General features: G+C 43.1%; 4 protein-coding genes and 1 pseudogene across 9 annotated transcripts in view; 2 read left to right on the top strand and 3 right to left on the bottom strand.

Annotated features, from left to right (window-relative positions):
* Positions 1–41190, bottom strand: part of rad18 (RAD18 E3 ubiquitin protein ligase) — a 97334-nt gene extending 56144 nt beyond the window's left edge. For all 4 annotated transcript variants that reach the window (XR_001319692.2, XM_014132861.2, XM_014132862.2 and 1 more), the window contains exons 1-9: positions 40956–41190; positions 40568–40646; positions 40354–40415; positions 40160–40230; positions 34370–34746; positions 19611–19710; positions 18036–18223; positions 8609–8679; positions 8356–8416 (exon numbers count right to left, since the gene is read on the bottom strand). Coding sequence is in view for 3 of the 4 variants with exons in the window: in XM_014132861.2 (XP_013988336.1) it covers positions 8356–8416; positions 8609–8679; positions 18036–18223; positions 19611–19710; positions 34370–34746; positions 40160–40230; positions 40354–40415; positions 40568–40646; positions 40956–41006 (1060 nt within the window). In the remaining variant the exon portion in view is untranslated. The remainder of the gene's footprint in view (positions 1–8355; positions 8417–8608; positions 8680–18035; positions 18224–19610; positions 19711–34369; positions 34747–40159; positions 40231–40353; positions 40416–40567; positions 40647–40955) is intronic.
* Positions 41191–112082: 70892 nt separating this feature from the next.
* LOC106565583 (SLIT-ROBO Rho GTPase-activating protein 3) lies at positions 112083–235560 on the bottom strand. Of its 2 annotated transcripts, none has more exons than XM_014132865.2 (22): positions 235028–235560; positions 202144–202339; positions 181917–182079; positions 172131–172193; positions 163297–163482; positions 159648–159776; positions 156807–157028; positions 156490–156591; positions 153531–153728; positions 149736–149820; positions 145883–145910; positions 143098–143200; positions 141962–142022; positions 141246–141323; positions 138556–138690; positions 137754–137859; positions 136217–136444; positions 135311–135384; positions 130502–130682; positions 119048–119197; positions 118498–118810; positions 112083–116509 (listed from the first exon to the last, which is right to left on the bottom strand). In XM_014132865.2, the coding sequence occupies exons 1-22, from the start codon at positions 235092–235094 to the stop codon at positions 116060–116062; spliced, it is 3318 nt and encodes a 1105-aa protein (XP_013988340.1). In that variant the 5' UTR covers positions 235095–235560; the 3' UTR covers positions 112083–116059. The 2 variants fall into 2 exon arrangements, with proteins under 2 accessions (XP_013988340.1, XP_013988341.1); XM_014132866.2 differs by lacking the exon at positions 143098–143200 and adding an exon at positions 142573–142603.
* A 9862-nt stretch (positions 235561–245422) lies between these two features.
* On the top strand, positions 245423–245575 carry LOC123725714 (uncharacterized; annotated as a pseudogene).
* An 8075-nt stretch (positions 245576–253650) lies between these two features.
* LOC106565584 (uncharacterized) lies at positions 253651–256892 on the bottom strand. 2 transcript variants are annotated; one of them, XM_014132868.2, is made up of 2 exons: positions 256791–256892; positions 253651–256229 (listed from the first exon to the last, which is right to left on the bottom strand). In XM_014132868.2, the coding sequence occupies exon 2, from the start codon at positions 256219–256221 to the stop codon at positions 254506–254508; it is 1716 nt and encodes a 571-aa protein (XP_013988343.1). In that variant the 5' UTR covers positions 256222–256229; positions 256791–256892; the 3' UTR covers positions 253651–254505. The 2 variants fall into 2 exon arrangements, with proteins under 2 accessions (XP_013988343.1, XP_013988342.1); XM_014132867.2 differs by having other exon boundaries at positions 256467–256857.
* A 28-nt stretch (positions 256893–256920) lies between these two features.
* thumpd3 (THUMP domain containing 3) lies at positions 256921–265290 on the top strand. The gene is given in 10 exon segments (NM_001141650.1): positions 256921–256978; positions 257228–257553; positions 260595–260672; positions 260843–261334; positions 261577–261707; positions 261980–262049; positions 262176–262291; positions 262443–262547; positions 262684–262807; positions 264619–265290. Coding segments are annotated over 9 exon segments (1560 nt in total). The 5' UTR covers positions 256921–256978; positions 257228–257307; the 3' UTR covers positions 264817–265290.
* The last annotated feature ends 10510 nt before the right edge of the window (positions 265291–275800 follow it).

Raw genomic sequence — 275800 nt, 5'->3', positions numbered from 1 at the left:
ATGGGATTAAGGTCTGGAGACTGGCTAGGCCACTCCAGGACCTTAATGTGCTTCTTCTTGAGCCACTCCTTTGTTGCCTTGGCTGTGTGTTTTGGGTCATTGTCATGCTGGAATACCCATCCACGACCCATTTTCAATGCTCTGGCTGAGGGAAGGAGGTTCTCGCCCAAGATTTGACGGTACATGGCCCCGTCCATCGTCCTTTTGATGCGGTGAAGTTGTCTTGTCCCCTTAGTAGAAAAACACCCCCAAAGCATAATGTTTCCACCACCATGTTTGACGGTGAGGATGGTGTTCTTGGGGTCATAGGCAGCATTCCTCCTCCTCCAAACACGGCAAGTTGAGTTGATGCCAAAGAGCTCCATTTTGGTCTCATCTGACCACAACACTTTCACCCAGTTGTCCTCTGAATCATTTAGATGTTCATTGGCAAACTTCAGACGGGCATGTATATGTGCTTTCTTGAGCAGGGGGACCTTGCGGGCGCTGCAGGATTTCAGTCCTTCACGGCGTAGTGTGTTACCAATTGTTTTCTTGGTGACTATGGTCCCAGCTGCCTTGAGATCATTGACAACATCCTCTCGTATAGTTCTGGGCTGATTCCTCACCATTCTCATGATCATTGCAACTCCACGAAGTGAGATTTTGCATGGAGCCCCAGGCCGAGGGAGATTGACAGTTCTTTTGCGTTTCTTCCATTTGCGAATAATCGCACCAACTGTTGTCACCTTCTCACCAAGTTGCTTGGCGATGGTCTTGTAGCCCATTCCAGCCTTGTGTAGGTCTACAATGTTGTCCCTGACATCCTTGGAGAGCTCTTTGGTCTTGGCCATGGTGGAGAGTTTGGAATCTGATTGATTGATTGCTTCTGTGGACAGGTGTCTTTTATACAGGTAACAATCTGAGATTAGGAGCACTCCCTTTAAGAGTGTGCTCCTAATCTCAGCTCATTACCTGAATAAAAGACACGTGGGAGCCAGAAATCTTTCTGATTGAGAGGGGGTCAAATACTTATTTCCCTCATTAAAATGCAAATCAATTTATAACATTTTTGACATGCGTTTTTCTGGATTTTTTTGTTGTTATTCTGTCTCTGACTGTTCAAATAAACCTACCATTAAAATTATAGACTGATCATTTCTTTGTCAGTGGGCAAACGTATAAAATCAGCAAGGGATCAAATACTTTTTCCCCCTCACTGTAGTAGATACTGTAAATCCTCATTTTATGAAAGTACTGGACCCTGGCTGCAGCCATTTAGGCCAGGCTTGCGGCACCTAACATTCCAGCAAAATTAGTACAAGTAATAGTTTTTTTATTTAACTAGGCAAGTGAGTGAAGAACAAATTCTTATTTTACAACGGCGGCCTACCCTGGCCAAATGCTGGACAGCACTGAGCCAATTGTGCGCCGCCCTATGGGACTCCCGATCACGGCCAGTTGTGATACAGCCCGGGATCGAACCAGGGTCTGTAGTGATGCCTCTAGCACTGAGATGCAATGCCTTAGAACACTGCGCCACTCGGGAGCCCCTCAAAATAATAGCGAATTTTCATGGAGGTTGCTAGCTAAATTTGCTAAGGAGCGCAAATTCTTTTTTTTTTGTTGCAAAGACAGGCATTCCATCTCAAAGTCATACATATATAGGATGGAGCTACCGAATGTCATTTTTGGTGAGTTAGGACATTTACAAGTGAATATTAACGAGACATCTTGCAAATGAACAGTACTGGCTCTGGAGCAGAGTCTGTACACACTGTGTCTGTGTGGAATCTGGAGTCGCCAGGGCAACGGGCCTGCTTGCTCCGCTTGTAGTAGAGATGGGGGAGGAGCAGACAGGCCAAGACTGGAGAAGAGAAAAAAACGCAAGGAAATCAAAAGATGGCAGCTGTACAGATAACTCATCCAAAGGGAATTGACTTCTCAAACATGGCAGAAAACCAACACAATATGATTCCCCGTTGCCTTATTAATTCAGCCACTTACTGAGCTAAATAACTAGCAAGTTTAACTTAGGGGTCTCTAACGCAGAATTCGCATAAGAAATATACATTTTAAAATAATGTGACAGGTGAAATGAAGAACGCAATCTGCTTTATCTTCTAACATATTGTACAAGTTGACTGCAGGTATTTATTTAAGAGGCTACAAATATTAAAATGTATAGAAACATTCAAAATAAAAAGTTTAAACGGTATTGATGGTATTGAAAAACCATCCCGTGGCTATTTCCAAATACCCGGTATATGGTACAATGCATTCAGAAACTATTCAGACCACTTGAATTTATCAAAAGAAAATTGCATTACAGATTTTTCGCACTCAGTCTATACACAAAACCCCATAATGACAAAGCAAAAACAGGATTATTGAAACTTTTGCAAATTTATTACAAATAAAAAACTGAAATTATGCCTTACATAAGTATTCAGACCCTTTACTCAGTACATTGTTGAAGCACCTTTGGCAGCGATTACAGCCTCAAGTCTTTTTCGGTATAATGCTATAAGCTTGGCACATCTGTATTTGGGGAGTTTCTCCCATTCTTCTCTGCAGATCCTCTCAAGCTCTGTCAGGTTGGATGGGGAGTGTCGCTCAACAGCTATTTTCAAGTCTCTCCAGAGAAGTTTGGTCGAGTTCAAGTCCGGGCTTGAACCCGAAAGACATTCAGAGACTTGTCCCGAAGCCACTCCAGCGTTGTCCTGGCTGTGTGCTTAGGGTCGTTGTCCTGTTGTTAGGTGAACCTTCACCCCAGTCTGTGGCCCTGAATGCTCTGGAGTGGCTCTGGAGTTTTTTTAATTATCAAGGATCTCTCTGTACTTTGCTCCATTCATCTTTACCTCGATCCTGACTAGTCTCCCAGTCCCTGCCACTGAAAAATATCCCCACAGCATGATGCTGCCACCACCATGCTTCAACGTAGGAATGGTACTAGGTTTCCTCCAGACATGACGTTTGGCCTTCAGGGCAAAGAGTTCAATCTCGGCCATCGAACCATCGGGTTCTTGGTCACCTCCCTGACCAAAAGTCACACACACACACACACACTGCCTTCAGAAAGTATTCACACCCCTTTACTTTTTCCAAATATTGTTGTGTTAAAAATGGAATTAAATTGATTAAACAGATTTGTTTTTGTAACTGACCTATGCACAATATAACAAAATAGCTACATGGACTGAGTTAACCTTGTATCTTTATTGACCTTTTATTTTTGCACTGTCTCTATCCACACTCACAGGGTCCTACACACTCACTCCATCCACCATCTGCTCACTCTCACAATACATTTATACTGACTCTACACACATGCACACCCATTCACATACAAGCTGCTGCTACTCTGCTTGTTTATCTTAAATCCTTTTGCCTATTCACATTACGCCTATATATACACACAGTATCCACCTCCAACACTCCAGTATCCCTGCACACTGTAAATATGGTATTGGAACGGATTATTGATTTATGCATTGTTGGGTTTTGAGTTTGCAAGAAATACATTTCACTGACACGAGCTGATTGAGGACTACAGGAAACGGAGGACCGAGCACGGCCCCATTCATATTGATGAAACTGTAGTGGAGTGGGTCGAGAGCTTCAAGTTCTTCGGTGTCCACTTCACTAAGGATCTATCACGGTCCACACACACCAACATAGTCATGAAGAGGGCACGACAATGGCTCTTCCCCTTAGGGGGGCTGAAAGAGTTCTACAGCTTCACCATTGAGAGCATCTTGACTGGCTGCAACACCGCTTGGTATGGCAACTGCTTGGCCTACGACCGCAAGGCACTAGAGGGTAGTGCGTATTGCCCAGTACATCACTGGGGTCGAGTTCCCTGCCATCCAGGACCTCTATACCAGGCGGTGTCAGAACAAGGCCCTAAAAATTGTCAAATACTCCAGCCACCCAATTCATAGACTGTTCTCTCTGCTATCGCACGGTAAGCGGTACCGATGCATCAAGTCTGGAACCAACAGGACCCTGAACAGCCTCTACCCCCAAGCCATAAGACTGCTTAGTAGTTATTTAAATAGTTAACCAAATAGCTATTCGGACTATCTGCATTGACACTTTTTGCACTAACATTTTTGACTGATAAAATGCACTGCTGCTACTGTTTATTATCTGTCCATTTATTCCTAGTTATATGTACATATCTACCTCAATTACTTCTTACCCCTGGGACATTGCTATATACACAGTGTACCGAGTCAAAGTTATCATTGTGTATTTATTATAGCGTGTTTTACTTTTCTATTATTTCTCTATTTTCTTTCTCTCTGCATTATTGGAAAGAGCCAACAAGTAAGCATTTCACTGTTATAGTCTACACCGGTTGTTTACAACGCATGTGACAAATACAATTTTATTTAGATTTGATTGCCTCAGTACAAATAAGTGGCTTGTTATGTATCTCAGATGTTTGATGAATGAGAAACATATGCAGAGGAAAATAGTGTATGAGGTACATATGGTGTTATACGCTGTATAGTGTATATGTTAAGCAGTGTGGAGCCAGAATAATTTCAGTGTGCCCCTGGGAAGGCCCAGGGCTGACAGATTACTACCATACCCTGCCAAGGGCACAGGAGCAAGCTGCAGCTTACTTTTGAGGGGAAATAATAACACTGGTCTCCATTGACAGAGATCTGTTTGGTTTGGCATTGTTCAATGGTCCTGCTATTCAATAATACAACAATAACACACTGAGGGTGGAAGGTACATTTATTAAGAGTGGCAATCTTTCTCACATTTGGAAGTGATAGCGAAACTGCTACAACCTACCGCATGTGGCCAGCACTCTGTTCCTGTGTATTCGTGTGTCTATATCTGTCTGTCTGTCACTGTGTGTTAGTGTTGCACGATATACCGGTACCAAGGTAATATCACGGTACTAAAACGGCATGATACTTATAATACCAACATTTTAGAATACCGTAGTACCGTTTCATATGATACTAACAAATGTATTTCGGCTCAACCAAACTAAAGATCCCACTGGTGCTTCTTATAAAATGTTAATACAGTTTTGTTTATAAATTCTGTTGAATATTTTTAAGCAAACTAGTCTCTTGTAGGTGTCGGTCCAATAATGTCCACTTCACTTTCATGTGCATATATCACGTGTAAGAGCTGAAAAGCCAGCAGGCAGCTGCCTCCCTTTCCAGCCATTACTCACCTGCTTTTCTCCATCTGCTCTTCCTGCACATCTATTCCTCAATCAGTTTTAAAAATATAATTGGTCCGTGACAGCCCACGGGGATGTATTCCCTGATAAGTCTACTGTTGTTACATTTGTACATTTGATACACTGGAGCAGCATGCAGAGCTGATATAACCATTGGTTATATGTGCCATATAACCAATGGCACAGGCCAGTCGGAGTAGGCATTGCAAGTTCGCTGTCATGCAGCCTCCAAGCGCCAGGGAGGTCAAATAGAGTACCGCTGCGCAACAGGTATGCTTGGGGACCAGTACGGGAAAAAAAATGTATGAAATGTATGCATTCACGTACTGTAAGTCGCTCTGGATAAGAGCATCTGCTAAATGACAAAAATGTAAAATGTAATGGGCTTCAAAAGGTACTGTAGGTTTCATATAGGCTGAATGGATGCCAAAACTATATCAAATATCTCTCTTCTTGGTGCTCCTTAAATTCTATTTGGTGCCTAACGTTTTTAAAGATGGGAGTAGCGTGTGTATGCGTTTGTGGGAGAGAGAATGGTGTGTGTGTTGATGAGAGAGAGGGAGACAGATTGTGTGAGGGAGGGACAGTCTGTGTGGTTCTGTTTACTGAAGAGTGCAAGAAACCTTTAGTCTTTTTCCCTTCCTGCCACAATGACATTCAGATCATTATGAATATACAGTGCATTCGGAAAGTATTCAGACCCCTTGAATTTTTCAACATTTCTTTGTGTTAAAGCCTTACTCTAAAATGGATTAAATTGTTTTTCCCCACATCAATCTACACACAATACCCCACAATGACAAAGCAAAGTATTCAGACCCTTTACTCAGTACTTTGTTGAAGCACATTTGGCAGCAATTACAGCCTTGAGTCTTCTTGGATATGACGCCACAAGCTTGGCACACCTGCATTTGGGGAGTTTATCCCATTCTTCTCTGCAGATCCTCTCAAGCTCTGTCAGGTTGGATGAGGAGCATCACTTCACTGCTATTTTCAGGTCTCTCCAGAGATGTTTGATCGGGTTCAAGTCCGGGCTCTGACTGGAGCACACAAGGACATTCCGAGACTTGTCCCGAAGCCACTCCTGCGTTGTCTTGGCTGTGTGCTTAGGGTCGTTGTCCTGTTGGAAGGTGAACCTTCGCCCCAGTCTGAGCGCTCTGCAGCAGGTTTTCATCAAGGATTCCTTTGCTCCGTTCATCTTTCCATTGATCCTGACTAGTCTCCCAGTCCCTGCAGCTGAAAAACATACCCACATCATGATGCTGCCACCACCATGCTTCACCGTAGGGATGGTGCCAGGTTTCCTTCAGACATGACGCTTGGTATTCAGGCCAAAGAGTTCAATCTTGGTTTCATCAGAACAGAGAATATTGTTGTTTTCTCGTGGTCTGAGTACTTTAGGTGCCTTTTGGCAAACACCAAGCGGGCTGCCATGTGCCTTTTACTGAGAAGTGGCTTCCGTCTGGCCACTCAACCATAAAGGCATGATTGGTGGAGCGCTGCAGAGATGGTTGTCTTTCTGGAAGGTTCTCCCGTCTCCACAGATGAACTCTGGAGCTCTCTCAGAGTGACCATTGGGTTCTTGGTCACCTCCCTGACCAAGGCCCTTCTCCCTCAATTGCTCAGTTCGGTCAGGCTGCCAGCTCTAGGAAGAGTCTTGCTGGTTCCAAACTTCTTCCATTTAAGAATGATGGAGGTTACTGTGTTCTCGGGGACCTTCAATGCTGCAAACATTTTTTGGTACCCTTCCACAGATCTGTGCCTCGACACAATCCTGTCTCGGTGCTCTACGGACAATTCCTTCAACCTCATGGCATGGTTTTTGCTCTGACATGCACTGTCAACTGTGGGACCTTATATAGACAGGTGTGTGCCTTTCCAAATCATGTCCAATCAATTGAATTTACCACAGGTGGACTCCAATCAAGTTGTAAAAACATCTCAAGGTGTTATATTGAGTAGAAAATGTTTTGTGTAGCACGTACATTAAGAAAACGGGAACAAGAGTCGGGGGATGGGGCGAACAGAACTCTAGGACACTCCAAATGTTTTCCCCGTGGTATCGCGATACTACTTGGGCGGGCCGGCCCTGGCCTGACTGATCACAGTTATCACAGCACACCAGCTATTTATAGAACACCCCTCTGTGAGTCACATCAATATTTCAATATCCCCCTTTCTCAAAGTTAGCTCCACCAAGCTATTTCTAGTTCCTCCCACCTTTCATCCTCCGCTTGCTATCACAGCACTTTAACTAACAAACTCTCTCTCTCCCTCTGTCCGGTAAAGCAAAACACAATCTGGCTCAGATTCCTCCTGCTGGGTAAAGTCTATTACATCTCAGAGTTATTCCCCAAAGAGACACTGAAACACCCCAGCAAACCTAAACGTTTCCCTCCTCTTCATGGTGTAATGTCTGCTGCAGTGACAGTCCCTGATGCTTAATCACTTCAGCACATCTCCAGCACATCTCCACTCCCTCAGGTGCACTTTCAAACAGCCCCTCCAGATAGAGGCCTTCTCAGATATTCAGTAACACAGCTATCAGGGGAGCGTATGGTCTTCCTGGCAATTCTCTCCGCCCGAGTTGGTCCTTAGCCATACGAGGGCCTCTCTACATAATGAAGCAGGATCAACGATGCACCCCTGTTGCACTCCCACTGTTTTGATCCAATCTGTGAATGTGAGAGCCACTCCTCTTCTCTTGGGTTATGGCCTGATTCACTTCACAACTCTCAGCTTTTTCTACTAAACTGCTACAAGGACTAAAGTGAGTGCACCACTCTGGTGGAATGGACTGGAATGACTAAGCACTCTGAACTATTAGCACCCACTGCAGTGTTTCAGTATCTAAGACTGAAGGGCCAGGTTTACTATTCATGAATACTTTGCACCAGTGCAAATTAAAACACAAGAGTGAGTATACACTCAGAGCCCAGTGATGCTGCTAAACTAAACTATTTCCATGCCAATCCCTCACCAGGAGTAATCATTCAGATTCACTGAGGAACAAAACAGGGATCCACTGTCAACTGAGTCGAATGTAGACAATAATACACAACGCAGTGCTGAAGTCAATAGAGAAAAGGCTTTCAGAAAACAATTCTGAACTCCCACTGACAACAGATCAATGGTGGAAGTGCACCACAGAGATGACTTACTGTAAGTTGAATGCATCTCGTCGATTTTCCCCACACTTTGATTCTTTGAGAAGTCCATGGCCTGCAACACAGTTGGACAAACAAAAAAAACGTACTGTAGAGTGATCATTTGCCTTTCAAGAACACACTAGACAAGGTTATTTACAAGGACAACGCCTTTTATTGAACATATTGTCATGTTGGGAACAATAAAAAGTATCCGGGGGTCCTGTGGCACAAGTCAGAGATGCTTTGATCAGGTATTGGTACGTACACGTTTGGTTTTCCCCTGAAGTTGGTTCCTGGCCTTCTCGTTGGCCTCCACTTCATTGGCAATGTCTTTGGCTGTTGACAGAAAATGAAAAGAGACATTTATGACCCTCCGGATCACAATCATGGCTTGATATGTGAACTGTTGTTTTCAACACATTAAAAAGGTCTCTGCCCCTGAGACCACTGCTGAGAAAATGAAGCACTCCCAGAGAAACAAAGCAAAAAACAGGAAACGATCAAGTGGTTCAAACTTTTGTTTGTGATTTGCACACAAACACACACAAAGAAAGAAGTAGGCATAGCTCAGAGCACCACTTCATATCTAATAGTCTCAGCAAGTGCTGTTGGACTGGATGCTCTGTCCGTCGAGTTTAAAGAGAAAGTAGTGTGTCGTTTACAGCCTTTATCCTCCGACATCTTATGCCCAACTACTAACTGAAAAGAGCTAAGAGGTAGGAGGACACACCATAATACATCTAGCATGATCATGTATCAAGGTCACTTACTGACATTCTTATAGCATGTACAAGTAATATACACCCTAAAGATATCACAGAAGCATGACAAATGCCAAGGCAAGAAAAAAATTCTCGCTAGAGCTGAAATGATTTAAGTGTTGATAACAGTAGATTCTCAAATCATGTGCTAGGCTCAGAACAGGCCTTGGTGTTTGATTGAAACACTACATCTCATCAGAGATGGGGTGTGTTCTAGGGATGGGCATGGTTATAATATTCTTGAATTATTTCTAAATGAAATTCAAATATCCATGTGACATTGTTACATACAAGGATATACCATGACATGTCAAATTCATAAATGAATAAAACCAAATGTTTTAATGTATTTCTTCATGACGTGCAACAATCACAGATGTCTATGTTTTACAAGTTGACATCACAGTATAGCACAGTAGAGCGCAATAGAGTGCAGTACAGTCCAGCACAGTTCAGTACAGTACAGTAGAGTATAGTACAGTACAGAAGAGTAGAGTTCAGTACAGTTCAGTACAATACAGTAAATTACACTGTACTCTACTGCAGGGTTTCCCAAACTCGGACTTGGGGCCCCCCCTGGGAGCATGTTTTGGTTTTTGCCCTAGCACCCAAGTCCAGAACAGACTATGGGAGGCACACAGTACTACATAGAGCCATGACCACATGGACCTCTATTCCACATGAAGCAACTCATGCCAGCAGTAAAATTAGATTTAAAAAGAAATGATAAAAATACACCTTATGGAACAGCGGGGACCTTGAAGCAACACAAACATAGACACATGCATACAAACAAACGATAACATACGCACTATACACACATGGATTTTGTGTTATAGATAAGTGGTAGTAGAGTAGAGTCCTAAGGGCACACACTTAATATGTTGAGCAATCTGTTATGAATGTATTGTAATGTTTTTAATATGTATAACTGCCACTATTTTGCTGGACCCCAGGAAGAGTACATGCTGCCTTGGCAGAAGCTAATGGGGATCCATAATAAATACAAATACTACACTGCTGATTCAAATAATCATCAAGCTTGAATTATTTTAATCAGCTGTGTAGTGCTACGGCAAAAACCAAAACGTGCATCCAGGGGTGCATCCGAGAACAGTACTGACCTAAACTCTACTCTACTTTTTACTGTACTGTAGTGCTATACGGTATTGTACTGTAACGTACAGTACAATAAAGAAGAGTATAGATCAGTACTAGGGATTAATATTTTGCCGAAATAGAACAAGTTTCAATATAGGGGATAATTCCCAGGAAATACCTCAAAAATCGGAAGTGCCCATTTAAAACCAAGATATGGTCACTGTGCCAGGGTTCTCCCAAAATAAGACTGTCGCATTTTTTTTCTTTATTTAACTAGGCAAGTCAGTTAAGAACAAATTCTTATTTTCAATGACTGCCTTGTTCAGGGGCAGAACGACAGATTTTTACCTTGTCAGCTCGGAGATTCGATCTTGCAACCTTTCGGTTACTAGGCCAACATTCTAAACACTAGGCTACTTGCCGGCTTGGCTGCACCACTATGTAAAGATTTCACAGCAAGTGACTGATGTTAAGTAATGATAGAGTAACTTTGATCGCCAATGACTGTTGTGAATTGCGAAACAGGTGGTTCATAAATTCTGAGAGTTATCCTCAATTAATTCAGCGCATTTCAGCAGTAGGCAAAGGCTCTCTCGAAAAAGCGCGCGTTCAGGACACACAGACGACACCCTCAGTAGGCTATAGCATTGTCGATTGATACAAACTTTGTAACGGCAGTCAAACAAAAGTCAAATTACCAACGTTGTAAGCTTGCTAGATAACCTCCAACTAATGACAGAATATCTCCTATTTGTCAAAATCGAGTTGATGATTATACAGATAGCAGATCAGCTCATGAATAACAGTCAGATGAAGAGAGGAAATGTTTTAAATATGAAGGTATCTTAACGGAGACCAACTCTTTAAAAAATTACCATAGTGGCAGATGGCAGGGAGAAGAGAGGGGAGTGGTGATTGAAGGGAGATACCTGGCAGCCCACTTGCTCCACCCCTGAGCCTTATATGGACTTCATGCCCCAACGAGGTGAGCCTGTGGGTCATTAACTTCTTTGGGATAGGGGGCGGTATTTTCACGTCCGGATGAAAAGCGTGCCCAAAGTAAACTGCCTGCTACTCAGGCCCAGAATCTAGGATATACATATAATTGATTTGGATAGAAAACACTCTAAAGTTTCTAAAACTGTTAAAATAACGTCTGTGAGTATAACAGAACTGAAATGGCAGGCGAAAACCCGAGGACAAACCACCCCCCCCAAAAAAGATTCATCCTACCACTGATTTCAATGGCTGGCACTTTTATAATAGGGCGAAATCGTGCTGATTGCCATTCCTAGGGCTTCCACTAGATGTCAACAGTCTTTAGAAAGAGTTTCAGGCTGGTTTTTGGAAAAATGAGCCAGAAACTGTAGTTTTTCTAGGTGGCTCCCATTTTGGCTATAGTGTTTCCAAGCGCGTGAATGAGAGCGTGTTCTTTGGTATTTTTCTCCGGTAAAGACAATAACGATTCTCCGTCTTACATGTTATTGTTTATTTGCGTATTAGAGTACCTATTGTTTGATTATAAACGTTGATTGACTTGTTTGGATAAGTTTATTGGTAACGTTTGGAATTCATTTTGTATGCATTTTGAATGAGGGAAACAGAGTGGATTATTAACTGAAGCGCGCCAGCTAAACTGAGTTTTTATGGATATAAAGCAGGACTTTATCGAACAAAAGGACCATTTGTAATGTAACTGGGTCCTTTTGGAGTGCCAACAGAAGAAGATCTTCAAAGGTAAGGCATATATTATATCGCTATTTCTGACTTTCGTGTCGCAACTCCCTGGTTGAAAATGATTTGTTTTGCATTTGTGTGCTGGGCACTGTCCTCAGATAATCGCATGGTTTGCTTTCGCCGTAAAGCCTTTTTGAAATCTGACACGGCGGCTGGATTAACAACAAGTTAAGCTTTATTTTGATGTATTGCACTTGTGATTTCATGAAAGTTTAATATTTATAGTAATTTCATTTGAATTTGGCGCTCTGCAATTTCACCGGAAATTGCTAGCGTCCCACTAATCCGCAAGAAGTTAAACCCGGGAGTGCTTGGGGATAAAAGAGGAAGCGGCCTGCACAAAGGGGCAGAGAACGGAGAGGGAAGCATGTGTTATGAAGAGTGTGAGAAGAAAGAGAAATATCTGTCTGATTACCCCCACTGTGTACTGAACCGGTTTGGCTGAGGACCCGAGTTTTAGGGTTACTCCTAGAGAATGGAACAGACAACGAGACCGGATTGTGGACTGTGAAATGGTTGGTGAATTCCCCACTTTTCCCAAGTGTGCAAAACTCCCTAATAAACTTCCCATTTGCATTATAGTTGTGCTCCTTGTGCGTGTTTGGTTATTAAACTTGGTGACGAAGAAACCCCACACCCTTGAACCTGCTACAATATCTACTCTCATACCATTTATTGATCACACATTCTCTACCGAAGCTCTCATAAGGGCAGCAATACGAGACACGAGTCAGGATTGGGACGGTAGGACAATAGCCTAGGCTATAAATAAGGCTATATAAAGGCTACTACGGGCCTCCCGAGTGGCACAGTGGTCTAAGAAACTGCATCGCAGTGCTACCACTAGGGATCCTGGTTCGACTCCAAGCTCTGTCGCAGCCGGCCGCGACCGGGAGACTCATGGGGCAGCACACAATTGGCCCGTCATCCAGGTTAGGGGAGGGTTTGGCCGGCAGGGATATTCTAGACCCATCGCACTCTAGCGACTTCTGTGGCTGGCCGGGCGCAGTGCACCCTGACACAGTCGCCAGGTGTACGGTGTTTCCTCCGACACATTGGTGTCGCTGGCTTCCGGGTTAAGCGGGCATTGTGTCAAGAAGCAGTGCGGCTCGGCTGGGTTGTGTTTCGAAGGACGCACGGCTCACGACTTTCGCCTCTCCCGAGGCTGTACGGGAGTAGCAGCCATGGGACAAGACTGTAACTACCAATTGGAAACCATGATTAAGATTCAGTGAAACAAAATTACAGTGATTGATTATCTGAAAAGTCACAGGCTTTTGGTCGGGAGTAGGACAGGCTACTACGTGAGTTAAGCGCAAGCAGACTCAATCACTGTAATCAGCTAATATATGAGCAAACTAGAATAAAAATCATTACTACTGACCTCAACTTAGCTAACAATTCCCATGCCTAATTGTTACCACATATCCAAAACAGAGATTCAGTGAAAACAAAAAGCTGACATTGATTGATTTATCTAGACGATTCCCCCACTCGTCTCGCTGTCCCAGTCAAAACAGTGCTGAAATGATAATCTAGGTAAGCACACACACAACTATTGCTTTAAATTAGCATAACAGTTGGATATGAATTTGGGGGTTTCAGTATAAGCAAGAATTTGATACATGCCTTAAATTGCATTAGCCTACATTATTTAAATATTTTCATAATTCAGTTGATCATAACTAAGGTGTCTAGGCCCAATGGCTGTTTCCTTGTTTCCTCACTCCACTTCCGCCCACCTCCGACGCGTTTTTCTCAACACCAGTTTAAATAAATATAGCGCACTGATTCTAGAAATCCAGCTTTTTTTCATGTCAAACCAGGCATGGGATCGGGCTTCAGCTCACCGGAGTTGGGTCTGACCGGGATCACATTTCCAGTTCTGATGAGAACTCTAAACTGCATTTGGGCCTTGTGTGCAGTCCGGCAGTATCATTAATGTGCTTTGAATTTATACCGACTTTGTGTGATGTAAATACACTAGGCTAAAGATTTCCATGTGACAATCTGTTTGAATAATGTGCTATTTAATTTTTTCCAATCAGCTGCTGTGCATGTGTATTTTGTGGAATTGCACTAGTGCAACATTGGGGAATATTTTTGTAATTTTCCGGGTCTTGTCATTTTATGTCCCGGGATCCCGGTTACCGGTGTAAATCCCTAGTCAGTACAATACAGTACAGTACTATAGAGTAGAGATTAAATCAAACAACATTTTAATGGTCACATACAGTTGAAGTCGGAAGTTTTCATACACTTAGGTCGGAGTCATTAAAACTCGTTTTTCAACCACTCCACAAAATTCTTGTTAACAAACTATAGTTTTGGCAAGTCGGTTAGGACATCTACTTTGTGCATGACAAGTAATTTTTCGAACAATTGTTTACAGACAGATTATTTCACTTTTAATTCACTGTATCACAATTCCAGTGGGTCAGAAGTTTACATACATTAAGTTGACTGTGCCTTTAAACAGCTTGGAAAATTCCAGAAAGTTATGTCATGGCTTTAGAAGCTTCTGATGGGCTAATTGACATAATTTGAGTCTATTGGAGGTGTACCTGTGGATGTATTTCAAGGCCTACCTTCAAACTCAGTGCCTCTTTGCTTGACATCATGGGAAAATCAAAAAGAAATCAGCCAAATACCTCAGAAAACAATTGTAGACCTCCACAAGTTTGGTTCATCCTTGGGAGCAATTTCCAAACGCCTGAAGGTACCACATTCATCTGTACAAACAATAGTACGCAAGAATAAACACCATGGGACCACGCAGCCGTCATACCGCTCAGGAAGGAGACACGTTCTGTCTCCTAGAATGGATTGTACTTTGGTGCGAAAAGTGCAACTCAATCCCAGAACAACAACAAAGGACCTTGTGAAGATGCTGGAGGAAACAGGTACAAAGGTATCTATATCCACAGTAAAACGAGTCCTATATCGACATAACCTGAAAGGTCGCTCAGCAAGGAAGAAGCCACTGCTCCAAAACCGCCATAAAAAAGCCAGACTATGGTTTGCAACTGCACATGGGGACAAGATCATACTTTTTGGAGAAATGTCCTCTGGTCTGATGAAACAAAAATAAAGCTGTTTGGCCATAATGAACATCATTATGTTTGGAGGAAAAAGGGGGAGTCTTGTAAGCCGAAGAACACCATCCCAACCATGAAGCACGGGGGTGGCAGGATCATGTTGTGGGGGTGCTTTTCTGCAGGAGGGACTGGTGCACTTCACAAAATAGATGGCATCATGAGGCAGGAAAATGATATGGATATATTGAAGCAACATCTCAAGACATCAGTAAGGAAGTTAAAGCTTGGTCACAAATGGGTCTTCCAAATGGACAATGACCCCAAGCATACTTCCAAAGTTGTGCCAAAATGGCTTAAGAACAACAAAGTCAAGGTATTGGAGTGGCCATCACAAAGCCCTGACCTCAATCTTATAGAACATTTGTGGGCAGAACTGAAAAACAAATATTAGACAGCATGGCTCTTGCTCCAGGAGGGGATCCTCTGGTGATTTTGGAAGAAGCTACCCACTTAGCTAGATACCTAACTAGCTACTAAATTAACAAACCAAAACGCACAACTGCAGAGCATTTAGCACATTTTAGACAGTTAATGTAATGGCAAACATTTAGTTGTGTATTCCATACTTCAACTAGCACGCTCCTGTGGCACATGCTGCACAACAGTGAGTGACTCACAAGGCTCTGGTCTCTCGTCATTGTGTGCTTGTTAACAAACACCACGTGACTCGGAACTACCGGTAACCTTCATAATGAAAAATGATGTTATCTCCTAACGTATTGCACAAGTTGACTGCAGGTATTTACTTAAAATGTAGCTACAAATATATTAATTTATTTAAAAACGTCAAATAAATGGTATTGACGGTATTGATTAATCATCCCGTAGCTATTTCCAAATACCCCGGTATACAATATACCGCCCAAGCCTATAGTACAGTGGAGTACACTAGAGTAATTAACTATACTGAACTCTACCGTACTGCACTGTAGGGATGGGCATTTGAAATTATTCTAATAATATCATGATTATCCAGATATACACACACGTATTTAAATATAAAGTGCATTCGGAAAGTACTCAAACCCCTTGACGTGGTGGCAGCATCCTGCTGTGGGGATGTTCTTCAGTGGCAGGGACTGGGAGACTAGTCAGGATTGAGGGAAAGATGAACGGAGCAAAGTACAGAGACATCCTTGATGAAAACCTGTTCCAAAGTGCTCAGGACCTCAGACTGAGGTGAAGGTTCACCTTCCATCAGGACAACAACCCTAAGCACACAGCCAAGACAATGCAGGAGTGGCTTCGGGACAAGTCTCTGAATGTTCTTGAGTGACCCAGCAAGAGCCCGGACTTGAACCTCTCCATCTCTGGAGTAGCTGTGCAGCGACGTTCCCCATCTAACCTGACAGAGCTTGAGAGGATCTGCAGAGAAGAATGGGACAAACTCCCCAAACACAGGTATGCTAAGCTTGTAGCGTCATACCCAAGAAGACTTGAGGCTGTAATCGCTGCCAAAAGGTGCTTCAACAAAGTACCGAGTAAATGGTCTGAATACTTACGTAAATTCGATATTTTCAGTTTATTTTTAATACATTTGCAAAAATTGCTAAAAACTTATTTTTGCTTTGTCATTATGGGGTATTGTGTGCAGATTGATGAGGGGGAAAACAATTTAACCAATTTTAGAATAAGGCTGTAGCGTAACAAAATGTGGAAAAAGTCAAGGGGTCTGAAAATTTTCGGAATGCACTGTATGTATTTAGATTTTGTGTAGGCCGGTCTCAAACTTGTATCTTCTCTTTGTGACAAACGGGGTTTAAACACCTTCCAATTAATTTGTCTGTATTTATTTATCTGAATGTATTTTTCAAATCAAAATCAATTGTTATTTATATAGCACATTTCAGACATGAATGCAACGCAATCTGTTTCACAGGAAATAAATATTCCGTTTTTTATTCGTTTTTTTCCTGTGAAACAGATTGCGTATCTGTTTCACAGGAAAAAAAACAAATAAAAACCGGAATATTTACTACAAACATAAGAAGATAATAAACAAAAGACTAAAAAGGGAGCCTAAGGAAAATAAAAGATAAAAAGGAGTGTTTTAAGATCTCTTTAAATATGTCCACAGTTTCGGCCCCCCTTAGGTTTTCTGGCAGGCTATTCCAGAGGCTGGGGGCATAGTAAGTAAAGGCTACCTCTCCAAAAAAGGCCAGTGCCAGAGGACCCGAGGGACCTATTGGGTACATAACTCAAAAGCATGTCTGACTTATATTGGGATGTACAATTGTGGATTGATTTAAAAACCAATAGAACAATCTTAAAATGTACTCTAAAACTCACTGGCACCCAGTGAAGAGACTTTTAAAATATGGTGAATTGTGTGCTCTCTGTCTGGTCTTGGTCAGTTCCTGTGCTGCAGTATTCTGAATGTTTTGCAGTTGACCAATGGCTTTCTTGGGTAGGCCAGACAGGAGAGCATTACAGTAGTCAAGCCTGCTTGTAATAAAAGCAGAATCTCTCTGTATCAACCTGAGATAGAAACGTCCGCACACTTATTTATTTATTTAATGCCTTAAGGTTATTATTATTATTGCTTGGATAACCTTATCTACTATTATGTATTGATTTATTTTTCCTTCTTTATGCGGTGCGCACTGCACAAAAAGCCAAAATAATTTTCTGAAATCATCACAGTGAATCATTGTAATGTTTATATGTGTCAATTACTCCCTTAAGGGATGGGTTGTCAGCTGCCAATTTGACACGAAAATAACATTTAATTAATTCAGTCAGTCTAAGGCGCTAAATCTCTTCTGTATTTTTTTTGTAATGGATGTCAATCATGAATGACAGCTTCATGAATCGACAATGGCCAGAAATGTCTAAAGCTTTCTAGCAGTTATACGATGATGGCTTTGAATGATGGAAAGTCAATTTATGGTGGTCAGAAAACTGCTCTGGCATTTACTGTCACAATTTTACCATCATCCATGGTTCACTCCCTGCCATCTTCATTACTCTTCCACAGTGAAAATGGCACTCTCACCTGATTTCGGTTCCAGGGCGTCACACTGGGCGTTGTAGAAGTGTACAAAGTCCTGGTGCCTCCTGACCAGCTGATCTTTGTTACCCTGGACAGAGAGGTGGCACTCCTTCAGCCTCCTCTTCAGCTCCTGCATGGACAGCAGCGTGTACACCAGCTTCCCCATCGGCCTCCTCTTAGCACCTAGGGAGCTGTAGAACATGAAGCCATAAGGAAGATCAGTTTATAACCTACTATAACATGGTCATTAGATATTAAGCCTACACAGTTATGAGCTCTGTAGTGAGACAGATATTCAGTGTTATTATTATTCCATGATGAACTACAGTGTAGAAGTGTTGTTATTGCAGCTCTCAGACCTCTGGCTGGCCAAATAAGAGTCCATCATAGGGAGGGCACCACAGAGGAAGACAACATGAATGTTATAGTTAACCTAAGGCCTGATATACAGGGAGGGAGGGGGGCTCTGTAAAAAAAATATATATTAAAAGCCGGGAGTCACTCAGCTACCACTTGTCAGATCAGATGCATATAATTAGAGCCAGGCGACTTGGCAGCAGTGTACAGTATAAAGCTCTTTCCTATCGCTGACCTCCCTGTAAGGCTAATAAATCAATTGGGGTTTTAGCTGGGCTTTCCAAGTAATTATTTTTCGGTTCACTCTGTTCTGTCCCCTCTCCTACCACGTAAGCATAATGAAGACTAGACTTTCAAATAAGCTGCTTTTCAGATAGAAAGTCCATGACTGATTCAGGGCCGGATATGGTTCTGCCCACATGGCATCTTTTCATCACCAAAACTCTCCAGCTCCTATGCAGAGCTGTGTGGCAGGTCAAATGTGTTGAAGAGTATAGGAACTTCTGTAATCCATCACTCTGACATCAAGGTCCGCCAAACATCAAGGGTTCCATGCTGTCACGCACACTTCGCCTGTTTCTGACGGAGCCTCAGATGTCACAAGCCTACATTAATCATACCGTGGAACCTTGCATTAGATTTAAGCAGAAAGGAACATTTTCAGGTTGTGGACATCAATTTCTTTAGAGGAAGGGATATTCTCTCCCCAAACATAAATCTAAACATGATATACAACACAGACAGAGACACATCCAAATATAAGTAATATACCCCACCTAGAGCTAGCTTTACATCAGGGTTAATCTTGAGTGGCGCAGCAGTCTAAGGCACTGCATCACAGTGCTAGAGGCGTCACCACAGACCCGGGTTCGATCCCAGGCTGTATCACAACCGGCCGTGATCGGGAGTCCCATAAGGCGGCGCACAATTGGCCCAGTGTAGTCCGGGTTAGGGGAGAGTTTGGCCGGGGTAGGCCATCATTGTAAATAAGAATTTGTTCTTAACTGACTTGCCTAGTTAAATAAAGGTTAAATAAATAAAATAAATAAATAATACAAAATGTTATGAGAATTCTTTAAAGGTACAGTTCCCTTTTTTTTAAGTTTCAGCTTATTCTCTGACTTCATTAGTGTTGTTGCTTCAGGGAAGTAGAAAATAAGTTGAAACTTCCAAAAAGTTATCCACCTCTTGAACCCCTGTGAGATGTGTGTCCACTAGTACCTCCTAAGGCTCTCCTTCTTCTCCCCTCGGGTCAGACAGGTGTCTAGGTGCTTGTTGATGAGCTGTTCAGAGATGCCCACAGAACACACAGGACACTCCACTGCAAAACAGACATAGGACTTAGAGACAAATACAAACATAGAAAAGACGAGACATTGACCATGTTTACATGCACTACAAAATATCCCGTTATTATTTGGGATGCTCAAGTATTCTATTTTTAAGTTGGCGCATATAAACATCATATCCCGTTTACAATAACCCAAATAAGCTCGATTCCCTGTTTTGAGAAACCTGAATAAGATGCCTGGGATATGCTAATCTTAGACGGGACACTGTGGCATGTAAACATCTTACCCAATTTACTGTTTTTCTCGGTCTGCGTAGGCTCAGTTTCACATAGTATCACCGTTGAAGTTCAGATGGGAACATTAATAGTTAGAATAGTATCTGAAGTCTGGACACTGACTGTAGGCCTCCCATGTAACCTTATAATATTATCTCCTGCAGAATTAAGTGTTTCTTGCAGTAAAATGACAGACCAAATGTTTGTCTCAGGAACAGGAACGGAAAAATATGATTTCTTTCTTTTTTGAGAAAATGTGAATGCACACAATTTTTTTCAGTGACATAAAAGCTGACAGTATTTCACTTTCAACCCTATGAAATACGCATCCAAGATGAACTGAAATACTGTCAGAAACATGTTGGATCGTTTCACAGCTTTCATTTGCTTGAAACCGGTCAATAAAGTTATGTCATTTGAAAATGTTGCACGGAAATTGAAAAACGTCTTCACTCCACGAGTGAAGGAGAAACAAAAGAGAAAGTTATCAATGTCAACTAGGTTGTTGATGCATTCATTCTATCGATTTATAACATTCTGGTGAGCAAGGCATGCATCTATACTGAACAAAAATATAAATGTGTCATGACGTTGGCCTCTCCCTTTTGCACACAATCCACCCTGTGTGTAAAGGGTAGAAAAAAATCTAAAATTCCAGGAACGTCTCTGGCCACATGGCCCATAGAGAGACAAAGGAAATTCTTCCAACTCATAGAATTGAAGAATCCAGCTACGAACTGATCCGCTGGTACCATTTTGTGATACTCAGAAGAGACAATATAGCCATATTACCATAAAACTGTTTATATAATAGACTCAGTTTAAGACTTGCCTCATGGGTGTATGGAATGTATTGATAAGGATAAAGCTTTTGTAAGACATTGAGATGCTATGTACTGATGTAATGTGATAGAATTGTATTTCTGTAACCAAATCTAACTCAGTCATAGGCACGCCCCAGGGACATATACAGGACCAGGCGTCATTTGACCAGCCTGTTCGATGGGCACTATAAAACACTCCCTGATTTACATTTCCTCAGACCAGGCCTACACTCTATGGCCAGAGGTTTGACCATCCAAGTACTCTACTGAAAGTGAACCATACCACGTGGTTAACTTTTAGACTATTGATACCGACAGAATAAGAACAAGTCTTTGATATTAATTATTAGTCTGCAGCTAAGTAAATTATATCATCGAACGGGAAGACCAACGAAACAACCATTCTATGACGACATTAATGAATGTCGCTCTGAAAGATCCATTCTACCCGAGCCAGAGAGAGAGAGAGAACGCGGACAAAACTCCCCAACAGAACTACTCTCCAACAAGAATCAGAACGACACACTGAGCATAAATATATATATTGATTGCAATTGTTCCCGAATGAGTGAGCCTTCAATTGTCAATTGTTAATGAACTCTGTGTAAACTTCTCAGCTGACCATTTATGACCCATTGTTCAACAGGCCGACCAGCCTGTTTAGCCCACAAGGGCACATTCCGATGCCAATCCTTTGTTGACGATAATTACTGTTTGTATGTTTTTCTGTTAATTACTTAGTGTAGTAAATAAATGATTTTAAGACAATTGATGTATGGATGATTTTAGTAAAGACTGGGTTCGTGCAGATACAACAATTTACGACGTTTTGGAATGAGACTGGACTAGAGGTAAATACACCATTTGAACTAGAAGATAATCGACCTATACTATAATAGAATATAATATTATAGTACAGGAAAGTTATATTAGGAAAATTATAGCTTTGTAATCTGAATATTCTCCTTGGTGCCCCGATCTCCTAGTTAATTACAATTAAATGATTAATCAGTTTAATCGCGTGATAATAATTACAGGGAGCTAATTGATAAACATATCTTCCGTTTAATGGTACCCCCAAAGACACGACATATTGGTGCCCCCGTGTGAGGACTCAAACTAAAACGCACGTTGGTTCAATTTGATAATACATATTGGAGCCCCCGTGCGAGGAATCTAAGATAGAATTGGACTTTGCTGTGAAATTCTATATATCAATTGTGCAAACAGAATTGTACAAACAGCCTGCTATGTAAACAAAGTGATTGTGCATTTTCCATTGAGAGAAGCTATTTAGAGTAGCTCCGGTCTTATGTCGATAGCAGTGAGGATTTAAATTCCAGATTTAGTCCGTTAGGCCAAACGGTACTATTTCTGTCGGTAAATATTAACTTCTAGAGTAAGGTTAGAAATTAGAAGTTAACTGTCCGGGAACCGAGCCGAATAATTTGCCTACCGCACTAAGACAGTGTGGGCAGACCGTATGCGTATTTGTAGTTAAGTACCGTGTCGCTCCGGTCAACATAAACGCTAGCAGAATATGCTGAATGGGGTTAAGGTGAGACGTCACTAGAAAACCCACCCTTTCCATAAGTGAAAGGATCCTATTTTGGTGCTTGGAAGGATACTCCTGAACCAAGTAGCAATAGCTTAGCATTACGGGTAAGCTAACAGAGAGGGAACATTTTACCCTCCACCGTAACACGTTTAAAATTTCTCCGCTAGCGCGACGGAAGTCCGACCTTTGTACTTCCGTTTAAATTTCAGCATTCTGCACCCTGGTGGTGAAGAATTGCCAGTACATCTCTAGGGGAAATTCAAACGTGGAGCACGTCTCATTCAATTTAACTAACAAATGAAATTGCCAGATTTACCTTTTCAAGTGGATCTTTCAAATAATATCCAAAATTGATTGGGCGTCTACAATGAGACATGATTAACTTTTTCCAAACTTAACTTAGATGAAGCAATGCTCTCAGGTTAATTGAAAGTTAATTCCCAGATAGCCTATACAGGTTTGATATATCATAAATAGATTAATCAGTCAAATCTGCTTTAGCAGTGCACAGTCAGTAAAACCCCTTTACGGACGTTCAGCCCCAGGGAGGTGCGTACCCTAGTGGTGAAGGGTCCCAACATTTGAACTACGGTTTACACTTATGATATCCAATCAATGGAGATTGTATGGATTATCGTCTCATTCAATTTGTTTAGTTAAATTGTCAAACATACCTTTCTAGGTTCTTCCAATTAAATGAGACAACTTAAACTTTGCATATTAACCTGGAGGAAGCAACCTCTCAGGTAATTCAAGTTTAATACCCAGATAGCCTACCCAGGTAGGACTAATCATTGGCATTGATTAATTCAATTTGCTTTTGCAAATTCATTCCCGTCCAACTTCCACAGTACTGTACAGTACTGATGGTTCATTAACGTCTATAAATAGATTAAAATCGTCTTTGCAGTTTTCCACATTCCAAAACCAAATTTTGGAAAATTAGGAAAAACTATTTTTTCCTTTCAAATGTTCTAATAATGTGCAAGCTATCAGAGGGGCTGGTTCCCACTCGCCCGCTAATTAGTGAACCTCCACCCGTAAATGGATTGATCTCTGACCTCAGCAGCGATAACAACCCTAATTATGCCATTAGTGGAAAAACAGACAATGTTTTCCAAAATCAACCATCGGGCGCAGGCCTCGTAAAGGTTCTCTCCAGTCTAGCTCTGATGTCTTGCCATCCGAGATTGCCATCTGTCCAATACCGCAGTGCACAGCTGAAGCACGAGCAGGTAACGGTAGACATAAAGGGACAGGTGGAGAGAACCGGGAAACCAATCACAAATGCAGAAAAGGGAAAAATTCTGCTAGCTATGGAACTGCGTTCGAAAACTGAACAATTAAATGTAATTGCAAAAACGTATGACGATGAACAAGCACAAGCTCTTCAACAAAATCGTTTTCTACAGGAACAAAATCATATGCTACAGGAACAACTCGATTTAGCCAAAACTAAATACGATGATGTCCACGCCAAACTAGATAAATCTGAAGAGTTATCTACAAACAGGAGCGCTCAACTTGACAACATGCATGCTGTTTTGTTGAATGTTACTCAAAATAACACGGTGCTCCTCAAAGCGCTGCAGACCAAAGACGATCAGTTAAAACACAATGACAAAGTTGGATGATAAATCAGCAGAACTTATTGAAGTCGCTGACCAAATGAATGATGAGAGAACTCAGGTGATGAGGTTGGAAATATTGATTTCTAAGCAAGCAGAGGAAATCTCATCACTGAATCTCTCGCTCCGTACTCAAGACCTCTATTTGCAAACCATGACAGATAAGTTTGAGACCGAAAGGAGCAGGTGTGACACTCACGTGTCCAAAATCAGTACTCTAAGCGCTCAAGTGGACTCTGCAATGCAGCAGAATTCCACCCTTAGGTACCATCTGGAGGAAATCCAGAATGGTCACGCTCTACAGCGCGACTTCCCATCCAAGCAACCGGAGCCCTGTACTCACAGGAGTGAAGACAATAGGTTTCAGACCTTGCCTCCCTCATGTGTCCCTCAGTCTTCTCCTCTTGGCCCTTCGGCACTGAGTAATATGGCGCCTCTTGGCCAACAACAACAAGGCTTGGCTTCTTCTCTTGGCCTTTCGGCCCCAATTTCTCCACAGGATGAAGCCAACCTTCTCCGCCCGCTTGGCGCAGAATACCTTGACAAACTCGTCAAGAATTTCCCCACCTTTGACCCCGTTCCAGGTCAGCCAAACGATACTGAGACGTTCCTAGCTGACATAGCGGACGCGTTGGGTGGCTACCCGAACGCTACGGGTTCTGACAGGGTTTACCTGTTGAAGCGAACGTCGAATAGACACGTGACGAGGTTCATTCGTCTACAACAGCAACACGTGCTAAATGACTATGCTAAACTTGCCACAGCTTTGAAATTAGAATTCAGTGGTTCTGCGACTCGCAAACACGATAGCTCACTGGCTAACACCGTCAAACAAGCTCGGAACGAACACCCACAAGCTTTCTATCATAGGCTTCGTTCAGCTTACTTAAGCGAGAACAATTTGAGAAAAGGGTAAAAGATAAGTCACAAGGACTAGACGGGGAATTACCGGACACCAGGTCCGCAGGAATTAACACCCATAGCAAGGACGTTAAAGTTCAAATTTCTCCCGCTCTCATTCAAGACCCTATCCAGGGCCCGCTTGATCAAGTAACAAGCCCCCGGGCTCTGTCTATAGACTCTGATACAAAAGTTGCGAAGAAAAAGGTCAAACGCTTCGTTAAAGCCAAGCCCACTCAAAATCAGAAAAGTCAATCTGCTTCCATCTTGAACAGACAGGGCACATCACGTCGTTGCGAACGACCACTCCACTTTGTGGGGAATATGTCCACTAACCACGAATCTAAACGGCCATACCTGGAAACAGTCCTGGAGGACTGCTTAGCTTGTCATGCGCTAATTGATTCGGGTGCGACAATATCACTCATCTCTCAAACATTGTTTGATGATCTCAAAAGGGCTTTGAAGCCATCTAAACGTTGGTTAAAAGTGGAACGATGCGACACTAAACTTCGAGGGGTCACTCAGACTACCTCGCCTCTCACATTGAGAGTCATGCTGAAACTACACTTCCAGGACGTATCGCTCGTTCACCCTGTGTATGTTACCAGCCTCGAAACTGTAACCCTGCTACTTGGAGCAGACTTGATGGATCGGTTACTCCCATTGATGGATTGGAAAACCAACCAGGTATGGTCACAGGCCACAGTGCCTTCTCCACTGACCACACCGTCTCCCCCTAACGCTAGCTGCAACGCAGTCCTTCACGAGGGGTATCTGTCGAAAGCACCCCTTGAGGAAAAGACGTTTAGAAACCTCTTGGTACAAAATCCGATCCACGGAGATAGTACGATATCTCGACACATTCCATCAGCCAATCTGATTGACCATTCTTTTCATGATTTCGAGCCAGCTGTCTCTGTGAATAAGCAACTTCCCTCCTCCTTGCAGTCATGTAATACGGTAGTTGAGATGAACTTTTCTTTCCCTTTGGACACTTCCACAAGCACTGCGGCCGTCCCAGCAAGAAAAACATTGATGCGCAGAGTATACTCTGCTTCCGATGATACACCTTCCGCTTTGTTGGGGACTGTCACCCCTTACAATGACACTAATGGCGTCAGTCCAGCAACTGACCCGATGACTCCCACTTGTGAAACACTTTGCGATATCACAGACCGATATCCTCGTCTCAGTTCACAGGTAATGAAGAGGTTGCCACACGCGGACGCGGTGGTGACTGACATGCCTCGACAGCCACTGAGCGTTTTGAAGCACAAACACCAGGAGATTTGGTTGAAAGGTTACAGCCACTCTCATAAAAACGCGGCCGCTGTCAACTCGTACATAGGGTCCGACCTTTTCATGTGCGCATCGGACACCAACACCACCCGCTGGTGGGGGGGTCCCGAGGCACAAAGGGGGGGAATAGTAGCCCAGACCCATGATGAGCCTCATCGAGGCCGGTGGGGGGGGTCGAGACTACGGACAACACCGTACGAGGCCGCCAGAGCATAAATCAAATCTAGTTGTAAACTCTCCTATGAGAACAGTGAGGAGCAGACAGGCCCCTAGACGGGGATTATCTTAGAAGACATCTAAGATAGTACTGAGGTGTACCACACTGGTCGTAAAGGAAGTCCAGTGGACTTGTCCACCTCCAAAACAAATGGCAACAATAATCATTCTTTGCCATGCGTAGGTTCAACTACAATACAACTAGTAAAATGCTCCAATCATGTGTTCCGGTAGATAATATTTCAGAATAAATCGGTAGGATAACTGGTCCCCTTGAGTACCAGTACCAGCTACACTCAGTAAGAGGATTAGTAACCTCACAAGTTAAATTGCTATTGATAATAGCGACATAGGAGTCACTCAGAGTGCAACACGTGGAGGGGAATCTCCAGTGCACTCTTCCAATGGTTAACACACATGTCACTAATAAATAGGACCCTCCATTCAGGAGTAAAATTATTAGAAGTCATGAACCATGATCACGCCACGTATGACTGGTCCAATACTTAAAGAGTACTTCCGTCGTGAGGTTAGCTCCTCCGTGGATAACATAGCTATGAAATAGACTTCATACCTATCGCCACTACAATAGTGGAAGACAGTGACTTGTAGAAAACTACTACAGACTCCCTTGACACCAATTCTGACTGACCTCCAGGCATTGACCTGAAAATTACCTGACTATGTCAGACTCATTCTGAACAAGTTGTAATCTGCCCGGATACTTGGTTTTCTTCCCTTGACATGCGCGCTTGTGTAAGCATAAACGCACATGCACAACGGAACATCCAATTAGGATTTATGCTAGGACCACTTAAGGGCCCAAGCAATATACCAGCCTTAGTAAAGTTGAACATTTATTTCTAGGCCTTTGACTCTACAGCACTCACCAGTATTCTTCCCAGAAGTCCGTAGGTCATACCTGTAGACTGCCCAAAACTAGTGCATTACAGCTGTAGACTTATCATATAGTTATCAACTTAGGATAGCGCCTAAGCAACACACCAAGTAGGAAAACCCTAGATATGGCATTAGAGACAATGCCATGATAATCATTTTGCCAGAACATTGGACGTATATAGAATACAGTCCAATTAGATGATTTTTTTTGTGTGAACTATATTTTGTATATTTTTGTTTTGTTTATGCTTTCATTCCTTTTCGGTTCAGTTCCTTTGACACTTAGGAAGTGATAGAGCCATAAACAAAGTCCCCATACAACCATCACTTAGTGCCACAACGCCGCTCATTGGGGAATTAATGTAATTATATATATTTCATGAGTGTGTGTGCGTTGTTAACCTGTTAGGGCTAGGGGGCAGCATTTGCACGTCTGGATAAAAAAAATGTACCCGATTTAATCTGGTTACTAATCCTACCCAGTAACTAGAATATGCATATACTTATTATATATGGATAGAAAACACTCTAAAGTTTCTAAAACTGTTTGAATGGTGTCTGTGAGTATAACAGAACTCATTTGGCAGGCAAAACCCTGAGACATTTTCTGACAGGAAGTGGATACCTGATGTGTGGTATTGACTTTAAACCTATCCCATTGAAAAACACAGGGGCTGAGGAATATTTTGGCACTTCCTATTGCTTCCACTAGATGTCACCAGCCTTTACAAAGTGTTTTGAGTCTTCTGGAGGGAGATCTGACCGAACAAGAGCCATGGAACGATGATGTCCCATTAGACACCTGGCGCGCGAGTTCATGTTGGGTACCCTCGTTCCAATACGTTATAAAAGAGTATGCATTCGTCCACCTTGAATATTATTCATGTTCTGGTTAAAAAAGGCCCTAATGATTTATGCTATACAACGTTTGACATGCTTGAACGAACGTAAATATATTTTTTCCCCTCGTTCATGACGAGAAGTCCGGCTGGCTTAGATCATGTGCTAACAAGACGGAGATTTTTGGACATAAATGATGAGCTTTTTTGAACAAAACTACATTCGTTATGGACCTGTGATACCTGGAAGTGACATCTGATGAAGAGAATCAAAGGTAATGGATTATTTACATAGTATTTTCGATTTTAGATCTCCCCAACATGACGTCTAGTCTGTATCGCAACGCCGTATTTTTCTGGGCGCAGTGCTCAGATTATTGCAAAGTGTGATTTCCCAGTAAGGTTATTTTTAAATCTGGCAAGTTGATTGCGTTCAAGAGATGTAAATCTATAATTCTTTAAATGACAATATAATATTTTACCAATGTTTTCTAATTTTAATTATTTAATTTGTGACGCTGACTTGACTGCCGGTTATTGGAGGGAAACGATTTCCTCAACATCAATGCCATAGTAAAACGCTGTTTTTGGATATAAATATGAACTTGATAGAACTAAAAATGCATGCATTGTCTAACATAATGTCCTAGGAGTGTCATCTGATGGAGATTGTAAAAGGTTAGTGCATCATTTTAGCTGGTTTTATGGTTTTGGTGACCCTGTCTTTGACTTGACAAAACATTACACACAACTCTTGTAAATGTACTGTCCTAACATACTCTAAATTTATGCTTTCGCCGTAAAACCTTTTTGAAATCGTAAAACGTGGTTAGATTAAGGAGATGTTTATCTTTCAAAGGGTGTAAAATAGTTGTATGTTTGAAAAATTTGAATTTTGACATTTATTTGGATTCAAATTTGCCGCTCTTGAAATGCACCTGCTGTTGATGGAGTGCACCACGGGTGGCACGCTAGCGTCCCACCTAGCCCATAGAGGTTAACATCTGCCTAAGTTACTGCCCAGATCTTCCAGTCTGGACGACGGGTCCGGAACGGCGACCCCAAATCCGGACACCCACAGCCTATCCTTGTGGCGGCATGCCCGCTGTCAGAGAGACTACCAAGGTAAACCACCAGAGGGGGGGACCGCAACGGCGATCACCAACCAGGACATCCCCTGGCCCTTCCTGGGGTACTTTACAGCTTCCAGGGAACCTACCAAGGTACACCAATTGAGGAGACCGCAACGGCGATCACCAACCAGACATCAACTGCCCATCCTTGTGGTGGACGGCTCCGCTTTCAGAGAGCCTACCAAGTTCAACCACCAGAGAGGACTGCAACGATGATCTACCAATGGGACATCACGTGGTCATGATTTTATGTTGATTTGTAACTTGCAGGATAAACAAGATCCAAACCACCAGGGGGGGTATGTCATGACGTTGGCCTCTCCCTTTTGCACACAATCCACCCTGTGTGTAAAGGGTAGAAAAAAATCTAAAATTCCAGGAACGTCTCTGGCCACATGGCCCATAGAGAGACAAAGGAAATTCTTCCAACTCATAGAATTGAAGAATCCAGCTACGAACTGATCCGCTGGTACCATTTTGTGATACTCAGAAGAGACAATATAGCCATATTACCATAAAACTGTTTATATAATAGACTCAGTTTAAGACTTGCCTCATGGGTGTATGGAATGTATTGATAAGGATAAAGCTTTTGTAAGACATTGAGATGCTATGTACTGATGTAATGTGATAGATTTGGTTACAGAAATACAATTCTAACTCAGTCATAGGCACGCCCCAGGGACATATACAGGACCAGGCGTCATTTGACCAGCCTGTTCGATGGGCACTATAAAACACTCCCTGATTTACATTTCCTCAGACCAGGCCTACACTCTATGGCCAGAGGTTTGACCATCCAAGTACTCTACTGAAAGTGAACCATACCACGTGGTTAACTTTTAGACTATTGATACCGACAGAATAAGAACAAGTCTTTGATATTAATTATTAGTCTGCAGCTAAGTAAATTATATCATCGAACGGGAAGACCAACGAAACAACCATTCTATGACGACATTAATGAATGTCGCTCTGAAAGATCCATTCTACCCGAGAGAGAGAGAGAGAGAGAGAGAACGCGGACAAAACTCCCCAACAGAACTACTCTCCAACAAGAATCAGAACGACACACTGAGCATAAATATATATATTGATTGCAATTGTTCCCGAATGAGTGATCCTTCAATTGTCAATTGTTAATGAACTCTGTGTAAACTTCTCAGCTGACCATTTATGACCCATTGTTCAACAGGCCGACCAGCCTGTTTAGCCCACAAGGGCACATTCCGATGCCAATCCTTTGTTGACGATAATTACTGTTTGTATGTTTTTCTGTTAATTACTTAGTGTAGTAAATAAATGATTTTAAGACAATTGATGTATGGATGATTTTAGTAAAGACTGGGTTCGTGCAGATACAACAATTTACGACGTTTTGGAATGAGACTGGACTAGAGGTAAATACACCATTTGAACTAGAAGATAATCGACCTATACTATAATAGAATATAATATTATAGTACAGGAAAGTTATATTAGGAAAATTATAGCTTTGTAATCTGAATATTCTCCTTGGTGCCCCGATCTCCTAGTTAATTACAATTAAATGATTAATCAGTTTAATCGCGTGATAATAATTACAGGGAGCTAATTGATAAACATATCTTCCGTTTAATGGTACCCCCAAAGACACGACAAATGCAACATGCAACAATTTCAAAGATTTTACTTAGTTACAGTTCTTATAAGGAAATAAGTCAATTTAAATAGATTCAATAGGCCCTAATCTATGGACTTCACATGAATGGGAATACAGATATGCATCGGTTGGTCACAGATACCTTAAAAAAAAAAGGTAGGGGCGTGGATCAGAAAACCAGTCAGTGTCTGGTGTGACCACCAATTACGTCATGCAGCACGTCTTCTTCGCATAGAGTTGATCAGGCTGTTGATTGTGGAATGCTGTCCCACTCTTCTTCAATGGCTGTGCAAAGTCCCTGGATATTGGCAGGAACTGGAACATGCTGTCGTACATGTCAATCCAGAGCATCCTAAACATGCTCATTTCTGGTGAGTATGCAGGCCATGGAAGAACTGGAAATGTTTAGCTTCCAAGAATGGTTTACGGATCCTTGCGGCATGGGGCCGTGCATTATCATGCTGAAACATGAGGTGATGGCGGCAAATGAATGGCACGACAATGGGCCCCAGCATCTCGTCAAATTGCCATCAATAAAATTGTGTTTGTTGTCCATAGCTTATGCCTGCCCATACCATAACCCCACCACCACAGGGAAAGGGAACTCTGTTCACAACATTGACATCAGCAAACTGCTCGCCCACACGTCTGCCATCTTCCGGGTACAGTTGAAACCGGGATTAATCTGTGAAGAGCACACTTAAACCAGCGTGCCAGTGGCCATTGAAGGTGAAAATTTGCCCACAACGCCAAACTGCAGTCATGTCAAGACCCTGGTGAGGACAACCAGCACGCAGATGAGCTTCCCTGAGACGGTTTCTGACAGCTTGTGCAAAACTTATTTGGATGTCCTGGGCTGGCATGGTTACACGGGGTCTGCGGTTGTGAGGCCGGTTGGACGTACTACCAAATTCTCTAAAACAACGTTGGAGGCGGCTTCTGGTAGAGAAATTAACATTCAATTATCTGGCAACAGCTCTGGTGGACATTCCTGCAGTCAGCATGCCAATTGCACTCTCCCTCAAAACTTGAGACCTCTTTTTCATTGTGTTGTGTGACAAAACTGCACATTTTAGAGTGGCCTTTTATTGTCCGCAGCACAAGGTGTACCTGTGTAATGATCATGCTGTTTAATAGGCTTCTTAATATCCCACACCTGTCAGGTAGACAGATTATCTTGGCAAAGGAGAATTGCTCACTAACAGGGATGTCAACACATTTTCGCACAACATTTTAGAGAAATAAGCTTTTTGTCCATATGGAAAATTTCAGGGATCTTTTATTTCAGCTCATGAAACATGGGACCAGACCAACACTTTACATGTTGCGTTTATATTTTTGTTCAGCATTTTTTTTTTTTTTTATGAGCATGGCCTTAATTCTATTACAGCATATTGGATGACTGTCATTCATATTCCATTTACCCAGCTTAATGTAACATCGATAGGTTTAGGCTACTACATGATACTCTAATTTTCCCTATACCCATCATGAGGTTGCTACAACCTAGCTTATGAATGAAAGTTTACAACGTAGGTCAAGAGAATTGAGTAATCAAGGTGACAGACAGTGACACATTCAATACCGCCTTGCACACGTGCATGCATCTAGCTGATTTAGGGTGTATTCATTAGTCCAACAGTTGCAAACAATAATTTATATTGAACAAATTCAGGTATGTTTATCTCCGTTCCGTTGCATAATTCCTTCTCGCATCTACGCGCTCTCCTACTCTCACCTCTTCCATTCGCTTGTGGACTTCAGTGCACAACAAATACATCAGCTATCTGTGACCAGGTGAAAAAACTTTTCCAAGCCAAACCTTCACATCATAACCACTACACACACACAGCCTACATTGTTGTCACCATATTAGCAGACGTCATACCCAACATAGCTACTAGAACTAAATCATTAGTAAACCCGCTACAATCATGCAATACAGTGTACAGTCAGCAAGCAGTTTAGCAGTTACACCGTCAGGTCCCAGTGGCGATAAATTAATAAAACCAAAAGCTACCAGAGTTGTATTTTTTCCACTTTCACTTAACCAGCTAGCTAACATAGCATCCCTCTCGGTTTGAGCCAGGTGTTTGAGTACGCTAAACTAGCTAGCTGCATTTGCAAACTAAATGAACGTGGAAAAAAATACAATGAAATATAGCTAGCTCTCGCTTCTTCAAACTAGCTTTCCACTGTGTTACCCTACAGAGTACTGTTGAAGCTACTGTTTTAATTATTTGGTGAAGTGAATATATTTAGTATAGTTTATCTAAAAGGGATAACTTGAATGTTTTATTATTAGACATTTTATGAAATTCACTGAAAAGGATGGTCCTCCCCTCCCTCCTCTGAGGAGCTTCCACTGAGATAGTCAGGAGTGGGATATCAAAGGTGCATGTAGGGACCTATAAAATATATTGTTTTCTTTTTTTACTTGATTCCATTTCCTTTTTCCTTAATTTAATTCTCTCTGTTTAGTTTTCTAGGTATCTGTTTTCCTGTTTTTTTGCTCTCAAAAATAACTTTTTTTAATAGAAAAATCACTAAATTGGATGTTCCAAGTCCACAACAATGGTTAAACTGGAGACCACTAGAAGGTCTGGTAAAAAAATATATATTTATTTTGGGTGTAGTTACCCTTTAATTCCAGTGCTTACCTAGCAAGAGGCTATTGTTTGACTGTGTTTTTATAGCGCACATGTGATGGTAGAGTTAAATGTGATGGTAGAGTTAAATACCCACTGGTTTGATGCAAATAATCATGATATCATTCTGCCAAGTAAGCATAGGCTACTTTGTACAGTAGTTAACATTTAATCAAGAAGGTTTTTGGGAAAACCTTTCCATCTACCAGAAGACTTTCCATTAGCATCCTCACTAATCCTCACTAATGGCTACACAAAGTGTATGCGCACCGCACATACAGACGGGGATTTCTCATTACCTCTTCAGAAAGATGCAGGAAATACAAATCACTGATGCATTCTGTTCAGGTCTCATGATAAACTTGGACAAATTAATAAATGTTCAATACTTTTCGTTGATTCCCTACTAAATACAATACATTTTAAAATATTGTTGAATTCGTTTTAATGTCTGGATTCCGTGATTCTGTCCGTGTTCTCCGCATCGCAGATTTTATCGGGCCCTAATGCATGTAAACAGTTTATCCTGAATAAGACCTTAACCAGGGTATGAGCTATTATTCGGAATACTGTGCGCATGTAAACGTGGTCATTGTGAAATGGCCACATTTCCATGTAACATTGAAATCATACATCATTTTAAATGGACATGAATATTCTATGCAACTAGTACAATGAAAAAAAGTACAACTAACATTGCTTTCCCATTTTAAGCATAGGCCCATATGCATTAGAAATACTGTGTTTTGGCAGCCAAGTCTTCCTCAAGTTCTAAATGTTCTAGTGGAACATATCATTATTCCTTCCTGCAGACAAGCCTCACCTTTAACTACAGGCTTCACGTCCTGTGATGTGGATGGTGAGTCAGCCAGAGACGCCAGCCCTGTCATGGAGATGTCCATCTTCTCAATCTTCACAGCCACCAGCACCTGGGCCGGTATCTCCTCCTCCATGGGCTCCTCCTTCACAGAGACCTGATGACCAGGGTCTACTTTCACAGTTTGTATATGACGTGCTGTCAGGGCCTCTGTAGTGAGAGATGTTGTGGAAGTGATTGGCCCCTTCTGGAAAAAGTGACTGAGGATGGAGCCATCCTTCTTGGGGCCCCTGGTCTGTCTGTGTGTTTTACACGTGACAACAGAGGCCGGGGTCTTCGGGGACAATGGAGGCGAGTCGAAATTAGCTTTTGACAACTGCTGCCTGGGATAAGCAGGCGGGAGAAAAGAACATCAGAACTTTAGCGTGAGACTGAAGAAATACAATAAGTTGGTCTCAACAGAGGAACAAGAGGACAGAGCTGACAAATTCTCCAGGTGTAAGTAGTCTGATAAAATGCATTGACTATTCCACACAGATATGCACACCAACCAAAAATGACATACACACAGTGACAGTGAAACAAACGCTCACTAAATTACTAAACAAAAACAGTTGTATCTATTGAGGCGCATGCAGACTCTCTAGAGAAGGAAAGGTTTGGGGCCCACTGGAAAGAGGAGAGGGTTATCTGCCAATAAATGCTGCTGACAGTAATGTGAGCCCCTTGACGTAAACTGCACATGTCCAATTATCTCGCACTTTCTTGCGGATCGAGAACGAGTCAGCCAGTTGGCCACAATCTTGGAAATGTGGAAAGCAAACAAATAGAGCTGGTAGCTGCAGAGCCATTACTGGGCCATAAAGTGGAATCAATGAGGTGTGCAATGCTCTGCTTTCCATATTGAAACCCTTTTATTTGTCTTCGCTCTGATCATTAGAGCAGGTTACAGCACACGCAAGGCAGCCAGCACCTTCACAGCACACACCATGTGTAGAATAGGCTATAAAACTCCCACTAGGAAGGTGCTCAGCTGCTCCCAGTACCTTACCCCCTGCCTCTATTAGTAAATATAAAGCCACAGGTAATATTATGCACATCCAGTCTAAATGAAATGCACTTAATGAAGAGGTGGCGGTGTGGTGGGCAGTAATATTTTACATGTATATACAGTATACTGTATATGCTCACTCCTTCAAATGCTCTCATGCCATCTGAAAAACACATCTAGTGGCACCAGTAACACTATCAGGTAAAGCAGCCAGGGTATCAGGAGGGCATCTTGTGCTTTGAGGAACCGAAGGCTCCACTCTCAGTGTTTACCCTCTATGGAATTCTAATTAATAAAAACATTTGAAGCTAATTTCCTGCAATTCTACACATTTTGCAATGACTTATGCCATGTTAATATGATACCGGAGTGAGAGTGACTAACAAAATCAATGGAGGCTCCGTGAAGATCAGGGCCCCCTGGCACGTGCCCTGCATGCCCCGGTCTGTATTCAGCCATGATTACTACAAGTTTAGATAACTGGCTAGACTAATTTAGCAATCTAAAAAGTATTAGTTGACATGGCTAATTAAGTGACTGGCAATGACTGACATAACAAGAGAAAAACTGCTGATGCACAACCAAATTTCAAAATTGCACATTGTGTATGCTGCTATTCTAACAGTAAATTAAGACCCCGACTGGACATGTCACGCAATCCACCAATAACACTGACGTTTCTTCGGTTTCATGGAAAAATTCCAACATTTAGCCTAGGCTAATGCAACACGTTAAATAGAGGCTGACAATAAGGCTAAGTATAAATACACACACAAACATAGATTTGATTACCATGTAAGTTTCACTAATACTAAGCCCACCATGACTTGGTAGGTAGCAGATCAAAGTCAGAATTGGAAGAAGTCCCACCCTTATGCAATAGTAGAATAGTAGAAATGTCTCTACACAAATAGACTCCACACACTGCATGCTCCACCTAACATCATTGCAAGCAATCTTTATGGAGATCATCAAAATGCCAATACTTGGGTTATGGGAGTCGATAAAACAGCAAGCCGCAACACAAGTAATAAGCATAGAGACTAAATGGGGGCCTTTGTCATTCTTTTATGGCTTCTCTCATTCCAGCATTGGCACGGAGTCAGGTGTCAAACTTTGTAAATACGGCATATGACCAACCTGAATCTCCCCTGGGCTGCCTCACTCAGATCCACTGAGTTACACTCATCCTGCATCTGCTGGACAAAACCCTGGAAGTCTGGGCTTTGTCATAATAAACAGCGCACCTCAGAGGGACAGGCCATTGACTGACTGCCTATTGTCTTCTAATCGGGAGTTACATCATAGACCTTTCCTCCACTATTCCATACATCACCCAGTAGGAACATTGTAATACTTTAGAAAATCATTAGCTACAATTTTCAGAGGTTGAAAAATGCTGAGGTTAAACTGCCATAGAGAATAGTGTAGTTAATAAAACATTAAATAATCTATTCTCTTTGTGCTTGATGACTATTCATAGATTCTAAATTAAGACAGGAAATGGAACAGATTGGAGTTAACTATATCTGTAATTAGATGAGAGAACCAATGAGTTATCTATGTTATTGGCACAGTGGGCAGCAGTGATGCGCGCCACAAGCACACACAGTTGCACAGACATACACACATCTATGTACCTCCACGGCCTTTAGGGAAGATTGTCAATGTACTGCTTCCCCCACACGAGGTCTGATTTGGCATGTGTTGAGTCCAGGACACAGAGGAAGGGATGACTTGGAGATAATCTAAGCCTACATGACAGTTTGATCTGATTGCCTACCTGATTTACTATTCAGAGGCACAGAGCGCAGTTCCATTGTGAATAACAACAAAGAGAGGAGACCCATGGTTTGAGGCAGGAATAACCAGTTTCCCAGAGGAAAGGGCATCCTGATAGTTACTAAGAATCCAGGAGATCTGCTCCCTAAACAGGCTGTCACCAGCCACACACAGCGTCAATTTACATTAAAAACAACATCCATATAGGGAGGGAAATACATTACTCTGAAGGCCAAAGGAAAGTATTCGATGCTGCTTGGTTTCTTGTTGTCATTTTGTTGACACAACGCTATGCAACTGTCCAAACACAAAGTGGTAGAGAAATGGTCATAACAGCGGGCGTTAGATTAAAGAGCTGATAATAAATAGCAGGCCAGAAGCCCCCCCAGAGGTGAGCGGGGGGTGGCGGCAGGCCGGGGAGGGGAGGGAGGCCAGGGTTTTGGGAGCTCATTGATCATGGATGAGCAGACCTGAAGTCACCAGAGGACCGGATAGAGTCAATACAGCCTCCTTAAAGCTGAGAGTCTAATTGCATTTCAACTGTCCCAGGATATTGATTCTAAAGTTGCCAGGCAGCTTCCTGCACACAGAGGAGAAAATGTTACCTACGACAAATAGCATCTTAAGCCCAAAGTATCAGAATAGCTCATAGTTTGCTTTTAGGGTCAGATACTTATGGTCTGCTATCAAGTATCTAGCCTAGTAACAACTTATTAAATAACTACATGATCAGTTAGGTAGGCTACTCAGCAAAATGAACACATTTCAGAAAGGACAAAAAGTAGATGAGAGTCAAGACATACAGTACAAAGCAAGGACTATGCTATTTGATTGCATCTCAGACAGCAGGGAAATGAACAAATGTGCACTCTGTAAACATCCTGCTTTCTGAGGGTCCAATCCCCCATGGTGGTGTACCGCTATTTCACATGCTCCCTGCTAGACAAACAGGAAATTAAAGGACAGAGGAGAGGGCAGCCACATAAGTCACTCTCTCCAAACCCCGATGGCCATCTGAAATTCCTCAGTTGTAGATTAGAGCTTTCTGAGGGATGACGCCATTCAGGTGACTGACGTGAGTGAGCAGCATGGTTTAAACATTGATAACAGCAGCACCACGAGATCAAGTCTGCTGCCTGCAGCCTCAAATCCTGCCTGGGCAAAGAAAATTCTCACTCATAAAATATGCATAAAACAGTGGACTTATTTACTGGGAACATCCATTTGTGGAATTGCTACAGAAGTGCAAATATCTTTTATGTGATTCACTCAATATCATGCCATGGTCATAGTCTTGTTGACAACAGCATTGCATTGTAGTAAATAGGAAATAATGCAATGCAAAAAAGAATATAGCTCAGGTACATTAAATAGAAATCCCCATTTGATTATAAAGTGAAATCCACAATTTAAAGGTGTATTAGTAGCAGGTAACTAGTAAGATGTTAAATAAAAATGGTTTAAATGTTGTTCACCAGAGGGCAAATTATAATCTAGTCAATAACAGTAGCATCCCCTGACATGCATTCCTAATCTTTCACATTCATTTTTGTTTCCTGGTATTTTTATGATGTAAGCTCAAAACAACCTTGGCTTTTTTATGTTTACATCCTCTCCTGTGTTTGTGGTTGAGGATATGTTTTTGGTGTACTGTAGTAAATATCCCTTCAGTCGTTTTCATTACTCCATTAGCGCCATTCCCAAGGCCAAAGTATACACAACATTGAATTTACTTGCTCTAACAGTGTTTCCTGCTACAATGGAGGGAAAAGGACATTGTTATCATTCCTTCCATTTTATCATTCTGAAATGACAACATTTAAAATGGCATCCCCAAACATCGGCACAAAAAGTGTATAGAAGTTGGTCCTGGGGCCCCCAAAGTTGGTCCTGGGGCTCCCCTGGGTGCACTTTTTGGTTTAAGCCCTAGTACTACATAGCTGAATAAAATAACAAACTCATCATTAAGCTTTATTTTTAAGCAGCTGTGTACTGCTAGGGCAAAAACCAAAACGTGCACCCACGGGGGCCCCAGGACCGAGTTTGGGAAACCCTGCTCAAAACGGCCCTTTTGAATGGTTTTGTATACTGACTGTTTAAATCATTAGGAACACCTTCTTAATATTGAGTTGCGCCCCCTTTTGCCCTCAGAACAGCCTCAATTTGTCAGGGCATGGACTCTACAAGGTGTCGAAAGCATTCCACAGGGATGCTGGCCCATGTTGTCTCCAATGCTTCCCATAGTTGTGTCAAGTTGGCTGGATGTCCTTTGGTTGGTGGAACGTCGTTGACACACACGGGAAACTGTTGAGCGCAAAAAACCCAGCAGCGGTGCAGTTCTTGACAGACAAACCGATGCACCTGGCACCTCCTACCATACCCCCTCTTCAAAGGCACTTAAATATTTTGTCTTGCCCATTCAACCTCTGAATGGCACACATCCACAATCCATGTCTCAATTATCTCAAGGCTTAAAAATCCTTTAACCTGTCTCCTCCCCTTCATCTACATTGATTAAGTGGATTTAACAGGTGACATCAATAAGGATCATAGCTTCCACCTGGATTCACCAGGTCAGTTTGTCATGGAAAGTTCCTAATGTTTTGTGCACTCAGTCTATATAAGTATACACATGTATTTGCAAATAATATGCACTTTCAAAACTTGGCTTAACATTTTTCTACAGAGAAAGGAACCTGCCAGCTGGGCTTATGGCATCAGGCATACCCTCAGCCTTCAAACACTGAGCTTGGTGGCTTTTTCAAAATATACATTTTTGCGGTTTCTCTATCATGAATTGGCAGTTCATCTATCGTATAGGTAGGCACAGTTGTGCTGCAGGGTGTCTAGTTGCCTGAGGAGATGCCTCTAAATAATCTATGAACGAGAAATAGGCTAGATACAGTATGTTTACATTTTTCTACCAGCATATCATGTAATTATTTCATACACAATATAGGTACCTTGCAGTTTGAAAGTTTGTGACCAGGTCATCCAGTATCCGGTTGTTTCTTATGTCCTGTTCTGTTGTAGGCTAAAATAGAGAAAAATACATGCCTGCTTGATTTTGACATATGGAAAGCTAGATTCAATTAAAAAGACAGCTTCATTGTCACAACGTTGCAATGCATTCAGTACCACCAGGGATCATACTTACTGAATTACACACCGGACATTGCAACTTGTTGGACATACATTTTCTTATGCACAAAGAGCAGACTGTAAATAGAAATTTACATAATCAGGTGTGATTATACAGTATTGTTATGAGACAAGTGGTGCCATCTTCTACACACCAGGCTATAGCTATAACATGGTCTTGAAAACTAATGCTGGATAGTTTGTCTGGGGACAATATCCGGTTAACTTACAGTTGTGAGAGCATTTTGTCATCACTGCGGTACTCAGGAACTCAAAACAAATGGGACATCGGAGAAGGGTATCAACATTCTGCATACAGAAAGAATAGTGTCAGGTACTGTAGACTAGTATGATACACGGTGTGCGTCACATTTACATTGTTGTTCACACTACTGGGTTAGCTAGCTGGCTATTATGCATAATGTTTAAAAAGGCAAAACAATAAAAGCAAGTTAGTTAGCTAACTGTCTGACAAATATTCTGTACTAACTAACGTTAGCTTGCTATCATGGAGTTTGGGCTATTTTGCGAAAATAGTTATTGTAAGAAGTAGCTAGACTGTAGCTAGCTGACGTCGACGTTAGCTTGTCAATGTGGGAGTTTTGAAGAAGCACTTACTTTCAGGCAAGTCAGATTTGGTGGTAAATCCGCTTCATTACAATTGGCCATGATGATGATAGTTCTCTATAAACAGTGGTTAGAAGAACGAATTTAGAAAGAAACTGGGGCTATGTTTCATTGTATAATTCCGCACAGATTTATCTTCATCCCAAATGCACCCTTCCGGGAGGATCATGTCAATTCCTGTCTCGGTTTGCTCTTCGTGACCAATGGGCACACATAAATGTACCGGTTGGGCGGGGGAGCTCACAAAATTTGGCCCGTTATTTTATACCACAGTCATTAGACAGAGAAAATGTGCTATTGGTTTGACCACTGCTCCTGCCTGTACTTGTCTTGACTTCATGCATGGTTACTTATCTGTAAAGTGCTTGTCATCCAAATACTTGATATACAGAAGGTTTATGTTCCTATGGTTTGCTTCAGAAATTCCACATCACTAGAATGGAAGATAAGCCTCCTCTGACCCATAGAGATCCTATTAAATGACTAAAGGGGCTAATTCATACAAGCCTTAAAAGATTCAGAATAGAAATGGCAGCCATTCTCTGGTCTGATCAAATCAAAGTTTATTTGTCACGTGCGCCGAATACAGCAGGTGTAGACCTTACAGTGAAATGCTTACTTACAGGCTCTAACCAATAGTGCAGGGGAAAAAAGAAGATATGTATGTGTGTGTGTGTGTGTGTAGGTAGGTAAGTAAAGAAATGAAACAACAGTAAAAAGACATTTGAAAATAAGAGTAGCAAGGCTATATACAGACACCGGTTAGTCAGGCTTATTGAGGTAGTATGTACATGTGGGTATTGTTAAAGTGACTATGCATATATGATGAACAGAGAGTAGCAGTAGCGTAAAAAGAGGGGTTGGCGGGTGGTGGGACACAATGCAGATAGCCCGGTTAGCCAATGTGCGGGAGCACTGGTTGGTCGGGCCATTTGAGGTAGTATGTACATGAATGTATAGTTAAACTGACTATGCATATAAGATAAACAGAGAGTAGCAGCAGCGTAAAAGAGGGGTTGGGGGTGGGCACACAATGCAAATAGTCCGGGTAACCATTTGGTTACCTGTTCAGGAGTCTTATGGCTTGGGGGTAAAAACTGTTGAGAAGCCTTTTTGTCCTAGACTTGGCACTCCAGTACCGCTTGCCATGCGGTACTAGAGAGAACAGTTTATGACTGGGGTGGCTGGGGTCTTTGACAATTTTCAGGGCCTTCCTCTGACACCGCCTGGTGTAGAGGTCCTGGATGGCAGGCAGCTTTGCCCCAGTGATGTACTGGGTCGTACGCACTACCCTCTGAAGTGCCTTGTGGTCGGCCAAGCAATTGCCGTACCAGGCAGTGGTGCAACCGGTCAGGATGCTCTCGATGTTGCAGCTGTAGAACCTTTTGAGGATCTGAGGACCCATGCCAAATCTTTTTAGTTTCCTGAGAGGGAATAGGCTTTGTCGTGCCCTCTTCACAACTGTCTTGGTGTGTTTGGACCATTCTAATTTGTTGTTGATGTGGACCAAGATTGAACTCTTTGGCCTGAATGCCAAGCGTCAGGTCTGGAGGAAACCTGGCACCATCCCTACGGTGAAGCATGGTGGTGGCAGCAACATTCTGTGGGGATATTTTTCAGCAGCAGGGACTGGGAGACTAGTCAGGATCAAGGGAAAGATGAACAGAGCAAAGTACAGAGAGATCCTTGATGTAAACCTGCTCCAGAGCGTTCAGGACCTCAGACTGGGGTGAAGGTTCACCTTCCAACAGGACAACAACCCTAAGCACACAGCCAAGACAACGCAGGAGTGGCTTCGGGACAAGTCTCTGAATGTCCTTGTGTGCTCCAGTCAGAGCCCGGACTTGAACCCGATCAAACATCTCTGGAGAGACCTGAAAATAGCTGTGCAGCAACGCTCCCCATTCAACCTGACAGAGCTTAAGAGGATCTGCAGAGAAGAATGGGAGAAACTCCCCAAATACATGTGTGACAAGCTTGTAGCATCATACCAAAGAAGACTCAAGGCTGACTCAATCGCAGCCAAAGGAGCTTCAACAAAGTACTGAGTAAAAGGTCTGAATACTTATGTGTGGTATTATTATTATTTTTTTATACATTTGCAAAAATGTCTAAAACGTTTTTTGCTTTGTTATTATTGGGTATTGTGTGTAGATTGGTGAGGGAAATTAAAAATGATGTAATACATTTTAGAATTAGGCTGTAGCGTTACAAAATGTGCTAAAAGTCAAGAGGTCCAAATACTTTCCGAATGCACTGTATTTAATCTGTTACATGTGTCAAGTCTTGAAATCAGACATAAACAAATGCACGTGGCATATACAGTGCCAAGACAAAGTATGTGAACCCCTTGGAATTACCTGGATTTCTACATAAATTGGTCAAAAAATGTAATCTGATCTTCCTCTAAGTCACAACAATAGACAAACTCAGTCTGCTTTAACCAATAACACACAAATTATTGTATTTTTCTTGTCTATATTCAATACTTAATTTAAACATTCACAATGTAGGTTGGAAAAAGTATGTGAACCCCTAGGCTAATTACTAATTGTTGACTTGCATGAAGCTGGAAAGGGTTACAAAAGTATCTCTAAAAGCCTTGACGTCCATCAGTCCACAGTAAGACAAATTGTCTCTAAATGGAGAAAGTTCAGCACTGTTGCTACTCTCCCTAGGAGTGGCTGTCCTGCAAAGATGATTGCAAGAGCACAGTGCAGAACGCTCAATGAGGTTAAGAAGAATCCTAGAGTGTCAGCTAAAGACTTAGAGAAATCTCTGGAACAACATCTCTGTTGACGAGTCTACGATACGTAAAACACTAAACAAGAATGGTGTTCATGGGAGGACACCACGGAAGAAGCTACTGCTGTCCAAAAAAAACATTGCTGCACATTGCTGCAAAATATTCTGTTGACAGATGAAACTACAGTCGAGTTGTTTGGAAGGAACACACAACACTATGTGTGGAGAAAAAAAAGGCACAGCACACCAACATCACAACCTCATCCCAACTGTAAAATATGGTGGAGGGAGCATCATGGTTTGGGGCTGCTTTGCTGCCTCAGGGCCTGGACAGCTTGCTATCATCGACGGAAAAATAAATTCCCAAGTTTATCAGGACAATTTGCAGGAGAATGTTAGGCTATCTGTCCTCCAATTGAAGCTCAACAAAAGTTGGGTGATGCAACAGAACAACGACCCAAAACACAGAAGTAAATCAACAACAGAATGGCTTCAACAGAAGAAAATACACCTTCTGGAGAGTCCTGACCTCAACCCGATTGAGATGCTGTGGCATGACCTCGAGAGCGGTTCACACCAGACATCCGGAGACTATTGCTGAACTGAAACAGTTTTGTAAAGAGGAATGGTACAAAATTCCTCCTGACCGTTATGCAGGTCTGATATGCAACTACAGAAAACATTTGGTTGAGGTTATTGCTGCCAAAGGAGGGTCAACCAGTAATTAAATCCAAGGGTTCACATACTTTTCCCACCCTGCACTGTGAATGTTTACATGGTGTGTTCAATAAAGACATGGAAACATATAATTGTTTGTGTGTTATTAGTTTAGGCAGACTGTGTTTGTCTATTGTTGTGATGAAGATCAGATTAAGATTATTTCTTGCCACTGTAATTACTCACGTCTCTGAAATTGCACAAACTCATATTGTAGTGCATGTCTGGATATCATTTCGCTCTGAAGCCTGCAGCCTTGCTGGCTCGGTCGAAGTGGCTGTCTGAAGGTCTAATTAGCCCCTACTCCCTCAATAATTTTCACTCCCACAGCTTGCGAGGGGAAGGGAAAGTGGGTGATTTGGAATTCAGCCCCTGATTTTACTTATGCAGGAAAATAAAAGTGAAGCGATATATCAGAAATTGTGTAATATAATTATTGTCAGCCTAAAATATTGTCATCATTTTAAATACAGTTTATACAGGTTTTATACACATTTTCTGTATAAATATCCTCTAAAATATGCAATTATTTTATACAATATCAGTACTTGTTGCATTTACAACTTGTCTAAATCCTATCATCAAATGATTTCAGCCAGTGTATGGCTGTGGATTCACTGCATTGTTTGAATGGAATGTTGGCATATTGGCAGTTATACAATGGTTGGGTCTAACCCTGAATGCTGATTGGTTAAAACCACATTCCAGCCAGTGTATATTCCACAAATGACCACCGGCTAAATCTATGATGTTAAAATGCCTATTTACTCTGTTCCATCTGACTACATAATCCACTGTCTCATCAGCCCAGCCAGTCACTTTGTAAATTTGATCTCCACTATAAAAAGCATCTAGACATTATCTCACATTTCTTTTAGACTAATTTGAATATTGAAACAGCAGTGATTGTATAAACCTTGCATTTTTTCAATATTCAAATTCGATCTCTAGATGTCCATAGTAATGATCGTGTCGGGATGAGACAGACAAGCAGGCAGCTTTTCTCAGCCAGTTGAAATAATGCATTTTTATGGATATATACAAAGAACTATCAATAGAGAACAGGTCAAGCGAAACGAAGTGCAACTAGTTTGCTGTCTTTCCAGCTTCAGTTTGAATGGATGTGGCTGTGTTGTTGGCTAGCTCCTCTGAACAAGTGTCCTGACGAGAGAGCATATTTTCTACGCCAGGCGAAATAGCGCATCATTAGCTCATTGTTATGGATGTATCCAAATAAATGTCACAAGCAAACAGCTTAAACAAATGCAAATGCAGCTACTTTGCTGTTATTCTGGCTGCACTGTTTGATGTGACTGTAAATTAGCCGTATTTGACTAGCTAGCAAGCAAGGGATAAGAACGTTGCCAGCCTGTATGGCAATGGAACATATAGAACAACGACTAGGTCGCGTCCATAGATGCAAAACAAAACGACTGAATGACTGGGTCAACCGAACCAATAGAACGAATGACCAGACAGCTTGGATAGGAACCTTCGATTTGTGTCGGTACTATATCTTGTGGAAGGATGAAATTGTATGAGTAAATTCCTCAAAATAACTTTTTTTAATGAAAATATGTCAATCATTATTTGAAGATGTTGGTAAGCTGTTGTATAAAAGTGATAATGCTCTCGAAGCCGTGGTTTGAAGGATATATTGGCACGGTAACAACATGCATGCCAATATATCCTCCAAACACTGGCTTCTTGGGCATTATCACTTAATTAATCATTTTCTTTATTGGAATCATTCCTCTAAAACTGTCTGGCTAGCTAGCTAACAAACATACAGTGCTGATCAATTCTTCAAATGCATTTATTTACACAATATCTTATCATAGCACTGGCAAACCCTGGTTGACCAACTCCATGGCCTAAGTGGTTGACCTTTATCAAATCAAATCAAATTTATTTATATAGCCCTTCGTACATCAGCTGATATCTCAAAGTGCTGTACAGAAACCCAGCCTAAAACTCCAAACAGCAAGCAATGCATGTGAAAGAAGCACGGTGGCTAGGAAAAACTCCCTAGAAAGGCCAAAAACCTAGGAAGAAATCTAGAGAGGAACCAGGCTATGAGGGGTGGCCAGTCCTCTTCTGGCTGTGCCGGGTGGATATTATAACAGAACATGGTCAAGATGTTAAAATGTTCATAAATGACCAGCATGGTCAACTAATAATAATCATAGTATTTGTCGAGGGTGCAACAAGCACGTCCGGTGAACAGGTCAGGGTTCCATAGCCGCAGGCAGAACAGTTGAAACTGGAGCAGCAGCATGGCCAGGTGGACTGGGGACAGCAAGGAGTCATCATGCCAGGTAGTCCTGAGGCATGGTCCTAGGGCTCAGGTCCTCCGGGAGAAAGAAAGAGAGAAAGAGAGAATTAGAGAGAGCATATTTAAATTCACACAGGACACCGGATAAGACAAGAGAAATACTCCAGATGTAACAGACTGACTCTAGCCCCCTGACACATAAACTACTGCAGCATAAATACTGGAGGCTGAGACAGGAGGGATCAGAAGACACTGTGGCCCCATCCGATGATACCCCCGGACAGGGCCAAACAGGCAGGATATAACCCCACCCACTTTGCCAAAGCACAGCCCCCACACCACTAGAGGGATGTCTCCAACCACCAACTTACCGTCCTAAGACAAGGCCGAATATAGCCCACAAAGATCTCCGCCACGGCACAACCCAAGGGGGGGCGCCAACCCAGACAGGAAGACCACGTCAGTGACTCAACCCACTCAAGTGACGCACCCGTCCCATGGACGGCATGGAAGAACACCAGTAAGCCAGTGACTCAGCCCCTGTAATAGGGTTAGAGGCAGAGAATCTCAGTGGAGAGAAGGGAACCGGCAAGGCAGAGACAGCAAGGGCGGTTCGTTGCTCCAGCCTTTCCGTTCACCTTCACACTCCTGGGCCAGACTATACTTAATCATAGGACCTACTGAAGAGATAAGTCTTCAGTAAAGACTTAAAGGTTGAGACTGAGTCTGCGTCTCTCACATGGGTAGGCAGACCATTCCATAAAAATGGAGCTCTTTAGGAGAAAGCCCTACCTCCAGCCGTTTGCTTAGAAATTCTAGGGACAATTAGGAGGCCTGCGTCTTGTGACCGTAGCGTACGTGTAGGTATGTACGGCAGGACCAAATCGGAAAGATAGGTAGGAGCAAGCCCATGTAATGCTTTGTAGGTTAGCAGTAAAACCTTGAAATCAGCCCTTGCCTTAACAGGAAGCCAGTGTAGGGAGGCTAGCACTGGAGTAATATGATCAAATTTTTTGGTTCTAGTCAGGATTCTAGCAGCCGTATGCCGAGGTCCTTCACAGTTTTATTTGAGACGACTGTACAACCATCCAGATTAATTGTCAGATTCAACAGAAGATCTCTTTGTTTCTTGGGACCTAGAACAAGCATCTCTGTTTTGAAAGTTTGCAGCCATCCACTTCTTTATGTCTGAAACACAGGCTTCTAGCGAGGGCAGTTTTGGGGCTTCACCATGTTTCATTGAAATGTACAGCTGTGTGTCGTCCGCATAGCAGTGAAATTTAACATTATGTTTTCGAATGACATCCCCAAGAGGTAAAATATATAGTGAAAACAATAGTGGTCCTGAAACGGAACCTTGAGGAACACCGAAATGTACAATTGATTTGTCAGAGCACAAACCATTCACAGAGACAAACTGTTATCTTTCCGACAGATAAGATCTAAACCAGGCCATAACTTGTCCATGTAGACCAATTTGGGTTTCCAATCTCTCCAAAAGAATGTGGTGGTCGATGGTATCAAAAGCAGCACTAAGCCCTAGGAGCACGAGGACAGATGCAGAGCCTCGGTCTGATGTCATTAAAAGGTCATTTACCACCTTCACAAGTGCAGTCTCAGTGCTATGATGGGGTCTAAAACCAGACTGAAGCGTTTCGTATACATTGTTTGTCTTCAGGAAGGCAGTGAGTTGCTGCGCAACAGCTTTTTCTAAATTTTTGGAGAGGAATGGAAGATTCGATATAGGCCAATAGTTTTTTATAATTTCTGGGTCAAGATTCGGCTTTTTTAAGAGAGGCTTTATTACTGCCACTTTTAGTGAGCTTGGTACACATCCGGTGGATAGAGAGCCGTTTATTATGTTCAACATAGGAGGGCCGAGCACAGGAAGCAGCTCTTTCAGTAGTTTAGTTGGAATAGGGTCCAGTATGCAGCTTGAGGGTTTAGAGGCCATGATTATTTTCATCATTGTGTCAAGAGATATAGTACTAAAACACTTTAGTATCTCCCTTGATCCTAGGTCCTGGCAGAGTTGTGCAGACTCAGGACAATGGAGCTTTGGAGGAATACGCAGATTTAAAGAGGAGTCCGTAATTTGCTTTCTAATGATCATGATCTTTTCCTCAAAGAAGTTCATAAATGTATTACTGCTGAAGTGAAAGCCATCCTCCATTTGCGAATGCTGCTTTTTAGTTAGCTTTGCGACAGTATCAAAAACACATTTCGGATTGTTCTTATTTTCCTCAATTAAGTTGGAAAAATAGGATGATCGAGCAGCAGTGAGGGCTCTTCGATACTGCACGGTACTGTCTTTCCAAGCTAGTCGGAAGACTTCCAGTTTGGTGTGGCGCCATTTCCGTTCCAATTTTCTGGAGGCTTGCTTCAGAGCTCGTGTATTTTCTGTATACCAGGGAGCTAGTTTCTTATGACAGATGTTTTTAGTTTTTAGGGGTGCAACTGCATCTAGGGTATTGCGCAAGGTTAAATTTAGTTCCTCGGTTAGGTGGTTAACTGATTTTTGTCCTCTGACGTCCTTGGGTAGGCAGAGGGAGTCTGGAAGGGCATCAAGGAATCTTTGGGTTGTCTGAGAATTTATAGCACGACTTTTAATGCTCCTTGGTTGGGGTCTGAGCAGATTATTTGTTGCAATTGCAAACGCAATAAAATGGTGGTCCGATAATCCAGGATTATGAGGAAAAACATTAAGATCCACAACATTTATTCCATGGGACAAAACTAGGTCCAGAGTATGACTGTGGCAGTGAGTAGGTCCAGAGACATGTTGGACAAAACCCACTGAGTCGATGATGGCTCCGAAAGCCTTTTGGAGTGGGTCTGTGGACTTTTCCATGTGAATGTTAAAGTCACCAAAAATTAGAATATTATCTGCTATGACTACAAGATCCGATAGGAATTCAGGGAACTCAGTGAGGAACACTGCATATGGCCCAGGAGGCCTGTAAACAGTAGCTATAAAAAGTGATTGAGTAGGCTGCATAGATTTCATGACTAGAAGCTCAAAAGACGAAAACGTCATTGTTTTTTTTTTTGTAAATTGAAATTTGCTATCATAAATGTTAGCAACACCTCCGCCTTTGCCGGATGCACGGGGGGTATGGTCACTAGTGTAACCAGGGGGTGAGGCCTCATTTAACACAGTAAATTCATCAGGCTTAAGCCATGTTTCAGTCAGGCCAATCACATCAAGATTATGATCAGTGATTAGTTCATTGACTATAACTGCCTTGGAAGTGAGGGATCTAACATTAAGTAACCCAATTTTGAGATGTGAGGTATCACAATCTCTTTCAATAATGGCAGGAATGGAGGAGGTCTTTATACTAGTGAGATTGCTAAAGCGAACACCGCCATCTTTAATTTTGCCCAACCTAGATCGAGGCACAGACACGGTCTCAATGGGGAAAGCTGAGCTGACTACACTGACTGTGCTAGTGGCAGACTCCACTAAGCTGGCAGGCTGGCTAACAGCCTGCTGCCTGGCCTGTACCCTATTTCATTGTGGAGCTAGAGGAGTTAGAGCCCTGTCTATGTTCGTAGATAAGATGAGAGCACCCCTCCAGCTAGGATGGAGTCCGTCACTCCTCAACAGGCCAGGCTTGGTCCTGTTTGTGGGTGAGTCCCAGAAAGAGGGCCAATTATCTACAAATTCTATCTTTTGGGAGGGGCAGAACACAGTTTTCAACCAGCGATTGAGTTGTGAGACTCTGCTGTAGAGCTCATCACTCCCCCTAACTGGGAGGGGGCCAGAGACAATTAATCGATGCCGACACATCTTTCTAGCTGATTTACATGCTGAAGCTATGTTGCGCTTGGTGACCTTTTATCCCATCATAAGAAGGTTCATGTCCATTCTAGTATTTTAATTCATAATTCTATTCTCTGTCCTCTCTAATGCTCCTAACATGCAGCCTCCCCATGGTTTATTGTGTGTTAGTCTACTAGCTTTAATTTTGGCACATGAATCACTATGTGCTGGAGAGAATGGTCTGATTATTAGGAGCTAGCATGTGGCAGGATCCCATTTGTAATTACAGGCCATGGTATGATGATAATAACACATTTGCATGTATGGTCTTCGGACACCAGATGTGAGTTTACCCAGAACAAACACAAGCTGTCACAAAGAGAAACGAGAGCCAATGTCATTCATGCTCAATCCAAAAACTCTGTGCGTAATTAGATTCACAGTTTAATACACTTAAACAGAATAGTGGAGTAGATAACCTGCCTCAGTCCTAGTTCATCATTAATTCATTGTCATTCATCAGCACGTCATCCCTTCATTCTTTAAATTCCAAAGCAGCTGTACTAAAATAATAACTGGCAATGGCTTTGGATTCATTTTGGGTGACAGTGTGCATCGTACGGCTGGGTATATCCCTGGGATTTTTGTTGTTGTTGACTGTTTGCTGGTGAGAAGCGTAACATTAAGGTAACTCTTCATCTTTGAGAAGGGTGGTACCTCCATGCTGTCTCTGCATGTGATTGCCAGTTCATTGAGTTCAATCCATTTCTTATGCCCAAAGCATAATTGCATTAATTCTGTAAAGTCCCTCACAGTATCTCCACTATACAGCATGTGGAAGCTGCCAAGGCATTTAAGAATGCCCATAAACCACGATGAAGGTCACAATTCAAATCAAATTTTATTTGTCACATGCGCCGAATACAACAGGTGTAGACCTTACAGTGAAATGCTTACGTACAAGCCCTTAACCAACAATGCAGTTTTAAGTAAATACAACAACAAAAAATGCAAATAGTCTGGGGAGCTATTTGATTAGCTGTTCAGGAGTTTTATGGCTTGGGGGTAGAAGCTATTTAGGAGCCTCTTGGACCTAGACTTGGCACTCCGGTACCGCTTGCCGTGCGGTAGCAGAGAGAACAGTCTATGACTAGGGTGGCTGGAGTCTTTGACAATTTTTAGGGCCTTCCTCTGACACCGCCTGGTATAGAGATCCTGGATGGCAGGAAGCTTGGTCCCGGTGATGCCTTGCGGTCGGATGCCGAGCAGATGGCCAAACCAGGCAGTGTTGCAACCTGTCAGGATGCTCTCGATGGTGCAGCTGTAAAACCTTTTGAGGATCTGAGGACTCATGCCAAATCTTTTCAGTCTCATAAGTATAATAGGTTTTATCGTGCCCTCTTCACGACTGTCTTGGTGTGCTTGGACCATGTTAGTTTGTTTGTGGTGTGGACGCCAAGGAACTTGAAGCTCTCAAACCTGCTCCACTACAGCCCCGTCGATGAGAATGGGGGCGTGCTCGGTCCTCCTTTTCCTGTAATCCACAATCATCTCCTTTGTCTTGATCACATTGAGGGAGAGGTTGTTGTCATTGCACTACACGGTCAGGTCTCTGACCTCCTCTCTATAGGCTGTCTCGTCATTGTCGGTGATCAAGCCTACCACTGTTGTGTCATCATAACCTTAATGATGGTGTTAGAGTCGTGCCTGGCCATGCAGTCATGAGTGAACAGGGAGTACAGGAGGGGGCTGAGCACGCACCCTGAGCGGCCCCCGTGTTAAGGATCAGAGTGGAGGATATGTTGTTACCAACCCATACCACCTGGGGGCGGCCCGTCAGGAAGTCCAAGATCCAGTTGCAGAGGGAGGTGTATAGTCCCAGGCTCCTTAGCTTAGTGATGAGCTTTGAGGATAGCATTTTCACATAGGTGTTCCTTTTGTCCAGGTGTGAGAGGGCAGTGTGGAGTGCAATAGAGATTGCATCATCTGTGGATCTGTTGGTGCGGTATGCAAATTGGAGTGGGTCTAGGGTTTCTGGGATAATGGTGTTGATGTGAGCCATGACCAGCCTTTCAAAGCATTTCATGGCTACAGATGTGAGTGCTAGAAGTCAGTAGTCATTTAGGCAGGTTACCTTAGTGTTCTTGGGCACAGGGACTATGGTGGTCTGCTTGAAACATGTTGGTATTACATAGACAGGGAGAGGTTGAAAATGTCAGTTGGTCAGCGCATGCTCGGAGTACATGTCCTGGTAGTCCGTTTGGCCCTGCGGCCTTGTGAATGTTGACCTGTTTGAAAGTCTTACTCACATCGACTGCAGAGAGCGTGATCCCACAGTCATCTGGAACAGCTGGTGCTCTTGCTTCAGTGTTACTTGCCTCGACGTGAGCATAGAAGTTATTTAGCTCGTCTGGTAGACTCGTGTCACTGGGCAGCTCTCAGCTGTGCTTCCTTTTGTAGTCTGTAATATTTTGCAAGCCTTGCCACATCCGACAAGCGTCGGAGCCAGTGTAATACGATTCGATCTTAGTCCTGTATTGATGCTTTGCCTGTTTGATGGTTTGTCGGATGGCATAGTGGGATTTCTTATAAGCTCCCGGGTTAGTGTCCCGCTCCTTGAAAGCTGCAGCTCTATCCTTTAGCTCAGTGCAAATGTTGCCTGTAATCCATGGCTTCTGGTTGGGGTATGTATGTACAGCCACTGTGGGGACGACGTCCTCGATGCACTTATTGATAAAGCCAGTGACTGATGTTGTGTACTCCTCAATGCCATAGGAAGAATCTCTGAACATATTCCAGTCTGTGCTAGCAAAGGAGTCCTGTAGTTTAGCATCTGCTTCATCTGACCACTTTTTTATAGACTGAGTCACTGGTGCGTCCTGCTTTACTTTTTCTTGTAAGCAGGAATCAGGAGGATTTAATTATTGTCAGATTTGCCAAATGGAGGGCGAGGGAGAGCTTTGTACGTGTCTCTGTGTGTGGAGTAAAGGTGGTCTAGAATTATTTTTCCTCTGGTTGCACATTTAACATAAAAATTAGGTTTAACTGATTTAAGTTTCCCTACATTAAAGTCCCCGTTCACTAGGAACGCCGCCTCTGGATGAGCGTTTTCCTGTTTGCTTATGGCGGTATACAGCTCATTGAGTGCGGTTTTAGTGCCAGCATCGGTCTGTGGTGGTTTGTAGACAGCTACAAAAAATACAGATGAAAACTCTCTAGGTAGATAGTGTGGTCTACAGCTTATCATTAAATATTCTACCTCAGGGGAGCAAAACCTCGAGACTTCCTTAGATATCTTGCACCCGCTGTTGTTCACATATATGCATAGGCGCCCGCCCTGTGTCTTACCAGAGACTGCTGTTCTGTCCTGCCGATAGAGTGTATAACCCGCCAGCTGTATGTTGTTAATGTCGTCGTTCAGCCACGACTCGGTGAAACATAAGATATTACTGTTTTTAATGTCCTGTTTGTAGGATATACGTGCTTTCAGCTCGTCCCATTTATTTTCCAGCGATTGAACATTAGCTAGCAGGACGGAAGGCAAGGGCAGATTTTCCACTCGTCGCCTAATCCTCGCAAGGCACCCTGATCTTTTTCCACTAAATCTCAGTTTCCTTCTCCACGAATCACGGGAATCTTGGCCTGGTTGGGTGTCTGTAGTAGTATTTCCCTCCCGTCCGACTCACTGAAGAAGAACTCTTCGTCCAGTTTGAGGTGAGCAATTGCAGTTCTGATGTTCAGAAGCTCTTTTCGGTCGTAAGAGACGGTAGCAGCAACAGTATTTACAAAACAACTTACGAACAACGCGAAAAAACAAACAAAATAGCATGGTTGGTTGAGAGCCGATAAGACGGCAGCCCCCCCCCCGGCACCATCGTGATTTATGGAGTGTTTTCACAGTTTAAAAGTATTAATCATTCCATTTGTGTACTTGTTTATTTGCTCTTCCTCATTAGCTTTGTGGTTTAGCTTTTTCACTGAACTTTTGCATGGCAGCAAACTGACTTGGGTTAATCTAGTTTTCCAACAAATTAATTTATATTATTAATTTAATTAAATTAACACCAAAAAGATTTCAAAAAATGTGTCACTATATCAAAATATTTTTGCTTCTAGAGGGGAACTAAGATAAACATACAGTAAACACAAATAAACAAAATAATCTGGAAACAGATTTGAATTCAGTAAAATTGGCCCATATACAGTATGTCTCTGAGGTGCAATGATTTTGTAACCAAAACCCAAGAGTGTAGACCTCACATACATATGTCACTGATTAACAACATCAGACCCAAACAATTCATCCCCCTTAATCCTAACCATGATTCCAGTCAAGAAATATGAGGATGGAAAATGGGTATTCCATACAAACACACTTACTCAAGGCTCGACCTTGACAGCACTGCTACTATCCAACAGGCCTATTTAAATTGATAAAGAGACAAGCAATCTTGGATGAAGTACAAATGGACATGGTCAAAGTAGCTTTACCAGCAACCCTGCCATTGAAATTAGATTCAGTATGGTGGCCGTGGTGAGTGTACAGTATCACTTTTTCACTTTCTAAAAGATTTGTAATGGATGAGAATGTTTTACAGTACCCTTTCCCACTGCCAGGGTGCTGCCTGAGTGAAATGCCTTCATCATGAAATAATAACCCAATTTTGTCTTTTCCCCAGATGGCTACTACTAAATCATTGAGCTCTCTAAGACAGAGGCAATTTGGAGAGGCCATGCAGGTCTAGACTGTGAGCACACATTTTCCCCAATAAACCTTCACTTTTAATGCAATGTCCCACCAAGCAACCCTACTGTTCAGTGTGGAAAGGAATAACAGTTTATGTTGATATTACACTCCTCTCATTTTTCAGTAGAACAGTCATTGAATGACAGTCACACTAGATGTACTAGAGGTACTGGAGGTACTCTGATAGTGCTGATGATAGCTATGACACTTGTTGTCAGCTTCACATCCCAGCAACACATTCTGATGAGACAGCTGATGAAAGTCGACTTTCACTCCAAAACAAGTCATACTGTGCCGGCCAAATGTGTTTTCACAGCTTAAAAGTATTCTGCCATCCTCACCAAACTTCTCTCTTTCCTTGCAACCTGTGTGCAGAAAAGAACAGACAGTACTATATTTGGCCTCACGCAATATCTAGTTCATGACTCTAACTCTTTATAGCAGATCAGCAATCAACAATGAAGAGGTTATGTCAACAGTTCTGGTCTTATTATACGCTTTGTATTTGACTGATAAGGAGGCTGTGAGTAATGTATTGTTAAAGCAAATGGCAATTGAACTGGACGTATTTAACATAGATAAACAGCTTACCTGCTGTTAATACAACTTGAGGGCAGTTACTGAGTGTTTGTATTATATCCTATTATATGAATGTAATGGAGAAAGGAAAAGCAGCTTCCATGTTCCAGATGTCTTGCCAGGTGACATTTTTTTACAAACACGATCAACAGTCATGTTCAAAGGAGATTGTTGCCAGAAATTATATTTGACATGTACTAATGGAAAAGGATTCTTTGCTAGAGCGTAGCGTATATTATTGAAAACGTATGGAGACAAATTAACTCTAAAAGTACACACTTCCGTACACTCTAACTGGAACATTAATAATCTCTTTAAACTGCTACAAGGCCCTCCACAGTAAACAACTGAAAAACATCTCTGGCTGTCATCCTTTTTTCCTCAGTTATTCGTACAGTAGATGACACCTCGAACTACTGTATGAAAAATGTGAATTCTATTTTCTGTCTATAGATGCGAGATGTGCTGGTCTATTAAAGTGCAGTAGTAGCATAGTGATGGAGCGTTGAATTTCAAGATAACAGAACAGAAATGTCATTTTCCGAGGACTATCATTTTCCAAGGACACTTGATTCTGTATAGGCCACAGTCACAGATCCATTTTACAACAACCACCCAGCACTGTCTCTCTGGGTCATGGAAAAAGGATATGAATAGCTATACAAAACAGTCCCAAAATTATATTATATGTGAACAGTCCCCAAATTATTGTCAAATGAATAACAACAACTGCAGATATATGTCTGTTTATGATTGACCATGACTAATTGCTGTGTTATTTCCAGTTTATTTATAATTCTGAATATACAAAGGCAGTAAAGTACAGTGATTAGATTTAGCGAGGCCGTTTGGATGATGCAGCCCTCCTAGCCTTTGGCCAGACTCTATAAACAGAGATGGAGCTAAAAGCTGGCCAGCCTCTTAATGACGTTTCCCCAGATTGTCTCCAAATCTCCATTATTGCTGTCTTAAATCACTCTGTCTTAAAGGAACGCTTCAATCACACCGACAGCGTCATTGCATTTTGGTACACCAGAAGTACAGTACCAGTCAAAAGTTTGGACACACCTACTCATTCAAGGGTGTTTCTTTATTTTTTTATTATTTTCTACATTTTAGAAAGGAGGTGTGTTGTGTCATTGTCCTGTTGAAAAACAAATGACAGTCCCACTAAGCACAAACCAGATGGGATGGTGTATCGCTAAAGAATGTTTTGGTAGCCATGCTGATTAAGTGTGCCTTGAATTCTAAATAAGTCACCAACAGTGTCACCAACAAAGCACCCCCACACCATCACACCTCCTCCTCCATGCTTCATGGTGGGAACCACACATGCGGAGATCATCCACTCACCTACTCTGCGTCTCACAAAGACAGATTTCCACTCATCTAATGTCTATTGCTCGTGTTTCTTGGCCCAAGCAAGTCTCTTCCTGTTATTTGTGTATTTAGTAGTGGTTTCTTTGCAGCAATTCGACCATGAAGGCCTGATTCACGCAGTCTCCTCTGAAGAGTTGATGTTGAGAAGAATTTATTTGGGCTACAATTTCTGAGGCTGGTAACTATAATGAACTTATCCTCTGCAGCAGAGGTAACTCTGGATCTTCCTTTCCTGGGACGGTCCTCAGGAGAGCCAGTTTCACCATAGCGCTTGATGGTTTTTGCGACTACACTTTCAAAGTTCTTGAAATTTTCTGGATTGACTGACCTTCGTGTCTGAAAGTAATGATGGACTGTCGTTTGTATTTGCTTATTTGAGCTATTCTTGCCATAACATGGACTTGGTCTTTTACCAAATAGGGCGGCAGGTAGCCTAGTGGTTAGAGCATTGGGCCGGTAACCGAAAGGTTGCTGGATCGAATTTCTGCCCCTGAACGATGCAGTTAACCCACTCTTCCCCGGTAGGCCATCATTGTAATTAAGAATTTCTTCTTAACTGACTAGCCTAGTTAAATAAATGTTAACCTCTATGGGCAAGCGTCCCACCTACTCAACAGCCAGTGTAATCGCGTGGCGCGTTATTCAAATTCCTCAAAAATGCAAAAACGTCAATTTTTCAAACATATGACTATTTTACACCATTTTAAAGACAAGACTCTCGTTAATCTAACCACACTGTCCGATTTCAAAAAGGCTTTACAACGAAAGAAAAACATTAGATTATGTCAGCAGAGTACCCAGCCAGAAATAATCAGACACCCATTTTTCAAGCTAGCATATAATGTCACATAAACCCAAACCACAGCTAAATGTAGCACTAACCTTTGATGATCTTCATCAGATTACAACCCTAGGACATTATGTTATACAATACATGCATGTTTTGTTCAATCAAGTTCATATTTATATCAAAAACCAGCTTTTTACATTAGCATGTGACTAGCATGTGACTAGCATTCCCACCGAACACTGCCGGTGAATTTACTAAATTACTCACGATAAACGTTCACAAAAAGCATAACAATTATTTTAAGAATTATAGATACAGAACTCCTCTATGCACTCGATATGTCCGATTTTAAAATAGCTTTTCGGTGAAAGCACATTTTGCAATATTCTCAGTAGATAGCCCGGCATCACAGGGCTAGCTATTTAGACACCCAGCAAGTTTAGCACTCACCAAAGTCAGATTTACTATAAGAAAAATGTTATTACCTTTGCTGTCTTCGTCAGAATGCACTCCCAGGACTTCTACTTCAATAACAAATGTTGGTTTGGTTCAAAATAATCCATTGTTATATCCAAATAGCGGCGTTTTGTTTGTGCGTTCAAGACACTATCCGAAAGGGTAAATAAGGGTGACGAGCATGGCGCAATTCGTAACAAAAAAATTCTAAATATTCCATTACGTACTTCGAAGCATGTCAACCGCTGTTTAAAATCAATTTTTATGCCATTTTTCTCATAAAAAAGCGATAATATTCCGACCAGGAATCTGCGTTTAGGTAAACAGACGAAAGAAAATAAAGCATTCGGTCGCCTCGTGCACACGCCTAAGCCCATAGTACTCTGATCGGCCACTTGCCAAACGCGATAAAGTGTTTCAGCCAGAGCCTGCCTCGATATCGTTCAGCTTTTTCCCGGGCTCTGAGAGCCTATGGGAGCCGTAGGAAGTGTCACATTATTGCAAAGATCCTCAGTCTTCAATAAAAAGAGCCAAGATGAAACACAACTTGTCAGACAGGCCACTTCCTGCATGGAATCTTCTCAGGTTTTGGCCTGCCATATGAGTTCTGTTATACTCACAGACACCATTCAAACAGTTTTAGAAACTTTAGGGTGTTTTCTATCCAAAGCCAATAATTATATGCATATTCTAGTTACTGGGCAGGAGTAGTAACCAGATTAAATCGGGTACGTTTTTTATCCGGCCGTGTCAATACTGCCCCCTAGCCCTAACAGGTTAAATAAATACAAAATCTTCTGTATACCACCCCCCTAACTTGTCACAACACAACTGATTAGCTCAAACGCATTAAGAAGGAAAGAGATTCCACAAATTAACTTTTAAGAAGGCACACCTGTTAATTGAAATGCATTCCAGGTGAGTACCTCATGAAGCTGGTTGAGAGAATGCCAAGCGTGTGCAAAGCTGTCATCAAGGCAAAGGGTGGCTAGTTTGAAGAATCTCAAATATAAAATATATTTTGGTTTAACACTTTTTTGGTTACTACATGATTCAATATGTGTTATTTCATAGTTTTGATGTCTTCACTATTATTCTACAATGTAGAAAATAGTAAAAATAAAGAAAAACCCTGGAATACGTAGGTGTGTCTAAACTTTTGACTGGTACTGTACATTCATTTCCATTTGCCTTGCAGCATTGTTGCAGAGGCAGTTGCCGTGCATTCTGTATGGTGCATATGTTGGATTTATCAAACGTATGCTTCAAATTGTATGCATAGACAGCTTGACAGAAATGGTATCAGAAGGTGAATGTTTAACTTTTGTTGCACACATATCCAGATGATGCTGCGTAACATTTTGCACAATGACCCTGTAGGTGTGATCGAGGTGGAAGGATGGGGTGCTCTTTCTTTCTTTATCAGTCATTAGGACAGCAGTTTGGTGTCCTAGGCTGCATACAAGGACATATGGAGACAAGGACACCTTCCTAAACACACACCAGAGCAGAAGGGGGTCAAACATGCTATGTCTATGTGATGATTCATCCTCAGAGGGATAGATAGATGTTCCTGCCCTCAGCACATAGACTGGATCAAACATGTTGCTCCCAAAGGATACAAGGGGGCCAGGGCTAATATCTTAATTGGCAGGGGGCCTTGACAATATACATTTATTTTCAATGCAGATGATTAAAATGACATATCTCTTGCTTTTATCACCAGTCTCAGGCAGATAAAATAGGAAGATGGAAAACCACTGGGTTTCAAGGGAATCGAAAATGTCAAAGGCAATCAACCTTCCGTTGCTGAATTTAACTGGTTAGGTTTGTCTGATTAAATACCTGGAGCCAGAGACAACATATCATCTGGCTAAATTTACTTTGGCACATTGCCCTGATTGAAGGTTCTACATTAGAGGGCCTGTATTTCTTTCATTCCTTTGCATTGTTTGTTTTTAACATACAATTTCGGTCTTGGGTAATAGTGTTTCCACGGATGCCGTGCATGTCCCATGAGAATTCAAGTGTGTTAAATGATACTGAAAAGGCTTTTTTTATGTCTGTCGATTGCCTGTCTCTGTGGTGCCCATCGATTCAAAACAAAGGCTAACTTACAGTGGGGTTCGAATATATTGATACCCTTGAAAAAATGAGCAATAATGAGTGTTTAAAATAAAGCATTAAAATACTGAGCTATATTGTATGCTCAAATTATATTATTTCATACTAATACAATTGTTTAACAAGTAATAAGTTGTAAGTAACAGGCAACTTTCCAGGATATAGACAGGTCTTATATGGGCAGAAAGCTGCAGTGTCCAATTTACAGTAGCTATTACAGTGAAAAAATACCATGCTATTGTATGAGGAGAGTGCACAACAACAAAACACTTTTATCACGGCAACTGGTTTGATACATTCACCTCTGAAGGTAAATAATGTACTTACATTCAGTAATCTTCCTCTGATTTGTCATCCTGAGGGTCCCAGAGATAAAATGTAGCATAGGTTTGTTTAATAAAATCAATTTTTATATTCAAATGTAGGAACTGAGTTCTACAGTTTGAACCCCTGCTGTCTCAAAGATGATTGAACAAAAAAAATAGAAAACACATGTTTTTTTGTTTGTATTATCTTTTACCAGATCTAATGTGTTATATTCTCCTACATTCATTTCACATTTCCACAAACTTCAAAGTGTTTCCTTTCAAATGGTATCAAGAATATACATATCCTTGCTTCATGTCCTGAGCTACAGGCAGTTAGATCTGGGCGAAATGTTTGGGCGGAAATTGGAAAAAAAAGGTCAGATCCTTCAGAGGTTAATGTGGATGCTACCATGATTATGGATAATCCTGAATGAATCGTGAACAATGTTGAGTGAGAAAGTTACAGAGGGTCAACGATCATACCCCCAAGACATGGTAACCACCCCTGTTATTGGTAATGGTGAAAGGTTAGCATGTCTTAGGGACATGATCTTTGACCCACTGTAACTTTCTCTCTCATCATTATTCACAATTCATTCAGGATTATCCTTTATTATGGTAGCATCACATTCATGTAGAAGTGTTTAGAAACATATTATAATCTTCTTTACAATACAAGTGACTCCAAAATGACACAATACATTATTTACAGTTCATTTCTATGGGCACAAAATAATCTGCAAATGTGGAGTCACAAGCTTGATGTAGTCATTGCATGCTAGGAACATGGGACCTAATACTAAACTTTGACTACTTTATTTCTAAGAATCTTTATGGGGTAAATTATTTTGACCCTCACCTTTATGAGAAAAAATAAATACTAATGTTCTTAGTATTAGTATAAAATAATATAGCACATTTCTTTTGCGTACAATATACATTTCTTTGCATATTTTGTTGTTGTTGTTGCATACTGTAGGCGTGTGTGCAGAGGCCCGTAGGTTGAAGGAATGTATCACGGATCCCTTCGGTACTGTTGCTCATTCAGTGGTCTACGTCACTGGCCTCTAGGCACACCTGGTTCCAATTCCGAACTGATTGTATTTGTATAAATGTGCCCTTTGTTTGACCATTGGGCTGTTGATTATTGTTCCAATGTTCGTTGTGCCTGTGAGTACCTGTGCTGTGTTGTTTTAGCTTTCGTGCCATTTGGATGTGCATATATGATTACGGGTCTCGTCCCGTGGTGTATTATTGTGCCCTTGTGTTTTCGGGTCTCGTCCCGTGTATTTATTCGAGGTACTCCTCGCTCTTTTGTTTGGGTTCAACCCTGTGTTTTGTATACGTGTTTGTTTGGTCTTCGTCCCGGTGCCTTTACATGACACGCTGTAATTTGGGTCAATAAAAACCCCTATCACGTGCCTGTCTACCGATCCTTCACACAACGTGACAGAATAATCAACCGCCCAAGGGAGACAGCGGGAATGGCCCGTCCGACGACGCTGTAATTGGCCCGTCCGACGCCGCCACAACTGGTCCGTCCGACGCTGCCGCAACTTCAGCAGCTGCCACTGGCCTGTCTGGCGCCGTCACAACTGGCCCGTCCAACGACGACACAACTTCGGCAGCTGCAACGGGTCCTGATCGACTCGCACTGCGTTCCTGTGATCGTCTTCGAGGCCGGTGTCGTCCCGCTGCTGCTGCTGTCGATTATTGTTCCAATGTCCAATGTGTTTTGGCCCTGTGTATTTATTCGAGGTACGCTCTTTTGTTTGGGTTCAACCCTGTGTTTTGTATACATGTTTGTTTGGTCTTTCCCCGAGCCTTTACATGACACACTTTAATTTTGGTCATTAAAAACCCCTATTACGCATTCATTCCTGCGCCTGTCTCCCGATCCTTCACACAACTTGACAGCATGACCACTTTGAGCAGGCCAAATCCGATTAAACAAGAACACCCCCAGACAGAAAACTCTACCAGGGGTTGCAAAAAACGTCTTCAAAACAGTTTGTTATGGAATTGGGGCTCATGTACGATGCACTTGAACTCGCTCTACTGTTCAAGTGCTTAGCTTAATACAGAAACGTACCACTTCTATTGCTTATGCAGACAAAATGATCCACTGCATGAACCTTATCATAACACCAATGTGATCTAGGATCCAAATTCACCGCGTCTGCCTTGATGTTCATAAATCTCCACAGAACCCCTCTTGCGCAGTGGAACCCAGAATAATATGTGACTGCTTGGTTACAGTGCTGTCCTTTCAACACCATGATTCGAAGAGCGCTCAAATCGCTTAAAATAACCTTCATCAAGTTCTGTTGCCTAAGCCTTATAGTCCTACTAATCACATTATAATAATAATTATTATTACAAATAGAAGATTATCACTTCTCACAATGGTGCTCATTTAGAAAATTTAAATCATAGCTGAATCAATGTCTCACAAGATCACATGATTAATTAGTATTTTAGATAACAGAACCAAATATAATAGCATATACTGTAGCATAGTAGGCCTATAACATTCTATAACACAAGACATCCTCAGTCATTTCTTACTGGAAACTGAATAGTTACATTATTTTATTCATGCGGCCAAAACTCAACATTGCGTACCACTAGGCAGTATATATGCTTTGATTGAAACCAAATAGGCATACAAGAAAGGCTAATAGTTTGTTAACACCATCTGCTTTAATTCACTCACTGTTAAAATAGCCAGCTTCAGTCAGCTGATTCTACAGTCGTGGCCAAAAGTTTTGAGAATGACACAAATATACATTTTCACAAAGTCTGCTGCCTCAGTTTGTATGATGGCAATTTGCATATACTCCAGAATGTTATGAAGAGTGATCAGATGAATTGCAATTAATTGCAAAGTCCCTCTTTGCCATGCAAATGAATTGAATCCCCAAAACACATTTCCACTGCATTTCAGCCCTGCCACAAAAGGACCAGCTGACATCATGTCAGTGATTCTCTCGTTAACACAGGTATGAGTGTTGACGAGGACAAGGCTGGAGATCACTCTGTCATGCTGATTGAGTTCGAATAACAGACTGGAAGTTTCAAAAGGAGGGTGGTGCTTGGAATCATTGTTCTTCCGTTGCCAACCATGGTTACCTGCAAGGAAACACGTGCCGTCATCATTGCTTTGCCCAAAAAGGGCTTCCCAGGCAAGGATATTGCTGCCAGTAAGATTGCACCTAAATCAACCATTTATCGGATCATCAAGAACTTCAAGGAGAGCGGTTCAATTGTTGTGAAGAAGGCTTCAGGGCACCCAAGAAAGTCCATCAAGCGCCAGGACCGTCTCCTAAAGTTGATTCAGCTGCGGGATCGGGGCACCACCAGTACAGAGCTTACAGAGGAATGGCAGCAGGCAGGTGTGAGTGCATCTGCACGCACAGTGAGGCGAAGACTTTTGGAGGATGGCCTGGTGTCAAGAAGGGCAGCAAAGAAGCCACTTCTCTCCAAGAAAAACATCAGGGACAGACTGATATTCTGCAAAAATTAGAGGGATTGGACTGCTGAGGACTAGGGTAAAGTCATTTTCTCTGATGAATCCCGTTTCTGATTGTTTGGGGCATCTGGAAAAAGCTTGTCCGGAGAAGACAAGGTGAGCGCTACCATCAGTCCTGTGTCATGCCAACAGTAAAGCATCCTGAGACCATTCATGTGTGGGGTTGCTTCTCAGCCAGGGGAGTGGGCTCACTCACAATTTTGCCTAAGAACACAGCCATGAATAAAGAATGGTACCAACACATCCTCCGAGAGCAACTTCTCCCAACCATCTAGGGACAGTTTGGTGACAAACAATGCCTTTTCCAGCATGATGGAGCACCTTGCCATAAGGCAAAAGTGATAACTAAGTGGCTCGGGGAACAAAACATCGATATTTTGGGTCCATGGCCAGGAAACTCCCCAGACCTTAATCCCACTGAGAACTTGTGGTCAATCCTCAAGAGGCGGGTAGACAAACGAAAACCCACAAATTCTGACAAACTACAAGCATTAATTATGCAAGAATGGGCTGCCATCAGTCAGGATGTGGCCCAGAAGTTAATTGACAGCATGCCAGGGCAGATTGCAGAGGTCTTGAAAAAGAAGGGTCAACAATGCAAATATTGACTCTTTGCATCAACTTCATGTAATTGTCAATAAAAGCCTTTGACACTTATGAAATGCTTGTAATTATACTTCAGTATTCCATAGTAACATCTGACAAAAATATCTAAAGACTCTGAAGCAGCAAACTTTGTGGAAATTAATATTTGTGTCATTCTCAAAACTTTTGGCCACGACTTTACAGTGAGGGAAAAAAGTATTTGATCCCCTGCTGATTTTGTACGTTTGCCCACTGACAAAGAAATGAAATGATCAGTCTATAATTTTAATGGTAGGTTTATTTGAACAGTGAGAGACAGAATAACAACAAAACAATCCAGAAAAAGCCATCTCAAAAATGTTACAAAAATGATGTATGTCTGATGTTTAATTGTGCAATTGATAGTGATGACGGCCTATTTTGAAATTAGGTATACATAACTTGGTGTTTGAGGGTATTAAAAATATAAAATGTTTTTGAGACAGTATGTGTAACAGTAGCACTTGCACACATCGGAGGTCCTGTGAAAAAAACGTGCTCCCCTATGGAAATCAGGTGTACACTTGGTTGTAAGAATATTGGTGCTGAAGTAAAAGTTTAGACATGGTTTGTATGAATGTTGAGGCTTGGGCATTAGGGTAGACCAGTTTTATATGTGTATGCCCATAGACTTACCTGGTTTACAGTATATGAGTAATATTAGGGATACACAAAGACTCATACACGTAATGGGTCTGGATGGACGTCTATTGCCCGTTTACAGTAAATTCTTTCTGGCACAAGTTTGTGGTAGAAAAACGTGAATGGGGCTCGGGGCACATGTTATACCACTGTACAATGAGTTTATCTATGAAATGATTAGCGTATAAAGGTCAGAGGTCACAGGACTAAGATATGCAAATAACAATGTTGGGGTGTGCAGTGAATAGCTGGATATAGGTTACTGTTGGTTAAGGAAAGTGGGTAACAGGGGTGAGATGTATTGGCAAAGGAACTGGGGTCTATGAGTAACAAATAGGGCATTTAGGGCTAGGATATGGGTGTATCAGTACTTGATTGTATCAATATTATGATATTGGCATGTGGTTGTTAGGGTTAGGCATGGAGGTAACAGGTAGGGTGGGTGGGTAATTGGCAGAGCACTGTATGTTCCCATCAGTCACAATTGTGACTTAGATTGAAACATATGGATTACATGTTAGGGTTACTAATGGCATAAGATTTGCATTGTGGGATGTCTGACAAAAATGTGGGAACAAATTGGTTAACTCCGTTCTGTGGATTATTCAGACTTGGAATGTCATTGAAAGTTATCAGGAGGAAGCCTCAGTCAACATTGCTGTTGAGGAAAACATACACCTAGGAGGACTAGGTGATGTGTCACTGTTCCCAGCATGGGGGACAAGATGGTAAAATTATTTATGGACATTAGTAAAGGACACGGTGCCCCATCCCCCAGTGTTGTGGGAAATATAATGGCCTAGAAAAAGAGTAGACATTGCATCCGTGTGCTTTTCTTTTTACCATCAAACTCTCCCCGCCCCAGAACTCACCTAGATGGAAGACAGCATTGTCACGACTCATTCTATGCCAAACTAATGAACGCTTAGGGACTGGGATCTGGATTTCCACCCATCCTGAAGAACCCATTAGAGTTTTCCCTAACATGTGTGCAATGTGAGTCGACCAACACATGCCTGGCCACTAGGAGAGCAGAGAAAGAAAACAATTCAAATGATGAAATGTGACACAAACGACTTTGGTTGGACGCTGTTTGACTTTGCTGTTTTCTTTCTTTTGCATAACAATCTTTTCAATTAGCACAGGTCATTTATTTTCTGTTGTCATCCACACTTCAAATACTGAAATAACTCATGTATACAGATTATATACAATGGTGGTTACCACAGCCACTATTGCTAGAAATGTACCTTAAAGTTCAGAGGATTTCTGATTTGCACATGTAATAGTCCATAAAGATGTGGATGGATGTGCAGTATATAAGGAGAGATGATGTCAGTGAGGTTGATAGGTGTCTGTTTCTCTTCTGCATACAGCATAGTGGGCCACCTTGGGTATGAAAGTTAGAACATTTATGAAGAATCAAGTTCAGCGCATTGTTAATCCCATTTTGAGTTCATTGTCTGAGCGAGACACACTATGTTGTTAAGATGCATCGTGTCTCCATAATGTGTCTCTAAAGTCTTAACAAAATGCATCTTGTCATATGACTTTACAAACAATGATGGTTAATTCTGCTGGGCTCTTTCTCTCTACCACACCTTAGCATGTAAAAAACACATGATCCATATGTTCTTATTGCCAGCAGAATACTGCCCTAAAGCACACTTAGGTGATTGCTTTTTTATTTTCTCTCTCAATAGACACACTTCATCACAATAAAGAATTTCAATCAAATAAGAGACCAGCTGGATTATTCTAAAACTGTCACATCCTCATTTTCATCCCATTCACCTCACCCTCCTCCTGCTCCACCTTCCCCTTCTGTCACATCCTGACCAGTAAAGGGGTTATTTGTTATTGTAGTTTGGTCAGGACGTGGCAGGGAGTGTTTGTTTTATGTGGTTCGGGGTTTGTTGGGATATGTATTTATGTAAGAGGGGTGTTGGTTTTATGTGTTCCGGGGTTTTTGGGTATTGTTCTATGTTTTGTATTTCTATGGTTTTTCTATGTTGTGTATTTCTTTGTTGGCCTGGTATGGCTCTCAATCAGGAACAGCTGTACATCGTTGTTGCTGATTGGGAGTCATACTTAGGTAGCCCTTTTTTCACCTGTCTTTTGTGGGAAGTTGTTTTTGCATTGCTGTGTGTAGCCTGCAAGACTGTTTGTCGTTTTGTTGTTTAAGTGTTCAATAAAAGTAAATATGAGCACTCAACCCGCTGCGCCTTGGTCTACTCCATACAACGACCGTCACACCTTCCTCCTCCTTAGAGGACATATCTACCTCTCTCCCCCCCCCCTTATACTCTCTAACCATTCAGTTGCAACCCTCTCTCCTCCTAGACTACATACTATCCTTACTATTATCTTACAGGACACCACCAACTTCATTCAGATTGAATGCATGATAAAATGTGCTTTATGGTATCGTTGCATAACTCAAATCTATATTCACCAAATAGTCAAGAGAGGCATGTTAATGTGGACCGAGCAAACAAATCAACATCTTCTCTTCAACCCACATGTAGGACAAGAACTAACAATCAGGGGAAACTCATTTCTCAGTTGTGTCTAATATGCAACATAATGACAAATGATAGCCATGAAATCAGTGAATGTTATTTTCCCTCTCACTCTCGCTCATCACTATTATAGAGTTAAGCTCAGGAGACACACGGTACAAAATAAAACCGCATTCACATAAACCCTGTCTGAACCATTTTGGAGTTGATGCATATTGCACATGGCTGCACACAAACACACACACACACAGAGAATTCAGGAAACAGAAAGCATTTACATTCACAAAATATGGAACATTCAGAAGACATCATGAACAATGACTAACGCTAGTTTCAGGTGAACTGTAAGGAATGCAAAAGTGGTTAAACACCACTGTAACCAACTGTATTGCAGTGGATATAAGAGAGGAGGATAGATAAAAACTCAATTCATTATAAACCTGAGCTGTATTCACAGCCTGAACTGTCCTGGGTTGAATTGTATTGAAATTGGTGTAAGCATTGTGGCACAACAACATTACTACGTGCCAATTGGATTCAGGCTTATTCCTGCCCAAGTCTGAGAAATCTCAGCAGTGATCTAAGAGCAGGGGTTAGGACTGGATGTTGTTATTGGGTTCTTGTTATGCTGTCTTTTCAAGTGGGAGTGTGTTGAGGGAGTGCCAGCTGAGGAGAGGCCTGTCAGATTCAAGATCTCTCTTTGAATAAGTTACATTTTTAATAGGTGGCATACTGTGGCACTGTCTGTCGTTTGGTTCAAGGAGTTGGTATGCAATCTGCTACATTCTACTCATTCATGAACGCACACACACTCCATCTTCAATAGTGTATTTGTTGACAATCATTTTTTACAACATACAGTTGGTAATACAGTGAGGGAAAAAAGTATTTGATCCCCTGTTGATTTTGTATGTTTGCCCACTGACAAAGAAATGATCAGTCTATAATTTGAATGGTAGGTTTATTTGAACAGTGAGAGACAGAATAACAACAAAAATCCAGAAAAACGCATGTCAAAAATGTTAGAAATTGATTTGCATTTTAATGAGTGAAAAAAGTATTTGACCCCCTCTCAATCAGAACAATTTCTGGCTCCCAGGTGTCTTTTATACAGGTAACGAGCTCAGTTTGTTACCTGTATAAAAGAAACATTTCCACAGAAGCAATCAATCAATCAGATTCCAAACTCTCCACCATGGCCAAGACCAAAGAGCTCTCCAAGGATGTCAGGGACAAGATTGTAGACCTACACAAGGCTGGAATGGGCTACAAGACCATCGCCAAGTAGCTTGGTGAGAAGGTGACAACAGTTGGTGCAATTATTCGCAAATGGAAGAAACACAAAAGAACTGACAATCTCCCTCTGCCCTGGGGCTCCATGCAAGATCTCACCTCGTGGAGTTGCAATGATCATGAGAACGGTGAGGAATCAGCCCAGAACTACACAGGAGGATCTTGTCAATGATCTCAAGGCAGCTGGGACCATAGTCACCAAGAAAACAATTGGTAACACACTACACCGTGAAGGACTGAAATCCTGCAGCGCCCACAAGGTCCCCCTGCTCAAGAAAGCACATATACATGCCCGTCTGAAGTTTACCAATGAACATCTGAATGATTTGAGGACAACTGGGTGAAAGTGTTGTGGTCAGATGAGACCAAAATGGAGCTCTTTGGCATCAACTCAACTCGCCGTGTTTGGAGGAGGAGGAATGCTGCCTATGACCCCAAGAATACCATCCCCACCGTCAAACATGGAGGTGGAAACATTATGCTTTGGGGGTGTTTTTCTGCTAAGAGGACAGGACAACTTCACCGCATCAAAGGGACGATGGACGGGGCCATATGCCGTCAAATCTTGGGTGAGAACCTCCTTCCCCCAGCCAGGGCATTGAAAATGGGTCGTGGATGGGTATTCCTGCATGACAATGACCCAAAACACACGGCCAAGGCAACAAAGGAGTGGCTCAAGAAGAAGCACATTAAGGTCCTGGAGTGGCCTAGCCAGTCTTCAGACCTTAATCCCATAGAAAATCTGTAGAGGGAGCTGAAGGTTCGAGTTGCCAAACGTCAGCCTCGAAGCCTTAATGACTTGGAGAAGATCTGCAATGAGGAGTGGGACAAAATCCCTCCTGAGATGTGTGCAAACTTGGTGGCCAACTACAAGAAACGTCTGACCTCTGTGATTGCCAACAAGGGTTTTGCCACCAAGTACTAAGTCATGTTTTGCAGAGAGGTCAAATACTTATTTCCCTCATTAAAATGCAAATCATTTTATAACATTTTTGACATGCGTTTTTCTGGATTTTTTTGTTGTTGTTATTTTGTCTCTCATTGTTCAAATAAACCTGCAATTAAAATTATAGACTGATAATTTCTTTGTCAGTGGGCAAATGTACAAAATCAGCAGGGGATCAAATACTTTTTTCCCTCACTGTATCAGCACTTCTGATCCTCTGCAAGAAGGGACGTTTATAAAGGGAAGCTTAGTCTTTTGACATTCTGCCTGTTTGTATGATGAAATGGCTGTGTATGCGTCACACTGTGATCTGTGATGGAGCGTATCAGCAACCAGCCACAGTACAGGCTGAGAGAGAGCAGCTAGTGTTTCTATTATATCGGAGGAGCCACTCTGGTTTGTCTCATCTCTGCCTCTTGTCTGTGCCTGATCTTAATGAGGTACTCAGTAGGTGAGTCATCTCTGTCTGTCAGTCTGTCGGTCAGTCGGTTGGTCGGTCGGTCTGTCTGCTCTCACTGCCATAGATTTTCCGCTGATCTCTGCCTAGTCGCTGAGGCAAGGTGCAAACACAGTCATATCATTAGAGTCAGTGTTTGGTCTGCTGTGAAACAAAAGGCTTTAACAGGAAAGATGCCCTTGTCAGTGTTCAGTTTTCAATGCAGAATAGAATGCCGTTTTAATCATTCATAGAGACATTTGTACCTTACAGCAAGATGACTCATCTCCTTTCAGTTTGAAGAGGGGATTCAAACCCACATACATAAATAATGAACATTGGCCTACTGTGATTAAACAAATAAAATAATAATCCAATATAGATTTATATCAAATACCATACTGTAGGTTCTCTAAGGACAACCACACTGCACACCCAATGACGGAGTGGAAAGACTCTCTGCACCTTTTATATGCAGCATTGCACCAGTGCACTGTATTATATGTGCTTAGGGTGATAAACCTAGGTGGTAATAGGCTATGGTAGTCAGCATATAGCCGCTTCTGTGCTGTATAATGAATAAAGTAGCTTTATTGGACTATATGTACTGTATGTGCAGTATGTGAGTGATCAGTGTTTTCCAACACTGCTATGTAATTGGCATGACCCAGCAATAATCATCACATGTAGGAGTTGTTCTTCCTCAGGGTAGAGGGAAATCATATTACCATCACACACACACACACACACACACACACACACACACACACACACACACACCATCAGCGATCACCTGAGTCAAGTATGATTGTCCTCCATTCGGTCTTCTAGTTGTGGGTCTTCAGATGGCTGTAGAGGCCGGAGGTGGGAGCCACATAGTTTGGTGCTGTCTGGACAGGGGTGAGTGGTGGTTGTGATTGGGCCTTCCTGGTGTTGTCTCTTCTTGCGTAGCTGCCGCTTGTCCTCTGCGGCACGGTGGAGATCTTTTTCGTATAGTGCAGCTCCCTCTTCAATATTCTTTTCACACACAAACCCACGCAAGCACATGCATTCATCCTTACACACACTCACTCTTTTAGACAGACAGACAGACAGACAGACAGACAGACAGACAGACAGACAGACAGACAGACAGACAGACAGACAGACAGACAGACAGACAGACAGACAGACACACACACAGACACACACACACACACACACACACACACACACACACACACACACACACACACACACACACACACACACACACACACACAAAGAAAGGCCAGCCAAGGGATACATACATCCTCTGCCTGTTCTGGAGCAGCACAGAGAACCTCCCCTTCCTGACAGGACAGATGGAGAGTGTTTACCCCCACAGACAAACCCGTCATTTGAATCCCACTATAAGAACAAAGTAAAAAAAGTCAAATCAAGTCCAATGTCTTGTACTGTTCCTGCCAGGGTCTCCTGAGTGAAGTTACCCTGATTAATATTGAAGAATTCCTCAAGGAACCATTGGAACCATTGCTAGTCAATGGTTCATATTTGTACCTTTGGTTAGTTGTGGGTTTCCTGGAGTAACATTTAATGTTTCAATGTGGCAAAGGGCGGAACCCTGGACTCGAGGCATGGTTTAGCAAGGGCATGGCCTACTGTTAGAGTACATTCCTGTTAATCTGTTCTGTTGTATTGGCATTTTAAAGTGAAACTGACAGCATTTTAATTACTTTGCAGATATACAACAACCAGACAATTATAATATCAGTCTAAAATATAAAATTGTCATGCTACAAAACCAACTTTAAAAATAGGTTATATTTGACTCAAAATTCCATGGCGTAGAGTAAGGCATTGTTGGCAGAATAGATGGATGCAATTCAATGCATGATTAATATAATTCACCAATACATTTGTTAGTAGTCCAACAAATATTGCTAGCAGGTCGTAAGTCACAGCTGACCTGGTACATTGTTTGCTTTCTCTAGCCATTCAGGATGCACCGTTTCAGTTTCAATTGCTCAATATTTTGAACAAAAACTGACAAAATGTAACCAAGGCTGGGAATGTCAACACAATCAAACTCGCAAGGGCAATGATCACGTCAGTCATAATGGGGCTAATGGGCTAGCTTATCTATTTATGTAACTATATATTTAGCAAGTTAAAAACATGTAGCATATCGTTAGCTGTGTGTTTACAGGCAGGATGCTGCTGGGAGGATGTCATGTCATTGGAAGAATGGGTGAGTGGACGATTTTTTCCACCTTATTTTTTTTGTGGCTACAGCCAGAGATGCACGTGTCATTTTGTTAGCTGGCAAGAAATGAGGATCACTTTGCTAGCTAGGTAGCAATGCTGAAGTTGAATGACTGTTATCCACAGTTAGCATATTTCTTAGTTGTCAATCAAATGTATTTGCAATCGATCAAATGAGTGGGCAGGCAGGCAAGTTTCCATCATTTATCAATGCAATTTTTATGGTCAACTGTAAGCTGAAAAGGTTTGAGAGGGTTTATCTACTGTTCTCTCGTTAGATTTTAGCTCATCTCGCTTTTGTTAACTTTAGTTGTTGATCTTGTTGTTGTTGATGTGCATCGGAAACAGAGATATAGCCTACCTGTTCATGGTTGTTTGATCAATAGGACTGTAAAGTTCCAAAATCTAAAAGGACTCCAGTGGTATTTACATATTTGCAGAAATCCATTCAGTTGTATTTTGTGGCTTTTGGTGAATGCTTTCTAATGATCTAAAGTCGCTCTATTGCTTTCACGAGAATTTTCAATCCCAATGATGATAACTAAACAATCATTTAAGCTTTGACTAATTCCCCGAGATTTGTAAGACCCTGGGTTTGATAATAATTAGGCAAAGTCTCAGATTCTGCAAAAGGTTTGTAGTAGTTTATTCACGAGAGCTCTGAAGTCAAACATGCATACACAGTCATTTTATAACTCTCACCCCCACCTACACACACACACACACACACACACACACACACACACACACACACACACACACACACACACCTTTTATCACTTTTCTGCCCGCCTGGCAGTTTTCTGGCCGTTCTTCTCCTCCCTAGATTAGAGGGGCCTTGACAGGGCCTCTTTCCTGTCATAAGTTTTTCAGAGTTCCAACCAGGTCATGTGTCAATTGTCCGTTGTTTTCTCAGTCATACATTTCTCACCCTTAACCTGTCTCACACATACATTATTGGATTATAGTCTTATAATTCTAATACATTTCACATAGTCTTATAATTCTAATACAGTTCACATCGTTAATTACATTTCAGGGTGGAATTCTTTAGTCATTACTTTAAACATATAAATTCCTTTATCAATTGCTACTGTCTGTAAACACACAGTCCAGTTCAAAGTGAATAATGGCAGGCCCTGTGTGGCAAATGGCTTATTTGCATATAGGCCTACTGTAGCTCTGAATGGATATATGTCTGTGTAGAGTCTGGTCCTGGACAAGACAGATGTTTTTATTAGGTTTTATTTACTGCAGTGTCTATTATTTGTCCAAATGCACGGCCACGTTCTCATTCTATATTGCTATGGAATTTTCACAAATGCCTTACTCTACGTCCTTCCCAAAAAGTCTATGAATGTATGAAAACTTGAAAGTCTCGAGTGCTCAATTGTTTTTTGTTTTTTTAAGGTGTGATATTCTTCCTGGGGGTGTATGTGAACATATTTTAAGAAGATTTCATGTTGATAAGTTTTGTAGCTTCAATGAGTCTAACAGATGTGTATGAGTTGACTAAGAGCCTATGCAAATCCCAAAGTTGGGATAGTTACTACCTTCTTATTTATTAATAAAAAAATTAAAAACTGTTACTACTTTCTTACTACACTGAATAAAAATATAAACATTTACAGTTTTGGTCCCATGTTTCATGAGCTGAAATAAAATGTTTACATTCCTGTTAGTGAGCAATTCTCCTTTGCCAAGAAAATCCATCCACCTGACAGGTGTGGCATATCAAGAAGCTGATTGAACAGCATGTTCATCACACAGGAGCACCTTGTGCTGGGGACAATAAAAGGCCACTCTAAAATGTGCAGTTTTGTCACACAACACAATGATACAGATGTCTCATGTTTTGAGGGAGAGTGCAATTGGCATGCTGACTGCAGGAATGTCCACCACAGCTGTTACCAGAGAGCTGTGCTCGGGCACTCAGCTCCCCCAGGACTGCTGCGCAGAAGAAATGTCAGCCTGCGTAGAGAAACACGAGGTTGAACTTCACTCAATATTCTCGAGTTTTCCCCATTAGTTAACACTATCAACGTTTCCCTTTACTATGGGAATTGTGATTGAATCAACGCAATACTAGCCATTTTCAATGCAACATACCAAAACAAAACAAACTATGCAAGACTTAGTATGCAAAACTAACTATGAGTTAATCAACTGGTGTTGGTTAAAGCCAGTGTCTGATCATTTTAAAATGTTTTGTAATTCTATGAATCTTACCCAGCTGATTAACTCACCCACCTGCCCAAATCTCAAATGTCCAGAGAAATCTACCCCGATTGATTTGAAATTGACAAATGTTCCACACGAATATTATGCAGTTGGTGTTTTGTGTTATGATTTAAGTGACCATTGTGCAGTTGTTGCTGTTAGAAATACTAAGGTTCCTAAAACAAACCCACGCTTTATTCGTAAGAGAAAGTTTTAAAGAGCAAGCTTTCTTTCATGATTTGTTTTATTTTGACCGGAGCAACATTGAGCTCATTCCTGATGTGGAAACTGCCAAATAGTAAACAAACATGCCCCATTCCGCAGGTTCGGAGTTAAAGGGCGGGATAATCAATGGTTTTCTTCTGAGCTGTCTTGTATTATTCACAAACGTAGTCTAGCCTGGGCTAAAGCAAGGAAATCCTGTTCTGATGCTGATTGGCTTCTTCTTAGGCAGCTACGAAACAAGTGTTCTTTTCTTCTCAGAATATTTTATGTCTGTTACCACTGATAACCTGAATGACCCTAGAACATTTTGGAAGGCTATTAAATCTGTCTGGTAACAGTAATGTTAATGAATTACCGTCATGTGTATTGAAGGACTCTGTTGCTGTATATGACAAAACTGAAATGCTGAATTGTTTCAATGAGCACTTTGTATCATCTGGTAGGCTGTTTGATTCAGTATCCTCTGGCTCTATACAACCCTGTGTGGATGAACTAGTGAGAGCTGGTCAAACGTTTAGCTTTTTGCCATTCTCAGTGCAGGAGGTACATAAAGCCCTGAAATCCTTAGATCAGAGAAAGCCTGCAGGTCCTGATCTTCTTGATCCCTGCTTTTTAAAACTGGCAGCTGATTTCATAGCTGAACCACTTACATATCTGTTCAATCTAACCCTGGAATGTAATGAAATTCCAAAGATCTGGAAATCAGCATTTGTCCTACCACTTTTAAAAGGGGGGGATCCAACTCTTTGAAATTATTATAGGCCAATCTCAAAGCTGTCACCCCTGGCGAAAATACTTGAAACCCTTGTTAGTGAACAGCTAAAATAGTATATAAAAACGAACTCTATTTTATCAATGTAACAATCGGGCTTCAGGAAGAAGCATTGCACAATTACAGCAGCCATGAAGGTTTTAAATGATATCACTGAAGCCCTTGACAAAAAACAGCACTGTGTCTCCCTTTTTTGAAGGCTTTTGATACAGTTGATCATGCTATACTGAGGCAGAGATTGTCGAGCATAGGTCTTTTGGAGCATGCAGTTAGTTGCATGGTTTGCTAACTATCTGTCTGATAGAACTCAGTGCACTCAATTTGATGGGCTCATGTCTGTTAAATTGTCTGTCTGTAATGGTGTGCCCAGGGCTCTGTACTTGGTCCCCTCTTATTCAGTATTTATATAAATAATTAAGACTAAAATTTGTAAATTGCGCAACATCACTTTTATGCTGATGATACTGTTATTTATTGTTGTGCCTAGGCTCTCACAAAAGCTTTCCAGAACTTGCAAACTGCTTTTTATCCTGTTGGGGATAGGGGCCAGTATTTGCACGGCCGGATAAAAAAACGTACCCGATTTAATCTGGTTACTACTCCTGCCCAGTAACTATAATATGCATATAATTGTTTGATTTGGATAGAAAACACCCTAAAGTTTCTAAAACTGTTTGAATGGTGTCTGTGAGTATAACAGAACTCATTTGGCAGGCCAAAACCTGAGAAGATTCCTTACAGGAAGTGCCCTCTCTGACCATTTCTTGGCCTTCTACACTCTCTTTATTGAAAACTGAGGATCTCTGCTGTAACGTGACACTTCCTACGGCTCCCATAGGCTCTCAGAAGGTGGCAAAACGTTGAATGATGCCTTTGCAGGCCCAGGCTGAAAAACAGTAGCGCATTTGGATAGTGGTCGATCAGAGAACAATGAGACTGGGGGCGCGTGCACGAGCCGACACCATGTTTTTATTTTTTCGTCTTTGAACGAAAACAGGGTTTCCCGGTCGGAATATTATCGCTTTTTTACGAGAAAAATCACATAAAAATTGATTTTAAACAGCGGTTGACATGCTTCGAAGTACGGTAATGGAATATTTTGAATTTTTTTTGTCACGAAACGCGTCGGGCACGTAACCCTTCGTCACCCTTCGGATAGTGTCTTGAACGCACGAACAAAACAGAGGATATTTGAACATAACTACGGATTATTTTGAACCAAACCAACATTTGTTATTGAAGTAGAAGTCCTGGGAGTGCATTCTGACGAAGAACAGCAAAGGTAATCCAATTTTTCTTATAGTAAATCGGAGTTTGGTGAGGGCCAAACTTGGTGGGTGTCAAAATAGCTAGCCCGTGATGGCGAGCTATCTACTCAGAATATTGCAAAATGTGCTTTTGCCGAAAAGCTATTTTAAAATCGGACATAGCGATTGCATAAAGGAGTTCTGTATCTATAATTCTTAAAATAATTGTTATGTTTTTTGTAAACGTTTATCGTGAGTAATTTAGTAAATTCACCGGAAGTTTGCGGTGGGTATGCTAGTTCTGAACGTCACATGCTAATGTAAAAAGCTGTTTTTTTATATAAATATGAACTTGATTGAACAAAACATGCATGTATTGTATAACATAATGTCCTAGGAGTGTCATCTGATGAAGATCATCAAAGGTTAGTGCTGCATTTAGCTGTGGTTTGGGTTTATGTGACATTATATGCTAGCTTGAAAAATGGGTGTCTGATTATTTCTGGCTGGGTAAGCTGCTGACATAATCTAATGTTTTGCTTTCGTTGTAAAGCCTTTTTGAAATCGGACAGTGTGGTTAGATTAACCATAGTCTTGTCTATAAAATGGTGTAAAATAGTCATATGTTTGAGAAATTGAAGTAATAGCATTTCTAAAGTATTTGAATATCGCGCCACGGGATTCCACTGGCTGTTGAGTAGGTGGGACGATTTCGTCCCACATACCCTAGAGAGGCTAAACTGTTCAACATACCTTGTGTCAATTGAAGCTTATCCTCAATACTGACAAAACTAAACTAATGTTTTCTAAAGCAAGAAATAGACCTCTGAACCTTTCACCTATTACTACCTGTCAGGGCAATGAGATTGAGACTGAAACCTCATATAAATATCTTGGAATTTTAATTGATGACGGACTCTCTTTTAAATTGCTTATTCAACAACTTACAAAAAATTTGAAGCTGAAGTTGATTTTATTTTAGGAAAAAGGCCTGTTTTTCTTTTGAAGCCAGAAGGAGGCTAGTATCAGATACATTTATGCCTTTACTAGACTATGGGGATATATGAATGCTTCCGCTCAGTGTTTGAGATCAATTGACACCCTTTACCATGAAGAGTTGAGATTTATTTTAAACTGCAAAACCCTTACACACCTTGCACTTTGTATATAAGGGTTGGCTGGCCTTCTCTAGTCAATCGTAGGCTCAGTCACTGGTATACTTTTATTTACAATGCCATTTTGGGTTTACTACCATTTTATTTGAGCATTTTTATTGTTCAGAAATGTGGTGGGTACTCCCTTCGTTCGCAGGATTTAATCCTGCTAACTGTTCCAAATGTCCAAAATGTATTTGGTAAAAGGGCTTTTATGTACTCTGCACCATTGGCTTGGAACACCTAACAAAATACTTTTAAACTGAAAGAACTTATCCCGATTGGTGTTTTTAAATCATTGATGAAGAATTTTGAGGCTGATTCCCTGACCTGTCAATGTTTTTAATTAGCTCTTTTATGATTTTGTTATACTCTTGTCAATTCTATGATTTTTTTACTTGATTACCTATAGTTTTTCATGTTGTCTGTCTGTAATTGTGTAATGACTTGGTGCTGCCTATCTTGGCAAGGACACTGTTGAAAAAGAGATGATAACTATTTTTCTTTTTTAACTATGCAAGAGATTTTGTTGTAGGCAGAGGACATCAGAGTAGGATTCTATTGCATTGACAAGCATGACTTATCCCGTACTCTACAGAGACTGGTGCGTCATAACCAATCAGAGCTGTAGTAGGCCTATATGCAAATAAACAATTGCCATATATGGATCTGTGCCATTCACCTTGAACTGGACTGTGTTTACAGCATTAGAGGTCAGAGCAAGAGCTGCATGTAGCCACGTGTGCACATTTGTTCATATCCTTTGCTAGTTAGTGAGTTATTAGCCCAGTTATATATAATTTGAAGTCAGCAATGGGGGAGTGATTGCTTTCTACAACAGCACAAATCATGTACCTTTGTACACATCTCTACATTTGGATCAAATAGCCACAGTAGCCTACTTAAATTTTGCTCAGTGCTGGAATTTTGTTTAGGAAACATTGGTTTGGACCATGTTAAATCCTTAGTGATGTGGACACCGAGGAACTTGAGGCACTCGACGCACCCCACTACAGCCCCATCGATGTGGTTAGAGGTGTGCTCTCCCCTCCGTTTCCTGTAGTCCTTGATCAGCTCCTTTGTCTTGCTGATGTTGAGGGAGAGGTTGTCGTCCTGGCACCACACTGCCAGGTCTCTAACCTTCTCACTATAGGCTGCGTGTAAAGGTCCTGTGTGTAGCTGGTGTAGAGAGTCAGGTGCAGGACAGCAGATATGAGTAATCAACGAATTTTACTCAAAATACACAAATACAAAGCAATATAACGAGCTCACAATAACGGACCGATTTACAACAAACAATTACTCACAAACAAACATGGGGGAACAGAGGGTTAAATTATTAACAAGTAATTGGGGAAATTGAAACCAGGTGTGTAAGACAAAGACAAAACAAATGGAAAATGAAAAGTGGATCGGCGATGGCTAGAATGCCGGTGACGCCGAATGCCGCCTGAACAAGGAGAGGGACCGACTTCGGCGGAAGTCGTGACACTGCCTCATCGTCGTCGGTGATCAGTCCTACCACCGTCCTTTGGCCAGCAAACTTGATGATGGTGCTGGAGTCGTGCGCAGCCATGCAGTTGTGGGTGAACAGGGAGTACAGAAGGGGACTAGGCACACACGCCTGAGGGGCCCCCGTGTTGATGGCCAGCGTGGCAGATGTGTTGTTGCCTACATCCTTAGAAAAAAGGGTTCCAAAAGGGTTCTTCAGCTGTCCTCATAGGATAACCTTTTTTGGTTACAGGTAGAACCATTTTTGATTCCAGGTACAACTCATTTGCATTCCATATAGAACAATCTGTGTAAAGGGTTTTACATAGAACTCAAAAGGGTTCTACCTGAAACCAAAAGGGTTCTACCTGGAACCAAAAAGGGTTCTTCAAAGGTTCTATTACAGGGACAGTTGAAGAACCCTTTAAGGTTCTAAATAGCATATTTTTTTCTAAGAGTGTACCCTCACCGCCTGGGGTGGACTGCCAGGAAGTCCAGGATCCAGTTGAAGAAGGAGGTGTTCATTCCCAGGGTCCTGAGCTTGGTGATGTAACGGCCGTCGTTAAAATGAGACCAAGATGCAGCGGAGGATGTGTTCATCTTTCAAGATATTTAATGGTATGCATGAACACTACAAAATAAACAAAACGACCAGCAACAGTTCTGTCCGGTTACACACTAAACAGAAAACAATCACCCACAAACCCCAAAGGAAAAACAGGCTGCCTATGTATGACTCTCAATCAGCAACAACGATCTACAGCTGTTCCTGATTGAGAGCACCACACACGGCCAAACCAAAGAAACAAACCAACATAGAAAAATAAACATAGAACGCCCACCCATGTAACACCCTGGCCTAACCAAAATAGAGAACAAAAAAACCCTCTCTATGGCCAGGGCATTACAGTACCCCCCCCCCACCCCCAAAGGTGCGGACTCCGGCCGCAAAACCTGACTCTGAAGGGGAGGGTCTGGGTGGGCCTTCCTACGGCGGCGGCTCTGGTGCGGGACGTGGACCCCGCTCCACCCTTGGCGCCCCTAGCTGCACCGGAGGACTGGCGGGCGACCCTGGCTGCACCCGGCTGGCGGGAGACACTGGCTGCGCCCGGCTGGCGGGCGACCCTGGCTGCTCCGGGCTGGCGGGCGACCCTGGCTGCTCCGGGCTGGCGGGCGGCTCTGGCAGCTCCGGGCTGGCGGGCGACTCTGGCTGCGCCGGGCTGGCGGGCGACCCTGGCTGCTCCGGGCTGGCGGGCGACCCTGGCTGCTCCGGGCTGGCGGGCGACTCTGGCTGCTCCGGGCTGGCGGGCGGCTCTGGCGGCTCCTGGCTGGCGGGTGGCTCTGGCGGCTCCGGGCTGGCGGGCGACTCTGGCGGCTCCGGGCTGGCGGGCGACTCTGGCCCAGGATTCACCAGGCTGGGGAGACATGCAGGAGGCCTGGCTCTGGGCGCAGGCACAGGACTCACCAGGCTGGGGAGACCCACAGGAGGCTTGGTCCTGGGAGGAGGCACAGGATAGACCAGGTTGGAGAGACCCACTGGAGGCCTGGTCCGAGGAGGAGGCACAGGATAAACCGGGCTGTGGGGGAGCACTGGAGTTCTGGTGCGTAGGCTTGCCACCCATACTCCAGGCTGAATGCCCACTCTTGCCCGGCATGGGTGGAGCGCAGGCATAGGGCGAACTGAGCCCTCCCAGCGCCCCGGAGACACAGTGCGCAGAGCCGGCGCAGGATAACCTGGACCGAAACGGCACACCGGAGACCAGACGCGCTGAGCTGGCACAATCCGCCCTGGCTCGATGCCCACACTCACTTGCGGGGGGCTGGCCTATAGCGCACCGGGCTATGAGTGCGCACTGGAGACACCGTGCGCTTCATAGCATAACACGGTGCCTGACCAGTACCACGCTGCCACGCTCTCCAACCTGACTCTGCCACACTCCCCGTGTGCCCCCCCCCCCAAAAAAAAAATGTTTGGGGCTGCCTCTCGTGCCTGTTGCGCTCCCTTGCCTCATACCAGCGCCTCTCAGCAATCGCTGCCTCGATCTCACACTGCGGGCGGCGATACTCCCCAGCTTGAGCTCATGGTCCTTTTCCGTCCAGTAATTCCTCCTACTTCCAGGAATCCTGAATGCTCTTCTCCTGGTGCTGCTCCTTCCTCCGCTGCTTGGTCCGTTGTTGGTGGGTGATTCTGTAATGGCCGTCGTTAAAATGAGACCAAGGTGCTGCAGAGGATGTGTTCATCTTTCAAGATATTTAATGGAACGCATGAACACTACAAAATAAACAAAACGACCAGCAACAGTTCTGTCCGGTTACACACTAAACAGAAAACAATCACCCACAAACCCCAAAGGAAAAACAGGCTGCCTATGTATGACTCTCAATCAGCAACAACGATCTACAGCTGTTCCTGATTGAGAGCCACACACGGCCAAACCAAAGAAACAAACCAACATAGAAAAAATAAACATAGAACACCCACCCATGTAACACCCTGGCCTAACCAAAATAGAGAACAAAAAAACCCTCTCTATGGCCAGGGCGTTACAGGTGATGAGCTTGGAGGGGACTATGTTGTTGAATGCTGAGCTGTAGTCAATTAACTTCTGTGGGCTAGGTGGGATGCTAGCATCCCACCTGCGGGACACAGCCAGTGAAATATCAGGGCGGAAAATTCAAAAACAACAAAATGTCATAATTCAACTTTCTCAAACATACAACTATTTTACAACATTTTAAAGATAAACTTCTCGTTAATCTAACCACATTGGCCGATTTCAAAAAGGCTTTACAGCGAAAGCAAAACATTAGATTATGTTAGGAGAGTACATAGACAAAAATAATCAAACAGCCATTTTCCAAGCAAGGACATGTGTCAATAAAACCCAAAACACAGCTAAATGAAGCACTAACCTTTGACGAGCTTCATCAGATGACACCCCTAGGACATGTTACACAATACATGTATGTTTTGTTCGATAAAGTTCATATTTATATCCAAAAACAGCATTTTACATAGGCGCGTGATGTTCAGAAAATGTATTCCCACCAAAACGGCCGGTGAATGTGCACATCAATTTACAAAAATACTTATCATAAACGTTGACAAAATATATAACAATTATTTTAAGAATTATAGATAGACTACCCCTGGATGCAACTGCTGTGTCAGATTTTAAAATAGCTTTACGGAGAAAGCACATTTTTCAATATTCTGACTACATAGCTCAGCCATCACGGTGAGCTATTCAGACACCCGCCAAGTTCGGGGCAACCTAAACTCAGAATTAGTATTAGAAATATTCTCTTACCTTTGCGGATCTTCGTCAGAATGCACTCCCAGGACTGCTACTTCCACAAGAAATGTTGTTTTTGTTCGAAATAATCCATATTTATGTACAAATACCTCCGTTTTGTTCGTGCGTTCAGGTCACTATCCAAAGGGTAACGCGCGAGCGCGGAACGAGAGACGAAAAGTCAAAATGTTCCATTACCGTACTTAGAAGCATGTCAAACGCTGTTTAACCTTTTGAGGACAGACGTTCCGCTAGCGGAACCCCTAGCCAACAGCCAATGGCATCGCACGGCGCGAAATACAAAACCAACTAAAATACCACAATTCAATTTTCTCAAACAATCAACTATTTTACACCATTTTAAAGAAAAGACTCTCGTTAATCTAACCACATTGTCCGATTTCAAAAAGGCTTTACAGCGAAAGCAAAACATTAGATTATGTTAGGAGAGTACATAGACACAAATAATCACATAGCCATTTTCCAAGCAAGCATATATGTCACATAAACCCAAACCACAGCTAAATGCAGCACTAACCTTTGATGATCTCCATCAGATGACACTCCTAGGACATTATGTTATACAATACATGCATGTTTTGTTCAATCAAGTTCATATTTATATAAAAAAAACTGCTTTTTACATTAGCATGTGATGTTCAGAACTAGCATACCCACCGAAAACTTCCGGTGAATTTACTAAATTACTCATGATAAACGTTGACAAAATACATAACACTTATTTTAAGAATTATAGATGCAGAACTCCTTTATGCAATCGCTATGTCCGATTTTAAAATAGCTTTTCGGTGAAAGCACATTTTTTTATATTCTGAGTACATAGCTCGGCCATCACAGGCTAGCGAATTTGACACCCACCAAGTTTGGGGCTCACTAAACTCAGAATTACTATTAGAAAAATTGGATTACCTTTGCTGTTCTTCGTCAGAATGCACTCCCAGGACTTCTACTTCAACAACAAATGTTGTTTTGGTTCCAAATAATCCATAGTTATATCCAAATACCTCTGTTTTGTTTGTGCGTTCAGGTCACTATCCGAAGGGTAATGCGCGAGCGCATTTCGTGACAAAAAATGTCTAAATATTCCATTACCGTACTTAGAAGCATGTCAAACGCTGTTTAAAATCAATTTTTATGCTATTTTTCTCGTAAAATAGCGATAATATTCCAACCGGGCAACGTTGTATTCATTCAAAGGCTGATAGAAAAAAAGTCTCGTGAACGCGCATCTCAGTCTCACTGTCCCCCGGCTGACCACTTACAAACAGAGCTGTTGTACTTTGCCCAGAGACAGCAGACACCCCATTCCACTTTCTGGCGGCTTTAGAGAGCCAATGGAAGCCTTAGAAAGTGTCACGTTACAACACAAATGCTGTAATGTCGATAGAGATGCAACAGAAGGACAACAAATTGTCACACAGGGCACTTCCTGTATGGCATCTTCTCAGGTTTTGTACTGCCATATGAGTTCTGTTATACTCACAGACACCATTCAAACAGTTTTAGAAACTTTAGAGTGTTTTCTATCCAAATCTACTAATTATATGCATATTCTCATTTCTGGGCAGGAGTAGTAACCAGATTAAATCGGGTACGTTTTTTATCCGGCCGTGAAAATACTGCCCCCTAACCCAAAGAAGTTAAAATCAATCTTTATGGAATTTTTAACGTAAAATTGCGATAATATTCCAACCGGACAATACCATATTCATTCAAGAAGAAAAAGAAGGAGGGGCGCACTCGCGGGACAGAGCATATCCAATCCCTTTGTTGCCAGGCAGACCACTCAGTAACTGAGCTCCTATTATCTGCCCAGTGACAGGAAAATGCTCAAACCACTTTCTGAAGGCTTTAGACAGCCAATGGAAGCCATAGGAAAAGCAACGTCACCCCACAGACACTGTAGCTTCTATAGAGAATCAAAATAAAAACTACAATTCTCAGACTTTCCACTTCCTGCTTGGAATTTTCTCAGGTTTTTGCCTGCCATATGAGTTCTGTTATACTCACAGACACCATTCAAACAGTCTTAGAAACTTCAGAGTGTTTTCTATGCAAATCTTCTAATAATATGCATATTCTAGTTTCTGGGCCACAGTAGTAACCTGTTTAAATTGGGTACGTTTTTCATCCGGCCGTGAAAAGACTGCCCCCTAGCCCAGACAGGTTAACAGCATTCTTACATAGGTATGACTTTTTCCAGGTGGGTGAGGGCAGTGTGGAGTGCAATAGAGACTGTGTCATCTGTGCATATGTTGAGGCAGTATGCAAATTGGAGTAGGTCCAGGGTGTCTGGGATGATGGTGTTGTGATCCATGACTGGACTTTCAAAGCAATAAATTGCTACATATGTGAGTGCTACAGGGCAATAGTCATTTAGGCAGGTTACCTTGGTGTTCCTGGGCACAGGGACTATGGTGGTCTACATGACACATGTTGGCATTACAGACTGGGTCAGAGATGGGTTGAAAATATCAGTGAAGACACTTGGCAGCTGCTCAGCTCATGATCTGAGTATGCGTCATGGTATTCCATCTAGCCCCCGCAGCCTTGTGAATGTTGACCTGCTTAAAGGTCCTACTCAAATTGGCTGCGAAGAGCAAGATCACACAGGTGTCCGGAACAGCTGATGCTCTCATGCATGGTTCAGTGTTACTTGCCTTGTAGCGAGCATAGAAGGCATTTAGGATGGCTCACCTCTCACAGTTCTGGGTGACTTTAACCTCCCCACGTCTACCTTTGACTCATTCCTCTCTGCCTCCTTCTTTCCACTCCTCTCCTCTTTTGACCTCACCCTCTCACCTTCCCCCCCTACTCACAAGGCAGGCAATACGCTTGACCTCATCTTTACTAGATGCTGTTCTTCCACTAATCTCATTGCAACTCCCCTCCAAGTCTCCGACCACTACCTTGTATCCTTTTCCCTCTCACTCTCCTCCAACACTTCTTACTCTGCCCCTACTCGGATGGTATTGCGCCGTCGCAACCTTCGCTCTCTCACTCCCGCTACTCTCTCCTCTTCCATCCTATCATCTCTTCCCTCTGCTCAAACCTTCTCCAACCTATCTCCTGATTCTGCCTCCTCAACCCTCCTCTCCTCCCTTTCTGCATCCTTTGACTCTCTATGTCCCCTATCCTCCAGGCCGGCTCGGTCCTCCCCTCCTGCTCCGTGGCTCGACGACTCATTGCGAGCTCACAGAACAGGGCTCCGGGCAGCCGAGCGGAAATGGAGGAAAACTCGCCTCCCTGCGGACCTGGCATCCTTTCACTCCCTCCTCTCTACATTTTCCTCTTCTGTTTCCGCTGCTAAAGCCACTTTCTACCACTCTAAATTCCAAGTATCTGCCTCTAACCCTAGGAAGCTCTTTGCCACCTTCTCCTCCCTCCTGAATCCTCCTCCCCCTCTCACCCCCTCCTCAGAATGCACTCCCAGGACTTCTACTTCAACAACAAATGTTGTTTTGGTTCCAAATAATCCATAGTTATATCCAAATACCTCTGTTTTGTTCGTGCGTTCAGGTCACTATCCGAAGGGTAATGCGCGAGCGCATTTCGTGACAAAAAATGTCTAAATATTCCATTACCGTACTTAGAAGCATGTCAAACGCTGTTTAAAATCAATTTTTATGCTATTTTTCTCGTAAAATAGCGATAATATTCCAACCGGGCAACGTTGTATTCATTCAAAGGCTGATAGAAAAAAAGTCTCGTGAACGCGCATCTCAGTCTCACTGTCCCCCGGCTGACCACTTACAAACAGAGCTGTTGTACTTTGCCCAGAGACAGCAGACACCCCATTCCACTTTCTGGCGGCTTTAGAGAGCCAATGGAAGCCTTAGAAAGTGTCACGTTACAACACAAATGCTGTAATGTCGATAGAGATGCAACAGAAGGACAACAAATTGTCACACAGGGCACTTCCTGTATGGCATCTTCTCAGGTTTTGTACTGCCATATGAGTTCTGTTATACTCACAGACACCATTCAAACAGTTTTAGAAACTTTAGAGTGTTTTCTATCCAAATCTACTAATTATATGCATATTCTCATTTCTGGGCAGGAGTAGTAACCAGATTAAATCGGGTACGTTTTTTATCCGGCCGTGAAAATACTGCCCCCTAACCCAAAGAAGTTAAAATCAATCTTTATGGAATTTTTAACGTAAAATTGCGATAATATTCCAACCGGACAATACCATATTCACTCCCTCTCTGCGGATGACTTCGTCAACCATTTTGAAAAGAAGGTCGACGACATCCGATCCTCGTTTGTTAAGTCAAACGACACCGCTGGTCCTGCTCACACTGCCCCACCCTGTGCTTTGACCTCTTTCTCCCCTCTCTCTCCAGATGAAATCTCGCGTCTTGTGACGGCCGGCCGCCCAACAACCTGCCCGGTTGACCCTAATCCCTCCTCTCTTCTCTAGACCATTTCCGGAGATCTTCTCCCTTACCTCACCTCGCTCATCAACTCATCCTTGACCGCTGGCTAAGTCCCTTCCGTCTTCAAGAGAGCGAGAGTTGCACCCCTTCTGAAAAAACCTACACTCGATCCCTCCGATGTCAACAACTACAGACCAGTATCCCTTCTTTGTTTTCTCTCCAAAACTCTTGAACGTGCCGTCCTTGGCCAGCTCTCTTGCTATCTCTCTCAGAATGACCTTCTTGATCCAAATCAGTCAGGTTTCAAGACTGGTCACTCAACTGAGACTGCTCTTCTCTGTGTCACGGAGGCTCTCTGCACTGCTAAAGCTAACTCTCTCTCCTCTGCTCTCATCCTTCTAGACCTATCTGCTGCCTTTGATACTGTGAACCACCAGATCCTCCTCTCCACCCTCTCCGAGTTGGGCATCTCCGGCGCGGCCCACGCTTGGATTGCGTCCTACCTGACAGGTCGCTCCTACCAGGTGGCGTGGCGAGAATCTGTCTCCGCACCACGTGCTCTCACCACTGGTGTCCCCCAGGGCTCTGTTCTAGGCCCTCTCCTATTCTCGCTATACACCAAGTCACTTGGCTCTGTCATATCCTCACATGGTCTCTCCTATCATTGCTATGCAGACGACACACAATTAATCTTCTCCTTTCCCCCTTCTGATAACCAGGTGGCGAATCGCATCTCTGCATGTCTGGCAGACATATCAGTGTGGATGACGGATCACAACCTCAAGCTGAACCTCGGCAAGACGGAGCTGCTTTTCCTCCTGGGGAAGGACTGCCCGTTCCATGATCTCGCCATCACGGTTGACAACTCCATTGTGTCCTCCTCCCAGAGTGCTAAGAACCTTGGAGTGACCCTGGACAACACCCTGTCGTTCTCCACTAACATCAAGGCGGTGACCCGATCCTGTAGGTTCATGCTCTACAACATTCGCAGAGTACAACCCTGCCTCACACAGGAAGTGGCGCAGGTCCTAATCCAGGCACTTGTCATCTCCCATCTGGATTACTGCAACTCGCTGTTGGCTGGGCTCCCTGCCTGTGCCATTAAACCCCTACAACTCATCCAGAACGCCGCAGCCCGTCTGGTGTTCAACCTTCCCAAGTTCTCTCACGTCACCCCGCTCCTCCGCTCTCTCCACTGGCTTCCAGTTGAAGCTCGCATCCGCTACAAGACCATGGTGCTTGCCTACGGAGCCGTGAGGGGAACGGCACCTCCGTACCTTCAGGCTCTGATCAGTCCCTACACCCAAACGAGGGCACTGCGCTCATCCACCGCTGGCCTGCTGGCCCCCCTACCTCTGAGGAAGCACAGTTCCCGCTCAGCCCAGTCAAAACTGCTTGCTGCTCTGGCACCCCTATGGTGGAACAAGCTCCCTCACGACGCCAGGACAGCGGAGTCAATCACCACCTTCCGGAGACACCTGAAACCCCACCTCTTTAAGGAATACCTAGGATAGGATAAAGTAATCCTTCTAATCCCCCCCCCCCCTAAAAGATTTAGATGTACTATTGTAAAGTGGTTGTTCCACTGGATATCATAAGGTGAATGCACCAATTTGTAAGTCACTCTGGATAAGAGCGTCTGCTAAATTACTTAAATGTAAATGTAAATTTAGCTCCCCTGGTAGACTCACGTTGCTGGGCAGCTCAAGGCTGGGTCTACCTTTTATAATGCGTGATAGTTTGCAAGCCCTGCCACATCAAATTCAAATAAAAAAATGTATTAGTCAAATACGCCGAATACAACAGGTGTAGACCTAACAGTGAAATGCTTACTTACGAGCCCCTAACCAACTATGCAGTTTAAAAAAATACGGATAAGAATAAGAACTAAAAGAAACAAGTAATTAAAGAGCAGCAGTAAAATAACAATAGCGAGACTATATACAGGGGGGTACCGGTACAGAGTCAACGTGCGGGGGCACCGGTTAGTTGAGGTAATATGTACATGTAGGTAGAGTTATTAAAGTGACTATGCATAGATGATATCAACAGAGTAGCAGCGAAATAAGGGGGGGGGGGGCAAAGCAAATAATCTGGGTAGCCATTTGATTAGATGTTCAGGAGTCTTATGGCTTGGGGGTATAAGCTGTTTAGAAGCCTCTTTGACCTAGACTTGGCGCTCCGGTACCGCTTACCGTGCGGTAGCAGAGAGAACAGTCTATGACGAGGGTGGCTGGAGTCTTTTACAGTTTTTAGGGCCTTCCTCTGACACCGCCTGGTATAGAGGTCCTGGATAGTAGGGAGGTTAACCCAGTGATGTACTGGGCCGTTCACACTACCCTCTAGTGCCTTGCGGTCGGAGGTTGACCAGTTGCCATACCAAGCAGTGATGCAACCAGTCAGGATGCTCTCAATGGTGCAGCTGTAGAACCTTTTGAAGATCTGAGGTCCCATGCCAAATCTTTTCAGTCTCCATCCCCTAATTGGAGTAAACTAATGGACAACAACTCTTAGGCTTTTAATTCCAGTTTATACATACTATATACATTTTACGGACACAGTACATTTTACAATAGTTATCTTTTGTTTGTTTTTAGTCCCATCCTTCAGCTCCACTTAACCCCTCCCATCTGCCTCCGAACACCATCCAGTTTCGATTTCTATTTGCCAAATAGTTTTCCACTGTGCTGCGATGTTCCCAAAAGTTCAGAACCTTTCTATTCTCATAGATTCTACATATTGTAAATTAAGAATAAACATTTTTACAAAGAGTATTATTAGCTCCAGGTAAATGTTGCAATTATTCAGCCATCCATGAACCTGCAACCAAAAACAAGCTATATATGGAAAGTACCAAAACAAATGATCTAATGATTCTGTCTCTTCGCAGCAAAATCTGCAGAGCTGGGATGGTTGTATCCCCCATATATACAGTGCCTTCGGAGAGTATTGAGACCACTTGACCTTTTCCACATTTTCTTACGTCACAGCCTTATTCTAAAATGGATAATATATATTTTTTTAATCCTCAGCAATCTACACACAATACCCCATAAGGACAAAGCGAAAACAGGTTTTTAGAAATTGTTGCTAATTTATTAAAATTAAAAACAGAAATACCTTATTTACATAACTATTCAGACCCTTTGCCATGAGACTCAGTTGCATCCTGTTTCCATTGATCATCTTTGAGATGTTTCTACAACTTGATTGGAGTCCACCTGTAGTAAATTCAATTGATTGGACATGATTTGGAAAGGCACACACCTGTCTATATAAGGTCCCACAGTTGACAGTGCGTGTCGGAGCAAAAACCATGCCATGAAGTCGAAGGAATTGTCCGTAGAGCTCCGAGACAGGATTGTGTCAAGGCAGAAATCTGGGGAAGGGTGACAAAACATTTCTGCAGCATTGAAGGTCCCCAAGAACACAGTGGCCTCCATCAATCTTAAATGGAAGAAGATTGGAACCACCAAGACACCTCCTAGAGCTGGCCGCCCGTCCAAACTGAGCAATCGAAGGAGAAGGGCCTTGGTCAGGGAGGTGACCAAGAACCCGATGGTCACTCTGACAGAGCTCAAGAGTTCCTCTGTGGAGATGGGAGAACCTTCCAGAAGGACAACCATCTCTGCAGCACTCCACCAATCATGGCTTTTTGTTGGAGTGGAGAGACGGAAGCCACGCCTCAGTAAAAGTCACAAGAAGGCCCGTTTGGAGTTTGCCAAAAAGCACCTAAACAAGATTCTCTGGTCTGATGAAAGCAAGATTGAACTCTTTGGCCTGAATGCCAAGCATCACTTCTGGAGCAAACCTGGCACCATCCCTTCGGTGAAGCATGGTGGTTTCAGCATGCTGTGGGTAAGTTTTTCAGCAGCAGGAACTGAGAAATTAGTCAGGATCGAGGCAAAGATGAACAGGGCAATGTACAGAGAGATCCTTGATGAAAACCTGCTCCAGAGTGCTCAGGACCTCAGGCTGGGGCGAAGGTTCAGCTTCCAACAGGACAATGACCCTAAGCACACAGCCAAGACAACGCAGGAGTGGCTTTGGGACAAGTCTCTGAATGTCCTTGTGTGCTCCAGTCAGAGCCCGGACTTGAACCCGATCAAACATCTCTGGAGAGACCTGAAAATAGCTGTGCAGCAACGATCCCCATCCAACCTGACAGAGCTTGAGAGGATCTGCAGAGAAGAATGGGAGATACTCCCCAAATACAGGTGTGCCAAGATTGTAAATTGCTTTAAAAGGTGCTTCAAAAAAGTACTGAGTAAAGGGTCTGAATACTTACAGTTGTAAATTGCTTTAAAAGGTGCTTCAAAAAAGTACTGAGTAAAGGGTCTGAATACTTACAGTTGAAGTCGGAAGTTTACATACACTTAGGTTAGAGTCATTAAAACTTGTTTTTCAACCACTACACACATTTCTTGTTAACAAACTATAGTTTTGGCAAGTTGGTTAGGACATTTACTTTGTGCATGACACAAGTCATTTTCCCAACAATTGTTTACAGACAGATTATTTCACTCATAATTCACTGTATCACAATTGCAGTGGGTCAGAGGTTTACATACACTAAGTTGACTGTGCCTGTACACAGCTCGGAAAATTCCAGAAAATGATGTCATGGCTTTAGAAGCTTCTGATAGGCTAATTGACATAATCGGAGTCAATTGGAGGTGTACCTCCATTGGAGGTGTATATATCAACGATGTCGCTCTTGCTGCGGGTGATTCCCTGATCCACCTCTATGCAGACGTCACCATTCTGTATACATCTGGCCCTTCTTTAGACACTGTGTTTAACTAACCTCCAAAAGAGCTTCAGTGCCATACAACACTCCTTCCGTGGCCTCCAACTGCTCTTAAACGCTAGTAAAACCAAATGCATGCTTTTCAACCGTTCGCTGCCTGCATCCACCCGCCCGACTAACATCACTACTCTGGACGGTTCTGACCTAGAATACGTGGACAACTACAAATACCTAGGTGTCTGGCTAGACTGTAAACTCTCCTTCCAGACTCATATCAAACATCTCCAATCCAAAATCAAATCTAGAATCGGCTTTCTATTTATCAACAAAGCCCCCTTCACTCACGCCGCCAAACTTACCTTAGTAAAACTGACTATCCTACCGATCCTCGACTTCGGCGATGTCATCTACAAAATAGCTTCCAATACTCTACTCAGCAAATTGGATGCAGTCTATCACAGTGCCATCCGTTTTGTTACCAAAGCGCCTTATACCACCCACCACTGCAACCTGTATGCTCTAGTTGGCTGGCCCTCGCTACATATTCGTCGCCAGACCCACTGGCTCCAGGTCATCTATACGTCTATGCTAGGTAAAGCTCCGCCTTATCTCAGTTCACTGGTCACGATAACAACACCCACCCGTAGCACGCGCTCCAGCAGGCATATCTCACTGGTCATCCCCAAAGCCAACACCTGCTTTGGCTGCCTTTCCTTACAGTTCTCTGCTGCCAGTGACTGGAACGAATTGCATAAATTGCTGAAGCTGGAGACTTACATTTCCCTCACTAACTTTAAACATCAGCTATCTGAGCAGCTAACCGATCGCTGCAGCTGTACATAGTCCATCTGTAAATTGCCCACCCAATCTACCTACCTTGTCCCCATATTGTTTTTATTTACTTTGCTGCTCTTTTGCACACCAGTATCACTACTTACACACCATCATCTGCTCATCATCATCTGCTCATCTATCACTCCAGTGTTAATCTGCTAAATTGTAATTACTTTGCTACTATGGCCTGTTTATTGCCTTACCTCCTCATGCCATTTGTACACACTGTATATAGAGTTTCTTTTTTTCTATTGTGTTATTGACTGTACGGTTGTTTATTCCATGTGTAACTCTGTGTTGTTGTTTCTGTCGCACTGCTTTGCTTTATCTTGGCCAGGTCGCAGTTGTAAATGAGAACTTGTTGTCACGAGCGTTGTGTTGAATGCACCACACTGCAGACGGAATGTGGATACTCATCCTTTTAATATATACGAGCAAAGCATCCACAGGAAAAACAATAAACAAACTAACGACAGGAACAGAGCAGCAGGCTCAACAAAAGCAGTGCTATCAAACAACTACCCACAAGTGACAAACAAAACACACACCTATTTATAGGACTCCCAATCAGAGGCAACTAGAAACACCTGCCTCCAATTGAGAGTCCAGCACCCAACCTACACATAGAAAAACTACCCTAGAATATACACATAGAAATACAAACATAGACCAGTGACCAAAAAACCCCGTAATACATAAATCAACTACCCTCTGCCACGTCCTGACCAAACTACAATAACAAAATATCCTCTATACTGGTCAGGACGTGACACATGTTCTCAACTAGCTTACCTGGTTAAATAAATGTGAAATAAAAAAAATAAAAAACCTGTGGATGTATTTCAAGGCCTACCTTCAAACTCAGTGCCTCTTTGCTTGACATCATGGGGAAATCAAAAGAAATCAGCAGAGACCTCAGAAAAAAATTGTAGACCTCCACAAGTCTGGTTCATCTTTGGGAGCAATTTCCAAACGCCTGAAGATACCACATTCATCTGTACAAACAATAGTACACAAGTATAAACACCATGGGACCACGCAGCCGTCATACCACTCAGGAAGGAGACGCGTTCTGTCTCCTAGAGATGAACGTACTTTGGTGGGAGAAGTGCAAATCAATCCCAGAACAACAGCAAAGGACCTTGTGAAGATGCTGGAGGAAACAGGTACAAAAGTATCTATATCCACAGTAAAACGAGTCCTATATCGACATAACCTGAAAGGCCGCTCAGCAAGGAAGAAGCCACTGCTCCAAAACAGCCATAAAAAAGCTAGACTACGGTTTGCAACTGCACATGGGGACAAAGATTGTACTTTTTGGAGAAATGTCCTCTGGCCTGATGAAACAAAAATAGAACTGTTTGGCCATAATGACCATTGTTATGTTTGGAGGAAAAAGGGGGAGGCTTGCAAGCTGAAGAACAGCATCCCAACCGTGAAGCACAGGGGTGGCAGCATCGTATTGTGGGGGTGCTTTGCTGCAGGAGGAACTGGTGCACTTCACAAAATAGAAAATTTGTGGGCAGAACTGAAAAAGCGTGTGCGAGCAAAGGAGGCCTACAAACCTGACCCAGTTACACCAGCTCTCTCAAGAGGAATGGGCCAAAATTCACCCAACTAATTGTGGGAAGCTTGTGGAAGGTTACCCAAAACGTTTTACCCAAGTTAAATAATTTAAAGGCAATGCTACCAAATACTAATTGAGTGTATGTACACTTCAGACCCACTGGGAATGTGATGAATGAAATAAAAGCTGAAATAAATCATTCTCTCTACTATTATTCTGACGTTTCACATTCTTAAAATAAAGTGGTGATCCTAACTGACCTAAGACAGGGAATTTTTACAAGGATTAAATGTCAGGAATTGTGAAAAACTGAGTTAAAGTGTATTTGGCTAAGGTGTATGTAAACTTCCGACTTCAACTGTATGTAAATGTGATATTTCATATTTTTTTAAATTAGCAAACATTTCTAAAATCCTCTTTTTGCTTTGTCATTATGGTGTATTGTGTGTAGATTGATGAGGGAAAAAACCGACTTAATACATTTTAGAATAAGGCTGTAACCTAACAAAAAAACCTAACCTCTTTCAAGTGCTGGGAATTAAGGCACGATCCGGAGTAAACAGAACGTCCAGAGCTGCTGACTCGTTGAAGTAGACATTTTCATCCAAATCGAGGTTAGTGATCACTGTTCTGATGTCCAGAACCTTTTTAATTGTGTAACGGCTGTCTGAGGAAGAAGTGGACCAAAATGCGGCGGAGTTAGGGTTCGTCATATTTAATTCAACGAACACTATGCAATTCACAAAAACAACAAAACTGACAGCCAACACAGTCCTGTCAGGTGCAACCACAATGACAAGAACAATTACCCACGAAACACAAAGGAAACGTAGGCAACTTATGTGTGACTCCCAATCAACCACAACCCTCTACAGCTGTGCCTGATTGGAAGTCACACGGCCAAAATCAATTAAACAATAAAAAACACACACTCCCTTCTGCCACATCCTGACCCAACTACACCCTCAAACTGGTCAGGACGTGACAAATTGTCATAGGAATAAAATTATGATCAGCGTAAAAAACACTTTAAATAGTGGAATTGGTAAATAGTCCATAAGGTGGGTGCTATCCCCTGCTGCGCCATCTTGCCAGTGCATTTCACTCTCAGTCAGTCCATTACCCACTGGCCCAGATTGAGAGACTGATTGAGCAGTGTGTTAGGAGGTGTAGGGTGTGGTCCAAAGTTGCCTGGCTAGCCTTGGAGCACGGTACCCTTCACAGAAACACTCTAGCAGCCATCGGCTGGCCATTTCCCCAGCCTGCAGAAGCTGCTGTCTGCTTGCTGAGATCGTATTTACAGCTTAAAAGGCATGCTATCTCCTAGACTCCAAAAATATTCCAGCGCTTGCCCTCAAGTAAACAACTTAATGTTCCAAAGGAGTTGTCCCTTTGTGTTTCCAAGAATAATCAGAATAGGGAACCAAAAGCTTTGTTATTATTTGTGTGAGAGCAGGGGGTATTACGTAAGCAGGGCTCGCTTTCTCTACTTAGCAGGGAAGGTAATTTACTGTGGAATTAAACTGCAAGTACTTCAGTGGGGGAAATTGTGTATTTGTAGATAATTGCTCAGCGTGCTTTCATTTTCAAGCAATATTATCTTTACACTAAATTAACCCTGGACAAAACAACTGATATGGCTGTGTTAATATGTTTGTTTTTCACGTCACAAACCCAATCCATTACTTGAATAAAAACAGAGAACATTTCTGCAATATTAGGTGGGTCCACTCAGGGAGAAAACGGTCTCACACGTAAGGAGATTATTGTATTAGAAAAATGGGACCTCGTTTACCTGCACTGCTTCATTACACCAACACTTGGATTATCTGCTTTCTAGAAACTACTGCAGTAGCAATAAACATGAGGGAAAATACAGCAGTGTCCATATCAACAAATAATCCCCAGACTAAAGATGAAGTGAATTGAGTTTGTCCTAGTAGGGACATTAAATAAGAAATCAAGCTTAAAGACATATAGAGGAAGGAGAAATGTTAGTATATCCATAACTAGAGTAACACCTCTCAGGTCCAAACCTGTTTAACAGTTTTGATGAGAGAACCTGTCTCCTGGTCCCTCTGGATGCCCTCAGCCCTCTCACTAAAGCTTGGCATCATTGCTACTCAACCACTCTACATCAAAGGTCCATCTTGTTAACCGCTAGGCCACATTTTTCTAAATGTTAATAACATCATTATAATAACCAGGCAGGAGATAATCCACACATCTTTAATTTGTGATGTGTGTGGCTGTCCTCAGGGGACTTTATCAGCTGTCTGTATTGATCTGGAGAGTGAGTGTGTGAAGGGCACTGCCCAGACAACCGTCTGCCAGGTTGGATTAATGTGGGCTGATTGCACATGCCGTATCTGCCACTGTCACAACACAGAACAACACACAACATGACACAGCATCGCACAACAGAACAGAACAGCACGGTACGACACCACACAGCACACCACGGCACAACACTGCACAGCACAACAGAGAACAAATCAAATAACATTTATTTATAAAGCCTTTTTTAAATCAGCAGATGTCACAAAGTGCTATACGTAAACCTAACCTAAAACCCCAAACAGTAACCAATGAAGATGTAGAAGCACGGTGGCCAGGAAATACACCCTAGAAAGGCAGGAGCCTGGGAAGAAACCTAGAGAGGAACCAGTCTCTGAGGGGTGGTCAGTCCTCTTCTGGCTGTGCCGGGTGGAGATTATATTAGTACATGGCCATTAAGGCCAGATTGTTCTTCAAGATGTTCAAACGTTCATAGATGACCAGCAGGGTCAAATAATAATCACAGTGGTTGTAGAGGGTGCAACAGATCAGTACCTCAGGAGTAAATGTCAGTTGGCTTTTCATAGCCGAGCATTCAGAGGTCGAGACAGCAGGTGCGGTAGAGAAAGAGAGAGAGTCAAATACATCAGGTCCGGGACAAGGCAGCACATCTGGTGAACAGATCAGGGTTCCATAGAACAGTTGAAACTGGAGCAGCAGCACGACCAGGTGGACTGGGGACAGCCAGGAGTCATCAGGCCAGGTAGTCCTGAGGCATGGTCCTTGGTCTTATGTCTTCCGGGAGGGGAGAGAGAGAGAGAATTAGAGTGAGCATACTTAAATTCACACAGGACACCAGATATAACAGACTGACCCTAGCCCCCCGGCACATAGACTATTGCAGCATAGATACTGAAGGCTGAGACGGAGGGGGGTGGGACACTATGGCCCCGTCCGACGATACCCCTGGACAGGGCCGACCAGGCATGATATAACCCCACCCACTTTGCCAAAGCACAGGCCCTGCACCCTGTGTGCTACACTGGGAGCAGTGACATCCAAGGGATAAAACCTCACAAACGTGTATAGTGATGCCCAACTCGCTGCAGAAGAAATATCTCTTATAGTCAACCATTTAAACAATGGTGAAGACGCTGTCAGACCCCTGGTGGAGTGGGTGCATACACCGCTAGGTAACCCTTGCTGCTATATGCCAGGGAGATAGCCTCCACAATCCAGTGGGAGAGATGCTGCTTAGAGAGTGCCCTGCCGTGAGCTGGATTAGCAAAACAGACAAAAAGATGGTCACATAACTGGATATCCCGGGTCTGTTCAATATACATGTGTAAAGCTGGCAGAGGACACAGTAACCTCTTTTTCTCTTCAGAAGCAACAGGAGGAGGCGAAAAGGAAATAGCACCCAGCGCTGGAAAGGCCACATCAATAATAGTCCGAGGGGAATGACCAATATCATAGAAGCCATTATCCCAAGTAGGTACACGAACTGGCTAGAAATTACTGTGCTGGAATAGAGCTGGAACCCCGACCCCTTTCCAGGGATAGAAAAGCGAGATTTATGCCAAAGTTTAACTCGAGACCCAGCAATGGAATGTTGTGGAAATTCTTACACGGGACACTCAAAGTCAATATTTTAAAAAATCACTCTTTATTGTCAGAAAGCTGGAGATGTCACAGTCAAACTTAGGTGCATAAAACCCTGTTGTTTAACAATTCTGCTAAGACCTTCAAAAGTTTGGTGCTGGCTCATCAGCTCATTGTTCCACATCATAGAAAACAGATTGAGGGTTTAGATTACCTTACCCTCCACTTGTTGAGAGAAAGTGACCTTCAATCATTACTCATCATCCATATCTACAGGAGGAAATAGGAGCTCATCCAGATTTAGCAGCTCATTTGTTTCACCGTCCTCTGGAGGAGCAGAAAACATGATAGCTGCTGAAATCTTACCAGCCAGAGAGGCACAGATCGCCTCACAGCATGTTAATAACACAAATAAGCAAACTAAACAAAAAAAACACATGCTGCAGCCCATTGGGCAATTTGGGATCCCCAACTTCCAAACAGGGATTCCAACCAATTTGCAAGCGTCCAATCTGGTTTTCAATAATTATTCTTAGCAACAGTGGCAGTGAATTAGGCAAGATCGGTCACATTAGAAGAGTGATCTGGGACAAAAGTACAACATTCATCACCCATGATTGCACAAGTGCCCCCATGACCTGCCAAAAGATAGTCAAGAGCCTCTTCGTTTTGCAGAGCTAACTTACGCAATTCTTTCATTTCCCTATACAATTGTTCCAGGGCATTTCGAGTAGCATTGCCAATTTTCTCTGTGTCTAGAGATGTCACGAATTTGGTCTAACGCACATGCAACTCCATACCCAAGAAAAAACACCCCAAGGAACCTGGAGGCAGGTGCCTGAGTGTGAGTGATGTCAGCCAGTGATCTCTTATCTATACTCATTCCAGGAGGTCTGTAGTCTTTAAACAAAGTCTTCAGATGCCTCTCAGTATTCGGAACGGTTCTCATAGCTGTCACCACAAACCCTACAGTACATGCACCTCCCCAGTTCGAGGGAATGCTATAGTAAGCCATTTTTCCACACAACCAATAGGTTCCATTCAGAGCTCCTCTGAAAGGGATAAAAACATTATAGACATACTGTAATGGGAATTTTAATGTTTGTGCTTTTCTTATAACTATTTTCCGTGTTCTATTCATGTGCTGTTCTATAAACCAATTTCGTGTTCATGCAAGTGGTTGACTGAATGAATCTTCCTCTTAACAGTAGCTGCAATTTGGCAGTAAGCCCAGACCTTGTTTTGATAACAAACTGAAGATATCTCAGTTTTGAGGTCTCAGCTTAGAGAGGAGAAGCCTCGTGAGGTGTTGGTCTGTCACATGTTATGAAACAGTATTGGTCAGTCACATGAATAAAACCAAATGGTAATGATTAATAAATTATGCTAAATCATGCAAATATAACTTGTCTGTGTATAGCCAGCCGTATATAAGACAACTGCTGGGTCTTCCCAGAGAGAGCTCCTGATTGATATGTGTACTATGGTGCATTGAGTTGGTTGGAACCTCTCCAGCGCGCTGACAATAAACAATGATTCATTTAAGATTGACTTCGAGTGTCCCTGTGTAAGAATTTTTCCACAACAATACCATAAGTAAAATTACCACGTTCCCCAGTGTCGGCATTGTTAATAGTTAACTTACAGGTATTTGACCCATTGTAATACATTGTACAATTACATTCTGATTACCTCCTCCTCTAATACACCAAGGGCTGTCATCACTCCTGCTACTGAAATGGGTAGGAGTATTATCTGGCCTAGCAAATGACAGTGGGCCTGTGTGGTTGTGTAATGCAGCCAATGCCATGGGGTCAGGGTTATGTGGCATTTCCACTAAGAATGTTAAGTTAATTTGCATAGTCAGATTTACCCCTATGGGAACTCCCACAAGCGGTAAACCTGCTCCTACCTTAAATGGCCCCAACACACAGTTTTTGTCCAGATGTAAGATTATTAACCATTTCTGCTCTAGATAAGAACAAATTGTCCTCATTGTTGTGAGGGCCCAGCAGGGCTCTCTTCGACGATGACATCTATTTCTGGGCCTCTACTCCGGTGACACCACAGGACTCCCCTCTGGCTTTGGGACAAGCCCAAAAGTTAAATACTATCGGGTCGGACGATTTGATCATTAAACATTTACACAGACATTTATAGGAAGATAAGCTACTTGAAATGTGGAACACAAAGACAATAGGGCTGCATTTAGACAGGCAGCCCAAGTCTGATCTTTTTTTTCCAACTAATTAGTCTTTTGAGCAATTACATCAGATCTTTTCACATCAGATATTTTTCAGAGCTGATCTGATTGGTCAAAAATTGGTCAGCCTAGGACATCCAGATGTCAGGTTCACCTATATATACAGATTGGATTATAATCAAGATGCAGATGAATTATGTATTGCAGTATGTATCACTTAATGATATGTACCCAAATGGATTCAGCTAACAGAGTAATCACTTGGCAATTCATCTCTCCAACATGGTAATGGTGAAGATAGGGATGGTGGAGGTTGTAGGGAAAATGGCAATAATGTTGTCCTGTTCTGACATACACAAATGATGCATACTTGAATATTGTGCTCTCGTTGGCTCACTAATTATATGGAGGATACGCCAAATTAGGCCTATGGAGAGATCTTACACAACCTGTTTTTCTAACTGTTTCTAGATTTGGCCAGTCTTGTCAGAAACACTAACAATTCTTCCTTTACCTCCAGATTTGCACAGGTTAAATTAAAATGGGTTGAGGGGAATTGCTGAACAAGGCACATTCCATCTCAAACTAGACAATGACTGTTCTTTATCAGTAGAACCCCACAGACACAGTTGAAGTCAGAAGTTTACATACACTTAGGTTGGAGTCATTAAAACTCGTTTTTCAACCACTCCATAAATTTCTTGTTAACAAACTACAGTTTTGGCAAGTCGGTTAGGACATCTACTTTGTGCAGGACACAGATCATTTTTCCAGCAATTGTTTACAGACAGATTATTTCACTTATAATTCACTGTATCACAATTCCAGTGGGTCAGAAGTTTACATACACTAAGTTGACTGTGCCTTTAAACAGCTTGGAAAATTCCCGAAAATGATGTCATGGCTTTAGAAGCTTCTGACAGGCTAATTGACATAATTTGAGTCAATTGGAGGTGTACCTGTGGATGTATTTCAAAGCCTACCTTCAAACTCAGTGCCTCTTTGCTTGACATCATGGGAAAATGAAAATAAATCAGCCAAGAGTTCCGAAAAAAAAATTGTAGACCTCCACATATCTGGTTCATCCTTGGGAGCAATTTCCAAATGCCTGAAGGTACCACGTCCATCTGTACAAACAATAGTACGCAAGTTTAAACACTATGGGACCACGCAGCCGTCATACCGCTCAGGAAGGAAACGCGTTCTGTCTCCTAGAGATGAACGTACTTTGGTGCGAAAAGTGCAAACCAATCCCAGAACAACAGCAAAGGACCTTGTGAAGAAGCTGGAGGAAACAGGTACAAAAGTATCTATATCCACAGTAAAATGAGTCCTATATCGACATAACCTGAAAGGCCGCTCAGCAAGGAAGAAGCCACTGCTCCAAAACTGCCATAAAAAAGCCAGACTACGGTTTGCAACTGCACATGGGTACAAAAATCATACTTTTTGGAGAAATGTCCTCTGGTCTGATGAAACAAAAATAGAACTGTTTGGCCATAATGACCATCGTTTTGTTTGGAGGAAAAAGGGGGAGGCTTGCAAGCCGAAGAACACCATCCCAACTGTGAAGCACGGGGGTGGCAGCATCATGTTGTGGGGGTGCTTTGCTGCAGAAGGGACTGGTGCACTTCACAAAATAGATGGCATCATGAGGAAGGGAAATTATGTGGATATATTGAAGCAACATCTCAAGACATCAGTCAGGAAGTTAAAGCTTGGTCTCAAATGTGTCTTCCAAATGGACAATGACCCCACCCATACTTCCAAAGTTGTGGCAAAACGGCTTAACCTCTTGAGGATACCCTAGGATAGGGGGCGCCACAGCGCATTTTGAAAAAAATTAGTTCCCATTTTCAACGGCCTACTAATCAAACTCAGAAGCTAGGACATGCATATACTTATTATATATGGATAGAAAACACCCTAAAGTTTCGAAAACTGTTTGAATGGTGTCTGTGAGTATAACAGAACTCCTATAGCAGTCAAAACCCCGAGACCGATTGAAACAGGAAGTGGAATTCAGAATTGTGGACTCGACTTCTCATCTTTCCCTATTAATCACACCGTTAACCATGGTTCAGTGAGCACTTCCTATTGCTTCCACTAGATGTCGCCAGTCTTTTCACAGTGGTTTGAGCCTTATACAGTCGAAACTCAGTGAATGAGACGGATTGGAAATTGGTCACAGGGGATGGGCCATCACCATTATGACGCCGGGGGCCCTGTCTACCCCCACCTTTGGAAACGTTTAGAAACACAATGAAATCATTCCCCTCGAATCTTATTGGCTCTCTTGGTGTTACAGGCCCTGAAGATTAATGTTTTACAACGTTTGACATGTTTGAACGAACCTACAGGCGGGAAAATCTAATTTTATCCGAAACTGCAGCCCTGCGCACATCGGAGAATTTGGAGAGAGCCCTAGGACGCGTTACCAACAGCAGGCTAATGGAACGTGAAGGATGGACTTTTTCGACCGAAAATACATCTGTTGTGGACCTGGGATTCCTGGAAGTGCTTTCTGATGAAGACAACTAAGGTAGGCGATTATTGACAATATTATACAAGATGAGATGTGACATGCGATTGTTCCAAGATGGCGCCGAGCTCGGTATATTAGCTCATTTTCTGAGTATCGCATCTCCTTTTATCGCAAAGTGTGATTACCCAGTAAAGTTCATTTAAAATCTGGTATGACAGGTGTTCTCAAGAGATATTCATCTATAAATGTTAGATTGACAATATAAATTTAAAAAATCGTTTTTGAATAGTAATTTAGGGAATTGTAGCATTGTTTCCCGGGACGCATTTGAGGGGAAAATAGTTAAGTCAACGTCAGACGCCGATGTAAAATGCTGTTTTTATATATAAATATGACCTTTATTGAACAAAAGAATGCATGCATTGTGTAACATGATGTCCTAGGTGTGTCATCTGATGAAGTTTGTAAAAGGTTAGTGCTGCATTTAGTTGTTTTTTGGTTATTTGTGATGCAAGTGGTTGGTCGGAAAATGGCTATGTTGCTGCTTTTTACGATGGACTCATCTAACATAATCTAATGATTTGCTTTTCCTGTAAAACCTTTTTGAAATCGGACGACGTGGGTCGATTCAAGAGAGGTGTATCTATAAAACAAAACCAAAAAATTATTAATTTATTTTTTAAAAAATTATGATTTTTTTTTAATGCTAATTGGCGATATGATTTTTCGCTGGATTTTGATCCCGCTAACGGGATCAGACGCTGAAGAGGTTGGAAAACAAAGTCAAGGTATTGGAGTGGCCATCACAAAACCCTAACCTCAATCCCGTATAGAATTTGTGGGCAGAACTGAAAAAGCGTGTGCGAGCAAGGAGGCCTACAAACCTGACTCAGTTACACTAGCTCTCTCAGGAGGAAGGGGCCAAAATTCACCCAACTTAATGTGGGAAGCTTGTGGAAGGCTACCCGAAACGTTTGACCCAAGTTAAACAATTGAAAGGCAATGCTACCAAATACTAATTGAGTGTATGTACACTTCAGACCCACTGGGAATGTGATGAATGAAATAAAAGCTGAAATAAATCATTCTCTCTACTATTATTCTGACGTTTCACATTCTTAAAATAAAGTGGTGATCCTAACTGACAGGGAATTTTTACAAGGATTAAATGTCAGGAATTGTGAAAAACTGAGTTTAAATGTATTTGGCTAAGGGTTATGTAACCTTCCGACTTCAACTGTATTCCAAAAACCATATCACCTTCATGCAAATTCTGGAAACTTTGTCTTTAAACAAAGTTTGAAGAAAGTAGAAGTAAATATAAAGCAAACCTTGTTCAAAGAATGCAACGAACATGCACAGTTCCTTTTAGGGGTATAAACACAAGACTTTGGAAAACAGAGATAAACCTACAGTAAATGTCCCTGAGAATGTGCTTTATTTGTATGCTTGTGTGGGACCACAAACAGTTTGATAGAAATGCAGTGTGACAGAAGAATGGGCTTTGCAGGATTTATTGACAGTACCCTCTGTAAGCTGTTTCATTGTACGCTTTCTTTCTTATCTTCCCAATTATTCTGATGTATTTACTTGAACTCCATGCCTTTCCTACATAATTATATTAATGCGGGTGGGGTTGATGGTGGTTATGTTTTCCTACATTATGTGGGATGTTATGTATTTCTAATCTCTCCTGAATCCTCTGTCTATAGTCTCTACCCTCTGCAGTAAGAGAGGGTATCAGGAACCATCTCAATATGATTTGTGACCTGAGTTTACTTGTCCCCTTTCCACCAATCTGGGCTTTTGAACATCCGCTACCCTCTGGAGGCCTGTGGGGCCATTCTCTTCCCATATACAGTCGGGGTTCACACTGAATTTGGCTCTGCTGAGAAGCATTTATGACTGCTGCATCCATGGGGCTTTGTCTGATAACAAGCTACTTCCTCCTTGATCTCTCTTTCTTTCTCGCTCTCAACCAAGGAGGTAATTAGCACACAATATATCACGTTTTGATCTGACTTAATTGGGTCGATTTGTGAATGGATGTCAATCGCCCTACAGGAAGGATCAGGAAGGGAAGTTAAAGGTGCAATCTGCATTTGCTACATCGATTTTTGGACTGATAAATGAATGATATGTACCCATTGATTTATTAAGAATATAAATGTCTCATGAGATTAGTTCAACTATCGTACCCCATCAGAACCCAAATAAAGGCTTGTTTTACAAAAATGTTTGTAAACAAAGTAAATCTAAACAAACACTACAGTGGGGGGGAAAAAGTATTTGATCCCCTGCTGATTTTGTACATTTGCCCACTTACAAAGAAATGATCAGTCTATAATTTTAGTAGTAGGTTTATTTGAACAGTGAGAGACAGAATAACAACAAAAAAATCCAGAAAAACGCATTTCCAAAAATGTTATAAAATGATTTGCATTTTAATGAGGGAAATAAGTATTTGAACCCTCTGCAAAACATGTCTTAGTACTTGGTGGCAAAACCCTTGTTGGCAATCACAGAGGTCAGACGTTTCTTGTAGTTGGCCACCAAGTTTGTGCACATCTCAGGAGGGATTTTGTCCCACTCCTCTTTGCAGATCTTCTCCATGTCATTAAGGTTTCGAGGCTGACGTTTGGCAACTCGAACCTTCAGCTCCCTCCACAGATTTTCTATGGGATTAAGGTCTGGAGACTGGCTAGGCCACTCCAGGACCTTAATGTGCTTCTTCTTGAGCCACTCCTTTGTTGCCTTGGCCGTGTGTTTTGGGTCATTGTCATGCTGGAATACCCATCCACGACCCATTTTCAATGCCCTGGCTGAGGGAAGGAGGTTCTCACCCAAGATTTGACGGTACATGACCCCGTCCATCGTCCCTTTGATGCGGTGAAGTTGTCCTGTCCCCTTAGCAGAAAAACACCCCCAAAAGCATAATGTTTCCACCTCCATGTTTGACGGTGGAGATGGTGTTCTTGGGGTCATAGGCAGCATTCCTCCTCCTCCAAACACGGCGAGTTGAGTTGATGTCAAAGAGCTCCATTTTGGTCTCATCTGACCACAACACTTTCACCAGTTGTCCTCTGAGTCATTCAGATGTTCATTGGCAAACTTAAGACGGGCATGTATATGTATTCTTGAGCAGGGGGACCTTGCGGGCGCTGCAGGATTTCAGTCCTTCACGGCGTAGTGTGTTACCAATTGTTTTCTTGGTGACTATGGTCCCAGCTGCCTTGAGATCATTGACAAGATCCTCCCGTGTAGTTCTGGGCTGATTCCTCACCGTTCTCATGATCATTGCAACTCCACGAGGTGAGATCTTGCATGGAGCCCCAGGCCGAGGGATATTGACAGTTATTTTGTGTTTCTTCCATTTGCGAATAATCGCACCAACTGTTGTCACCTTCTCACCAAGCTGCTTGGCGATGGTCTTGTAGCCCATTCCAGCCTTGTGTAGGTCTACAATCTTGTCCCTGACATCCTTGGAGAGCTCTTTGGTCTTGGCCATGGTGGAGAGTTTGGAATCTGATTGATTGATTGCTTCTGTGGACAGGTGTCTTTTTTACAGGTAACAAGCTGCGGTTAGGAGCACTCCCTTTAAGAGTGTACTCCTAATCTCAGCTCGTTACCGGTATAAAAGACACCTGGGAGCCAGAATTTGTTCTGATTGAGAGGGGGTCAAATACTTATTTCCCTCATTAAAATGCAAATCAATAACATTTCTGACATGCGTTTTTTCTGGATATTTTTGTTGTTATTCTGTCTCTCACTGTTCAAATAAACCTACCATTAAAATTATAGACTGATCCTTTTTTTGTCAGTGGGCAAACGTACAAAATCAGCAGGGGATCAAATACTTTTTTCCCCCACTGTATATAGCCTCTAAACATGGTTAAAAGTATAATTTTTACATCATGGATCAATGGTACTCATTGTGTGGACTGACACATATCAGTTTGCTACTAGCTCATTTTTCAGTCTGGTCGACACAGATCGATTTATTGTAAAAAAGAAACATAAATCTATTGAAAATGAAAATGAGGGGGAAGAGCTGGAGAACAACGTGAAAGCTATGAACGAACAACCACCGGAGAACCAAGAAAATCAGGAAGATGGCGGCGGCGAAATGCAGCTTGCTAATGTAGCTAACGTAACTAACGTGGCTCCGGTGGCTAAGAGAAGGATATGATTGATTCAAGAACACAGAAAGTTCCAAGAGAAATGGACAGACAAGTATTTTTTTGTATGCTGATTTCACAAACAAGGAAGCTATTTTAAAGCAAATTAAGGGACTGCAACTCTCAGACTCGACCATAACAAGATGCATAGAAGACATCGGTGAGGACATTGGTAAGCAACTGATTACTGACATATCCATGGCGCCTGGTTTAAGTAATGCACTTGACAAAAGCACTGATATAAGTGACATTGCCCAATTACCGTAATTTCCGGACTATTAAGCGCACCCACTGAATTTTTATTTTTTTTTATTTTGAACATAAATAAGCCGAACATGTCTATAAGCCGCAGGTGCCTACCGGTACATTGAAACAAATTAACTTTACACAGGCTTTAACGAAACACGGCTTGTAACAAAAATAAATAGGCTTTAACGAAGCACGGCTTGTAACAAAAATAAATAGGCTTTAACAAAACACAGCTTGTAACAAAAATAAATAGGCTTTAACGAAACACGGCTTGTAACAAAAATAAATAGGCTTTAACGAAGCACGGCTTGTAACAAAAATAAATAGGCTTTAACGAAACACGGCTTGTAACAAAAATAAATAGGCTTTAACGAAACACGGCTTGTAACAAAAAATACAAAATTAGCAGTAAACAGTAGCCTACCAAGAAAGTCATTGATCACTATCTTCCTCCTCCTGTGCACTGAAACCATCTCCTTCGGTGTCGGAGTTGAATAGCCTCTGAATTGCTTCATCCGATATTGGATCGTTTTCATTGTCGCTCTCGTCACTTTCATCCAGAGGCAAATCCCCCACTGAGCCCTCTTCAACACGCAGCAGTCCAGCCTTTCGAAACCCGTTGATGATAGTGGATTTTTTGACAATGCTCCACGCTGTCAGGATCCACTGGCAGACTTGACCATAAGTTGCTCTTCGCATGCGGCCCATTTTAGTGAAGGATTTCTCCCCACTTGTCATCCAAGCCTCCCACTGAACACGGAGCGCCACCTTAAATGCACGATTTACACTGATGTCGAGTGGTTGCAAATACTTTGTTGTACCCCCAGGAATCAGGGTGACAAAATGACTACCGTAATCAGAATGATGGGAAGTTTGAGAGCGCTCGATTTAATCTAAACAGTAAACCAAAAAGTTGTTTGACCTTAACCCGTTCGGCAATTTCATTGGTCTAATGAAAGCTTCATGCCGCCAAAAAACTGAACACATTACAGAACGTGTTTTTTTGGAGAAAAAAAATTGAAAGCGGGAAAAATCCATATATTAGCCGCGTCATTGTTTAAGCCGCGACGTTCAAAGCCTGGGAAAAAAGTTGCGGCTTATAGTCCAGAAATTACGGTATGTGTTTGGGTCCGCTTCCCTCAAAACGAGTCGTTCAGAGAGGAACTTTTATGTTTACTGCCCCTTCAGGGACAAACACGAGGAGAGGATATTCTGAAAGTCCTTGTTACATTTTTTGCTGATAATAATATTGACTGGTCTAATCTGGCATCTGTGGGCGCTGACAGCGCCCCAAACATGCGAGGGAAGGAAAAGGGACTCATAGGCCTGATGAGAAAGAGAGAGGATATTCCCAAATATCTTACGTTTCATTGTATCATTCATCAGGAAACTCAAAGACTGTGAATTACAGAATGTGATGCAGCAAGTCGTGCGCGTTGTGAACATTATTATTGTGAGGGCACTGAATCACCGGCAATTCTGCGAGTTGCTGGAGGAATACCAGACAGAATACGCCATCTTGATATTTCACAATGATGTGAGATGGCTGTCTCATGGCAGAGTTTTGGAAATATTTCTCTCTCTCCCTCAGGAGCCAGAGCTGGATGATCCACAGTGGATATTAAAGCTGGCTTTTTTAACTGACATCACCTGCCACCTGAACACGGTGAATCTCCAACTCCAAGGGAAAGCTAAAACTCCGGGCAAAATGCTGCGTGTGGTCACAGCATTTCAAAATAAAAACACCACACTGTTCATACCTGACAGAGAATTTGTTCATTTCCCAAAACTCAGAGCAGTCACCACATCCAACCCAGACATACTTCACCATTTTAGCTATGATGTATTTGTGCATGTGTTGGAAGAGTTGAAGTTGGAGTTTGAGTCAAGATTCAAGGATATCATGGAGTACAAGGAGTTTCATTGAGAACCCCTTTCATGTGCCAGTGTCATCTCTGACCCCAGTCATCACAGCCCTGTGTCCTGACAGTGCTGGAATAGGGAGTGAGATAATGGAGCTGCAGGCAAATGACACATTGCAAGATGAACTAAGATCAGCTGTTACCCATTTCTGGAGCCTTGTGTCAGACACAGAGTATCCACTTCTGAAGCAGTGTGTGCAAAAGCAGGTGTCCATATACTTTTGGTCATGTAGTGTATGACCATTTTAAGGTCATTTAAAAAATATATATATTATAATAAATAAAGTACTGCATTTGGCCTTTATTTCTATAGCCTATAGAAACACATTGAATAATATTCATAATGGCAAAAAAGACAGTCCAAAAATAAGTCATAAGGTTTTGAAGTGTGTGTCCTATATCTTGGAGATATAATATATATATATATTATATATATTTTTTTTTGTTCTTCTTTTACACATATTTAACCCCTTTTGGGGGGAGGCATAAAACTACCTCAATATTTACATACATTTTTTTTTAACCAGTATCGGTTACCTTCATACGAGTCCCATGACAAGTGTGGGAGTCGTAGAGCAAAACAAAAAACACCACCAAAATCTCCTCTTAACATATAGGATTAGGGTTAGGGTTAGGATGGTTTACTTTTTAGGCCAAACTGGTCGGACGCTACAGATGTTTTTGTGAGGAGATTTTGGGGATGTCTCATGGTCTGACAAACACCGATGTATCTCAGACACCTTCCACTGCAGTGCGGAAGGACGACATCGGCAGATGCGGTGGTTTGAGACGCAGCCCATGCAAAAATATATCTCCTGCTTAAATTGACAGACTTTGATGGGGATGTTTTTATTATGTTACTTAAATTGATGCACCGGTGTGTCAATAGACTCTAGGTTAACACTAAAAAAGAAGCATAAAGCTAAAGTCAATAACACGCCTTTAATGTGGGCAAGAATAGTGTTACTTCCTCAGTGCTCTAATATGTGAGCATCATTTAATGTGTGATAAGACTTGTTTATACATGCCGCTAACATGCGTCCTTTGTCCTGATCTTGTCCACATTCTGATTGTGCCTCAAATGTTGGGAAATATGTCTATACATGGTATACAAATGTGTCTGATATCCATCCACTGTGTCTGCATTGTGACCAGATTTCCTGATCTCTCCCTGTATGCAAATGATTTGACCGATTTTAAGACACATATTGATGCCATGAGTAAATGGTTCCACCTGTCAATGATTTTTAATAGGATAATGATGGTTTCACCATCCATATGTGTCTACACAATGTGTGCCTGACTACCTCCAAGAGGTGGTCAAGAAGATCACATCACAATCAGATCACAATGCATCTTTTAATCATATACACCTGTCTGAATATGTGGGCACAATCAGAATGTGGACAATATCAGGACAAAGCATGCATGTTTGAACCAGGTATAAACAGGGCTTTTGTCTTGTCTCTGATGATTAAAAGGCTCTGGGCTGGAACAAATTGAATTCTCCAATTCATGTGTGAATGGTTGGTTGTTGACTGATAAACCAGAGCTTGCCACTTACAGAATCCCAGGTTATTTCTACAGTCAACAGGAAATTATATTTTAGGCGTCACAATAATACACTAGAAATATTGCTGACCTAACTTTTATATTTATTTTATCACATAATAATCAACCTCAAAGGTCACATATTGTAAACTAATTGTGTAGCTCATGTCTGCACTGCACACTCAACCACACTCAGATCTCCTCTTTTGTGCCGTAGTTTCTCCATCATGTGGCCTCAGATGGAACTGCAGTCTCAGTCACATGAAGTTTGGGGCTTGATCTCCCTGTACAGAGGTGAGCTAGCTGGTCTATTTACACAGACACTGTAAGATAACCTGGTGTCTAAGATAGCTGAGCATCGATATGGTACAATGTCCAAAAATTGCAGAATTGGTTAGGTATTACCTGTCTATTAGCATACCAATACATAGAGATTCATGAACGTCTGCAGACACCAAGGTAATTGATCAACTAGGCTATTAGTCAAGGTATGGGCATGTGTATTTGCCAGTATAGTTCATTAATTTGTTTGACCTGATGGATAAAACAGTCAGAAAAGGTCAACATTAGAGGGAAACATTTGTTTTTATTTGGACATAAGGGTTCTCAACATCCATTACATCACAAGGGATTCAACCAATCAGACACTCATGAACAGACAGCATCACTAGACACGTGTTAAAGAGAGAGAGAGAGAGAGAGAGAGAGAGAGAGAAAAGAGGGTAAACAGTATGACATCAACTCACACTCACCACTATAGGCACTCAGCCACTCAGCCGGTCTCTGAATGCCACTTTGTAAGCGTTGTTATCTTATCCAACATACAAAAGACATTACCTATTTTTAGCATACATTCCAGAAATCGCATAGAGCTTAGAGAGGAAAGAGAGTGCACCAAGTGTCTTATAAACCGTGCAAGTAGAGGAGCTAGGATATATTGACAGACCGACCCACTGTTGCCTACAACAACGCAATGATGTGTTAGCTATGAAGGAGGATGATCAGTATAAGAGAGAAAACTGAAAAAAAATATGAAATTATTGTTGAGTGTACAGTAGTCTTCTTCATAAATCTATTACCCTTCCATGAATCACCTAGAGCATATTAGGTAATACATTCTACAAGTAAATACTACATTTCAGTCATTCTGTTAGTAGACATCTGAAAAGTAGCAATTCCTCTATAGCAATGTGTACAGTACATATTTACATCATTCTTGTTTTCACATATTCCTCAGAGGAAATGATGTGTGTGATGTAACACTGAAGGGGAAAATACCAAACATGACTGACAACATACCATATAGTTTAAAAAAGTAATTGAACAAGTTCATTAAAAAGTAATGATGTGCACAAAAGGCACTTTAAAAATACTCATTTAAGACAAAAAGGTATAAATAAACAAAATACACATTTTTAAAAATCATTTAAATGTGAACACAGTCTAGTAGTACATAAAGATGTTAATCTTACTTTTGCAAATAAACAGTTAAAGTCTGTGGTTTGCTTTATCTTTGAAAATATAGCTTATGTATGTTTGAGAAAAATGGACTTGAATGTACGCTTCAGTTTTACTGATGAGAAATGTGGTTAAGAAAAATGTTATGTAATTCTTGTAGGAAAAAAACATGATTTAGTTGTTGGTGACAGCTCCTCTCGACAGAGAGCACCCTCTTAGTTTAATTTTCTTATTAAACCGTATGACTTTATTTATTTTTAATAAAATACACAGAATGAATTGAAATGCATTTGTTTTCATCATCTAATTATTTGCCCATTATTCTCCTGTTGGAAAGGTCTGTCCATCTGAGTTCACCCATACCAGACCATTATCCACAGGGTACTTGTACTTGAAGCAATACCATATATGACCAGCAGAAGGTGGAAGTGTATAACTTCGGTTGCTTTCCATGTCTCTGTGTGCCCAGCATGTAGGCTAGAATCTAACCAGCAGGGGACAGTGTAATGGACAAAGGAGGGCAGGGTTGACAAACAACAGACAGGGATGACATGTTTTTTTCAAATGAAACTATGTATCTCATAGTAAACTGTGTATGAAATCAAGATCTGTACACTTTACAACAGTGACTGAATGATGTCGATATGATTGATAATGGAATCACAGCCTGAGATTCATGCTGCTAAATCAGATTTTTTTAATCTACCTTAGCTGACAATTCAATTCCATTGCCCACACAATACTGCTACATGTTAGTGACAACAGGTATTCTCATATTCCAAAAAGGTAATAGGATATAGTAGCCCACCTCTCGAAAGCATAATGACTACGCTATAAGTCAATTGTGTGTTTTACAGAGGAAAGACACCGCAAACAGCCATTGTTGAATTGTCATATTGTATGAGTCGAATGGTACAGCATAAAGCATGCAGAGCAGGGCATGTCGTATACAAGGCAGTCCAACCACACAACTGTATGACTGAGCAGAGTGGCAGGAGCGGGCTTGGGCCAGCACAGGATATAATTCAACATGGCAGCTACAGTATAGGCCAGTACGTGCTTACATTTCCTTGTTGAAGGACTGAAAACAAGAAGTGGAATGAGATACTGGGGCATGACAGTGAGGATGTTATACCCAAGGGGAGAAAAGGTAAGGAAGATAAGACCACTGTGCTGCTGTTATTATTTCACCACATTTCCCGCTAACTGCTCAAGCAACTCTGGAGTTGTCTAGGTAAGGTATCACATTTTAGATTAAAAGGAATATTGTAACAGTACTTTCCAGCATATTTTACATGTTAAAAGCATGACATAAATCAGACTCGAACAGGCAAGAGGTTGCTTTAAAGATGGCAAAGTGTACAGTATGAAATCTGATTTGGGCGGCCGGTAGCCTAGCGGTTAAGAGCGTCGGGCCAGTAACCGAAAGGTCACTGGATCAAATTCCAAGCCGACTAGGTGAAAAATATGTTGATGTGCCCTTGAGCAAGGCACTTAACCCTAATTGCTCCTGTAAGATGCTCTGGATAAGAAAGTCTGCTAAAATGTGAATGTAAAAATGTGTGTCTAAAGAGCTTTCATGGGCACAAAGTTGTATGGGTATTTGGGTCAGATGGGCAGAGTTCCTATTTTGTATGGGTATCTCCACCATCCATGCCACACAGGGCTTACAGGGGAAGCCTGTTGGACTGTAGTGGATGGAGGCTGACAGATTTGGACTGAGTCAGTGAGCTCTCATCCAACTTAGAGAAGTGTTAGGCTCAGTACAAATAGTGCTCAGGACCGGCCACTAGAACACCCAACATCAGCTTGGTAACCAAAATCAGTCAGTCTGGTTGTGGACTGACTTCACACAGGTTACCGTGTAGACTTCTAGAGCTGTTGGAACAATGAGGGAATATGGGGTAAGGGGCCATGGTCAACAGTATTCTCACAGTATTACAAAATAAAAGTGGGTTTAAACCTTACTGTGGCAAAAAATTGTATAATGCACTCCTTTTACTGTCTTAAATATGAATAATAGAGAGAACATCAGGATCCATTTGAGTGCAAATGGAATTTTAACTCATAAATACAATGTGTGGTATGATGTTGACATCCCCATGACCACATATTCTTAACACAACCATCAGTGCTGTGTTTAGTATGTGTGTTCAAGCAGAAAATTATGAAAACAACACAAAGGAAGCAGAACCTTTCGATGTGTTGTCTTTGTTTGGGGGTTGACACTTTTGTTTGTTTGTTTTTTGACAATGCCATTCACATCTCCTTGCTTGTTCCGTCTGGGCCTGTACAAAATGTATACCATTTCAAAAAAATTAAAATACATAAACTATATACAAATTCAACTACATGTTTACCACAGGTTAGGTTTCTTACATTGAATTGGTATATTGGTTCAGTTTCTGCATCTCATATACGTATACAATGTTGCTATGGTGTTACTTTGTTGAACATCCCTTATACTACAGTACAAACAAAAAGGCATAACAACTTCAAGTAAGTCTCTATTTACAGCCAAAAGGCCGGTGACCATCTTGGTTACAGTCTCTTAGACACAGGCTGGTAGACAGTGTCCAATCCAGAGAGAAAGGGATGAGACACCTTACTGGTGAGTGTCCAATCCACCAGCAAGGGATGAGACATCATCTGGACAACCAGTGCAGGATGAAAACCAATCCCAAAATCCCACAAGTACTTCTTCACGTTTTGCAGTCAATGAATCACTAAAAAGCCGGACCTGGCCACATACTTCTAATTTTGAGGTAAAAAACGAAAAATAAAAAAATAAGTTTTACTTAGAGGTGATTTTATTCATTATTTTCACGTCTGGTTTTAAATCAAGCTTCAGAGAGAGTTGTGTTGATAGGCAAAGCCCTACAGCTTCTCTGCCTGCCATCACCATGGCAACTCAGGCTCACTCCAGGAGCTTCCTGAATTCAAGAAATAAAGTCAAACTCAAAATGAGGAAGGAAAAATCCCAAACTGTTCTCAGACAACACATCGACAACGCATCATCCCATTCCTATCGGCTTTCCTCTGTGTCAAACAGTTGCAACATGACAACCCTAATTCTCCCTCAGAGCTACATGGTGCCAGACTTGTCCCCGGCTGCGTTAGCTGCATTGGCTGCAGAGCTAGCCGTGGCAGTGCTGTTGGGGAAGATCTTCTCGGTGGGCGTGACAGCAGGGCTTCCCACCCCAGAGGAACTGGAGCTGGAGGAGCGGTGCCCGGTGGGGGGTGGGCGGACAGGCCTCATGGGCGGGGGGCGCAGCTGGGCTCCGGCCAGACGGGCTGACAGGGTGGGCTTAAAGGTGCTCATCATCTCAGAGGTGGAACTGCTGCTGCGGCGCATGGCGGCGTCTGGGTCGCGGATCATGATGGTGTGGAGGGGGCTGCCCGGCTCTGAGTTCACAGGGTTCTTTATGGTGGTGTCCAGGGTGTCCAGCACCACATCTGGTGCCTGCTTGGCCGTGTTCTGGCGCTCTAGTTCACGCAGCTCATGTAGGGCCGTGGTCATGGTCTTCTCTATGTCCTGACATACACAAAACACACAGAAAACGTGAAAGGAGATCATTCTTGTGATTTTTTTAATAAAGCATAGCCAGTCCAGAAGGGAAACTCGAGTGAGGTGGCATCAGCTGATTGCATTAGCAGATATTGCACTAACTGGATGAATTTCATTTAATTACACGCGGTCTATTTAAGTCGACCAGTTCTACACATGCTTCGTCAATACCAGATGTCACACGCTCGCATGCGTTGGTGTTTCTTGCTGAATTTCTGCTGTAACTAGCTGTTACTCCCTATGCTTGTTGTTTCTGATATCCCTCCACCAACTCAGCATCTACCTGCATGGATTGTGTGTTTCCGCCTTTGGGGTATTTGATATAGAATATCGTGCTCACTGCCTGTAGTTATATTATCATCTTCATATGATGCTTCGCTTTGGCAGCGAGCTACCCTGAAGGAACAGAGCCCTAACGCCAAGACATGCATTGTTATCTTTTCGAATAAATGGTCAAACGTACATGTGGTGTTTTCTTTCTGAATTCTGTTCCATTCCCCTGTGATGTACAGTACCAGTCAAAAGTTTGGAAACACCTACTCGTTCAAGGGTTTTTCTTAATTTTGACTATTTTCTACATTGTAGAATAATAGTGAAGACATGAAAACTATGAAATAACACATATAGACTCATGTAGTAACAAAGAAAGTGTTAAACAAATCAAAATATATTTTTGATTCTTCAAAGTAGCCATGCTTTGCCTTGATGACAGCTTTGCACACTCTTGGCCTTCTCTCAACCAGCTTCACCTGGAATGTTTTTCCAACAGTATTGAAGGAGTTCCCACATATGCTGAGCACTTGTTGGATGCTTTTCCTTCACTCTGTGGTTCAACTAAACCCAAACCATCTCAATTGTGTTGAGGTCGGGTGATTGTGGAGGCCAGGTCATCTGATGCAGCACTCCATCACTCTCCTTCTTGGTCAAATAGCCCTTACACAGCCTGGAGGTGTATTTTGGGTCATTGTATGGTTGAAAATAGCATTTATTTGGGCTGCAGCATAGGTAACTCTGGGTCTTCCTTTCCTGTGGCGGTCCTCATGAGAGCCAGTTTCATCATAACACTTGATGGTTTTTGCGACTGCACTTGAAGAAACTTTCAAAGATCTTGAAATCTGCAGACTGTCTCTGACATTTACACTAAGTCAGGGCTGCTTCACCCAGACACACACACACACACACACAGACAGTACAGCAGGACATCACATCTCGCTCTGTTCTTCCAAACACCAGCGGCTCTCTAACTAGCCTCTCTAGTAGCCTCTCTCTGTTCCCTCTCCTCACACAGTACAGCCCAACAGCACCAAATGAAGAAAATAATATCCCCCTTTTAATGGCTGCACACTCATTACCACTGTCACAATCACACACACACACACACACTCTCTCTCAAAATCCCCCACACAATCCATCTGTCTGAATAACAGATGAATTGATCAGTGGAGAATAATTAATGATCAAAGACTGGGTTTAGTCAGGCCCTGACAGTGCAGGGTCATCAACATGGGCTCAGTCTGAAATAGGGCTCTGATAGGAGACCACTATCATTAGCTGCACTGATCATAGCTCTGCCATTTCTAAAGCTGCCTCTGTGGCTCTATTCATTTTCCATGTATCCAGCGCTGGGCTTGTGCTGCCGATATGAAGGATCATTAGTACTCTGTGTAATTTACTTCATTTCACCATCGCCATGAAAAGCATTTCGCTATGGTCTCTAGGGAATTAATATTCTCTGATTGACTCTGCTGTCTGATATTTCGGGAAGGTATGACAAATAGCTATCGTTTTCGTAGGCCACACAAAGTATCACTTGCGCACCACTATTGATTCCATTCCATATTGTCTGAGTTCTATGACTGATAAGGCTACAGGACATGGGGAAAAGAGGTTATGCAGTTATATTGGGCCGAGGTAATACTTTAGAACCTGGGGCTGATAGGAAATAAGGTCCATACCTCTGCCAGTGTCTCAGCCCCCAGTGACTTGTGGTCCCCCAGGCTACTGTGGCGTGTGGCCCCTGCTACGGGCCTCAGGGGGTGGCCCTCAGGGTAGGCTTTCCTGTCAGCGTAGTTGATGCTGCCCGCGCTGCCAAATGTTCCCAGGCGCCTCTTCTCTGGGCTTTCCATGCGGCTCCTGCTAACTGCCACTTTGTGGGGGCTGCTGGGACAGGCTGCGGCCCGCGGGGGTGTGTCAGTGCCCCGAGAAGGGCTGTGGGTCTCTCCACTGTGGCGTCGAGGGGTGGCGGCCCCGTCAGAAGGTAGCCGCACCCTGAGGAGAGAGATGACATCACAGTCACACAGAGTAGGATTAGGTTGGCCCTTGACACTGATCTACAGTCAGTTTGAAACATTGAATATTTACTCCATAAATGGTTAAGATTAGCATTTGGAGAGGTTAAACTGATCTTACATTTGTGCATATAAGCAACCCAGAGTGAGTTAAACATTGAGACTAGAAAGAGAAGGGCTACATTTCAATATGTAGTCCTTGTCAGTCGTTACCCACCTCCCCATGACTCCTCCAAAGTTGGAGTCGGGGGATTGTTCACACGGTGATGGGACGTCGTTTTTGAATGAGGCCTTGTCATCCAGCAGTGGTCCACTGCTCGCCTCGCTGTCCGCCTTCTGACTGAGATTATCCGAGAATGCATCATCCCTGCGAGGAGAGCGAGAGAATGAACATTATTCTTACAGTTGGTAGAGATCTCATTTGGACTGCTGTTTATTCAAACTAATTGGTCCATATTTACACAGGGCTCTGGTTTTCAATCTGCAGTCAGTTTATCTGTTCCAGACAGCTCTGGAGCCCCTCCTTTTGAACATTGATCATTCCAATGTATTCCTCCTAACACAAAAAGTAGCAATATGAGACTCTGGCCTTACTGCCCACTCAACATCCAAATGGATTCATTAAACAGACACCAGCAATGATTAGTCATTTCACATTTACATTTTAGTCATTTAGCAGATGCTCTTATCCAGAGCGACTTACAATTAGTGCATTCATCTTAAGATAGCTAGGTGAAACAACAACACATAAGAATCGTATAAAGGTAATTTTCCATCAGAAAAGTCAGTGCTAGTAGGAAAAGACAATGGCCTTTCTTTTTATTATTGTCAGCATTATTATTATTTGGGAGGGGGGCGTCGGGGACGCCACAAGAGTTATTTAACCAGGACAGAAAAGGGTGATTGAAAGGGTGATTGAAAGATTGAAACTGAGGTCCACACTCCAGTCCAGTTAGTGGTGGTAATGCACCTTAAAGTTGGTTGCCAACTGTCATGTAAAGTCCAAAGAAGAAGAAGCATGAAGGAGGAGAGATTACTAGAAACAAACTCGTTTTACACTTTTATCTGTGGATTAATTGTTGGAGTAGAGGACCTTGTGCATTTCAGGTAAAATAACAACCCAATGTTAATATCCCAGGACAAATTAGCTAGCAACAGCAAGCTAGTTAACTAAAGTGCCATAAATCTTTAATGCTTTTCCACCAGACCCTAAATTAATATAGTTGGTTCAGAGTTCGTTTTGATTTTTCAACCTGCGTGTCCTTATCGCATCTGGTGTAGGTGGACAAAATCAACAAGCACGAGATTGCGCGCTCGCTCTGGTCAGCATGTAAGGTATGCAATGACTAACATGACAAGAGGAACTGATGATGCACTACCCAATTTGGAAATTGCATCTTCTACATTCTGCTATTACAACTTTCAATAGTAAGCTTACAGCCGGACTGAGTTCATAAATATATATTTTTAAAGACCCCCCCCTTGCCGAACACCCCACAGTTTGGGAACCACTGGTCTAGATGGGAGATGACAAGTGCCTAGATTATGAGCCTGCAGCTGCGAGTCACTGCTTTAATGTTTGCAAAGAACGACAGGGTGATGTCCAGGGTCATGCCAAGGTCCTTTGCACTCTGGAAGGGGGACACCATGGAGTTGTCAACTGTGATGGAGAGGTCTTGGAGTGGACAGGCCTTCCCCGGGAGAAAGAGCAGTTCTGTTTTGTCGAGGCTGTACTTGAGGTGGTGTGCCGACATCCAAGCTGAGATGTTTGCCAGGCACGCAGAGATGCGTGTCGCCACCTGGGTGTCAGAAGAGGGGAAGGAGAAGAGTAGTTGAGTGTCATCCACATAGCAATGATAGGAAGGCCATGTGAGGATATGACAGAGCAGAGACTTGGTGTACAGAGAAAAGAGGAGAGGGCCTAGAACCGAGCCCTGGGGGTAGTGCTGAGTGATTAGTGCTTTTTGAGGTCATTTCGGGTTAGATTATTACAAAAGAATCATGGTTTTCGATTTCGGTTTCAATATATTTATTTATTTACTTTATCCAAGATGCCATAGCAGTCAGATGCCATAGCAGTCAGACGTCCTTTGTCCTCGTCTTGTCATGTCCCGTGTGTGTATATATATATATAAAAAAAAAAATTCTTCGCATATCTTTTATATATTTTTTCTAAAAACTCAACTTCTAAACACTCTCCTGCAACCCGCCTCACCAATTTAAAAAAAGTATTATTTACCTAAAATCTGAAATCCACAACAGAAGCTAGCCAGAAGTTAGCCAGGAGTTAGCCAGTTCACTAGCTAACGTTAGAACTCAAATAACCACGGTTGGCGGTCATCAGCTATCCCTTAGCTCGAAAAGCTATCGCCAGTTTTGTACAACGTGACTCAGACCAGAGCATACCAGACCTATTTTCTCTCCATATCCCCGGATTTCTACCACAAGCTTTGGACATTTACACCTGGATCTTGCAGCTAGCTAGCTGCTATCCGAGTGACTATTGGCTAACGCCGGTCTCGGAGCTAACATCAATTATTCCGGAGCTAGCCAGCTGAAGAGTTCCATCAGCCACTCCTGGGCTACAATCACCTATCCGGACCCATTTTACTGCCGATGCGGAGCCCCATCGGGCGTTCAGTACTGGACTACCGACGTTATCTGCCAGAGGGAGTTATCCAACTGGCCCCTCCATCGCGACGTAACCTGAACGCCGATCTGCGGCCAGCTAATCGTTAGCTGTCTTAGCAGCTGCTATCTGAATAGGTCTATCGGCCAATTTTCTTGGGCCACTATAACTATAACTATTTTTAACAATTGGATTGGTCCCCTCCACCACACGGAACCCCACTAATCTACCGACGGAAACGCACGAGGTGACTAAAAACAGACCCTCTTCTGCCAACTTGCTACCCATGGCCCGGCTAGCTGTCTGAATCGCCGTGACCGCAACCGACCTCACTACTCACAGGACCCTTTTGATCACTTGGCTAAGCATGCCTCTCCTTAATGTCAATATGCCTTGTCCATTGCAGTTCTGGTTAGTGTTTATTGGCTTATTTCACTGTAGAGCCTCTAGCCCAGGTCATTATACCTCATCCAACCTCTCAGTTCCACCACCCACACATGCGACGACATCACCTGGTTTCAATGATGTTTCTAGAGACAATATCTCTCTCATTATCACTCAATGCCTAGGTTTACCTCCACTGTATTCACATCCTACCATACCTTTGTCTGTACATTATACCTTGAAGCTATTTTATCGCTCCCAGAAACCTGCTCCTTTTACTCTCTGTTCCGGACGTCCTAGACGACCAATTCTAATAGCTTTTAGCCGTACCCTTATCCTACTCCTCCTCTGTTCATCTGGCGATGTAGAGGTGAATCCAGGCCCTGCAGTGCCTAGCTCTACTCCTATTCCCCAGGCGCTCTCTTTTGATGACTTCTGTAACCGTAATAGCCTTGGTTTCATGTATGTTAACATTAGAAGCCTCCTCCCTAAGTTTGTTTTATTCACTGCTTTAGCACACTCTGCCAACCCGGATGTCCTAGCCTTGTCCGAATCCTGGCTTAGGAAGACCACCAAAAACTCTGAAATCTCCATCCCTAACTACAACATTTTCAGACAAGATAGAATGGCCAAAGGGGGCGGTGTTGCAATCTACTGCAGAGATAGCCTGCAGAGTTCTGTCCTACTATCCAGGTCTCTACCCAAACAATTTGAATTTCTACTTTTAAAAATCCACCTCTCTAAAAACAAGTCTCTCACCGTTGCCGCCTGCTATAGACCACCCTCTGCCCCCAGCTGTGCTCTGGACACCATATGTGAACTGATTGCCCCCCATCTATCTTCAGAGCTCGTGCTGCTAGGTGACCTAAACTGGGACATGCTTAACACCCCAGCCATCCTACAATCTAAGCTTGATGCCCTCAATCTCACACAAATTATCTATGAAACTACCAGGTACCACCCCAAAGCCGTAAACACGGGCACCCTCATAGATATCATCCTAACCAACTTGCCCTCTAAATACACCTCTGCTGTTTTCAACCAAGATCTCAGCGATCACTGCCTCATTGCCTGCATCCGTAATGGGTCAGCGGTCAAACGACCTTCACTCATCACTGTCAAACGCTCCCTGAAACACTTCAGCGAGCAGGCCTTTCTAATCGACCTGGTCCGGGTATCCTGGAAGGATATTGACCTCATCCCTTCAGTAGAGGATGCCTGGTTATTTTTTTTAAATGCCTTCCTCACCATCTTAAATAAGCATGCACCATTCAAGAAATGTAGAACCAGGAACAGATATAGCCCTTGGTTCTCTCCAGACCTGACTGCCCTTAACCAACACAAAAATATCATGTGGCGTTCTGCATTAGCATCAAACAGCCCCCGTGATATGCAACTTTTCAGGGAAGTTAGAAACCAATATACACAGGCAGTTAGAAAAACCAAGGCTAGCTTTTTCAAGCAGAATTTTACTTCCTGCAACACAAACTCAAAAAAGTTCTGGGACACTGTAAAGTCCTTGGAGAATAAGAGCACCTCCTCCCAACTGCCCACTGCACTGAGGATAGGAAACTCTGTCACCACCGATAAATCCACTATAATTGAGAATTTCAATAAGCATTTTTCTACGGCTGGCCATGCTTTCCACCTGGCTACCCCTACTCCAGGCAACAGCACTGCACCCCCCCACAGCAACTCGTGCAAGCCTTCCCCATTTCTCCTTCTCCCAAATCCAGTCAGCTGATGTTCTGAAAGAGCTGCAAAATCTGGACCCCTACAAATCAGCAGGGCTAGACAATCTGGACCCTTTCTTTCTAAAATGATCTGCCGAAATTGTTGCAACCCCTATTACTAGCCTGTTCAACCTCTCTTTCGTGTAGTCTGAGATTCCCAAAGATTGGAAAGCAGCTGCGGTCATCCCACTCTTCAAAGGGGGGGACACTCTTGACCCAAACCGCTACAGACCTATATCTATCCTACCCTGCCTTTCTAAAGTCTTCAAAAGCCAAGTCAACAAACAGATTACCGACCATTTCGAATCCCACTGCACCTTCTCCGCTATGCAATCTGGTTTCAGAGCTGGTCATGGGTGCACCTCAGCCACGCTCAAGGTCCTAAACGATATCTTAACCGCCATCGATAAGAAACAATACTGTGCAGCCGTATTCATTGACCTGGCCAAGGCTTTCGACTCTGTCAGTCACCACATCCTCATCGGCAGACTCAATAGCCTTGGTTTCTCAAATGATTGCCTCGCCTGGTTCACCAACTACTTCTCTGATAGAGTCCTGTGTGTCAAATCGGAGGGCCTGTTGTCCGGGCCTCTGGCAGTCTCTATGGGGGTGCCACAGGGTTCAATTCTTGGGCCGACTCTTTTCTCTGTACACATCAATGATGTCGCTCTTGCTGCTGGTGAGTCTCTGATCCACCTCTACGCAGACGACACCATTCTGTATCCTTCTGGCTCTTCTTTAGCCACTGTGTTAACTACCCTCCAGATGAGCTTCAATGCCATACAACTCTCCTTCTGTGGCCTCCAACTGCTCTTAAATACAAGTAAAACTAAATGCATGCTCTTCAACCGATCGCTTCCTGCACCTGCCCGCCCGTCCAGCATCACTACTCTGGACGGTTCAGACTTAGAATATTTACATTTTAGTCATTTAGCAGACGCTCTTATCCAGAGCGACTTACAGTAGTGAATGCATACATTTCATAATTTTTTGGGGATCGTACTGGCCCCCGTGGGAATCGAACCCTGGTTAGACTGTAAACTGTAAACTCTCCTTCCAGACTCACTTCAAACATCTCCAATCCAAAGTTAAATCTAGAATTGGCTTCCTATTTCGCAAACAAAGCATCTTTCACTCATGCTGCCAAATATACCCTTGTAAAACTGACCATCCTACCGATCCTCGACTTCGGCGATGTCATTTAAAAAATAGCCTCCAATACCCTACTCAATAAATTGGATGCAGTATATCACAGTGCCATCCGTTTTGTCACCAATGCCCCATATACTACCCACCACTGCGACCTGTACACTCTCGTTGGCTGGCCCTCGCTTCATACTCGTTGCCAAACCCACTGGCTCCAGGTCCTCTACAAGACCCTGCTAGGTAAAGTTCCCCCTTATCTCAGCACACTGGTCACCATAGCACACCCACCTGTAGTACACGCTCCAGCAGGTATAGCTCTCTGGTTACTCCTAAAGCCAATTCCTCCTTCGGCCGCCTCTCCTTCCAGTTCTCTGCTGCCAATCACTGGAACGAACTACAAAAATCTCTAAAACTGGAAACACATCTCCCTCACTAGCTTTAAGCACCAGCTGTCAGAGCAGCTCACAGATTACTGCACCTGTACATAGCCCATCTAGAATTTAGCCCAAACAACTACCTCTTCCCCTACTGTATTTATTTATTTTGCACCCCATTATTTCTATTTTGCACTATCTTTCACTGCAAATCTACTATTACAGTGTTTTACTTGCTATATTGTATTTGCTAACTTTGTATATAGACTTCTTTTTCTACTATATTATTGACTGTATGTTTGTTTTACTCCATGTGTAACTGTGTTGTTGTATGGTGTCAAACTGCTTTGCTTTATCTTGGCCAGGTCGCAATTGTAAATGACAACTTGTTCTCAACTTCTCTACCTGGTTAAAGAAAAGGTGAAATAAATAAATATATATATATATATATATATATATATATATATATATATATATATATATATATACACACATACAGTACCAGTCAAAACTTAGAACAAACCTACTCATTCCAGGGTTGTTCTTTATTTTTACTGTTTTCTACATTGTAGAATAACAGTGAAGACAGCAAAACTATGAAATAACAACATAAGGAATCACGTAGTAACCAAACAAGTGTTAAACAAATCAAAATTGAGATTCTTCAAACTAACCACCCTTTGCCTTGATGACAGCTTTGCAAACGCTTGACATTCTCTCCAGCAGCTTCATGAGGTAGTTTTAATTAACAGGCGTGCCTTGTTAAAAGTTCATTTGTGGAATTTCTTTCCTTCTTAATGCATTTGAGCCAATCAGTTGAGTTGTTACAAGATACGGGTGGAGTACAGAAGATAGCCCTATTTGGTAAAAGACCAAATCCATATTATGGCAAGAACAGCTCGAATAATCAAAGAGAAACGACAGTCCATCATTTCTTTAAGACATGAAGGTCAGTCAATATGGAACATTTCAGTCGCAAAAAACATCAAGCACTATGATGAAACTGGCTCTCGTGAGGACCGCCACAGAAAAGGAAGACCCAGAGTTACCTCTGCTGTAGAGGATAAGTTCATTAGAATTACCAGCCTCAGAAATTGCAGCCCAAATAAGTTCAAGTAACAGACGCATCTCAACATCAGCTGTTCAGAGTAGACTTCACGAATCAGGCCTTCATGGTCGAATTGCTGCAAAGAAACCTCTACTAAAGGAAACCAATAAGAAGAAGAGACTTGCTTGGGCCAAGAAACACGAGCAATGGACATTAGACTGGTGGAAATCTGTCCATTGGTTTGATGACTCCAAATTTGAGATTTTTGGTTCCAACCGCCGTGTCTTTCTGAGATGCAGAGTAGGTGAACGGGTGATCTCCGCATGTGTGGTTTCCACCACGAAGCATGAACGAGGTGGTGTGATGGTGTGGGGGTGCTTTGCTGGTGACACTGTCTGTGATTTATTTAGAATTCAAGGCACACTTAACCTGTTAGGGCTAGGGGGCAGTATTGACACGGCCGGATTAAAAACGTACCCGATTTAATCTGGTTACTACTCCTGCCCAGTAACTAGAATATGCATATAATTATTGGCTTTGGATAGAACACACCCTAAAGTTTCTAAAACTGATTGAATGGTGTCTGTGAGTATAACAGAACTCAAATGGCAGGCCAAAACCTGAGAAGATTCCATGCAGGAAGTGGCCTGTCTGACAAGTGGTGTTTCATCTTGGCTCTTTTTATTGAAGACTGAGGATCTTTGCTCTAACGTGACACTCCCTACGGCTCCCATAGGCTCTCAGAGCCCGGGAAAAATCTGAACGATATCGAGGCAGGCTCTGGCTGAAACACATTATCGCTTTTGGCAAGTGGCCGATCTGAGTACTATGGGCTTAGGCGCGTGCCCGAGTGCTTTATTTTCTTTTGTCTGTTTACCTAAACGCAGATTCCCGGTCGGAATATTATTGCTTTTTTATGAGAAAAATGGCATAAAAATTGATTTTAAACAGCGGTTGACATGCTTCGAAGTACGGTAATGGAATATTTCAAAAAAAATTGTCACGAATTGCGCCATGCTCGTCACCCTTATTTACCCTTTCGGATAGTGTCTTGAACGCACAAACAAAACGCCGCTGTTTGGATATAACTATGGATTATTTTGAACCAAACCAACATTTGTTATTGAAGTAGAAGTCCTGGGAGTGCATTCTGACGAAGACAGCAAAGGTAATAACATTTTTCTTATAGTAAATGTGACTTTTCTGAGTGCTAAACTTGCTGGGTGTCTAAATAGCTAGCCCTGTGGTGCCGGGCTATCTACTGAGAATATTGCAAAATGTGCTTTCACCGAAAAGTTATTTTAAAATCGGACATATCGAGTGCATAGAGGAGTTCTGTATCTATAATTCTTAAAATAATTGTTATGCCTTTTGTGAACGTTTATCGTGAGTAATTTAGTAAATTCACCGGCAGTGTTCGGTGGGAATGCTAGTCACATGCTAGTCACATGCTAATGTAAAAAGCTGGTTTTTGATATAAATATGAACTTGATTGAACAAAACATGCATGTATTGTATAACATAATGTCCTAGGGTTGTCATCTGATGAAGATCATCAAAGGTTAGTGCTGCATTTAGCTGTGGTTTGGGTTTATGTGACATTATATGCTAGCTTGAAAAATGGGTGTCTGATTATTTCTGGCTGGGTACTCTGCTGACATAATCTAATGTTTTGCTTTCGTTGTAAAGCCTTTTTGAAATCGGACAGTGTGGTTAGATTAACGAGAGTCTTGTCTTTAAAATGATGTAAAATAGTCATATGTTTGAAAAATTGAAGTTTTTGCATTTTTTAGGTTTTTGAATAACGCGCCACGGGATTACACTGGCTGTTACGTAGGTGGGACGATTTGGTGCCACCTATCCTAGAGAGGTTAACCAGCATGGCTACCACAGAATTCTGCAGCGATATGCCATCCCATCTGGTTTGCGATTAGTGGGACAATCAATTGTTTTTTAACAGGACAATGACCCAAAACACACCTCCAAGCTGTGTAAGGGCTAATTGACCAAGAAGGAGAGTGATGGAGTACTGCATCAGATGACCTGGCCTCCACAATCACCTGACCTCAACCCAATTGAGATGGTTTTGGATGAGTCGGATCACAGAGTGAAGGAAATGCAGCCAGCATATGTGGGAACTCCTTCAAGACTACTGGAAAACCATTCCAGGTGACTACCTCATGACGCTGGTTGAGAGAATGCCAAGAATGTGCAAAGCTGTCATCAATGAAAAGGGTGGCTACTTTGAAGAATCTCAAATATAAAATATATTTTGATTTATTTAACACTTTTTTGGTTACTACATGATTCCATATGTGTTATTTCATAGTGTTGATGCCTTCACTATTATTCTACAATGTAGCTAATAGTAGCAATAAAGAAAAACCCTTGAATCAGTAAGTATGTCCAAACTTCTGACTGGTATGGCATATTTCTTAAAAGCATAATGTAATGGAAATTCCAATTCCATAAATAGTGAACATTAAATTGCCAAAACATTGAAAATATTCCATTGTCTCTGATCAGGCCCACATTGGGTAGACATCAAAAGAAAAGTAGGAAACTACTATGAAATAATACAATATTTAAGTTGTGTATATTACTTCGTTTATATTTTATGACTATTATTTTTAATTCCTTAATAAAGTCATCCTCTCTCTGCTCAGGCAGTAGCAGCCAGCCAGCCAACTTTATATCATGCTCCCAATACTGTACTGTCTTTAGTCATCCTATTTAGCTAGGCTAACCTGCCTAAGCATGCTGCAGAGCTGTCTGACAAACCATTTGACTAGTTCTTCAAAGTAAATAAGGCATTCTTCACAAACTGTCTGTATCCCTTCATCTTGGTGTTCTGTACACTCCTCTCTCATGCGGTCTGTGGTTATCTAATCTAACGTAACAGGCTTAAAAGTGTATCCATCTCTGTCCGAGACAGAAAAAGGCACAATTGATTATGGTCATTGTAGTTAATTACCACGTTTCTGCGCTGAACTAGGTTGAATATTTGTTTAATGAAAACTCCCTTAGTTCTTGACTTGATTTATCTAGTGAATTATTTGATTTCGAGAAACTAAATGCAATTAAAGTAATTGAACTAACGTTGGTCAACTACATTTCTGTTAATCTCTCAGCACTACCTAGGGGACATCAGTAGTGAGAGCACGTGGTGCAGACACAGATCCTCTCCACGCCACCTGGTAAAAATTACCTGCCAGGTAGGAACGACCTGTCAAGTGAGACGCCCAACCCTGAAAGGGTTTGGATGAGGATCTGATGGTTTACGGTGTCCGCCTTGAAGCCTGACTGATTAGGGTCAAGAAGATCATTCTGAGAGCGATATCGAGAGAGTTGGTCAGAGACAGCAGACTGTGTTTTAGAAAGGAAAGAAGGGATACTGGTCTGTAGTTTGACATCAGAGGAGTCAAGTTTCTTGAGGAGGGGAGCGAACTCTGGCCATCTTGAAGTCAGAGGGGACGCAGCCATTTGTAAGGGATGAGTTGAGGAAGGAAGAGAGGAATGGGAGGTCTCCAGAGATTGTCTGGAAAAGCGAAGAGGGGATGAGGTCAAGTGGGCAGGTTGTTGGGTAGCCGGACATCACTAGTCGCAGGATTTCATCTGGAGAGAGAGGGGAGAAAGAGGTCAAGGCGTAGGGTAGTTCTGTGTGAGTGGGATCAGTGGACTCAGGCTGAGTGAATGAGGAGTGGATAGCAACCTTTTTTTTCAAAGTGGTTGACAAAGTCGTCTGCAGAAAGGAGGGAAGGAGGGGTAGGAGGTGGAGGATTAAAGAGGGAGGAGAAAGTGGAGAACAGTTTCACAAGAAAGCTATAATTGTATACGAAGTGGCTCATCTTTTAAATTATTGTGTAAATTTATACCGGGAATTACTATCTGAGGGTGTTTTCAATGAATTCATTCGAGTTGTAAACTTAAAGCACGCTCTGGCCTTCTCTTTAGCATCTTTACTTCTGCCTCATTGACTGACATCAAATTCACATTTAATTAAAAGTGTTACCACTAAAGGTACAATTGTCAGTGTAATGTCTTTGAGCTAACATATCAGGCATGATTTGAATTACTTATCTGTGCCTTTGTGATATTCAGTCAAGGATCTTCCATGAGTGTTATTGGTGTGTGGCTAATGACATCAAACACAAGAGAAAGCTTTTGATACACCTGCCGCTTGAAATTACTCCCCAGTTTATATCACTTTAGAGAAGGATAATTGTTGAGGAAAACACCTGATTAACTGACTGACTGTTTCCTGCCTGTCTGACAGAATTGACTGTCTTACAGATTTATTGTCAAACTGCTCTTCATCCATCGCTGAAGTTCATGTTTATGAACGGTTGTTACTCACAGGTCCTGCACCACTATGTACTGATGTGGGATCAGTCCGTCCACGCCGTTGTGCCGGCCCTCCCACCAGTCCTCAGAGGCGCGGTGGTACAGCAGCAGCGACGCCCCCTTCTTAAAGGACAGCTCCCGGGGGGTGCGCCCCACATAGTCAAACTTAGCTATGGCCTCAATCTGCTCCACCTCTGTGGAAATAAAGAACAAAGGGAGAGAAACATCAGTCACAACCTGGACCAGCTTCATTTCCAGGTGTTTTAACATATCTCACACCCCATTGAGATGTGTGGACAGAGTAGCCTGACCTGTGTATGAGTGTGACCCAATCCAGCTGCTTCACTGAGTTCATTAATAGAAATAAGGAGCCCCTTGCTCTAATTACTAAGACCTAAACCATGTGGCCAAACAATGAGAGCATGTCCTCATGTTCTCAGACAATGGCCTCAGGCCTCGTGGTCTGTGATCAACTCCAGAGTACAGTAGAGAGTTGTGATTGCCTGGGGGCTCAATTTAATGGCTGAGTTTGTTCTTCAGACCTTCAAAAGACACAGAAGTCTCTGAGAGACAAAGAGCGAGAAGAGGGAATATCTGAGTTGAAGAGAAATAGAATGAGATGCAGCATTACAATATAAACCATTTTCTCTAACAGAGGGGATGGTTATACTGTTTGAGTGATACACTTAGATTCCAAGCATTGTTGTGAGTTGATGATAACCTGTCATTGAGTTCCACAAAGCAAATTGGCCAGTGTTATCTAGGGTTGCTTTTTCAGTGTAACATTTCTGGTGTTGATTCACTCTGGTGTAAAAGAACCCCAGTGTTGAGTGTGATTGTGTCAGTTTTATTCTGCGGAGAGTAAAACATTCCCATCAAAACCATGCCCATCATTATCAGATTTAGCAAGCCAGCATAATGTGACTTGCAGTCCTGATGTGGCCTGTAAACCAGGAGGTTCCTAACACAGCAAGCCTTACGATATTTAATGTAGTGTCCTAAAGAGTTTAATTTGAATGATAACATTTGCCTCCAGTAGGAACTCACTTGGTGAAGTCCACAGTACTGAACATGAATGAATTCAACAACCATGTCACTAACAAATGTCCTTAATCCAACACAAGCGACCTTGTCAAGAGATACGGACGTCTTTGCGTAATGGTTAAAAATACTACATGAGCCGTTATTGCATAACCCTAAAAGTGTTAATTCCCTAACACTGACAAAGTGTAACAGCATCAGAACTAAGCAGTGTTAATTTAACACTGAAAAGTGTGGACCTGTATAGACACCTGCCCAGTGTTAAATGTAACACTGTTAGTGTTTATTTAAAACTGGAGAATTTGCTGTGCAATCAACACCAGTGCCACCAATGAGGACATCACAACTCTGCTCAAGGGTAACACTGTATTCTGACCAGTGAACACTACTATCCTAACAGCTAATAGACTGGTTGACAATCCAATGACTTGGTCTTTTAATGGCATTATGGGTCCCAACACACCAAACTACTCACACACTGAGCACACACCAATAGCCAGAAGAACCAACCTTCACGCTGTTGCTAGCCTCTTGAGAGAACAGACGCACAAAAGTACAGGCTTTAGCTGTCCGTAAGCAAACATCAGTCACCATTCAACATTGGACCAGAGGAGATTAGCAGACTGGTCTCTGCTACAAGCCCTCTATCCCACAGGGACGGTGCCAGGGGAGGGGGTATGACGGGTGAGGGGGAGGTATTGCCACGCACGCACGGACGCATGCCCACGCACACACCCTGCGTCCAAGCTGATATCAATCACACAAAGAGCCTGATGACTTGGGACACACGCAACCTAGAGAAACACGTTTTTGCTTGGAGACATGTCCCATAGAGATATGCACATGTAGTGAGTGTTCAAAATGCTAAAGGGATCTAAGCTAGTCCCCAGGGTGTCAGATTTCCCTGACCGGGCGGAGGGGGTGTGTGTGTGCGTGGCAGGATGGCCTTGGCCACTGGTACTACAGCCACACCTCATTGTGTCTCTATGGGCCAGACCAGACAGAGCAGGAGTCAGCCGGGGTTAAGCACATGTATAAAATAAATTGTCTCCCAGCAGGAAATCTCCAAACCAACCAGAAAGCCCAATCAGTTCCATTAGGAGCTCCATCCAGGGGTGAAATTACCTACAGAAACAGGGAGAGCGAGGGAGGAAGAGGAGGAGGAAGAGAAGAGAGAAGGAGAGAGGAGGAGAGAGAGTGAGGTAGAAGGACAGAGAATCATTGTCTCTCTTTGTCCATCTCGTTCCAAGAGTAGATTCAGCCTGAGGCTTTTAGACCATTTAAGTAGAGCTCTCGCTCTCTTCCTCAGAAACACAATAACACATGTACAGGTAACTGCCAAAATAAAGGAAACACTTAAGTATATAAGGGATACAAAGTGGATTGAAAGCAGGTGCTTCCACACAGATGTGGTTCCTGAGTTAATTAAGCAATTAACATCCCATCATGCTTATTTTGGCTACCATGGCTTGAAAAGAGGGGTCTCAAAGGGGTTTTAAATGGTGTGTTTGTGCATCTCAGTCATCAGATCTCAACTCAATTGAACTGCCTGTGACAGCGTTTTCCAACACCATCAACAAAACACCAAATGATGGAATTTCTCGTGGAAGAATGGTGTCACATCTCTCCAATAGAGTTCCAGACACGCATAGAATCTATGCCAAGGCGCACTAACGCTGTTTTGATGGCTCGTGGTGGCCAAACGCCCTATTAAGTCACTACGTTTATTTTGGTAGTTACCTTTGTCTGATCATCACAATATGACTATTTTGTTCTCCAATAAAGATCAAATACTCAGAATCAACATACAAGCTGAAGACCACAACAGTCAAACTAGGCCCACTTTGTGGTTCTCTGATTTATATAGTATTCATGTAGTCCTTTAGTTCTAGCTTCAAGTAGAAAGTGTGGTTGTGTCTTGCTGGGCGACCATGTCTCCAGACTCATTTTGAGGGCCGGGCTGTGGAGGGCAGTATCGCCTCAGGTCTAAGAAGAGCCAAGACAGGACCATGTGACTCTCATTCTCTCCAAGCACACTAATTAAACAGAGGGAGACCACGATCCAGCGCCAAGGGCCCTGCCCTGGCTGGCTGTGCCTCTGTACTCTCCTCCCAGCTCTCCACATGCAGTGTGGGGCAGTCAGCCTTTGTTCTGCTGTTTGGTTCAGAGGGCTGGGGAGGGTGTCAGTACTCATTACTGACACACCCATCACTACAGATGGGGCTCTCCCCGATATTGTTACCCTAGCCTAGCATAGAGCAGTATGATTGGGCCTGACCATTGAGAGCCAGCAGATACAGCAGTATCTCTGGTGTTGTGACTGACTAATGTTAGCCCAATTATTCTGTCAGGGCTATGAGGACTACCAGGAAAATACAAAGGCACAAAGGAGGAAGTCCCATGGGACCTGTTTACTATTGCTGAAGAAAGATGGATGAGAGAGAATTTGAGAGAGAGAGAGGGTGCTACAAGGGGAGAGAGAGAGAGAAAGCTACAAGGGGAGAGAGAGAGAGAGTGAGAAAGAGATGGCGCTACAAAGGGAGAGAGAGAGAGAGAGAGAGAGAGAGAGGGCGCTACAAGGGGGGGGAGAGAGAGAGAGACTGAGGGCGCTACAAGGGGAGAGAGAGAGAGGGCATTACAAGGAGAGAGAGAGAGAAAGCTACAAGCAAAGGTAGAGAGAGAGAGCGAGAGAGAGAGAGAGAGAGAGAGAGAGAGAGAGATGAGAGAGACAGAGAGATGAGAGAGAGGTGGGGGTTGCCAACAATGTACACACAACCTTGTCTCCGCCTTCAAGCATGATGTGCTCCTTTGCAGCCCTAAGCTGTCACAGTCTGAGCTGTGCCTAGTTCTCTCCTTCAGTCTAAAGAACACACAGAATAAGGTCAGTCAGAGCTCAGGGCAACTCCATCTACACAGCCTTCTTACACTCCAGATCACATTCATACTGAGCCCATCCAACCATCACACGAAATACCTCTGGCTTCGAAACAAACACATACAACTTTAAAAAACAAACTTTTACAACCTTATATCAAGGGCTCATCAGCTGAAATGTATGATTCATCTGCTGTTGTAATTGATATTACAGATCAATCTGTCCGTCTCTATGGGACACATCTAGAAGTACATAGATAAATCACTGCCCCTGGTCTGCTTCACCTCTTTAATACTGAACTAGCTACTTTGCATCTACTATTCATTGCATGAATTACATCCTGTATATATTAAGCTGAACGTTAACCCACGGCTACAGTACATTGGCTGTTTTTGTATCGTATCGCAATTATAATGGGAGGTCCAGTCCAGACACAGAACTACAGTGCTGCAGTACACAGCAGGGTACCTGCCTGGGGGGGGAGACAGACAGACAGACAGACAGACAGACAGACAGACAGACAGACAGACAGACAGACAGACAGACAGACAGACAGACAGACAGACAGACAGACAGACAGACAGACAGAACCAACCCTCCATCTTTAACATAGGCAGAACAGACTATGCTGTTATGTCATACTTTAGTAGTGTAAAGTATGACCACATGGCTAAACAGCAATTCAATTACAAAACCAAACACAACATAGAGAGTAGCTAGTGAAACGGCAGACAACAGAAGGCGAGGGAAACAACACAAGCTTTTGGAGTTCTGCAACAGCCAACTGTTTGATTAAGGTTAGCTGTGTAGCCAGCTAGCTGCTACACATTTATCTTAGTCAATCACCCAAACATCTCCTCTAGGGTACCAGTGTCTGAAGAAGTAAAGGAACCCCGTGTTACTGACCGTCTTCACTGGTGTGTGGCTCAGTCCCATTGTCAGCATCATCGATGGTGCCTGGCTCACTGTGGGGGCTGTCACTGTGGACAGAGCGAGAGAGATGGACAGTCAATGAATGGTAAACTCAGACACACCCACAACACATGCGTAGGTTAACTCATCTAAACGAATGCCTCCTCCAGGAAAGATGAGTTACAGGTCATACTTGGATCTGTTCCAAAGTAAATTATTATTTGAACTAGGGGGCATTTATATCAGCATATTTCTCCAGGAAGTATCAGCTACATGTTAGTTGGACCAGCTCCAGGTAAGGTATTCATTGAACTATACATGCTGACTTGTAAGCCATCCCTGTGAGTTTTGATATGCAAAACATTCCCAAGCAGTAATATTGGAGTCTGTGCATTAGAAATATAAAGTTCTACATTTACTTTGGAGCATTTGTATCACGAAAAATGGGATAAAAGGCAAGAAAGAGTAAAGACAATTTAAACAGTTACATAATGTATCTTTCCAGACAGATTGGCTCTTTAAGTAAATGTATACCATTCTACATTTCTAGCTACTAAATAACAGTAATTATCTTAGGGCATTATATCTAAGCAGTGTCTGTAAAAGCATGTGCTGAAGAAAATACCACCCGATAGGAGTGTTAATGCACTCCCAGCATCTTCATCTCTACTGCACTCTAAATTCCCCTCTTCTCACCACATTATCAAGCAGGCTCATAATGTAGCTGTTGCATGGCTGAGATCCTACCATATGCTCGATCCACCAGCAGCAGTTTTACTGTACTGCTGCTAAACCCAGGGTTACACCAGTTACAGTATTACTGCTTTAGCCTTAGCCATACTGTATGTCTTCAGTGCTTGTCTTAAAGGTGTTGTCCTTCCAGGTCTATCTACTACCCACCAGTACTCCTCTCCTCCAGTCATGCACTTCTCATAGACCGGCCCGTCCAGCTCGCGGTGGCTGGGGAAGATGACCTCGTTGTGGATGATGATGGTCTTGATGACCTCATTGACGTGCGCCTGGATGGCTACAGGGTCCTGTCCGTCGGGGATGGGCATCAGGGTGGGGCCAAAGCAGATGGCCAGGTTATAGGGATCCATCATGTTCTCATCACTGTACTGGGACAGGCTGGATGGAAGGGAAGAGGTTTGAGTGAGTGGGGTGAACAATTAGGTCGTGTTTACATTAAGAGATGAATATCTGGCGGACGGGTGATTCCATTTTAAACGTACTTATAGTTATTTGTTTGCTAATAGAATATATACGTTTCCAAAATGCTTATAGTTGTCTTCTATAAATAAGGTTGAGTCTGTACTCTAGACTCTACATAGAGTTGAGATCTGCATCTTCTCCTCTACTACCTAAAGACAGCTCCATGTTGGTTTGGCATCAACCACAGCTTAGTAAGTACATCCTTAAACCCCCTTACCTTAACATCCCAGCTTACCTAGCACATTCCTCAGACTCCCTGTTTAGTTGTCACCTAGATTCTCACACCTATCCAGCTTTAACAAGCCTGCCCTTCTAACTTCACAGCTTAACAGGCTTTTTTTGTTATATATACTTTTTTTAATTTAACCTTTATTTAACTAGGCAAGTCAGTTAAGAACAAATTCTTATTTACAATGACAGCCAACGGGGGAACAGTGGGTTAACTGCCTTGTTCAGGGGCAGAACAACAGATTTTTACCTTGTCAGCTCAGGGATTTGTTTCAGCAACCTTTCAGTTACTAGCCCAACGCTCTAACCACTAGGCTACCTGCCACCCCAAATAGTAGCCAATATTAATAAGCCATTCTGGTTTAGGGGGCAGTGAGACCATCCATCCTTCCTTCCAGCAGCATCCTACTTAGGTAGAAGGCCTACAGTATCCTCACACTCATCTGCTTTAAGAGGGGCTCATAATCCGAGCAGAGTGGTGTGGAGCTGGAGTGGAGCAGTAAAGACCTACAGCTGGCCCAGAGCCAAACTCTGTCTGAGGCGGGGGGGTATCAAACACGGAGGTAAAAGTCAGGATGTGGAATCAAACTCTTTGTTCTGCAGGGGAACCAAGCAAAAGGAGTATAAAATAACAGCCCAATAAAACAGGGCAGGTATATTACTGGGCTGAGGGATGACTTTCCAAGCGGGCCCATAAATATGTTCTAAAGCTCTGCCGACAGACGCGGTGGTAAATAGGACGTGAACAGTAGGGCTGTTCAATTCTTTGGAAAGTAATGCCATTTCCTCTGACTGCTGCAGCAGAGATTCATAAGTCTTGCTGATTTAGTGCAATACAGTGATTTTTCTATTCCCCAAGACTCTCAAATGTGTCTAAAAGTTAATTTCAGACTTTTACCCCATCCTGTATGTCCTTAGTGTATAGGTAGTCTGGTACAGGGACTATTAAAAAACAGAGGACGGTAAAACGTGACTTATGTCAATACGGCCGACTTACTGATTGAGGAAAGCGAACAGGTATCTCATGACGATGATAACGGTGCGAGGAAGAGTCACAATAATCTGCTGGACATGATGCGCTCTCTCAGCTCCAGACTCCAGTTCTGAAACAGAGGAGGATCAGAGAGTGTCATAACACTACCTGGCACTGAGATGAATGGGAGGAAAATAAAAACATTCCATATTAATATAGGGAAACATTATGCTCCATTACACCACCATGATCTACTGAATATACAGAATGAGCCGACCTTCTCAGGGGCCTGGCAGTCATACTGCGGGTACAGTAATGACAACACAAACACTCCTATCATTAATAGATATCCCCACCTCGTTTAAACCAGAGAATATGGTGATTTGAGAGACTGGGCTATCTGGACCAAGGGGAAATACGACAAAGCTGTGCTCAGTTAGTAGACTGTTGTGGCCCCCTCGCTCCTCTCTTCCTATTGGGTTTCTATTAAATCACAGGCAGGCAGACAGCCGTGGTGTTGAGATTGTTTCCATGTGCTGCGCTGCGTGCCTCTCGTCACTACCTTACCCCTTCCATAAAGCAGTGTGATTAGGGTGTTGTGGTGGGGATTGATGATGTATCTTTGGAGCCGGAGGTTGGCTTCTCTCTCTTCGATTCTGACTCAATCTCTACTCAGTGACGGACGGGGAATAATCCAAAAGGCATGTACTGTAACCATAGCCCCAATGGTGCTATTTCACCACCCAGATTTGTAGGGTTTCAGTTACCCTGAACACATTTACTACATTGACCAACAGTATAAGGTAGGGCTTTAGAGTGTACTCACTGATAGTAGACATGAGGTCCAGGAAGCGTTCCTTGGGGAACAGAGGGTTTTCCAGGCCCCTGAAGTACAGCTTGAGGACCCCTGCCACTGAGTTGATGTCATGTTCATTCTGGTCGTCAATCAATGGGTCTTCACCTAGCCAAACAATAGAGTAGAGTAGAGTTATTAGTTCTGACCACTGCAACAGAACTGAATCAGTGTAACGCTCGTCGTAAGTGGTAGTTAAAGTGGAGCAAGGCGCAGCGTGGTAAGTGTCCATGATTACTTTATTCATAAACACACTCAAACAAAATAACAAACGCGAAAACGCACAGTTCCGTCAGGTACAGACACTAAACAGAAAACAACCTCCCACAAACCCAGGAAGAAAACAGGCTGCCTAAGTATGATTCCCAATCAGAGACAACGATAGACAGCTGCCTCTGATTGGGAACCACACTCAGCCCAAAAACAAAGAAACAGAAAACATAGATTTTCCCACCCGAGTCACACCCTGACCTAACCAAACATAGAGAATAATAAGAATCTCTACGGTCAGGGCGTGACAGTACCCCCCCCCCCAAAGGTGCGGACTCCGGCCACAAAACCTGAACCTATAGGGGTGGGTCCGGGTGGGCATCTCCACTTGGTGGAGGCTCCGGTGCGGAACGCAGATCCCCCTCCGCTTGGGGCTCCCCGCACTTTCGTGGAACCGGACCGTGGATCGTCGCCGGAGGCTCCGGACCCTGGATCGTTGCCGGAGGAACCGGACCATAGATCGTCGCCGAAGGCTCTGGACTGGGAACCCCCGCTGGAGGCTCCAGACTGCCGACCGTCGCCAGAGGCTCCGGACTGCCGACCATCGCCGCAGGCTCCGGACTGCGGACCGTCCCCGCAGGCTCCGCGCCGTGGATCTTCGCTACAGGCTCCGTGCCATGGGTCATCTCTGGAGGCTTCCTGCCACGGATCATCACGGGAGGCTCCGGGCCATGGATCATCACGGGAGGCTCCGGGCCATGGGTCATCACGGGAGGCTCCGGGCCATGGATCATCACGGGAGGCTCCGTGCTATGGATCACCACTGGAGGCTCCGGGCCATGGATTATCACTGGAGGCTTCGTGCCATGGATCATCCCTACAGGCTCCGGGCCATAGATCATCACTGGAGGCTCCGGGCCATGGATCATCACTGGAGGCTCCGGGCCATGGATCATCACTGGAGGCTCCGGGCCATGGATTATAACTGGAGGCTTCATGCCATGGATCATCACTGGAGGCTTCGTACATGGAGCTGGAACAGGTCTCACCGGACTGGGGAGACGCACTGGAGGCCGGGTGCATGGAGCAGGCACAGGATATACTGGGCCGTGGAGGTGCACTGGAGGTCTAGAGCGTAGGGCTGGCACAACCCGTCCTGGCTGGATGGTTACTTTAGCCCGGCAAGTGCGGGGCGCTGGCACAGGACGAACTGGGCTGTGAAGGCGCACTGGCGACACAGTGCGTAAAGCTGGCGCAGGATATGCTGGGCCGTGGAGGCACGCTGGAGGTCTGTAGCGTAGGGCTGGCACAACCCGTCCTGGCTGGATGCTCACTTTAGCCCGGCAAGTGCGGGGCGCTGGCACAGGACGAACTGGGCAGTGAAGGCGCACTGGCGACACAGTGCGTAGAGCTGGCGCAGGATATCCTGGACCGAGGAGGCGTACTGGAGACCAGGAGCGCTGAGCCAGCACAATCCGTCCTGGCTGAATGCCCACTCTAGCACGGCAAATGCGGGGCGCAGGCACAGAGCGCACCGGGCTACGAATGCGCACTGGAGATATAGTGCGCATCACAGCATAACACGGTGCCTGACTGGTCACATGCTCCCCACGGTAAGCACGGGGAGTTGGCTCAGGTCTCAACCCTGACTCCGCCAATCTCCCCGTGTGCCCCCAAAAGAAATTGGGGAGCTGCCTCTTGGGCTTCCGTCGTTGCCGTGACTCCCGATCTCGTCGCCGTTCCTCCCTCGCTGCTTCCACCTGTTCCCATGGGAGGCGATCCCATCCGGCCTGGATCTCCTCCCACGTCCAGGATCCCTTGCCGTCCAGGATGTCCTCCCATGTCCAACTCTCCTGGCCACGCTGCTTGGTCCGTTTTTGGTGAGAGGTTCTGTAACGCTCGTCGTAAGTGGTAGTTGAAGTGGACCAAGGCGCAGCGTGGTAAGTGTCCATGTTTACTTTATTCATAAACACACTCAAACAAAATAACAAATGCGAAAACGCACAGTTCCGTCAGGTGCAGACACTAAACAGAAAACAACCTCCCACAAACCCAGGAAGAAAACAGGCTGCCTAAATATGATTCCCAATCAGAGACAACGATAGACAGCTGCCTCTGATTGGGAACCACACTCGGCCCCAAAACAAAGAAACAGAAAACAGACTTCCCCACCCGAGTCACAACCTGACCTAACCAAACATAGAGAATAATAAGGATCTCTATGGTCAGGGCGTGACAATCTGTGAAACAATGAACCAATAAAGACTTCATTACTGTAAATCTGAATAAAAAATTATTGCTTGCTACACGTAGATCTTATATTATAGAAAATAACAGGTATCTACTGTATGTCTGACATTCAATGGGTTTGTCATGTTATTGATCCTGAGCTGTAGGAGACAAACAGAAATCTAATCTATTACCAATTACCCCCAATCTCACTGGTGACCTACCTCTCTCAAATGAGTTTTTAATATCATTGACCTCCACCTGGGATCCAGGCACGCGGAATATGCCCTGCTGCTGGAGCCCTGCAACAACACATAGAAACATAATACTGAGTCTGAGCTCACCATTATCCCCACACCCAAACGGCCGCTATATGAAAGACCAATGGAAAACACACAACAGAGAGCAGGAAATGTAATTTAGTCGTGACGGGACGTGTGTTTTTTCTTCTTCCAGGAGAGGGCCCCTCGGTCGGTCTGCCGCATATGGTTTCTGTTAGAGAACCCCTAATCAGTTTGTGGGGGGTTAGAGGGGGAGGGGCGGGGGCGGGGGTTACAGGCCTGGAGGCTACACCACTTTGGCTGGAGTCAGATGTGGAGGTGGACAGAAGGATGAAGATATGAGGAGGGAGGAAGGGAAGATTGGACTGATTTAGTAAACAAAGACCAAGGGTCCTGTCAGAAGTCCCTATGGGTGATGTGCTGCCACGCTACTGTCACGTTTTTCAAGCTAAGAGCACATGGGGCTGAGGTTTTAAATCATAGCAGGTTTGTCTCAACACCTGGAGATGTTTTAGTGAATGGATTACCTCTACCCAGAGGTTCTGTCATCTGTTATGAGATATGAAGAGTTCACAGTGGAGTTCACAGCGTTCTACTGGCATTTTGAATACAGTCCAATGGTAGAAGCCATCAGTAAGGTGTGATTTTAGTAGACTTACCATACAAATTGATGTGTCGAATACAGCTCTCCACCACAAGAGGAATAGGTTGACCTGAGTCCTGAAAGATAAATCATGGCAATAGTAAGAGCAAAGCATGGATGACTGACACTTATACAGTGACAAGAAAACCACACATTCTATACTGTCCATATTGATAGATTCTGTTGCTCATGTGAAGCAGCACTGCATAATAAAAAAACATTTCAGCATACTGTACATAACAACCAATTAGGCCTTACTTCACATTACACTAAAAGAAGAGGCAGAGCATTGATTATTCTAGGCCTGCCCTGCACCCGCCATAAAGAAACAAATACCTCTTCCTGATGCTTCATAAACAGCAGTGTCCACCAACATTCATATGATCAGGATTAAAATGACAGATAGAAATCATTACTATTCACAGCCCCCTGTTACAGCAAGCAAACAGTCATGAAACAAGTGGAGCAGCAGTGACATGCTATTGGAGCTCATTAGTACGACTGCGTGTGGAGGAAAGCAGAAATAGGCATGTAGAGCTATTTGTGTAATAGTTTTCAGTAGGCCCACTCTACAGCACCGTGCCACGCGCCCTACCTCCCATCCTACCACCCCCAAACTGATAGTACCTGGTTGCGGGTACGGGCATTCCGTCTTCCCCTGGGACAGAAAGCAGCACAGCGAGGAGGTGCAGAGGAAGGGAGGCAGAGAGGCAACAGAGTTAGAGAAGCACAGATGACAGATAGACAGAAAGAGCCCCCTTCGGAGGCCTGGAAGATAAGCACAGGTCAGGGGCCACTGGGAGGGCTTGAGATGCAGTGAGATGATCTCTGTGTAGCCATTATGGGGACTATGATATGCAGTATCCTCACGTCTGAAGATAAGCAGAGGAGAATCTGTGCTACTGCTACATCTGAAAGAATAGGGAGACACTAACCCACTGCCACCCTGTCTGTGTGCATCGTCAGGGCCAAGGGAACAGAGGAAGTGGAGGTGAGGTTAAGGACAGTGGTTACAGGATGAGGGAGAGCAGTGAGCAGGAGGAGCGAGAGAGAGTGAGAGAGAAGGAGAGCGGGCCTCCTCCTTTAGCCCCACAGGGTCGCTCATTCACACAACCCAGTGTGTGTGTGTGTGGGGGGGGGGGGGGGGGGTACCTTGATGAATGCCTCCATATTGCCGTTAAACAGCTTATGGTTATAGACTGAGCGCGGCCTAGGCTTCCGCATTTTCTGTGGTTTAGGGGGGAGAGTGGGGGGCCTGAGGAGATGGCGGGTGAGGAAGGGAACAAAAACACCATATGCTGTGAAACAGTACAACGAACACGCAAGGCTGAAATGCAGGTATGAAAACATCATCTCTCAATAGCCCTGACTTCCACCTTCCCAAATGCCCCCCTGTACTCTGTTTATCAAGAGGAAATGTGTGTAGGCAGGAGGAAGTGAACCACATCTAAATGTTGAAAATTCAACCAAAACGAGACGTTTTATTACTGGTGTGTGTTATTTAAACCTGATGGCTCTGCCCTGTAATTAACCCCTAAGCAGTGCTAGTCTGCGCTAGGCCTTGCTGCTGGGAGGTCCCTGAGTGGCTCTATGGCCGGAGGCTTCGGGCCCCTTATAAAACCCACTATGACTGACGTACTGAAAACTTGACTCCTAATGTATAGCATAATGTAAACATTATTAACCAGAACTAATAAAATCAAGCACACCGGCTGATAGTTCAGGTTATCCCTCACGAATAAGTTACAGTGTGGTTAGCAGACCAGTGGTACTTCGGCAAGTCCCATCACGGCCAGGGCAAACCAAAGTAGCATTCCGACCACTTATTTAAGCCTTATCGAAACTTAGAATAACATGACAAAGCATGTTAAAATACACCTTGGGATTTCCTTCATTAATACAGTGGGGGAAAAAAGTATTTGATCCCCTGCTGATTTTGTACGTTTGACCACTGACAAAGAAAGGATCAGTCTATAATTTTAATGGGAGGTTTATTTGAACACTGAGAGACAGAATAACAACAAAAATATCCAGAAAAACACATGCCAGAAATGTTATAAATTGATTTGCATTTTAATGAGGGAAATAAATATTTGACCCCCTCTCAATCAGAAAGATTTCTGGCTCCCAGGTGTCTTTTATACAAGTAACGAGCTGAGATTAGGAGCACACTCTTAAAGGGAGAGCTCCTAACCACAGCTTGTTACCTGTAAAAAAGACACCTGTCCACAGAAGCAATCAATCAATCAGATTCCAAACTCTCCACCATGGCCAAGACCAAAGAGCTCTCCAAGGATGTCAGGGACAAGATTGTAGACCTACACAAGGCTGGAATGGGCTACAAGACCATCGCCAAGCAGCTTGGTGAGAAGGTGACAACATTTGGTGCGATTATTCGCAAATGGAAGAAACACAAAAGAACTGTCAATATCCCTCGGCCTGGGGCTCCATGCAAGATCTCACCTCGTGGAGTTGCAATGATCATGAGAACGGTGAGGGATCAGCCCAGAACTACACGAGAGGATCTTGTCAATGATCTCAAGGCAGCTGGGACCATAGTCACCAAGAAAACAATTGGTAACACACTACGCCGTGAAGGACTGAAATCCTGCAGCGCCCGCAAGGTCCCCCTGCTCAAGAATACAAATACATGCCCGTCTGAAGTTTGCCAATGAACATCAATGACTCAGAGGACAACTGGTGAAAGTGTTGTGGTCAGATGAGACCAAAATGGAGCTCTTTGACATCAACTCAACTCGCCGTGTTTGGAGGAGGAGGAATGCTGCCTATGACCCCAAGAACACCATCTCCACCGTCAAACATGGAGGTGGAAACATTATGCTTTTGGGGGTGTTTTTCTGCTAAGGGGACAGGACAACTTCACCGCATCAAAGGGACGATGGACGGGGCCATGTACCGTCAAATCTTGAGTGAGAACCTCCTTCCCTCAGCCAGGGCATTGAAAATGGGTCGTGGATGGGTATTCCAGCATGACAATGACCCAAAACACACGGCCAAGGCAACAAAGGAGTGGCTCAAGAAGATGCACATTAAGGTCCTGGAGTGGAGAAGATCTGCAAAGAGGAGTGGGACAAAATCCCTCCTGAGATGTGTGCAAACCTGGTGGCCAACTACAAGAAACGTCTGACCTCTGTGATTGCCAACAAGGGTTTTGCCACCAAGTACTAAGTCATGTTTTGCAGAGGGGTCAAATACTTATTTCCCTCATTAAAATGTAAATCATTTTATAACATTTTTGACATGCGTTTTTCTGGATCTTTTTGTTGTTATTCTGTCTCTCACTGTTCAAATAAACCTACTATTAAAATTATAGACTGATCATTTCTTTGTAAGTGGGCAAACGTACAAAATCAGCAGGGGATCAAATACTTTTTCCCCCCACTGTATCTCTCTCTCACACACACATCCACACTGAGTTATTTGCCCTCAGAGGGAGGTAGAGCTGACAATGTTCAGGTTTCCTATTCAGGGCCTGCCCCCCACCCCCCACCCACACACACACACACAAACAGCTACCCAGCATTCCTGATCCATCTGCACTGCGGCCCTGAAGCCCGTCCCAGAGACGGACAAATCAGTGACACACAGCACTCTCCTCTCTGCCATCCAGCCGGAACTCTAAACACAGCCTCAACCACTCTGCTCATTTTGGCTCATCGTTGCAACACATGATGCTTAGGTTTGTATTAACTCCTGGCAATAAGGTTAATGAAGTATTAAACAATGGATGTCTGTGAACAAGATGCTCTGAGAACTCCATACTGTATGATCTGCAGTAGTTTGTTTCTTTATTTTCTATTAGACACCCACTGAAATCAAATAACCGTATAATATATATTATATTGTATGCACCATGAGAGTAGTTCTGTCAAAGGCAGGGTATTTGAAATGGTTTAGTTATCTTAAGACATCTTACCTCGTAGTCCCACATTCAGCCCTTTCTCCTGCAAACACAGAACAAGAAAGAAATGTCATTAGGAATATGCACAGTGCGCAGGCTAACTCCTGCTCCTCTACCACGGCTCAGTGAAGGGTTTCATGGGACTAGTCAAAGCTATTGAGAGAGAGCTGAATGGTCTAGGGACAACAGCATCCTTGAGACAAATGCATTGAGCTGTCACCATAGAAACCTCATAGGGGACCCTGTAGGGTGCAGGCCAGCTCCCTCAGGGAAGAAAAGAGGCACTGGGTACGAGGTGGAAGGCAAGGGGACTGGGGGTGCATCTCACACTGGTGACACTGAGCGATGTCTGCACCGGCTCACTGAGCCCTTTGTCCCGAAGCCCTGCGCACGTCTCAAGACACACAGTAGCACATGTGCACGCAAAAACACCAAACCCAACCCAAACACACACACTTTCACAAATAAATGTTCTCCCTCTGTCTTTCTCTCTCACACACACACGCGCACACACACACGCAGGCACACACACACAACCAACAAACCTTGCTAGTCGAGCCTCAGGTAAAGACAAGACATTGAGTATAGGTTAGGCAATGAAGAAGTCAGTCAGTCTTTATTACTGTTATTCGTATGTGTCAGAAAGGTCCTCCCACTAACCATAGCTTTAACAGCCAATAGTTAATAAATAGAGTTTATTAGCTGGCGTTGAGAAAGGCCCTTTGTCTTTTAAATATAATCCATTGAGCATTGACTGAATGTGCCTCATTGTGTACAACAAGCTCTAACAGTACACTATTCCAGCATTCTGTTGTTCCCTTTCTATCAGCTTTAGAATGAGAGACGAGAGTGATGACTGACCCATTTCTCTATGCATAATGTTGGCAGTAGATGAGACTAGCAGTGTGGTCTCTGGAGCGTTCATGTGGAGAAACAACAGTGCATTTCCTGCCAGTCATTCCAGTGAGTGATAGTCTAGCCTAGCTCAGCTCAATGAACCCAGAAATTACACCCCTTTTCTCCAGCATGGGCAAAGCACAGGCTGCCTATACAAATTCCGTTTTAATTTCATATCCAAACATAAGGATTTAAGTGTCTCGTTGTAACTGCAAGAACACAGTAACATTTTACCCTTTGCTAAGCCCCGCCCCCTTTGGTTACTGTTGCAACCTTGGACAACCTTTTCGAAAGCCCAATTCCCCATTAAACCACTGGTGAAATCGTCTCACAATGATCTCAAACTGTGTTTTTAATACACAATTAAATTAAACACAGACTGCCCCTTGTTAATCAGGAAACTCTTGGATATGTTGTGGTATCCACCCTGCACAGCCAGAAGAGGACTGGCCACCCCTCATAGCCTGGTTCCTCTCTAGGTTTCCTCTCTAGGTTTCTTCCTAGGTTTTTGGCCTTTCTAGGGAGTTTTTCCTAGGGAGTTTTTCCTAGCCACCGTGCTTCTTTCACATGCTTTGCTTGCTGTTTGGGGTTTTAGGCTGGGTTTCTGTACAGCACTTTGAGATATCAGCTGATGTACGAAGGGCTATATAAAAATACATTTGATTTGATTTGATTTGGACTATCATTACAATTGCTTCACGGGAACCTGGTAAAATTATGTTTGTGTAATTACCTGTCAGCATACAGTCAAAGCTATAATCACTTTTAGAGCTAACTAGTGCCTTGAAATCGTATCCTGATGTTGACAGCAGATAGCAATGTTATGAACATACATTTGAGAAAACAAGTTATATTAAGTGGCTAGTAAGATGGAGAGCTAACTAACCAGCAGGGCCATCAAACAATGAAGCTAACAAAAGTATAATTCTGGATTCCAAAAATACTTAATTAACAGGTTCTGCATTTCAGGAATTACAGTAGCAAGTACTCCTGGTGCACTATTCAATTATTTTTTTTAAAGAAAACTACAAATGTTTGCCCTAGCCCTCACTGGCTTTCATGGGATTTAAACGTGACCATGTCCAAGGTGTCGTCTTGACAACAGTTGCTATTAATTCGATTGCGATTGGTTGCCCCAAATTATGGGGCGGGGCTTATTAAAGGGGCAATTGGTGACTGAAGTACTTTTGCTAAATGAGCCGAATACTTTATGTAAAAGCTGCTAACTCAAGGTTTCAGTATTCTAAACCAACAAATCAACCTACAGCTACATAACCTGATAATAGGGAATGAATCATCACAATGGTGTATTTTTTTATAACCGTCTGTGAATTCTACCTGCGTTAAATATAGATATTCATGGATGAAGATCTGTGATTTTCAGCTAGAACCCAGGAGGGTATGCTTCCAGGATGGCAGCTGTCCCAGCCATGTTGAGTAGTTTCAATGTTGACATGGTGTTGTAGTAATCTATACAGCTAGGTCTGATGTGTGCACCATGTGGTATTCTCCATGGTCACTAATAACACACACACACACACACACACACACACACACACACACACACTTATTGAGCAGGCCTGATTGAACACACACATGCTTAATGAGCAGGCCTGATTGAACACACACATGCTTAATGAGCAGGGCTGATTGATCACCTCAATAATGAAACATGTTTGGTACGTGCAGCCGCCGTATGTCACACCCATACACACAGCAGCAGCACTGGACCAACAAGATGGCGCAGACAGACACGGTCGCGCTGTTTCTAGCTCCTAGCCACAATCACACAAACAAACCAGCTGTGGGCTATGTTCACATGAAAACATACTCAAGCTGTCTGAGGTATCAGTTCATAGGGATCTGAAGATGACAGAGGAGCATTAGGGAGGCCCAAACGAAAGACAAGAATCCATGTTGAACAAGTGTGTGTACGTATGTGTGTATGAGTTGAAATAGGGGGAGTGTGTGCATGTGTGTGCAAGTGTAAGTGCAGTGTTTCCCCTATATTCATTTAAATTGTTGCCACCACTGCAAAAACATGTGATGTTATTGTTTATGTATTTCTGCCGAAACACGCTTTTAAATGGATTGTCGTTTGCTTTATGACTGGAAGTCTATGGGAACAGCTAGCATGTCATTGCGCTAATAATAGTAGCAATGCACCCACCCTTGCCACCACTGCAGAAAAAAAATCCTAGGGGAAACACTGAGTGTGAGTGAGTGAGTGAGTGAGTGAGTGAGTGAGTGAGTGAGTGAGTGAGTGAGTGAGTGAGTGAGTGAGTGAGTGAGTGAGTGAGTGAGTGAGTGCGGCTGTGCACACACACGGCCCCAGCTGGTTGCTCCTGCTGTCCCTCTCTATTTGGTGAACCCCTGGTGCAGCAGCAGCTGTGGAGATAGGCCTGTGCGGCTGGGAGCTGGGACAGCCTGATTGATTGGGCGTAAACTGCTCACGGCTGAGGTGACAAGGGTCCCCCTGGGAGGGGCCTCTGTGAGAGGGGCGGGGGTCTCTATTACCCAGACTCCTCCAGGACCCTCCTAGAGGCTACAGCACAACATACAGAGAGGAGAGGGGATTGTGATGTTATAATGTTTCGTTATGATACCTTTGATGCACTTACAGTCCTCTCCTTTGAATATGAACTGAACTCCTCTTCCCTGTTTCACCCCTACTGCACATTGAGGGGACACAAGTCCCTATGGTGTCCTCGCTCTTCAGCCTGGTTCAGCTCTCCTCATTAGATAAGCGCACCACAACACTACTGCCCCTGAAGGCGGCCATTTTACAGACCCATCACCTTTCCCAGGGAACCCTGGCTCATAATAAGCTAGGGGTTGACACACTAGGCCTGGCGCCTGTCATTAACGCCACTGTGACCAGAAGAAATAGTAACATTAACAGAAGGGATGTCGAACTAACATTGATGTCCATAGACATGACGTCATTGGTGGAGAGACTTAGGGCCCTTACCTTCTCCCAATGTCTGCTTCAGGAGGTCATGCTTGGCCTGCAGTTTAATGATGAGATTGCTGCCATTCAGGAACTCCTTGAACTTCTGCAAACCCAGACAGACCAGATGAAAGTGTCAGTGAGTGAACAGTGTTAATGGGATGTGACTGGAACAGGCAGAGCCACCCGCCATCCACCACAAAGGCCAGAGAACACATTCAGTCTCACTCTGAATGGCACAAATTCAATCTGTTCCAAGGATAATTTAATTTCCATGTGATTTCCAAAGCACGCGTGTTTTGTGGAATAGTGTGACGGCTGATGGCTTTGATGTGCACTAAACTGACACTAAAGGTCCTTTTAGTCAGGGAAAAAGACTATGGTAGTACAGCTAGTTTTGTCACTTTAGTGTGAAACCGATATAACAGGCAGTTGCCCTGAGACATGGATGCATATCTTAGGGCAAAACAGGCAGGTATGACAGCTATCCATAACAGGCAGGTATGACAGCTATCCATAACAGGCAGGTATGACAGCTATGTATAACAGTCAGGTATGACAGATATGTGTAACAGGCAGGTATGACAGCTATGTATAACAAGCAGGTAAGACGGCTATGTATAGCTGTCGTGGGAATTATTTTATCCCCATGATAATAATTAACAATCAATAAGCCTTGACTAATTCCCAAGGTTTGTAAGACACTGGGTAAAGAATAATTAGGCAAGGACTCAGCTTTCTGCAAAAGGTTTGTACGGTTTATTCAGAGAACGTTCTGCCCAACATTAACAAAGAAGTTCATTTTATCCTCTCTCTCCGCTTACGCACACACCTCCACACAAACAGTAGGTGAATAGTATCCCTCCCCTGACTTCCCACCACTGTTAATCACCATCCAGCGCTGCCTGTTCCTTTCCCCCGAGATTAGGAGAACCTTGAAGGCTACTCCCGGTCTCTTCACACACACACGTCTACGGTTCCCTTAGGACCACTAATCACACACACACATTTCTCTCCCTTCCGGGTCTCTACTAGACCTTATGGAACTAACGTTCAGTACTTTAATTATTCATTACCCATGCTACATAACTACTAATTAATAATGGATTCTTTATTCATTTACCTTTATTATATAATTATCTTATCAATAACAAGCAGGTATGACAGCTATCCATAACAGGCAGGTATGACAGCCATCCATAACAGGCAGGTATGACAGCTATGTGTAACAGTCAGGTATGACAGCTATGTGTAACAGGCAGGTATGACAGCTATCCATAACAGGCAGGTATGACAACTATCCATAACAGGCAGGTATGACAGATATGTATAACAAGCAGGTATGACAGCTATGTATAACAAGCAGGTATGACAGCTATGTATAACAGGCAGGTATGACAGCTATCCATAACAGGCAGGTATGACAGCTATGTATAACAGGCAGGTATGACAGCTATCCATAACAGGCAGGTATGACAGCTATGTATAACAGGCAGGTATGACAGATATGTATAACAAGCAGGTATGACAGCTATCCATAACAGGCAGGTATGACAGCTATCCATAACAGGCAGGTATGACAGCTATCCATAACAGGCAGGTATGCCAGCTATGTATAACAGGCAGGTATGACAGCTATGTATAACAGGCAGGTATGACAGCTATCCATAACAGGCAGGTATGACAGATATGTATAACAAGCAGGTATGACAGCTATGTGTAACAGGCAGGTATGACAGCTATCCATAACAGGCTGGTATGACAGCTATGTATAACAGGCAGGTATGACAGCTATGTATAACAGGCAGGTATGACAGCTATGTATAACAGGCAGGTATGACAGCTATCCATAACAGGCAGGTATGACAGCTATGTATAACAGGCTGGTATGACAGCTATCCATAACAGGCTGGTATGACAGCTATGTGTAACAAGCAGGTATGACAGCTATGTATAGCAGGCAGGTATGACAGCTATGTGTAACAAGCAGGTATGACAGCTATGTATAGCAGGCAGGTATGACAGCTATGTATAACAGGCAGGTATGACAGCTATGTATTAGAAAATAAAGGAAAGCCGCACACTCTAAGAGCTCAGATGCAAAAATTTAATAACCAACGTTTCGACAGCGAAGCTGTCTTCATCAGGGTATCATCACAAACACTGCGAGATGAGTCATTTATATAGTGTCAAGAGACACACAGGTGTTTGTAATCATGGCCAAGTATGGCCTAATATCATTGGTTAACTCAAATATTAAAAAAAATGGCATACAAAGAACATACAAAAACACAAACAAATGGATAGCATACGATCATAGCATTTGTAGTCTAAAATGTATCTAACAAACAATTACAATGGCAAAATCACTTATAAATGTAGATCCTTCAAACACCCCCAAACAGGGAAATCTATCCCAATTAAAGGTGTTATTACGTGTTCCACTAAGGCAGTTATTTATCTTATAACTTGTCCCTGTGGTAAAAATTATGTGGGTAAAACAAAGCGTGAATTAAAAGTACGTATCTCAGAGCACCGTAGCACCATTAGGTGCAAAAACTTGACTTACCCAGTTGCGGCCCACTTTTTGGAAGCAAACCATTCGATTTCGTCTCTGCGTTATATTGGCATCGAACATGTCACCCTCCCGAGGAGAGGGGGTGACCTTGATAATTTATTGTTAAAACGAGAGGCTGCCTGGATCTTTAATTTAAAGACCCTTGCTCCCTTCGGTCTCAACATAGACTTTGATCTGAAGCCATTCTTGTGATTATTGTGATTTTGCCATTGTAATTGTTTGTTAGATACATTTTAGACTACAAATGCTATGATCGTATGCTATCCATTTGTTTGTCTTTTTGTATGTTCTTTGTATGCCATTTTTTAAAATATTTGAGTTAACCAATGATATTAGGCCATACTTGGCCATGATTACAAACACCTGTGTGTCTCTTGACACTATATAAATGACTCATCTCGCAGTGTTTGTGATGATACCCTGATGAAGACAGCTTCGCTGTCGAAACGTTGGTTATTACATTTTTGCATCTGAGCTCTTAGAGTGTGCGGCTTTCCTTTATTTTCTAGTGTTCTACTCCGCTAGCCAGCACCTCGCAGGGACAGGGACACCTCGCCTTAATAGGTGTGCGTTTCTTTCTTTTTTCATGACAGCTATATATAACAGGCTGGTATGACAGCTATGTATAACAGGCTGGTATGACAGCTATGTATAACAGGCAGATATGACAGCTATGTATAACAGGCAGGTATGACAGCTATGTATAACAGGCAGATATGACAGCTATCCATAACAGGCTGGTATGACAGCTATGTATAACAGGCAGATATGACAGCTATGTATAACAGGCTGGTATGACAGCTATCCATAACAGGCAGGTATGACAGCTATCCATAACAGGCAGGTATGACAGCTATGTATAACAGGCAGATATGACAGCTATGTGTAACAGGCTGGTATGACAGCTATCCATAACAGGCAGGTATGACAGCTATGTATAACAGGCAGGTATGACAGCTATCCATAACAGGCAGGTATGACAGCTATGTATAACAGGCAGGTATGACAACTATCCATAACAAGCAGGTATGACAGCTATGTATAACAGGCAGGTATGACAGCTATATAGCAGGCAGGTATGACAGCTATGTATAACAGGCAGGTATGACAACTATCCATAACAAGCAGGTATGACAGCTATGTATAACAGGCAGGTATGACAGCTATATAGCAGGCAGGTATGACAGCTATGTATAACAGGCAGGTATGACAGCTATGTATAGCAGGCAGGTACTCACAGTGAAGTAGAAGACCTCTGTCTCCTGCTGGTTGGCCCGTCTCTTGGCCACGTTCAGTTTGCTCATGTAGGTCTCAGAGGCCACCGACTTGATGGACTCAGTGGAGCGGCTATGCTGGAAGGCATCAGACACATCAAAGTCCTCCACAGTCAGCATGTCCTGGAGCATCTGCATGGTGGCGTCCAGAGTCTTCCTCACCTACAGCAAAGGCAAAGATTCAACAACTCAAACCATAACAAAAAGAACCAGGATTTCCTCCTCAGCCATCTGATCCAGGTCTTTTTGAACATAAAAGACAGTAATAGACGCTTTTTTAGCTTCAGGGTTCAAAAGTAAAAGCATCCTATGCCACTTGCAAGGTCAAATGTGAGTGATCACTGGCATATCCCATTTCAAAGACAAATCGACCCCAAATAACAACGAATAACCTTTGATTGTAGCTGTTTGACACCTAACAGCCTTCACCTCCTAAGGCAGGTACACGGTTCATTCCTAGGCAGCGTACCAGACGACCTGCCAGTCAGCCATTCATCACAATAACAGCAGAATATGAAGAGCATCTGGCCCGGCTGTATGTAAAAGGGCTGCAGGCTCTTTCTATACAGCACTGTGATTGATCAGGCTCATTCCCAGAGTGGCACGACTCGTCCATTACCCGGCAGTTATATGAAACGTTATGAGACATGATGAGAACCAGGGCGATATGAGACGTAGCCGAGGCGTAGCTATCAGGGCAGGTTGTAACTAGCCAGCCAGGGTCATTAGCATCTCCATTAGCATCTGCATCCACTTAGAGGGAGAGAGAGCTGTGTGTGTATGCTGCCTGCAGCTCCCACTGAGAAGGACCACTCCTCACCACGCACAATACGCCATTATTAGGGATGTACTGTATTTACCTGGAACATGCATCCATTACGGTTATCATACAAGCTCACAATCACAAGCTAAAGATACATTCTCAGCTCCCAGGAAGTGTGTGTGGGCCATTCCATTGAAATTGCGATGAGAGTTGATTGTATCTATAGACCTGAGTTCTGGCATTTCAGAGACTTGGGAAACAGGGACTACAGGGGCAACAGGGGAAACAGGAGAAACAGGGGAAACAGGGGAAACAGGGACTACAGGGGCAACAGGGGAAACAGGAGAAACAGGGGAAACAGGGGAAACAGGGGAAACAGGAGAAACAGGGGAAACAGGAGAAACAGGAGAAACAGGGGAAACAGGGACAACAGGGACTACAGGGACAACAGGGGCAACAGGGACAACAGGGGCAACAGGGGAAACAGGGGCAACAGGGGCAACAGGGACAACAGGGACAACAGGGGCAACAGGGGCAACAGGGACAACAGGGGAAACAGGGGAAACAGGGACAACAGGGACAACAGGGGAAACAGGGGCAACGGGGCAACAGGGGCAACAGGAACAACAGGGGCAACAGGGACAACAGGGACAACAGGGGCAACAGGGACAACAGGGACAACAGGGACAACAGGGGAAACAGGGACAACAGGGGAAACAGGGGCAGCAGGGGAAACAGGGGAAAAACAGGGACAACAGGGACAACAGGGGAAACAGGGGCAACAGGAGCAACAGGGGCAACAGGGGCAACAGGGGCGACAGGGGCAACAGGGACGACAGGGGCAACAGGGACAACAGGGGAAACAGGGGAAACAGGGACGACAGGGGAAACAGGGGCAACAGGGGCAACAGGGGAAACAGGGACAACAGGGGAAACAGGGACAACAGGGGCAACAGGAGCAACAGGGGCAACAGGAGCAACAGGGGCAACAGGGACAACAGGGGTAACAGGGGAAACAGGGACAACAGGGGTACAGGGGAAACAGGGGAAACAGGGGAAACAGGGACAACAGGGGAAACAGGGGCAACAGGGGCAACAGGGGCAACAGGGGCACAGGGACAACAGGGGCAACAGGGGAAACAGGGGCAACAGGGGCAACAGGGTCAACAGGGTCAACAGGGGAAACAGGGGCAACAGGGGAAACAGGGGAAACAGGGACAACAGGGGAAACAGGAGCAACAGGGGCAACAGGGGGAACAGGGGAAACAGGGGAACAGGGGAAACAGGGGAAACAGGGACAACATGGGAAACAGGAGAAACAGGAGCTACAGGGGCAACAGGGGAAACAGGAGAAACAGGAGCTACAGGAGCTACAGGGGCAACAGGAGAAACAGGAGAAACAGGGGCAACAGGAGAAACAGGAGAAACAGGAGAAACAGGAGAAACAGGAGAAACAGGAGAAACAGGAGAAACAGGGGCAACAGGAGAAACAGGAGAAACAGGAGAAACAGGAGAAACAGGAGAAACAGGAGAAACAGGGGCAACAGGAGAAACAGGAGAAACAGGAGAAACAGGAGAAACAGGAGAAACAGGAGAAACAGGAGAAACAGGGGCAACAGGAGAAACAGGGGCAACAGGGGCAACAGGAGAAACAGGAGAAACAGGGGCAACAGGAGAAACAGGGGCAACAGGAGAAACAGGAGAAACAGGAGAAACAGGAGAAACAGGGGCAACAGGGGCAACAGGAGAAACAGGAGAAACAGGGGCAACAGGGGCAACAGGGGCAACAGGGGAAACAGGAGCAACAGGGGAAACAGGAGAAACAGGGGCAACAGGGGCAACAGGGGCAACAGGGGAAACAGGAGCAACAGGGGAAACAGGAGAAACAGGAGAAACAGGAGAAACAGGGGCAACAGGGGCAACAGGAGAAACAGGAGAAACAGGAGAAACAGGGGCAACAGGGGCAACAGGGGAAACAGGAGCAACAGGGGAAACAGGAGAAACAGGAGAAACAGGAGAAACAGGGGCAACAGGGGAAACAGGGACAACAGGGACAACAGGGGAAACAGGAGCAACAGGGACAACAGGGACAACAGGGCGATCTCAGTGGAGTGACGCAGTAGACACACTGGGGGGATGGATGCTACCGATAGCCCTCACCTCTTCGTTCTCGATCTTGAGCGTGGCCAGACGGGACTGCAGCTGGTGGTAGCGCATCAGGAGCTCCGTCTGCACAGGCTGCTGGGCACTCACCTGGCACACCTGAGGGGGCACACGTACACAGAGGTATGGGCCGGGCACTTGGATTTTCATTAAGTGTACCTCACAGAATTGGAAAAAGGATGCTCCGAAACGTTGTTTCTGCTGGCGTGAACGTGCTTTCCATGGTTGAACAAATCTACTGGCTGTAATTGTAACTCGGATCAGTTTCAATAATGACAATGTACCAAATGTATCAGTCATTTAACACCTCTCACCTCGTCCCCCATGTGGGGCAGGTACTCGAAGCACATGGGAGGGCAGAACACCTGGTTGTGCATGTCCATGATCTTGTGCTTATCGCTGCGGGAGTCCAGGTTGTCCACGGCGTTCTCCATGATGTCCAGGCCCTCGTGGCGACTTGTCTCCAAGTTGTACTCAGCTGACAGATAGGTCCTGAAGGTACGCGCAAGGCTGGCGTGGTAGCCCAGGTCACAGCACTGAGATACAGGAAAAACACTCATTATAGTACAGTATAATACAATAACTAATATCGGAGTAGAATATAATATAGGCATTTTTCTTGACCACATGACCTGACTGTAAGTCTACACCAAGGGTCCAGAGTTTTGTGGCTCAGGTCATGTGACTAAGAACCTCCTGGACCTAATTATGGACAACCTGACATACCAGTCTGAATCCATTATACACAAGTCAATGGGATAAACTCAGTCTTTAGCATTCACATGATTCAGTCACACGATTCCTCTCATTTCCTACAAGCGCGTTACTAACCTGACCTTCAACATTAACTTAATTCCAAATCAGACACTGCTATGGGTTAACAGGCCTAAATAGAATAATAGAATACACCGAATTAGAAGAGCAAGCACAGTAGGACACCTAGGATAATTAGCTCAACCATGGAGCTGCATAAACTAACCTAATTACTGCAGCCAAGCAGAGCAGAGCAGAGCGGTGAGTGGGTTGCTAAGAGGCTGGAGGGGCCTGAGTCAGACTGCTTTGTGATTCTCTAAACGCTCTTTAATAGACGCACAGGAAGTTGCACTCGGCTCCAACGATAAATCCCCATAGCAGCGGATATTTTGTAACAGGGTCAGTGTACAATCAGGAAGGATACGGCAGCACAGAGCTCTTTATGGTACAGAGTTGTATTTCAACAGCCACATCCCATAACAAACACACTGGCAGGCCGTAATGAGATTCATGCCTTGATTTCACCAGGGCCCTTCTATCATAAGTATACTGTAGCAGGAGTGCTGACATGCAGAATAATGATACTGTAAAACTGATGACATTGTTTTTTTGCATGCAAAAGACATCTGCATTCTATTTCCAAGTATTCTAAAAGACAGGGCTGACTTCTTGCAGTGTGGATGTATGTTTTGATGTCTGGCTGCTAATGACTGTTTCTGTGTGGCATGACAAACAGGCCCTTATCCTCTGCCCAGCTTGTGGCGGCACGACCCAGCACAGCGAGTCATGCTCACAATCCCTTTCCCTGCAGGACGGCAGGATTTGGGATGACATGTTCCCTTTCGCTTGCCAGACACAGGAAGCAGCTCCAACAAAGTGACCCAGCATAGAGACACAGCCACCAATCAGAGGTCTCTGTCTGGCAGAACCCTGTGTAACCTAGAGCTCCAGGCCAGCTCCTTTACACTTCACACAGTTGATGTTTAGAACTGTTTAAAGTCTAGCCAGCCTCAAGCCTCTAAGTTCAATCACATCATATGCATTCTGTAAATATGCAGGATCTCTGTATCCAACTCCCTGACCTGTGGAGAGTTTTAGAGCTGGCCAGGCATGCCTAGGCCAATACCACAGTAATCCCCCCACACACACACACATACACAGTAGACAGGGAGGGAGGGGCTAGGGGGCACATCTGGTGGAGTCACCAGAACCACCAGGTAACCTGAGGCTGAATGATCCCTGCAAGAACTACCAGGTAACCTGGGGCTGAATGATCCCTGCCAACCACACTGGCCACACTGCTGCCTGTATGCACAGAGCCTGCACCCAGACCCTGGCTAGGGTTTCATTCCTGTAGCCATTAGTGGTCTACAAAGCAAACTCGTTCACCAACTGTAATCACGGACTTCCCAGGCAGGCTTGCTGCTGGGGTGTGTTGGCTTTGCATTTTGAATTATGATGGTGGTTCACCTAGGTATGGTCTTTTCTGTTATGTAACTCTCTATTTCTCTAATCCAAAATCCAAAAATACTTTGAAGGGGAAGTGGCATACTGTTTAACTGAACACATTATTTATTAGATACGGACCAACAGAAGAGGGTGGAAACCCTGGGGGTGCTGCAGATTTGAGGAATGAAGTAAGAGAGGAAAGTGTTTGGTTTTAAATAGATTCTGATGAGATTCTCCCTTCATGACCCTGTCAATCCACTTTTCCTGTGGCTGTGGTTCCTCTCCACCTCTGCCCTGTAGAAGTAGGAAGCACATTGGTCCAGAGGAGTTTCTGTACGCGTGTGAGTGTGTGCATGTGTCTGTGTCACCAAGGGTCATGTTTCACCATCAGTGTGTTTTGCCTGGCTCCCTGGGAGAGTGGGGTGTGTGACAGTGACAGGCAGATACACGCTCCACATCTCCCAGCACAGCTCCCTAAAGGAGCCTCAGCCCTCACAGCACTCACAGATAGATGAGGGCATGGCAGAGGCAGGAGAGGAGAACAGGGGGAAGAGAAGACCAGCAGAAAGGCATTCTGACTGTCAACACTGATCCATTCCCATGACAGGATGTCATCATTTATATTCCAGAAGAATCCTAACAATGCCTGTTTGGTGGTAACATACAGTAGGATTGTAATGTATATCTGGCAACGCCATTCAGTTAGACATAACAACAGTACTACCGACTGGCTCAGAACCAAACTGTTTTGTTCGCGATTAACTTAAGAGACACAAAATGGAGGTAAACACTTTCAGTCAAACCAACAGAGCAGCTTGTAGCAATACAGCAAATGGGCTGCGAACACTAAAACAGATGGTGAGAATATCTAGTGTAGCAACCAACATTAGACCAACATTAGACAATCCCAGCTGAGAGATACAATGAAGCCTGTGTGCCTATCGCATACTTACATCAATCATATCAGAGACATCGTGAATGTAGTATTTCGCCACAACGGCATTCGTTGCTGCCAGGTTCAACAAATAGTCGTTGCGGGCTTTAGTGCACTTCAGCTTGTTCTCTGAGTACTTGGCTTGTCTCTGGGGAACGGAGAGAAGAAAGAGAGAGAGATTGAAAGAGAACGAGAGAGAGAGAAAGAGAGAGAGAAAACAGAAACAGAGGGGGGGGGGGGGGGGGTGTTAATGAAATTAAGCAACGTTGAGTTTGCTAAATGGTATTTGCACAATAACATAGGAGAATTTCTGTGCGGCCTGATGGCCTGGCTTAGTGTTGGCAGGAAAAAGGTCAGAGGGATCCACTATAAGAGAGAGAGGCTCTTGACAAGCTTCCTGTACATAATAACAGCATCATAACTGTTCCACCCAGGTTGGCCATTCACAGTCAGAGTCACAATTAAATTCAGCACAACAAAATGTACAGCCCAGATGTGAACAATGAAACAGCCATATAAAATACTGTTTTGGTGCAGTGTGCTTGCTAACAAAAACAGACTCAAACAAACATTCACTCTAGTATTCTCTAATTGTGCATAAAGGCAAAGGGTGGCTACTTTGAAGAATCTCAAATATAAAATATATTTTGATTTGTTTAACACTTTTTTGGTTACTACATGATTCCATATGTGTTATTTCATAGTTTTGATGTCTTCACTATTATTCTACAATGTAGAAAATAGTAAAAATAAAGAATAACCCTGTAATGAGTAGATGTGTCCAAACTTTTGACTGGTACTGTAGCTCTAAATGGTACACAGTCTTTGTTGCTATGGTTAACTAGACATGCTGCATCTGCTCGTGGCATCCAGCTGGAAAATATTACATTTTTCATCAAAAAGAATACGTAGTCATCTGTTGTTCACATAGCATCAATAATGGATGTTAGCAGACAATACATAATGGTATTGACAAAAACAATTGACTCAAATGGAACGCAGTGACACAGAATCATTGAGACTTGGCTCACAAATCAGGATTAAAGAGAGCCAATTAAACAACAACACATTGACGTGTGTCTGCGTGTCTGTGTTTGAAAGCACTCCTTATAACCTCTTCCAGCCTGGAGATTATTGGATAGCATGTCCTTCAAATACATACACTTGCACTTCAAATATACATGGTTCACCAACTCCAATTTCACATGTCCATTATCATGCAAATTACAACAGTACATCAGGGAAATAGGGATTATGGCTTGATTGTCTCCTCTCCCTCTTCAACTCTGTTTGCAGGTAGCTAGGATTCTGAACGAGAATGCCATTGTAGCCTGCAAAATCAGGTCACAGCGCAGAGAGAAAGTATGTTCATAACTACAGCAAGTTATAAATAGTCTGTGGGGATGGTACAGTTCTCCTGCCAGCATCTCTGGAGACGGTAGCCCGAGGAGGGAGGAAAGCTGTCAGACATTTGATTCCCTGAGCTGCACTGATAATGGATGCATTTTAATGAAGAAATTCCCCCTGAAAATCCACAATGAAATATGCATGCTTGAAGTACAGTGTCTTAGTCTGCAGTAGTACGTGTGGTAATAAGCAGAATTAACATGAATTAGAGTCATGGGCATGGATGAGCTAGAGAGACTGTACAGTTGGATCACTGACCTGGAAGTCACCATTTGTCTGTGTGTGTAGACCCATGCTACGGCAATTCTCTCTCTCGCTCTCTCCCTCTCTCGTGGGCTTACACAATGGACCCGCACCCACTCTCACACAGCCTTATTATCCTCTTCATTCACATAGTACTGAGAGGGTCCCTCTGGCCTTAGCCAGCTAAAATGAGCCCATCATGATTCTAGCTGCCGAACTAAATACCACTTACAGAAGTGACTAGGCTGACAATGTACAGTATTAGCAGCAGTCCCAGGCAACAGCACTAGCTGTTGGAGACACTATGGTCATCAAGCCTTTAGGGCTGACCCCATTTAGTCGACTGGTCGATTGTTTAGTCGAGCAGTGGCAAATATATATAACAACAATCATGGCACATGAGACACCTGTCTGCTTCACGCCTGTCTGAGTGGACTAATCCATTGCGGAGGCTGCAGGGATGGCACACCAGTATCACCAGAAGTACATTTACTGTTAATTCCCATCATTTCTAATCTACATTTGTTTGCTTACAGTAATTTCTGTTAATGCATTCAATATACCGTATTATTATTACAGTCTTACTGTTGTCATTGTAGGAGTGGACACGTTATTTGCAGAGCGCATAACCTAGGCTACACTTGTGAGAAAAACGTTTTGGTCAAATGTATTTCCATTTACGTGTAGTCAATTTATTCATTGTCTTTTGTTTAGATCACGCCTGTCAATCTTGAGTTAGAACACACACTTGATTACGCATAGAACTAGGCCTATAATGTAGACCTATAAATGTGCCCATTTGGGGATCTGATACTATTTCTGATTGTCTTAACTCACCATCACAGTGGAGTTTCTCAGAGTCGTTCTTTCTTCGCCTCAAACAGTACGTCTGTTGTTACATCCACTGAGAATGACAATATTTCCTGAACGTAGCCTATTCGAAATATCTTTCCAGCTTTCTCCCTTTCGATAACCACTCAGCATGAAAGGATGGGGAAAAATCTGGTCGGGTGGAAACTTCATAAAATAGGCCTACCTGATCACTTCTTATCCGTTGCGCAAATAGCCTACAGCTGTATCTGTCTGTCCGGAGCTCACTAACTCTGGAAGCTCTGAGGGCCAAGAATATTTTATAGAATGTTGCAAGTTTGCTAGTATGAGCTTTGGGCTGATGAAGTTAATAGTTGATACAACGTTTCAAGTTCCTTGCAGACAGGCCATGCGTAGCCAATGTGATTTATAGGATATTTATTTTTAATCAGGATATTTTCTACCTGCGGGCTGTAATATTATTATTTGTTGGCTTTATATAGGCTATTTTTACATATTGGCAATGGCAACAGAAGTTACTTTTAGATTTGTATAATTTTCATTTAGATAGAGGTTTGATAAACAACAACATTGATTTTGTGTGTATTGTTGTGAATTGTTAGATACTTTGTTAGATACTACTGCACTGTTGGAGCTAGGAACACAAGTATTTCGCTACACCCGCAATAAAATCTGCTAAATATGTGTATGTGACCAATACAATTTGATTTGCGATATGAAGACCTTATTATAAATGAAATTAAACTGTTCCACGAAAATGTGCATATGAAAATCATAACTGGCACGCAGATCAGTAGGAATGTTACGATAACTTGGCACTCCAAATGGAAAAGGTTGCCGACCGCTGGTGTAACCTATTACCGACAACTTCAGGAGCTTAAAAGCAGAATCTGCAAAGGCCAGCAGCAGCGGGCAGCAGGAGGAGGTCGAGAACAGTTTTTTTCCCTTCTGGTTAGGCTACAGTATATTGATCTCTGGCTCCCTTTGTGTGTCTTCATTTTTAATCGCAGTGCTTAAAGCATCAGACAAGCTCAGTAGCCTACATATAGTTGATTTTATACAAACATAGGGTGTGTCTATAAATAGAAAAATAAACATTTTAAAATTTCGACCAATCGATTGGTCGAAAGAACAGACAACTTTTTTTTTGTCGGGGACAGCTTTACAAGCCTTGGTGTCAGCCTCACCTTCTCCTTCATCTTCTCTATCTTCCTGACGGAGCTGCGTCTCTGGGGCCGGTCCTCGTGGCGCAGCAGGTTGACATTGAGGTCTCCAGACTTACTGAACTGCTTCTCCTCCTGCTTCTCAGCATCCTTCAGCTTGCTCTCGGCGCTGATACTCTCCGTGTGGTACATGTGGTAGGTCTTCATCACCTGGAAGAGCAGGAGCAGCACAGAGGAAGGATGAGGAAGTTGCGACAATAACTGGACATAGGATTCATAGAAGACTTCACAACAGCAGACAGAGCAAGCAAATGGGTGATCTGAGGTGACAGCTAGTTTGAAAAGTTTCATTACAATCTGTTCCCTAACCAAAAAAAAACATATTACGTCATTTGAACCCTTTCCCTTTGAAATAATGACTTGCAGTGAGACGGGGTCTGTTTCATAAAATACTGGGTGAGGGGCTTGTGTTTCATCCATGGTGGCAGGTGCTCACCCAGCGACAAGGACGGGTAACAGGATCACATCAGTATTCTTATCAGGACCACAGCTGGCCATGAATATGCATAACAGGGCCAGGCAAAGCACAGGACATCACAGCTCCTTTATCTCACATCCACAGACCAGTCTGCATCCAGAGATCCAACGACTTGATGATAAACTGCATGATATACTCTCTTCAACTTTTACACATACGGAAACTGTTATTTGCTCCTTTGTTGGCCTAAGCTCAGTGAGCATACGCGCGGGCGCGCGCGCACACACACACACACACACACACACACACACACACACACACACACACACACACACACACACACACACACACACACACACACACACACACACACACACACACACACACACACACACACACACACACACAGTCAGTTGATGTTTTCAATGGTGGGCTGAGTGTGGTAATATAGCTCATCTCATCTGGGCCAGACTTGACACATCTACACCCCCTCTCCACCCCCCTTCTCCTCCTGGATCTGGGTTTGTAAATCAGGATAAACTGTTCATCACCTAATGGTTGTTCATTTCATGCCATTTGTGTGGCATAATGACACCATTGTGCTCTCTGCCTTTCCCCTCCCTACTGTGATCTCTCTGTAGTCAGACACTCAATATTCCCTCTGTCACAAATCAAAATAAATAACTGTAATGGATGGGATGTACAGTATAGCCCTTTCCACCAAAAACACTGGTAATACAACTTGTCTAATTGAATACTTAGACTAATCTTAAATCTGTTTGTTAAAAGGGCAGTGCACTTAAAAATTTGATTTTACATGTTTTAGAATAATACAGGACGGGATAATACTGTGAAATTGTGAAAATGATGATAATACAATTTTAGTGTAAGAGCTGTTTGAAAAAACTACCTGAAATTTCAGCTAGTTTTGCATAGGTGGAGTTTTGGCTGGCCTAGCGACATCACCAGGCGGTATAAGTTAATTGACCAATAACAAAAAGAGTTTCAAACCTCTGCCAATAAGAGCTAGTTTTCAGGTTACATATCCCTCCCATTAGGCTAAACGAATTAGGTCCCGCTCTCAGACCACTCTCAGACAGTCCTAGCTAAATTATTGTGCTGGCAATGGTGCCTCTTCACAACTGTGTGGGTGTGTGTGGACCATGTTAATTCCTTAATGATGTGGACACCGAGGAACTTGAAGCTCTTGACCCGTTGATGGTGGCGGATGTGTTGTTGCCTACCCTCACTGTCTGGAGGCGGCCCGTCAGGAAGTCCAGGATCCAATTGCAGAGGGAGGCGTTCGGTCCCAGGGTCCTGAGATTGGTGATGAGCTTGGACTATGGTGTTGAATGCTGAGCTGTAGTCAGTAAACAGCATTCTTATATAGGTATTCCTTTTGTCCAGGTGGGTATCATCTGTGGATCTGTTGGGGCGATATGCGAATCGGAGTGGGTCCAGGGTGTCTGGGATGATGGTGTTGATGTGAGCCATGACCAGCCTTTAAAAGCATTTCATGGCTACAGATGTGAGTGCTATGGGGCGATAGTCATTCTTGGGCATGGGGACTATGGTGGTTTGCTTGAAACATGTTGGTATTACAGACCGTTCAGGGATAGGTTGAAAATATCAGTGAAAACACTTGCCAGCTGGTCAGCACATGCTCTGAGTACTTGGTATTCTGCATCCTGGTATTCCGTCTGGCCTCGCGGCCTTGTGAATGTTAACCTGTTTAAAGGTATTTCTCACATTGGCTATGAAGAGCAAAATCACACAGTCGTCTGGAACAGCTGGTGTTCTCATGCATGGTTCAGTGTTGCTTGCTTCGAAGCGAGCACAGAAGGCATTTAGATGGTCTGGTGAGCTTGCGTTGCTGGGCAGCTCGTGGCTGGGTTTACCTTTTTTAATCCATGATAGTTAGCAAGCCCTGCCACATCCGTCAAGTGTCAGAACCAACATAGTAGGATTCGATCTTAGTCCTGTATTGACGCTTTGCCTGTTTGATGGCTAGTTGGAGGTCATAGCGGGATTTATTATAAGCGTCCGGATTACTGTCCCACTCCTTGAAATCAGCAGCTCTAGCCTATAGATCACTGCAGATGTTGCCTGTAGTTTATGGCTTCTGGTTGGGGTATGTACGTATGGTCATTGTGGGGACAACATCATCAATGCAATTATTAATGAAGCCGGTGACTGATGTGGTACACTCCTCAATGTTATCATATGAATCCCGGGACATATTCCAGTCTGTGCTCGCAAAACAGTCCTGTAGCTTAGTATCCGCTTTATCGGACCACTTCCGTATTGAGCGCAGCACTGGTACTTCCTGTTTGAGTTTTTGCTTGTAAGCAGAAAGCAGAAGGATAGAGTTATGGTCTGATTTGTCAAAGGGAGGGAGAGAGGGGGCCTTGAACACGTGATTTAAATTTTGTCGCCTCTAGTTGCACAGGTGATATGCTGGTAAAAATTAGGTACAACATTTTCTTGTTTGTTTATGGCCCTATACAACTAATTGAGTGTGGTCTTGGTGCCTTCATCGGGTTGTGACGGTAAATAGACAGCTACAAAAAATATAGATGAAAACTCTTGGTAAATAGTATGGTATGCAGCTTAACATGAGGTAACTCGAGACTTCCTTAACATTCGAGTTGCGCCCCAGCTTTTGTAAACAAAGAGATACACCCCTCCTCCCTTCATCTTACCCGAGTCTGCCATCCAGTCTTGGTTATACATAGAAAAACCTGCGAGATGTATATTATCCATGCCCTCGTTCAGCCACGACTCTGAGAAACATTGAATATTGCAGTTTTCCAGGTCCCGTTAATAGGATAGTCTCGAACAGAGCTCATCCAGTTTGTTCTCCAGTGACTGCATGTTCGCCAATAGAACTGAGTGCAGTGGTTGTCTATTTGCTCGTCGACATAGTCTCGTCAGGATGCTGACTCGCCTGCTTCTCTTTCTCAACTGCCTCCTCTTCCGAGTCCCGGGGATTAGGGCCTGGTCCGGAGTAAGTAGAACGTCCAGAGCCGCTGACTCGTTGAAGTAGATATTTTCATCCAAATCAAGGTTAGTAATGGCTGTTCTGATGTCCAGAAGCTGTTTCCAGTCAAAGGAAATTATAGCGTAAAAAATCACAACATAGCAGACTTGGTCAGGAGCCCGTAAGACGGCTACTATCCACTGCAGCGTCATCTGTAAGGTGTCAAGCATGTAATGCAGCTCTCTCACTGTTCTGTGCTGTCTGTCTGTCTGAGGATTAGATCCACTCCTGTCTGTCTGTCTGTCTGTCTGTCTGTCTGTCTGTCTGTCTGGGTTAGACCCAGTCTGCTGTCTGTCGCTCTGTCTGTCTGAGGGTTAGGCCCACAGTTATGTGGTCTGGCCTCAGGAGGTCTTAGCAGCTCATTCAGCAGCCTTGTAAAGTACAGCACAGATGTGTGCAGCGTCTTAAAACGCCTCCTATGTGTGTAACTCGGCAGTGAGCGAGATATAGTGCTATAACTAGATGTTAGACAGACAGAGAGCCTAACATCAACGCTAGCTTGTTCTCTTCCTGTAGTTAATGCTCACTTTGTATAGTATCATCTGACCGGATGGTATGACTCCCTTTAATCTGGAAAAAGAAGGTTATAAGAACATCACAGGGTTAATGGGTTGGGTTTATGTCAACTCACACACAGACAGAATCTCTACTATTTCCAGTTGACTGCTACTGTATGATGGTAAGGTTTCTTAGTCAGAAGAACAGCTTATTTTTATCATCCAGACAGTCAATGCTTTCATCAACAGAGCTCCACTGCACAAGGCGCTACAATTCTTAGGAGAGTAAAAAAAAAAAAACTGACAAAGATCTGAAAGGCAAACACTTCAAAGAAAAAACGCAAAGCAAAAACAAACTCTTGTCTATTCTGGTATATGACAGAGTACACAGTAGAAAGAAGTCACTTCAGTGTTTGGGGAAACAGCAGTGTGGGGCTAGCAGTGTGCATCTCCCTAGGCTGGCAACCCATTTCTCCAACAGCGTGAAAAGAAAACAGGGTTTCCAGGCAACTTCGAGCAGCACAACTAAAAGACCAGCAGCTCAAGACAGAATGTAATTTGCAGGAACATTGAGGTGAGGCAGGGTCTACCTTCCGGGAGGTGTGTGTATATGGTTACTGTCTCCACTCAAACAATAGCCTGAGGCTGTTCTGTTTCTGCACTGATGAAAGCTAAAATTAACATATTTCATTGTGGAAATACAGACAGACGTGACTTCCACTTAAAGTGACCCGTGGTTGCAGCATTGCAAGAGGCATCACTGCAGTCCCTGGTTCGAATCCAGGCTGCATCACATCCAGCCATGATTGGGAGTCCCATAAGGCAGCGCACAATTGGCCCAGCGTCGTTCGGGTTTGGCCGGGGTAGGCTGTCATTGTAAATAAGAATTTATTCTTAACTGACTTGCCTAGTTAAATAAAGGTTACATTTAATTATATGCCACTCTGATATTTGATTCTGTGTTCTATAAGCCTGTGTATTAAAACCAAATTGGTTTCCTATAGTTTGTCAATTGGAAAAATATGAACGTGTTATCTCAAGAGACCTGTCAGAGTAAACATGGCCATTATGACTAACACAATTACCATGACAGTCAGAGGAGCAGTCAATGAAACTGGAGAGATGGAAAAACCAGACCTGTTGTAAGTCACCGCACCGGGACGGTCTGTATCAGACTGTACTGCCCATCTCAGACCAAGGGTGGAAACAGAGAGCAGAACATCTCCATCATTTCCATAATGCATTGTAACAAACTTACTACCAGGGCGGCGTAATGCTGCATTCATTAAACAAACAGCCTCTAGTGTGGCAGAGTTTAATAACAAATTAACCAAGAAAACTGCAGCAGGACTTTTTGCTCCTGTACTGTCTGGTTAATTCAAAAAACTTTACAAATATATATATGTTGTTTAAATGGATCAGAGCTGCCAGGTGAATAATTGACTCTGTGATCCAATGAATAAATTGCTGTTTCTTGCTCTCATTTCTCATTTCAGATTCACTACATATAATTCAAGCCATAGGCATCAAGCCTCACGCCCTCAAATCAATAGCTGTCTCAGTAGCACCAGCAGCAGATACTTAAAATAATGTTTGAACAATGGCTTTAGCCAAACACTCTTAAATCTCTAGACTCTGTGTTAGTGAATGTGACATATTCAATCAATCCCTATCCCAGTCTGCTGTCTCCACATGCTTCAAGAAGGCCACCATTGTTCTTTTTCCCAAGAAAGCTAAGTGAACTAAATAACTATTGCCCCATAGCACTCACTTCTTTCATCATGAAGTGCTTTGAGCGGCTAGTCAAGGATCATATCACCTCCACCCTACCTGTCACCCTAGACCCACTCCAATTTGCTTACCGCCCAAATAGGTCCACAGACGATGCAATCGCCATCACACTGCACACTGCCCTATCCCATCTGGACAAGAGGAATACCTATGTAAGAATGCTGTTCATTGACTACAGCTCAGCATTCAACACCATAGTACCCTCCAAACTCATCAATAAGCTTGAGACCCTTGGGCTCGACCCCGCCCTGTGCAACTGGGTCCTGGACTTTCTGACGGGCCGCCCCCAGGTGGTGAAGGTACGCCTCCAACTCAATCATCATTGATTACCAACAACGACGAGACAGCCTACAGGGAGGAGGAGGTGAGGGCCCTCGGAGTGTGGTGTCAGGAAAATAACCTCTCACTCAATGTCAGCAAAACAAAAGAGATGATCGTAGACTTCAGCAAACAGCAAAGGGAGCACCCCCCCATTCCCATTGATGGGAAAGCAGTGGAGAAGGTGGAAAGTTTTAAGTTCCTCGGTGTACATATCACCGACAAACTGAAATGGTCCAGGCACACAGACAGTGTGGTGAAGAAGGCGCAACAGCGCCTCTTCAATGTCAGGAGGCTGAAAAAATGTTGCTTGTTACTGAAAACCCTGACTAACTTTTACAGGTGCACAGTTGAGAGCATCCTGTCGGGCTGTATCACCGCCTTGTACGGCAACTGCACCGCCCACAACCGCAGGGCTCTCCAGAGGGTGGTGCGGTCTGCACAACACATCACTGGGGGCAAACTACCTGCCCTCCAGGACACCTACAACACCCAATGTTACAGGAAGGCAAAAAAGATCATCAAGGACAATAACCACCCGAGCCACTGCCTGTTCACCCTGCTTCCATCCAGAAGGCGAGGTCAGTACAGGTGCATCAAAGCTGGGACAGAGAGATTGAAAAACAGCTTCTATCTCAAGGCCATCAGAATGTTAAACAGACACTACTAGCACAGAGATATCAAGCTACCTACAGACTTGATATCATTGGCCACTTTAATAAATGGAACACTAGTCACTTTAATAATGCCACTTTAAGAATGTTTACATATCTCGCATTACTAATTTCATATGTATAGACACTTCAGTATCCTTCACTATCTATTCTTTACTATCTATTGCATCTTAGCCGCTCTGTCACTGCTCATCCGTATATATTATACTTATATATTCTTATGAGATTTCTTTAAAAGATTGTGAGTATTAGGTTTAGTTGTGGAATTTGTTAGATATTAGGTTTTGTTGTGGAATTGGTAGATATTACCTGTTAGATACTGCTGCAATGTCAGATCTAGAAGCATAAGCATTTTTGCTACACTCGCAATAACACCTGCTAACCATGTGTGTGTGACCAATAACATTTCATTTGATTTGATTTTCAAGGGATTCACAAGGGATTTCTGCAATCCTACCTCTGGCAAAATGCATTGTTCTTTGCAGTCATAAAATCTGTCATCTGATTACCAATGAGCTAAAAGCTTCAACTGTTCCCATGTTTTTTAACTAACATTTTATACAATGAATAAATATAACGACATCAAAAACCACAATCATCATTATCATCAGTCTTTCGAGAAAATGTCACTGCTGTGGGTTTCAGATTCTGATTAGTTAGATGTTTGAGATGGGGCAAAAATTAAATGGGGCACCACAGGAGTCAAATGGGGCTTGAAGAAGAGGGACAATCATAAAACATGATCATGGCCATTCAATCTGATAGCAGCCTACATGTTTAACCAAGCCATGGCTGGCCCTAGCTGTTGAAGAGCAGGGAGAGCAGCAGAATAATTATCTGTTTTCTTGTCTGCACCCTGATGCATTTGGACTCCTCTGGCTGTGACCTTGAAATGCACACTGCTGCTGGAGCGAGCCCCCTGGGCTGTACCCTGCACAGGGTAGGGTTTAGGGCACCAGCCGCTTAAGAGGAAAAACAATCTCTGTCTCATTCATAAACCTGGTTGGGAAAGCCTGGCAGACTCGAGGGAAGATAGAGGTGCTGCTGATGGAGCCGTGAGCTCTCATATCCTTGCCTTTAATGTGTACGGGGGGGGTTAGGAAATGTGCAGGGTGAGAGTGGGTCAGTTAGTGTAGACTAGAGGCAGTGATTGGATGTGGAGATTTGATTCAGTCAATAAAATATAGTCTGCAGTGGAGAGAATGCATGAGTATGTTAAATGTAACATACCACATTTAGACAGATACTAAGTGACTTGGTATAAAACATTTAAAAAAACATCATATATCATTATTATGCAGTCCTATATTTTGGTTAAGGCTTCACTTGGTAAATGGTATAAAGAGGTCTGTCTTTGTTCCTTTGGCCCTGATCGTGGTTAATGATCTTTCTCTTCCTCTTTAAAAGGAGTTATAACCTCTATTCTAACTCTCTATAAGCCCTTTTTACTGTGTCATGGTGGACAGATGGCCCAATCAGAGAGAGAGATGGAATCTGTGCCAGCCCTGTCCTTTGATAGCCTGTCACTCATGACATCAGATGAATAAGTCATCGAAGTCTGCTCTCCTTGGGGGAGCAAGAGGACAGCTGAAGTTGCCTGGAGCTTCTCCAGTCATAGGCACAGTGTCTCCTTTAGTAGGAGCTTCACAACACGACAGGGGGGCATAAGCAGAGTGTCACAGTGTGCCCTTGATTTCTCCCTGGTCACAAAGGAAAGTTGACAGAGGAGTTAATAAGGCATAGAGAGCAGCCCTGACAGACACATAGATACAGTAGACCCGATGGTTGAGCGAGGGGTGTTTTGCATTCCTGTTACTGTGGGCACAGCCACTGGCACCAGAACAATATTGCAATGTGGAAGTGATTTGAGCTGCATCCTGCAACTGGCCCACTTGGAGAGAAATGCAACGTTTCATTCCATCACCATAACAATCACCCACCTCCTCCTCCTTCTCAGTAGAGGCCTTGATACTGGTTGTGTCTGGATGAAGGGATGCAACAAGAGGAGAGAAGGAATCGATTCTGACAGGGGAAAAGAAGATGGGTTTTGTTGTACTCACAGTGTAGAGTTCGTTTGTCACTTTTACCAGCTCCTCGTGCATCTGAATCCCAATGTCCTTGCTCTGAAAAACAATGGGTTGGAAAGCAGTTAGGGCCAATGCACATCAATCAATCCAGGTGGATACAGTGCATCAACAAATAGGCAAAATAGTGATGAATATCATGGAACAACAAACTGACAGGCAATGTTTTTCAGTGTGTTGGTGGTGATGAGACACTGTCTGGATTGGTTTAAATCATAACAGCAGTTTAAGAAAGTGCACATACAGTAAGTACAGTGGCCAACAGCATAAACATACAGAGCCTTCTGAAAATGTTCAGACCCCTTGACTTTTTCCACATTTTGTTACATGACAGCCTTATTCTAAAATGGATTAAATAAATGTTTTTTAAAAACTCAGCAATCTACACACAATACCCCATAATGACAAAGCGAAAACAGGTTTTAGAAATTTTAGCAAATGTATATATATATCAAAAAAGAAATACCTTATTTACATAAGTATTCAGACCCTTCGCTATGAGACTCAAAATGGACCTCAGGTGCATCCTGTTTCCATTGATTATCCTTGAGATGTTTCTACAACTTGATTGGAGCCCACCGGTGGTAAATTCAATTGATTGGACATGATTTGGAAAGGCACAGACCTGTTTACATAAGGTCCTACAGTTGACATGGCATGCCAAAGCAAAATCCAAGCCATGAGGTCGAAGGAATTGTCCGTAAAGCTCTGAGACAGGCACAGATGTGGGGAAGGTTACCCAAAATATTTCTGCAGCATTGAAGGTCCCCAAGAACACAGTGGTCTCCGTCATTCTTAAATTGATTAGTTTGGAACCACAAAGTCTCTTCCTAGAGCTGGCCAGCCCGGCTAAACTGAGCAATTGGGGGAGAAGGGCCTTGGTCAAGGAGGTGACCAAGAACCCGATGGTCACTCTGATAGAGCTCTAGAGTTCCTCTGTGGAGATGGGAGAACCTTCCAGAAGGATAACCATCTCTGCAGCACTCCACCAATCAGGGCCTTTAAGGTAGAGTGGCCAGACGAAAACCACTCCTCAGTAAAAAGCACATGACAGCCCACTTGGTGTTTGCCAGAAGGCACCTAAAGACTCTCAGACAATGATAAACAAGATTCTCTGGTCTGATGAAACCAAGATTGAACTCTTTGACCTGAATGTCAAGCGTCACGGAGGAAACCTGGCATCATCCCTATGGTGAAGCATGGTGGTGGCAGAATGCTCTGGGGATGTTTTTCAGCGGCAGGGACTGGGAGACTAGTCAGGATCGAGGCAAAGATGAAGGGAGCAAAGTACAGAGAGATCCTTGATTTAAAAAACTGCTCCAGAGCACTCAGGACCTCCGACTAGGGCGAAGGTTCACCTACCAACAGGACAACAACCCTAAGCACACAGCCAAGACAATGCAGGAGTGACTTCGGGACAAGTCTCTCAATGTCCTTGAGTGGCCCAGCAAGAGCCTGGACTTGAACCCGATCAAATATCTCTGGAGAGACCTGAAAATAGCTGTGCAGCAATGCTCCCCATCCAACCTGACAAAGCATGAAAGGAACTGCAGAGAAGAATGGGAGAAACTCCCCAAATGCAGGTATGCCAAGCTTGTAGCATCATACCCAAAAAGACTCGAGGCTGTAATCGCTGCCAAAGGTGCTTCAACATAGTACTGAGTAAAGTATCTGAATGCTTATGTTAAATGTAATATTTCAGTTTTTAATAAATTAGCAAAAATTTATAAAAACATGTTTTTGATTTGTCATTATGGGGTATTGTGTGTAGAAAAAAATATTTAATACATTTTAGAATAAAGCTGTAACGTAACAAAATGTGGAAAAAGTCAAGGGGTCTGAATACTTTCCGAAGGCACTGTACATGTGATGGATGGACAGAAACATACATTACTCTAAAAGAGAGACTGCCTGCCAGACCAGCCAGTGGAACACAATCAACCCATAGACTAGTGAATGGACTTCCCATCTGGCCTCTCTCCCTCTATGTCTGAAGAGGGCTGGAGTATGTGTGGTTTTATATTCCACCCCGCGCTGCCGTTTCCTGTGATTATTACACGTGGGCTATGTTTAGCTACAGATGATGCACTGCTGACTGTTAAAGCTGCTGTTTAGTTGTGGTGCTTGGTGGGTAAATGTCACATCCCTCTCCTTCTAACCTGCCACCTCTGATCCGCACCGAATGGATTGAGACAACACCCTCTCAAAACGGCTGAACAATCAACATCAGCATTTATAGTGTTACCACATTACTAGCCTATATGATGTGGTGAAACACAATCATGTAGTTAATAGATGTCTTTGTAAAATGGTGCCAGAGAGGAAGGCTGACCTTCTACGTGTTCCCAACCGATTGTGTTTTTTTGTTTGTTTATTTGTGTTGTTTGTAACAATTGTTTTTACTTATTCTGTACATAATGTTTCCATTACCGTCTCCTACTCACCACGGACTGGCAGAATCCTTTTTTTCCGCCTTTAACGAGTCTGACGAGCCCGACACGAATGATATCCTGCTTTCTCGGGAACAGGGCCAGATCCCCATGAATTGCGTGAAGAGGGAGAGAAAAAGGGGCCAGAGGGCGGGCTGCCTTCTGAGAATTCATAGGCGTTCAAATAAACCCCCACTTCCTTCCATTCTGCTAGCAAACGTGCAATCTTTGGAGAATAAAATCGATGACCTACGCGGAAGATTAAACTACCAACGGGACATTCAAAACTATAATATCTTATGCTTCACGGAGTCGTGGCTGAACGACGACACTATCAACATTCAGCTGGTTGGTTATACGCTGTACTGGCAGGATAGAACAGAGGCGTCTGGTAAGACAAGGGGCGGCGGACTATGTATTTTTGCAAATAACAGCTGGTACACGATATCTAAGGAAGTCTCAAGCTATTGTTCGCCTGAGGTAGGCTAGAGAGTTTTCATCTGTATTGTTCGTAGCTGTTTACATACCACCACAGACTGAGGCTGGCACTAAGACAGCATTGAATGAGCTGTATTCCGACATAAGAAAACGCTCACCGAGAGGCGGCGCTCCTAGAAGCCGGGGATGTTAATGCAGGGAATCTTAAATCCGTTTCACCAAATTTCTATCAGCATGTTAAATGTGCAATCAGAGGGAAAAGAACTCTGGACCACCTATACTCCACACACAGAGACGCATACAAAGCTCTCTCTCGCCCTCCATTTGGCAAATCTGACCATAATTCTATCCTCCTGAATCCTGCTTACAAGCAAAAATTAAAGCAGGAAGCACCAGTGACGAGATCAATAAAAAAACTGGTCAGATGAAGCAGATGCTAAGCTACAGGACTGTTTTGCTGGCACAGACTGGAACATTTTCCGGGATTCCGCCGATGGCATTGAGGACTACACCACATCACTCATTGGCTTCATCAATAAGTGCATCGATGACGTCGTCCCTACAGTGACCGTACGTACATACCCCAACCAGAAGCCATGGATTACAGGCAACATCCGCACTGAGCTAAAGGCTAGAGCTGCCGCTTTCAAGGAGCGGGACTCTAACCCGGAAGCTTATAAAAAATGCCGCTATGCTATCTGACGAACCATTAAACAGGCAAAGCATCAATACTGGACTAAGATCGAATCGTACTACACCGGCTCTGATGCTCGTCGGATGTGGCAGGGCTTGCAAACCATTACAGACTACAAAGGGAAGCACAGCCGAGAGCTGCCCAGTGACACGAGCATACCAGATGAACTAAACTACTTCTATGCTCGCTTCGAGGCAAATAACACTGAAACATGCATGAGAGCACCAGCTGTTCCGCAGTCGATGTGAGTAAGACCTTTAAACAGGTCAACACTCACAAGGCCGCAGGGCCAGACGGATTACCAGCATGTGTACTCCGAGCATGCGCAGACCAACGGGCAAGTGTCTTCACTGACATGTTCAACCTCTCCCTGTCTGAGAATACCAACATGTTTCAAGCAGACCACCATAGTCCCTGTGCCCAAGAACACTAAGGTAACCTGCCTAAATGACTACTGATCCGTAGCACTCACGTCTGTAGCCATGAAGTGCTTTGAAAGGCTGGTGATGGCTCACATTAACACCATTATCCCAGAAACCCTAGACCCACTCTCAATTTGCATACCGCCCCAACAGATCCACAGAAGATGCAATCTCTATTGCACCCCACACTCCCCTTTCCCACCTGGACAAAAGGAACACCTATGTGAGGATGCCATTCATTGACTACAGCACAGCGTTCAACACCACAGTGCCCTCAAAGCTCATCAATAAGCTAAGGACCCTTGGACTAAACACCTCCCTCTGCAACTGGATCCTGGACTTCCTGACGGGCCGCCCCAAGGTGGTACGGGTAGGTAACAACACATCCGCTACACTGATCCTCAACACAGGGGCCCCTCGGGTGCATGCTCAGTCCCCTCCTGTACTCCCTGTTCACTCATGACTGCACGGCCAGGCACGACTCCAACACCATCATTAAGTTTGCCCGATGACACAACAGTGGTAGGCCTGATCACCGACAATGACGAGAGCCTATAGGGAGGAGGTCAGAAACTTGGCCGTGTGGTGCCAGGACAACAACCTCTCCCTCAATGTGACCAGGACAAAGGAGATGATTGTGGACTACAGGAAAAAGAGGACCGAGCACGTCCCCATTCTCATCGACGGGGCTGCAGTGGAGCAGGTTGAGAGCTTCCACATCACCAACAAACTAACATGGTCCAAGCAAACCTATTCCCCCTCAGGAGACTGAAAAGATTTGGCATGGGTCCTCAGATTCTCAAAAGGTTCTACAGCTGCACCATTGAGAGCATCCTGACTGGTTGCATCACTGCCTGGTATGGCAACTGCTCGGCCTCCAACCGCAAGTCACTACAGAGGTAGTGCGAATGGCTCAGGACATCACTGGGGCCAAGCTTCCTGCCATCTAGGACCTCTATACCCGGTGGTGTCAGAGGAAGGCCCTAGAAATTGGCAAAGACTCCAGCCACTCTAGTCATAGACTGTTCTCTGCTACTGCACGGCAAGCAGGACCGGAGCGCCAATTCTAGGTCAAAGAGGTTTCTAAACAGCTTCTACCCCCAAGCCTTAAGACTCCTGAACATCTAATTAAATGGCTACCCAGACTATTTGCATTGCCCCCCCCCCCTCCCCCTCTTTTAAACCGCTGCTACTCTTTGTTGTTATCATCTATGCATAGTCACTTTAATAACTCTACCTACATGTACATATTACCTCAACTAACCGGTGCCCCCGCACATTGACTCTGTACTGGTACCCCCCTGTATATAGTCTCGCTATTGTTATTTAACTGCAGCGCTTTAATTACTTGTTACTTTTATTTCTTATTCTTATCCATATTTGTTTCAACTGCATTGTTGGTTAGGGTCTCGTAAATAAGCATTTCACTGTAAGGTATTGCTGGCGCCTTCCTCTCTGGCGCCATCATTTCACACCTGTTGTATTCGGCGCATGTGACTAATACAATTTGGTTTGATTTATTAAGTAGATAACATCAGTAATGACTCAAGCTGAGAAAAGGCACAATCAGCCGTTTCATCTTTTTCCTGTTGTCAACTAATATCCAGATTGTCATTTTGTCATGTCATGTAGTGTTGTTTTTCAAAAGGAGCCTTGAAAAATAAGCTGTAAATGATGGAAGCTTGACTTGTCAGTGACATTCAGTTTCCTATCAGCCTTCAAGATGGAGGAGGACTATAAGTAATGTATTTTATAGAGGACAAATATACTGCAGCACTTACACCCATCCCACACAACCTATCTAGTGATGACGAGTGTGGGGAACACACCTGGTATTGTGGGAGCTCAGTGAGAGAAAGTAATTGCTAGCATGGCGGTACATGCCACAGAAAACAAACTGTTCTTAGACTGAGGCTACAGGGGCATGTGAATCCACCCACATCACACATTACTGTTTTTACAGAAAATCAAGTAGGCACAAAGGATATAACACCTTTAATTACTTCACAGAAGTACGACTCTGACTAACCTTTTCAGGAAAAAAAAATTCTAGAGCACATACCTTGAGTATTTAATCTCAAACTCTAACTCATTGTTAACAGTATCTTTAATACTACCCACACACACATAAAGGACATTTCACACTTCCACAGTGTACCCATAGCCTCCGCTGTCTAAGACTCCATACTGTTCCAGGCCCTAGCTCTAGGTATACTAAATCTAATATATGGTCCCTATGTCTCCATGTCTGCTAGGAGTTATGGTTCTGCCTGCTATGGTTTCCCTCCCTGGACATAAATCATATGGAGGGTAAAACTGTGGGATCGATAGAGCCAGCAGCACTGCTACACTCTGACTCTACAGCACAGAGCCAAGCACCAGGGCTAATCTCTAAACATGTGAGCACACACACACGCACACACGCACGCACACACACATGCACACACAAACACAGAGAGAGAGAGAGAGAGAGAGAGAGAGATACAGGTAGATGCAAGTAAGCTTGCCTGAAGGCAGACACACACCCTTTTCATAATTGACTGCACATCATCTATTTTTGTATGGGTTATGCCAACCAGGTTGAAGTTATAACCATCAAAACCAAGCCCTAACATACGCAGACTGATGAGTCAAAATTGGAATGTGCAATCAATCATGTAGGGAGGGGCTCATAGCAACAGGAGGAGGCGCCAGCTGAGATGGAATTTTCTGAGCTTTCTTTGATTGGACAATGTTTGTGCGTCCCTCTGTGGTCCGCCCTTTAAACTATACTGAGCAAAGATAGCGAGCCAGAGAGAGTGAGAGAGAGAGAGAGAGAGAGAGAGTGAGAGAGAGAGCGAGAGAGTGAGAGAGAGCGAGAGAGTGAGAGTGAGAGCGAGAGAGTGAGAGTGAGAGAGCGCAAGAGAGCAAGAGAGAGAGAGAGAGAGAGAGAGAGAGCTAGGCAAATTGTTATTTTATTTTACCTTCATCATCAAAACTCCCAAGGAGGACAGGAAATATGTTATGTTAAATCAGATATGAAAGTTCCTTGGCCTGAACATGATAAGTGGGAAGCTTATTTTGTGAGAAATATGTGAAAGCCTCCTGGCAGCTGGTGAATGGCATTTGTATGCATGGGTGGCTCTGATGTCAGACATAGTGCAGAGAGAGAATGTACTGCAGAGGCACTGAGGGAGCAGAGCAGAGAGTGGACAAGTAAGAATATGGATGTGTCAAGTCAGATAGCGCTGGCCTAAAACTGCTCTGGCTGTCGAGACAAAAATAATACATTCATGAAATTCTCTCTTATCTCTCTAAAAATAGAGAAAAAAATGAACACAGCCTGATTGAATTGTTTGTTCTATTTTTCTTGACCAAATTTTGAACTGTGCACCCCCCGGGGATCTTGCAGTTCTCGACTGAGCCATGGCTTGACATAGGTACTTTAAACACCAATAACTACCTTACAATTTTACCTAATTACCTGTAAAATCGTCAATTACTTCTTTGTTAAACAGATTGTGAGACCTTGATAATGTTCCCACGGATGTGAGAAACCAGACATTACCATACCAGACAGGCAACCTAGACCAGTGGTTCCCAACTATTTTCTGTTACTGTACCACCAACTGAATTTTGCTCTGCCAGAGTACCCCTGAAGCACCCCCATTTTACCAGTAGGTCTAGGGTCTCATAAGTCTTCTCAAGAACCCCTTGTGGATAGGCCAAGTATCCCCAAGGGTCCAAGTACCCCTGGTTGGGAAGCACCGACCTAGACAATCACAGTGTAGCATATTTTTCAGCAGTGGTGACAAGTGCAGCGGGGGGACATGCTAGATGTTCCCATAGACTTTCAATCATTGAATCAACGACTATAAAAGTATGTCAGCAGAAATATATATATTTTTTCAATTACATCATATTTTTTGCAGCGGCGGCAACAATTTAGCAGCGGTTTGCCACTGTTTTGGGATATCCGTATAGTCGAAATAACGTGGTTTTTTTTGCAGACTGTTCTGCTGCTTCTACAGCAGCGTGCGGAGGAGGGGCCGGTGTATATATGTTTGTGAGAAGGAGAGCGAGACTAAAAAGTAGCCACGATGGCTTGCGCTAGCTAGTCAGACAAATTTGTAACGTTAGATGCTGGTTCTCTTATCATCCCATGACAGTGCCTGTCTTGACTGCATCAAATCGATGTAGAGAAGATAGCTGAGTTAGCCAGCTGAGTTAGCCAGCTGAGTTAGCCAGCTGAGTTAGCCAGCTGAGTTAGCCAGCTGAGCTAGCCAAGTTAGCCAGCTAGCTAACTAGCTAATTGAGGCTACAATATGCTTCACTCCCCATCCTTGTGAACATATAACACCATGATTCAGAACAACAGCCTTCGTGTTGGTTGTTCGTTGTAGCCCACACCTTCTCATTTAGCGAACTTTTAATTACGTCATTTTTATTCCATTTTGCATTGATTAGAAATGTCTCACTTCACTTTCTAGATATGGAACCTCTGACTGTAGAGCAGATTTGATTGGCTGACAAAATCAACCAGACTCAGAGGCTACTAAACCTCCAACAGAGAACACCTAACTGAAGAGAGAAATACTACAACAAAGACCTGTGTATTTTTCCCAGAACAGATCCGGTCTAGAAAAGGCCCAGAGTTTTTCCGTGGTCAGGTCAAAGGTTAGATGACATAAAGATGACACATGGTCAGGAAAAACTCATGGCCCTATTTATGGAGTATTCATTTATGACTATCTGGATATCAGAAATCTTGGGCAACACCGGGTCTTTCTTTCATCATCGGGGCTGCTTGATCGACTTGTAGCCTATTCAGCTCTCTCCTCCATTCATTTACTTGACAGCTACAAAGCTAGGCAGCATATTTCTTTGACATGTTATCCATTGTCACCGCGAGGCCTGCCAGCAAGGACGTGTAGCTCCATTCATATTACCAGCCAGAGGAAAAGCTACTTGAGGGAACTTTACTGACTAACAGGAGGCTGTGTTGTTCTGTTTTCAGCCCTGACTGGTGCTCCCTAAAGCATGTGTTGCTTGTTTCCCCCATTCACATTCCTGCTGACACACACACACACACACACACACACACACACACACACACACACACACACACACACACACTAGTGTGTGAATGGAGGCTGGCAACGCGGGTTGGGTCTCACCTCTAGGAAAGCCTGCCAGGTGTAAACAGGGGTCTGGTGTTTGGGTTAGACCTCAGTCATCTCTGCTATGTGCTGACACAGGGCCAGACGCTGCTCACACCAGCAGGGGCCCATGGGTGGTTAGGGGGCCAGGGGGTACCCTACCCTGCTCCATCTTAACCCTACTACTGCACTACTACTCCACAGGCCACATGGAACTTATTTATGCCCGACAGATGTATACAAATCCAATGTGCTGGAATACGGGTCAGCTGATAATGTAGCTTCTCAAAAAACATCACTGCTCACATAGTCTCAACCATCAATCTGTATACTAAAGATGGAATATGGAAAGAATAGAGGAACATTGGTTTCTTTCAGACTCATTTCAAAGGCTCAGGTGAAAACTGGTTTGAATGTGGTCGTAACCTTAAGCAAAAGAGCAATGAGGTCTGGTGTTATTTGTATATGATTAGGATCTAGAGAAAGGAGAATCCACATCATGCCCATTACTGGTCAGCAAACAAACGAGAAAAGATAGTGCTCATTTGTATCTTCAACTCTGAACACATGAGCACAGGTGATAAGGAGAGGAGTAAACAGAAAGCGAGACAGGCAGACGGACAGAAGGATGACAGACAGACCTTCTTGAAGAGGCGGATGACGTCCTCGCTGATCTGGGCGAGGCGGACGATGACATTGTTGGTGTAGATGTCGTTGAGGGTGGCGTGGTCCCTGCTTTCCCTCCTGGTCTGGTTCAGTACCAAGTACCAGCAGTTCACACTGGACAGCAGGTGCTGGTCTTTCCTGAACACAACACAGAGAGGAGGTGACGTTAGAGTGATCAGCAAAGGGTTACAGTAACATACTGTACATACCTGTGGTTTGTCTCTGCTTTCATCATTTCAATATTTCTAAGGTCTACTACCTGATTAGGGTGTCTATTCAACAGGCTCAACACATAGGCGTATAAACAGACAAAGTTGATGGTCAGAACAAATATCTGTCCCACAGCAGAAGTCTTCGACTTCACCCTAATAATTTATTTTGTGCACCAGACGGACTGAAAGGTTGATGACTTGCCATTAAGTTAAGCATAGCCCATCCCCGGTGAATATGAGTGAGCAGCTTATATTGCCCAGGGTTGCGCTGGGTAGACAACACACAGAAAACACAACACACACACAGGCATTGTTGGAGTAAAGAAATAGGGCTTCTGAGACTGATTCCTGTTCCCAGTAAACAATACAGCTGCTGCATGATTCCATTGTTGGCTGACTGCAGAGACTTAACCACACTAACATCACACTACGCTCTCGCTTTCTCTGCCTCTCTCTCTCTCTCTCTCTCTCACTTATTCCCCCTTTCTCTTTCTCTGCCTCTCTCCATCTCTCTCTCTCTTTTATTTAATTCCCTCCTTATATATCTCTGTTCCCTTTCCGCCATCTCTCCCTCCCTCTATGGAACATGTCAATCTCATTCCACGGAGGGCCGAGTGTCTGCGGGTTTTTGCTCCTCCCTTGTACTTGACTGATGAATTAAGGTCACTAATTAGTAAAGAACTCCCCTCACCTGGTTGTCTAGGTCTTAATTGAAAGGAAAAAACTAAAATCTGCAGACACTAGGCCTTCCATGGAATGAGTTTGACACCCCTGCTCTACCGTGATGGCGCTAACCTAGAACAGACGGTATTAGTTTCTCCTCACAGCGCTCCAGTTTGACACAGCCTTGATTGTTTAAGTCCTTAAGGCTGGTTACCATAATGACCCTGAGAGGCATGGGCTCTGACTGAAGCGTAATCAGCTTTCACTACATTCCCCTCCAGTGTATGTTCACACACAACCCCCCCACACACACACACACACACACACACAGATAGCAGCAGAGGGTTGCACTGAGCCGTGGTGAAAACTGCACATGTACTTACTGCAAAGAAAAATGATGAGCACTAACATCAAAGGCTCCCCTCTACAGAGAGCTTCCGCAATGCTAATCACCTCTAAGAAGCTGATATATGTCTGCTCTAGAGTGCTGCTAACATTATTCCCCACAGCAAGACACCACAATGGACACAGCTAATATACTGTACAGCCATATGGTTCTACCACAACCATACATACAGTGAGGGGAAAAAGTATTTGATCCCCTGCTGATTTTGTACGTTTGCCCACTGACAAAGAAATGATCAGTCTATAATTTTAATGGTAGGATTATTTGAACAGTGAGAGACAGAATAACAACAAAAGAATCCAGAAAAACGCATGTCAAAAAATGGTATATATTGATTTGCATTTTAATGAGGGAAATAAGTATTTGACCCCCACTCAATCAGAAAGATTTCTGGCTCCCAGGTGTCTTTTATACAGGTAACGAGCTGAGATTAGGAGCACACTCTTAAAGGGAGTGCTCCTAATCTCAGTTTGTTACCTGTATAAAAGACACATGTCCACAGAAGCAATCAATCAATCAGATTCCAAACTCTCCACCATGGCCAAGACCAAAGAGCTCTCCAAGGATGTCAGGGACAAGATTGTAGACCTACACAAGGCTGAAATGGGCTACAAGACCATCGCCAAGCAGCTTGGTGAGAAGGTGACAACAGTTGGTGCCATTATTCGCAAATGGAAGAAACACAAAAGAACTGTCAATCTCCCTCGGCCTGGGGCTCCATGCAAGATCTCACCTCGTGGAGTTGCAATGATCATGAGAACGGTAAGGAATCAGCCCAGAACAACACGGGAGGATCTTGTAAATGATCTCAAGGCAGCTGGGACCATAGTCACCAAGAAAACAATTGGTAACACACTACGCCGTGAAGGACTGAAATCCTGCAGCGCCCGCAAGGTCCCCCTGAACATCTGAATGATTCAGAGGACAACTGGGTGAAAGTGTTGTGGTCAGATGAGACCAAAATGGAGCTCTTTGGCATCAACTCAACTCGCTGTGTTTGGAGGAGGAGGAATGCTGCCTATGACCCCAAGAACACCATCCCCACCGTCAAACATGGAGGTGGAAACATTATGCTTTGGGGGTGTTTTTCTGGTAAGGGGACAGGACAACTTCACCACATCAAAGGGATGATGGTCGGTGCCATGTACCATCAAATCTTGGGTGAGAACCTCCTTCCCTCAGCCAGGGCATTGAAAATGGGTTGTGGATGGGTATTCCAGCATGCCAATGACCCAAAACACACGGCCAAGGCAACAAAGGAGTGGCTCAAGAAGAAGCACATTAAGGTCCTGGAGTGGCCTAGCCAGTCTCCAGACCTTAATCCCATAAAAAATCTGTGGAGGGAGCTGAAGGTTCGAGTTGCCAAACATCAGCCTCGAAACCTTAATGACTTGGAGAAGATCTACAAAGAGGAGTGGGACAAAATCCCTCCTGAGATGTGTGCAAACCTGGTGGCCAACTACAAGAAACATCTGACCTCTGTGATTGCCAACAAGGGTTTTGCCACCAAGAACTAAGTCATGTTTTGCAGAGGGGTCAAATACTTATTTCCCTCATTAAAATGCAAATCATTTTATAACATCTTTTACATGTATTTTTCTGGATTTTTTTGTTGTTATTCTGTCTCTCACTGTTCAAATAAACCTACCATTAAAATTATAGACTGATCATTTCTTTGTCAGTGGGCAAACATACAAAATCAGCAGGGGATCAAATACTTTTTCCCCTCACTGTACATACTCTAAGACTCCGGCAAGATGCTATAGCAGGTCAACTCACCGTTTGAGAAAGGATGCTCGGTGCGAAGAAGAAGTTAGGCAGAAAATGGATGTGTCTAATATTATACTATGAAAGCAGGCTTTCAGACTTCTGCATTTGCTGAGACAGGTCTGATTGAGCATTCTCCAGCTGATCACAGGTTTGGAATCAAAAGGAATGGGAAAGTAATTTGAATGAGATGAGAAAATCTCCCAATTAAACCAAATTGGGGCCAGTTCAATAATCAAGACGTCACTAGTGATAATAGAATTATTAAACTGAACTTTCTGTTGCTATGGCAAAGTCATTAATTGCCTCATAGAGATAGAGGAAACAATAGACCTGTGAGTGACTCTCTAACTACAATAGAAACTCAATGTGATTAATCATGTTTTCCTTGCCTTCTGGGATGGTCTATTTCCTGTCTCAGCACAGCCCTCATTCCGGAACAGTTCCGGTTGAGTGACCTATCTGGCTGTTAGAGTCGTAGCTCCTCGCTGTGTAATTGGTGTTTGTGGATGAGAGGCCTAGGGACCAGGCACCTCAATCCATCCTCTCCTAATCCCTTAGAGTGGCCAGAGATGCTTAATCCCCTCCTTAAGCACAACCAGGCTCTCTCTCTCTCTCACACACACACACACACACACACACTCCATTCACAAGGCTCTCTGTCCATAGTACTGTACTCCTCCTCCCGAATGGTTAGGCAAAACCGCTGAGCAGGCATCTCCAAACCCCTGTAATCCCTGATAAAATATTAATCTGCTCGTAAAATCACTAATTTTCCCTGAATATTAAAATAAAGTCAGTTGTTTACCGTGACAGGAGCTCAGACAGACAGACAGACAGACAGACAGACAGACAGACAGACAGACAGACAGACAGACAGACAGACAGACAGACAGACAGACAGACAGAGCGATGGGGAGGGAGGGAGCTCCAATGCTCTGTGACAAAGCATCCTATTCATTGTGACGTTCAATGCAGCACTGAAACTGCCAACGCTGCAAAAACCCACCCACCCACACCACGAGACCATAACTATAAGCAGAGTCTCTGAAAAGAGACATCTGAGAATCTGGCCAGGCCCATCACTGTTTCTCTGGGCTGTGGGTTAAACCCTTTTCCTGAGGGAAGAGACAAAAGGACACAGGCTCTCTTCTCCCCAGCTGCCTTCCTCATTTCACAGGAACTTGGAGCAAAAAGGCAAGCAATTAGGACTGTGTGGCTGCAGCAGGACACATCTCTGCTCTGGGAGAGAGAGAGGAAGGGATTATTTTCACCCAGTGATAAATGCAGCCCTGGTTTTATAGTAATGGAGCAGTGGGTTGTAGACCCACAGGTCACAACTCTAGCATTACTATAACAGTGCCTCCTTATCAGACAGACAGTATGATCCTAAATCAGACCTCACTAGGCGCAGGCGGTATACCATATATTCAGTATACCAGGGTATTTGGTTTTTCAATACCATCAATATTGTTGAAACTATTTCTTTGATGTTTTACTATACATTTTAATATTTGTAACTACTTTTTAAGTAAATACCTGCAGTTAACTTGTGCAATATGTTAGAAGATTGCGTTCTTCATTCCACCTATAACATTATTTTACATTATGAAGCTTACCGTAGTTCAGTCACGTGTTTGTTTGTAAATAGCACAACTGGAGAAAGCGGGAGCAGGTGAGTCCAGCTGTGTATTGACAGGGGTCAACAGTGGGGGTATTATTCAATTGAGTGATCAGGGACGTGCAACTATAGTTTTCCTTAACAGAAAATACATTCGTGTAACACATTCGGCAGAAAATAGCTTCATTTTCATCAGTTAACAACAGATGTGCAACGCTATTTTGCTGTCAGCCACACAAGTAGGCTAAATGAGCAATCAATTAAAAAACTATGCATGGACATCATATTTCTGTTTATTGTAGAAAGAATGTAGCCAGATACATTTCCTAATGTTTTTCTTAAAGTTACTCTTGCATTTTACCGTAGAAAAGTAGGATGTGTTGTCTGCTGATAAAATGTCCGTGCGTGAATTCTCATTTGAGTGGAAATTAGTCTGATGCCGAGCAGAAATTACAATAAAAAGCATTGTAGATATACGTAAACAAAAGATGTCTTATGCGTTATCTTTTTTTCCTAGGCGCTTTTTCATGGAACAGTTCCATTTCAATAATAACGTTTCAGTTTCGGAAAAGCATTGTCACGTGGTTAATCATAAAATTCAGAATTAAAATGATAAAATTCTAAAAGTTAAAAGTCACCTCAAGATCAACAGCCTTTGCCATATGAAGAAATGAGAGCATGGAACTAAAGGAACTAAAGAAATGAGCGCATGGAACTAAAGGAACTAAAGAAATGAGCGCATGGAACTCATAGTCTATAGGCCAATGAAGCAACAGGCCTATAACTTCCATTGCTCTTTCACACTGAGGATTGGTGATTATCAAGGGGGAGATTGTTGGAAGGATTTTTCCAATAACTTTTTCCGATAGTGAGGAATTATAGTTCTAATATATTATCATTAGCAGTCGATGTAAAAAAAAATATATATATAATTCCCACATTTCCATGCAGCAGGCCAAGTACGTCTATGTGTGCTCAGGTGCACGCTCTCCCTCAACATTATTAGGACAGTGGTTGCAGTCCAAACACTTAAAAGACACACCCTATCCCCTCAGCCCTCAAATTAAGTGGACACTTCTGATGACGTATCATGAGGTCTGACGAGTATACACTTGCAGGGCAAGAGGCGAGGGTGGAAGGAATGATTTTTAAATGGACCACCCTTGGCCAGAAATTCGTCACTCGTTCATCCGGAGATGATTGTGTTTTCAGCCACCGGTAGCTTGTTTTACATGTGCTACAGTCAATTATGAGTGCATGTCTACTTATATTAAATATATAATTATTAATAAACACCTACTGTATGATAGCTAGCAAATTAATTAGCTAACTAATGTTAGGCTGCCTAGCTGGAACTTCTGAAGAAGGAAAATGTTTTATTTCTACAATTTCCAAAAGACAACCAAACAAAAACATAAACTTTTTAGAGACTTGCTTGTGCCGTCATATGCATTAGTAGCTGACTTTTCTTAGCGGATGTACAATTGCCGCGAATTGAATTATGGGGAGTTTCAGGCCCCGGAGTGAACACAACTGTACACTCCCAAAGCCACCTAAAAACGAGGGCTGAATGGCTTATTTTGCAAACTTCCCTTGCTTGGCTAATCATTTGGACCACCCGCCAAGATGGCAACGGGGATTCCCCCAAGGGCATAAGGCGAGGGTAAGTGGATGAGGGTGTGTATTTTATGTGTTTGGACCGCTGCCAGAGAAACCAGACACATGCTCATGTGGAGAACTCCAAAGAAAAGACAATGAATTTCTTTTTACAAATCTCATAAATAGTTATGAAATAAACCAAAACTTGTTTCTCACAAGTGTAGCAGGTTGTGAACTCTGCAAACAATGTTTCCACTCTGAGAATGAGAATGGTAAATGACTGTAATAAATTAATGTAACCAAATGACAGGGATTAACGGTACATTTACTTCAGGTGACATATATATAACAAGCTCCCTCACGACGCCAGGACAGCGGAGTCAATCACCACCTTCCGGAGACACCTGAAACCCCACCTCTTTAAGGAATACCTAGGATAGGATAAAGTAATCCTTGTTCGATCAAGTCCCTCTTTATATCCAAAAACCTCCATTTTGTTACACAATTAGTTTGTTACACAATAAATGTTAGTTTTGTTCGATAATGTCCTTCTTTATGTCCAAAAACCTCCGTTTTGTTGGTGCGTTTTGTTCAGTATTCCATTGGAACAAAGCACGGTCACAAAAGACAGACAAAAAATCTAAATATACCATAAAGGTTCGTAGAAACATGCCAAACAATGTTTATAATCAACCCTCAAGTTGTTTTTGTCATAAATAATCGATCATATTTCAACCGGACAATATCTTCATCAATAGAAAAGGAGAAACAAGAAAGGCGCGCTCCCAGTCACGCGCCTTTTTGAAATCTGACACTGCGGTTGGATTAACAAGACGTTTATCTTTAAGCTGGTGTATAACACTTGTATCTTTTATGTATGTTTATTATGAGAATTTCTGTTTTGTTGAGTTTCACGCTCTGAAATTTCACCGGATGTTGTTTGAGACAGTGTTTTACTGAACAAAACGCGCAAACAGATTTGAGGTTTTTGGATATAAAGAGGGACTTGATCGAACAAAACAAACATTTATTGGGTAACTGGGAGTTTTGTGAGTGTAACCATATGAAGATCATCAAAGGTAAGTGATTAATTTTATCGCTATTTCTGACTTTTGTTACTCGTCTACTTGGCTGTTAAAAAGTAGCACACTATATAGGAAAAATGTCATTTGGGATGCACTCCTAAACTCAGAACTCTGTGAAGGGTTTTTAAATCCACTCCGCACCGCCTGCCTGTTTCCTGCTTATCTCTGAAAGAGCGAGGAAAGGACAGACACAATCAAACGCGATATCAACAGCCGGGGAAAGCGTGGACATACGGCGCTAGCTTCGCAGTCCAAATGCATTTCCTTTGCTTTCAAGCAGGGTTTCAATACGCGGCGATGCTGATTTGCAGATCTTTCAGCAGAATCTATTTTTGGAGGAAAGGAGTCAGTGCCAACATTTGATAGTAGGCAGCTGCAGCCTAGGCCAGAGCAGTGTGGTGGTGTCTAGTCAGGAACCAACAGAATCCTGACTGAACAGCTTCTGCCTCCGAGCCATAAGACTGCTAAATAGTTACCCGACTATCTGCAGTGACCCTCTTTTGACTCATCACATACGCTGCTACTACTGCTTATTATATATCCTGTTGCCTAGTAACTTTACCCTTACCTATACAGTGCCTTGCAAAACTATTCATCCCCCTTGGCGTTTTCCCAATTTTGTTACATTACAACCTGTCATTTAAATGGATTTTTATTTGGATTTCATGTAATGGACATACACACAATAGTCCAAATTGGTGAAGTGAAATAAAAAAAATAACTTCTTTAAAAAAGTTCTTACAAATACAAATTGGAAAAGTGGTGTGTGCATATGTATTCACCCCCTTTGTTATGAAGCCCCTATATTAGATCTGGTGCAACCAAATACCTTCAGAAGTCACATAATTAATTAAATAAAGTCCACCTGTGTGCAATCTAAGTGTCACATGATCTGTCACATGATCTCAGTATATACAGTTGAAGTTGGAAGTTTACATACACCTGTCATAGTCGTGTTTGTAGGTGGCAGGGAAGTCAGGCGCAGGAGAAACCAACTTGGTTAAACTGGAGTATTTTAATTAACAAAAAAACAAACTCCAAAATCAAAGTACACAAATAACATGGGTAAAAAATAACCCATTGCACACCGATACAAACTACACGCATACATAACTATCAAACAACCTCCCACAAACCCAGGTGGGAAAAACAACTACTTAAGTATGATCTCCAATTAGAGACAACGATGACCAGCTGCCTCTATTTGGAGATCATCCCAAAAAAGCCCAACATAGAAATACAAAGACTAGAACATAACAACATAGAAAATCTAAACTAGAAGAAAAAAACTGTCACGCCCTGACCTACTCTACCATAGATAATAACAGCTTTCTATGGTCAGGACGTGACAACACCTTAGCCAAATACATTCAAACTCAGTTTTTCACAATTCCTGACATTTAATCCTAGTAACAACTCCCTGTCTTAGGTCAGTTAGGATCACCACTTTATTGTAAGAATGTGAAATGTCAGAATAATAGTAGAGAGAATGATTTATTTCAGCTTTTACTTCTTTCATCACATTCCCAGTGGGTCAGAAGTTTACATACACTCAATTAGTATTTGGTAGCATTGCCTTTAAATTGTTTAACTTGGGTCAAACGTTTCGGGTAGCCTTCCACAAGCCTCCCACCAGAAGTAGCCTTCCACAAGCTTCCCACCAGCTCCTGACAGAGCTGGTGTAAGTGAGTCAGGTTTGTAGGCCTCTTTGCTCGCATGCACTTTTTCAGATCTGCCCACAAATTTTCTATAGGATTGAGGTCAGGGCTTTGTGATGGCCACTCCAATACCTTGACTTTGTTGTCCTTAAGCCATTTCGCCACAACTTTGGAAGTATGCTTGGGGTCACTGTCCATTTGGAAGACCCATTTGCGACCAAGATTTAACTTCCTGACTGATGTCTTGATGTTGCTTCAATATATCCACATCATTTTCCTCCTTCATGATGCCATCTATTTTGTGAAGTGCACCAGTCCCTCCTGCATCAACGCACCCCCACAACATGATGCTGCCACCCCTGTGCTTCACGGTTGGGATAGTGTTCTTTGGCTTGCAAGCCTCCCCCTTTTCCTCCAAACAAAACAATGGTCATTATGGCCAAACAGTTCTATTTTTGTTTCATCAGACCAGAGGACATTTCTCAAAAAAGTATGATCTTTGTCCCCATGTGCAGTTGCAAACCGAAGTCTGTTTTTTTTATGGCGGATTTGGAGCAGTGGCTTCTTCCTTGCTGAGCGGCCTTTCAGGTTATGTCGATATAGGACTCGTTTTACTGTGGATATAGATACTTTTGTACCTGTTTCTTCCAGCATCTTCACAAGGTCCTTTTGCTGTTGTTCTGGGATTGATTTGCACTTTTCGCACCAAAGTACGTTCATCTCTAGGAGACAGAACTGTGTCTCCTTCATGAGCGGTATGTCGGCTGTGTGGTCCCATGGTGTTTATACTTGCGTCTATTGTTTGTACAGATGAACGTGGTACCTTCAGGCATTTAGATATTGCTCCCAAGGATGAATCAGACTTAAACTTAAATTCCGACTTCAACTGTATATACACACCTGTTCTGAAAGGCCCCAGAGTCTGCAACATCACTAAGCAAGGGGCACCACCAAGCACGCGGCACCTTGAAGACCAAGGAGCTCTCCAGACAGTTGTGGAGAATTACAGATCAGGGTTGGGTTATAAAAAAGTATCCGAAACTTTGAACATCCCACAGAGCACCATTAAAAAATGGAAAGAATATGGCACCACAACAAACCTGCCAAGAGAGGGCCGCCCACCAAAACTCACGGACCAGGCAAGGAGGGCATTAACCAGAGAGGCAACAAAGAGACCAAAGATAACCCTGAAGGAGCTGCAAAGCTCCACAGCGGAGTTTGGAGTATCTGTCCATAGGACCACTAAGCTGTACACTCCACAGAGCTGGGCTTTATGGAAGAGTGGCCAAAATAAAGCCATTGCTTAAAGAAGAAAAAAGCAAACACGTTTTGTGTTCGCCAAAAGGCATGTGGGAGATTCCCCAAACATATGGAAGAAGGGCTCTGTCAGATGAGACTAAAATGTAGCTTTTTGGCCATCATGGAAAACGCTATGTCTGGCACAAACCCAACACCTATCATACCCCCAAGAATAACATCCCCACAGTGAAGCATGGTGGTGGCAGCATCATGGTGTGGGGATGTTTTTCATCGGCAGGTCCTGGAAAACTGGTCAGAATTGAAGGAATGATGGATGGCGCTAAATACAGGGAAATTCTTGAGGGAAACCTGTTTCAGTCTTCCAGAGATTTGAGACTGGGCCGGAGGTTCACCTTCCGGCAGGACAATGACCCTAAGCATACTGCTAAAGCAACACTTGAGTGGTTTAAGGCGAAACATTTAAATGGCATGGAATGGCCTAGTCAAAGCCCAGACCTCAATCCAATTGAGAATCTGTGGTATGACTTTAAGCTTGCTGTACACCAGCGGAACCCATCCAACTTGAAGGAGCTGGAGCATTTTTGCCTTGATAAATGGGCAAAACATCCAGTGGCTAGATGTGCCAAGCTTATAGAGACATACCCCATGAGACTTGCAGCTGTAATTCCTGCAAAAGGTGGCTCTACAAAGTATTGGCTTTGGGGGGTGAATAGTTATGCATGCTCAAGGTTATTTTTTTTTGTCTTATTTCATGTTTGTTTCACAATAAAAAAATATTTTTCATCTTCCAAGTGGTAGGCATGTTGTGTAAATCAAAATGATACAAATTCCCCAAAAATATATTTTAATTCCAGGTTGTAAGGCAACAAAGAAGAAAAATGTGAAGGGGGGAGAATACTTTCGCAAGCCACAGTACATGTCAACCTTAATTACCTCGTACCACTGTACATCGACTCGGTACTGGTACCCCATGTATATAGCCAAGTTATTACTCATTGTGTATTTATTCCCCGTGTCACTATCTTTCTATAATTGTTCTATTTTTCTCTCTGCATTGTTTGGAAGGACCTGTAAGTAAGCATGTCACTGTTAGTCTACACCTGTTGTTTACAAAGGTGTTTGTAAACAACAGGTGAAGACTAACAGTGACATGCTTACTTACAGGCACACACACAAACACACATACATACACACACACACACACACACACACACACACACACACACACACACACACACACACACACACACACACACACACACACACACACACGCAAAAGAACCCTGCCCGGTTCTGCAGATATTGATGTCATTCAGCTGAGGTTGTAAACCAAAGGGATATTGGGACTACAAGCCTCTCACTCTTTCCCTTGGAGAGGAGTTTGATGTTTGCAGTTAACACACCCAGTCTCTCTTTCTGACAGGGATATAGTTTAACCTTTAACACTATAGTTTAACTTTAACGCTAGACCACCGGGGAAAGACTCAGTGATGTGGGCTGTACAGATGATGAGGGGCTGTACAGTCAGTGAGCTGGTTAGGACTGGTGGGCACACAGAACAGAGGCTGCTTGGTTCTCACTAATGTCCGTAAATTAGAAATGCAATGGTGCAAAGCAATCTGTAGATACAGAATATTATGTACAGTATGTACTGTAGTCTAGCCTAATAAATATTAATTCTAAGTATTTGGTGGAATGCAGATTGGCAGCCCTTGGTCTGCCTCTGCCCCACAGGCAAGTACACCAACCAAGCAACCCCATGCATAATGCTTAGCAGTCTGCTGGGAGTCACTGGGAAGTTGATGCTCTCTCTTATTCATAATATTATGAATAATTAGTGAAGGAATCACTGGCACATGGCCATGAATACTGTGCATCAATTATGAACCTTTCAGATGATGTAGGCTCAAGTTTAATAAGGCTTTCCTGCTGATTGAGTTATCTGAAATCCATTTATCAAATGTATATTTTAGTCATTTAGCAGACACTCTTATCCAGAGCGACTTACAGTGCATTCATCTTAAGACAGCTAGGTGGTACAACCACATATCACAGTCATAGTAGTACATTTTCCTCAATAAAGTAGCTATCAGTGTCACGTCCTGACCCTAGTAAGATGTCATTTTCTATAGTAGAGTAGGTCAGGGCGTGACAGGGGGTGTTTTGGGTTGTTCTATGTTTTCTATTTCTATGTTTAAGTTCTAGTGTTTCTATTTCTATGTTGGGATTGTTTGGGTTGATCTCTAATTGGAGGGAGCTGATCCTCGTTGCCTCTGATTAGCGATCATATTTAAGTAGGGGTTTTTCTTCCTGGGTTTTGTGGGTAGTTTTCTGTTTAGTGTATGTTACCTGATGGAACTGTTGTTTTGTTTAAGTATATTCATTAAAAGTAAATATGAGCACTCTACATGCTGCGCCTTGGTCCCCTTTAGATGACCCATGTTACAATCAGGAAGGTCAGAGCTAGTAGGGGGGGAAAAAAGTCAAGTGCGAGTGTTAGTTCACGAAGGGGTTGGTATTTGGACCGATTAAGAAAATGAGATATTAGATGAAATATCAAAGGCAATCAATAAAACTCAGAGTTATGGGCTGTAGCTACATATTGCATTGCAGTATGGTCTGGTCAGGTTTTTAATACAAAACAGTACTGTTTTTATTCATAATGAAAAACCATGAAACTTGTACATGTGTTGTGTTTTGAAGCCAGACAGGGAGCTGGACAGAGATTTCAGGCAGCAACATCAAATGGAACTAGGGTTAAGAAAAATAAGGAGGCCACCAGTGTTTGTAGTCAAGCAGAACGAGCGTGGAGGAGACAATCTGGCTCAGCGCGATACCAGGACAATCATTAATGACCCCCTCCTACCCACACATGCACACATGAATAAAGGCAGGCATACACACGGACACACACAACACAACACTTGCACACAGGCAGGCACACACACAAACACAGGAACACACAGGATTGGACATTAATGCAAGCTTTATCTTTCTCAGGCAGGTTATGTTTTCTTTCAATATAACATGAGCTGCTTTCTAATGGCTTGCTTGCTGTTGATAATGTGCAATCCCTGTTTTGACTGATAGACCATATTCAGACATTTTAGTTTAATAGGTAGTGATTAAAATCCTAATTTAATGATAACCCCCAAAATGGTTCCTCAACCAATTTATTTTGTCTGTCTCATAGACATTGAAGATCATTTTAGGAGCAATAGGAAGTTCCCAAAGCCCCACAGATGAAATGGTTTAAAGTGATAGGTCACTCAAAAATCTAAGTTTGTTTGATCTTCAAGTGGTCTAATGTCAAGATAAGTCCACGTCACGTCTGTTGTGTAGATCCAGCTATATGTAAAAAATGAAAAAGCTAGGGACCATTTAAAGGGCAGTGCAAGCCTTCCCTCACTCTCTGACAATGAGGCCACCATTTGATGTAATAGAAAATAGACTTCTGGTGATTGGTGTTTTGGTGGGGTTTGGGTGAGTTGACTGGGACCAGACTGACAGATCCCAAGCAGAGATCCAGGCAGGCTGGAACAGTAGGGGCTGAGCTGAGCTGCAGGTATCTCTTGCACACTGATGCCCTCAGCTTTTCCCTTCATGTGACCAATCAGAGGCAGGTGTTGGTATACTTCACCCTCATCTTAATTAGTTGAGAGACACTAGAGCTGCCTGATATGTTAATGTAGATGAGCCAAGAGGAGACCGAGCAGACAGACAGCCCCATGGCAGTGCTGCTGTAAACTACAGTGGCATTGGGCATCACATCAGTGACTGCTGTCATAAACTCAGCTCATAAATCCGTATTTGTATGGTATGGGTTCAGCCAATAAGACCGGGGCAGTGACCTAGCAGCTCAATGTGGACCTCTGCCTGGCTGAACAGAGTCTAACTGTGCTATTTTCATTTCCCATAGTGCTGTGCAGTGTAAAGCAGAGGCAAGGGACTGCCATGCATGAGTTGCTAGGCACCGGAGAAGTCATGCTGCTCATGACCTATCCTTCCACAGAGAGCTGGGCTGCTGTGGCAACTCAAAAATATCCACAGAGACAAAAGACCAGGGGAAAAACTGAGAGTTGGGGCTTGTTTGTATCTAAACTAAAGAGACAGTGAGAGCACGGTGAAAGACAGGACACGTGAGTGCATGCATATTTGAGAGGTAGCCAGAGAGTATCCATATTACATATGTGTTGTGTGTGACATACAGTGCAGTCAAATGTTTGGACACACCTACTCATTCAATGGTTTTTCTTTATTTGTACTATTTTCTACATTGTAGAATAATAGTGAAGACATCAAAACTATGAAATAACACATATGGAATCATGTAGTAACCAAAAAAGTGTTAAACAAATCAAAATATATTTTATGTTTTAGATTCTTCAAAGTAGCCACCCTTTGCCTTGATGACAATTTTGCACACTCTTGGCATTCTCTCAACTTGTAATGCTTTTCCAACAGTCTTGAAGGAGTTCCCATATGGGACCTAGGCTTTTTTCACAAGTCACAACTTCACAGGAGAGCCATTTGATCGTAAAAAATATTTGGGGGGGCAGAAATGCCTTCTCGAACATGTAAACGTTCATGTGCCTTAATAACAAACTTGTATGCCATCTGTAAATACAAATAAAATTGTTAAGCTACAAGCCTTGTTGGTTAAGCCACAGAAAAAGTGAGCAACCTTCCCACTAGCCATGATTGGCTGAGATAATGAGTGGGCTGGACATGCCGAGAGAGGAGTTCGGATTGGTCTGCCATATTGAAGGCTTCTGTCTATTTGAGCTCATCAGTCTGTGTTGGTAATCCTGTTGAACGTAGCTTTTTTTTCAAATGTATTGTTTAGTGGAGCTGCATAAGTGTTGCTCTCCACTTTCTGGAGGATCAAGTTTTGAAATCAGTGGAATTAGAGTATGATAGTTAGAGATGGAGAAAACACCTGTCTCTGGATTACATCTTCAAACTCAGGGCAACCGTGGTATGGCATTCCTGACAGGGAGACACGTCCATCATGCATGATGATGTATACAGGTAAGATAGTCTAGTGTTAGCTAGCTACATTTTCAGATATTACACGTTTCTAATTTTGACAGAAAGTGGTTTCATTTCAAGCTAAAGTGTACTGTTCGCTAGCTAGCTAACGTTAGCTGGCTGGCTCCCTAGCTGACGTTATTATTAGTTTCCCAGAGCTGTTTGTTTTTCTAGTTAGAGCCTAATGTTAGCTAGCTAACAATGCACCTGGTTGGTTACCTCCCAGCACTGTGGCATTGTTGGCACTTTGTTCAATGATGTTTAACTAGCTAACGTTAGCTGGCTGATCTTAAACGTTGTTTACCAAGCTAGGTTCATTGTTTCCCTAGCTTGCTATATGTCTTAAGCTAAAGTGTACTGTTCGCTAGCTAGCTAACATTAGCTGGCTGGCTCCCTACTTTACAAGTTGATCAACTATCAAAGCAGAAATACTTTCCCATTGTTCCTCAAATGCAGTGTATAATGCACCATTTTGTAGCTCTGAGTCTCTACTTTACCCAATGTAAGAAGCACCATTTCACATTTTGCTACATAAAACCTAATCCAGGTGGTGAGTCACATATGCTGAGCACTTGTTGGCTGAGGTCGGGTGATTGTGGAGGCCAGGTCATCTGATGCAGCATTCCATCACTCTCCTTCTTGGTCAAATAGCCCTCACACAGTCTAGAGGTGTGTTGGGTCATTGTCCTGTTGAAAAACAAATGATAGTCCCACTAAAGCCCAAACCACATGGGATGGCATATCGCTGCGGAATGCTGTGTTGGCCATGCTGGTTAACTTTTTTAGGGTATAGGGGGCAGTATTTTCGATTTCGGATGAAAAGCGTGCCCAGAGTAAACTGCCTAATACTCGGGCCCAGAGTCAAATATCTGCATATTATTAGTAGATTTGGATAGAAAACACTCTGAAGTTTCTAAAACAGTTTGAATGATGTCTGTGAGTATAACAGAACTCATATGGCAGGCAGAAACCTGAGACAAATCCAACCAGGAAGTGTGGAAATCTGAGAATTGTAGTTCTTCTTTTGAATCCCTATTGAAACTACAGTGTCTGTGGGGTCACGTTGCACTTCCTAAGGCTTCCATTGGCTGTCAACAGCCTTCAGAAAGTTTTTCCATCCTTCTCCTGTTACTGGGCAGAGAATAGTAGCTCAGTCAATGAGTGGACTGCCTATGGACAAAGGACTTGGTGATGCGCAATCCCGCAAGCGCACTGTTCCTTCTTTTTCTTCTGTAATGAATACGCTATTGTCCGGTTGGAATATTATCTACGTTTTATGTTAAAAGTACCCTAAGGAATGATTGTAAACAAAGTTTGACATGCTTCTACGACCGGTAATGGAACATTTTGATGTTATGCCTTTGGATAGTGATCTGAACGCACGAACAAAACGGAGGTATTTGGACATAAATATGGAGTATTTCGAACAAAACAAACATTTCTTGTGGAAGTAGGAGTCCTCGGAGTGCATTTTGACGAAGATCAGCAAAGGTAAGAGAATATTTATAATACTAATTCAGAGTTTTGTTGATGCCAGAACTTGGCGGGTAGCTGTATAGCTTGCTTCGATGGCTGAGCTATGTACTCAGAATATTGAACAATGTGCTTTCTCCGTAAAGTTATTTGGAAATCTGACAAAGCGGTTGCGTCAAGGTGTAGTGTATCTATAATTCTTTCAATAACTGTTGGAAATTTTATCAACGTTTATGATGAGTATTTTTGTAAATTGATGTGCACATTCACCGGACGTTTTGGTGGGAATACATTTTCTGAACATCACGCGCCAATGTAAAATGCTGTTTTTGGATATAAATATGAACTTTATCGAGCAAAACATACATGTATTGTATAACATGTAGGCCTATGACTGCCATCTGATGAAGATCATCAAAGGTTAGTGAATATTTTAGCTGTACTTTTGGTTTTTGTGATGCATGTCCTTGCTTGGAAAATGGCTGTGTGGTTTTTCTTGTGAAGTTTATGTCCTAACATAATCAAATTTTATGCTTTCGCCGTAAAGCCTTTTTGAAATCGGACAATGTGGTTAGATTAACGAGAGTCTTATCTTTAAAATTGTGTAAAATAGTTGATTGTTTGAGAAAATGAAATTATGAGATTTTTGCTGTTTTGTATTTCGCACCATGCTATTTCACTGTTGAATAGTGTGTTCCGCAGGTGGGACGGTCACATCCCAACTAGCCCATAGAGGTTAAGTGTGCCTTGAATTCTAAATAAATCACTGACAGTGTCACCAGCAAAGCACCATCACACCTCCTCCACGATGCTTCACAGTGGGAACCACACATGCAGAGCTTATTCGTTCACCTACTCTGCATCTCACAAAGACACAGCGGTTGGAACCAAAAATCTCAAATTTGGACTCATTAGATTAAAGGACAGATTTCCACCGTTCTAATGTACATTGCTCGTGTTAATTGGCCCAAGCAAGTCACTTCTTATTATTGGTGTTCTTTAGAAGTGGTTTCTTTGCAGCAATTCGGCCTGATATACACAGTCTCCTCTGAACAGTTGATGTTTAGATGTGTCTCTGTGAAGCATTTATTTGGGCTGCAATTTCTGAGGCTGTTAACTCTAATGAACTTATTCTCTGCACAAGAGATAACTCTGCGTCTTCCTTTCCTGTGGCGGTCCTCATGAGAGCCTGTTTCATCATAGCGCTTGATGGTTTTTGCGACTGCAATTTTCTGGATTGACTGACCTTCATGTCTTAAAGTAATGATGGACTGTCGTTTCTCTTTGCTTATTTAAGTTGTTCTTGCCATAATATGGACTTGGTCTTTCACCAAATAGAGCTATCTTCTGTATAACACCCCTACCTTGTCACAACACAACTGATTGGCTCAATTGCATTAAGAAGGAAAGAAATTTCACAAATTAACTTTTAACAAGGCACACCTGGTAATTGAAATTCATTCCAGGTGACTACCTTATGAAGCTGGTTGAGAGAATGCCAAGCGTGTGAAAAGCAGTCATCAATGCAAAGGGTGGCTACTTTAAAGAATCTAAAATCTAAAATATACTTTTTTGGTTACTACATGATTCCATATGTGTTATTTCATAGTTTTAATGTTTTCACTATTTTTCTACAACATAGAACAAATTAAAAATAAAGAAAAACCATGGAATGAGTAGGTGTGTCCAAACATTTGACTGGTACTGTATATACAGTAGTTGTTGTGCCCATGGTTTATTTACAAAGCGAGGGTCTTTAACAAGGACACTGTCAAAGCTAATTGGTTGAACATTTTTATGGTTGTGTTTGTTTGGGTTAATGGAGTCCAAAGGAAGCCAACGTGGCCCTCATAAAGAAGTGTGTGTAATCAAAATGTCACACTTCGTTGTTGCCAACACACAGATCGTGTCTGTCTGTCTGTCTGTCTGTCTGTCTGTCTGTCTGTCTGTCTGTCTGTCTGTCTGTCTGTCTGTCTGTCTGTCTGTCTGTCTGTCTGTCTGTCTGTCTGTCTGTCTGTCTGTCTGTCTGTCTGTCTGTCTGTCTGTCTGTCTGTCGCCAGACAACTACACACAGCCAAAGACTCTGCGGCTACAGACTTCTAGATGGCTGCTTTACACTGCAGCCCTACGAGTGTGAGTACAGAGGTTCAGGCAGTCTTGGCGAAGGCATTGAGGTGGCAGAGGAAGATGAGATGCTGAGTCTGGTAAGAACTATGTGGCTGGTGCCTGCTCTTCAAGAACTGTTTGAACTGGTCTACTAGAAGCTCTACTATACAGTAAGTGTCTTGGTTAAGCCATAGCGTCTGCAGCAGCACAGGCCTGTCTACTGTCAGCATGGCCTTGGGGACCCTGGTACAAGCTGCCTGCTCTAAAACAGCTGGCCTCAATTACTGAGTCAAATCCCCATCGAATTCACCAGGGCCTGAACTAACTGGATGACACAAAGCCCTCTGAAACACATCCTCTACTCTACTGCCTGCACTGACATTTGAAAGTTTCATAACTACTGTTATGATCACTGTTATCATATTCAAATAGTTAACCTTTAGAATGTGTTAAATATGTAGCTTACAATTATATTCAACAGCTGGGAGTACAGTACATACTGTACAGGCAGAGGACGAGGAGTACACTTTGCAGCATAAGACTGCACTGTACTCAAACGCTCCAGTGTAAAGGCTGGGGCTAGATAGCAAGCTGTAAATCTATCACTGCCCTAAATGGCAGAGAATAATCCATTTATTCATTGATGTGATGGAAAACAAGGCACAGTCTCGTAGCATGCATGGCCTCAGCCGTGCCTCGACCCTATAGGATAATACCGGTAAGGCCTGGCTGGCTTTGAGTCCCTCCTCAGCCCAGAGCTACAGGAACAAGAGCTTTATATGGGGAGATTCTGCACTGGAGTGCTGAACATCAGCTTTGCCAATTAAAATTGAGGTTTCATCCAGAATGAGATTACTTTTCTATCGCCTTTGGATGGTTTGAGATTTCGATGGAGTAAAGAGGAAAAATCATTATCGCTTGCATATTATAAGAAGGACATTTATATCCAAAGGCTATGCAGTGAACCCAAAATGCAGCAGGAGTCGTTTTTGGAAAGATTAAGTGAGAAAAATAGGGTGGAGTAGTTTGAGATCTTGGGAGAAAAACTTGGCAAGAACGGATGTAACTCCATGTGTACTCAACAAGTTCACACACTCTTAGACAATATAAAAAATAAATCTGCACACCCAAGCAAACACACAAACAGAGTAGACATGCTCTGGCAAGGCAAGTAGACACACAAGCACACACTTGCATGAACACACACACGCATACACAATCCCTCGCTGCCTCACATACAGTTTAAATGTTTGGCTCAGTTTGAAGCTAGGTGGTCTTTAACGGTGTGGTGGTCTCATCTCCGCATGGGAGGGAAACTCACTTGAACTGGTGGTGCTCTCTGGAGCTGCGGATCTTGTTGGAGAAGCGCTCGGCCAGTTTCTCCAGGCTGCGGGAGTACTCCAGCTGGATCTCAGCCTTGCGGCGGAAGAAGTCCTGCAGGTCCTGTAGCAGCTGGATACGAGACTCGGACTGCTGCTCCAGGCATTTGAACTGCTCCACCAGCTGGTTACGGATCTCTATGCATCAAAACACAAAACAGGACGAGTCAATAAGTTATAACAGAGTCATCATCTCCAGAAAATCAGGGCATGGGGCTGGATTCAGTCAACCCTGCCATGTTTGCCATCTTTGTTAAAATGTTCTCCCCCAAAAAGTGTCTTAGTCTTAAAACATTTATCTGAGAAGAGTTTATGTATAATGAACAAAAATATAAACGCAACATGCAACAATTTCAACGATTCTACTGAGTTACAGTTCATGTAAGGAAATCAGTCAATTGACATTAGGCCCTAATCTGTGGATTTCACATGACTGGGAAGGGGGACCCAGTTGAGAGCCAGGCCCACCCACTGGGGAGCCAGGCCCAGCCAATCTGAATGAGTTTTTCCCCACAAAAGGGCTTTATTACAGACAGAAATACTCAGTTCCATCAGCTGTCTGCGTGGCGGGACTCAGATCATATGATCCCGCATGTGAAAAAGCCGGATGTGGAGGTCCTGGGCTGTCGCGGTTACACATGGTCTGCAGTTGTGAGGCCGGTTGGAAGTACGTCAAATTCTCTAAAACTACGTTGGTGGTGGCTTATGATAGAGAAATTAACATTAAATTCTCTGGCAACAGCTCTGGTGGACATTCCTGCAGTCAGCATGCCAATTGCACGCTCCCTAAAAATGTTGACATCTGTGGCATTGTGTATGTGATAAAACTGCACATTTAAAAGTGGCCTTTTATTGTCCCCAGCACAAGGTGCACCTATGTAAGGGTCATACAGTAATCAGCTTCTTGATATGCCACACCTGTCAGGTGGATGGATTATCTTAGCAAAGGAAAAATGCTCACCAACAGGGATGTAAACAAATTTGTGCACAAAATTTAAGAGAATTAAGCTTCGTTTTTTACATGTTGCTTTTATATTTTTGGTCAGTAGATTTGTTTTACAGCACCCTAAACCATTTTGTGGATTTATTCAAGATAAATTTGTTTTAAAGTGCAAAAGAGACATTTAGTACTTTATCTTATTATGGGTTTATCATAATTCTGTTATGATAGTTGCGCCAAGGATTATTTTCCAACCGTGAAATAGGTTACGAGGGCACTGAAATCTCATCAACATTCACACAGTTTCTACTTTTATAAACTGGGCTTGTTCTTTGCCTCGAATCACTGCAAGTTGGCTGGAAATAACGGTTTTCACCTTGCACACCTAACAACCATGAAATGTCCCGTCACATATTTCCAAGCAGCTCACTGTGTTAACAAAGTGTTTCTCTCGCTAACATCCCTCAGGCAAAGCTGTCAATCAGCACCACACATCATGTCTGAAAGAGTTGGAAGCTTAATGTTGGTCCCTGAGTTTGTATTGTAGCAGTCTTTTCTGTATTCAAACAGACTGTTTCCCCTGGTTCCACCCTGGGCTATTGAACATCTCTTTAGGAAGATGAGAAACGACTGCCTGCTAAATGTAATGTAGCGTAATGGCTCCAGAGCTGAGCTGAGCTAAGATGAGCTGTGTGAGAATGGGCTTCAGGAATTCTAAATGCTGTCAATGGTGCTTAAAACCCTACGAGGGGAACCTGACACTGGCAGTCTCACTGAAGATTCTCAACGCTGGTGGGTACCCAGGAGAGAAACATGAGTCTCCATCGGCTTTGTACTGTTGTCACTGAGCTCAAACTCTGCCTCGACTGAAGAACAAAGAATGGCCTATTTAACTGAACAAACCAGCAAATCTGAGATGCTTCTTTCTGATCTTCATAAAACAGCTACTGTAAACAAATGGAATAAAGGGGAAATATTTTTTGAAAGCAAAGTAATACTGACTAGCTATCGGATTGAAAGGTGGTATTACTAGCCAACAGAAAGGGAAGACCTCATGAGCATCCTGTATTCAGCATGCAGAATCAAAGCTTTTTCATGTGCCATACCATATGTATCGGCATCAAACAATACTGTGTGCTTTTGGTTTTCTCCACAGTGGTTCCTGGTCCAAGGTTGACTAAGCTTAAATAAAATAAATATGGGATGGCGGGGGCAGAGCAGTTTGATGTAAAATAGGACTGGCAGTGTCCCTTTGCCTGGTGCCCAGAAAGGTTCAGATGCCTTCATCCTTTATTTGTGTTCTGTAATTCAAGGTGAAGCTCGTTCGCTGCTGCAGGCTTCAAACTACTGATTGGAGACAGAATGTGAGCGGACAATTTCTTTGCTGAGGCTTAGAGAATAGTTTGAGTCTTGGATTTGTCTGAGGTCAACAGCATAGCCTAGCATTGTGGCTTCAAGTACTCCAGGCAAGGTCAAAACTATAAGAGGTCCCTGTGAAGTAGCTTTGTCATAGGACATTAGACATAACACAGGCCATGGGGGTGGCATTCTGCACGGCAGATGTACTGTTAACTGCACAGCACCACCACAGCAATGACAAAGACCATGTTTCCATGCTGCAGAGGGTGTAATTTGGTCAGCCAAGCCCTTCCCGTGGATATATACAGTCTGTGACTTAGCGGAGGGAAGTTAGCCATTTGTGTTTAGCAACTGGAGCAGTGATCTTGTGCAGGGGATGGTTTCTGTCCCTGTGATGTTGCGCCGCCTGGCCCCAGCCCCAAGCGGCATCCTACAATCTGTGGTTAACCACTGTCACAGCCCTTCCCTTTACCCATGGGCCTCCCTCGCTCTCCATCAGCCTACATGGGCCTAGGTCTCATATAGACAGCACCAGCCCTGGAGATGCCTGGCTACTACTTCTACAACAAACACATTCCAACCCCTACTTCCAGGGACTCTGAGCTCTTCCCAGACTGAATGAAGGATTGTTTTCTTCCTTTCTTCCCATAACTTTCTCTCGCTTTCTCTCTCTGCACGTAGGCTATCCAGTGGTAAAACAAGAGGAGCCAGGAGAAACTCCCCAGAAAAATCTGACACTGATCCGCATGAATGCCAGGGAGGACTTTTTAAAATACTCTTGTAAAAAATGGCCGACTGTGAACCAGCAGCTGCAATGGTGGTTTTCACAGACGAGTTTGGAAAAATAGGTCACTCGCGCCAGAAGTGTGTCGTCATCTCTTAGAAACCATGAGCAATCGCAGAATTATTCCCCAGTATTCTCGATTCTTTGCATAGCGCCTTCGTTGTGGTTTATTTGAAGTGTCTGAAGCCTTAGTGGTTCTTTTCAATCTGTGAAGAGGAGGAATGCTGTGAATTTAGGCCTGCAGTTAAAGACGATGCTTTGCCCTTTTGAACAGAACCAAAACAAGTCTTGTAGCCAGCACGACATCAGTTCAAATAAACATTTTCAAAATGGACCTTTTAGAAAAAAAATGTGAACGTTCTGGATTACGTATAAACATCAATGTTTCATGGAATGAAAAGAAATCCATGACATTAAACGTTTACTGTTTGATTATTGGCTACGGCCCAATTCTTTGAGAGCAATCAAGTTATTAAAAAAAGGAGCTCATTCGAGGTTATGAGTCCCGTATTTGAAATAAAAATGTGCATTTCAAACAGTGTTTGTGGTTCACTTGTTCATGCGTTTGTATGGATAACAAGCACCGACTACACCCAGTGTTGGGGGAGCGTGAGGGGGAGGGAAGATGAAGGTAATTCAAATCCTCGGGAGCTCTACTAATTAGATCTAGGCCATAAGCACAACCTTTAATTGAAGCGTACAATTTACTTGGCTTTAACGCCATTGTTTGATTAGGCAATGCAGCAATTACATATGGCAGGCGCACAGCATGCCTTCTCTACACATGTTTCCATTTGTGGATGGATGTTTCTGCTCATTGGGGTGGCAACCTCAGAGAAAAAGAGTGCAGGATTGAGCGGGTGGGGGGGAGGCAAAGGAATGACGGGAAGAGGCAGTGGTAGTTAACCACAGGGTCCATCCTTCATCACTACTTCCACGCCCATAAGGAACAACACCAAAGGGATACAAAACCCCTCTTTTGAGGGCTATACAAAGTCTTTAAATTAGGGGAAGAGGATGGGGAGATAGAGCTGAGACAGAAATAGCCTGATTAGGCAATTCGGGCCGCAATTACATATGGGGGAGAGAAGCTAGTAACTGAATAACATTGTTCCTACAACAGAGCTGTCCTTTTGTCTATTTGTGCTACTTCATCTGAAAGTTAACTACCATTGACTGTCTCAGTTTGATACAAGAGCAAATATTCCAAATCAGCACAAATACCTAACAGTAAGATCATCAATGATGGATGCACCCCACATTCTGCATTACATTCACATACAGCAATCAGTACTCTAATAAATGTATTTTGCAAACAAACATTGTGTCAAGAATGCGCCATCATTGCACATTTTCTGCAATCTATATTGAGCTAATGTTCAATTGTCATGATTCTCTGCAGTGTATATTGATATCAAATGATTGCATGAATCCAGTTACTACTACACATAGAATGCAACTTTTCTGGCACGCCAAAGTGATGATGCAGTATTACTGGCTCTCCCTGAAAGCTATTGGAGTCACAGGCTTCATTCATTATGCAGTTGAACATGAAGACAGACAGGCCTATGTGTAGAGGCATCAATCCACAACCACTTGTTTATCCCTGAACAGTCTTCTCTGTATTAATGAAACTGTATGTAACTTGAATGTGTAATGTGAATAAGTCTGCGAAAGAGAATGCACTCTGTCAGTACAGTATGACTGCTTCTCTGAATGTACAGGTAACTGCCAAAATAAAAGGAAACACTTGAGTAAATGAGGGATACAAAGTATCTTGAATGCAGGTGCTTCCACACAGGTGTGGTTCCTGAGTTAATAAAGCAATTAACATCCCATCATGCTTAGGGTCATGTATAAAATGCCCAGTTACCCATTATTTTGGCTAACATGGCTAGAAGAAGAGTTCTCAATGACTTTGAAAGAGGGGTCTCAAAGGAGCATGGGAATTTAACGTTTGTGTGTGTACTTGTTTCCTTATCTTATCAGGACCCCAATGTCCTAACAATTCACCCAAATGTCCTGACAAGGTAGGAAAACAAACTTTTTTGTAAAAGTCAGGACTTTTTTAACATCCTGAATCTGTTAAAATTCTATTTTAAGCTTAATGGTTAGGTTTTGGGGTTACGGTTAGTTTAAGGGTTCGGGAAAATAAGAGTTTTAATGGTCAAACATTTTTACTCCACAAAAATAAATTTCTAGAAAATAAAGCATTGTGTGTGTGTGTGTGTTAGCCTCAGTCACCAGATGTCAACCCCATTTGAACACTTATGGGAGAACCATCAACAAAACACCAAATTATGGACTTCCTTGTGGCAGAATGGTGTCGCATCCCTCCAATAGAGTTCCAGACACTTGTAGAATCTATGGCCCAACGCCTTATTAAGACACTATGTTGGTGTTTCCTATATTTTGTAAGTTAAGTATGAAAGCCTGTACTTGTGTGCAATGTGCATGCTGGTAAACTCATTCTAATGTAAAACATGTTCTTCAGCTTATAGATTACCTCCCACCATCGCACTAGGAAGCAGATAAGCGCTCATGGACCTCAGCTTGGCTTGTCTTGGCTCTCTTTATGCCCATATCTTACACCAAGTAAGCTCTCCAAGAATCATATCTTTAGTTTGGCAGGCATGTCTAAATCACAGTCAAATGCCCTGCTTAATTAATGCATCTACGTAAATCTTTGTGATGAAGTTGCCCGAGTCTGTTACTTCGCATCGTTTTTGTTCCACTCACACATGATATTAACTGCAGTAGTGTGTGTATGGCAAATGTTATCATGCAGGTCTGATCTGCAGTCAGAGTGGTCCTAGCTCATTAACCAGCCCTGTGAGAGCAGATGGGACAGCAGAGATAAGAAGGGACCACTTCAACACTGACCTTGAGACAATACATTATCATTATCACTGCCTAGCCTAAACCCCCACTGCCACCATCATCCCCACCACAAGGCACCTGCTCAATAAGATCACTACACGTCTGGGACAACGTCCCAGGACAGGACAAGAATTATAAAGCCAGTGACCTCTTAGAAAAACACTAGGATGTAGGAGATCCCTGAACTTTGACCTCTCCGCAGAAAAAAAAAACAATCACACCTGCAGGGCGTCATTTGCTGAGCGGACGTTTTATGGGATCCTGAACAATTCTGCAATTTTGTGTTTTTTTTGGTCACGCCCTGACCTACTATAGTCACGCCCTGACCTACTATACCATAGAGAACCAAGGGCTCTCTATGGTCAGGGCGTGACAACTGGTGTGTCGTGTGTGTGTCCTGGAGTGTGTGTTTCCTGCAGAGCATCCTCAGGGTGGCTTGGCTGGGGAGAGAGGCACAGCAAGCCCGCCTGTGCAACCAGTGTGCAGTGGAGCAGACTGCTTTAGCCTGATAGCCCCGGTAATTTCATCTCACAAAGGCCACTTACAGCCAGACAGTGACAGCAGCAGCCATTCCCCATCATCCCCATGCCACACACAAGATGCAGAATTAAACATGGTTGGTTTCACCTCAGGGTACTACAGCCCCCCATTATCACCTCAAACACTGATGCCTGTTATGGTGAGTGGAGTGCATCAACACATCCAATATGAATGAGTCAGAGCGTTGTGGGGTAAAGGGAAACACAGGAGGTTCATGGGTTTGTGTAACATCTGGGTTGTAACATCTGGGTTTGTGTAACATCTGGGTGTGCCGCATGAAAAATAAACAGCCTCAGTAGGAATTAGCCTCCTTGGCAACAATATCACTGTTGGATTACACATTACACACACACACACACACACACACACACACACACAGCGAGAGCATGCACAGACAACATATACGCACACGTACATGTACGCAGCAGACAAAAGCGTCTGCCTCCAAGCCAAATTCACTCACCTAATCCCCTACACAGCCTTTCTGGCCTCTCTACTGCAGAGCTTACCGTCCCCTTACAGCTCTCTACATTAGTGCCAAATGCTCATGAAAATCAGGTTGGAGTAGACTCTCACACTGCACATGCCCAATGACAGTAGCCTAACCTCATCATCGCACTCAAATGGAAGACTGCCTTATCCTCTTCTTGGACTTTTTCCATTGCTGACAGTTTTTTCAGACCTGGCTTTGGGTGGGTGTGGTAGGCATGGCATCCTTCTCTGTGCAACCCTCTCTCCCTTCTCATCCAGGCTCAGTTTTCCACTCTTCCTCTGTCACTAATCCCTGCTGTAGGGCTCTGTATCAGTCCATCTCTCCCTGGTCTGTCAGTTTGTCTGCCTACCTGACTGCCTGCACTGTTTGCCTGCCTGCTCTGTCAGCCTGTTTATCATTTATCCCTGATCATTACCATCTGGTTTAGAGAGGTGAGCCAGCACCCAGTTCGAATACAGGGTGTGACAGGACAAATCTGGTGGGAAGTGAGCTGGCAACCGGAGGGTTTCTGGTATCAAATCCTAGTCGCCATTGCCTACCTACCGTTGTGACCTTGTGCCCTTGAGCAAGGCACTTAACCCCCACAACAACATCACCCCGGGCGCCCAGTGTGGCAGCCCCCTGCACCTCTCCAAAACCTGTATACAGTATGTACTGTCTATCGATGTGTATATACGTCTGTCTTTCAGGGGAGAATGGGTTAAAAGTCCAATTTCAGTTGGACCTTGATCAATCATAATACTATGTGAAGATTACTTTAGGGGGTATTATTTGATTGGCAAAATATCTGATTCCCTTTCAATTGCCAACTGTTTTTCAAATCTCAATTTCTTCAAACAGTCACCTGTCAAGTGGAGTGCTGTGGTGTATACTAAAAGGAAGGAAATGTGACAGCTTCTCATCACAGGTCCAGAGGTTCAGACAGACAGAAAGACAGACCACTTCACAGTGAGAGATGAATAAGTCACCCCTTCTCTCTCTCTTTCTCTTGCTCTCATCCTTCCTCACCATTGATTTTCTCTCCTTCCTGAGTATCATCATCACAGTGTCACCATGCTACACAGGACTGAAGCTTCAAGGAAGCCAATGCCCCAGCGCACCAGACATGCCCTTTCACAACACCAGCCGTCAATCACAGCCGTATCCAGGCACCAGCTGCCATGGAGAACCAAGAAAAATAGACTGCATGGTGTCTCCATGGCAACATGGGCATGCACACATCCCTTGGGAGCAGCTGATTGGAGGAGAGCAGGGTGGGGGGATGCAGATAGGTGTGGAAGTGGGGTTAGAACACATGTGTAGGTTCACTCCTTGTGACATGACATTAATGTTATTTTCTCTTTCTGTCTCTGGATGTGTAGCAAGCGGAGGCTTTGGATGGATCAAATAATGTAAACATAAAACATAATCTTCTTTAACCTGTCTGGGCTAGGGGGCAGTATTTTCACGGCCGGATGAAAAACGTACCCAATTTAAACAGGTTACTACTCTGGCCCAGAAACTAGAATATGCATATTATTAGTAGATTTGGATAGAAAACACTCTGAAGTTTCTAAAACTGTTTGAATGGTGTCTGCGAGTATAACAGAACTCATATGGCAGGCAAAAACCTGAGACAATTTCAAGCAGGAAGTGGAAAGTCTGAGAATTGTAGTTCTTCTTTGATTCTCTATCGAAGCTACAGTGTCTGTGGGGTGACGTCGCACTTCCTAAGGCTTCCATTGGCTGGCTAAAGCCTTCAGAAAGTGGTTTGAGCATTCTCCTGTCACTGGCCAGAGTATAGGAGCTCATTCACTGAGTGGTCTGCCTGGCAACAAAGGGATTGGATATGCGCAGTCACGCGAGCACGCCGTTCCTTCTTTTTCTTCTTGAATGAATATGCTATTGTCCGGTTGGAATATTATCGCAATTTTACGTAAAAAATACCATAAAGATTGATTTTAAACAGCGTTTGACATGCTTCTAAGTACGGTAATGGAACATTTTGACTTTTCGTCTCTCGTTCTGCGCTCGCGCGTTATGCCTTTGGATAAGTGATCTGTACGCTCGAACAAAACGGAGGTATTTCTACATAAATATGGATTATTTGGAACAAAAATAACATTTCTTGTGGAAGTAGCAGTCCTGGGAGTGCATTCTGACGAAAATCAGCAAAGGTAAGACAATATTTCTAATACTAATTCTGAGTTTAGGTTGCCCCGAACTTCGCCGTGATGGCTGAGCTATGTACTCAGAATATTGAAAAATGTTCTTTCTCCATAAAGCTATTTTAAAATCTGACACAGCGGTTGCATCCAGGAGTAGTCCATCTATAATTCTTTAAATAATTGTTATATATTTTGTCAACGTTTATGGTGAGTATTTTTGTAAATTGATGTGCACTTTCAACGGACGTTTTGGTGGGAATACATTTTCTGAACATCACGCGCCAATGTAAAATGCTGTTTTTGGATATAAATATGAACTTTGTCGAACAAAACATACATGTATTGTGTAACATAATGTCCTAGGAGTGTCATCTGATGAAGATCGTCAAAGGTTAGTGCTTCATTTAGCTGTGTTTTGGGTTTTATTGACACATGTCCTTGCTTGGAAAATGGCTGTGTGATTATTTTGTCTATGTACTCTCCTAACATAATCTGTTTTGCTTTCGCTGTAAAGCCTTTTTGAAATCAGACAATGTGGTTACATCAAGGAGAAGTGTATCTTTAAAATGGTGTAAAATAGTTGTATGTTTGAGAAAGTTGAATTATGACATTTGTTGTTTTTGAATTTGCCGCCCTGATATTTCACTGGCTGTGTCCCGCAGGTGGGACGCTAGCCCATTGAAGTTAATTACTTTGTATTATTGCTGCTCTGAAACACATCCCTTAATAGAGTCAGTAAATAAAAGGGCTTTATCTCCCAGCAGTAACCCAGGCTGAACATCCTTGGGAACGATACAGCGATACTCTATGCACAATATATCTCATACTCTGCAATCACATAATTTATCAAATACACTATACACGCCATCTGCATTGACAATATTGTAGAGCATGATGTCTGATTTGAGTATTTTAACAGGTCTAGCCATTATGATATTACTGCTCTATGGTAAAACATGCATTTGTAGCCAAAGTGTTCACCCTGCCAGACTATTGCTCACCCATTAGCGCGAGACAGTTTCCACAGAGGCCAAGGTCACCTGGTGCCTCAGAACAGTAAACAGAAACCACAGGGAGAGCTTATGTATTCTGGGAGTAGACTGTACCACCACAGCTACATACAGCAGCTACAGTAGAAAGAGGAACTTCCTATAGAACAGGAGAGAGAGAGAGAGAGAGAGAGAGAGAGAGAGAGAGAGAGAGAGAGAGAGAGAGAGAGAGAGAGAGAGAGAGAGAGAGAGAGAGAGAGAGAGAGAGAGAGAGAGAGAGAGAGAGAGAGAGAGAGAGAGAGAGAGAGAGAGAGAGAGAGAGAGACGAGACAGACAGACAGACAGACAGACAGACAGACAGACAGACAGACAGACAGACAGACAGACAGACAGACAGACAGACAGACAGACAGACAGACAGACAGACAGACAGACAGACAGACAGAGAGAGACACAGACAGACAGACAGACAGACAGACAGACAGACAGACAGACAGACAGACAGACAGACAGACAGACAGACAGACAGACAGACAGACAGACAGACAGACAGACAGACAGACAGACAGACAGACGCAAGTAAGGAGATAGCCTTGTGCCTCCTGTCCGCTGCTCTCTGGCCAACTCCAGCCAAAAGTCTCTGGAGAGCCCAAACCAACTGACCAAGCAAACATGCTCTCAAAAATAACTGCATTTATGGGATCGTACCTTGAAATGGCTGCCAGTGTACCATTGCCTCCAAACCAAGAGTATCAAGTAAAAAAGAGTAAGTAGCCTTGCTCAAGCTTAGGCTTGTGCGAGCCGGAAAAGCTCATTGGTGCAGGAGCCTATCTCCTGTTTCTGTAGCCTGAGGCATGCTATCACAGGGCCTTAACCCCAATCTATCTCCTGTTTCTGTAGCCTGAGGCATGCTATCACAGGGCCTTAACCCCAATCTATCTCCTGTTTCTGTAGCCTGAGGCATGCTATCACAGGGCCTTAACCCCAATCTATCTCCTGTTTCTGTAGCCTGAGGCATGCTATCACAGGGCCTTAACCCCAATCTATCTCCTGTTTCTGTAGCCTGAGGCATGCAATCCCCTTGGCCTTAACCCCAATCTATCTCCTGTTTCTGTAGCCTGAGGCATGCTATTACAGGGCCTTAACCCCAATCTATCTCCTGTTTCTGTAGCCTGAGCCATGCTATCACAGGGCCTTAACCCCAATCTATCTCCTGTTTCTGTAGCCTGAGGCATGCTATCACAGGGCCTTAACCCCAATCTCCTTAATGCAAGAAGAAGAAGAGAAGAAGAAGAGACTCATCAAGTCACATTTTTACAGTCCTTGGTATGACTCAGACGGGATCGAAATCACAACCTTCAAATCGTAGGGTGGACACTAACAACAAGGCCACTGAGCGTCTAGTAGTCTACTTTAAACACCAGTTATTTACTTTCTATTTAAGGATGTAGATCTGAAAGCTCAACAGATGAGTTTCTCTTCTGTGTGTCTCTCATTCCCCTTTTGTTAAGGAAAATAATTGCCTCCTCCAGAGATAGTCAACAATTATTAACTGCAATCCTTCTCTGTGTTTGCTAGGAGTGACTTGGGGGTCCTGATCAGAGACAGTACAGTGGTGATGACAGACAAGACCAAGGCATAGAGCTGCTGTGCTGGGAGTCCCAGGCCAGTGTGAAAAGCTGACAGTGATGAATGTCAATATTTGGGATTGCACTATACTGAGGCCACTGAGACCAGTCAGTTGAAAAAGTGTGAGAGAGCAGAGCATGACCCTGGAGACCCCATCCATAGAAAGACTGCATCATGACTTCATGTCAGTGCTGGGATTTGTTCTGCAGTGGGGCTCACCTGTGGAGAAATTCACCAAACACAGCCTAGGTCTACCTCCCTGGGCTCCACAGTCATGAGCCTGCCCCACACATTCCAAGGGGCCCAGACAATCCTCTCTGCACATGGATTCATCATTGAGCCACGGTACAGTATAATGTGTGTGTGATGTCAAGTGGAATGTATAAGCGGATGATTTAGCTCCAGAGTTCCCTCGATCTTCTACATCCATCTTGACTGCTAGAAGTTTTGCCACCTGTGTTTATTCACTTGACAGTTGTGCTTTTCTAGGTCTTCAGTAATGTATAATGGGAGCCTGTGCTGCGATGCTACAGTACATCTCTATCTTCAGTGGAGGTTGCTGAAGGACTGCTGTGCTGCTAATAGCTGCCTCAGCTCAATGGTATTTTCATTCATAATCAGTATAATATATTGCTATATCATATTGTTAATCAACCAGGTCAAAGTGTAATTAGGAGTTTATTAATGACTAAAACTTTTTATCCCCCCTTTCTATTTGGTATGGTAGGAAAGAGCCCATGCAGCGAAGTGTTGGCAGTGTGCTGTTGCTAATGTTACTGGTTGTCAGAGGCCACTGTTGTTTTAGCGCTTCTCACCGCTGACCATCTCAGTAACAGAGATTAAATCATCTGAAAAGTAGAATAGCCCGCTGTGTCGTCCATGGAAACTCCTTGGCTGGGAACTAATGTGGCCTAAATACCATGCCATCATTTCCCCTGCCTGGCTGTGCTGGCTGTGCTCCAACTAGGATTGCTGCTCACTGCTGCATACACAATATCGTGGACATTTTTTCTTCCCTTTCTGTATTGGTTTTTGGTGCTTTTTGTCTCATTTAGAATTATTTTGAGAATAAAAAACTGACTGCATGCTTAGTTACGTGAGATCATGTATTGAAATGGCAGTAACTATTCAGGAGGCCCATGTGTAATTCACCAATGCCGAAGCAAACACAATGATTGAACCTGGGGACTAATCTGTTATTGTAACAGACAAATTAATACTCCGCAGATCACTCATTAAATAGAAGCTTTTGCTTTTCTACTAAGGCCTTAAAAAATATTATGGACAACAAAGGGAAACCCAGCCGCATAGCTGCCCAGTGACGCGAGCCTACCAGACGAGCTAAATGCCTTTTATAATCGAGGCAAGCAACACCGAAGCATGTATGAGATCACCAGCTGTTCCGGACGACTGTGTAATCACGCTCTCCGTAGCCGATGTGAGCAAGACCTTTAAACAGGTCAACATTCACAAAGCCGGGTGGTCATGCCTCACATCAACAAAATCATGCCGGAAACCCTAGACCTACTCCAATTCGGATACCGCCCCAACAGATCCACAGATGACGCAATCTCAATCGCACTCCACACTGCCCTTTCCCACCTGGACAAAAGGAACACCTATGTGAGAATGCTGTTCATTGACTACAGCTCAGCGTTCAACACCATAGTGCCCATAAAGCTCATCACTAAGCTAAGGACCCTAGGACTAAACACCTCCCTCTGCAACTGAATCTTGGACTTCTTGACGGGCTACCCCCAGGTGCCTCAAAGTGATTATCTCGGGATATGTTGTCGGAATCGGTTCAGCCACCGGGCTTCTCCATGCATTGCGCTGACAGAGATAAACACCTCTCTGGGAAGAGGAAGGGCAGAGGTGTATGCTTCATGATTAACAACTCATAGTGTAATCATAACAACATACAGGAAGTCAAGTCCTTCTGCTCACCCAACGTAGAATTCCTTACTATCAAATGCCGGCCATATTACCTCCCAAGAGAATTCTCATCAGTTATCGTCACAACTGTGTACATTCCCCCTCAAGAAGACACCAAGACGGCCCTCAAGGAACTTCACTGGACTCTATGTAAACTGGAAACCATACATCCTGAGACTGCATTTATTGTAGCTGGGGATTTTAACAAAGCAAATTTGAGAACAAGGCTACCTAAATTCTATCAGCATATTGATTGCACTACACGCGGGGGTAATACACTCGATCACTGCTATTCTCACTTCCGCAATGCATACAAAGCCCTCCCCCGCCCTCCCTTCGGCAAATCCGACCACGATGCCATCTTGCTCCTACCGTCTTATGGGCAGAAACTCAAGATGTACCAGTGACTAGAACCATTCAACGCTGGTCTGACCAATCGGAATCCACGCTTCAAGATTGTTTTGATAACGCAGACTGGGATATGTTCCGGTCAGCCTCAGAGAACAACATCGATCTATATGCTGACTTGGTGAGTGAGTTTATAAAGAAGTGCATTGGAGATGTTGTAACCACTGTGACTATTAAAACCTACCCTAACCAGAAACTATGGATGGATGGCGGCATTCGCGCAAAACTGAAAACAGACCTCTTTCCACATTTAAACATGGAAAGAGGTCTGGAAATATGTCTGAATATAAACAGCGTAGTTAATCCCTCCGCAAGGCAATCAAACAAGCGAAAAGCCGGTACAGGGACAAAGTAAAGTCGCAATTCAACGGCTCAGACACGAGATGTATGTGGCAGGGTCGACAGGAAATCACGGACTACAAAAATAGTCGTCCTCAGAGCATGAGCAAACCAGCTGGCTGGTGTGTTTACGGACATATTCAATCTCTCTCTATCCCAGTCTGCTGTCCCCAAATGCTTCAAGATGGCCACCAATGTTCCTGTACCCAAGAAGGCAAAGATAACTGAACTAAATGACTAAATGACTACTTCGGAATATGTCCGAGTGTATTACCCCCGCGTGTTGTGCAATCAATATGCTGATAGAATTTAGGAATTTAGGACCTTGTGAAGATGCTGGAAGAAACAGGTACAAAAGTATCTATATTCTCAGTAAAACAAGTCCTATATCGACATAACCTGAAAGGCCGCTCAGCAAGGAAGATGCCACTGCTCCAAAACTGCCATAAAAAAGCCAGACTACGGTTTGCAACTGCACATGGGGACAAAGATCGTACTTTTTGGAGAAATGTCCTCTGGTCTGATGAAACAAAAATAGAACTGTTTGGCCATAATGACCATCGTTTTGTTTGGAAGTTAAAGCTTGGTCTCAAATGGGTCTTCCAAATGGACAATGACCCCAAGCATACTTCCAAAGTTGTGGCAAAATGGCTTAAGGACAACAAAGTCAAGGTATTGGAGTGGCAATCACAAAGCCCTGACATCAATCCTATAGAACATTTGTGGGCAGAACTGAAAAGGCGTGTGCGAGCAAGGAGACCTACAAACCTGCATCAGTTACTCCAGCTCTGTCAGGAGGAATGGGCCAGAAATCATCCAACTTTTTGTGGGAAGCTTGTGGAAGGTTACTTAAAATGTTTGACCCAAGTTAAACAATTTCAAGGCAATGCTACCAAATAATAATTGTGTGTATGTACACTTCTGACCCACTGGGAATGTGATGAAAGAAATAAAAGCTGAAATAAATAATTCTCTCTACTTTTCTTCTGACATTTCACATTCTTAAAATAAAGTGGTGATCCTAACTGACCTAAGACAGGGAATTTTTACTAGGATTAAATGTCAGGAATTATGAAAAACTGAGTTTAAATGTATTTGGCTAAGGTGTATGTAAACTTCCAACTTCAACTGTATCTTACATTACTTATATCATATGTATATACTGTATTGTATACCATCTATTGCACCTTGCCTATGCCGCATGGCCATCGCTCCAACTATTCATATGTACATATTCTCATTCATCCCTTTACATTTGTGTGTATTAGGTAGTTGTTGGGAAATTGTTAGATTACTTGTTAGATATTACTGCACTGTCGGAACTAGAAGCACAAGTATTTCGCTACACTCGCATCTGCATGTGACCAATAAAAGCTGATTTGATTTGGTAAGGGTAGGCAACAACACATCTGCCACGCTGATCCTCAACACTGGAGCCCCTCAGGGGTGATTGCTTAGTCCCCTCCTGTACTCCCTGTTCACCGATAACTGCGTGGCCAAGCACGACTCCAACACCATCATTAAGTTTGCTGACGACACAACAGTAGTAGGCCTGATCACCGACAACGATGAGACAGCCTATAGGGAGGAGGTCAGAGACCTGGCCGTGTGGTGCCAGGACAACAACCTCTCCCTCAATGTGAGCAAGACAAAGGAGCTGATTGTGGACTATAGGAAAAGGAGGGCTGAACAGGCCCCCATTAACATTGACGGGGCTGAAGTGGAGCGGGTTGAGAGTTTCAAGTTCCTTGGTGTCCACATCACCAACAAACTATCATGGTTAAAAAACATCAAGACAGTTGTGAAGAGGGCACGACAACACCTTTTCCTCCTGAGGAGACTGAAAAGATTTGTCATGGGTCCCAAGATCCTTAAAAAAGTTATACAGCTGCACCAAGTCTAGGACCAAAAGTCTCCTTAACTTTTTAGGGTATAGGGGGCAGTATTTTCGATTTTGGATGAAAAGTGTGCCCAGAGTAAACTGCCTAATACTCGGGCCCAGAGTCAAATATCTGCATATTATTAGTAGATTTGGATAGAAAACACTCTGAAGTTTCTAAAACTGTTTGAATGATGTCTGTGAGTATAACAGAACTCATATGGCAGGCAGAAACCTGAGACAAATCCAACCAGGAAGTGTGGAAATCTGAGAATTGTAGTTCTTCTTTTGAATCCCTATCGAAACTACAGTGTCTGTGGGGTCATGTTGCACTTCCTAAGGCTTCCATTGGCTGTCAACAGCCTTCAGAAAGTTTTTCCATCCTTCTCCTGTTACTGGTCAGAGAATAGTAGCTCAGTCAATGAGTGGACTGCCTATGGACAAAGGACTTGGTGATGCCCGATCCCGCGAATGCGCCGTTCCTTCTTTTTCTTCTGTAATGAATACGCTATTGTCTGGTTGGAATATTATCAACGTTTTATGTTAAAAGTACCCTAAGGAATGATTGTAAACAAAGTTTGACATGTTTCTACGACCGGTAATGGAACATTTTGACTTTTCGTCTCTGGTACTGCGCTCGCGCGTTATGCCTTTGGATAGTGATCTGAACGCACGAACAAAACGGAGGTATTTGGACATAAATATGGAGTATTTCAAACAAAACAAACATTTCTTGTGGAAGTAGGAGTCCTCGGAGTGCATTCTGACAAAGATCAGCAAAGGTAAGAGAATATTTATAATACTAATTCAGAGTTGTGTTGATGCCAGAACTTGGCGGGTAGCTGTATAGCTTGCTTCGATGGCTGAGCTATGTACTCAGAATATTGAACCATGTGCTTTCTCCGTAAAGTTATTTTGAAATCTGACAAAGCGGTTGCATCAAGGAGTAGTGTATCTATAATTCTTTCAATAACTGTTGTAAATTTTATCAACGTTTATGATGAGTATTTCTGTAAATTGATGTGCACATTCACCGGAGGTTTGGTGGGAATACATTTTCTGAACATCACGCGCCAATGTAAAATGCTGTTTTTGGATATAAATATGAACTTTATCGAGCAAAACATACATGTATTGTATAACATGAAGTCCTATGAGTGCCATCTGATGAAGATCATTAAAGGTTAGTGAATATTTTAGCTGTACTTTTGGTTTTTGTGATGCATGTCCTTGCTTGGAAAATGGCTGTGTGGATTTTCTTGTGAAGTTTATGTCCTAACATAATCAAATTTTATGCTTTCGCCGTAAAGCCTTTTTGAAATCGGAGAATGTGGTTAGATTAACGAGAGTCTTATCTTTAAAATTGTGTAAAATAGTTGATTGTTTGAGAAAATGAAATTATGAGATTTTTGCTGTTTTGTATTTCACGCCATGCTATTTCACTGGCTGTTGAATAGTGTGGGACGGTCACGTCCCACCTAGTCCAGAGAAGTTAACAGCTTCTACCCCCAAGCCATAAGACTACTGAACAATTAATCAAATGTCCACCTTGATTATTTACGTTGACCCCCCCTCCGCCTTTGTTTTTACACTGCTGTTACTTGCAGTTAATTATCTATGCATAGTCACTTTACAAATGACCTCAACTAAGCTGCACCCCTGCACATTGACTCGGCCCTGTTACCCCCTGTATATAGCCTCGTTATGGTTATGTCATTTTCTTGTTACTTTTGTATTGTATTTATTTTTTTATTTTGTAAATATTTTCTTACCTCTATTTCTTGAACTTCATTGTTGGTTAAGGGCTTGTAAGTAAGCATTTCAGAGTAAGGTCTACACCTATAGTATTTGGCACATGGGACAAATTACATTTGATTTGATTATTTCTGAAATCCACAGAACAATTTATACAAACTAGCAATTTATTGTGAGCAGCTGCAGTCACTTCAGACTTGGCCAATTGGGACCAGGACAACTACAGTAGAGGAAACACTGATTGCATTGACTGAGTTGGCCAACATATTGGTCTTTATGGAGACACATGGCCTGGTCATAGTTTACAGTGATCTAAACTAGACTGTTGTTTCAAAAATGGTGGTTTGGAACATGGTGACCATAGACACCATATAGACTACATAATTGTTTGGGACCCACTGGTTGGTTCTCACGGCTCAATTACTTCACACTAGGCTCAGCACACTGTGACCAGAAACCTTGTTTTGATGATCTGATGAATATTGCCGAAGACCAATATGAAATATGAGTTAATCAGTGCAAATCTATTGCAATCGTTTGAGGCTTTTTACCACTTGGATGTTGCCTTAATACCTAACACTGCATGGATGGTTTGCTGCATTGATCTCCCCTGTCTGATTACAGAAAAGCTGCCTTGTAACCTGGAGTTAAAACAGACACACTCCCAACCTCGCATAATTCAAATGGGATGTCATCATTGTTAAACCAAAGATCATAGTCAATAAAATCAGCCCGATTTAAACTAATATTGAGGCGGCTTGATATCAAATAATAAACACATGGGTGTTTTAAACTCTGTTAAATATCTACTCTGATTAAGATTCAAAGATGTCTGCAGAAAGAATGGGGTGTGAGCTGTGATATTAAAAAACAATCTATTTTGGCTATTGAACTATAGTAAATGAACTGGATTAACACCCGTAACAGAATGATGGTAACAGAATGACATCATGGGTCCCTGATCTGTACTATACAGAAATGCATAATTATGAATGTCATTCTCTTTATGGTGACATATCCTGAGTAGGTACACAAAGGTAGAACAATTGAATATCCTCCCTTGGATGTTTGAGCTCCGCCCCCAAACATGACCAAATTTGATTCTTGTAGGACGGGAAGTATCCTCGTTGAAGAAGGTTGAAATGACTAGCAACGGAAAATAAACTTAACCTCATATGTCCGGCTTTCGCATCAATAAAATAATATTGATAACCTCTAGCAACACTACTTATCAGTCGTAAGGTTAAATGTGTCCCTCGCAATCAAATAAAAGTTGAACCACAATCTTGGTGTAAACGGTGGTAGATTATGTGGTAGGAAGTCTTGTGTGAAATGCGTGGTCTAATGGCAGCCCACTGTCTAACACAGCAGGATTGTTGTGTAGTTTGGACAGAAGTTGGATTCAGACGTTTATTTGATAGCAAGGGACACATTTAACCTTACAACTGGTTCTTAGTGATTATAGATATGCTTTTATTGACGGGACATTTTTGAGGGGTGAAGCCGGACATATGAGGTAAGGTATATTTTCCGTCACCAGGCATTCAACCTTCCACAACTAGGATACTTCCTGTCCTACAAGATTATAGTTGTGGTCGCAGCTAAGCACAGCAGAGCAAAGTTCAGTAAAATACAGTACAGCACAGTAAAGTAGAGTTCAGTGCAGTATAGTTCAGTACAGAAAATTATAAAGTACAGTACTGTATTGTACTGACCTATACTCTACTTTTCTTTAGTGTACTGTACTGTCCAAACTACTTTCAACGTCCATGGACGTCCGGTGTTGGTCGTTGCTTAGTGGGTGAGAGGGCTGGTTACAGTAAGTGGAATGTGGGCTCATGGGTAGGTGTCAGTAAGAGCCGGGAGAGGTGACATTAAATGGAGAGAGAGAAAAGAGAGACAAGGGGAGGGGTTGCCCAAACTGTTTTCACACTCTTTCTTTGACCTCCATGGAACAGAATTTTTTAATAAAACAGCTATAAGCTGAACATAACAGTATGCCAGTGGAAGGGAGGACAGTAGCAGGTGCCCCAACTGTGGTTATTTTATTTTTTTAATTTATATTTTATTTTACTTATTTTTTGCTGTTTATCCAACTCTGGATTGAGTTTCCTACTAATTCCCATTGTAGCCAATTCAGCTGCAGTCATTCTGTTACTGATTTGTTGGTCATTCTGTTACCAATTTTGTAACAGAATGACACGTTTTAATAACTTAAATCATAAACCAAATTGTTATCAGTAAACCAAATTGTTATCAGTAAAGACACGATAACTAATTGGTAGGTCTACCTTAACTTGTTACTTCTGTGAACTTTCAGTATCCTCATGCATCATGATGGAGAGAAATTAGAAAATACAGTATTCAGACCCCTTGACTTTTCCACATTTTGTTACGTTACAGCCCTAGTCTAAATTGTATTAAATATTTTTTCCCTCATCAATCTACACATAATAGCCCATAATGACAAAGCAAAAACAGGTTGAGAAGTTTTTGCAAATGTATAAAAAATTTTTTAAACAAAAATACCTTATTTCCATAAGTATTCAGACCCTTTGCCATGAGACTCGAAATTGTTTCCATTAATCATCCTTGAGATCTTTCTACAACTTGATTGGAGTCCACCTGTGGTAAATTCAATTGATTGGACATGATTTGGAAAGGCACAAACCTATCTTACAAAAGGTCTCACAGTTGACAGTGTATGTCAGAGCAAAAACCAAGGCATGAGGTCGAAGGAATTGTCCGTAGAGCTCTGAGACAGGATTGTGTCGAGGCACAGATCTGGGTAAGGGTACCAAAACATTTCTACAGCATTGAAGGTCCCCAAAAACACAGTGGCCTCCATCATTCTTAAACTCTTCCTAGAGCTTGCTGCCCGGCCAAACTGAGAAATCGGGGGAGAAGGGCCTTGGTCAGGGAGGTGACCAAGACCCCAATGTTCACTCTGACAGAGCTCCTCTGTGGAGATGGGAGAACGTTCTAGAAGGACAGCCATCTCTGCAGCACTCCACCAATCAGGCCTTTATGGCAGAGTGGCCAGACGGAAGCCACTCCTCAGTAAAAGGCACATGACAGCTCGCTTGGAGTTTGCCGAAAGGCACCTAAAGGACTCTCAGACCATGAGAAAAAAGATTCCCTGGTCTGATTAAACCATGAATGAACTCTTTGGCCTGAATGCCAGGCATCACCTCTGGATGAAACTTGGCACCATTCCTACAGTGCAGCATGGTGGTGGCAGCATCATGCTGTGAGGATGTCTTTCAATGGCAGGGACTGGGAGACTAGTCAGGATCAAGGGAAAGATGAATGGAGCAAAGTACAGAGAGATCCTTGATGAAAACCTGCTCCAGAGCCCTCAGGACCTCATACTGGGGCGAAGGTTCACCTTCCAACAGGACAACGACCCGAACCACACAGCTAAGACAACGCAGGAGTGGCTTCGGGACAATTCTCTGAATGTCCTTGAGTGGCCCAGCCAGAGCCCAGACTTGAACCCGATTTGAACATTTCTGGAGAGACCTGAAAATAGCTGGGCAGCGACGCCCCCCAACCAACCTGACAGAGCTTGAGAGGACTGCAGAGAGGAATGAGAGAAATTCCCCAAATACAGGTGTGCCAAGCTTGTAGCATCATACCCAACAAGACTCGAGGCTGTAATCGCTGCCAAAGGTGCTTCAACAAAGTACTGAGTAAAGGGTCTGAAGACTTATGTAAATGTCATATCAGTTTTTTATTTAAAAATAGATTTGCAAAATTTCTAAAAACCTGTTTTTGCTTTGTCAAAAAACAATTTAAGCAATTTTAGAATAAGGCTGTAACGTAACAAAATGTGAAGAAAGTCAAGGGGTCTGAATACTTTCCGAATGCACTGTACGTTGGTTTTTGGTAACAGAATGTCAAGACACTAGGCAATATTTCTTAATAAACTTACAGAAAGCAAATCATTTCAGCAAAACAAAATATAAATGTTGATATTATTTGGCAGGTGTCTTTGCTTCAATATTACTGTGTTTTGATGCATTTTTAATACCTATTAAATACTGTTTCGTGCTCTCACCACTGGTGTCCCCCAGGGCTCTGTTCTAGGCCCTCTCCTATTCTCGCTATACACCAAGTCACTTGGCTCTGTCATATCCTCACATGGTCTCTCCTATCATTGCTATGCAGACGACACACAATTAATCTTCTCCTTTCCCCCTTCTGACAACCAGGTGGCGAATCGCATCTCTGCATGTCTGGCAGACATATCAGTGTGGATGACGGATCACCACCTCAAGCTGAACCTCGGCAAGACGGAGCTGCTCTTCCTCCCGGGGAAGGACTGCCCGTTCCATGATCTCGCCATCACGGTTGACAACTCCCTTGTGTCCTCCTCCCAGAGTGCTAAGAACCTTGGAGTGACCCTGGACAACACCCTGTCGTTCTCTACTAACATCAAGGCGGTGACCCGATCCTGTAGGCTCATGCTCTACAACATTCGCAGAGTACGACCCTGCCTCACACAGGAAGCGGCGCAGGTCCTAATCCAGGCACTTGTCATCTCCCGTCTGGATTACTGCAACTCGCTGTTGGCTGGGCTCCCTGCCTGTGCCATTAAACCCCTACAACTCATCCAGAACGCCGCAGCCCGTCTGGTGTTCAACCTTCCCAAGTTCTCTCACGTCACCCCGCTCCTCCGCTCTCTCCACTGGCTTCCAGTTGAAGCTCGCATCCGCTACAAGACCATGGTGCTTGCCTACGGAGCTGTGAGGGGAACGGCACCTCCGTACCTTCAGGCTCTGATCAGGCCCTACACCCAAACAAGGGCACTGCGTTCATCCACCTCTGGCCTGCTCGCCTCCCTACCTCTGAGGAAGCACAGTTCCCACTCAGCCCAGTCAAAACTGTTCGCTGCTCTGGCACCCCAATGGTGGAACAAGCTCCCTCACGACGCCAGGACAGCGGAGTCAATCACCACCTTCCAGAGACACCTGAAACCCCACCTCTTTAAGGAATACCTGGGATAGGATAAAGTAATCCTTCTAACCCCCCCCCTTTAAAAGATGTAGATGCACTATTGTAAAGTGGTTGTTCCACTGGATATTATAAGGTGAATGCACCAATTTGTAAGTCGCTCTGGATAAGAGCGTCTGCTAAATGACTTAAATGTTAAAGTTGTCTAAGACCCCTTTTCCATCTGTTTGACCAGAAATCAAAGCCTTTGCTTATTCCATATTTTTAGGATGGGAAATGGTTGAAACATTTATATATGCCTTAATTTCTCTTAGCTTAAGACTCATAGCTTTCATTTGACACCAAATGTGATGTGCTCCTATGAACTTCACATGTTAGTGCTCATGGGGCTTTTTACATGGAAATGCCCACATTCCTTCTTAACACTTTTCATGTGCCAGCAGTTCAGCCATCACAAATTCCAGATGAAGACAAAATATATTCTGGAACCAATTATTCTATGTCAAAGACTTCAAATTATTATATGATTTATTGCAATACAACAAACCTTTAGCTATAATATGCTAAAGCAAAACAGAAGAACTGTCACGCCCTGACCTGAGAGAGACGGTTTGTTTCTCAATGTGGTTAGGTCAGGGTGTGGGGTGGGCCTTCTATGGTGTCTATTTCTTTGTTTTGAGCCGAGTATGGTTCCTAATCAGAGGCAGCTGTCTATCGTTGTCTCTGATTAGGAATCATACTTAGGCAGCCTTTCCCCACCTGTAGTTGTGGGATCTTAATTTTGTACTGCTTGTTAAACCTACAAGACATGACGGTCGTATTCATTGTTTATTCTTTTGTTTGTAGTGTTCTGAGGTAAAATAAATTACAACGATGAACACTTACCACGCTGCGCTTTGGTCCACTCCTTTTGACGATCGTGACAAGAACACAGGAGGTACAATCAGGAAAATATATAGGCATAGTATTTTTCTGATCCAAGCTAAGCTTACCAAAAGTTCTTAATAGGAAATGATTGTCAGATGTGCAAAATAGTATTTATTCTCAAATTATCCACATTTCACTGAAAGACTACCGTAAATTCCGGACTATAAGCCGCAACTTTTTTCCCAGGCTTTGAACCTCGCGGCTAATATATGGATTTTTCCCGCTTTCAATTTATTTTTTTACAAAAAAACACATTCTGTGACGTGCTCAGTTTTTTGGCGGAATGAAGCTTTCATTAGACTAATGAAATTGCCAGATGGGTTAAGGTCAAACAACTTTTTTGTTTACTGTTTAGATTAAATCGAGCGCTCTCAAATTTCCCATCATTCTGATTACGGTAGTCATTTTGTCACCCTCATCATGGCAAAGACAAGGAGAAATGCATATGATGCAGCTTTCAAGTTGAAGGCAATTGATCTGGCTGTTGGAAAAGGAAATAGAGCTGCTGCACGGGAGCTTGGTCTTAATGAGTCGATGATAAGACGTTGGAAACAGCAGCGTGAGGAATTGACTCAGTGCAAAAAGACAACTAAAGCTTACTGCTCATTTTTTATTTTTTGTTACAAGCCGTGTTTCGTTAAAGCCTATTTATTTTTGTTACAAGCCGTGTTTCGTTAAAGCCTGTGTAAAGTTCATTTGTTTCAATATACTGGTAGGCACCTGCGGCTTATAGACATGTGCGGCTTATTTATGTTCAAAATAATACTTTTTTTTTTAAATTCAGTGGGTGCGGCTTATATTCAGGTGTGCTTAACAGTCCGGAAATTACGGTAGTTGCATCTGTGCAGTACAGTGCACATCTCTGATCTCAGTAATTGTATTAGTGTGATCACTGGGAGTAACAACACCTATAGTCTACACTATTGTCTATCCACCCAATGTGTGAACACTATCCCCTTGGCTCTCACTTGGCAAGAAGTCGGTTTCTTTGGAATGCTTTTCATATTGGCTGCTTTCTCTAGCCCTTCTAATAAAACATAACACTTTCTCCCCTTTTAGTGTGCTGGGATGATAACTGAAACTCATCAAAGCCCTCTGCTCTGCATGAAACAAACAGGGGTAGACTGGGGAGAATCCTGAGGCATGAGAATTAATATTATGGGAGGCCATCAGTACATGATATACACTATATGGTTCTCTCTAACCTTAGTAAGGCATAGTTGGACTGTGGTTATGGTTCTAGCAGAGGACATTTGCATTCTTTTGCATTCTGTATTGTAGAAATCAGAGGCTAGATTTGTTCTTATGCTAAAACATTACTTTGTTACTCTAACTATCCCAGGGGTATTTAGCAGACCTCTGGGTAACATTGACATTACACAGACATAATGATTTTGGACATACAGTACCAGTCAAAAGTTTGGACACACCTACTCATTCAAGGGTTTTTCTTTATTTTTACTATTTTCTACATTGTAGAATAATAGTGAATACATCAAAACTATAAAATAACACATATGGAATCATGTAGTAAGCAAAAAAGTGTGAAACAAATCTAAATATATTTTATATTTGAGATTCTTCAAATAGCCACCCTTTCCTTGATGACAGCTTTGCACACACTTGGCCTTCTCTCAACCAGCTTCATGATGTAGTCACCTGGAATGCATTTCAATTAACAGGTGTGCCAGTCAATCATTACTTTAAGACATGAAGGTCAATCAATCCGGAAAATGTCAAGAACTTTGAAGGTTTCTTCATGTGCAGTCGCAAAAACCATCAAGCTCAATGATGAAACTGACTCATGAGGACCGCCACAAAAAAAGGGAAGACCCAGAGTTCATTGAGGTACAGTTAACTGTACCTCAGAAATTGCAGCCCAAAAAACTTCAGAGTTCAAGTTACAGACATATCTCAACATTAACTGTTCAGAGGAGACTGCGTGAATCAGGCCTTCATGGTTGAATTGCTGCAGAGAAACCACTACTAAAGGACACCAATAAGAAGAAGAGACTTGCTTGGGCCAAGAAACACGAGCAATGGACATTAGACCGGTGGAAATCTGTCCTTTGGTCTGATGAGTTCTAATTTGAGATCTTTGGTCTTTGTGAGACGCAGAATAGGTGAACGGATGATCTCTGCATGTGTTGTTCCCACCGAGAAGCATGGAGGTGTGATGGTGTGGGGGTGCTTTGCTGGTGACACTGTCTGTGATTTATTTAGAATTCAAGGCACACTTAACCAGCATGGCTACCATTCTACAGCGACATGCCATCCCATCTGGTTTGTGCTTAGTGGGACTATCATTTGTTTTTCAACAGGACAATGACCCAACACACCTCCAGGCTGTGTAAGGGGTATTTGACCAGATGACCTGGCCTCCACAATCACCCGACCTCAACCCAATTGAGATGGTTTGGGATGAGTTGGACCACAGAGTGAAAGAAAAGCAGCCAACAAGTGCTCAGCAAATGTGGGCACACCTTCAAAACTGTTGGAAAAGGATTCCAGGTGAAGCTGGTTGAGAGAATGCCAAGAGTGTGCAAAGCTGTCATCAATGCAAAGGGTGGCTACTTTGAAGAATCTAAAATATTTGTATTTGTTTAACACTTTTTTGGTTACTACATGATTCCATACGTGTTATTTCAAAGTTTACAATGTTGAAAATAGTCAAAATAAAGCAAAACACTTGAATGAGTAGGTGTGTCCAAACGTTTAACTGGTACTGTACCTGCTATGTGAGATGTGAATCAAATCCCACTTACTTTATTGCCTCTGCAGAGCAGGTTGAGTTTGTTTGCTTTTGGTCTGGTTGAGGACAACCTGCAGAGAAGGGCTTATCACCAGCCCAGTAGCAGAAACCTGAGCCCAAAGGTGTGAAAACTGAAAACTCCCTTGACCAGACCACAGAGTGCTGCCTGCCTGCCTGCAGCAACATGACCCTGTTTCCTCTGTCTGTCTGCGTGTGTGTGCGCTATTAGTGAGGAAATTGCCGGCATGCTTGTACATGAGTATCACCAGGGTTAGACAGACAGAGGGTGTACCGGTCATTAGCGAGCTGTGACCTGAGAAAGAGGCCATAAGGGAATGCTATGCTGCAAGGTAAACTCTGTCTTTTCTATGGAAGGCAAATAATGAATATGTGCGTGTATTCACTGAGTCATGATATGAATGTTAGAGCCTGTAGTGTACATGGTGACATTACCCATCAAGTACTAACAAATGCAAGAGTTTAGTCGGGAACTACAGATCTGTAACTGCATCACCTTCAATGATGTTCTCATAAGCACCATAAACAACACATTATAAAGACAGCATCACAGCTACAGAAAAACGCTAATGTGGAGAAAAGATGATGAGCTAATATACAGAACATTTTGGAGCAGATTTGGGTGGGCATGTTATTCAAAGCTCCGGCATCCTGTTCATTAAGGGTTCACTGTTCTAAAAAAACAACAAAAGGAGTCTGAGGAGATTGCTCTGTAGCACTTCTCCTGCAATGGGATCAGGTTCAGCATCAGAGCCAAAGCCAGGGAAGGCTGCCAAAAGGACAGGCAACATGCTGTCCCCCAGCCAGGGCCGGGTGTGTGGGGGGGATAGGGAGAGAGAACAGTACAGACAAATAACAGACAAATCTAATAAAAAACTAACCACTCACAAGACAACCACGCCATAGGAGTTTCACCACATGGCCCAGCTACACAACTGAGTGGTTTAGAAGGGATTATGAAAGGGGTGAAAACAAGCAGTGGAAATGCTTCAGTATTAGCTTATCAAGCCAATCTAGCATAAGAAGGAAGTAGAGAAGCTTCCCTGTAAAATGTAATGGATGAACAAGAAACGGAGATTACAGAGACATACACACATGCCAAAAGAGAAGTTGACTTATGAAATTCACATATCTTTTGAGCAAAATGTTTGTGGCAATGTGAAGTTGTTTTCTTGCTTGGTGAATCATTTAAAATGCAGACATTTAAGAAGAAACAGAGACTAATCACAGTGATAACATTGCCCTTTCCTATTGGCTCATAGGTCTTCATCCTCAAGCTCAAATGACTATTAAAATGATTCACTGATGCCTTACTGAAATCAATCTATCAACAAATACAAGCCAAGCAACCTTGCAGCAGCTAGCTATGCTGTGCCACGGCCTATCAGAAAGGCAACACTGATCATCAACACCCTCTCTCTCGTATACATCATCCATACATAAAAACGCAATAACTCACCACGTCAGGGGCCATCTCTAAACTGAAGCTCATTATGGTAGCACAGTGGTTGGGCCTTACAGACAGAAAGGGCCCCAAAACGCTGCCATTGTTGTTAACCAACTGATGAACAAAACCAACAGGCCGTGGATGTCGGAGCTCCCTTGTGTTGGTTGCTGGAGATCCTCTGTGTGGTTGAGCAGCTGAGAATGAGTGAAGAGGCGGATTTCTCCATAAATTAGCATCAGTCTCTTCCTTGCTCTCTTTCAAGGCCTTGTCTTACACACAGCCAGGCTTTATAGAACAAGAGAATGGCTCCCATGGCAGCTTCAGATGTATGCTGAATAATAGATGGTTGAATGAACAAAACGGCCTTCCAGTCGGCACAGTGCCATGGTAGAGAGAGAGAGGAGCCATAATGGAGAAGTCTGGCCAATGGCAAGCTGAAGACAAGATGTTATTAACTAGGCATAATTTAAAGTCACACCACCATATAAGGCAACATTAGGTTTCACTACCATTATTACCAGCAGTAATAGACATACAACCCTTCCCCAGTAGAAGTAAGAGTGGTGCGGTAGAGCAACCCATAATCCTCCAGTAGCAGTTCACACTCTCCTCTCCTCCTAGCCTAGCATCTGAGGGTTGACTCAGGGGATCATTAACCATAAGCCCCTGCAGCACAGTAACTGAGACTGGGTGAGTGGGAGGAATTCTCCCTCTCTCGCTTACTGACACTGCCACTCAACCCACTTAGCAGCACTGATGCTTAAGACGGTTCTCCTCATTCCCTTGGTGCCTGTTCAGTCACTTTTTCACCCTTATTGTTATACGCCACCCCCTCTGTCTTTATGGTTCATTTGGATGGCTTACATTATATACAGCATTTCTGAGGAGTTCAGGCTTCTCTAGCATGCTAAAATATTCCCTGTATTCCCATTCTTACAGTAGTAGAAGACAATTCACAGTATTATTCTCAATGATCCAGCTCAATCTCTTATTTGACTCCTTTGTATTTCACACCCCACGGCCACTACCCTGAGATGCATAGGAACACAGTGACAGCAGCACGGGCTGGATTATCTAGGATGGCACTGGGTGAAATTGCATCATTGATATCATTTTTAAAACATGTCTCGCCAAGCCCAGTGATAAACATGGTGAATAACAAATTAACACGCTTGACAATAATAAACTACAAATCCCCAGCTGCAACCCTGACAGAATTCCCTAAAAGCCTTTACCTCAGGCCTAAATCACAAATTGAATCTCTCAGTCTGTGATCCATTATTAGATCCATAATCTCAGACTTTGAAATCAATGAAACAGAGCTATGTACATACAGTGCCTTCGGAAAGCGAAAACATGTTTTTAGAAATGTTTGCAAATGTATTACAAATAAAAAACAGAAATACCTTATTTACATAAGTATTCAGACCCTTCGCTATCAGATTCGAAATTGAGCTCAGGTGCACCCTGTTTCCATTGATCATACTTGAGATGTTTCTACAACTTGATTGGAGTCCACCTGTGGTAAATTCAATTGATTGGACATGATTTGGAAAGGCACACACCTGTCTATATAAGGTCCCACAGTTGACAGTGCATGTTAGAGCAAATACCAAGCCATGAGGTTGAAGGAACTGTCCGTAGAGGTCGAGACAGGATTGTGTCGAGGTACAGATCTGGGGAAGGGTAATAAAATGTCTGCAGCATTGAAGGTTGCCAAGAACACAGTGGCCTCCATCATTCTTAAATGGAAGAAGTTTGGAACCACCAAGACTCGTCCTAGAGCTGGCCACCCGTCCAAACTAAGCAATCGGGGGAAAAGGGCCTTGGTCAGGGAGGTGACCAAGAACCAAATGGTCACTCTGACAGAGCTGTAGAGTTCTTCTGTGGGGTCCGAATACTTATGTAAATGTCATATCAGTTTTATAAACTAGCAAACATTTCTAAAAAACAGTTTTTTCTTTGTCATTATCGGGTATTGTGTGTAGATTTGAGGGGGGGAAAAAAAATGAATCAATTTTAGAATAAAACTAACGTAACAACATTTTTAAAAAGTAAATGGGTCTGAATACTTTCCAAAGGCACCATAAAAAAGTGCAGTGAGGCAGGTCCAGGCAACAGAAGGCTAACAGGCCAGCGGAAGTGTGATCATCCACACTATTAAAGGGTGTAAACTGTGAGAGTATACACATTCTTTCTAATTTATCACAGACAATAACTGTGAGTGTGAAGGCTAAAATGACCAGCTATTGTCACCAGGCCTTGATACTGTCTGGCCCAGGGTAAGACAATCAGTCAAATAAAGTAAATCTACATTTGCTTCATTAGATCTAGATGCTCCAAGAGGAAGGACAGAAAACAGGGTGTAAAGATAAATAGAAAAAATATGACATTTCACCATAGGTAGCATGCAAAACAACATCTGTATCTTTCATAACACCTTCAGAGCCTCATTCGCATGAGAAGACCCATCAGCCAGATGTTAGTGTCACCTGTCTGGACTCTGGGGAGATAGTGTTAGATGTCATATGAGGGTAAAACCTCTGTTCAGAGCAGAAGCCACGTAAGCCTGGATACAGACCCCACAGGACCTGCCATGTTGTTCAGTCGCAGCACAGACAGCACAGACCACCCTCCCCTCCGCCTCACTCTCTCTCATGCGCGCGCGCACACACACACACACACACACACACACACACACACACACACACACACACACACACACACACACACACACACACACACACTACCTTGACGTTCTGAGGGTGCACTGTCAATTCGTAAACATCAGCCAGGCAGAAAACACACATACTGTAGGGGAGGGATCCCCAACTGGCAGCCTGCGGGTAAGTTTTCTGTTAAAAAATACACATTGGGGGTGGACATAAGACTGCAAAAACACCAGCAAATCAGCTCCAGGTGATTTTAATTTTGGAAATATGTTCCAAAGTATTCCCATTCATAGAGATATTTACATTGTGTGTATTAAACATTACAAACACCTTCCTAATATTGAGTTGCACCACCTTTTTCCCTCAGAACAGCCTCAATTCATTGATGCATGAACTCTACAAGCTGTCGACAGCGTTCCACAGGGATGCTGGTCCATGTTGACTCCAAAGCTTTCCACAGTTATGTCAAGTTGGCTGGATGTCCTTTGGGTGGTGGGCCATTCTGATACATAGGGGAAATTGTTGAGTGTGAAAAATCCAGCAGCGTTGCAGTTCTTGACACGCTCAAACCAGTGCCCCTGGCACCTACTACCATACCCTGTTCAAAAGGCACTTACATCTTTTGTCTTGCCCATTCACCCTCTGAATGGCACACATACACAATACTCAATTGTCTGAAGGTGTAAAAATCCTTCTTTAACCTGTCTTCCCCCCTTCATCTACATTGATTGAAATGGATTTAACAGCTGACATCAATAAGGGATCATAGCTTTCACCTGGATTCACCTGGTCAGTCTGTCATGGAAAAAGCAGGTGTTCCTAATGTTTTGTACACTCAGTGTATGTGATAATATGCAAATGTAAGCAAGTTTTGAAAAGATTATGTTTTAGTCAAATATTATATCTGTTTGGGCTTCTTGAGGTCAATTTGCAGTCTACAAATTATTTGTAATTATGTTCTGCCATCCGTTCAAAAAAACTATTTGCCAGCGGCTGAATCTAGTTTTTGATCCCACCAGAGCCCCACTGCTGTAGTGGTGTCATGCTATGTTTATTTTTTTATTTTTAGTTAACATTTATTTAACTAGGCAAATTCTTATTTACAATGACAGCCTACCCCGGCCAAACCCAGACAACGCTGGGCCAATTGTGCACCGCCCTATGAGACTCCCAATCACGGCCAGATGTGATACAGCCTGGATTCGAACCAGAGACTGCAGTGATGCCTCTTGCACTTAGACAATGTATTCAAATATAATTGATATGCGATATAAATTGATGCTATTTGCTTCTCCAGTGACATTAATATAGAGGCAATATGGTGTGGCTGAACTCAAAGGCTCAATAAATGTAAACAAAGGAGCGCAATTAACCGAGCTCCGCACCAGATTGCCCCCCCCCCGCAGGGACCATGACAGTACACAGATCGTTCTACCCAGCAACAAAGCGTGCACCATTTCAAACACACTGACCCTAAATCGAACCAGACTGAAAAGCCCATGTCCGACTCCGAGTTTCTAAACCTTGTCTATTACCCTGGCGTCTTCTAGGGTGCATATAAGAATTGACCTCAGTTATATGATTCCTACTTTCGAACGTTCGTGGTCTCTCCCACATGTTCAGCGGCCTCATCAATGGGCCTACAGAAGTTAATGGACAGATCACCTGTCACCTGAAGGCTGGGTACAATATAATTATATGCAAAATAGCTACATAGATAGGGATGCTGATGATAAAGGTGACCAAACCACAGTGATGGACGCTATGTCTACTACTTGACGAGCCCTCGGCACTGGTAAGGAGACCAAGCAGGCACAAAAGCTAAACGTCGATTTACTTATGATTCGTTGAAATATAATAATGAAACTGTAGCCTATGCTTTCCCAATTTTGTCTCGTGTCATTTAGCTTGCAGGGCTATTGATGCAGTTCCACAAGGTCAAAACATTTCTGAATATGCATATCCTTTATTACCCACCTTTGACTTGCGTTTCATATTCTCCTATGATCTCCTTGTCCTTCTTGACTCTGGTTTGAGATGACATTTTTCGTGGGGGCTTGCGCAAGAGTCGACTCCAGCAGCGTTGTTCTCCGTCCTCTGCTCTTTGTGTCCGATTAGCTCAATGCAAAAAATGTAAACTCAAGTTTCAAGTAACGCTTATCACTTAATGAAGAAATGAAACGCGAAATTCTAGAGTGAGCTCCCTAATGCTCACCTGCAGAGGGCTATGTCTATTTTATCTTGAAGAGAAGTACTACGCTTTTCTTGATAAAGCATGCCATCCAATGCAAAAGCTGCAGCGGAGAAAAACAAAACCCTTCTACTCAAAGCAAGAAAATAATGGAAATAGAATGATCGTGGGTGTAGGCTAGGCGCTCACCCATTTCGATGATTTCTTTATTTCTAGAGTGCCCAAAAATGAATATTTGTGCGTTCGCAGTGGACCAGTCTTTGATTAGCTGTGCGCTCTGAGAATTTGCGCTGCAGGGATGTATGAATTGAGTCGAACGTCACACGAGTCTCCTCCCGTTGTAGAACTCTCTCTCTTAATCTCACTCTCTCACACACATTTTGTTGCATGAAATGTGGTATCTGTTAGCCAGTGTTTTTCTTTAATTTGATATGATTTCTTGCATTTTCTTCAATGTCGGCTAAAAAGTGTCTGATTCTGCCAGTTAGTGTCTTATTCCGTCATAAATCAAATCAAATTTTATTTGTCACATGGCCGAATACAACAGGTGTAGACCTTACAGTGAAATGCTTACTTACAAGCCCTTAACCAACAATAGAGTTTTAAGAAACATACCTAAAAAAAAAGAAATAAAAGTAAGAAATAATTCAATAGCAGCAGTATTGTGCAGGGGCACCGGTTAGTCAAGGTAATTGAGGTAATATGTAGGTAGGATTATTAGATAATAAGCAGAGAGTACTCAGCAGCGCAAAGGGGAGGTGGGGGGGGGGGGCAGTCGTACCCTCTTCACGACTGTCTTGGTGTGCTTGGACCATGTTAGTTTGTTGGTGATGTGGACACCAAGGAACTTGGACCTCTCAACCTGCTCCACTGCAGCCCCGTCGATGAGAATGGAGGTGTGCTCGGTCTTCCTTTTCCTGTAATACACAATCATCTCCTTTGTCTTGATCACGTTGAGGGAGAGGTCGTTGTTCTGGCACAACATGCCTAGGTCTCTGACCTCCTCCCTATAGGCTGTCTCGTTGTTGTCTGTGATCAGGCCTACCATGTTGTGTCATTGACAAACTTAATGATGGTGTTGGAGTCGTGCCTGGCCATGCAGTCATGAGTGAACAGGGAGTACAGGAGGGGACTGAGCACGAACCCCTGAGGGGCCCCTGTGTTGAGGATCAGCGTGGAAGATGTGTTGTTACCTACCCTTACCACCTGGGGGCGGCCCGTCAGGAAGTCCAGGATCCAGTTGCAGAGGGAGGTGTTTAGTCCAAGGTTCCTTAGCTTAGTGATGAGCTTTGAGGGTACTATGGTGTTGAACGCTGAGCTGTAGTCAATTAATAGCATTCTCACATAGGTGTTCCTTTTGTCCAGGTGTGAAAGGGCAGTGTGGAGTGCAATAGAGATTACATCATCTGTGGATCTGTTGGGGCGGTATGCAAATTGGAGTGGGTCTAGGGTTTCTGGTGTTGATGTGAGCTATGACCAGCCTTTCAATGCACTTCATGGCTACAGACATGAGTGCTACGGGTCGGTAGTTATTTAGGCAGGTTACCTAGTGTTCTTTGGCATAGGGACTATGGTGGTCTGCTTGAAACATGTTGGTATTACCAACTCAGACAGGGAGAGGTTGAAAATGTCAGTGAAGACACTTGCCCGTTGGTCAACGCATGCTCGGAGTACATGTCCTGGTACTCCGTCTTGCCCTGCGGCCTTGTGAATGTTGACCTGTTTAAAGGTCTTACTCACATCGGCTACGGAGAGAGTGATCACACAGTCTTCCGGAACAGCTGATGCTCTCATGCATGTTCAGTGTTACTTGCCTCAAAGCGAGCATAGAAGTAATTTAGCTCGTCTGGTAGGGTCGTGTCACTGGGAAGCTCGTGGCTGTGCTTCCCTTTGTAGTCTGTGATAGTTTGCAAGCCCTGCCACATCTGATGAGTGTCGGAGCCGGTGTAGTACGATTCGATCTTAGTCCTGTATTGATGCTTTGCCTGTTTGATGGTTCGTCGGAGGGCATAGCGGCATTTCTTATTTGCTTCCAGGTTAGAGTCCCGCTCCTTGAAAGTGTCAGCTCTACCCTTTAGCTCAGAGCGGATGTTGCCTGTAATCCATGGCTTCTGGTTGGGGTATGTATGTACTGTCATTGTGGGGACGACATCATCAATACACTTATTGATGAAGCCAGTGACTGATGTGGTGTACTCCTCAATGCCATCGGAAGAATCCCGGATCATATTCGAGTCTGTGCTAGCAAAACAGTCCCGTAGCTTAGCATCTGCTTCATCTGACCACTTTTTTATAGACCAAGTCACTGGTGCTTCCTGCTTTAGTTTTTCCTTGCAAGCAGGAATCAGGAGGATAGAATTATAATCAGATTTGCCAAATGGAGGGCGAGGGAGAGCTTTGTACATGTCTCTGTGTGTGGCGTAAAGGTGGTCTAGAGTTAGTTTTTTTCCCCTCTGGTTGCACATTTAACCTGCTGGTAGAAATTTGGTAAACAAGATTTACGTTTCCCTGCATTAAAGTCCCCGTTCACTAGGAGCGCCGCCTCTGGATGATCTTTTTACTGTTTTCTTATGGTCGTATACAGCTCATTGAGTGCGCTCTTTGTGCCAGCATCGATTTGTGGTGATAAATAGACAGCTACAAAGAATCTAGGTCTACATCTCATCATGAGATACTCTATGTCACACTTGTCGTAAGGAGAGGACCAAAATGCAGCAGGGACATGTATACTCATCTTCTTTATTGACGGGAAAAGAAGGAAAAAACCAAACAAACACGTATACAAAAATAACAAAACGATGAACGACAAAATAACAGTCTTGAAGGCAACACAGCAATCCAAGAACAATCTCCCACAAACACTTAACAAAACACATACCCATATATAGGACTCTCAATCAGAGGCAACTAGAAAACACCTGCCTCCAATTGAGAGTCCAACCCCAATCAACTAGACATAGAAATACAAACATAGAACATAACCCCAAAAACCCGGAAATAAATAAACAACCACCCTACTAAATAAATCACCACCCCGAACCACATAAACAAAATACCCTCTGCCACGTCCTGACCAAACTACAATAACAAATAACCCTTATACTGGTCAGGACGTGACACTCTACCTCAGATGAGACTTCCTAAGATATCGTGCACCAGCTGTTATTTACAAATATACATAGACCACCACCCCTTGTCTTACCAGAGGCTGCTGTTCTATCCTGCCGATACAGAGTGTAACCCGCCAACTGTAACCAACCAATTGTATGTTGTTCTGGAAAATTCTCCATAACATGTGTGGCCATTAAACATTTCAGGATGGTCCGCAAGACTAGTGCACTCTGCATTAGACATGCACCTGTCTGGGGAGTGGACATGACTGTAACAAGTGGTATGGCCTAATATGTACTTTTGCTATAGTTACACCTCTTGCGACTTTTCCGGGTGTTCCTTTCAGATGAGCTAGCAGGATGACATGTCTGGTTATTTCTGTAAAATGTATCTATAGACTGTTGCTATGGTCCTACATGCATGCACCTGTCTTAGTCGAGAACATGTCTGTATTTTTTAACTATTGCTGTGGCTCTACAGTTTCCATGCCCTAATATGAAACCGAACTAAAATTAGTGCAAGGCAATAAGATAACGGTGGCTAAATGCCAGAGGGGATGAGTCATTAAGAGGAGTTACTGTGTGTGACGTGAGGAGAAAACATTTATAAGAAGTGTGTGCCAAGACTGGAAAGTTAGTTGTTTTCATGAACCAGCTCGGCTTTTATTATGTCGTAATAAAAGTCCATTTGAACTCCGGCTCCGGTATTTGTGAAATATTATTGACTGAATATTTCCACGACATTATTCATGTCGTCGTTCAGCCACGACTCTGTGAAACATAAGATATTACAGTTTTTAATGTCCCGTTGGTAGGATATACGTGCTTGTAGTTCGTCCACTTTATTATCCAGCGATTGTACATTGGCCAATTGTACCGATGGCAAAGGCAGATTAGCCACTCATCGCAAGATCCTTACAAGGCACCCCAATCGCCTTCCGCAATATGGTGGTCTTTTTCTGCTGCGAATGACGGGGATGAGGACCTAATCGGTTGTCTGGAGTAAATCCCTCTCGTCCAACTTATTAAAGAAAGATTATTCGTCCAGTTCAAGGTAAGTAATCGCTGTTCTGATATTCAGTAGCTCTTTTCGGTCATAAGAGACGGTAGCAGCAACATTATGTACAAAGTAAGTTACAAACAATGCGAAAAAACTAACAAAATAGCATGGTTGGTTAAGAGCCCATAAAACGACAGCCATCCCCTCAGGCGCCATTAAATGGTTCTGTTTAATTGTTATGCAATCAATGACATGATTACACAGGTGACAGGATCTGCTATTAGAAGCTCTGTCAGTTCATTTTTCAATGTATACATTTTTTATTCTCCTGTTTTGCTTTGTAGTGTGTTAACCAATAAATTAAATTCACATTCATGTTTTTATTTAAGCTGCATTGGCCAAAACATATTGATAATCATCTATTCAGAGAGAAACATAGCAAACCCAATGTAGCGCTCATTGCTATGGCAACCCCCCTCCAAATGTGCTAACTCACATCACTTCCATGGCTGTGGCCCTTATAGAGGCATATGTAATACCAACAGCACTAAGTTCCTCCATTGTGGTGAGGGAGAACCTCTGCTGTCATCGGACTCTCATGTTAATGTGTGCAGACATCACACACTGTTATATCACACACACTTGATATTTTATTTTAATTTTTAAATTTCACCTTTATTTAACCAGGTAGGCCAGTTGAGAACAAGTTCTCATTTACAACTGCGACCTGGCCAAGATAAAGCAAAGCAGTGCGACAAAAACAACAACACGGAGTTACACATTGTCACGTCCTGACCAATATTTAGGTATTATTTGTATTATATTTGGTCAGGACGTGGCAGAGGTATATTTGTTCTGTATTGTGGGGTTCTGTGTGTGGTGTAGTGGGGTGTGTTAGTTTTGGTATAGGTTCTAGGTTTGTTTTTCTATGTGTAGTTTTGGGTGCTGGACTCTCAATTGGAGGCAGGTGTTTCTAGTTGCCTCTGATTGGGAGTCCTATAAGTAGGTGTGTGTTTGTTTGGTAGGTTGTGGGTAGTTGTATTTTGCACTGCGTTTATTCTGCCTGTAAAACTGTCACTAGTCTTTATTCGTTTTCTTGTTTTTTCTCCGTGTTCACATTCATTTAATAAATTAAGATGATGAGCACTAACTCCTCTGCGTATTGGTCCACGTTCTCCGACGATGATTTCGCTATATCGTCTGACGACGAAGAGTTCTGTGACACACATAAACAAAAGTACAGTCAATAACACAATAGAAAAATCTATGTACAGTGTGTGCAAATGTAGAAGGTTAGGGAGGTAAGGCAATAAATAGGCCATAGAGGCGAAGTAATTACAATTTAGCATTAACACTGGCGTGATAGATGTGCAGATGATGATGTGCAAGTAGAGATACTGGGGTGCAAAAGAGCAGGAAGATAAATAACAATATGGGGATGAGGTAGTTGGGTGTGCTATTTACAAATTGGCTGTGTACAGGTGCAGTGATCGGTAAGCTGCTCTGACAGCTGATGCTTAAATTTAGAGAGGGAGATATGTCTCCAGCTTCAGTGATTTTTGAAAATCGTTCCAGTCATTGGCAGCAGAGAACTGGAAGGAAAGGCGGCCAAAGTAAGTGTTGGCTTTGGGGAGGACAAGTGAAATATACCTGCTGGAACGCGTGCTACAGATGGGTGTTGCTATGGTGACCAGTGAGCTGAGATAAGGCGGGGCTTTACCTAGCAAAGACTTATAGATGAACTTGTCAAGGGCAGTCAAGTCTGGGGTGAACCAAGCACTATATCTGTTGTTAGTTCTACATTTTTTGAATTGGGTATGCTTATTTAAGATGGTGAGGAAAGCACTTTTAAAGAGCAACCAAGCATCCTCCACTGACGTATGAGGTCTATATCCTTCCAGGATACCCGGGCCATGTCAATTTAGAAAGGCCTGCTCGCTGAATTGCTTTAGGGAGTGTTTGACAGTGATGAGAGGTGGTAGCTTGACCGCGGACCCATTACGGACGCAGGCAATGAGGCAGTGATCGCTGACATCCTGATTGAAGATGGCAGAGGTGTATTTAGAGGGGAAGTTGGTCAGGATGATATCTAAGAGGGTGCCCATGGTTACGGATTTAGGGTTTTACCTGGTAGGTTCCTTGATAATTTGTGTGAGATTGAGGGCATCTAACTTAGATTGTAGGATGGCCGGTGTGTTAAGCATATCCCAGTTTAGGTCACCTAACAGTATGAACTCTGAAGATCAATGGGTGGCAATCAATTCACATATGGTGTCCAGGGCACAGCTGGGGGCAGAGTGTGGTCTATAACAAGCAGCAACGGTGAGAAGACTTGTTTCTGGAAAGGTGGATTTTTAGAAGTAGAAGCTCAAACTGTTTGTGCACAGACCTGGATAGTATGACAGAACTCTGCAAGCTATCTCTGCAGTAGATTGCAACTCCGCCCCCTTTGGCAGTTCTATCTTGTCGGAAAATGTAGTAGTTGGGGATGGACATTTCTGGATTTATGGTGGCCTTCCTAAGCCAGGATTCAGACACGGCTAGGACATCTGGGTTGGCAGAGTGTGCTAAAGCAGTGAATAAAACAAACTTAGGGAGGAGGCTTCTGATGTTAACATGCATGAAACCAAGGCTTTTACGGTTACAGAAGTCAACAAATGAGAGTGCCTGGGGAATGGGAGTGGTGCTGGGGACTGCAGGGCCTAGGTTAACCTCTACATCACCAGAGGAACATAGGAAGAGTAGGATAAGGGTACGGCTAAAGGCTATAAAAACTGGTTGTCTTGTGCATTCAGAACAGAGAGTAAAAGGAGCAGATTTCTGGGCGTGGAAGAATAGATTCAAGGCATAATGTACAGACAAGGGTATGGTAGGATGTGAGTACAGTGTAGGTAAACCTAGGCATTGAGTGACGATGAGAGAGGTTTTGTCTCTAGGGTCAGCAGTTAAGCCAGGTGAGGTCACCGCATGTGTGGGGGGTGGGACAAAATGGCTGTCTAAGGCATATTGGGCAGGGCTGGGGGCTCTACAGTGAAGTAAGACAATAATCACTAACCAAAACAGCAATAGACAAGGCATATTGACATTAGGGAGAGGCATGTGTAGCCGAGTGATCATAGGGTCCAATGAGTAGCAATATGTGAGTCAGGGAGCTGATTTAGTAGTCGCTACTGCGCTAGGCGAGCTGGAGACACGGCGATTCAGACAGCTAGCGGGCTGGAGCTAGCAGATGGGCCTTCGGCGATGTTGCAACGGAAAAGCCTGTTGATACCACCTCGGACAATTACGTCGGCTGACCAGTTGTGATGGATCGGCGGGGCTCCGTGTCGGCAGTAAAGGGTCCAGGCCAATTGGCAAAAGAGGTATTGTATCCAAGAATTAGCTGGTGGACCTCTTTGGCAAGCCGGGAGATGGGCCTAGCTCGAGGCTAGCTCAAAGCTAACTGGTGCTTGCTTCGGGACAGAGACGTTAGTCAGGAGTAGCTACTCGGATTGCAGCTAGTTAGCTGCGATGATCCGGTGTAAAGGTTCAGAGCTTGCGGTAGAGAAAAAGCAGTCCGATAAGCTCTAGGACGATATCCCGCTATGCAGACTGGCAGGTATTGACCGAGCTGAGGCTGGCTGGTGTCCGAGTTAACGGTGAAGACCGCTAGCAGTGGCTAACTGACTAGTAGCTAATTAGCTGGCTAGCTTCTGATGGGGGTTCCGGTTCTAAAGTATAAAAATAGCAGATCCGTACCACATTGGGTGAGGTGGGTTGCAGGAGAGTATATTCAGTCCGTAGATGGAAAGTGAGATTATAATATATACGAAAAAAATAAGGAAAACGATATATAAAACGATATTTACACGGGACGGGACAAGACAAAACACACGTCCGACTACTACACCATCTTGGATGCTAATAGGTTCTGTAGTGGGGTGGCAGGGCAGCAGTCATGTATCGGTAGGGGGATGTGAGAGGAAAAGGTATGTAAATCCGTGTGGGAAATGTACATGACTGCATGTTGCTTTGAAATGCAAGTAGAAAACCAATGTGTGTGTGTAAGGGGGACATAGGTGTGCAAAGCCAGTGTAGTGTTGATAGTTAAAGATAGGCTTGTGCTGTTTGTTCCAGGGTTAAGTGCCTTGCTCAAGGGCACATCTACAGATTATTCACCTAGTCGGCTTGGGGATTCACACCAGCGACCATTTGGTTACTGGGGCAACACTCCTAACCGCTAGGCTACCTGCCACCCTACATGAATCCTAGCCCAGTCATTGTGACTGGGATTATACATCAACACCTTCGGCACCTCTTTAATATCATTGAAACTCAATTCCAAGTCTCTGTTAGAAATCATTCTTTGTCTTCATGGTACTTCCTGCTTTAAATAAAGATTAATAATTGACTTATTTAGACCCATCGCCCCATGAACAACATACAGTAGGCCGTCAACGGCGCTTCTCCAGCAAACTTGACTTTGGGCAGTCTTCTCCATCTCATTCCAGGAGTTGCCAATCTTTCTGTGCTCTGGTTAGATGTAATACTAAATAAATAATTAAAATAAAGGTTAGTTGAATAACAATCCTCACATGAAGGATTGCACACAAACACTCACTCAACATGCAGAAGATGATGATTATAGGCATGGAGGCAAAGATGTGAATGTTTTGCTGGCTGTGCCAATGTTATTGAAACTGAGTCCTAAACATTGTGTTGGCTCTGGATCTGAGTGTGAAAGATGGTCTAGCACACATTAGAAGCAAAGGAATATACTGTAGGATTGATGAAACTCAAAACTCTGATTGGAGATGGCTATAAAGATAAAGTATTATTACGTTATTATAAACAACACAATGAAAAATAGCAGTGCTCCATTCTAAATCATTCACACACATCTGATTCTCACTTTTGGTTCAAGTGTTCAGTCAATTAAACCTATACCACATATGCGCTTGATGTTTTACAGTAGTGTCAAAATGTGTCATGTTTGTTTGTTAGGCTGGCTCTTCCTTCCTGTACACCTGTCTGCTATGTTAAATGCGGGATGGCAGTCATGTATGCGCAAAACTTGACTCGCTTGACTTATTTTCAGCTCCTAGTGGAGCAAAGGGCCTCAGCGGTGCATCTCCAGCGAATTCTGTTCTGGGCGGTTTTCTTGACTTCATTCCAGGTGGTTCCTGCATGCCTTTTTCATCTAAATCTCCACAGTCCTGAGTTTATTATATATTTTTCTTCTTTTTGTGGATCCATTTGTAAATATCCAAGTATTCTGCTGAACACTGCACATTGCTGTGTAAGAAACGCCTGACTTCACCTGAAAGACTTCCTGCCTTCCTCCATCTCCCTTGGCCGTGAGACATCTTACTGTCTTACATCTTTATATACATTAGATTTTATGCACAAATTGTTCCAGATATGGACTCTGCAGAGAGTAGAGTAAAACAAACATTTTTTTATTATTTAAGACCCTCCTCTCTTGACACTTTTAATTGGAAAATAATGTCCATCAATCGCATTACCACCCTACAAGATGAGTCAGAGGTTGTCTTAATAGATGCACAAACTGTTTATGTATCACCCTCCATTAATTCTTGGAAGATAGGTAGATAATGGCTTTTAAATTACCGTGATGGCACTCAAGTGTAAAGCTCATAATTGTGCCTGAGCCTTGTCAGTGGGAGTGGGTTGCGACATGAGCTTGGCACAGTGCTTCCTCATATGAAGACATGCTAGTACATAAATTAGATGTGGAGATGAAACAGTCTGTCTGGAGAGTCTAATTGATCTGAGAGAGTGGCTCTCTAAGCCCCCAGAATGTAAATTCCCACTTATCTGGGCAAACTCTGAACATGCCCCTCATGCCTCAGGAATAAAGATGCCAAAAATAGGATGTGGTTTCTCCCTCTGCCCTGCTTACCGGCCCAGTGCTGTCTGAAGATATTTTCTGGCTAATGAACACCTGCCTAAGGAGAATACACAGCCCGGTAAGTAATAGTAGCTGTATGAGCTGATGCATGAACATCATTGTGACCTTTGACCTTTTACCATAGTGTCTGAATGAAAAATACATGAATGAAAATACAGATATACTTACCTGGCAGGGCAGACACCTTGATCATGAAGGAGGTTCACCCAGGGAGAGGCTCAGCTGCTGCACTCGGGCTGTGCTGACTGTTGCAAATTCTCCAAATGTGGCAATCTCCACTGCATCATTTGTGGTAGTCAGAGCATAAAACTGGTTAAGAGATTTCAGGAGTGCGCTTAGCTACTCAAGTTACTGCTAATGTTGATAAGTTAGTATGAAGTGAGGTTGTTCTCTAAAAACAGCTTCTAAACTGAACTAGTCGCTGGTCGGTGAGGAAAACAGGAAAAAGAGGAGGGGGATACCCATTATTCACCTGTGATGCTGACCAGCTGTGTTGAAGTGCTAAGAGACTTGGAGAAGAAGACCCCTAGAAGACCAGAGTGACACCACGATGGATTCTGCTCCTTTGTTTACCACAAAAAAGTCTGAGCCTCTCCCCCCTCCCCTCTCCCCCTAATTGCTAGGCATCTGGGGGGGAGCCTGGGAAACTATGACTTCACTGTTTTTCTGGCACAAAGAACCATTGTGAAACACGTTTAGTGTTTCATTCTAAGGAGCCAGAGTGGGAGCCACTGCTAGTCTCCACACCAAACTGAGGCACAAGGGAAACAATGTCCACACCCAGGGATTCTGTCTGGGCCTTGTCAGAGAAACAGAATTAGAATCATACTGTAAGAGAGAGAGAATTAATGAATATAATATAACACTTTGGTATTTGAAACCCTACATTGAGGTTAATTTCTGTGGTGCTGTGGTGTTTCTCTGTAGATACTTTCTATAATATGCTACATAATTTGCTTTTCCTTCGAAAAACAACTAACTTTATACCAACTGGATATGAAAAAGTGGTGCCTCTTTACAAATGCAGCAAATTATCTCTGCTTGGGAATATTCCCCAGAAAAACTATAAGTGAAATATCCAAATAGTGTAAAATACAGCAATATTACACCTTGGGATCAGTAGCTAAATGAATAATACATTTCTGACATATTATACCACTGGGAGAAAGGAGAGTGTAATCATCTGTTGAAATAAAGAGGTAGGAGTGAGAGAGTGTGAATACCCGACTTGACCTTTGACTGCTGGAGGTCAGAAGTCAGGGCTCATCAGAGGTATGAGATTGCAAAGAGGGGGATAAGCTGCCAGGAGAGATCCATAATTTTCCTCTCATCTCTTCTCCTCTCGCTCACTCACTTAATCCATCCAGGGATGGCTTTGCATGGACATTATAGCCTTTCATATCACCAATAATCCTTGAGAAATGGCTAAGGCGCTGTATACTCCCAGGCTCAGAGGAATCCCTAATGGGAGCTATATACAGTACTTTCTCCAGTGTAGGATTGGTTTCCTCACAGTCCGTACTGGGTATGTAAACATTGTTACTCACAATAGACATGTCATACCTGAATGGAAAATAAAATGAGTCATGTTACTTTCTGTCTATTGATTCGATGCGGTGGGTGCCAGTGTTGGGTTGCATTCGCTTCATATTGATTAAGTTTAGATTCTCTCTCAGTTCACCAAAATGGCATTTTCTCGAAGGTCTGCCCTTTACAGTGACAAGAAATATGCATGAGATGACTGCTGACATAGCTGACCAAATAATTACTATAAAATAACCATACTCACTGGAACAGAATAAAAAAAAATTAGACCTGAAAGAGAGGGACCCTGCTCGCCGTATTTGCTGGTTTGTGACCCGCTAGCATCGCAGGAATAAGGCAACCTCAAAGTTACACAAGGCAGGGGAATTCCAAAACAATACTTATTTGTTGGTATTGTTAGTGACCCATTCTATTCCATCTATTCCACATTATGAAAATACGTAAAAGAAACATCTTGTTATGGTCCCATTAGTTGTCATTACCCAAGACATACGTGCCCCTGTACACTCATTAGAAATCTTCAATATTTCCTGCATCATAAACTGGCCTCAAAGTTTTTATTTTATGGTCCACATCTGGATCTCAGCTGCACTGGGCTCTGTATTGTTCTTTGTCACTGTTAAGTGAATTCAGTTTATGAGTCACTGATTTAATTTGTTCAACTAAGTGAGAAAGGCTTGGGACTGTGGCTAGTGTACTCTAAGGCCTTGACTGAAATCCAAGGGGGAGGAGTGGCGATCTAATACTATAGTAATCATTTTCAGGAGTTCTCTGACAATGTCCCTGATGCCAGGTTTCTGCAAATGCTTAGTACAATATAACACAATTAGGGCTGTCAAAGTTAATCAGTTAATTTTTTGTAATTTTAGTGCACCATTTTTTATCATTATTCTTGTAATGCTATAGAAATATATATAGAAATATAGAAATATAGAATATAGAAAAAAATATTTAAAAAAATATTGAATTTGGCCTTTACTACTATAGCCCATAGGGAGCGATGTCTGCATAGGGGTGCAGATTGTAAGCATGCACAGAAGCTCTGGCGAGGACCTTGGGGCCAATACGTAAAGCTTAATAAAGAGCAGTGATACTAGCAAGATCAGTGTGCGGGTTTCTTCTTTTTTCTCTACTATAGCCCATAGAAACGCATTGAATAACACATTCATGAATGGAAAAAAAGTCAGTTAAAAAGACAGTCAAAACATAAGTAATAAGGTTTTTAAGTGCCTGTCTAGGAGATCTAAAGAAAGCTCGGGAAATATTGTAGGTTTTTTTTTGACACATTTAACCCCTTATTTTTTTGGGCACAAAACTACCTCCATACTTCCATTAATTTATATGGGTTATCTTCAGATGAGTCTTGTGACACTTGTGGGGGTCGTAGATCAAAATGAAGAACACCATCGTGTTCTGTTTCCACAGAGTGGTCATATTCATTTGCAGATCAAACCGTTCAGATGCTACAGACGTGAGAAGACCAATAATTATTATTATTTTTTTTTTTTACAAGATGTCTCACAGTCTGACAAACACCACTGTAGTTCGGTCACCTTCCACCGCAGATGCGGAAGGCCGACATAGGCAGATTCGGTGGATTGAGACGCAGAGATCTGTAGCTTAAATTGACAGATTTTGATGGGGATTATTTTATGTTACTTGGATTATAGACTCTTAATCATGGTTAATCACAGCAAATCCTGCGATTAACTCGGTAAAAAAAATTACATCGTTTCACAGCCCTGAACAGAGTACATCTTTATTTTCCATGGTACAGTGAATAAAATAAATGTCTTCTGCTCTCATTACTTAATTTCCCCAGATGACACACAACACACACAAAGTTGTGAGGAGCCCTGTGTATAAAAATGAAGAGCTAGTGCGTTTGTACATGAAGTACAAGTAAATACAGTAATATGACAAAACATCCAGTGGGACCCTTTGACTTACAAGATTCATATGAAACTAGAATCCTCAGTATTCCTCCTCTGTATGTATAACAACGATGTATACCTATTTAAACCATGCAGTGTTTGGTCAATGCTACAAACCAGAAATGAAGTGCATATGTGATCATACTGACTTCAAAGAACCGGTAGGTATAGAATCTTATTAGTACAGCTCGTCTAGCAGTCACTTATCCCCTTATGAGTAATACCACATTGAGAGAGACCCTGTGGAACACTCTCACCAAAGACCCTCTAAATCCCTAAGGATTTTTCCTTTATCATATGTGATTGCTTAAAGCTCCATTTCATGCTAGTGAATAAAGTCATGCTGGAGAGCCAGAGCCTGCATTCTCAGCTTCACTCAGTGGGAGATTATAGGCCCAACACTGAGAATAGAGGAGAAGTGTCAGAGGGTACCTCCCAAATGTTACCCTATTCCCTTTATAGTGCACTGCTTTTGACCAGGGCCCATAGGGAATAGGGTGCCATTTGGAACGTACCTTGAGTGTGACTATAGTTATCCAGACAGACACTCCGTGGCCATCTGACACTCAGCAGAAGTGGCAGGAGTGGAAGCTCTAATTGTGCTGATTGGACGAACCTTGGACCAGAGGGGAGGGGCAGACAAAAGGAGAGTGTCACTGTGGCCCCTTATGAGTGACCCCAGGGCTGTGGGATGCTGACAGAGGACTATAATAGGGATGGACAGGACTGTTTGGTACAAACACATAGAGGTACCTCATACTTAACCCTGAGATGGGTTACCAGATCTCACCCTGTGTTCTATTGGGTTTTTATATGCCTCTATCTATCCTCCTCTCATATCATTTATTTGGCTAATAACATTATTTCATATAATACTGATGGATTTTATCTAGAACTTACCTATATGTTTAAAGTTCCTGCAGTTTGAGATTGTTTTTGTATAGAATTCCTGAGAGAAGATTTCTCTGACCCTCTGTCTGCAGCACCACGTAGCCACCTGCTGTGTGGGAGTGTTCTTTCCTTGGCGTCAACAAACACCCACGGTCCTCTCAGTCTCCACACAGACTAATCTATGTGTAACTTTTAACATGGAGGAGTACAAAACTGTATTAGCTTAATTAGCAAACTCAAATTATGTTTGATTGTTATGGCTTCACATGTACAGTATTAAGAATAGCGCAGGATGGTGTGCTTCTTGTAAACTTAGTTATTACAATTAGAGCCCTGAGTTTTTCCTCACCATGACCAGGAAAATTATACCTGGCTAGTTGTAACATGTTGTTGCAATACCACTATCTGTTCACCACTTTTCACAAAGAAAAAAAGGCACGTTCTGTGAGATGTTCCCCAATATACAGTATAGCTGGTGTTTGATGATAGATGAGAGTTATCTCAAGCACTGAACTAGACTTCCAGCCGATGACAAGCGCTGCTGCTCGTCTCGTCACACTTTCACAAGGGACAATTAATCAAAGATGGAGATGTGACACACAGGAACAGTTATTCTACTCCCCATTTACTGGATAAGCATGGATAAGTGCTAAGGATGGGTGGTGAAAGGAAAGTGATGATTGATTTTCAAAACCTCAGATGTGTAGGACTGACCAGACTACAACTATGGTCTGAACAAAGAAATAAAGGGGTGTATGCAATATGTCCTAAGCATGAAAAAGACGAATGCATGATTCTTCAAGAGAGCAGAGGTGACACTGTTTAAACATTATAGGCTTTCATCCCTCCCTCTTAGATATGGCATGTCTTATACAGCATAATAATAAGCCATTTCATCGAACATAAATATTGCTAATGTCAGTTAGACCTACTTTTTCATTCCTTTTCTGGAAAACAGTAGATAGACTGAGAGGAAATACAGTTCTCATGGCCACCCTTCCATTGAGAGCTCATTTTCCTGGGCAAGCTGTCAGGTTCCCCTAATTATAAACAGAACGTACGCTATGAAACATACATTGGCCTGGGAGAGATGTCAAATAAATAGAGCAGTTTGGATAAGCTACCCACTTAAAAAAAATATATTTTTTATTATTTTTCTTTTGTTCTTGTTATTTCTCTTTCTTTCTATATTTTACCCCCTTTCTTTTCTTGTTTGGGGTTGGGGGTGAGAGTGAGGGCATGTGTGTGTGTGTGTGTGTCTTTCAGGTGGGCAGGCATCTACAGCCCCTCCACTGTAGGAAAGCCCCTCCAGCCCCCTTGCAGCAAGGAGCAACAAACAATCCCATCTGGACCACAGAAACCCAGTACTGTGATACAGGCTGCCATGGTGTTGTTTCAATTCTTTCTCTCTCTTCTCTCTTTTTAGAATTTCAACTCATGCATTCATTTTCACCCTCTCAGTGTTAAGTTAGGGTGATCAAATCAAATTTTATTTGTCACATGCGCCGAATACAACAGGTGTAGACTTTTTAGGATCACCACTTTATTTTAAGAATGTGAAATGTCAGAATAATAGTAGAGAGATTGATTTATTTCAGCTTTTATTTCTTGCATCTCATTCCCAGTGGGTCAGAAGTTTACATACACTCAATTAGTATTTGGTAGCATTGCCTTTAAATTGTTTAACTTGGGTCAAACGTTTCGGGTAGTGTTCCGCAAGCTTCCCACCAGAAGTTGGGTGAATTTTGGCCCATTCCTCCTGACAGAGTTGGTGTAACTGGGTCAGGTTTGTAGGCCTCCTTGCTTGCACACACTTTTTCAGATCTGCCCACAAATCTTCTACAGGATTGAGGTCAGGGCTTTGTGATGGCCACTCCAATATCTTTACTCTGTTGTCCTTAAGCCATTTTGCCACAACTTTGGAAGTATGCTTGGGGTCATTATTCATTTGGAAGACCCATTTTCAACCAAGCTTTAACTTCCTGACTGATGTCTTGAGATGTTGCTTCAATATATCCACATAATTTTCCTGCCTCATGATGCCATCTATTTTGTGAAGCGCTCCAGTCCCTCCTGCAGCAAGCACCCCCACAACATGAGGCTGCCACCCCGTGCTTCACGGTTGGGATGGTGTTCTTCGGCTCGCAAGCCTCCCCCTTTTTCCTCCAAACATAACGATGGTCATTATGGCCAAACAGTTCTATTTTTGTTTCATCAGACCAGAGGACATTTCTCCAAAAAGTACGATCTTTGTCCCCATGTGCAGTCGCAAACCATAGATGGCTTTTTCTATGGCAGTTTTGGAGCAGTGGCTTCTTCCTTGCTGGGCGGCCTTTAAGGGTGTCGATATAGGACTCATTTTACTGTGGATATAGATACTTTTGTACCTGTTTCCTCCAGCATCTTCACAAGGTCCTTTGCTGTTGTTCTGGGATTGATTTGCACTTTTCGCACCAAAGTACGCGTCTCCTTCCTGAGCGGCATGACTGCGGCGTGGTCCCATGGTGTTTATACTTGCGTACTATTGTTTGAACAGATGGACGTGGTTCCTTCAGGCGTTTGGAAATTGCGTTTGGAAATTGCTCCCAATGAACCAGATTTGTGGTCTACAATTGTTTTCTAAGGTCTTGGCTGATTTTCTTTTGATTTTCCCATGATGTCAAGCAAAGAGGCACTGAGTTTGAAGGTAGGCCTTGAAATACATCCACAGGTACACCTCCAATTGACTCATATGATGTCAATTAGCCTAACAGAAGCTTCTAAAGACATGACATAATGTTTTTACATTTTCTGAGCTGTTTAAAGGCACAGTCAACTTCGTGTATGTAAACTTCAAACCCACTGGAATTGTGATTAAGTGAAATAATCTGTCTGTAAACAATTGTTGGAAAAATTACTTGTGTCATGCACAAAGTAGATGTCCTAACCGACTTGCCAAAACTATAGTTTGTTAACAAGACATTTGTGGAGTGGTTGTAAAACAAGTTTTAATGACTCCAACCTAAGTGTATGTAAACTTCCGACTTCAACTGTAGGTCCTGGATTTCAGGAAGCTTGGCCCCAGTGATGTACTGGGCTTACGCACTACCCTCTGTAGTGCCTTACAGTCAGATGCCGAGCAGTTGCCATACCAGGCGGTGACGCAACCGGTCAGGATGCTCTCGATGGTGCGGCTGTATAACTTTTTGAGGATCTGGGGACCCAGTCTCCTGAGGGGTAAAGAGAGTTGTCGTGCCATCTCCACAGCTGTTTTGGTGTATTTGGACCATGATAGTCTGTTGGTGATGTGGACACCAAGGAACATGAAACTCTCGACCCGCTCCACTTCAGTCCCGTCGATGTTAATGGGGGCCTGTTCAGCCCTCCTTTTCTAGGAAGGCTAGAAAATGTTTATAGGACAAAACTGCTTTTAATGAATGCATAGCAAAACAATTCCCTTAGATTGGGTTTAGCCAATAATCTCTCTGGTGGGCTTGGCAAGGGCCAGGTGTGGTATTCTTCATGTAACTTTAAGTTACATAAGTTATTGCTCACATCCAGATAGATTGCAAATAACTTTAGGCCTATAGCATGTAAAGCTATTTGTGGTATAATCCCATTTTTGTCATTGTAACATGTGAAGTCCTTTGTTGGAGTTTTCTTCAAGTCAGACAACCAACAATTCTATATTTTAATTTCCAGTCGACTGTTTATCTGCTTGCCAGTTCTGCAGGCCTATATCTAGGCTATTCACCTGTGGTTCACTACCACCCTCTTCTGGTGATTTATTGTAAACTCATCGCATGCCTCCTATAATCTTTGCCCAGGGTTGTGAAATCCTGGGAAATCTCCAAATGGGAAAAATACCATGGGACTTTTTGTGGGGATTTTTGCACACTGACTTACTCTTTTGTTCTCTTTGTCATCAAATAAGACTTACTCATCCATACAAATAACAGGATTTATTTCAGTTTTGAACTTCAATTCAGTAGTGCTAGGTTCTGAACAAACAGAGTAAAAACTCAAACGAACAACTAGGAAAAGCTCAAACCAAGTTTATTCCCCCACTGGGTCATTTAGCTGCAAAGACAACTTACAAGTCACACAAGCACATCTTTATACCTTCCAACTAGGCAGAGTCATCTCCTTGCATGTCTAAGATAGAAAAGTAGTGTCTGTTAGGCAGAAACATAGTAGGTTCCTCTTACTGGTATTGTCATGGCCCTGCCTAAGTCTAGGACCCTCATGGGCATGGAAATATGTGTGCATGAGATAGGACTGTGTTCAGATGGCCTTCATGGTGGGCCTCTGTGGCCCCCCTCCCAGCAGTGTCTTTTCTCTTCAACTGTTGACCATATCTCGAGTTGAGTTCCACATCCCTCATGGTCCTGGTTCCGCAGCAACTGGCCTGCCTTATCAGGTACTAAAAGTAGACTACAGTTGCCCTTTGCCTCCCTCCTTAGGAACATTCATATTAAATAATAACATATTTGAACAGAATATCAACTTTCTGCACTTCCCCTTTTCTCACACAGTAACTTTCCATATCACTCTGTAACTTTCCACACACAAAGTTCCTCTGTACCCTTCATTGACCCTAACATATACATTCCTTATACATGTAAAGTAATCAATAAGTTCTGGTATGGTAACATGAATAAGTACATTTCAAGCTAGAATCCAACAGTAGCCTAACATTGTACTTGTAGCCTACTTTGTAACATTGCTCAAATTATCCATCCAAAAAACATTAACAAAACTATCAATTTGAAATGATTTCCCATGTGCACCTGAACCCCCCCCCAAAAAAAGGCATCTCATTTTTTCATTTTTTATTACCTGTCCACGTATTAAACTCATTGTTCCTATTTTGTCCCTTTTCATCCTTAGTTGTTCACTCAGACTCTGATTTAATGTCCATTTCCTCCTTTGTGTCACTCTGAAGCTGTGTGCTGGACCCTAGTTCTGTTCCTGGCTCAAAAAGGTTAAGGTTCGCCCTAATAGCCACCAATTTCTCCACTCTGTTGTTTGTTAGACTGTTGCCCACCTTTGTTTTGGTTTTCCCAAAGAATGCTCTGAGGCGCAAAGAAGCTGCTGCTGTTGGTGGGATCTGAAGGATCACAGAGGCGATGGGTGACAGGGCCTCAGATGCACAGAGACCCTTCCACCAGGTGTAGGGAGAAATGTGCTGGCATGATTGCCATATCCCATCCCCATTCCAAAGGCCTTGCTTTGTAGAAAACTTTGCCAGACTTGCCAGAACTTTGCCCTCATCAAGATTGAGGTGGTGTGAGAGGGTAGAAATCACATAGTATGCGCTGTTGATCTGTTCTCCAGAAAGTATTTGTTTCCCAATATGCTTTGGATCCAGCATGTATGCTGCTGCGTGAATTGGCTTGATACAAAACTCTCCACACAGCTCCACAAATCGAACAACTGCCGTCTCCTCTGTGTTGAGTAGCAAGGCTGAAGGGAGGGCTGTGCTGATTTTGTCTTTTAAATCAGCAAAAAGCCTAAGAACATCTGACAAGACAGCATCCTCTCCTTCAATCTGATCAATGGCAAATGTGATCGGTGAGAGTAGCGTAAGATTGCGAACCACTCTCTCCCAAAACACATCATCAAGCAGTATTTTCCTGATGGAGATTTCAATTTCCACAGACTGTGATCTTGCCATTTCTTGCAGAGACTCCTTGTCTTTCAGAAGGCTGCTGTACATAGTGACAACCCCAGCCCATCTAATGTTGCAAGTCAGCTTCAGTGTGGAGTTATTTTTCTTTGTATTTTTATTGCTGTAGGTTACTGACACTTCCTCTTTGCTCCTGACATCCTGTACAACTTGCTTGGCTGTCTTGTATAGCGTTTCCATTGTTTGCAAACTCATGATGTCCTTGATGAGTAGGTTAAGCCCATGAACCATGCACCCAATAGGTGTAATGTGAGGGTAGGCCTCTTCCACTTGTGCCCAGGCAAACTTCATGTTTGCGGCACTATCAGTAACAACAGCAAACACCTTCTGTGGTCCAACGTCATTGATTACAGCCTTCAGCTCATCAGCAATGTGCGTGCTCGTGTGTGTGTTGTCCTTTTTGTCTGTTGTCTTGAAAACCAATGGTAGAGGAGTAGAGACTATGTAGTTTATGATGCCATCACCTTGTACATTTGACCACCCTTCGGAGACAACAGCAACACTGTCTGCCTTCTCTATTGTTTCCTTCACCTTTCCTTGCACTCTGTTGAACTCAGCTTCAAGTAAATGAGTAGACAGAGCATCTCTGTTCGGAGGAGAGTATCCAGGGCAAATAACATTGAAACATCTCTTCCAGTACACATTCTCACTGAGCATGAGGGGTGAGCCTGTGGCATATATAGCTCGAGCCAGGCACTCATCGGCATTCTTCTGACTATGGTCTTCCATTGTATGGCAGAACAATGGTTCTTGTGCGCTTTGATATAATGTTGCATTTTTGCATTTGGTTAAATGCACCTGCAACTTTGTGGCATTCTTTACATACTGCTTTGTACAGTAGTTGCACATGTACATAGTCTTCCCATCGTCATTAATGGCTGGGGTGAAATGCTTCCACACATCTGATACTAAACGTGGCATTCTTCCCCCTATAGAAATAAAGTGGGAATGTTTAAATTAGCCAACACATAACAGCATGAAACAACATGAAATGTTAAAGGTAGCCTACAGTACACACTGGGAAATAAATAAAACAATAAGTTGGAAGTATGATTAGCCTATTGGGCTTGAAATGTTTTTATATACATATGTTTTAGCTTGTGTGGAAATAGGTAAGTGTGTAGCTATTTAAAGAACAAGATGATCAATCAAAACCATAATCTTACCTTACTCACTAGGGAGGATATCGTTAACAATGGTATCCTGTCCTGATGTAGCAAATATAATATATGTAATGCTGAAGTATAAAGAATGGCTCCTTTCAAAAAGAGGACCGTGTTTCTCCACATTAAAAATACAGAAGTGCTTTTAAAATTCCCAACATTACAAACAGTCCGTTGAAAATTTTCATGGAAATTTACCGGAAATGTACCTTTTTGCCACCAGCTGCTATACAAGCTAGTAGATAAAGCTATATAATGTTCGCTAAGCAACTTTATCCATGATAATATAATAATAACACGTCAACGAAAATACGTTTATCTACTGACCTATTTGTATGAATCCACAACTAAGTGTTAAATCAGAAAGGAATATGAAACGCGGAACTTTTTATTTTCGTTGCTGTAACCCGGAAGTACTTCTGTTGCCCACATGGGTTTCCGTTTGCAGTTGTTTGAGGAAGCATGAGAGTGCAGTGAACAAGCAATGAACTGAGCTTTTAAACAGCAAAACACCGGTAGGTTTCATCAAACAACCATTTGATTAAAAGGAATGCTGATAGATGTTGCCAGATGTTTTGACACAAGAGTAGCTTCGGCAAAGTAGCTAGCTAGCCATAATAGCAGATATTTGAAATGTGCTTGCTGAGAAAATATTTCAATCAAGCTGTGAGAAGAGTTCGTTTTTTTTATTGATTTGGCCTACAGTAACCCCGTGGTGATTTGCACTATATGTGTACAATGGTGTTTCTATATATCTTCTCCAGGTACATTCCTGCTTCTTGTAGTCACTGGGAACATCAAAGTGCATTATTTATTCAGTGATTGGCAGCTTACAGTAAGTACCATGTCCTCACAAGACAGTGAGGGGCAGCAGTGCCCCCTGGCGGTGGGTGTGGAAACAAGCAGCCAGTCTGCCAGTGATGGGGAGACAGACTGTGAGGTCATTACGGTCACCATTGGAGCAACAGTCCCCACAGGGTTTGAAAACACTGCTGCAGAGGAAGTCCAGGAGAAGATTGGGGCTGATGCAACAATAAGCAAGGACCGCGGTCGAATATACTTCCAAATAACCACAGATAAGCTCTCACAGGTATGATGCCATTGGCTTTGCCGACAGATAGAATAGGTGTAGACGTAACATAAGAAAATAAAGGAAAGCCGCACACTCTAAGAGCTCAGATGCTAAAATTTAATAACCAACGTTTCGACAGCGAAGCTGTCTTCATCAGGGTATCATCACAAACACTGCGAGATTAGTCATTTTTCTAGATTGTAGACGTAACATAACCATTTCCTACTTGGGTTCCCAAGAAAAGGGGTTTGCCACCCAAACCTCAAGTTAAAGAAATGTGTGATTTTAATTAGTCATGGAAGGTATAGAGTACCACAATATGAGTCATAATACCCATAAAACCCAGCGGTCATACAAGAAAATGGTTCCCATCATTTTTCCCCATAGGGGATTTTAGAACACTTAAAAATAAGGGCTGTGCTTTGTGTAGGCTTACCCTGTGGAGACCTGTTGTCACACCAGGGTATGCCTGCTGTCAAAACAACAAAGTCATTTCTGAAGATTATTTATTTCGCGTGATTAGTAAATACGTTTTAAGGTCAACCCTGTTATGTGAACTGAACTCTCGTTTTAATATGGTGAAACTATTCCTTTTTTTTTAAGAAACATGCAAATGAGCTGGTTCTGCTCTTTTTGGCCATTTTGTGGAGGGAAACTGAGTGGGTTGAGCATAACACGTCAACCCCGTTACCCATAGATAGATAGGCTAGAAATGTAAAATATATATATATATATATATAAAACGTGAAGCTTGCATTCAATTGCCCCTCCCTGTTGCACACAGCAAGCTTCCATTTCCCCTGTCACAAGGGGAGTTATGATCATTTCAATCATATTACGTCAAATCTGTTACTTTAATTGGCACTAATTGTAATTTTTCTTAATTTAACCTCTTGAGATGGGAAAACATGTTTTTTATAAAGTTGAACATGTGTACTTTATGACAGAATGTTAAAATTAGGTGAAATAATTAGTTTTCTTTTACCAAATTACAATTCCCGAAAAGCACTCTATCAGTGGAACGACCCAGCCTACATTTCCTATTACTGTAACTGCAGAATTAGCCAATATCCTTTCATCTTGATTTACGAGTATTGCAAAACCACCTTTTTTTGGCTACTTTAATATGACTATTACAAGAGTGTTGTGAATATGATGAAACAGATGCTATTTAAGCCTAGTTTAAATGCTTGATAAAAAGCCTATTATTCTTTGTGTGCGCATCAAATCAAACTTTATTTTCCACATGCGCCGAATACAACAAGTGTAGCCTTTACCGTGAAATGCTTACTTACAAGCCCTTAACCAACAGTGCAGTTCAAGAAGAAAACATTTCCTGTAGTCCACAATCAGCTCCTTTGTCTTGCTCACATTGAGGGAGAGGTTGTTGTCCTGGCACCACACTGCCAGTTCTCTGACCTCCTCCATATAGGCCATCTCATCGTTGTCGGAAATCAGGCCTACCACTGTTGTCATCAGCAAACTTATTGATGGTGTTGGAGTCGTATTTGGCCACGCAGTCGTGGGTGAACAGGGAATGCAGGAGGGGACTAAGTACACACCCCTGAGAGGCCCCAGTGTTAAGGATCAGCGTGGCAGACGTATTGTTGCCTACTCTTACCACCTGGGGGAGGCCTGTCAGGAAGTCCAGGATCCAGTTGCAGAGGGATGTGTTTAGTCCCAAAGTCCTTAGCTTAGTGATAAGCTTCGTGGGAACTATGGTGTTGAACGCTGAGCTGTAGTTGATAAACAGAATTCTCACATAGGTGTTCATTTTGTCCAGGTGAGAAAGAGCGGTGTGGAGTGCGATTTGAGACTGCGTCATCTGTGGATCTGTTGGGGCGGTATGCGAATTGGAGTGGGTCTAGGGTGTCCGGGAGGATGCTGTTGATGTGAGCCATGACCAGCCTTTCACAGCACTTCATGGCTACCGACGTGAGTGCCACGGGGCGGTAATCATTTAGGCAGGTTACATTCGCTTCCTTGGGCACAGGCACTATGGTGGTCTGCTTGAAACATGTAGGTATTACAGACTCGGTCAGGGAAAGGTTAAAAATATAATTGAAGACACTTGCGTTGGTACACGCATGCTTTGTGTACATGCCCTGGTAATCCATCTGACTCAGTGGCTTTGTGAATGTTGACCTGTTTTAAAGGTTTTGTTCACATCGGCTACCGAGAGCGTTAGCACACAGTCACCCAGAACAGCTGGTGCTCTCGTGCATGCTTCAGTGTTGCTTGCCTCGAAGCGAGCATAAAGGGCATTTAGCTCATCTGGTAGGCTCGTGTCACTGGGCAGTTCATGTCTGGGTCTCCCTTTGTAGTCCGTAATAGTTTTCAAGACCTGCCACATCTGACGAGCGTCAGAGCCGGTGTAGTAGGATTCAATCATAATCCTGTATTGTCGCTTTGCTTGTTTGATGGTTTGTCTGAGGGCATAGTTGGATTTCTTATAAGCGTCCGGATTAGTCTCCCGCTCCTTGAAAGCGGCAGCTCTAGCCTTTAGCTCGATGCGGATGTTGCCTGTAATCCATGGTTTCTGGTTGGGATATGTACGTACAGTCACTGTGGGGACGACGTCATCGATGCACTTATTGATGAAGCCGATGACTTATGTGGTGTATTTAAAAAAAATATATATATATTATTTAACTAGGCAAGTCAGATAAGAACAAATTCTTATTTACAATGACGGCCTAGGAACAGTGGGTTAACTGCCTTGTTCAGGGGCAGAAGGACATATTTTTATTCCTCAATGCCATTGAATGAATCCCGGAACATATTCCAGTCTGTGCTAGCAAAACAGTCCTGTAGTGTAGCATCCACGTCATCTGACCGCTTCCATATTGAGCGAGTCACTGGTGCTTCCTGCTTAAGTTTTTGCTTGTAAGCAGGAATCAGGAGGATAGAATTGTGGTCAGATTTGCCAAAATACAATGCATCAAACCTTTGATTAATTTTGCACACATTCATAATGGTTTGTTCACCTGGCTGTTACAGTACCATTGAGTAAATTCAAAATAGAACCTAGCTTTTTTACCTGTGCCGCCTCTTTCTAGGTCCATCATCTGAGGTCTGTGGACAACCTGTTTGTTGTGGTTGAAGAGTATGACAACTATCAGTTTAAAGACTCAAAGGTATGTCTCTTTTCATTACAGCACAGCCAACCTGAATTCATACAGCCCCTACACATTCATTTCAATTATAAACATTCATGTTGGTAATAAAAGACAAGTCCCCTACACTTTATACCATGCTTCTCCCTCTTAGGGTATTTGATAGAAACACTACCCATTCTGTCCAACAGGAGGAGACATTGGAGGACTTGCAGAAGCTGGCCTCCAAGCTGCCATGGACCAACGCACTAAAGGTCTGGAAACTGAACACCTCTCTGAAGAAGAAGAGGGGACCCCATAGACGGCCCCAAGGTCCCAAGGGGAAGGGACGGAGAGGCAGAAATTTCAGAGATAGAGGCAAAGCCAACAAAGACGATGTGGAGACGGACACCATGGAGACTGTCACCGCAGAGATAGAGAAGCTGCAGCTGGAGCCTCAGGCACCTACTACAGGCCAAGGGGTGGGGGAGGCCGGGTCACCTGACCTGGAGAACAGCCCCCTGGGTGAGCAGCAGGAGGTGGAAGGACAGGAGCCCGTGCCAAAGGTCCTGAAGTTTCGTGTGACGTGCAGCCGAGCAGGAGACAAGCACAGCTTCTCCTCCAACGAGGCCGCCAGGGACTTTGGTGGTGCCGTGCAAGACTTCTTCCTGTGGAAAGCAGACATGACCAAGTTTGATATCGAGGTAAAAATAACATAACATTGCATCCTGTTCCAACGGGACTGGCACCCACTGAATTCCTCTGCTCTAGCCAGGCTGCGAGAGACAACTTAATTGATTACGTTACAAAGAAAACAAACAGGGTAGGAATAACAGTTCTGAGAGTAAATATTATCCCTTTAAATAAATAGGTGGGGTCACATAATGTGAAATGAAATGAGTGTGTTTCCATTATGATTTCACTGTGTGCGTGTGTGTGTTGGCAGGTCCTTCTGAACATACATAACGTTGAGGTGGTGATTGGCATTGCCCTGACAGAGGAGAGTCTCCACAGAAGAAACATCACCCACTTTGGACCCACCACGCTGCGCTCCACCCTGTGCTATGGCATGCTCAGGTCTCCTACTCTCCCTCCATTCACACTCAGTACAGTCAAGCTAAACGGAAAGCTCTCTCTACCTCATGCCTGCACTTTGATAATACATGGGTGAAATACGGATTGTGATAAAAGAACCCCGTTCTGTGATTTCTTGATGCAACCTATTTTGATATACACAACACATACAGCAATTGTAGTGCTTCATGTAAAGTATGTTTCTTCTTCTAATTGATTCAAATTTGTGAAAATCAAATGACAACTGTGATATTTGTGTCTCTTTCATTGGACAGACTCTCTAAGCCTCAGGCATCTGATGTTATACTTGATCCCATGTGTGGAACTGGAGCAATACCTTTAGAGGTAAGAAGGAGAATCACAATATACTGTTATTAAAAAGAGAAAATATGACTATGGTAACTGACTTTGCCTTCCATGAAGTAGTAATCAGATAGTATAGCCTACTGAGTAATTGATTGTTTCGATCAGGGAGCCATTGAATGGCAGCAGGCATTCTACCTGGCCGGAGACAACAATGACATGGCAGTGAGCCGCACAGTCAACAACATCTGTCACATCCAGAAGAAGAGACTAGACAAGAGCAGGTGAGACACAACAAATCAAACCATACACAAGTTACTTTATGTGAATTAGTCACCCCTCAAAGTCAGATTTTGAAGAAGAAATGCAAGACAAAGTGATGAGACCCATTTGCTCGTTAGTTGTGTTTACTCCATTTACTCCCCAACCCTGCAGTACGCCAGGGTTGCCCATAGACACAGTGCAGTGGGACCTGTGCCATCTACCCATGAGAACCAGCTCAGTGGACATCATCATCACTGACATGCCCTTTGGGAAGAGGTAGGAACCACAGTACTGTTTCAATTAGGACCTACACTCAACATTGACTAAACCTCCTAGATATTGCTAATTTCTGTATGGAATGTATTGGTATTGTTTACGTGGCTGAGGTGTACATTGTGTGGTTTTGTTATAGAATGGGCTCCAGGAAGAATAACTGGGACCTGTACCCACCCTGTCTGAGAGAGATGGCCCGGGTGTCCAGACCAGGCTCAGGGAAAGCTGTCATCCTGACCCAGGATAAGAAATGCTTTCAAAAGGTAATGTACCACACATACATTAAGACTATGTAATCTGTGGTAGATGGAGTGTCCTAACCTGTCTGGACCTTAAGGCTCGGTCATCAACAGGAAATTCCAGGATAACCAGAGAATGAGTAGTTGAGGAGGTTGTGGTGTCTTATTGAATTAAATTCGTCCACACCAATATCTGTGTGAACAAACAAACATCTATTGTTAGTGTATGGTATGGACTCTGTTTCCATCGATAAAAGACAGTACAGTGCAGCTGTCTTCATCGACCTGGCCAAGGCTTTCGACTTTGTCAATCGCTATTCTTATCGGCAGACTCAACAGCCTTGGTTTCTCTAATGACTGCCTCGCCTGGTTCACTAACTACTTCTCAGAGTTCAGTGTGTCAAATCGGAGGGCCTATTGTCCGGACCTCTGGCAGTCTCTATGGGGGTGCCACAGGGTTCAATTCTCGGGCCGTCTCTCTTCTTTGTATATATCAATGATGTTGCTCTTGCTGATGGTGATTCTCTAATCCACCTTTACGCAGACGACACCATTCTATATACATCTGGCCCTTCTTTGGACACGGTGTTAACAAACCTCCAAACGAGCTTCAATGCCGTACAACACTCCTTTCGTGGCCTCCAACTGCTCTTAAATGCTAGTAAAACTAAATGCATGCTCTTCAACCGATCACTGCCTGCACCTGCCTGCCTGACTAGCTTCACTACTATGGACGGTTCTGACTAAGAATATGTGGACAACTATAAACACCTAGGTGACTGGCTAGAGTGTAAACTCTCCTTTCAGACTCATATTAAGCATCTCCAATCCAAAATGAAATCTAGAATCGGCTTCCTATTTCGCAACAAAGCCTCCTTCACTCATGCTGCCAAACATACCCTCATAAAACTGACTATCCTGCTGATCCTTGACTTCGGCAATGTCATTTACAAAATAGCCTCCAACACTCTACTCAGCAAATTGGATGTAGTCTATCACAGTGCTATCCGTTTTGTCACCAAAGCCCCATATACTACCCACCACTGCGACCTGTATGCTCCCATTGGCTGGTCCTCACTACATATTTGTCGCCAAACCCACTGGCTCCAGGTCATAAGTCTTTGCTAGGTAAAGCTCCGCTTTATCTCAGCTCTCTGGTCACCATAGCAACACCCACCCATAGCACGTGCTCCAGCAGGTATATTTCCACTGGTCGTCCCCAAAGCCAACACCTCCTTTGGCCGCCTTTCCTTACAGTTCTCTGCTGCCAATGACTGGAACTAATTGAAAAAAATCGCTGAAGTTGAAGACATATCTCACTCACTAACTTTAAACATCAGCTGTCAGAGCAGCTTACCGATCGCTGCAGCTGTACACACCCCATCTGTAAATATCCCATCCAACTATTTTTTTTCTGCTCTTTTGCACACCAGTATTTATACTTGCACATCCTCATCTGCACATCTCACTCCAGTGTCAATTGCTAAATTGTAATGACTTTGCCACTATGGCCTATTTATTGCCTTACCTCCTTACTTCATTTGCACACACTGTATACAGATTTTTCTATTGTGTTATTGACTGTACGTTTGTTTATCCCATGTGTAACTCTGTGTTGTTTTTGTCGCACTGCTTTGCTTTATCTTGGCCAGGTCGCAGTTGTAAATGAGAACTTGTTCTCAACTGGCCTACCTGGTTAAATAAAGGTGAAATTAAAAAAATAAATAGGTGGTCCCTTGGCCAGATGGCATTTCTTCAAGCAATACTGTGGTGTGTCAACTTGAATGATTTTGTACCATGAGTGTCTTGTGACCGGGTGCATCTGTCTCCCTCAGGCCATATCGAGGATGGGAGGACTCTGGCGGAAGCACCACACTGTCTGGGTCAACGTAGGGGGCCTACACGCAGGGGTGTTCCTTCTCAAGCGCACAGCAGGGATCTTTGGCCAAACCCCAGAAGATGTCAGGGAACCCCTAGAAGAGCAACCAGGGAAGGAAAAACCAGCAGAGGAAAGGGAAAATGAGGTTAAGTGACCGAGTTAAGCCCCACCTATACAGAATATACTTTAGAAATGGCATAGAAATTACCTTTTGCCATTATTTATTTGATTAATCTATTTTGCTGTTTATTTGTTGAAGGTCCAAAAGTGAGTGTCTCATAGGGAAACCTTTCCTAAGTTTTACTGTGTTGTTATAGACAGACAAGGTTTCGGTAAAGTGAAAGAAAGTTGACTGCCTGCTTATTACAACCAGTTTCCTTTTCATGTTAAACCCCAGCTTTATAAAAAGTTGTCTTGCTACACCTGAGTGCCAGTTATATAAATGCAAGTCATTAATCATCCATGGTTCTTTTAGCTACTGTAGGTAAGCAAGACTATTGATTTATACACCTATTGTGTTGTTGAGGGAATCAGTTCAAATGACCACACCTCTCCACTCCATTGATGACTTGTTGGCAGGTTCTGTACCATGAGACTTTATGGTAAATAAAACTTGTTTCCAAACATGCATTAAAGGGTGACTGCACTTCCTAATTTGGCCACATTTTATATTTGTTTCATTAAGAAATGTTAACGGCCATGACTGAAGTCAAATGTCAGTTGTTTTCGGGTTGTGGTTTGCAAGTGGGAAGAGTTAGCCCAAAGAGATTCTTCAAGAATCAAGGGGGACATTTATTTTATTCAGAAGTCCTCCTAAAATGGATGAAGCTACTGCAGATTGCCCCTTTAATGTTGATGTAATGGACTTTTTTCATGACACAAGTCTGCACACACTCATGCATCACCCAGCTGCATAAACAATGACAACAGTGTCTCATCCTTACATCAGAGGGGTTAGTTAGCCAATTTGCCTAAATATTCTGAAATAACTTTAGATTTTTTTGAAAGATAAGCTTGAAATTGGCATGGTCTAATTGACTCAACAATCAACAACATAGCTTTCGTGTTGAATCAGGAAATCAACAGTTATTTCTGGTTGTTTATTGAAGTTAGCTGGCTAACTTATTCATCCTGCTTTGTACAGTCGTGGCCAAAAGTTTTGAGAATGACACAAATATTAATTTTCAGTCTGCTGCCTCAGTTTGTATGATGACAATTTGCATATACTACAGAATATTATGAAGAGTATCTGATGAATTGCAATTACTTGCAAAGTCCCTCTTTGCCATGCAAATAAACTGAATCCTAAATAAAATGCATTTCAGCCCTGCCACAAAAGGACCAGCTGACATGTCAGTGATTCTCTCGTTAACACAGGTGTGAGTATTGATGAGGACAAGGCTGGAGATCACTCTGGTATGCTGATTGAGTTCGAATAACAGACTGGAAGTTTCAAAAGGAGGGTGGTGTTTGGAATCATTGTTCTTTCTCTGTCAATCATGGTTACCTGCAAGGAAACACGTGCCGTCATCATTGCTTTGCCCAAAAAGGGCTTCACAGGCAAGGATATTGCTGCCAGTAAGATTGCACCTAAATCAACCATTTATCGGATCATCAAGAACTTCAAGGAGAGCGGTTCAATTGTTGTGAAGAAGGCTTCAGGGTGCCCAAGAAAGTCCAGCAAGCGCCAGGACCGTCTCCTAAAGTTGATTCAGCTGCGGGATCGGGGCACCACCAGTACAGAGCTTGCTCGGGAATGGCAGCAGGCAGGTGTGAGTACATCTGCACACACAGTGAGGTGAAGACTTTTGGAGGATGGCCTGGTGTCAAGAAGGGCAGCAAAGAAGCCACTTCTCTCCAGGAGAAACATCAAGGACAGACTGGTATTCTGCAAAAGGTACAGGTATTGGACTGCTGAGGACTGGGGTAAAGTCATTTTCTCTGATGAATCCCCTTTCCGATTGTTTGGGGCATCTGGAAAAAAGCTTGTCCGGAGAAGACAAGGTGAGCGCTACCATCAGCCCTGTGTTATGCCAACAGTAAAGCATCCTGAGACCATTCATGTGTGGGGTTGCTTCTCAGCCAAGGGAGTGGGCTCACTCACAATTTTGCCTTAGAACACAGCCCTGAATAAAGAATGGTACCAACACATCCTCCGAGAGCAACTTCTCCCAACCATCCAGGAACAGTTTGGTGACGAACAATGCCTTTTCCAGCATAATGGAGCACCTTGCCATAAGGCAAAGTGATAACTAAGTGGCTCAGGGAACAAAACATTGATATTTTGGGTCCATGGCCAGGAAACTCCCCAGACCTTAATCCCATTGAGAACTTGTGGTCAATCCTTGAGAGGTGGGTGGACAAACAAAAACCCACAAATTCTGACAAACTCCAAGCATTGGTTATGCAAGAATGGGCTTCCATCAGTCAGGATGTGGCCCAGAAGTTAATTGACAGCATGCCAGGGCAGATTGCAGAGGTCTTGAAAAAGAAGGGTCAACACTGCAAATATTGACTCTTTGCATCAACTTCATGTAATTGTCAATAAAAGCCTTTGACACGTATGAAATGCTTGTAATTATACTTCAGTATTCCATAGTAACATCTGACAAAAATATCTAAAGACACTGAAGCAGCAAAATTTGTGAAAATGTATATTTGTGTCATTCTCAAAACATTTGGCCATGACTGCAGTATAACCCTCTGGTATGTGTGCTGCCATTTCAAAACAGATGCAACATTGATAGTGACGTCAGTCTACCTCATTTTAAGTTTGGGTGTTTCACACATTACCATGATCGTATCACATCATGAACTGAAATAAAAGTGACTATTCTCATGCAAGTTTGTATAAATATGACGGACTAGGAACATTTCATCCTTTTTAAAATGTAATTTCGCCAATTAGCTTCAGCCGGCTGGTGTGAGACAGTGGCAAAGTTGGTTTGACTTTAGATAGCCTATATCTGAGGATAGTTAGGGACCGTCAATAAATTGCACAATGTAAATTGGAGAAAATATTAATATCTCATTCAACGCTTTCAATATTTGTATATACATTTCTAAAATGTAAGATGGCTCAGTTCCCTGTGGCTCAGTTGGTGGAGCATGGTGTTTGCTACGCCAGCATGGTGTGTGCAACGCCAGGGTTGTGGGTTTGATTCCCACGGGGGGCCAGTACAAAAAAAAAAAAAAGAAATGTATGTATGTATGTATTCACTACTGTAAGTCGCTCTGGATAAGAGCATCTGCTAAATGACTAAAATGTAAAATGTATAGTTGGAGGTTTTTAAGTCTTTGAAATCTGGAACTATTGACCTTTTAAAATATTGTCCCATGGCCATTGTGTAATTGCTGCCAATGACGAACGAATTGCAAAAATCGCTAAAGTTGCTGACCTATATCTCCCTCACTAACTTTAAGCATCAGCTATCTGAGCAGCTTACCGATCGCTGCAGCTGTACACAGCCCATCTGTAAATAGCCCATCCAACTACCTACCTCATCCCCATATTGTTTTTATTAACTTTTTTTGTTGCTCTTTTGCACACCAGTATTTGTACTTGCACATCATCATCTGCACATCTGTCACTCAAGTGTTAATTTTCTAAAAAGTAATTACTTTGCTACTATGGCCTATTTATTGCCTTACCTCCTTACTCCATTTGCACACATTATATATAGATTTTTCTATTGTATTATTGACTGTACTTTTGTTTATCCCACGTGTAACTCTGTGTTGTTGTTTGTCGCACTGCTTTGCTTTATCTTGGCCAGGTCGCAGTTGTAAATGAGAACTTGTTCTCAACTGGCTTACCTGATTAAATAAAGGTGAAATAAAAAATAAAAATAAATAATTTACTGATGGTCAATAACTAGCCCGATAGGGATATCAAATCAAAGTATTTATATAGCCCTTCTTACATCAGCTGATATCTCAAAGTGTTGTACAGAAACCCAGCCTAAAACCCCAAACAGCAAGCAATGCAGGTGTAGAAGCACGGTGGCTAGGAAAAACTCCCTAGAAAGGCCAAAACCTAGGAAGAAACCTAGAGAGGAACCAGGCTATGAGGGGTGGCCAGTCCTCTTCTGGCTGTGCCGGGTGGAGATTATAACAGAACATGGCCAAGATGTTCAAATGTTCATAAATGACCAGCATGGTCAAATAATAATAATCACAGTAGTCATCGAGGGTGCAACAAGTCAGCATCTCAAGAGTAAATGTCAGTTGGCTTTTCATAGCCGATCATTGAGAGTATCTCTACCGCTCCTGCTGTCTCTAGAGAGTTGAAAACAGCAGGTCTGGGACAGGTGAACAGGTCAGGGTTCCATAGCCGCAGGCAGAACAGTTGAAACTGGAGCAGCAGCACGGCCAGGTGGACTGGGGACAGCAAGGAGTCATCATGCCAGGTAGTCCTGAGGCATGGTCCTAGGGCTCAGGTCCTGAGAGAGAGAGAGAGAGAGAGAGAGAGAGAGAGAATTATAGAGAGAGAGAATTATAGAGAGCATAATTAAATTCACACAGGACACCGGATAAGACAGGAGAAATACTCCAGATATAATAGACTGACCCTAGCCCCCCGACACATAAACTACTGCAGCATAAATACTGGAGGCTGAGACAGGAGGGGTCAGGAGACACTGGCCCCATCCGATGATACCCCCGGACAGGGCCAAACAGGCAGGATATTACCCCACCCACTTTGCCAAAGCACAGCCCCCACACCACTAGAGGGATATCTTCAACCACCAACTTACTATCCTGAGACAAGGCCGAGTATAGCCCACAAAGATCTCCACCACGGCACAACCCAAGGGGGGGGCGCCAACCCAGACAGGAAGACCACGTCAGTGACTCAACCCACTCAAGTGGCGCACCCCTCCTAGGGATGGCATGGAAGAACACCAATAAGCCAGTGACTCAGCCCCTGTAATAGGGTTAGAGGCTAGAGAATCCCAGTGGAGAGAGGGGAACCGGCCAGGCAGAGACAGCAAGGGCGGTTCGTTGCTCCAGTGCCATTCCGTTCACCTTCACACTCCTGGGCCAGACTACACTCAATCATAGGACCTACTGAAGAGATGAGTCTTCAGTAAAGACTTAAAGGTTGAGACCGAGTCTGCGTCTCTTACATGGGTAGGCAGACCATTCCGTAAAAATGGAGCTCTATAGGAGAAAGCCCTGCCTCCAGCTGTTTGTTTACAAATTCTAGGGACAATTAGGAGGCCTGCATCTTGTGACCGTAGCGTACGTGTAGGTATGTACGGCAGGACCAAATCAGAAAGATAGGTAGGAGAAAGCCCATGTAATGCTTTGTAGGTTAGCAGTAAAACCTTGAAATCAGCCATTGCCTTAACAGGAAGCCAGTGTAGGGAGGCTAGCACTGGAGTAATATGATCACATTTTTTGGTTCTAGTCAGGATTCTAGCAGTCGTATTTAGCACTAACTAAAGTTTATTTAGTGCTTTATCCGGGTAGACGGAAAGTAGAGCATTGCAGTAGTCCAACCTAGAAGTAACAAAAGCATGGATTAATTTTTCTGCATCATTTTTGGACAGAAAGATTTTTGCAATGTTACGTAGATGGAAAAAAGCTGTCATTGAAACAGTCTTGATATGTTCTTCAAAAGAGAGATCAGGGTCCAGAGTAACGCCGAGGTCCTTCACAGTTTTATTTGAGACGACTGTACAACCATCAAGATGAATTGTCAGATTCAACAGAAGATCTCTTTGTTTCTTGGGACCTAGAACAAGCATCTCTGTTTTGTCTCGAGTTTAAAAGTAGAAAGTTTGCAGCCATCCACTTCCTTATGTCTGAAACACAGGCTTCTAGCGAGGGCAATTTTGGGGCCTCACCATGTTTCATTGAAATTTACAGCTGTGTGTCATCCGTATAGCAGTGAAATTTAACATTATGTTTCGAATGACATCCCCAAGAGGTAAAATATATAATGAAAACAATAGTGGTCCTAAAACAGAACCTTGAGGAACACCGAAATTTACAGTTGATTTGTCAGAGGACAAACCATTCACAGAGACAAACTGATATCTTTCCGACAGATGAGATCTAAACCAGGCCAGAACTTGTCCGTGTAGACCAATTTGGGTTTCCAATCTCTCCAAAAGAATGTGGTGATCGATGGTATCAAAAGCAGCACTAAGATCTAGGAGCACGAGGACAGATGCAGAGCCTCGGTCTGACGCCATTAAAAGGTCATTTACCGCCTTCACAAGTGCAGTCTCAGTGCTATGATGGGGTCTAAAACCAGACTGAAGCGTTTCGTATACATTGTTTGTCTTCAGGAAGGCAGTGAGTTGCTGCGCAACAGCTTTTTCTAAAGTTTTGGAGAGGAATGGAAGATTCGATATAGACCGATAGTTTTTTATATTTTCTGGGTCAAGAGTTGGCTTTTTCAAGAGAGGCTTTATTACTGCCACTTTTAGTGAGTTTGGTACACATCCGGTGGATAGAGAGCCGTTTATTGTGTTCAACATAGGAGGGCCAAGCACAGGAAGCAGCTCTTTCAGTAGTTTAGTTGGAATAGGGTCCAGTATGCAGCTTAAAGTTTTAGAGGCCATGATTATTTTCATCATTGTGTCAAGAGATATAGTACTAAAACACTTTAGTGTCTCCCTTGATCCTAGGTCCTGGCAGAGTTGTGCAGACTCAGGACAACGGAGCTTTGGAGGAATATGCAGATTTAAAGAGGAGTCCGTAATTTGCTTTCTAATGATCATGATCTTTTCCTCAAAGAAGTTCATGAATTTATTACTGTTGAAGTGAAAGCCATCCTCTCTAGGGGAATGCTGCTTTTTAGTTAGCTTTGCGACAGTATCAAAAAGAAACTTCGGATTGTTCTTATTTTCCTCAATTAAGTTGGAAAAATAGGATGATCGAGCAGCAGTGAGGGCTCTTCGATACTGCACGGTACTGTCGGAAGTCGGAAGACATCCAGTTTGGTGTGGCGCCATTTCCGTTCCAATTTTCTGGAAGCTTACTTCAGAGCTCGTGTATTTTCTGTATACCAGGGAGCTAGTTTCTTATGACAAATGTTTTTAGGGGTGCAACTGCATTTAGGGAATTGCGCAAGGTTAAATTGAGTTCCTCAGTTAGGTGGTTAACTGATTTTTGTCCTCTGATGTCCTTGGGTAGGCAGAGGGAGTCTGGAAGGGCATAAAGGAATCTTTGGATTGTCTGAGAATTTATAGCACGACTTTTGATGCTCCTTGATTGGGGTCTGAGCAGATTATTTGTTGCGACTGCAAACGTAATAAAATGGTGGTCCGATAGTCCAGGATTATGAGGAAAAATATTAAGATCTACAACATTTATTCCACGGGACAAAACTAGGTCCAGAGTATGACTGTGGCAGTGAGTAGGTCCAGAGACATGTTGGACAAAACCCACTGAGTCGATGATGGCTCCGAAGGCCTTTTGGAGTGGGTCTGTGGACTTTTCCATGTGAATATTAAAGTCACCATGAATGTGAATATTATCTGCTAGGGAACTCAGTGAGGAACGCTGCATATGGCCCAGGAGGCCTGTAAACAGTAGCTATAAAAAGTGATTGAGTAGGCTGCATAGATTTCATGACTAGAAGCTCAAAAGACGAAAACGTCATTGTTTTTTTTTTTGTAAATTGAAATTTGCTATCGTAAATGTTAGCAACACCTCCGCCTTTGCGGGATGCACGGGGGATATGGTCACTAGTGTAACCAGGAGGTGAGGCCTCATTTAACACAGTAAATTCATCAGGCTTAAGCCATGTTTCAGTCAGGCCAATCACATCAAGAGTATGATCAGTGATTAGTTCATTGACTATAACTGCCTTTGAAGTGAGGGATCTAACATAAAGTAGCCCTATTTTAAGATGTGAGGTATCACGATCTCTTTCAATAATGGCAGGAATGGAGGAGGTCTTTATTCTAGTGGGATTGCTAAAGCGAACACCGCCATGTTTGGTTTTGCCCAACCTAGGTCGAGGCACAGACACGGTCTCTGACTGTGCCAGTGGCAGACTCCACTAAGGTGGCAGGCTGGCTAACAGCCTGCTGCCTGGCCTGCACCCTATTTCATTGTGGAGCTAGGGGAGTTAGAGCCCGGTCTATGTTCGTAGATAAGATGAGAGCACCCCTCCAGCTAGGATGGAGTCCGTCACTCCTCAACAGGCCAGGCTTGGTTCTGTTTGTGGTTGAGTCCCATAAAGAGGGCCAATTATCTACAAATTCTATCTTTTGGGAGGGGCAGAGAACAGTTTTCAACCAGCGATTGAGTTGTGAGACTCTGCTGTAGAGCTCATCACAACCCCCCTCTCTGGAAGGGGACCAGAGACAATTACTCGATGCCGACACATCTTTCTAGCTGATTTACAGGCTGAAGCTATGTTGCGCTTGGTGACCTCTGACTGTTTCATCCTAACATCGTTGGTGCCGACATGGATAACAATATCTCTATACTCTCTACACTCGCCAGTTTTAGCTTTAGCCAGCACCATCTTCAGATTAGCCTTAACGTCGGTAGCCCTGCCCCCTGGTAAACAGTGTATGATCGCTGGATGATTCGTTTTAAGTCTAATACTGCGGGTAATGGAGTCGCCAATGACTAGGGTTTTCAATTTGTCAGAGCTAATGGTGGGAAGCTTCGGCGTCTCAGATCCCGTAACGGGAGGAGTAGAGACCAGAGAAGGCTCGGCCTCTGACTCCGACTCGCTGCTTAATGGGGAGAACCGGTTGAAAGTTTCTGTTGGCTGAATGAGCGACACCGGTTGAACATTCCTACAGCATTTCCCTCCAGAAGCCATGAGAAAGTATTCCGGCTGCGGGGACCCTGCGAGGGGATTTATACTAACGTTACTATCTGTACTTACTGGTGGCACAGACGCTGTTTCATCCTTTCCTACACTGACATTACACTTGCCTAACGATTGCGTCTGAAGCTGGGCTTGCAGCACAGCTATCCTCGCCGTAAGGTGATCGTTCTCCTGTATATTATGAGTACAACGACTGCAATTAGAATGTTACTACTAGCTTCGGCTGTTGGAAGTCCTGACGAACCATGTCCAGATAAAATGTCCGGAGTGAAAAAGTTGAATGAAAAAAGTTGAGTGAGGGAAATACTAAAAATATAAACGGTAATTAAAAAGTAAAAACTGTAAAGTTGGCAGGTAGCAAAGTAAGGTTGGCAACAAAACGCACAGCAGCACGTAAACAAGTCTGCAAATGTCAAACCAAATTGACGGAGGGCTTTACGAATGGGTTCTGTGCAGCTGTTCTCTGAATTTATGATTACTTGGGTGCTGGGGACATGAGGGCAGGATTAAAATAAATCCAACACATGGAAAACTGTTATGGTACCCTTCATTCCATGATATACAATTGTTTCCTATCATCTCGCAAATCTCAGTTTCAGACGAGACTGAATGACTCAAATGATCCAATTTACACTTTGTAGTCAATTTTGACACTATAATCAATGTTTCGGACACATGTCAATGCCACATATGCCATTTTCAAAAGCAGAAGTTGCTTTTTAGGGGCAGTTTCTCTTTAAAGCGACAATCATTATTTGAAACGATAATAAAGCATCCTCTCCATCCCTGTTTTGGGTAAAAGCTGAGGGGTAGTGCTGGAGAAATGTAACCACTTCAATTCCTACACAGAGCTATAGATGCAAGGACTGACCATCCATGAAATACACATTATAGTTTTAACCATGTTTTTAGGCTATTGTGTTTGTTTACATTTACTTTGTTTACAAACATTGGAGTGAAACAAGCTTATATTTTGGCTTCTGATGGGGTACGACAGTTGAACTAAGCTCTTGAGTCATAAGTTATATTCTTCAAGAATCAATGGGTACATTTATTTAAATCCGAAGTCCAAAAATGGATGAAGCGACTGCAGATTGCCCCTTTTATTGTTGATGTAATGGACTTTTTTCATGACACCGACTGCACACACTTATGTATCACCCAGCTGCATAAACAATGACAAAGGTGTCTCATCTTTACATCAGAGGGGTATACAAAGCAGGATCAAAGAGTTAGTCAGCCAACTTGCCTAAATATTCTGAAATAACTTTATATTTTGTTGAAAGATAAGCTTGAAATTGGCATGGTCTAATTGACTCAACAATCAAAAACTCATAGAACTTTAGCTGTCTTGTTGAATCAGAAAATCAACAGTTATTTCTGGTTGTTTACGAAGTTAGCTGGCTAACTCATTGATCCTGCTTGGTAGTAAACCCCTCTGTTATGTCTGCTGCTGTTGCAAAACAGATGCATCATTGATAGTGTGACATAAGTCCACCTTATTTTAAGTTTGGGAGTTTCACACGTCACCACAGTATGACTGTGGCAGTGAGTAGGTCCAGAGACATGTTGGACAAAACCCACTGAGTCGATAATGGCTCCGAAGGCCTTTTGGAGTGGGTCTGTGGACTTTTCCATGTGAATATTAAAGTCACCATAAATTTGAATATTATCTGCTATGACTACAATGTCCGATAGGAATTCAGGGAACTCAGTGAGGAACGCTGCATATGGCCCAGGAGGCCTGTAAACAGTAGCTATAAAAAGTGATTGAGTAGGCTGCATAGATTTCATGACTAGAAGCTCAAAAGACGAAAACGTCATTGTTTTTTTTTTGTAAATTGAAATTTGCTATCGTAAACGTTAGCAACACCTCCGCCTTTGCGGGATGCACGGGGGATCGTAACACATCCGGAATTGAAATAAAAGTGACTATGTTCTCATGCAAGCTTTATCTAAATATGACAGCCTAGGAACATTAAATCTTACTTGATTGAAATATCAGTTAGTAATGTTGACTTGAATAACATGTTAGTAAACAGTGTAATTTATTGAGGCTATCCATGATGACACTTCATCAGTGGAATGTAATTATTCTGTATTGATTTTATTAAACCTAATCTTATTACAATCAAACGTGGGTTTGTTGGTTGGTTTTGTTTAGGCATAGATGTATCTGAAAATAGATCTAGTCATAGTCCTACTAGTGATGGGAAGATCCGCTCTTTTTACTGACTCTGATCTTTTCGACTAATTTCATTCATTTGAGTCAGTAATGCCCAGAGCACGCAGGACCCCCCTACTGGCGAACGATGAACTGAAAACTCAAAAG

This window comes from Salmo salar, chromosome ssa12, assembly GCF_905237065.1.
Source record: "Salmo salar chromosome ssa12, Ssal_v3.1, whole genome shotgun sequence".
NCBI lineage: Eukaryota > Metazoa > Chordata > Actinopteri > Salmoniformes > Salmonidae > Salmo > Salmo salar.
Note: the sequence above shows the minus strand (reverse complement) of the source record. Positions and strands in the feature narration are given on the sequence as shown.

Bases quoted from the DNA above. Each gene is read 5' to 3' on its own strand.
- LOC106565583 (XM_014132865.2), bottom strand. From the start codon at position 235,094: ATGTCATCTCAAACCAGAGTCAAGAAGGACAAGGAGATCATAGGAGAA. The intron at 153,729-156,489 runs GTGAGGGCTATC...CCTTTGCTGTAG, and splicing joins TCAAGATCGAGAACGAAGAG to GTGAGGAAGACTCTGGACGC. The intron at 142,023-143,097 runs GTACCCCCCCCC...TTTATCTTTCAG, and splicing joins ATATGGAGGCATTCATCAAG to GACTCAGGTCAACCTATTCC.
- LOC106565584 (XM_014132868.2), bottom strand. From the start codon at position 256,221: ATGCCACGTTTAGTATCAGATGTGTGGAAGCATTTCACCCCAGCCATT.